Source organism: Cryptomeria japonica, chromosome 3 (assembly GCF_030272615.1).
Source record: "Cryptomeria japonica chromosome 3, Sugi_1.0, whole genome shotgun sequence".
Taxonomy (NCBI): domain Eukaryota; kingdom Viridiplantae; phylum Streptophyta; class Pinopsida; order Cupressales; family Cupressaceae; genus Cryptomeria; species Cryptomeria japonica.
This window is the reverse complement of record NC_081407.1, coordinates 595203712-595492069: the sequence shown is the minus strand read 5'-3', so window position 1 is coordinate 595492069 and position 288358 is coordinate 595203712. Positions and strand designations below refer to the sequence as shown.

At 37.1% G+C, this 288358-nt stretch overlaps 1 protein-coding gene across 8 annotated transcripts; it reads right to left on the bottom strand.

Annotated features, from left to right (window-relative positions):
* Positions 1 to 97244: 97244 nt before the first annotated feature.
* On the bottom strand, positions 97245 to 250403 carry LOC131078626 (uncharacterized). 8 transcript variants are annotated; one of them, XR_009113810.2, is made up of 9 exons: positions 250280 to 250403; positions 153359 to 153580; positions 133302 to 133389; positions 117936 to 117987; positions 117584 to 117720; positions 117329 to 117471; positions 108265 to 108351; positions 97968 to 98119; positions 97245 to 97541 (listed from the first exon to the last, which is right to left on the bottom strand). XR_009113810.2 is itself a non-coding variant. In XM_058016373.1 (9 exons), the coding sequence occupies exons 1-9, from the start codon at positions 250343 to 250345 to the stop codon at positions 97528 to 97530; spliced, it is 978 nt and encodes a 325-aa protein (XP_057872356.1). In that variant the 5' UTR covers positions 250346 to 250403; the 3' UTR covers positions 97245 to 97527. The 8 variants fall into 8 exon arrangements, 7 of the variants coding, with proteins under 7 accessions (XP_057872356.1, XP_057872360.1, XP_057872361.1 ...); XM_058016373.1 differs by having other exon boundaries at positions 97968 to 98136; XM_058016377.1 differs by having other exon boundaries at positions 97968 to 98044.
* Between the last annotated feature and the right edge of the window lie 37955 nt (positions 250404 to 288358).

Sequence of the window (288358 nt, the reverse complement as noted above, 5' to 3'; positions counted from 1 at the left end):
AGATAATGTGATGCCTCTCAAATTAGAAAATTCTCTTGGACTAACATTGACTAAAACTTTTGGTCATTGTTATTCCATGTAAAATAAGCAAGTGCCTCTTGTTGGGTAGATTAAGGATGCAATATTTGCATTCACGTCCTTTCCTGAAAAAGAAAATTAAATGACTATCCTGGTTGCCAATGTCCTTGATTCATATGGAATGTTATTAGGACAAATTTTTTGTAAGGATGTTGGTGGTGAGTTGCATACGGATATGACTCAGGCCAAAATTCCTGTTAAGGGAGTAATGCAAAAGCTCACTCCTGAGAGAGAAACTAAGTACACTGTGGTGAAATCTGATGATCCTCATGTTTAGACTTTATTCAAATCAACATGTATTGGAAATTATTACCTACACATAGATGAAGTTTATGAGTCTCAAGTATCTAAGTCATCTAGTGATATTGATAGTACAGAATCTAGTTCTTCAAATATATTAGATTCTGATATGTTTGCTAATGCTTGCGAAGATCAAGAATCTATTATAAGTTCTTTTGAATCCCTTGTCATAGTTGACAAAGGTGAAAGTTCTTCAAGTCAAGTTGAAATTTTATTAAATCAAGAAGTGCTTCTTTTGCCTTGTGAATGAAGACACAATTATGATTCCTATTGAAGACATTTCTAATGATGTTTGGATATTGGAATTTGATGGTAGCTGTGCCTCATTGGGCTCTAGTGTAGGTGTTGTACTTATTTCTCCGCTAGGAGAAATTTTTCCTTACTCTTTCAAATTGAAATTTTCTAATACCAATAACACAACTGAGTATGAGGCATTGTTATTGGGAATTGATGCTTCTCACAAGAAGGGAATAACAAATTTACATGCACAAGGCGATGCTGAGCTTGTGGTGTACCAGGTAAGAAATATTTATCAAACTAGGAATGATAGGCTTAATCACTATCACAACTTTGTTTGGGAAAGTATCAAAAAGTTTGATGCTTTCAATATTTCTGTGGTTTGAAGAGATTTTAATGATAGGGCTGATTCTTTGGCTACATTTGCTACTCTTTCAATTCCGCATAAGGATTTCAACCAAGAAAAACATTCCATAGAATTGGTTTCAAGGCCAAGTGTTCTAGACAATTGGGACCATTGGCAAATTTTTAATGATGAAAAGCACATCATTAACTTCCTTGAGATTAACGATGATTTCAATAATCTTTACTTTGAAGTTAGTGATTTATCTTCTTCAGATTCTTCTTCTGATAGGGAATCTGAGTCAGAAGAAGAAATTTTGCAGTTAAAAGGTAACAAAATTCCCAAAGGACTTGTCTCTCTTGAGAAGTTGTTTGATAAACATGATAGGTATGTCAAGCGACAACAACAAGAGTCATAAAGTGATGCTATGGGTTATGAAAAATACAATATTTGGTCAGAGAGTGATCTAAAGTTTGTTAATATTAGTAATAGTTGAATTCCAACTGAAAGAGAACAATTTGTTCAGTTGTTACGTCAGTATTTTGATGTGTTGGATTATTCATATGATGATTTGAAGTCTTTCAAACCTAAGGAAGTACAACATAATATTCTTCTTAAAGCTGGGACTACTCCTTTCAAGCAAAAAAAAGGCAGTACAATCCCAAAATTTTGGGTACAATTCTATCAAAATTTCAAAAGATGTTGAATGCTGGGATTATTTTTCCAATTAATAATTCAACTTGGATTGCTAATATTGTTCTTGTAAGGAAAAAGAATGGGGAAATTCACATTTGGTAATCTTAACCAGTCTTCCTTGAAAGATAACTATCCTTTGTCGGTGATGGATCAAGTTTTGCAAACAGTCATTGGTTCACATATGTTCTCCATGATCAATGGATTCTCAGGCTACAATAGAATTGAGGTTAGTGACGATGATCGACATAAGATTGAATTCACAATGCCTTGGGGTACCTTTTCATACCGAATGTTGCCTTTTGGTTTGATTAATGTAGGTGCGACTTTTTAGAGAGCTATGGACATGGCTTTCCGAGGAATCATTGGAAGGTACCTTGTTGTTTGTCTTGATGATCTAACAGTTTTCTCTAAGGATCACAATAATCACCTCTTTCACTTGGAGGATGTATTAAGAAGATGCCATGAACATGGGATATCTTTAAATCCCAAGAAGTCAATTTTTGGTGTTGCTGAAGTTAAGCTTCTTGGTCATATTGCATCCAAGGAAGGGATCAAGATTGATCCTGAAAGAGTTGAGTCAATCCAAAGTTTGGCCCTACCAACTAGTAAGATAGCAGTTCATTCTTTCTTTGGGAAGGTAAATTTTCTTCGAAGGTTTATTCCAGATTTTTCTAAGAGGACTCGTCATATTGTTGACATGATGAAAGGTAAAAAAAAATTCTAGTGGAATTATGAAGGGAAATCTGCCTTTAGTGAAATCAAAGAGGCTATTGCTGATGCTCCAATTTTGGTATGTCCCAACTATACTCAGGATTTCATTATGTATAGTTATGCTTTAGAGCATACTATGTCTACTATTCTCATTCAAAAGAATCAAGAGGGGATAGAATCCCCTATTGAATTTATGAATTTCCCTTTGAAATTTGATGAGTTGAAGTACTCTCAAATGGAAAAACATGCTTTCTCTATAGTGAAAGCAGTTAAATATTTTAGGTTTTATATTCTAAATTCTCATACACTTGTTCTAGTGCCTAATACTACAGTAAACCCAATCCTTAATCAACAGGAGTTCAGTACTAAGTGAGGTAATTGGATTGCCAAGATTTAGGAATATGACCTTGAAATTAAACCTACAAAGCTTGTTCATGGAAGAGATTTGCGTCAACTAATGGCTGAAAATGATTCTTCTAGTAAAGGTAAGGAATCTAATGAGATTTCAGAATGTTTACCTATTGTAATTTTTGTTAACACCACAAAGGAGTGGTATTCCAATATCACCCATTTTCTCACATATGGTGAGTGTCCTTCATATTTGAATTACAAGGAGAAGAGAAATATCAAGCTTAAAGCTACAAACTTTGTCATTTGGGATAATTGTTTATATAAAAAGAGTATTGATGGTGTCTTTTTGAGATGTGTTGATAAAGCACAACAAGAAAAGTTGTTGGAATCTTTTCATAACTTAACTTGTGGTGGTCATTTCCCTGCTCCTATGACTTCTCATAAAATCTTCAGGGAAAGGTATTATTGGCCTATGCTTTTCAAAGATACATACAAGTGGGTACGTAAATGTGATCTTTGCTAGCAATTTGTTGGAAGGCAAAAGATAACATCACTTCCTCTTAAGCTAGTTATAATCAATGAACATTTAAAGCAATGGGGAGTTGATTTCATTAATGTTATTAACCCATCTTCTAGTGCACGACATAACTATGTCCTTACAACTACTGATTACTTCACTAAATGGGTTGAAGCTATTCCAGTAAGACATGCAACTTCTGAAGTGGTGTGCCAATTTTTAAAAGAGAATATAATTTGCGAATTTGGTGTTTCAAATAAAATGGTGGTAGACAATACATCTGCGTTTTCATCCTATGAATTGACACAGTTCTGTTTTGAGTATGAAATTACTCTTTCACATTCATCCAACTATTATCCTCAAGGCAATGGTCAGGCAGAATCAAGTAACAAGAATCTAGTGAATATTATCAGAAAGCTTGTTGATGATAATCAGTGGCTGTGGCACAAAGCTTTGTTTGATGCTTTGTGGGTTGATCACATTACTCCCAAGAGAGCTATTCGCATGTCTCCTTTCCAATAGTTATATGGTGTAAATTCTGAAATTCCTATTACTTTAGAGTTACTTGCTCTAAAGTTAGTAAGAACAGTTGAAGATGAGACTTACATCGATGCTCTGGACAAATTAAAAGAATTATGTTTCTCACTCAATTGGAGGAAAAAAGGGTACAAGTTGTTGATTTCCTTGTAGAACATGATAAGCGAGTAAAGACTCTTTTTGATAAGAAGTCTAAGTCCAAAAGTTTCAAAGTTGGTGTTCTTGTTCTTCTCTAGGATAAGAGACGCGAGTCAAAAGGAATGCATGGAAAGTTTGATTCCTTGTGGACTGGTCCTTTCACAATTCAACTTTGCAGTGAATCCAATTATCTTTTGGCATATCAAGATGGTACCCCTTTTGATTTACCTCACAACGGGCATCATCTCAAGTTGTTTGCTTAGTAAAGTTGCAGAAGATCATTGTAAATATTTGTTGAGTAGTTCTTTTGGTCTTTTCATTTTCTTTTCTTTTCTTTTCTTTTCTTTTTTCTTTAGTCTCTTGACTCTATGACCCAATGGATTAGAGGAAGGCACTTGAGATATGAGGTTCTACACCTTCGCAATCACTCCTACATTTGATTTAGAAGATGTTCCCCAGTTAGAGCCAGCTATTGTCCTTGTTTTCGTTTTGTGAGAAAATGAGACAACCCCTACAAATTTTTTGTAATTTGTACTCTTTTCTTTCGAAATTAGGAAAATGAGACTTTTTGGTTGTCTCATCTTTTTTTTATTTTTTATTTTTATTCAATGTTGAATTTCCCTTTTTTTTTTAAAGTTAAAATTTTGAAATTTTAACTTAAAAGTTGAACTTCCTTGTTTAATTGCAAAATCGGGTTTTAACCCTAACTTTTCATTCTTTTGATTGATTAAGCGAAAAATTGGGTTTTAACTCCGATTTCACACTTAATAGATGATTTGTGTGCAAATTGAACCTATAGGTCCGATTTACACATTGTATTATGGACAACTTGTAATAAATGTTTTGGAGTTTGTTTTTAAGTGGGTTTCTTTATCCTTTTTATTCTTTGATTAATATCCTAATTTTTTATTATTGACTGCATTGAGGATCAAAGAGTTCAAATTTTCAAGCCCCCATAATTTTTCCAAGTATGTGGTAATTTACCCGAATTTTCAAGTTTTTCATTGAATTATTTACTTGTGTCGTAGTTTAAATTGAACTTGGAATTCAATTACAAATCCAATTTTGTTTTTGGCATTGTTTTCTAGCTTGTATGGTGTGGGTGAGACTGTATCTCTGTCACACACCATAGTCTTTATGGTGTAGGGCAGGCATACACCCCCACCATTTCTTTTATTTTTTTCCCTATAAGTAGAGTGTGAGGCGGGAATATAACCTCGACCCTTGCCATAGTCTACGACTATGGTGATGGAAGGGGTCATATCCCTATTCCCCACCAAACTGTGGCTTTGCATATAGTGGTGGACGGGTTTGAACCCCCTATACACACCACTGTAAGTGATGGTGGTCAGAATTCCAAACCTGACCATCACTTGTTTTTGCTTCTGCACACTTCCTTTGAAATGTTGGTCGAGGTTATATCCCCGCCCGACACTTTGTAATTTAGCTTTGTAACAAATGTTGATCGAGGTTGCATCCCTTCTCGACACCATTTACATTGTTATTGTGTTCCTCCTTAAAGGCTATCGGTCTGGGTTATATCCCCACCCGACACTTGTTATAATTTGTTGTTAAATGTGGATCAGACCCATAAGCCCGATATACATGTTTTATTTGCATTTTAGTTAAAATGTAAATCAAAGTTATAACTTTGATTTACATTATTTTCTGAGTTCTTCCCAAAATGCAAATCGGAGTTATAAATTAGATTTACATTGATTTCCCTTTCACTTTTTAAAATGCAAATCAGACTTATAAGTCTGAAATGCATTTTGTCTTGGATTTTCACACTTAGTGTTAATCGGACTTATAAGTCTGATTTGTACTTGAAACACACTTGTAAATTGATTAATTTTGATCAATTTATAATGGATCGATGAAGTATTTTGTACCAAATGAGGATTTATATGATGGCTAATTATATCAAATGGTGAAATTTTCATATTACAGTTTACTTACTGCAAATGACAGAGCCTTCTTCTAATAAGAAATCAATGAAGTTAAAAGAGTAAAAAAATATCCAATGTTTCCTTCATCATTTGTGTCCTCTAATATTGACAATATTAGGGATACAAAAATTGGCCATGTGGATCTTGAAGAATTTATTAAGAGAGCTACTAATATCATACCTAATGGAACCTACTATTAATAGTCAGATACATCTGGTGGCTACTTTTCCCATTCTACACAAAACTTGGAGTTTGTCTTGGCTTTAGACAACCAATTTGATCCTTCCACTAAGTCAGTGAAAGATATAGAAGGGAAGACACTTATCAAGCTGGATGAAGATTTCTTGGACACAATTTTCAAGTGTTCACCCATAAAACAATATGAAAATGTTGATATACAGTTTGTGGTGGCATACTTTGATAAGCATTCAGACAAGTGTCGAAGGAACATGAATGATAATTGGCTGAAGACCCCTGGGCCTACAATCTCAAGATGGCTTGATACTCTTCTCAGCAGAGTAAGGGGTCTCCCAACCTTAAATACTTATCATAAATAGATGTATCAATACATTCATATCATCAGACATAATAATAAGAATATTTATTGGGGTAAAAAGATTGCAGATGCCCTATGTGAGCAATTGACTAAGGTGCCAATCACCCTGAAATTCTACATGAATTCTTATTTGGTCTATGTAGATGCCTCTATGAGGTATTTTTCAAGATTGTCTACTAGGTGACATGAGCAAGGTTCCTGTTTAAGAATATTTTACTTAGTTGACTCTCAAGAAGAGTATTTTCCATTTCAGAAGGGTTTATGATACTTACTTTGCTCACTACATTATGTTGTTTGACAAGGACATTCAAAACAAAAGAGTGTCAGATGAAGCATGGAAAGTTGTGAGTATGGTTGCATTTTTCTATAATTTCCTACTTTTACTTATATAAAAACTGGTTGTTTTGATAGAGATCCTTTCATGCTACCAAGGTATCCATCTAATAAGAGTATTCTTATGGAGATAGATCGACAAATGATTTCTATTCATGGACGTCAGTCAAGACTTCATAAGAAAGGTTTTAAATTCTCTATTGTCATATGGAGATATTATATCAACTCTATTTACAAGGCCCGTGCCATGGAAGAAGAGATGAGAAGGATAACCATGAGATTCTTCAAAGCCAGAAAGTGTTTTGATTATCGTGGCATGAAGAATAAAATTAATAAAAATTACACCCATGTGCACTGGATTGAGGATATGTGAATAGATTGCCGAATAGAGGAAGATATCCAAAGAATGGATTTTTGGTCTTACTGTGGAGAATACTGATAATTTTAAGCTTGCTGATGTCCCAAAGGATCTTAAGAAATATGGAGACATTCTTGATCCTGTGTATGAGAAAGATAACCTTGCTAGATTACCTTTACCTCTCATTCAATGGTCCAAGAAGGAAAATACTTCTGTGAGATCCAGGTTTGAAATAATTCTTGATAACACTATGATTTGGTTGAATATACATGGTGTTCAGTTAAAACCCTTTCAGGCTGAATCTTTTGAAGAAGAAGATGTAGGGCCCAAAGGCAAGGTTTTCAAACTCAGGACCAAGAATAGGCAAGATCCCATAGCTCTAAAGGGTCCTAAGTTCAAGTTCATTGTTGGTAAAGGGAAGTCTCAAGGTGAGTGTTCTAATCAAGAAACTCAAGTTGGTGATGTTGAAGAGGAAGGAAATGAAAAATTTCTTAAAGAAGAAGATGAACTAGTAGATCAACAAGAACAAGTTGAAGGAGATTTTGATGAGGAAAATGTGCCTGAAATCCCAAATACTTCCCAGTCTCAAGAAATATTGTAAGGTACTCTTCCTACATCGGGTGATGTTCTAGTTACTCATTCAGTTTCTATTGTTGATACTGTTCCGCTGGTGTCAATTGTGTCATTACCATCTCATGATCCTGTGGTTCATAGTATCCTTCTACCTCTACGAGTTAGTCTGCTTTGGACTCACCTCATGACAATCTAGATACAATCTTTTTTTGTAATTTGTTTGAGGTTACTTCTTCTATGTTAGAATAATTTGATAATTTTATTATGGAGACCCAAGTTACTCCTCAAGCTCCTATTGTTTCAAATCCACCGGTTGTTGTTACCTCAACTCCATCTATATTTACTACTAGTTTTCAATCTGGAGAGTTGGCAACACAAGTTTTGACTACTGATGGAGATGAAGATTCCTCATTACCTCCTTGGTTAGTGTCAAATACTCCCAAGAGAAAAAAGCAAGCCGTTTCACTTGATGAATTTGATTTCAATCAATTGGTACCAATCAAGCCTAAGGGTAAGAAGAAGGCCAAAAATCTTTCTAGGATTAGAGTGGATGAATCAAAGAATAAGTATGTGGACATGGCTATTCATCCATCAAAGACGAATCTATATCAAGTACAACCTTCTGATTATGTGATTAAGAAAATTAACCTGGGCAAGCAAACACATGAATGTACAATCAAGGATGCCAAAGCTTCTTTCAAACATCTTGTAACAATGTACAATGAGGAGAAGGCTAAGAAGGATAGATTGAAGAAACAAGTTAATCAGTTCGCCAAAATATTGATCAAAATTACCAAGTCCTTTGAGGTAATTGAGTCAGTTACCTCTTTAGTGAACGAGAAGGTTGTGAAGTAAGATGAACAAATGATCTCTTGTAGAAGGATAGTGGGAGAATGGATGGATAGGATTTTGAGTTAAGGTACGCATCTTCTATGTTCAACTATTTCCTCGGTAAGTGGATTGGAAGAAGTTAAGATTGAAATTGAAAATACTTTGAATTTATTTTCAACTGAGTTGGAAACATGTGAAAAGGACTTTGATGTTTGGTTGAAATTAGAAGATTTTTAGTTGGATGTACTTTTTCATGATTATGGTGTCATTCCCTCAAGCAACATGTACATTGAACAAGGGGAAATTTTAGAACATTAGATGAATACACTTGAGACACTTATCAAGGATCTGAGGAAAGCCCAGAGAGAAAGTAATGATAAAGGTAAATAAATTGTTGAGAAAATATCATCTCTTTCTTGTAATTTCCTTGATGAAATCCAAAAGCCCCTACCTCAGGATGATATTGTGAAGGATTTCATCTTGCTAATTGGTGAGGAGATTGATAAGAAAGTCTTCTCGCTGTCTTCTATTGATAAGTTGATTGATATCTAGGTGAATCTAGATGATTTAGCCTCACTTCTTAAGAAGCATAGGAAATGTTAGTGAACCTTGGAGATTTTATGACTTGGGTGAAGGTTATCACAAGTCACACCAAAGGGCCTGATCAGGAGCAGATGAAAGCAGTGCTGCAAAAATTTGAGGATTTCATGAAACAAGATCAGAATGGAGTGTCTTGTGACACTTAGTGAATTTTCATGTAAGATGTAATTTTGAATAAGACATTGACACTTGAAGTGTCATTTTAGTATTTAGTTTTTTCACGTAGGAGATGCATGAATCTAAAGTCAATTAGGACTCTCCTTTAAAATAGTCATAATTTTCCCTAGATTTTCTTAGCACCTCTCTTCTATATATATGAGGTTGTTATTTGTAATGCATATCTATTATCTTATATCATATGCCAAAACTCTACAAAAGTGAAGAGCTAAAAGTTAAACTTTGTGTTCATTTGTTTTGTGATTTTACAATTTGAAGAAAGAAGAAGAGACTCTTGACATCCAAACTTTGTGTTGGATTCATTTGTTGTTTGTGGTGAGTGTGTTCTTGTGTCACTTTTGTTATAAATTCTTATTATATTCAAGTGAAGGTAGGTGGTGAACTTTGATAAAGTATAGAGTCAATTGTTGATATATGAACTTTGCGTCATATTTCGGTTATTGTTGTTAGCATAGGGATTGGTGAATTTTATATTAGTGTGGAGGCGTTGTGCTACATATTGATATTTTTTTAGTTAAAGTTAGTTAAGATATATTGAAGTGGTGTTATAAAGACTTGGCACTTTATTACATTATATTGGAAAATAAGATTGTGATTGGAAGACTTTGTGCTTTAATCATTCTTTTCATAAAATTTATTAAATTCAACATTATCCTAAACCCTTTTGAGGACTTTGTTCTTTATTCTGGTTTATTAGTTAACACATTGGGTTATAGGAAACATTATTGAAAAAAAGGTTGATAGGAGAGAAACAACTTCAAGACTTTGAGCTTGAGAACTTTTTCCCGTCCCAGAGGAACAACAGAGGACTTTCGAATCTTCATAGAAACTTTGCTTCTTTCCTTATCCATAATTTTATTCATTCTTACTTTTAAGAGTTGAATTATAACGTCAAGATTGTAAGAATTTGTACCATTTTATATTGTAAATTCTTTCTTGAAATAAGAGAAAAAGAATAACATCTATCTTGAAATAAGAAGATAGGATGATGTACCACACATGATTAGATTAGAAATTTAAAGTTGTATTGTAGATTAGAATAGAAAGGGGGAGCCTCCCTTCAAAATAATAGGAGGGATTTTATTCGGTGTTGGGAAAATGGTGTCTCAACCTTGCATTTACATTAGGTTACTATTTATAGTAAGTTTTTGTTTGGGCACAAAATGGTGTGAAATTCTCCCCAAAGCTTTTGGTTGGCTAGATAAGCATTCCGGTAAAGTTACGTCGCAAGATCACAGCTAATTTTGAAGATATTAAATTTTCTATTTTGGAGGGGTCCAATGAAAGGTTTAAATTTCATTTTGAGGACTTTAGAGGCCCCTATATGCCAATAAAAGTGGGTGTAAATGGCATAGCTATTTACAAGGTAATAGATCACTTTGCTAACTTTTTGATACTTCAAACGATTCATCAATCGGACACACGGTTTGCAAGTTATGGCCTCCAGAAGTTTGTGCTCCTGAAATAGGAAATATAATTTGTATCGGACACATAAATGAGTTGTAAAAGGGATGGACATATTTTGATATGTGTTTTAACATGTCATAGGGAATATAGAAGGGAGATAAGATCAGCTACACCTTATTGGATGGTTTTAGCCCATGGTTTTGTAATACTGTATGACGGTTTCTTGTATTGTATCTCGTTTATATGAGGTGCGTGAGATAGAGGTTGTGTGTAAGAGTCTTATAGCTATTGAGTTACCTCTGAATCTCTAATTAATGGTAAACTTGCGCATAACTTTCTCTGCAAATATATTGTAATCTATTTTGATTGCGGAATAATATATTGGGCGGCTTTTGGAGTGTGGGTTTTTTCTCTCGAAAGGGTTTTCCCCACATAAATCACTGTGTTGTGGTATGAATGTTATTTATGAGTATTTATGTTTTCTATAACTGTTGTGACAATTTGTAAAATATTTTGCATTACCCTCCTCTCAAGGTTAGTGTAGGAAGTTGTTCCACTACTTAAATTCCTATTAAGTGGTATCAAAGCTTGATCACCTTTGGTTTTAGTTGTGGGTTGTTGGGTTTTTAAACTAATCCAGATTTGAGTGGGTTTTTTGTTTAGAAGACACTTTTTGATCTTGTTGCAGGAATTCTTAGATGGCAAGTTCTTCAGGGAAAATGGAGGTGGAGAAATTTAATGAAATGAATTTTGAGATGCGGAAGCCGAAGATGGAAGATCTGCTAATAGATCGAGATCTGTGGGATGCTATTGATACGAATGTCAAAAGGCCCTCAGATCCTACTGCGATGACTCAATATGATGTTATGGATCGAAAAGCCAAGGGTCTAATCAGAGTGTGCCAATGGGCAAAATCTGTTCTGATCAATGTCCACAAAGAAAATACTACAAAGAAGCTATGGACTAAACTTGGTGAAATGTATCAAGAAAAATCTTTATTACATCAAATTTTATTGAAGAAGAAATTGTATTCCTTGAAGATGGAAGAGGGTGAACGAGTTGCAGACCACCTGGAAGCATTCAATATGTTGGTGGCTCAATTAGTATATGTCGGTGTTAAGATGAACAAAGAGGAGAAATGTCAGATCTTGCTTTGTTCTTTGGCTGATTTGTGGGATTCTCTTGTTATGGCCATCGATAGTAATTCTATTGTTTTGAAGTTTGAAGATGTGGTGGGTGCCCTACTTGGTGAAGAGATGTGAAGGAAGGTATCCCACAGTTTAGAGGAAGCCCTAACTATTCTTGGAAGACCTAAGGAGAAATGCAATAAGAATGAGAAGTGCGATAAGTCTAAATCGAGAGGGAGATTGAAATCTCCTGGAAATCCCAAAGTCATTTGCTAGAATTGCGGTAAACCACGTCACATCCGTAAGGACTGCAAAGAAGAAAAGAAGAAGAAAAAGAAGAATATTGATTCTGATTTTGAGTCCGAGAAGGAAGATGGTGATGCATTAATTGCAGCTTTGGGGACTCATGCAGGTAATGATACCCGATTAATTGACTCAAGTGTGTCTTTTCATATGACTACCAATAGAGATTGGTTTTCTGAATATGAAGAATTTAATAGAGGTAAGGTGTACTTGGGTGATGATTCACATTTAGACATTGTTGGTCGAGGTAAAGTTAGAATCAGGTTTTCTGATGGTAGAATAAAAGGATTAATGGTGTGCTGCATATCCCCTGTTTAAAACAAAATCTGTTATCTGTGAGCAAACTGATAGATGCGGGTGTGTAGGTAGTCTTTTCTGAAGAAGTATGTAAGATGATTAAGGGTGCTATGGTAATCGCTAGAGGTGTCAGGTTTGACACTTTGTATAAGCTAGACGCATACATTGTTGAGTGTAATAGCGCTTTTGTAAAAAGTAAATCTGTGGAAGATTTGAGGGTTTCACCTTCAGCAGATGGAAATGGCTTTTGGGTACCTAAGGGTCCTCTTTCTTCTGAAGAAAAGTTACCTACAAAGAAGACTATGTCATGGCACCAGAGGCTTGGCCACATTGGAGAAAAGGGTCTGAGGACCTTGAAAAATAAAAACCTTGTTGAAGGTTTGAATGATTGTAATCTTGACTTTGATTTCTGTGAGTATTGCATTTATGAAAAACAAATCCACGTTCAGTTTTACTTGAGTTCTCATAAAACTTGTGGTGTTTTGGATCTTATTCATTCTGATGTGTTTGGTCTTGTAGATGTTCCTTTGATTGGAAAATCCACATATTATGTTTCATTTATTGATAATTTTAGTAGAAGGACATGGGTATATTTTCTAAAGAGTAATCTGAAGTTTTCAGTCGATTTAAATAATTTAAAGCAATGGTTGAGTTGCAGACCGGAAAGAGATTTAAATGTTTGAGGATTGATAATGGCGGTAAATTTTTCTCTAATGATTTTGATATATTCTGTAAAGATTGTGGCATTAACAAACATAAGACAGCTTTGTATTCTCCACAACAAAATGGAGATGCAGAAAGAATGAACAAGACACTGATGGAGAAGGCTAGGAGTATGCTAAGTGGTGCTGGTCTAGAACAAAAATTTTGGGCTGAAGTTGTTGCCACTGCTTGCTACCTGATTAATAGGTCTCCTACATCAACCCTTGTTGATAAAACACCTATGGAAGCATGGTTGGGTCACAAGCCTTCATTGAGACATCTTAGAGTTTTTTGTTGAGGCATATGCACATGTGCCAAAGGAGAAGTGGACAAAGTTGGAGAACAAGGCTTTTAAATGTATCTTCATCCGGTACAGTTATGGTGTGAAAGGATACAAGCTTTGGGACCCTATTGCACAAAAGGTAATTCATAGTATAAGTGTTTTTTTTAGAGAAATTAAGTTTCCTTCTATTATATTGCAGCCATAATAGACTAAAAAGGAAGATGTGATTCAATTTCCTTCTAAACCTGAATGAGTTGAATTGAGACCCCTAGATAGGCAAGAAGTTGAGGAGAGCTCGTTTAGATCCGAATCTTCAGAAGAGGATGGAGAACCTCAAACTCATCTTGTTTGAAGGTCTACAAGACATAAACAACCACCTAAAAGGTATTAACCTGCTGATTGGAGATGTGTTTTTTCTTTGAATACTAATGTGGATGAACCGAAATCTGTAGAAGAGGCATTAGGTATGAATGATGCTAAATCCTGGAAGATAGCTATGGAAGAAGAAATGGCAGTTTTGAAAAATAATGATTCATGGGATTTTGTACCATTGCCTGAAGAATGAAAGCCTGTTGGTTGCAAATGGGTGTTCAATAGAAAGATTGGTTTAGATGGAAGCATTGAGAAGTATAAAGAAAGGTTGGTTGTAAAAGGTTACTCTTAGGTTGAGGGTGTTGATTATGGTGAGATATTTTCTCTTGTTGCCAAAATGACATCCATTAGATTTTTGCTTTCTGTATACACATAAAAATGACTATGAGCGATAAAATAAATATTATATATTTATTTAATATATATTTTTTGTATTATATTTATTTAATAATTATTCTTCTATTAAATAGTTAATTTGAAAAGATTAATTTATTTAATTCATTTCATGTCTTTCTATTAATTAATTTAATTGAAATATTTTATTAATTAATTCATTTATCCTTTTCCTCTAATCAATTAATTAAATATCTAATATTTCATTATTCCTCAATCAATTAAATATCTAATACTTCATGATTATTCTTCTATCCTATAGTCTCAATTATTAAATGATTTCTTAATTTATTTAATTTCATTTCCAAATCATCCTTCCATCTCCACTTCATGTTTCTTTTGCCAACTCATCCATCATGTGGCTAAATTAATTCAACAAAATTAATTAAATAAAACATTTATTAGCCACTTATCTCCAACTTCTAAAATAAATGAAATATTGTGTACGCACACATATTTCTTAACCTTCTTTTATATTCTCTCCAACATCCCTACATCTTAGGAAGGACTTGAGTCTGCTTGTCCTCTCATGCCTAAATCTTCTCCAACCATCCCTATATTTCCTCAGTCAACAATCCAGTCAAGGTGAGATGAGTGACACTTGTCTTCTCCTTCCCCCTTTCTCTCAACCTTCACCTTTGCTCACACCCATCCAAATCTGCAGATTTGATCATGACCATTGATCTAGGCCACATCATCTTATCCTCTCAAAGTCTATAAATGTGGGAGTTTGAGTTGAGAAAGAGTTAGTCTTCAAGTGATTTTTCAAGTTAACAATTTGTGAAAACTTATGCATCCATGAGTTTTAATCTTGAAGCAAATTTAGCATAATCATTTAGCTTTAAATCATTTGTATTGCATATCATAGTATCAGTTAACTATCAATTATTAGTCCATTCTTCATATGTCATCTTGGAAGCTATCAATGCTTATCTAAGAGCACATCATCTGCAACCAGGAACATCGGAGTTAGGACACAATAAGACTTAAATCATGAAGGTAAAAATAGTGTTTTTATTTTAATATTCATTTCATGTATAGCTTCATTGGTTGAGTTTGGATTTCCTATAGCATTTCCTTCGTATTATGTGAAATTAACATTTTGCAGGTAGTATTCTGATGATGAAATTGAAGTCGACACACTTTATATTGTTGTTGCTTATGATTTAGAGGTTGAGCAAATGGATGTGAAAACTACTTTCCTTCATGGTGATTTGGATGAGGATATTTATATGACACAACCAGAGCACTATGTGGTGAAAGGTAAAAGTAATTTGGTCAGTAAATTAAAGAAATCATTGTATGGCCTCAAATAGAGTCCTAGGATGTGGTACCAGAAAATTGATACATATGTGTTGAGTTTGGGATTTGAGTGTTCTAAATCAGATCATTGTGTTTACTATAAATATGATGGTGATCATTTCCTGTACATTGCATTGTATGTTGATGATATGTTATTCACTGGTAAAGGAAAATGTATGATTCAGAACTAAAGTCTCAACTCGATGCTAAATTTGAAATGAAATATCTTGGTGCAACGAAACACATTCTTGGGATGAAAATTAGAAGAGATAGAGTGAACAGAAAGATATGGCTAGGCCAAAGTACGTATGTGAATTCAATATTACAGAGGTTCAACATGCAGGATTGTAGACCATTGTGTGTTCCTTTTATAGTTGGAACCAAATTATCTACTACAGATTGTCTTACATCCCCATCGGAGATGGAAGACATGAGAAAAGTGCCTTACCAAAGTGAAGTTGGAAGTTTGATGAATGCTATGGTCTGTACTAGACTAGACATTACACAAGCAATGGGAGTACTGTCCAGATATATGTCTAATCCTAGTAGAGTTCATTGGGATGCAGTCAAAAGGGTCTTTAGATATTTGAAGAGTACCTCATAGTATTCTTTGTGTTATCATGGTGATTCAGTTGGAGATGTGATTCCCCTTGATATTCATGGTTATGTGGATTCAGACTGGGTCGATGATATTGATAGCATAAGATCCACTAGTGCTTATGTGTTTACTTTATTTGATGGTGCAATTAGTTGGATGAGTAAGTGATAGGTTGTGGTTGATTTGTTCACTACTGAAGCAGAGTATATGGCGGCTACTCATGCTTGTAAAGAGGCCATTTGGATTAAGAGACTATGTTCAAACATTGGAATAAAACAAGGAGTCGTGACAGTTTATTGTGACAGTCAGAGTGCGATCTGCCTAGATAAGAACCCGATATTTCATGCCCGGACCAAGCACATTGATGTTCAGTATCATTTTGTCAGAGATATGGTCAAAGATGGCAGGGTGAAGCTGGTTAAGGTAGAAACTTTGATAAATGTTGCAGATTATTTAACTAAGGCATTGAGCACAGAGAAGTTCAGATGGTGATTGGAGTCTATGGGCCGCATGTCCCCTAGCAATTGATTCATTGTGTTGATACTCCCTTTGCTCTTGCAAGGTGTTCGACAAGTGGGAGATTTGTTGGGAAAATGGTGTCTCAACCTTGCATTTACATAAGGTTACTATTTATAGTAAGTTTTTATTTGGGCACAAAATAGTGCAAAATTCTCCTTGAAGCTTCTGGTTGGCTAGATAAGCATTCCAGTAAAGTTATGTCGCAAGATCACTACTAGTTTTGAAGATATTAATTTTTTTCATTTTGGAGGGTCCAATGAAAGGTTTAAATTTTATTTTGAGGACTTTAGAGGCCCTCAGATGCCTTGAAAAGTGGGCATGAATGGCATAGTTGTTTTCAAGGTAATAGAGCACTTTGTGAGCTTTCCGACGCTTCAAACGGTTCATCAAGCGGACACACGGTTTGCAAGTTATGGCCTCCCAAAGTTTGTACTCCTGAAATAGGAAATATAATTTGTATCAGACACATAAATGAGCTGTAAAAGGGAGGGACACGTTTTGATGTGTTTTTTAACACTTCATAGGGCATCTAGAAGGGAGACAAGGTCAGCTACACCTTATTGGGTGGTTTTAGCCCATGGTTTTGTAATACTGTTTGACGGTTTCTTGTATTGTATCTCCTTTATATGAGGTGCGTTAGATAGAGGTTTTATGTAAGAGTCTGGTACTCTTGCGAGGAGCTTACTTTGCAAGTATATTGTAATCTATTTTGATTGCAGAATAATATATTGGGCGGCTTTCTGAATGTGGGGCTTTTCTCCCGAAAGGGTTTTTCCCACATAAATCATTGTGTTGTACTATGAATGTTATTTATGAGTATTTATGTTTTTGGTAACTTGTGATGATCTGTAAAAGTTTTTGCATTACCCTCCTCTCAAGGTTAGTGTAGGAATTTGTTCCACTACTTAACACCCTTACAGTTTGAAATTACAATTTTGATAAGTTCATTGGTTACAAAATTTTCAACTAACAACTGTTTACCAATTTAATTAGTGACAAGCTAACTAAAATTATATATATATAATAGAATTAAATTCAAAATCTACATTGGAGAGAAACAAGAAAACCACAACCATAAAACTAAAATGCCTTTGCTCAATAACCCAGAATCACAAATCCACACACACACACACACACACACACACACACAGACATATATATGTGTGTGTGTGTGTGTAGCGATATATATGATAGAGATTTCACACACCTTTCCCTCTTTAGCAATCCACTTTCTAATATAACGTACTGCTTTAATATCTCTCATATATGCATTGACCTTGCTGTGCAAGAATCTGATTTGAAGAAATCCAGAAGAAAAGAAAAGAATAAGATTTATTATGCTCAACATAGAGAAGAAATCTCAAGAAAATGACGGTTCCAACGACAAAGTAAAAAAATGGCCTCCAATATTTTACAAACATTCCAAGTTTTGGGCACGATACAGTCCCAACCTATTAAAAATGACAAAACATTGGGTTTGCAACAACAAATCCCTTAGAACTTTGGAGTGCTAATTCAACAACATTTACAACTCATTCAATAATCCAACACAATGAATCACGTATAGGTCATCAACCTATGATTCAACAAATAATGCCACATACCAAAATTACAGTTGACCCAATGCCAAGTTTGTTCTCGTATTTTGAGTATAGCCACAGATTGGCCACTTTCCGAAGAAGGATTGATAACTTTTCAACTCTATAGACATGTGCTATTTGTAAAGAAAAGTATATTGGTATGGTGGTTAAATTGAACGAACCTCATGTTATTTGTTCAAGATGCTATGGTGAAAAAGGCATACATCACTTCTCTTTGGCAAACAATATGGATCCTAGTAAACAACTTTTTGTTTTAAAAAAGCTTTCTCAAGTAGAAAAAATGCTTATAGAAAGGGTCGTGCCTGTCTTGCAATTCAACCATGCAAGAGGGGGTCAATATAAGTATACAGGACACACTATTAATTTCCCACAAGACATTTTGCAAATTGCAAGTGTTTTGCCACAAAAATTATAGGATTTGGAAATACTTATTGTTTGTAGAACAAGTTTACGAGATAAAAAATTTGATTGTTATATGAATAAATTCTATGTTATGGATGCATTGAATTACAAAATCCAGCATGACCAATAATACAATGATGTTGCCATAGATTTTGATGTGGAAAATTTATTACCAAAAACAACCATTGATATATCAAATTTGTTACATAGTTTAGAAGAAAATGTGGACCAACCAACTATGCTAACAACTGAAGAAAGTCTACTCATTGATAATGAAGTTGAATTGGAGATTGCATCATCATTTATTCCAAAGCTCCCATGTTCAATACATGAAATTGATGCCATTAAAAAAATGTTGCACCTAGATACTAATGGTAGCAATGTAATACCTTGGCCTGAAATAACTTCGTCACCAATTAATGAATACAACACTAAAGGCTTGTTTACTATGGCTTTTCCAACACTATTCCCAAATGGATGTGCATTTCCACTCCAACCACGAACAAAACATGTTAATTTGCATGAATATGATTTGCACTTAATTAGATACAATTACCAAAGATTTGGACAACATGTTAGATTTAGGTATTATGTTTATAATCTAATAATGAGGCACCGATCACAAAAATTAGTTGTTGTTTTCATAAGGACTAATTTGGAAGATTCTTTTCCAACCACTTTGCAATCTTTACGACAATGCTTGCAAGACACACCTTCTGATCAATTGCCAAACCAGTTAATGCGATTTGCAACATCCTTACGTGGCACATGAGCATATTGGAATAAATCTCATAGAGACCTTATTACGATGATATACCAATTGAGAACACCCACATTATTTTTCACATTGAGCTCTGCTGATACTAAATGGCTAGATCTACATAAGTTGTTCTCAAATAATGAGGGCTCACACTTAGAACTGACAAGAAAACAATTTATAGAAAATATTGTCCACAATCCACATATTACAACATTATACTTACATTACAGATTTACAATATTTCATGAAGAAGTTATACAAAAACTTTTAAATTCAAAGGACCATTGGTATAGGTATAGTTATGAATGGCAACATCGTAGTTCGACACACATACATGGGTTTTTATGGCTGCCTGATGCACCTAATATGGACATGATAGAATGGAATAACAATGATGAAGTGCAATCAACAAAATTGTTTTTTGATAAATATGTTACAGCTTGGAATCCACGGAGCCAAGTTGATCAAGCAAATAGAGTATATTGCCCTCCCAAGTCTGACCCATGCCTGGCTAATACAAGCCATATTTTATCTATAAGCCTACCTTAGATTATGAAGAGTTAGTAAATGTTGTTCAACGACATATGAAATGTACTGAATGATGAGCTGAAATAATAGCTCTTTCTGTGTTCATGTCTATTATGTTTTTCATGGTTTAAGTTGCGTAATTAAACAATATTGAGGGTATAAGATGTGTTAGAGGTTTTGATCCTGTGCATGATGAACATTAACCAAACCTATCAAACTTTGTATTGTTTTGGCTAAATATATTCTTGCAGCTATGTGAATTATGATGATAATTTTATATGTGGATGAATGAATGTTATGGTTGACAGAAAATGGATATGTATGTGTTTGTGTGCTTTAAATCATGATGTAGGAATACTTAGGTAGCTGTAGAAGCGATCAAACCATGCCAGAAAGGAGGATCGTGAGATTCAAGCCGTTAAGCCATAGTCAAGGTGGTTGGAAGCATTACAAGAAATGAGCAAGGCGGTAATCAAGCAGATGAAGAATAGTGAAGCAGTTCAAAACTTATTTATGACTGTTTCCAGTAAGCGGCAATGTAGCAGGAACTGTCAAGTGCTATATTCTTCGTTATGAATGATGAATGTCCCACAATCTTTGTGGTTGACTCTTTCTTTTTTGTAATAAAAATTCCACCTATTTTCCTGGGTGTGGGTTAGGTAGTTAGTAGTTTGTTGTAGTTTTCTTATAAATAAAGATCTGGACCTCCTTGTAGAGGTTAGACGAAGTTTTTAGAATTGTGGGTTAGGTAGTTAGTAGTTTGTTCTAGTTTTCTTATAAATAAAGATCTAGACCTCCTTGTAGAGGTGAGACGAAGTTTTTAGAGTTAGATAGTATTCTATCTGCTTTCATAGAATGTAACAGTTTTTTGAATGATAAATAAAGTGATGGTATTTTTAACATATAAGGCTATTTGAGTTCTAGACATGCTCATTCAAGGGGGGCCACTTAGTGAGCAATCCTCTATATTTGTTTAGTTAGTTTTCTTTTGCTATAGTTGTTGTTCTAGCATTTAACTATTCCTGCAACTAGTGGAACCAAAACCTGTGACTGTTCTTGCAACCAAGGCGAATAGAGTAGTCCTTGTTTGTTAGCTTCGAACATTAGTGGTAGTTAGTTGCTTGAATTATCTTTCAACATTAAGATTTTCTGTAGAATATTAATCATTACATTTTTGTATGTTTATTTCAGTAATTTCCTTTGATGCAGTAGAATAGAATGACTTTTATTGGAACTTAGTGCACAAACTGTGATGGCCCATTTCAAGTAATACGTCCCTGGGTTGACAAGTAAATGAAACCTCCACCATAGAAATGATAGCTATTCAGAATAGATGTCCAATCCCCGAGTTCAGGTTTGAAACTAAGTTATTGTTTTAATTGGGAAGGCCTACACTAAATATACTTGCTTGAAAAAAAAGGGGGCCACATTGCAATGTCACTACAAAGCACCATGACCTGAACAACAAACATCAACATTGATGACTGATAATGACCACAACCTATGCTATCAATCAACAAGAAATGACAGTTGTTTAAATATTCACAATCCTATCATGCTTGCCCTATGGAGGACAAATGTTGATTGCCAACCTATATGTTCAAAAAAAAGTTGTCCTCCAATACACCTCAAAATATGCTTCTAAGTCAGAAAGGAAATCGGAAAGCTATTATGACATGCTAAAAAAGATAGCTGCTGCAACTAAGAGTGAAGATACCATTTTATTGGCATATCAAAAATTTATGATGGGGATAATTGCTGATCGTGACATTAGCCCACAAGAAACTTGCCTTATGTTGCAAAAGATACCATTGATAAGTTGTAGCCACAACTTTTTATCGCTAAATATTGGTAGAAAGGTTTTGTAACGTGTTGCAAATTCAAATGATGACAGCGAACTTTCTATCTCATATATTTCAGCTTACATAGAAAGAAAATGGAACAAATATCCCTAATACAATTGCAAAAAATTTCTTACAATAGGCAGCATACGAAAGCAAAATGGCAAAAGATGCAAAAGCACGCAATTGTGAATGTCTACCTGCAATTTAAATTGCCACCAGATGAAGATGATGATGATTTTGAAACATATTGTTGGAGTGATTTGCTTCTAAACAAACACACTTTCGTCATATTCCTACAGAAATAGGAACATCAAGGGAACAAATAATTGAAAATTGGAAATTATTTAAGCTCAATGGTTACTTGCGATGACATTTTAATGGACTCAATGAAGATTGTGCAACTGAAAATAATGAAGACACTGACCATGATGATTCTGAAATAAATAGACATACACAGCTTCTCATCAGTCCAACCTCCACTCAGGTATCTTTGGCTTTTTAAATTGAAAATTGTTTGTATATATAGTGTTTGCAAACTTTTGCCCAACTCTTGCACATCTACTGCATATGTACATCATGCCTTATGTACTTCTTTGTCATTTTGTACTAAATAACATAAAATACTGTTACATTTTGTGCATGTAAAAAAAAACACAATTGAAAAAACTATTTGAATGTCTCTTCTAATTGCAATCATACACAGTTTACAAGCAAACCTGTTACTTGTATATCTCTCACCACATTATTGTGCTTCCACAGTTTGGATAATCAGACTTCAAGGTAATTTCTCTTTATTGGTTTTTAATATTCAATAAATTATTATTGTTCACACCACTTTCTTTTGTATTGCCTCTTGTCAACATTATAGTTGATTCACCTTCTCTGCATAATTATACTTTTGATTTTCCACATCATTCTTTAGTAGTTACGATCATTCTATAGTTTAGCCCCTCTTAATATCCTTTTTCTATATTATTTTTGTACTCCTCCCTGTTGTCTTCATCCTTCCTACCATATCTTCTTCTTTAAAAAACTTCAATGGCCACAACAATAAGTACCCATTTCTCTGTTTTTAACATCTGTTTTCGCTTTTAACATTTCTTCTTATTTTTAGAGTCAATACCATCATTATCCACGTTATACACCTGCAACAGTGATAGGAGTGTGCACTCCTACTATGCAAACAACCACTTCAAACTGAGAAATGTGGTGCTTGTTGTCATTGTAATCTTCGTTGGTGGCTAAGCTTTACATCATTGTTATTTGCCTCATAGATTTAGTAATTCAGCTACTTTCAAAAAGTAAATTAAACATAAGGAGGAGTACCCATTTTTTAGTTCTTAGCTTCTGTTTTTTACATTTACGACCAGCTCTTTTCTTCAAGTTCCATAACATCATTATACATATACCATCTCTTCAACAACAATGGACGTTTTTGTTATACAAATATAAGGTGCTTTGAGATGAAAAGTGTGGTACTTGTTCTCATTCTACTGTTTTTTTATTAATTGTTTTCTTTGCATGAACAACAACACAAATTATACTAAAAGCTATGCATGACCTCTTTGCAGGATCATGTCTGTTTAATACAAACAAAAATATGCTCAAGTACCGCTCCCAGCTGTGTGTGTGTCTATAACACCAACCTTACATGCAATATAATCATCAACATGAAATGTTCTACTTATTCTTCATCCATTGTTCTTCTGAATGCACATTTGGCTGATATGTGCATTTCATCGAATTGAATCTGAATATACGCATTGTTTTATTGTTCAATCGACGGAGGAGGGTGGAGAACCATTGGATGGGAATAGGGGTTCTACCAATTGAAGAACAATGCAAAGATCTTAAAAACAACATTCAATATTTTTCACAAATGAACACCAAATGAACAACAAACAAAAGTTTTCATATTATGTTTTTGTTGCTAAAGCTGATTGAAGCTAAAGCCGGTTGAGATAGTTGTTAATTGCTTTCTTCTTCAATTGATGGAGGAGGGTGGAGAACCATTGGATGGGAATAGGGGTTCTATCGATTGAAGAAGAATACAAAAAAAGAAAAAATCATTGCTATTCTTCATACTTCAAATAAACAGTCACTTAAATGGAATATGATGTCAACTTTAAGAAATGCTGCACAATAGATATTATTTTAATAGATTTATATGTTATTGAAAGAACTTATCCATTGACACTTGAGTGACCTTTTCCTTCAAATTTTATCGTTACATATCAGACTCCTAATTCGAACTGGTTTATAAATCTTAATTGGTCAAGTTTCTGCTTATTACACTATGTGCAATACTTATTGTTTTCATCTTATTTTAGTTTTTGCACCTATGGGCTTTAAGATTTAATAAACAATAGATGAATATTCTAATTGTGTGATTCTAAATATACATTACTATTCTAATTATGTGATTCTAATAATTTTCCTCAAATTCATTATTTTCTCTTCTAAAAAAAAATTAATTGAATTACGCTTTGTTCATTATTTCACATATTTTATTTACCCTTCCAATTCATTCTTGTCTTAAAATTGCATTTGACTTAGAACTTTTTGACTATAACATTAAGTTATTCTCACTCACTACCTTAATATAATATATGTTAAATATACTACTTATTTTCAATACAAAAAAAATCCATTCTTCAAACATTGGTCTCGTCTTATATTGCTTTCCTCTTATTAAAAAAGATAGCCAATGAAATCAACCACTACTATTACACCCTATCTTCCTCTTCCAAAAAACCCCAGCTATCGGCTTCCTGTTGCGGGTACATCGCGTGCAACTGCTAGTGATTACTTAGTTTAGGATAAACCTATCCTTAAGTTGCAGAAATACACAACCTCAAATCATTAATTGAAATAGGAGAGCAAACTGTGGATAAACCTATCCTTAAGTTGCAGCTTAGTAGACAATTTTTCTACCATAATTAAGAACTCAGGATCTTGTGGCATTGCATTTAGATGCTAAATGTCCTATAGCAAAAAATGTATTACATCAAAAGGGGATGCTTTCGTAATAGAGATTTTGGCTCCAAGATTAATCTTCTACCTATTGAAGAATCTTTTTAGGAAGTGGCTTGAAAAAATTCAAGTGCACTAAAACACAAGCATATATAGTATGAGAGAAACAAGAAGTGATTGAGTCTACCTTAATAAATTGGCCCAAAGAATAATTAATAGCATTGTAACTAGAATCACACTAGAAATAGAGAGGGGGAGGTTTGAGAGATGGATCCACACCAACATAGGGGTGAAGGCTTTGGTGAAAGGGTTAAAAGTGAAGTACTAGAACTTTAGCAAGAGGGAGTGATGGTCCTAGAATGAGAAACCCTTGCACCACAATATCCCAATCAAAAACTAAATTGAAAACCACCAAAGAGAAACCCCCTGTACAAGGTATTTTTTAATTTTCCAATCCATGAGGAGACATGGAAAATCTACAATCCATTGATTTAGAGATGGGAGGCAAGGCCACAACTTATTAGATCTACAAATCATAAGAAATGCTTCTCATTATCTAAAACATCCTATACCAATATCACCATTCTGAGAGGTGGAGCACATGGGACTATAATTTTTTCAGATAAATTTAGATGCACAACACCCACAACACCCTTTATAAGATACCTATTAACACCCAAGCAAATAGTCTTATCCATAAGAGGTCTGGACATCCGATCACCAAAATAGACAACATTTGCAAGAGTAGGAATCTACTTGAGATGCGATCTAATTTAGGAGAGAGGGAGGAGCTTCTCCAAAGCAAATTAAAACCATCACACCGATAGATGTAGACAAAGAATCACTACTAGTAGTCAACACAATAGAATGTTTGTCATGAACAAAGGAATCTTTATCCTTGCCAATTATCATAGTAGTGGAAAAACTAGTTCTTTTTTAAATAGAAGGCATATCCCTTTTACCTAAGAACTAGTATAATCTAACAAACTCAATTTGAAGATATCAATTGATCAAAGAGGCACATGGTTGTGGCCAAGAATAATCTTGACATGGATAGGAGAGGAGTGGCAGAGACCATTCTAACAAAGTTCAAGAAATGTTTTTAATCAGAATAAGCAACAAAAGAAGGTTGTTGGTTATATAAAAATAGCCTATAGGCGGAAAAAAGAAAGACATCAAAACAAGGGTGTTGACCCTTAACAAACCTAGGTCAGATAGGCCTTTAACAAAAAGCCAAAAGACCATTGTTAAAATCCTGCCAAACCAACAACAACCCAAAAATCCAACTCAAGAGTGGGGAGAAACACCTAAAAATTGATAGAGAGGACAAACAATCATCCATGCAATACTATTATTAGGAACATCATAAGAAGGATCAAGTGGGGAGATCCTTGCAGAGTTTCTATCTAAAAGAAGAGAAGACTAAATTGCCATAGAATAATATCAGGAGCAAATTCACCAGGAGCAGATTAATGCTGCAGAATAGAAGTAATAGGTGTAGGATCCTTGAGGCTATAGGAGGCCACATCAGTAGGAGGGCCAACATAGGCCTCAACAACAATAAGAGGCACAACCTCATCCCGGGGGAGACATCATCCTCTTGTGAGGAGTCATCAGAAACATCAAATCAGAAGCCTTGACAAGTCAAGTGATCAACAATAGTGTCTTTCCACCAAGTAGCAGCTCCTCTATAGGGTGAGAGAGAATAATTTTAAGCTAAGTGACTTGTTGAGAAGCATCCCTAACAACAAAAGGGGAGGCCCTCATAATCCAACAATTGAGTTCATGGCCTATCCCCAACCATAAGAACCACATCCCTAGGGAGAGGTATAGAGATGTCAATGTTGATTAAAATGCGAGCAAAGGTAGAATGATCCATGGTAGTCGTGGAATCATCAACCTTCAAGAATTGGCCTATAGAGTTACCAATGGTCTCATAACAAGAATGCTCCCAAAAATGAAGGGGAAGATTAGGAAGGTGAACCCATATCGAATGCACATTGAGTGGTTTGGTAAGAGGGTTAAAAGAAGTTGTCTAGGGTTTGACAGAGAGAGTTAACTCCCCCAAGCCCACAAATTGCCCAACACCAAGTCACAATCATGAGAAGAAGCAAACGAAGCAATGAAAAAGCCTTTAACACAAGGGTAAAGCTCAATGCTACTAGAAACCAAAGGCTTCCAGGGATCACTCACCCAACAATGCAGGTTAGAGAGAGAAGGCCATAATCCAACAAATTTGCACACCAATCCACAACAATTGTAGAAACCAACATTTTCTACCACATCTTGGCCACATACCACCACAAAGGAGGTTTTGGCACAAGGAAGAGGATGATATTTCCTCTTGGGAGGATGAGAAATAGATCTGGCCACGTGAGAAAAACTTCGCTCACCAGTAGTAGAAGAATGTCCAAGAGGGACCTTAGAACTCACATTAATAGGACCACCATCAATAACAATGGCAGCTACAACGTCATCGGGAGCAGCTGCAACACCAACACAACAGGATGAAAAGGTCGGGCATCCCCAACACCCGCAACAGACGCAAGGGGGAGAACATCGCTCATTTGTGGAGAAAAAGACACAATGGATCCATTCAAATTTTGCTAAGCATGCGAGACATTGGGAGGAGACACAAACATCAGGAGATTGCTCATTTTGCAAAGTTAAAGCAATGTTAAATAAAGTAAGAAGGTAATTAAATCTCGTCCTCAAAATCTAATGTTAGAACATCATTTTGAAAGCATATTAACAAGAAGTAAAATTACAAAAAACAATGAAGATGGTGAATGGGTAAGTTATATATTTTATTCAAATATTCAGATGGAATCCACTAAGTTCGAGAAGAGGTTGAAAAGAAAGAATGCATTAAACTAATGGAAGAAGATATTAACACTATTAAAATAAATATTTCTTGTGGCTTGTAAAGCTACCAAAAGACAAAGAATTGATACAAGATAAAGTACATGAGTGATGGTACCATTGAAAGATACAAAGCTAGATTGGTCGCAAAATGATACGTTAAAGGTATGGTATAGATTATGAAGAGATTTTTTCACCTATTGCAAGACATAACATAATATTTATATTATCACTATCATCATTGGGAGATGGAAAGTACACCAATCATATGTGAAGAGTGCATTTTTGAATGAATATATTGAAGAGGAATTATATATAGATCAACCATAAAAAAAAATTAAAAAGAAGACAAAGAATGACATGTTTACAGGTTGAAGAAAGTGTTCTATATTTTAAAACAAGCATCGAAGGCATGGTATTCAAGAGTTGATATATGGTTTTTAGAAAATTGATATATGATAAGCAGGATTGTGCCTACATTATATTTAAAGGAGGAAGGTAATGAAACAATATATATATATATATATATATATATATATATATATATATATATATATATATATATATATTTGTATGTTGATAACCTAATCTATATGGGAAGATCAATTAAGATAAATAGATAAATGAAAGGCAATGATGAGAGCATAGATGTATGCCAATATCATGGTAGGATTTTCATTTGTCAAGCTAAGTATGTGCAATATATGTTTAAGTTTAATATGCTATATTGTAAAGGAGTTGATGCACTAGTTGCACATAGATGAAAAGTGATGAAAGAACATTGATCAATAAAAGTAGATGAAAAAAAAAATGTATTGTTGGAAGCTTAATGTACTTGACAACTAAAAGAGTAGATATTAAGTTTGTAGTTTCATTGAATTTAAGGTGTATGAGTGATCCTACATAAAGCAATTTGAATTAGCAAAAAAAATACCAATGTATGTGAAATAAGCAAATGATAACTAAATCCATTATTACATTCAGTTGCAAATTCAAAGTTGGTTGGTTACTCAAATAAAAATTAGGCATGATCATTATATGTCAAAGAGCACATTTGGATATTTCTTTAAATTAGGAAGTATATTAATTACATGGAGTTTAAAGAAGAAAAATATAGTTTCCTTATCCAATACATAAGTAAAATTTATTTCTTTACACTATGTACACACATTTTTTTTAAGAAGAGTTTTGGAAGATTTAGAAGAACAACAACTAAATCTATAATAATATTTGACAACAATGGTAAAGCAACATGATTAAGTAAGATGATACCACATCTTCAATGGGCCACACTACCTTTACCCACATCCTAGTTGATATTGATATCTCTTTGCCTCTCCTAGGAGATGTGGTTCTCATGATTGGAGATCGGCCTTGGACACAATTGTTAGATTTTGAGGGTCTTCTCTTTTGCTATCGGAAATGTTTCTCTATGGGCATATTGCTTTGGACTGCTCTTTTTCACACCACAAAGGTGTTGATACTTGGTGGAAGGATGCTACTGATGATCACTTGACCATCTATGCTGCTGATTCTATTTCAAATGGCTCCTCTCAGGAGGATGAGGTGCCTTTTACTACTGTTGATGTTGTTGTTGATTCCACTGTTATGGCTCCTCCCATCCTGACAGATTTAACTCTTGTTGCCTCTGACTTGATGCTTCACTCTACACCTACTGGTTCTGCTCCTGATGTCGCTCCTTTGTAGCAACCTGTTGTTCTGCAACTGACCCCTCATGTTCTGTAATAGTCGGTTGTTGTCTTGCAACAACCTTCTGCTGGCTCTACTGATGGTTTCCATGCGGGATCCTTACCAATTGGTCATTCACTTGATGGCCCCAATGACAATATTGCTTGGACTATTGTTTGTTGTGGGTAGAAGGGGAAGTCCTCCCCTCCCTCCCAAGGCTCGGGTGTCCATACCCCTCATTGAGTTGGGTATGAGTTGTAGAAGGTTGAACAAGTCTTTTTATTATGTTCGACCTTGCTTGTTCCGGGCTTGCTTCAATGTGTTGTTTTTATTGCCTGCAAAATTTTCTTTTTGATAAGTCTCTGACTATGTAAAGGGTCAATACTCTAGTTAACGTTGTTCTTTTAATAAAAAACATGATTAAGTAAGATTCTAATATTTCATGTAAAGACACAACACATAGAATTTAAGCACTATTATATAAGAGTGTTGATACAAAAACAAAAAATGTTAAAATTCTATTTTGTAGGTTATAAAAATAGTTGCAAGATAGTGCTTATGGATTTAATTACATATTCATTGTTGCAAGATAATTAAAAGAATAGGTCCAAGATAGATGATGCTAGAACTAAATACGAGTTAAATCCACAAGCATTGTCTTGCAGTATCATTGAATATAGAAATAGCATATTTCTTATCAAAATAAGACTTGACAAATATCATAACTAAACAAATAGGGCACTCAAGATTGAAGATAAAGTTGCAAATATAAATATTTGACATCAAGGGGGAGAATGTAGGAAAAACTAATGTTAAACAAGGTTAACGCACCAAAGTTAGAAATATGAGAAAAAAATTAAATATTAAACCATGAAAGATAAAATAAGGAGCAAAACATATAACCATTAAAATAAATTTAGAAAAGAGAAAATTAAGATTATTTTTGTATTTTTTAAAGTAATCTACTATGTTTAGAGTGTTATATTTTATTATTATAGATAGTTTTTTATATTATTGTCAAGACAAGAAAACAAGGACATATTAGACAATAGATATGAAAGAGTTATGATTATAAGTTCAATATAGCTAAAGGGAAGTAGGAAAATATATATTTTTGGTTTAATTTAACATGGAGAGAAAATTGTTCCAAAAGCTTTGAAGGGTCAGAAGATCTTGTAGATCAATTTTTATTTTGTTTTATGATTATTGAAGTGGATGTCTATGAGAGCCAAAATTATTACGACTGTGAATCTTCACTTGTAATCAAGGTTTTATTTAGTAATAATTGCATTATTTTCATATTCTCAATGCTAGTTAAGCATCCTTTATGTCGAACTACCAAGTTGTCAAGTGTTAGTCTTTTTTGTTAAGATAAAGTGTTTGTAGGTTTCTCAACAAAGGGGAGATAATAATTAAAGATGATGAAGCTCTTGAATTGCAAGCATTGAAGAATGATGGAGGGAATTTTAAATATTTGAATCTAGATGGAAGATTAGTTATATAACTCCTTCAACACTTCATCTAAGTGCCATATAAACATAAGATACAACAAGAAAAGAGAAACTTAAAACAACCACAAAAATATAAGTCTAATCAATCATTTCAAAGTAGTGAAACCATTAGAAAGTTGTTCTGTAAGTGAATAAGATCCTAGAGAACCACATCAAGGGGAGTACATAAACTCCAATTGTAATATTTGCACATTTTCAATGGTTGTACCAAGGAAGAAGTGCAAATAAGGTGGGATGAGAAGACACAAACAATAAGAAGTTAAACACAAGATAAGTATATGTCATACTTATTGACATCACTATTATAAATGTGAGAAATCACACTTGTTGAATGACTTTGCCACTCTTAAGAGACAATTATGTTAGCAATCAACTTACAAAAGTCCTACCAACAATATAAAGATTTTTAAAATATAAGAATTTTGCAATTTCCTCATGACATATCCACTCAAAAAAGATGACCTAATTGGAAACCAATCATTGAAGTGCAATAAATGGAAAAGGGCTTAGCACACGTTATATTTTCATATTTCATATAGTAGTGCCAATGAAAAGTGACAACTATATTGGTGACGAGTGTACAAAACTATGCCAAGACAATGATAAGTCAAAAACATAAGGTTAGTCATGTTTATCATGTAGCATCACCATTATAAAGGTGTGAATAAGCTGGCAACGATGGTTAAAAAGTGCAACTAAGTGATTAAGTTGCTTAAATGAAATATCCTTGATAAAGTTGAATGAGTTAACAAAATCTATCAAACATGAATAGATTTTGACATAGGTGACTTGATCAAGGGTAAAGGTGGATTTTAGGTCAATAAAATAATACAACATAACCATTCATTGTTTTGGATAGATATATTGAAGAAATAAAGAAAAAGGAAAACTTTTAAAGGCTATTTTAAGTTTCAATTGCCTTTTTCTAGAAAGATAAATATAGGTTTGATTTTTAATTTTTCAAATTATTATTTTATTATCATTCCTCATAAGATTCTCTTAGAGAGATTACAAATAAGTGCCTTGTGCACATAGAATGTAATGAAATTTTGTGTGAGAATTATGTTTCAAGAGTTTCCATTCAACTTTGAAGTTAGTTTACCATTGCGATTTGAAAAGGTAATAATAAGAAAATTGTTTCAATTTGTTTTTAGCACTTATCCTCTATTCTTAATCAATAGGTTCGTATAATTTAAGGATTTTTATCTTTAATCTCAGATCATGTTTCATATTGTAGTGTCATAAATTGTAATCCCTTACAATTTCACACTCCTTTTTGGGCTTTTGTCTTAGTGTGTATCCTCCTAGCTAGATTTTCCAAGCCTATTTATGACTTTACATTGAAAAATTGATATCATATGGTGATATGGTGATCTAGATCTCTGCTCTAAATCTATGTACACTAAGTGTATCTTTGTTCCACCCCATTTTGGGTGGACTAGGGCTAGGTGCCCTGGTCCTAGTGGACTAGCGTGCTAGTTGCCATAGCCCCCTAGGTTGGCCCATTTTTTAATATGTCAATGTACCAATTCCTACCAATTGATTCATGAACTTTATATTTTAATATGAATTTTGGAGGTTGGCCTAATTTATGAAATACATTGGGAACTCTATAAAAGAGCATCTTTACTAATTCATTTTCATCCAACAACATTGAGAATTATTGAGATCACTTCCTAGGGAAAATATTATGAGAAAATTTCTTCAAGTCTAAGCATTATGGAGCAACAAGTTGTACCAATCTTCATGTATGTGTGTTCTCATGATTGAGTATTTTATTCCTTGTCATCTCATGTTATTGCATCAACATTTGTGGTTCTTATTCAAAGAGCATTGCCTCATCATCAACAACAACAACAACAACGACATCAAGCTTGAGGTATAAGATTGTGGATTCAACATTTTACTTTAGAGATTTCCTTTCTATCTATTTTCATTAAGTGGTTAATTCCAAACCTAGGGCTTGACCAAGGCAAACCCCTATCAACCCAACACCAGTTTTCCTCGTTTGTGTGTGAAAGTTACAGGTTTAGTAGAGAAGGATTACAGATTCAGTATGTGTAGAATAAGGCAAAGAGAACCCGATTTTGAAGGAAAAAAACTTGGACACTATGGCTTAGCCACATAGTCTGATATCATGATCTCAAATTTGTTTCAATATATGTTTCAGACATCAACATGACTAGGTCGCCTAGCCACATAGTCCAACACTTTTAGGCTCAACTTTCAGGCACAAGTTCCTTTTTAATTCCCATTTCCAGATTTGTATTTAGAGTCTACATATATGATCTAAAGCTTACTATTTATGTTGATTACTCTCAATTTTGCATCGTGAGCCCTACTTCTTGCATTCTCTCAAATCAAATCATTAAGAACAAAGAATAAAGCAACCCAATAGTGCCCAACTCACCCCAATAGGTCTTAAGTTGGGATTAGTGTATTATTTTTCAATGTATTGATGTGGTAAATGAGTTTGATTCCTAGTTCACATAATAAGTGGATTCCATTTACCCACCATTACACATTATTTTATAAAATGTTTCTTTTATCAAATCAATCATATTGTTGATAATAATTCCTTAACCATTGAATAATATTTTATTTATAGTTCATATCTTTATTTAGTTATAAAATAGAAATATTATGATCAAATAAATACTTTCACTCTAGACATCTATCTTCAAGATAAAAAATTAGTTCTAAATTATTTTCAATAATTTTATTACAATTAAAATCCCTTGAAAATAAGTCATACAATATACATATGCATCAATTTAGTTTATATGTGTTAGATTTTAGAAATCAATTAAATCAATAAATTTTTGTTCACACATTTTTTTATTTGCAACTACATAGAAGCGACAAATTAAAATGCTAAAAACTATTCTTCACTTGTTTCGTATGAATTTTTTTAATAAAAACTCCTAGTTAGGAAGTACCAATTCCTTTTATTGCAAATTGAACTTGGTCCTTGTGTTAAACAACTTACCAACCTCCTACAACAACATATGAAACAAGGGACACAATGTGTCATGTTCCTGCCAATAGTTAGAAAGGAAAGTAGAGATATGTAGATGGAAATAGAGATGGAGATTGAGATGGGGAGAGAGAGGACAAAGGGATAGAAAGAGATGTAAGAGATTAAGTTAAGGTCATGATAATATTATATTTCATCTATACAAATTACTTAAATGAAAATAAATATAATACGAAAAAATAGATTATTAAATTAATTTATCAAATATTAAAATATAATTAAAATTATGAATTCCAATGAAATTAGTTTTTAAGGATGTGAAAAGTTAACTTTAAAAAGAAGAAGACTATGTCTATGAAACAAGCATTGCCTTTTGTGGCAAACTATAGAAAGATAAATGTGTTGTTTGACTGTACACTTAAAATCAAAATATAATTTTAAAAGAAAAAAAGTTAAAATCAAGATGCTAAAGTGTTGGATCTTCTCCCCTAATGAATGAGGAAAAAAGCTATTAGAAATAGTATTTCAACTATATTTTTAGCTAAAGTATTTGTAAATATTGATTATAATAAATAATAATAATAATAATAAGATTGGTTTTACGGTTTTGATAAGTGAATTGGCTAACTTAAAATCACCATCTTGATCATAATGTGTATAATTTATCACATAATTATCATTCTTCTACTCAACATATTGTTGTTTACATTTAGCCTTTGGATAGATAAATGTAAGGGTGAAAAGTGTATTTATAGTATCTTATCATTTATTATAGGCATTTTGATTTTTTATTTTAAAATTAATATTTAGTGTTCAAATGATATATTGTTATGTAAGAGTTGGTATTTAACTTCTACTTAATTTAATTTTGTATCTTTATCCTCTAGTGATCCAAAACCAACCCTCATATTTGTTGTTCTTCGTACCATAGTTCAAAATCATAATTGTAATTATAAATTTAGTTTGAAACAATGCAAATGTATTTTTTAGGTATCGAATTTGATTATGGCCTTTGTACAACTTAGTTCTAAATAATTCTTAAATATTTTGATTCCTATATGAATTTTTTTACATTGTGATCATAGGAGATGTATAGAAAGACATCATTCCTAGATCATTATATAATCAACTAGATCAATACATCAATATCTTATTTGATTACCACATTATCATAGAGGAGATTGCATCAACATTTAAGATTAGAAGGAAAGACAATTATTTGCATTACTACATGTTGTGTTTGTAAAATTATTATAAATCATTAAATTAGTCCAAATACTTGACTAAGGAAAATGGGGAGAAGTTAAGTTACCTTCTTCTCATAACAAAATAAACTTTAGTGAGGTTCTTAATAATTGTCATTTTTAAACAAAAAAGGGAAATGAATTTCAAAAGATCAAGAGTGGAAATTGTACGATCACAAACTAGAGTCAATACAATATAAATGGATTATATTTATGTAGATTAAATTTGTAAATACAAGATGAAACGGTAACAAAGTAAAAACAATTTATCAATTTATTAGAATTTAATAGTTTTGAATTATAGAATAAAGATCAAAATTGAATCGTTAAATATCCATAACAACAAAACATCTTCCTATTATACACTAAACCAAATACATTAATCCTCTTAATCAATTTTTATGATATAATTGCATAATATTCATCAACTCAACTCTTTAATTTTAAAACAATCTAGTCATTAACATTATTAAGGGTAGAGGATCAAATTATCTTGTAGTTGGTGATTGAGAGCATGAACATGTATGGAGTTGCTCAAAAATTGTCACGGTGGAAAAAAATAGGGAAAAAAAGTAATGGCCAAAGCGGTTTGTACATTGTGTGCAACTTAGCATTAATTATAAAACGTATTGCTTCTTTAATAAGCTTGTCATATTTGAATTTAATGTTGTCGCTTCTCTCATTTGATTTAACTTTGTCTTGTTACAGTAGCCAATAAGAATATAAAAAATGATATTTTTTAATTATTGAAAATGAAAATTAAAAATAGACTATTAAATTTTTTAATTCTTTAAAATGATTGGTTAAACTAATTAAAACCAAAATTTGAATGAATGCACTAATATCATGCCTTGGGAGCGCGCCTGTTAACTAAGCTATGCACGAAACCTGAAATCATAGGGAGGCAGCTAATACCAGTTCAAGACTGCAACATATCAAAGCAAGTAACACCGCATACACCTCTGCACATCCGTAAAGACATATAAGGAACAACAGACCATCAGATTCCTCTGAGCGATATTTGGGAAATAATTACAGAAGTTTATATATGGTTTTTATTTCAGTCAAGGAGGAGCTGAAGGGAGCCAGGCCAAATGCCCATTATCGGATGCTATTTCTTTTTATTACTGGTATCATATTTGGTATCAAACACCGCGTGAAGGAAATCCAAGGGTTTTGAAAGATTTGGCCGCATTGAATTATATCATTGGATGAATTTGGTTTCCTTGCTGCCTCCGATCGAAAACCTCACCGCACATTTCCAGCAAAACCCTAACTAGTGGTGTGAGGATTGGGTGGGTGTTTTGAGGGCAGAAATCCTCAGATCTGAACGTATGATTGCTGCAGCCTTATTCTGCATCATACAGCAGCAAGATTGCATTGACAAAATTCAGGAAAAGGGTCAGTTCTGGGCGTAATCAATCATAGGGTCTATTGATAAACCCTAAGAGGCATAAAGGAGACAACTTATGTGTGTGACAAGGACAAATCAGATCTGTACCTCCATTCAGATATGTTTGCAATCAGAAATTTAGGTCACAGAGAATCAAATACAGGAAGGAGGATTATGTTTTACGGGTATCTTCAAGCGAAGAAAAGCATTTATTGTTGTTAATACAGTGATCAGATATGGCTGATAGAGGACATTTGGGTTCATGGGTGGATGTGGGCTGGGAAGACCCGCCTCATGTTCTGTAGTGGGTCTACATGAACGGCAGATGGAAGGACATTGCGATACAGGTAAATCGGAGTGGAAATAACAAGGTTTTTCGGCCAGCTTCAAAATACTTTCAAGGCTTCTTTGAGAACAGACGAAGTGTGGCATGGAGGCAGAATAACAATGGAAGGAGATTCACTCAAGGGCGTTTTAATAATGGTGCGAATCAAGGGAATTCTGAGAAGCAATTCAAGGGCTTTTCAAGGAAATGGTCTTTGGATATGGGCAATCAACGAACGTTTGCTAGGGTTGTTGGCTTGGCAAATAAGGAGACTGTGGCTAGGGTTTCTGTTTCTTCACAACAGGTGGGAAATAAGGTAAATGTGAACCTCAAGGAAGCTAGTCCGGAAAAGGTAAGTAAGATACCTTCTGATCCTATTTTGTCAGGGGTTTCTTCATCACAGGTTTGGGCTCCTATCCCTTGAATTGATCTTTTGGGTTCCTATGTCGATAAGAAAGCGAATTGTTTGCATACGAATGCTATTTCTGGGGAAATTTGGGGTGATCAAATTAGTTTGTTAAAGCTTTGTCATAAATTACAGAAAAGATGGGGGGATATGCATTATTTTCAATTATTGTCTGTGAATGCTTTTATTATTGTCTTTGGTTCGCCTTCTTTCAGAGATGAGGTATTAAGAACTTCACATCATTGGTTTGGAAAACATTTAATTTCAATTGCGGCTTGGAAACCTTTTTTTGTTCCTTCTTGGTCTAGTTCGAAACTTATTCCTTTTTGGTTTGGTTTACCTAAAATTCCTTTTGAATTTATGGATCCAGATGTTCTTGAGAAAATTGGAAATACTATTGGAACTTTTTTAACATCTAAAATGGACTTTGTGGATGGGGAGGTTCTAGTAAAAATTTGTGTTCTTACTAACCCTAACAATGTTTGCCCCCGTACTTGTAATATCAAGTCTCATGATGGTATTTGGCACCAGTCAATTGAGAAATTAGATACGCAGCTTCTTAAGTCTCCTTTACTTTTGGATGCTCTGTTACTTATGGATTTTAAGAAAAACCGGCAGGTTGTTGGCTCTGTCCCTAAATCCCTTAATAAAGATAGTTTGTCGGCGGGACCTTCAATTGAAGGATGTGGAAATGTCTCTTCGCATAAATTGGTAGAAATGGGTCACATTAATCTTGAAAATAATCCATTGTGTCGTAGTTCTGGGAAACCAAATGATCACCCTTAGGGTTCGGTCTCACTTTCATCTTTACTAAAGACATTTTCTAATAACGAGGGTATAGTGGATGGTAATCCCCTGATAAATGGATTAGATCATCCATTGATGATAGATTTCCCTAAGATGCCAAATAATCACACAAAGGGCAAGGACGACAATTTGTCTTCATGCACTGAAAAGGAGGTTTTGGATTCTTCAAAGAATGTGAATTTAGATAAAAATGCAGTGGTTGATATGGAAACTATTAAATAGGTACCTGCCATAGGTTTTCCTAGTGATGCTTCTTTAGTTCAGGAAATTAAGAATTTGGTGTCTAATAATTCCCCTCTGAATGTTGAAATTAATATGGCTAATGAATCTTCCTTAGGGAATAGTAATACGTTAGAGGTTGCCCCTATTATTATGCTAGATGAGAATCTGGTTCAATAAGTAAATGATATTTTTAACAATCATGCACATCAAATGGATGAGGGTATTACTGATAGAATTGTTTGTTCAATTGAGAATGATTTGGGGGGTATAAACTCGACCCTTCCAATTTTTGCATCTGCTAATCCTTTTGCAGTTTTGGCTACAACAGAGTTGGGTTTTGAAGATAATCCATTTATCATGGCTTCTCCAAAGTCATGCAAGAGTTTACAAATTGTCTAAACAACTCTGGTTTTTTCACCATCAGTGGTTTCTCCTAGGAGAGGTAGGCCTCCAAATAATCTTAAGACTCAAATGGAAATTGATGCTGGAATTCAAAAGACTTTGTCCCTTTCTCCTGCTGGTGGGCAAGGGAGGCATTCGGTCTCTCTTGGTAGGCCTAAGAAAACATGCCTAACTATTGTAAGTGTAAAAAGAAAGAGGAGTAAAAGATTTGTGACTAGTCCTCCTGTGACAATATCAGGGGCTGTGAAACGTAATTTGCAAGGTTGCTTTGGGGAAAGCAAAAATTCTCCAATTAATGGGAAGAGGGGAGCTTCAACCTCCCCTCGAGGACAATGAGAATTATTTCTTGGAATGTTAGGGTCTTAAATTCCCCTAACAAGAGACACTTAATTAAGTCCCAGATGGACTTGATTAAGTGTGATATTTTTATGTTGCAAGAAACAAACTTGTTAAAGGAGTCTGCTGAGTTGGTTTTTTCATCTTGGAGAAAGTGGAATTTGATAGTTCTGATACTTAAAGATAAGTATAGATCCAATAGCCAACAAGATGAGAGGGGGCGGGGGGTGAATCATACAAACTTAATCTTCCATAAAAACATCAGATTCAACCTCGATAACATATACTTCAGTAATATAACCAAAAATGGTAAACATGCAAACTCAAAAGCATATAAACATCATAACACTCATAACACCAGATTTAACGTGGAAACCCAAATAGAGAAAAATCACTATGGGATTTCGGACCCACTAAGAAATATACTCTTCTAGAGTATGCTCGGTTAAAAGGAAATCTTGTTAAAGATTACAAACACATTGCTAGATGTGACCCAGTTAAGGGATTTCCCTCAGATCTGTTAGGATCTTCACCTTGTTAGAAGTGACCTTGTTAAAGGATTTCAAACACTCAATCAGAATGTCACCTTGCTAGAGGGTTTTACAAATAAGACTGTTAAGTCCACTCGGTTAAGAGATTTTCGGTCACTTTCACAAAATAACAGTAATAAAAATCTATCTGCAACTTCACATCTAAAATGCTAAAGCAGATTCTTATTTTCTCAATACAATATAGACATAGAATTAATCTTGTCCATCTGCTGGGCTCTATACTCTGTTTATTCAAAACAGGTCTTCAAGCTTCTGTGCTCAGTAATCACTATGTAGCATCCCTATGCATACACTTGCCCACATGCATTGTTTATCAACAGTTCCCTATTTATAAACAATTCGCCAACCGCTTAATCTCCTTGATCACATTTCCCATGATCAATCATAGCCATCAGATCTTCAAACTTTGACCAGGTTCAATGTATCCTTCGATCTGAAAATGTTTTACCCCTCCTTGGAACTTGCATTCATTTCTTGGAACTTGTGCTAGGGTATTGCGATTCAATCTAAGTTGTAGATCTTCCTGCCAATTTTCCTTTGCTATAGATTCTTTAACAAACTTCATTCATGGCATACCAATCATTTAATCATAGCCAGCTCATTAGCTTCCTTCATTAAATAATGATTTTATTCATTCAATGCATTCTGTTATTACTCAGTTGCAACTCGGTAAATACTAAACTTCACTCGGTAGACATTCTGCCTTCATTAACCGATAGCGATAACCTTAGGGTTTACCGACTAGGTTCTTTGCTCAGTAACATAGTATAGTATTAACCTTTCAATCAATAACATATGTATGATATCAAAACAATCTAAACATCATGATCTCATCATTGTCTCATTCGGTAATAGTTGCCCATTGAATAACTTATTTCTCCCCTTATCCATCATATTCTTTCTGTGTCTTTTACCAACATCTTTATACTCATCAAATCATACTTCTCAAGATATGGCAACATCATACTGAATTATTAAATCAATTTCTTGACATCAATGATAAAATAATAATATTAAGACAGTAAACATCCTTAATCAGTTTTATCCATAATCATCAACAACCTTCTCAATATCCTTATTGAAATGCAAACAATCTCTTATTGTCTGTTATAATGCCAAATGCCAACAATCTCCCCCTTTGGCATTGATGGCAAAACCAATTGATTTGACCTAATTGATTCGGATTGCTGTGAGATTCTGAAATGCTGAAATGCTCTCCTTCTGTCATCAAAATTCTCCCCCATACATTAGTCTTCTCCTCTTCTTCAGTCTTTCTTTTCTCCAGTCTTCTCCCCCTTTGACAACAATGCCAAAAAGTAAAGAACTAAAACATAATTTCTTCCTGTATGAAGTGATTTCCTACTATTATGTGTCAACTAAGTCTCGGTCAGAGCATTATGTCTTCAATTCCTGTTCCTTGAATTGTTTCCTGTATTGTTTCCTGTACACCTTTAGAAAACATCCTAAAGTGTGTAAATCAGCATCAACTCCTAAAAGATATTCTGTAGAGTCATCGAATTGATGCTTTCACCGAACTCGGTCAGTGAGTAGAAGATAGGGGTAGGACCCCTAACTTACTTCTGAGATACTCAAAAGTGTCCCTTGGCAGTGGCTTGGTGAAGATATCTGCTATTCGTTCCTTTGTGATAACATACTCTAACACCACTTTCTTCTCTTGAGCTTCTTCTCTAAGATAATGATATTTGATAGAGATGTGCTTTGTCTTAGAGTGCATAACAGGATTTTTTGAAATGTTAATGGCACTAGTATTGTCACAAAATATAGTTACTGGCTCGGTAACTTTCTCATTTATACCTTCCAACAGTTGTTTGATCCATGTTATGTTAGTACAATTCAGTGCTGCTGCAATGTATTCAGCTTTTGTTGTTGACTGTGAAACACATCCTTGTTTCTTGCTAAGCCAACTCACTAGTCTTTCTCCTAAAAAGAAAGCTCCTCCACTTGTGCTTTTTCTGTCATCAATGTTGCCTGCCCAATCAGCATCAGTATAAACTTTTAAATCAAAATCATTTCTTTTCTGATATACTAAGCCATAATCTTCAGTGCCTTTCAAGTATCTGAAAATTCTCTTGATTTCTGTCATGTGTGTTTCCTTAGGATCTGCAAAGAATCTTGCAACTATACCTACTGCATGTGCTATGTCTAGCCTGCTGTGAACAACATATTGCAACTTTCCAATCATGGATCGGTAAAGTGTCTCATCAACAGATGCAGATTCATCATTCTTTGATAGTTTACAGTTGGTAGTCATAGGAGTACTTACTGGTTTTGAATCCTCCATTCCAAATTTCTTCAAGATTTCCTTTATGTACTTGGATTGAGTAATGAAAATCTCATTTTTCATTTGCAATATCTGTAAACCTATAAAATACTTTATCTCACCGATTAATGACATCTCAAATTCTTTTCTCATTTCATTTCCAAAGTTCTTACATAGAGAGTCATTCCCACAAAATATAATATCATCAACAAATATGGCTAAGATCAGTATTCCATTTTCATCATTCTTCATGTACATATTGCTATTCTCACTTGTCCTTATAAAACCAATCTTAATCAAATAAGAGTGCAATCTTTCATACCATGCTCTAGGTGCTTGTTTCAGACCATATAAAGCTTTGTTCAATTTACATACCTGATCTTTATTATTGTCTTCGGCAAATCCTTTAGGTTGTTCAATAAAAACTTCTTCTAATACTCCATTCAGAAATGCAGATTTGACATCCATTTGATATACCAAATTCTTGTAAGCAGCATATGCCAACAATGTTCTTACTCCTTTAAGTCTTGCTACAGGTGCAAAAGTCTCACAATAATCAATTCCTTCTTCTTGGGCATAACCTTTTCAAACTAGTCTTGCTTTATTTCGAATGACCTCTCCTTTTTCATTCAGCTTGTTTCTAAAAATCCATTTTGTACCAATTACATTTTTGTCCTTCGGTCTTGGGATTAGTGTCCATGTGTCATTCTTCTTGATTTGATCAATCTCTTCTGTCATAGCATTTATCCAATCTTCACTGTTAAATGCCTCTTTCACTATTCTTAGTTCAAATTCAGATATCAGACATGTATTCTATCTCAGTTTGTTCCTTGTCATCACTGGATCATCCTTATCTCCTATAATCTGACTTGGTGCATGATGTCTTCTGACATACTTCGCTAATACAGGCTCGGTAGGCTCTGTATGATCTTCTTCATCACTCGGTAACTAGATATTCTCTTCATTTCCTTCAACGGTTCTCTCGGTAAGACTTGTCGATTGAACATAGACAAATTCATCATAATCTTCTGTTTCCTTGGAATTTACTTCATCATTTCTTTCTGCAAATTCATCAATTTTCACATTTGCACTTTCTACTATTTTGTTAGATGATTTGATCAGACATTTAAATGCTTTACTTCTAGAAGAATAACCAAGAAATGTTCCTTCTTCACTTTTCTGATCAAACTTGCCATTTCTATCATCCTTGTGTACATAGCATCTACTTCCAAAGATTTTAAAATAACTTACATTAGGTTTCTTGTCATACCAGATTTCATATGGTGTCTTCAAAGTACCTTTCTTCAGTTGTACCCGGTTCAGGGTGTAAACTGTTGTGCTTATTGCCTCTCTCCAAAATGTTTGTAGCACTTTCTTTTCAATCATCAGGGTTCTGGCACAATCCACAATAGATCTATTTCTTCTCTCAACAATTCCATTTTGTTGTGGAGTTATCGGTGCAAAGACTTGTCTTTTTATACCGTGATCATTGCAGAATAAGTTGAACTCATTAGATGTGAACTCTCCTCCTCTATTTGATCTAAGACATTTCAGTTGTCTTCTTGTTTCATTTTCAACTCTTTCCTTGTACCATTTAAACATTTGAAAAGCTTCTGATTTTTCTTTTAAAAACATTACTAACATCATCCTTGAGTAATCATCCACAAATAATATGAAATATTTGTCACCATAATAACTTTGAACTTTCATAGGACCATAAAGATCACTGTGCACAAGATCTAAAATTCCCTTAGAGGTGTAAGACTTACTTGTAAAGCTTGATCTTGTCATTTTACCCATCTGGCATCCTCGGCACATAGTATTCTCGGGTTTTTCAAGACTCAGTAGACCTCTTACTCGGTGCTTCTTGCTTATTTTGATCAAATTATCAAAATTTAAATGACAAAACCTTTTATGCCATAACCAGGTATCATTTATCTTTGCATACAAACATTTATTCTAAGTTGAGTCAAGATGAAATGTATTACCTTTTGTTTGTGTCCCGGTAGCAGCTAACTTTCCATGCTTGTCATGAACTTTGACAATTCCTTTCTGAAATTCTATTCGGTATCCTGTATTGTTTAGTTGTGCTACACTCAACAAATTGTATTTCAAACCGTCAACCCAATAAATATCATTGCATCTTGCATTGTTAAGAAGTGTTATGGATCCTTTACCTTTTACCGGACATGGTGCATCATTACCAAATCTTACATAGCCTCCATCATAGTCTTCTAACATAAAAAACTTGTGTTTATCACCTGTCATGTGATGTGAGCATCCACTATCTATGATCCAAGAATCATTAGTATTTATGTGAGATATTAGGGCTTTTTCTTCATACCTTTCTTCATCTGATCCATCTTTGATAGCCACATAAACTACTTCCTCTGAATCAATTTCATCTGATTTATCATCATTGAATTCCTCATCGGCTATTAAGCATGTCTTTCTATCTCTTCTTCTAAAGTCTTGGTGTCCTCTGTAATGATTATCTTTCTGTCTATCATCTCAGTAATCTCTCTTTTCAATAGAATCTTTGTCAAGACAGTTAGAAGCCATATGTCCTATCTTATCACAATTGAAACATTTCAAAGGTAGTTTTCCTTTATACTTACCTTTACCTCTCGGTAACCTTCTGGCTAATAGTGCTTCAAAGTCTTCCTGCTTTCTGATTTCCTCATACAGTTTGTGTACTTCCTCCATATTCTTACGAAATCTTTCACTTGATCCACTGTGATCTCCTTCAAAGTACTTATACTTTCTTTCATTGTAATCATTAGATTCATCAAGATGAAAAGAACTAAATGCAGATTCAACTTTATTTACCGATGACCCACTGTTATCAAAGTTACTTAACTCAAATGCATGTAGCTTACCAATAGTAGCATCTAAAGAAACTGGCATATTAGGTACAGACCTTAATTCATTGATTGCAGAGATTCGGATTGCATAAGCTAGTAGAAGGGTTCTTAATAACTTACTTGTTATATCCTTTTCTTCAATAGTTCCACCAGCTCCTTTGATTTGATTGACAATCTCCTTTAGTCTTGTATTGTACTGGGTTATGTTTTCACCTTCATTCATCCTCATAGATTCAAGTTGTTCTCTTAGACTATCCACTTTTGCTCTTTGAACATGTTCATCTCCTCCATACACTGATATGAGCTTGTCCCACATTGCCTTTGCATCATTGCAGCCTTCTAGATCACTAAACTTTGAATCGGTCAATGCAGATGTTATTTCAATCATTGCTTGGATATGTTCTTTCTTTGCTTTTATCGCTTCCATTGTTAATGGATAGGTGCTTGGTGTGATGAAATCATTCTCCAGATAATATACAAAATATTCTCCAACTCCTGATAGGTGCAACTTCATCCTTTTCTGTCATGTAGAGAAACTTGATTTGTTCAACTTCGATGCATCCCTCTTATACATCTTTGGATCTTTGCCTCAAGTACCTTTAAACTTTTCCTTCCGGAGTCCAAAGCTCTGATACCAATTGATAGTTCTGATACTTAAAGATAAGTACAGATCCTATAACCAACAAGATGAGAGGGGGGGTGAATCATACAAACTTAATCTTCCATAAAAACATCAGATTCAACCTCGATAACATATACTTCAGTAATATAACCAAAAGTGGTAAACATGCAAACTCAAAAGCATATAAACATCATAACACTCATAACACCAGATTTAACGTGGAAACCCAAATAGGGAAAAACCACTGTGGGATTTCGGACCCACTAAGAAATATACTCTTCTAGAGTATGCTTGGTTAAAAGCAAATCCTATTAAAGATTACAAACACATTGCTAGATGTGACCTGGTTAAGGGATTTCCCTCAGATCTGTTAGCATCTTCACCTTGTTAGAAGTGACCTTGTTAAAGGATTTCAAACACTCAATCAAAATGTCACCTTGCTAGAGGGTTTTACAAATAAGACTGTTAAGTCCACTCGGTTAAGAGATTTTCTGTCACTTTCACAAAATAACAGTAATAAAAATCTATTTGCAACTTCACATCTAAAATGCTACAGCAAATTCTTATTTGCTCAATACAATATAGACATAGAATTAATCTTGTCCATCTGCTGGGCTCTATACTCTGTTTATTCAAAATAGGTCTTCAAGCTTCTGTGCTCGGTAATCACTATGTAGCATTCCTGTGCATACACTTGCCCGCATACATTGTTTATCAACAGTTCCCTATTTATAAACAATTCGCCAACTGCTTAATCTCCTTGATCACATTTCCCATGATCAATCATAGCCATCAGATCTTCAAACTTTGACCAGGTTCAATGTATCCTTCGATCTGAAAATGTTTTACCCCGCCTTGGAACTTGCATACATTTCTTGGAACTTGTGCTAGGGTATTGCGGTTCAATCTAAGCTGTAGATCTTCCTGCCAATTTTCCTTTGCTATAGATTCTTTAAAACTTCATTCACGACATACCAATCATTTAATCATAGCTAGCTCATCAGCTTCCTTCATTAAATAATGTTTTTATTCATTCAATGCATTATGTTATTACTCGGTTGCAACTTGGTAAATACTAAACTTCACTCGGTAGACATTCTGCCTTCATTAACCGATAGCGATAACCTTAGGGTTTACCGACTAGGATCTTTGCTCGGTAACATAGTATAGTATTAACCTTTCAATCAATAACATATGTATGATATCAAAACAATCTAAACATCATGATCTCATCATTGTCTCACTCGGTAATAGTTGCCCATTGAATAACTTATTTTTCCCCTTATCCATCATATTCTCTCTGTATCTTTTACCAACATCTTTATACTCATCAAATCATACTTCTCAAGATATGGCAACATCATACTAAATTAGAAAATCAATTTCTTGACATCAATGACAAAATAATAATATTAAGACAGTAAACATCCTTAATCAGTTTTATCCATAATCATCAACAACCTTCTCAATATCCTTATTGAAATGCCAACAATCTCTTATTGTCTGTTATAATGCCAAATGCCAACAGAATTTTCTTTCTTCTCCGGCTTGTGGTGCTTAGGGAGGTTTGGCACTGCTTTGGAATAATTATAATATTGAGATACAATTAGTGGCATCTACTACAAATTGGATGTTGGCTTTAGTTATAAGCAAGATTTTGAAGGTTAAATTCTGACTTTTAACATTTATGCTCCATCAAGAATTCAAGGAAAGAGTAAGTTATGGGGTGAATTAAAGAGGATTTCTTCTCCCTTAAAACAAGGTTCCTTTATTATCTTCAGGGGTGATTTTAATGCTATCACTGATTTAGATGAGAAAAGAGGAGGTGTTTTCCCTAATAAAAGAATTATAGATGACTTTGGAGATTTCATTTATGATATGGGTCTTTTTGATTGTAAGTCTCAGAATGGGGTTTTCACATGGACAAACATGAGAAGAGATTTTTCTCAGGTTGCTGAGAGATTAGATCGGTTTTTGTTATCTGAGAATTGGATTGATTCAGATTTTGAATTATTTTCCTCTATTCTACCGCTCTCGGGTTCTGAACATTTTCCAATTTCCCTTTCAATTATTGAGGATAGGACTTCTTTTAAGTCTCCATTTAAATTTGAGCCCATGTGGTTTAGGGATTCTTCCTTTTTGCCTCTGCTTATGAAATGGTGGAATTCTGCTCCTTTTTGTTTTGGGTCCCGTATGTTTCAGATTGCTAAGAAGTTAAGTTATTTGAAATTGAATATTAGGAAATGGAATATCTCGCATTTTAAGAACATTTTTCAGGAGAAGCAAAGGATTCAAGATATGATTGAGTGTCTTAATACTCACGTACTTCAACATGGTATGGTGCCACAAGTTTTTGATGAATTGAAGTCACTAAAATTACAGCTTGAGGAGGTGTTAGCTAGAGAGGAAATCTATTGGAGATAGAAATCTAGAGAGTTATAGCTTTCAGATGGTGACAGGAACACAAAATTTTTTCATTCTTCAACTAAGATTAAAAGATGTAAGAATAGAATATCTTGTATTCAGTGTCAGAATGGAAATTTATTGACAGAGCCAGAGGACATTGCTTCAGAGGCAGTTAGGTTTTTTAAGTCATTATTATCTTCGGAAAATGGAAATCTCAGCAATGATATTATATCTAATATTCCTCCTTTAGTATCTTTCGAAGACAATAAGATGTTGATGTCTCCCTTTTCCTTAGAAGAAGTTAAGAGTGTTGTCTTTGCCATGAATCCAGATAAATCTCCAAGACCAGATGGTTTTACTCCTTTATTTTTTCAGAAATGTTGGGATTTTGTGGGAAATGATGTTTTATTGGCTCTCAAGGAAGCTAGGAGAAATAGGTCTATTTTAAAAGAATTTAATACTACAATGATTGCAATTATTTTGAAAAAAAGAGGATACTAAGACTTTTGCTAACTTCCGCCCCATTGCTTTATGTAACACTTTGTATAAGATATTTACGAAGGCAATTTCCCTTAGGTTGGCAAAAATTCTACCTAGGATCATTTCATTGGAGCAAGCTGGTTTTGTTCCCGGAAGGGAGACGACAGAGGGTGCAATTGTAGCACATGAGGTGCTGCATTCTATTTCCACCCAAAGAACCCCAGCCATGATACTTAAACTAGACATGATGAAGGCTTATGATAGAGTAGAGTGGGGGGCTTTATGTGTTGTTCTTGAGAAGTTAGGTTTTTCCAAGGCCTGGGTCAAATGGATTCGTGCATGTATTTCTTCTGCAAGATTCTCGGTTTTAATTAATGGTTATCCTTGTGGTTTTTTCACTTCCTCTAGGGGTTTGAGACAGGGAGATCCCCTTTCCCCCTTTTTGTTTATTCTCCTAGCTGAAACCTTTAGTTGGGCTATTAGGGCTGCTAAAGTGGGGGGGGTTTGGAAAGGTATAAGGATTCAGAATATTCCCCAAAGTATTTCTCATTGTCTCTTTGCAGATGATACTCTGTTATTTGGACATGCTTCGTTAGTAGAGGCAAAAGTGATTAAAGGAATAATACAAAATTATGCATCGTTTTCTGGTCAGAAAGTGAATGGTGATAAATCAAAGATTTTTTTCCTTAATACATCATAATTGGTTCAACATAGGTTGCAATCCTTTTGGGGATTTGAGACTGGAAATCTTCCATGTACTTACCTTGGGATTCCTTTATTTGTTAAACATGATAAGATTGGTTTTTGGGATAAGATTATTTCGGTCATTTCTAAAAGAATTCTCTCATGGAATCATAGATGGTTAACTTTGGCGGGTAAAATTGTTCTTATCAAGTTTGTTTTGAATGTTGTTCCCATATATCTCATGTCTATTTTGAAGTCTCCAAAAGCAGCTATTGTTAGTTTAGAAGATACTCTTCGAGGTTTTCTTTAGAACAATAATAAAGATGGCAAGAAGAAACTCTCTTTAGTTGCATGGGATAAGGTATGTTTGCCTAAGGAACTTGGGGGAACAGGAATTCAGAGTCTGGAAAATCAGAATTTAGCCTTAGGTGCTAAGTTGGTTTGGAAATTATATGACAAGCCTAGCTCCTTATGGGCACACATTATGTTTGCCAAATATTTAAATAATGGACCGAGAGAGTACATTTTTAAAGTCTCAAATTTGCCTTCGGGTTCTGCTATTTGGAATTTCCTTTATAAATGTAGATCAGTTATTTTGCCTCATCTCTCATGGATTGTTCATAATGGTAGAAAGGTCAGATTTTGGGATGAAGTATGGAATGGACACACACCTTTGGTGAATATTAGGGATTGGTCTCCTCTGATCACCGTTCTTTCCTCCCTTTGGGGTGTTTTTGTAGCAGATTATTTTGAAATTGTGACTAGTTGACCCCTTAAGCTAGCTAGATGGAAGTTGATTGATTTCTTAGATGTTGATCAAAGCATGAAATTAGATTTTGAGAAGATTTTTGGGGATAGAATTGTATTTCTTTCTGATTCTGAGGATGAACTTATTTGGACAAAGAATATTTCTGGTAAGTACACTGTTAAAGATGGTTACAACTCTCTTATGGTTGCTAAAGATTTATCATCTTGGCCTTATAAGTTGTTTTGGCATTCAACTTGTCTTCCTAAAGCTGGAGCCTTTGCTTGGTTGGCAGTTCAGAACAGAGTCCTTACAGGTATGAGACTAGACAAGCTTGGTATTACTGTTGTTTTCCCTTGTGTCCTTTGTAACAAAAATTTGAAATCTTCTTCATATCTGTTCCTACGTTGTGATTATGCTTATGCATGTTGGTAGTGGTTGTTTGAGAAGTTAAATATATCCTTTGTTATTGGTAAGGATCTCATTTCCCATTTTAGATCTTGGCCCTTTATGTTTGCCTCATCTTTTTATGCATGCCTTTGGATCATAACTCCATCTATTGTGATTTGGAATGTTTGGCTAGAGAGAAACAACAGGATATTTAAAAAAACAAGGTCTCCTGTGTCTGAGGTTCTATTAAAAATTGAGTATTCAATCTCTGAGGTTGCTTTGTCATTTATTTATAAGAATTTGGAAAATCTTACTTCTTTTTCGCACTGGGATAGTAGAGTTACTAGAGTTTGGAAGATGTTGTCAGTTTTACCCTCTCATGGTTCAATTTTTTTTTAAAATGATGCAATAGGTAAGAGATGCTCTGCTAGATGGAAACCTCCTCCGCAGGGGCACTTTAAACTGAATTTTGATGGGGCATCTCGTGGTAACCTTGGGTCGGCTGGGGTAGGCATGGTAATTTATGATCACAATGCAAATTTTATTCGAGCTAAGTGTCATGCTATTGGTTTTAAATCTAACAATTATGCGGAATTTCATGCTTTGTCTTTTGGATTGGATATGGCAACCTCTTTGGGAATTAAGGACTTAATAATTGAAGATGATTCTATGGTGATTATTCAATGTGTTATGAAAAAGAAATCGAATTGTTGGAATTTGCAGTATATACTTGATCTCATTTTACAAAAATTAGAATTGTTTGAATCTTTCTTGGTATCCCATTGTTATAGAGAAGTTAATATGATTACAGAATATTTGGCAAATTTAGCCATTGATAGCAATGCTAATCAGCGAGAGGTGGGTTTTGAGGAAATGCCTTCTAGGGTATGGGAAGGTTTGCAGCAATAGTTATATGATTTTCTTGAGTAATGTTGATGTAAAATTTTATGATGATAATTATTCTCGCTTTCCCCTTTCATTTCAAGTATTCATTTTCGTTGTCTGGAGGAGAGTTCGAGCTCATTGTATTTGATACAATAGTGTTTTTCCAAAAGTTTTTTGATACTTTCTTTTTTGGCAGGAAGGTTTTTGGCTCATGGGATTTGGCACAGGGCTTTGGCAAATTTTGTCTTCTTCCATTGATAGCAGTTGTGGAATCTACAATTGAAAATTACCCGATGGGTTTTTTTTGGCAAATTGTCATATGGGCTCTATGCAAAACTGATATTATATGTGTTGTGACCGCATTTTGTATGTGGTTTTGGGCGGGGTGCATAAATTGATCCATTAGATACTATAGGTTTATTTTATGAGCTGTGACCGGAGGTTTTCTTCCCAGGATTCTTTCCTTCGGTATGCTCTTTGAATCCTGTGTAAAAAATAAAAAAAATATTAATAAAAAAGTTTAGTGGAATAATCCACTTTTATTGAAAAATAATAATAATAATAATATCATGCCTTGACATGAACTAAAAATATTTACAAATGTATACCCTATTTTAAAAAGTGAGGAATGTGAATTGTTATGCTTAGATGATAGCATTAATGCATTTGTATCAAGTGTTTTCATCACTATTTTTTTCTTTAGATTTTGTATGATTGTAATACTTTGTGTATGTAAACAAATTATGTAAACAAAAAAATTTAATATGGTTATGTAATCATTCTAAGATTTCATAAAGCAATATAATTCTTATCTATTCAAAACATATTAATATTAATAGCAACTCCATCAACTTGAGCATGAATAAAATATATTGAACATGTAATATGATCTAAAGTAATTTAAGTTTTATTGTCACAAGGGAGAGTAATACAAACTAAAAAAATGTTAATTGTTCAACATAACAAATTGTTTGTCATGCTTTTGTCATAATTCATGGAATAGAAACTGCCCAATTAGTATTATTGTGTGAATATCTTATTAAAATAGTTGGTTTGTAAACTTATTATTATTGAAAAAAATAGTTTTAATTTTATTCATGAAAAATTCATTCCAAAAGATTCCAAGAGTTAAAAGATCTTATAGATTCAATTTATTTGTATGGATTTATTGAGGTTGTTGTCTTGCCTTTGTTTCATAAGAAATTGATTGATAGTGGTATCAAACCCACATTTGTGAACAATTATATATTAATTTAGGTGAGAAAGATACCAAAAATGTCTAGATCTAAAGGTCCTTCATTAAAGTTCAAGACCTTGATACTCTAAGAGAAAGTATTAGCTTTATTTGGTTTGTTATAATGACAACTAGCAATGACATAATACACATTCCACAATTTAAAATAATAATTTTTATTATTGGAGGGATTAGTTAAAAAATATTAGCATGGAAAGGAGTATGAAATATAGTAGCAAATGGGTATGCTTTTGATTAAAAAAGCAACGTGAACTAGGGTGCTGACCCTTAACATAGCCAAAAGGCTATAAAAAAGCAAACAAGAGCCAAAAGGCGGCAAACGGACCAAGCAGAAGTACAAACCCCAAACAAACAAGGTCAAACGGGCCAAACAAGCCTGTCAAACTTGCAAAAACCCAAAACCCAACTCAAGAGGGGGGAGAAATGTCCAAAACTTGACAAAGGGGGGGTTGGGAAAGGGGGGTAGATTTCCGCTTCCGCCTGCGACAAACAACCGTCCAAGCCACATTATCATTAGGACAATTCAAAGAAAAATTAGGCGAGGAGGGCCCCACCGAGTTACAACTAGATTGTTGTTGCAGAACAATAGTAGCAAATTGTTGCTACAAAGCAACAACAAGAGCAAGCTCGCCAAGAGTAGAGTCGAGTTGTGGAGCAGGAGCAACATATATAGATCCAAAGGGGCATAAGAGTTCATGACAACAGTAACATTGACAAAAGCTTCATCAGTAATAAGGGGCACCTTATCATGGGAGGAGACATCATCCTCCAAAGAGTAGTTGACAAAATCAAACCCAGAAGCATTGACCGACAAGTTGTCTTCAGTAGCATCCTTCCACCAAGTATTAGCACCTTTGCGGCAGAAGAGAGAACAAACAGAAGCTAAGTGACCCGTTGAGAAGCATCTTCTACAACGAAATGGGAGACCCTCATAATCCAACGATTGATTCCAAGGCCTATCCCCAACCATTAGAACCACATCTCTAAGGAGGGGCAAAAATATGTCAATATCAATTAATAGGCAGGCAAAGGTAGAATGACCCATAGAAGTCATCGCATCATCAACCTTCAAGAAGCTGCCAATGGAGTTACCAATGGCCTCGAAGCAAGAAGGCTCTCAGAAATAGAGGGGAAGATTAGGAAGATGGACCCAAAGCGGACGAACAGTAAGGGGTTCAGTAAGGGGGTTGAAGAAAGTTGTCTAGGGCTTAATAGAGAGAGTGTGATCTCCCCAAGCCCACAACTTACCAAGAACCAAATCGTGATCAAGAGTAGAAGTAAAGGAAGCAACAAAGAAGCCTTTAGCACAAGGAAAAAACTCAATTCTATGAGCAACTAAAGGATTCCAGGAATCACTCACCCAACGGTGAAGGTCCAGAAGAGAATGTCAAAACCCAGTAAATATACAAACCAAAGCACAACGTTGATAAAACTCAACATTTTCCACCACCTCTTGACCACAGACCACCACAACAGGGTAGATCTTGACACAAAGAAGAGGATGAACTTTGTGAGGAGAAACAAACAGATATGGCCACGCGAGCAAAAAATCACCCAACAAAAAAGGGAGGAGGTTTGGGAGGAGCAACCACACCCTTGACAATGGGAATACCCCCGAAACCAGTATTCACAATAGCAGAAGAGCCAACACCAGCATCTAAACCCACACTAGATGCAGGTAGAGAAGTAGCGCCAGCAGGAAGAGAGGCGCAAGGGCGGTCGGAACAGGGCACGAACCCGCGTTAGTACCCACAACAAAGACATCCACACCCACAAGGGATGAGGTGTGCAAGACACCCACAACAAAGGCATCACTGCTGGGATCCACCGCAGGAGCGACAAAGATAGAAGGTCTCGCACGGGAAGAAGAATCGTTGCATGCGCAATCGAGCGAATTTGAAAATCGCTCCATGAGCGGGAAGAGACGTTGCAGACATCATGAAGAGTCATTTTAGAGATTGTAGCAAGTGGGTATGTTGAACCTCAAGATTGAAATGTATTAAATGTAAAAGACAAGTTAGAGAAGAAAGAAGAGGAGAAAAATAATGCTTAAACTTTTTTCTCCAAATTGCCATATATATAAGTACTTATCAAAAAATTATGAATTGTAAGACATGGAAGTATAAATGTAACATTTTAGAAACTTCATATTGAGGTAAAGATCAAGTAAGGTTTTTTTAAATTTTGAGAATTTAAGAATGAAACATAATAAAAAAGTTGGCTATTGTGTTAGAATGACATAAATACCAAATCGGATGAAACATATATTGAGGTAATGAAATATGATGTAGTTGTAAAAAATACCTTGAGACCTTTTCCACCCAAGTGGTGCATATTGTTAGTAATTTAGAAGAATGCCAACTTTTAGATACTTCTAAGGTTGAAGAGTTGGTTAGATACATACTTACCCATAAAGAGAAGGTAAAATATATGAGTGTTCTAGATCATAAACTTATATCAAATGTAAAGATCAATTTGTATGGGGTAAGTTTTGGTAAAAAGGCTATAAGAGGGAGAATTCACATCAAGGGTTTGGCTATAACTTTTGAGAAAGGAAAAAAATGTAGGTAATGGTTTCTCAAGGGAAAAAGATGGAGTGACACAGGAAGATAGTTAGAGAAATGTTAATATTGCAAGAAATATCATCATATAGAAAGATTACAAATCTATGAATTCAAATGAAGGAAAGTTAATAGACTTTGCACAAGAAAACACAAATGGAGGTCCCAATATATATGAAGATCCACCATACTTCTATTTTCATGTAACAAAGTTGAAAATAATAACAATGCATGATTTTTGTATAATATTAATTTAATCATATTACGAGCTATAAAGAATCCATTTCAAAGGTTGATGAAAAATTTAAAAGGGAAGTAAGAATGGGTGACAATAAAGTACTCAATGTTTGTGGAAAATAAAAGTTGGATATAACACTCAATATAACTAAGGTATAATTTAATGAGTGTTGGTTACCTAGTTGAGAAAGTACTTAAATGTTTATTTGATGATGAAGTTTGCACTATCTATGATGCAACATGGATGAAAAAGTAAAGTTTGCTCCTCTCAGGAGGATGACGTCCCCTCCCAGGATGATTTTGAAGCTGAAGATTCAGACCCTTCCGCCTCTTCGGCCATTGCATCCTTCATCACTGTGACTCTTCCTCCAATCTGCAACGATGTTCTCCTCTGGTCTTCTCTACTCACGAAGCCTCTCTTCTGCAACATCCTCATGCTACTTCATCCCTCGTTGTTGCTGCTGATCATCTTCGTGCGAGTCCCTCCCCAACGGACTCTCCTTTTGTTGAGCCTAATGATAGCATTTCCTAGATCGTGGTTTGTCACAAATGAAAAGGGAAGTCTTCTCCCACCCCCAAAACCCTCTTGGTCATGGTTCAAGTGTTTCCTCCCTTTCTTGAGTTGGGTTTTGGGTTGTTTTTGGTTTGATAGGGTCTTGATTTCCTGCCAAGATTTGTTGTTTTGGGGTTTGTACCCTTGTAAGTTATCTTTATTGCCTTTGGGTTGTTGTATTAAGGGTCAACGCCATTGTTTTTGTTGCTTCTTTAATAAAAAACATGGATGGAAAAGAAATAAATGTTCTTATTGAAAATAAAAGCTTGTGAATCAAATGTTTTCTATACAACTATTAAGAGATATCTTTTAATCGACTTCAACAAACAATTAAAAAAGCTCCAATATAAATTATAAACCTTATAAATTAAATGTTTTAAGCATATTTCTTATATAAAATATTATTAATTCTTTAATACATTAATTAATATTTATTATATATTTAATTTACAAATATTAATTAATCGATAAGCTATATATTATGGTGAACTCCCCATCGGAATCTAGGAGTCTCACACTAGTTTTCTCAGCTAATTTCCAGTACCGCCTCTTGTTTTCTCATGCCGATGTTGATTAAATTTGTACTGAGGCAAAAAACTAAGGATTTGACTAGGTGAGGATATGACAAAGAGTGCAAATTCAAATGCGTTTTAGTTAAAATTTGGAAGTAAATCGCTTGTATTGTGGTAAATATGATAAATCACGCGAAGACGAAGGGAAACAGAAATGACAAAATGGTTTCATTGGCAGAGCTTTTGCTAATATTTGACAAAAAATCACCTTCCTTATGTTTTGGTGTATATCCATACCCTATTGCAAAGCTCCCATTTTATCATGGGTAGGAAAGATGTTGGCAAATGTTGTTGAATCTAGCTTTACACCTACCAATTGCATTTGCTTGAAAGTTTCTAGAGGTTTTTCAACAAACCCTTTTTGTGCATATCCTACAATCATTGCAAGCCATGGGACCAATTTTTTTTAGGAATAGTACCATGTTTTGTCTATGATTTTATGGATGTCCATACCTTGTTTTCAAAGCTTCCACTTTGACACAGGTTGAGAGAATATTGGAAAAGGATGTAGAATTTGGATTTACACATGCCAACTGCATTTCTATATTTGGAACAAGTTCACGAGGGTTTTTATTATTGAGAGGATAAGATAGGTATTTTAGGTCATATTGTTTGTAGGTGATAATGGTGTAGGCAAGAAATAAATACTTGGTATGACCTGATTAAACCCATAGTTAAACTTTTAATGATAATCTAGATGCATAGTAGATTGGATTTAGTGTACTAAACACTTTAATGATTAATTGAAATATCTAAGTCAATGAATTCTACCCAAAATCACCATCACAATTAATTGGTGTATGAGTAAGAATAATGGAATGTATCGAAATTAATAAAACACCTAGTCTTATGCATATATAACAATATTAGGACCCATAAGGGTGTTGAATGTTTGAATGGACTGGAATACTAAGAGGCCGGGGGGGGGGGGGCATGAATCGGTATTCCCACACATATAATTTTTTTACATATATATTAACCTCTTCAATTAATCTCATCAACATGAATCAGCAAATGCATAAAAACAAACAACACAACCACAAAATGAACATAAGATTTTTATATGTGGAAACCCCAAATGGGAAAAATCACAAAGAGTGTTAACTCTCAAGATAATATAACTAGTTATATGGTGATTACAAAAGGGTGGCTCACTATCGGTTTTCTCACTACCCAATTACAAAAACGACTAACTATCAGAATGCTCACTGTAATAGAAATAAATGAACTAAGGAAAATTGTGTCTCCAAATGCATGAGGTGAGTTCCAAGATAAGCTCAGATAACAACTCATAGTAGATCTAGTAAGGGATCTCTCCAACCTATCCACAACTGCCTACAACAAATCTAGTAAGGGATTACTGCATCACTGTTTGGACTCTATCAACTATTTGCAGTAGATCCAGTGAAAGATTACTGCAACACTATCTGCTCTTGCACTTTTCCACATACACCTTTGCTTTCACATATATCATACTCCTTTGCTATTTCTCTCCTGTCCACAATTTTGTCACTCGCACATTTCTTACGCTGTTATACATCACACACACTTTCTCTATTGAATGCCACATACACACATATACACACACACATTCACATATCTTCTATATATATATATATCAGTAAGCACATACTCCAATATAATATTTATGCCAAGCATATGATTTACACAATAATACTTTGCTCGAATCAACACGTTATCCAAAACATGCCTTAACCAAAATAGGGTAACCAAGTCGGCCTTCACTGATCTTCTACATGCTTCCTTCACACACTTCATTACCAAAACATACGCCTCAATTGCAGGAGAAAAATAAGGGTTTACCAGACCCATAAGCACAAAATCCAAGCACAACAACTCCCAATATTCAAGATACAGATGCCACAAACTCCAGACCATAGAACCATAACTCATAATGCAATATAATCATTTAGATAGCAATACAACTGATACTGGAACTGGATACAAACCATGATAAGCAAAACACAAGATTCTGGAGAGGAGGGTCTTCTGAAAATAACTCCAGTAAATCATACATGCCTTACTGCTTCATATCACATACATACATATCTTCCACTGTTACTCAACATGCCACATCCGATCCTAACCAGATCATCAAGTTTGCCATCAATGACAGCATTCACACAAATCTAAAAATCGCCCCCTTTGTCATAGATGAGAAAACATCTCAAAAAGAATAATCTCAAAAACATGTATGCATGAATATCTGCACATAACTCCCCCTTACTCATATGATTCATATCTCTCCATTTATCCATTTACCTTTCTCCATAAACTTCTCTTCTCGCCCCCTTTGACATCAAGGACAAAGGGTACCTTTGATGAAAAGAGAAAGAGAAAAAAATGTGTTCAACAACAAAAAGAATGTCAAAATTGTATGTCAACCAAAAAAGATTCTTAACTTCTTTTCTTCTGAAAGATCTTGTATTTCTCCTTAAGCTCCGGAACGAGAACCTTCCAGGAATGTACAACCAATTTGATGCTAACAGATAAAATTTTGCATTCGACCAACACATCAATAGCATGGGATAAACTATTTAGAATAGATGGATTTTGCTCATACTCAACCGCATCACCAAGCAATACTGAGAAGTGTTCCAGTTTAGCTTCAACAATCTCCTTAACTTTCCATAAAATGCTCACGTAGTCTTCCTTCTACCTTTGCAAAGATAACAATTCAGACTGCAGGGAATTTACCTTCTTACTTTACTCACCATCTTTATCTCTTAGAAAATCAAATGATTTACCCATAGACTTCAATTCTTCTTCAACTGATTCAAATTTTTCTTTGAGTTTCACCATAACAGTCGACCATTGTAGACAATATCTGTAAAATTTGTTGTTACTATTAATATAGTATCTCATTTCATTTATGCATTCAGATAATGTTCTCTTAGCATCATCACATTTCTCTAGTTTATTCTACATATTATTTGCTTCTTCCTCTAAACCGTCTTTCTCTTTCTCTGCAATCTTCAATCCTTCCTTAAACACAAGGGATTATGGATCATCTAGCTTAATAAATTCTTCTTCTTTCAGTTATTTATGCTTCTCCTCAAGTTTTAGAGAACTAGAGGACATAACATCCTGTAGCTTCCCCTTTCCAGAGGCCGAACACTCCATAACAGAACCGATAGCAGGGGATACCAAACCAATATACCACATATCCATAAAACTTCACAAGCTTATTCTTTCTTTTCCAAACCATTTAGATACCGATAGATCTGTCTAGCAATTAGGACTTGAGATTGCCATAACACATTTTCCTTCACCGGTAAAGGTCCTAGAAAATGCATTGTCAAACACACAAGCAACGATCCAAGCTGGAAGGGATAACCTTGATCTTTTATCATTGTAATGTTTTCTAGCAACCAATTCTTTAACAATTTGCACAAATCGAATACTGCATCTTCCATAGCAATCATGTGCGCAACATACACAACAATAGTCGAAGTAGATTCTTCCCTATTCTTGAAATAAATCTTATAAGATACACCATACATAACATACCTCACCACGAGATTGATGATTTTGTCAATTAGAAGCACTCTCTAATCTCCTGTCACACCGGTTAGGGTTTCAACGTCCTTGTTATTTACAATCTTCTTAACCGGTACACTCCCTTTGTCGCACAGACTAGTAATAGCTGAAATAGTGTCCTTCGTGATAGGATAGGGTTTATCCAACACGATACTGCCATTCTGCACTTGACTTAAAATTAATCTAATCACATCCTCATTGTCAAACCAAGGGAATTAACTCCACAAATCCAATCCTTTATGCCCTAACTCCTTAATCTTCTGTAAATTTGTTTCATTTAGACTGGTTTCCATCTTTCTAATATTTTTAGTCTCAAATTCATCTAGATGTACCTTTTCCAAAGTCTGAAATCCTCTGTTGCTCAATTCTTTGGCGATCATCTTCAATTCCATGATTACTTTCTCTGCTTCTTGTTGTCAATTGACACTCATTCGGTGATCTTCAATGCTTGATTTATGGTCTAGGGTTGTCATTGGTGGAAACTCTTCTTGGAGACTCGATGCGGCAGTCGTGATTTATATTATCCGGAAGCTGGAGTTAACTGGTAAAACATGGTATCTTTGTGTTGTTTTGGTCGAGAATAATTTCTGGTAATTGCTGTATTTTTGGTGGTTTCCGTGTTCTTGATGAATTGTAAGATCCTTAGGAAGCATGTGAATACGCTTTTTTGGTTCGATGCTATGTTTTGTTCGAGATTGAAGCTGACTTGGAGCTACATGTTACACTTCTTGAAGCCAACTTGAAGGAAATTACTTTTGTGCTAAGACTGGATATATAAGATCGAATTGGCGATTGGTTTTGGAGGTAATACTATTATGGTGATTTGTTTTGGTGCAATTGAGAGTAATTTCACGTGCGCACTTTGCTTATAGACAATCCGGTAGCTAACTGAGACAAAAACATAGTATTTAGCAGAGCGAAGATAGTCAGAGATTCAGTGTTTAACTGGAACTCATTCTTGCATTATCAGATGCTACTTGAGAGTTCATTTTATTGTATTTCTTCATTGTAATCAAATTGTAAGTCAGTGAGACTTCCCTAAAGGTTGTAGACTTTCGGGCAATTGTAATTGAGTAGTGAACTCTAGGCAGTGAGCCTAAATGCAAGTGCATTCCCCATCTATGTAATATTTATGTACTCCTGGCCACAATATATGAATATTGTGGGTTTCAGCCCCACCGTGGTTTTTCTCTTTTCAGGTTTCCACATAAAAATTCTGGTGTTGTGGATTATTTGTTGCATGTTTATGTTCTTTTCTGTTATGCATTTCTAACCGGTGTATAAAGAATAAGTTTGTGGATTTTATTTCTCGTAGATCATTGATTCTCCCCCCCCCCTCTCAGTGATCCCTAATTCTAACAATTGGTATCAGAGCCGAGTTCCTTTGAGGAAGCTTAATCGCTCGAGGAAGATCTGGGAGATTGATTCAATGCATTCTAGTTTTCAAAGACAACTCAATGTGGCACTTGAGGATCTTGATGCAGCTAGAAATGAGGTATGTACCTTGAAGAAGAACCTGAATGTTGCTGATAAATTCATTAGTGAGCTAAAGGATCAAGCAAGTGTCTGTAGAGAGAAGAGGAAGTAATTAATGGACAAGTTGAAGAAGAAAGAAGATCAAATCATGGAATTCCAGGACAAAGTTGATGAAGTTAACAAGCTTGAGAGAGAGAACGTTGCTTTGAAGAGTGAGATGCAATCCTTTGTGATGAGGTTGACTAAGGAGATTGAGGACCAAAAGAAGAATGAAGAGAATCTGGCACAATCATTGAAGGAAAGAGTTGATGAATGCTTCAGGTTTACCTATGAGAATGATCAGTTGAAGCTTGAGCTGACACAATCAAGGAATAATGGTCAAGAACTTGAAAGACAGATGACTACCTTGAGGGATGAACTTGCTACTGCCAATGAATACAAAGAAAAATTCAAAGCCAGTTCAGAAAGACTTGATGAGATGCTAGAAAGTCAGAGACATGGAAAGGATATGCGAGGCCTAGGATTTGAGAAAGGTGAATCCTTTGGATCTGGACAAGGCAATGCCAAACCTGATCAAAAGAAGAGCAAGAATCCTCCAGTAAGACAACCTAATACTGATAAATTCAATGGTAGATGTTTTACTTGCAACATGTTTGGTCATATGACGAGTTAGTGTAGAAGTAGGATGAATAATGGAATGATGAACAATAAGAATACGATGAACAACATGAATAATATTCCTACCTTTACCAGTTAGTGTTTCATATGCAATAACTTTGGACACAAGTCAAATATGTGTAGAGCAGTAATAAATAACCTTCAGAAAAAGAGGTGCTATGCTTGTGGAATATTTGGACATATGTCTAATCAGTGTAGGACAAGACCAAATCAGATGAACATCAGACCTATGAAGAATAATGTTGTTTGCAGAGCATGCAACAAAACTGGTTATATTGCAAAATTCCGCAAAAGCAAAAACAGTGCTCTGGTTGATAAACACAAATCAGATGAAAAGGGAAAGGCAAAAGTAGACAAGATCAAAGATCAACATAAGAAGATGTGGGCAAAGAAGGATGAATCTAAGGCAGATAATGGATTTGTACCTGAATCCAATGCAAAACCTTCATCCGGTAACTAGGGCCTTTGGGCTTAGGGGGAGGAAAACTAATGCAAATCTTCTAGTACCCCTTCATGATATCTATAGTCGATGGATTATAGATGGTAGGAATTGAGTTTCAGTTGATATTCGGGATTCAGATGGCTGATTCTAGCATCTGGTAGTCGAACAGGGCATCCGGTTGGATATTTGAGGTGCATTTATTTCAAAGTGAAATTGGGGTTTTCAAAGTTAAAAGGAGCAAATACGAGAATCATTCTACACTTTATGAATAGTATTATCGAGCTGAAGAATAAGGCGATCAAGGTTTTCAGCCGATCAGAGAGAAAAAGCAATCCGGCGAGTGATCTAGGGCATCCATTAGTCGGTTGAGGTATTTTTCGAAGAGCATTTTCTGAGTCCGATTTTCTAAGAATTTGAAATGGCATCTGCATCTTCCATTGCTACCCCTCTGGTTGTTGAAGTCAAGGATGGGACCCGTCCTGTATTCAAGAAAAACCCCTACAAATCCATGGAAGTCGACCCAGTTGGAGCTTTCTCTTTCATTCCACACGGAGTTTTGCACGTTGATGATGTTCGAGCCTGTATTCACTATGAGATTGAGGAAACTAACTCTGAGGATATTTTGGATCTTTATATTGACAGCATCATGGATGAGATTGACAACCCTAAACCAAAATTTGCATTGTTGCAGAGAAAGGGTTTTACTCAATTTGTAAACTTTCTAACATTCAATGAGAAGGAATGGGTGAGGTATGTGCTAAGCAGGATCCATCCTAAATTTATATGGCTTGACCAACCATACAAGATCACTACTGATGCGATTAAGGCCGTAACCTGTTTGAATCAAACCAGTGACAAGCTAGGGTTACGCAAGGTCACAAACCCTACGATCAATAAATTAACCGGTGCATAATTTGATGTGCAGTCAATGAAAATCAACACAATCAAGGAGGAGGATGTCAAATTTGCTGTAATGGTCATTGGTTACAAAGTATACCAGTCTAACCGATTGAATTTTGTATTTGGCAATGCTATTCATGCAGCCTACAAAATGGTTAAAGAAGATGCTCATTATGACCTGTGTAGTGTGCTATTGGAGGAGCTGAGGATAAATCTGAAGAAAATTAAGCAGGATAAAAAGAATGTCTTTAAATTTGGTTCTTTGGTTATTTGTCTAGCATTGTACTTCATGAATCAGATCCCCAGAACTGATAGAGTACAATGGGCTTTTGATAGACCGATGGCTCAACAGATAAAGAAAGGGCTTGACAGACTTGGCAACAAGGATAATCAAAATGTTTCTTTGTGGACTTTCTCCAAAACCTTTTAGGACAAGATTAAACAAAGAGTCAAAATCCCCAAAGAAATTGTAAAGAAATATGAGGGGACAATCTGCTTTATGGTGAACAAAGATGAATGTCTTATGGAAGTGGTTCAACCCCAGACAATATGGATAATGCCTATGAGGTATGAAGTTGATGAAGCCACTTTGGTTTTCTACGCACAACATTGTTAAAAGCTCTGGTAGACACCAAAGAAGAAAGGTTCGGAACCTACAAGGAGAAATCAATGGAGTTACATACTAAGTTCACCGAACCAACAAGAAAGAGAAAAGTTGCAAAGATTCTGGAGGACATTCTTGTTGAACAAGGTCACCCCAAGAGAAAGTTAGAGCTACTAGAGTTGTGAGGGATGTAGTTGAGAAAGAAAAGAAACAAAAGAATTCCCCTGCTCTAGTTAAGGTAAAGGTGACAGGGCATTCTCCTACTCTGATGAAGACACCTCCTACTGGACCAGAACCCTCTAGTTCATCTGCAAAGGGTAAAGGTGTTCTGAGGAAGAAGCATAAATCTCAAAGGGAATATGTAGCAGTTTCTCCGGTGCAATCTGAGACTGAATCAGATACAGACATTCCCAAGGCACTGAAGAAAGGATAGCTTGCTAGAGTGATTCAGAAACCCCAATCCGGTAGTGAGAAGAAAGGGCAGAAGGAGAAGAAGGCAAGGTCTGGTCCTATATTGACAGGCAAGCCCAAGAGAGGAAAGAAGACAAAATCTGACTTGGATGAGGCTATAGAATCTGGTAAGATGAAGACTTCTAAAACAAAGTATCATATTGTTCCTCCTTTGTCTATTCAAGAATTAATTGATGAAATTATTAAAGATGGAAATTTGAAGAACATCTTTGTATATTATGAGAATATGGATGTTAAGGATCAAAGGCCGATTGAGGAAGATGTAATTTTGTACATGGATGTATTTAGTAAAGCATTGATTGAATTACAAAAATATCTTCCCAAATATTTGTACAGTTTAATTGATGCTAGGAGAAAATATGCTAGCAAAATGGATAGAGAAATAAAGGAGATTGAACTGGTCAATCAGTGCACTGGTATCACTATAGAGGAAACTGACAAATTGATTTTATTGGCTAATAATAAGGAATTCAGGAGCAAGTAGAGAGTCAACAGTCTGATGGTTGGCTGAGTTGGAGAAATAAGGAGAGAAACCAGTGCAATCTGGAAAAAGTTTCTTACTGAGAACTGGCTTGTAGAAACTATCTCACAAGATGAAGCCACTCAGTCAGAAAATCCTCCGGTTAATGATGTAAATAAGGAAGAGGATACTCAGAATGTTGCGAAACAAAAAATATTGGATTTTGTTGAGGTTGAGCTTGCTAAAGAGAATAATAAATCAGTGGAGGTAGAGGATGGTGCACCAAGTGGTGACATTGGTGCACATGAGGCACCTAAAGAAGGGAAATCCAGACATGTCGATGATGAGAAGAAGGAAGTGATAACTCAATGATGAACCACTAGTACCAAACCGGTACTGAGAGGGGGGGGGGGGGTGAATCAGTATAGACACAAATACAGTCCAAAACTGGTTTGACAACAAATACTCCAAATGACTGACAAACAGGGATGCTGGTAAAACAGAGTGCAACCGGTAACATCCAGTACAACTCAACCAGTCATGAATCGGTCACTCAATAAGCTTCCCTCTTAGCTCAATACTACAGTATCATTATATTCTCATGCACTAATAGGTAAACTCGATCATCAGATCTTCACAACAGTGAGTTCAATATGTTTTATAGATAGGCATAAAACATAGAACCTTCATATGCTTAACAGGTAAAACAAAGCATCACAAGACAAAAGCATTTCACATGCCACACATATTTTTCACATGGAAACCTAACTGGGAAAAACCACGGTGGGGATGAATACCCACAAACTGCTTTTTGAACTCTTTAGAAGTCCGCTCTGTTAGGAGCCTTGTCCGGTTAAAGACATTACAATAGGTTCTGCTAAGAACCGATCTTGTTAGGGACCACCCAGTTAAGGGATACCTCGTTAAGGGTTAAACCCGGTAGGGTCACCTTGTTAGAGGATTTCAAGAACACAATAGCTGAAAGGATCTCCTAAGCTCTATAGCTTCTCAGAACTCATTAACCTCGAGTTACCCGGTTAAGGGATTTGAATCAAGCCTGTTAAGACCACCTTGTTAGGGGATTTTGTAACAAGTCAGTTAAGGCTAACCTGTTAGGGGATTTTACAACTATTGAAGTGGTTAGAAATCAACAAGAATTACAATGATCTGTTAACAACATTCAATGCTAATGCAGATCTGTTTTGGCTCCTCTTCACCTTCTGCACATTCACTTTGTAGGTATCTCTTCTCTCCTTTGGTCTGGCAATAATTACATATCACTTCCCTAGCATACACACACACAACTTTAGCCAACAACCTTAGAAAGAAACACAACATCGACCTTATAGGAAACATACAAGTCAGTAGCAAAAACCCTAAACCCTAAACTTGTTAGGTTAAGCAATTCAAGTGGTTCGATCCTGACCGTTGAATCATACTGCATTAAATGCAACAATCTTGAATCGATCTCAAGACATTCTCCATCATCCATTATCCACCGATTTCATGGCGGCTAATAACCCATCACGCATTATCACCATTTGACAGACTTCGCACATTCCCGAGGTAGATAGGAACAATCTTCTTCATGCAAGATCCTTCACATGCACAGAGCTTACGTGGCAACACGATCTGATTTCCATTAAACTACTAACTCATCACACGAAGATCACCGATTGAGTCACTTGAGGTGCTCCAACCGGAAACCCTGAAGTGGAAGCTACCTACCAACCGGTAGTCATACAATGCTTCCATGTGTCGGTTCCCATAACTACATGCCGGTTCATCTTGAACAAATATGCCACTTCACTTTGGCATATAAACCAGTTCATACATATGTCAGTTCCTCTCTCTTTTCACCTATCACATATGCCGGTTCTCTTCATAACACATATTGACATCAATGACAACATATAATGTCATTATGTCTTCATGTCGGTTCACATAATGCCAACAATCTCCCTCTTTGGCATTGATGGCAATATACAAAGATATCTCTCTGCTTCACTCCTTCTCCCCTATTTGCTGCAGATATCTTTTCCGCTTCACTCCTTTCCCCCTTTGACAACAATGCCAAAGTGGAGGTACAAACATCTCTGTTCCATCATGCTGCTCCCCCTGAGGAGTAGCATCCTTCAACACATCAATCAACCAAAAATTTGTCTGTCCAATACTTGACTGATGTGTAACAATTACTTTTAGTTCACTTCCTGAAGGGGCAATACCCCTAATTCACCTCTCAAATGCACAAATGTTGTCTTTGGGAGAGGCTTGGTGAATATGTCTACTAATTGCTCCTTACTGGACACATGCTCCAGTGCAATCTCTTTATTCTGAACCTTTTCCCTCAAGAAATGATACTTAAGCTCAAAATGCTTGGTTCTAGAATTTAAAACCGGATTCTTTGATATATTGATAGCACTTGTGTTATCATAGAATATGCTTACCGGTTCGGATACATGGATCTTGAAGCCTTACAGTACATGCTTCATCTAGATTGTTTGAGTGCAGTTCATGAAAGCTGCAACATACTCCGCTTCTGCTGTAGACTGAGAGATACAACTCTGCTTTTTACTCATCCATGAGACCAGTCTACCACCGAGAAAGAATGCACCACCGGTTGTGCTTTTCTGGTCATCCACATTACCTGCCCAATCAGCATCTGTGAACACTTTCAGATTGAAATTATTGTTGTATGGGTACCAAAATCCATAGTCAACTGTTCCCTTCAGATACCTAAGAATCCGCTTGACTGCAATCAAGTGAGATTCTCTTGGACTCTTCTGAAACCTTGCAATAATGCCAACTGCATGTGCAATATCCGGTCTACTATGCACTACATAATGCAACTTACCAATCATTGATCGGTATTCCTTCTCATCAACCAGTGCGGAATCATCCTCTTTTGTCAATTTGCAATCGGTCACCATCGGTGTACCAACCGGTTTGCTATCTTCCATGCCAAAGGTCTTCAATACCTCTTTGACATATTTGGAATGAGTGATAAAGACTCCATCTTCCATCTACTGGATCTGTAGTCCAATGAAGAACTTAATCTCTCCTATGAGTGACATCTCAAACTCTTTCTTCATCTCATCAGCAAACTCATGACTCATCTTGTCATCTCCTCCAAAGATGATGTCATCAACAAAAACTTCACAGATCAGGATCTGATCTCCTTCAGACTTCAAGTAGATATTGCTATCTTCACTTGTTCTCTCAAATCCAATCTTCACAAGATGGGAATGTAGGCGCTCATACCATGCCCTAGGTGCTTGCTTTAGACCATATAATGCTTTATGTAGCCTACATACCATGTCACTGTCTTCAAATAGGGCAAACCCATCTGGTTGCTCAATATACACCTCCTCTTCAAGTACACCATTTAGGAATGCAGATTTTACATCCATTTGATATACTTTGAACCTCTTAAAAGTTGCATATGCAAGAAGCATACGAACTCCATCCAATCTGGCTACAGGAGCAAAGGTTTCCCCATAGTCTTCTCCTTCTTCTTGAGCATATCCTTTGCATACCAATCTGGCTTTATTCCTAATCATTGTGCCATCCTCATTCAACTTATTTCTGAACACCCATTTGGTGTCAATGACATTTTTATGCTCAGGTCTGGGTACCAAGGACCATGTACCATTTTTCTCTATCTGATCAAGTTCCTCTTCCATTGCCTTGATCCAGTCTTCATCTTTATGAGCCTCTTTGAATGATTTAGGCTCAAATTCAGAGACCATACATGAGTTTTCTCTGATCTTTCTTCTTGTAAGGATTCCTGCATCCTTATCACCTATGATCTGCTTAGGATCATGATTCAACTTGACATATCGAGGAATGGTCTTAACTGGTTCTTCTTGCTTTTATTCTTCATCCTCATCTTCATTAGTATCAGCATTCATCGGTTTAGGGACACTGTTACTGGTACTTGGTTGGCTAACAACCGGTTCCCAGAAGGTTGCAACCGGTTCATTTATAGCTTGCTCACTGCCGGTTTCCTCAGTCTTCTCAGAGGATTCATCAACTCTTACATTGATGCTTTCCATAATTCTCTGAGTCCTATTGTTGTAGCACTTGAAAGCTTTACTCTTGGTGGAATATCCTAGAAATATTCCCTCATCACATTTAGCTTCAAATTTGCCCTGATGTTCACTCCTCTTGATGTAACATTTGCTACCAAATACCTTAAAGTAGCTAACCACAGGTGTCTTACCAGTCCAATACTCATAAGGAGTTTTGTCCTTACCCTTTTTGATGAGTACCTCGTTCATAGTGTAGACTGCAGTGCTCACCGCTTCTCTCTAAAAGGTGTGAGCTACCTTTCCTTGAATCAATATGGTTCTAGCTGCTTCAACCATAGTCCGGTTATTCCTCTCTGCTAGGCCATTCTGCTGTGGAGTTTGGGGGACAGACAACTGTCTCCTGATGCCAAATTCTTCACAATAATTGTTGAATTCACTGGAAGTGAATTCCCCTCCTTGATCAGTTCTGAGACATTTGATCATTTTACCGCTTTCCTTCTCCACTAATGCTCTGAAAGCTTTGAATTTCCCAAAAGCTTCAAACTTGTCTTTCAAGAATGTGACCCACATCATCTTGAGTAGTCATCAGTGAGGATCATGAAGTACCTATCACCCTGCACACTTCTAGTTTTCATAGGACCACACAAATCAGTATGTACAAGATCAAGCAAGTTGTCAGCAGTGAAAGATTTACCTTTAAAAGTTGAGGAAGACATTTTCCTCAGTTGACATTCTCTACACAAGGTATTATCCGGTTTGCTCAGCACCGACAACCCTCTAACTGCCTTGATCTTACTAGCCTTCACAATGTTATCAAAGTTCACATGGCAGAGTCTCCTATGCCATATCCAGCTATCATCAAGTTTAGCCATAAGACATGTACTTATATTTGCATTCAGATGAAATAGGTTACCTTTAGTCTACATGCCGGTGGCCACTAATTTACCATCTTTTCATTTGATTCTGCAAACTCCATTCTTGAATTGCAAAGTGAGGCCACTGTCATTCAGCTGGGCAACACTTAGAAGGTTGTGTCTGAGACCATCAACCCAGTACACATTGTCAGCACTACTCTTTCCATTCAAAGAGATGGACCCTCTTCCTTTGACCATGCATGGTGCATCATTGCCAAAGCGAACGACACCACCATCATACTCCTCTAAGGATAGAAACTTGCTCCAGTCACCAGTCATATGGTGAGAACAACCACTGCCAATGATCCACTCATTGGAATCATCAAGCTGGGAGACAAGAGCCTTCTTGTCTGCCACATCTTCCTTTATAGCAACAAACACAATATCTTCATTCTCTTCATCTTCTGATTCCTCATCCGTGACACCTTCATCAACTGCCACAAAACAATTTCTCCGGTTTCCTCCTTTGAATTTCTTGAACCTTTCTGGTTTATCCTTGTTGTCATTATTAGGATAGTTCATAGCAATATGTCCTATCCGGTTACAGGAGAAACATTTCAAAGGGAGCTTACCTTTGTATTTACCAGTTCCTTTTGGAAATCTCCTGGTAAGAAGAGCTTCAAATTCCATCAGAAACTCTTCATCATTCATTTCTCTATTCTGATTAGGTTCCCCACTAGTGCTAGCCTCTTTTCCTTTTCTAGATGGTATAGCAGAGGCTCTAAGGGTTGATTTTGTCTTTTGAACACTGCCATCAAAACTATTCAGCTCATAGGCTGTCAACTTGACTATGATGGAGTCCAAGGACACCTTAGACTTGTCTATTGATCTCAGCTCCTGAATAGCAGCGACCCTTATTGCATAGACCGACAATAGGGATCTCAAGACTTTACTTACCACAGTGGAATCTTCTATTTTGCCACCTGCACTCTTTATTTCTCCAACAACTATTTTGATTCTTATTCCATACTGCTGAATGGTCTCTCCTTCAACCATCTGCATATCTTCAAACTTCCCTCTCAGGCTTTCTTCCTTAGCCTGTTTTACATGCTCATCACCACCATAGATATTTTCAAGAGCATCCCATACCTCCTTGGGATTTGCCTTGTCCTGAACATCGATAAATTCAATGTCAGACAAACTACTGATGAGGACTTCCATGACTTGCCCATTTTCTTGTATCTCTCTCTTTTGGTCATCGGTGAGAGTACCGGTAGGAACAACATATACATTTTCAACATAACTCCAGTGTTGAACACCCATGCTTTTGATGAATATCTTCATCCTGTCTTTCCATATACCGAAGTTTTCCCTGTTAAACTTTGGACCTTCCCTCTTCATCATTTGACTAGGATCTTTTCCTCAAGCGGTTAAGCTTACAACACAGAGGACCTGGAGGTGCTCTGATACCAATTGATAACTCAATGATGAACCACTAGTACCAAACCGGTACTGAGAGGGGGGGGGTGAATCAGTACAGACACAAATACAGTCCAAAACTGGTTTGACAACAAATACTCCAAATGACTGACAAACAGAGTTATTGATAAAACAGAGTGCAACCGGTAACATCCAGTACAACTCAATCAGTCATGAATCGGTCACTCAATAAGCTTCCCTCTTAGCTCAATACTACAGTGTCATTATATTCTCATGCACAAATAGGTAAACTCGATCATCAGATCTTCACAACAGTGAGTTCAATATGTTTTATAGATAGGCATAAAACATAGAACCTTCATATGCTTAATAGGTAAAACAAAGCATCACAAAACAAAAGCATTTCACATGACACACATATTTTTCATGTGGAAACCCAACTGGGAAAAACCACGGTGGGGATGAATACCCACAAGCTGCTTTTTGAACTCTTTAGAAGTCCGCTCTATTAGGAGCCTTGTCCGGTTAAAGACATTACAATAGGTTCTGCTAGGAATCGATCCTGTTAGGGATCACCTGGTTAAGGGATACCTGGTTAAGGGTTAAACCCGGTAGGGTCACCTTGTTAGAGGATTTCAAGAACTCAATAGCTGAAAGGATCTCCTAACCTCTATAGCTTCTCAGAACTCATTAACCTCGAGTTACCCGGTTAAGGGATTTGAATCAAGCCTATTAAGACCACCCTGTTAGGGGATTTTGCAACAAGCCAGTTAAGGCTACCCTGTTAGGGGATTTTACAACTGTTGAAGTGGTTAGAGATCAACAGGAATTACAATGATTTGTTAACAGCACTCAATGCTAATGCAGATCCGTTTTGGCTCCTCTTCACCTTCTGCACATTCACTTTGTAGGTATCTCTTCTCTCCTTTGGTTTGGCAAGAATTATGTATCACTTCCCTAGGATACACACACACAACTTTAGCCAACAACCTTAGAAAGAAACACAACATCGACCTTATAGGAAACATATAGGTCGGTAGCAAAAACTCTAAACCCTAAACCTATTAGGTTAAGCAATTCAAGCGGTTCGATCCTGACCGTTGAATCATACTGCATTAAATGCAACAATCTTGAATCGATCTCAAGACATTATCCATCGTCCATTATCCACCTATTTCATGGCGGCTGATAATCCATCACGCGTTATCACCGTTTGACAGAATTTGCACATTCCCGAGGTAGATAGGAATAGTCTTCTTCATGCAAGATCCTTCACGCGCACATAGCTTACGTGGCAACACGATCTGATTTCCATTAAAACTGCTAACTCATCACACGAAGATCACCGATTGAGTCACTTGAGGTGCTCCAACCGGAAACCCTGAAGTGGAAGCTACCTACCAACCGGTAGTCATACAATGCTTCCATGTGTCGGTTCCCATAACTACATGCCGGTTCATCTTGAACAAATATGCCGCTTCACTTTGGCATATAAACCGGTTCATACATATGCCGGTTCCTCTCTCTTTTCACCTATCACATATGTCGATTCTCTTCATAACACATATTGACATCAATGACAACATATAATGTCATTATGTCTTCATGCCAGTTCACATAATGCCAACAGGAAGAAGAGAAACAAGAAGAACCAGATAAAGGAAAGGGTAAGGCAACATAGACTTTGATCCTTGTGGCAATTGACACAGCTAAAATTCAAAGCCAAAGAAGTTTTCTACAATTCAATATCAATTTTGATAAACCATTCAATCAGATGTCTCCAGCAGAGAGGATTATTGTTGTTGCTTCTCTCCAAGCACAAGCCAATCAGGAGTTAGAACAGACAGGATCTGAAGAGAAGAAACTCATTGGAAAATTAGTCAAAGTTTTGGAACTGGTGGTACCGGAACTGCAACTTGATGCAAATGCCAATTCATCTGGTAAGCTTAAAAACTTAATAGATCATATATCCATCCAGTTTGATTCTTTGACCAAGGCATCATCCCGACAAGCTATGGAGAAATTTAAAGATGCTAAAGTTCAAACATTTTTGCAAATGATTAGTAATGACAAGGCCTAGCTAGATAAGGAGTTAAAACTAATTGATGAGGCCTTAGCGAAAGGCGGTAATATTTATAAGTCTTGTCTAATTTTGACCAATTTTACTACTGAGATAGACAAGTAGATAGATAATTGTAGAGGACAATTAGCTCAGATTTCTTAGGCTTATGATCCTACATCTAACTTAACTGACAATATAGAAGGAAATTTTTTGAATATCATGGAGCAGATTAGGAATTTTGAGAAGGAGAAAAAGAGGATGATCAAGCGGACAAGTGAACTCCAGAACCTAATTGGTACTTGGTTGGACACCTTAGTGTATCATAAGATGGACTGTATTTAAAACATGTCTCAGGAGACTCCTAGATTGCGGCTATAGAATTTCATGCTTATTTTTTGAATGGTTTTGTTTCAATTTTGGAGAAGTTGCGGAAATGATAGAACACATATCTTGGGTTCCTTAAGATGGCATATTTAGATGTCCTGAAACATGTATAGATTTGATCATCCGGTGAATGTGTATATATGTACAGGAAATTTTGATGCAAACCCTATCTTTGGGATTGTTGTCAAAGGGGGAGAGATGAGGTGAAAAATGTACAGGGTGATTGTGTGTATGGAGTGTATAGTCCAATGTAATGTATATTTTTGGATTGTTGATCTAAGGGGGAGCCTTAGAATTCTTTCATTCTTTCATCTGGTGTACAGGTTTCACAAGTTTCAACACTTGACATTTTTCAGAAGTGTTGCCATCAATGTCAAAGGGGGAGATTGTTGGCAATTGACACTCATCTGGTGATATTCGATGCTTGATTTATGGTCTAGGGTTGTCATTGATGGCAACTCTTCTTGGAGACTCGATCCGATGGTCGTGATTCATCTTATCCAGAAGCTGGAGTTAATCGGTAGGCAATTAACCAGTAAAACAAGGTATCTCGGTGTTGTTTTGGTCCGGAATAATTGTTAGTGATTGCGGTAATTTTGGTGGTTGATTTTGTGTTCTTGATGAATTGTAAGATCCTTAGGAAGCATGTGAATACAGTCTTTTGGTCCGGTGATATGTTTTGTTCAAGATTGAAGCCGTCTTGGAGCTACACGTTACACTTCTTGAAGTCGACTTGAAGGAAATTACTTTTGTGCTAAGACCAGATATATAAGATCGAATTGGCGATTGGTTTTGGAGGAAATACTATTGTGATGATCCATTTTGGTGCGATTAAGCGCACTTTCACGTGCGCACTTTTCTTACAGACAATCTGGTAGCTGATTGAGATAGAAACAGAGTATTCAACAAAGTGAAGACAGTCAAAGATTCAATGCTTAACCGAAACTCATTCTTTCATTGTCAGATGCTACTTGAGAGTTCATTTCATTTTATTTCCTCATTGTAATCAAATTGTAAGTCAGTGAGACTTCCCTGAAGGTTGTAGCCTTCCGGGCAATTGTAATTGAGCAGTGAGCTCTAGGCAGTGATCCTGAATGCAAGTGCATTCCCCATATATGTAATATTTATGTACTCTTGGCCATAGTATATGAATATTGTGGGTTTCAACCCCATCGTGGTTTTTCCCTTTTCGAGTTTCCACGTAAAAATTCTGGTGTTATGGATTTCTGGATTCTTTGTTGCATTTTTATGTTCTTTTCTCTTATGCATTGCTAACCGATGGATAAAGAATAAGTTCGTCGATTTGATTTCCGGTAGATCACTGATTCACCCCCACCCTTCTCTCAATGATCCCTAATTCTAACACTTCTATGTTCTTCACTTTTTAACTATTGCTCTGCTCCTTAAACTCTTTTCTTTGCATAATGTAGAAAATGATCTTAAATTCCCAATTTTATCTTGGCAATTCCTTCCAGGGTTTTTCTACCAAAAAATGTCTTGTCGATAACAACATATTCATTGAACTATCGGATTACATGTCAAACACAACCATGCTAGACCCTCTACATGAACTAACTCAGAAGAGGAGACCAAATGATTTTCCTTGATAACTCCCCCTAAGCCAAAGCAATAAGCTTAGTTACGGGAGGAAGAGCTGCCTGTACCGAATTCTAGTATACTAGGCTTGCTTTCATTATTTACCTCCTTCTTTCTCCATACCATGATTTCCTTTTTTTTTTATTCACTAGTATTTGCCACATTCTTTTGTGTAGGTTTCTCCAAACCAACTCCATTTATACACTGATTAGCATATTGTTCGGATTGTTTGCACTTGTAACAATTGATGTTTCTTTGCACTGAAATTGTTGAATGTGTTCTAGATCTGCACCGATTAACTCTATGACCATAGCCATTGCATAGATGACAATATCCATGAAAGTTACTATTCATTCCAACTGGATTATGATTCTGATTCACAACATGATTTCCATAGTAGTTTGCTTTGTGACCAAACTTCTTGCAATTGTAACATTGAATGCTTCTACAATCTACAACCTTATGACCAATTTTTTTGCATTGAAAACAATAACCATTAAATGATGGGTATCTTTGTGCACTTGGTTGATAAACCGATGGTCTTCTTGCAGTAGATCTTTGATTCCGGATTTTGCTTGCATCTTCAAGTTTCTTTTTTGCTTCTACCTTGACTTCCTTAACTTTGTCTTTGTCATTTTGATTTGAACATTCACTGGGCTGAAATCTTAGTCCAATTTTGTCTAAATGAGCTTTTTGCATATTAATCAAATCTTCTAGTAGCTTGCTACTTTCAAGAACTTTACTCTCTTCCTTCAACTTCTTCACTTCTTGTTCCAGCTTCTCACATTCTTCAGTCTTCAGCTTAATTGAATCTTTCAGGATTTCTTCTATCTTGTTCTTCTCCTCAATTTTCAGCATCAGATCTTTAACTGTTTCATTCATTTGCTTCAACAGATTATTAACTTCCTTATGTCTCAATTTGAACATACAAAAATTTTCTCTCAATTTTTGTACACATTTGTTTTCTACCTTCACATTTTCTTTCAATTCTTCATTCTTAGATTCCACACTTTCCAGATCTTCAAGAGCCATCTTCAATTCTTCATCCAAATTATAATCTTCAGTCATACTCATCGGTGGTATGATTCAACCAACAAGGATCTCCCTCAAGCGATTAAGCTATCTGACAAGGGACCAAGCTCTGATACCAATTGTTGAATGGTTGAATGGACTAGAATACTAAGTCAATATTCCCACACTTATAAATGTTTTATAGATATATTGACCCCATCAATTAATCTCATCAACATGAATCGGCAAATGCATAATAAAAAAACAACACAACCACAAAATGAACACCGAATTTTTATACATGGAAAAACCAAATGGGAAAAAACATAGAGAGGGTTAACTCTCAAGATAATATAACTAGTTATATGGTGATTACAAAAGGGTGGCTCACTGCCTGATTACAAAAACGACTCACTGTCGGAATGCTCACTGCAATAGAAATAAATGAACTGATGAAAATTGCATCTCCAAATGCATGAGGTCAGTTCCAAGATAAGCTCAGATAACAACTCATAGCAATTCACAGCAAATCCGGTAAGGGATCTGTCCAACCTGTCCACAACTCCCTGTAGTAGATCTGGTAAGGGATTACTGCATCATTGTTTGCACTCTATCAACTACTTGCAACAGATCCAATGAAGGATTACTGTAACACTATCTACTCTCACTTTCCCACATACACCTTTGCTTTCACATATATCATACTCCACTACTCTCACTGTATTTTGATTGCATACTACTACTGCTCTCCTGTCCACAATTCTATCACTCGCATACTTCTTACTCTTCTATACATCACACATACACACACATCCACATATCTTCTATATATATATATATATATATATACCGGTAAGCACATACTCCAATATAATATGTCGGCCAAGCATAAATGATTTACATAATAATACTTTGCTCGGATCAACACGTTATCCAAAACATGCCTTAACCAAAATAGGGTAACTAAGTCGGCCTTCATTGATCTTCTACATGCTTCCTTCACACACTTCATTTACCAAAACATACGCCTCAATTACCAGAGCAAAACAAGGGGTTACCAGACCCATAGGTTTAGACCCATAAGCACAAAATCCAAGCACAACAACTCTCAATCCGCAAGATATAGATGCCACAAACTCTTAAACATAGAACCATAAATCATAATGCAATATAATCATTCGGATAGCAATACAACTAATACTGGAACTGGATACAAACCATGATAAGCAAAACACAAGATTCCAGAGAAGAAGATCTTCTAGAAATAATTCCAGTCAATCATACATGCCTTACTACTTCATATCACATACATACCTATGTTTCACTGTTACTCGACATGCCACATCCAGTCCTAACCGAATCATCGGGTTTGACATCAATGACAACATTCACACAAATCTAACAAAGGGTACCTTAATTTTGAACATGATAATGTAAAACTCCCCTTCCCTAAACCTTCATATCTTCCCATTATTAAATGGCATATAAATCCTCTCATCTTATAAATAGTATGGAATTAGGATTATGCAAAATGATGTACTTATCCCATTACCTACCTTATTTAATGTTACTCATTTGGTGTTAAGTATACTTAGGGAGTAAAATTGAACATTGTGATAAATTAGGTATGCCTACTTGAAGACAAGATCTAATCGAATTACATATGTAAGATTACTTTTTAGGTCTTGTGATTGGTATCTAGTTAGCTTACTTTTTTATTTACAAGTATATATTATTGTGTCTATTATCAAGAAACTAGGAAGTTTTATAGTTAGCTACATTTAGTTTAAGAAACAACTCTATGCCATACCTTAACAACCAATATGTATTCTTTCCATTCAGTTGACCTTGCACATTTTCAAAATATTTCATTTGGTGAAAAGAAAGCTCTAGAAAACACTAATCACAAGATTAAGAAGAAAATATGAAGTTCAATTATTATCTAAATGATCTTTTGTAAGGAACGAGTCGAGTAATTTAAATATCATTCTTATGAGAGATATGACAAGCGATATGCTAGGAAAAATAAAATCAAGGATTTACCCATGATCTCAATAAAGAAGAAACAAACAACTACAAAATTATGGTTAACTAATAGCAAAATCTTGGCAATGGCTATCAAACATCTTAAACAAGGTAAAGTCAAAATCAATAAGAATTTAAGTAGAATCCCGATTAAAGACATATGCTTTCCAAATGACAAAGTCATTGAATAAGAAAGAACATTTTAAAAAAAATATTGAGAATAATGGAAGAGGAACAAACATGGATATATAAAATTCAGGTCTTAATCATTCTATGAGAAAATTTATCTTCACACATTTATTTTCCAATTAGAAGTGAAATACCACAAATTTTGATATTTATAGTTATCCTTGAGTAATATATGTGTACATTTGAAAAACTAGTAGTTCTATTTTATGGTGCTTTAATATGATTTTACATTAGTCATTAATGTAATATTAGTGTTATAATTTCAATGGCTCACATTTTGGTATTTTTCATTATTAATAATGTCACTAATGTTACTTGGTGATGTGTTGTAAGTAGGATTCCAATTTGAATATATAGTTTGGAATAATTAATCTAAATCTTTATTTATAGTAAATATTATAGACACATTAAAATGAACTCTCCTTTTTCTTTAAAATTTATCTTTTATTGAAAATAAATTTATTTTAGTACTCATTGAATAGTCTATAAAATTCCTTCCTTTTTCTTGTGATCCTTTTTAATGATTTGCAAACAAGACTGCACTTTATATACTATTTAATTTCTTTAGTTTAATTTGATTATACGGTAAATTTTTTGTCGGTCTTATCTTTGGATAGATAGACAACTTAATCCAAGACATAAAACTTAGAAAAACTAGTATCATTTAATATTAACGTTGTCTTTGGCTCATGTTTACAAGTTATATTGTCGTGCTTTGAGCTATTGTGGATCTATATCTTAACATTGTTACAACAATGACATATGTGACATCATCCCTTTCAATTGTTGGGGAGTAATAAGGGACATCTTGAGGATAAAATCTAAGGGGTGGGAAATCCATGATGGATCAATTATTAAAAAGATAAATTTAATGAACCACAATACACTAGTACTAATATAAGAAATCTTGAATATCATTATGGGGTATATGTGATTTGATTTTTATTTATTTATAAAAATGTATTATTAAAAATCTTGACATGGGTCAAGCATGACACATACATGCGGTTAGGAATTAGATGATTTAGGACATAGGTTGTGATCATGACAATCAATTACTTATTGTGCTTTCTTTGTGATTATCAACTACAAAGGAACTATCTAGTAAACAGACTTAGAACTTGGGTTGCTTACCCACTATAGAGTTCACAACCTTAGAAAATAAAACTACATATATATTATGCCTTGATCCCATTTAGAAGCGATGTATGTAGGCAATCTAAAAAATGAATTGTTCTTCAAGTACACAAACGTTCAAGGATGGAGTTTAGGGAGTGCTCATACAGATTAAAGACAACTATAATCAAGAATGATATATCCAAGAAAACTATTTGACTAAAGTGAAAGGAGAAGTAAACACTTAATGAAATATAAATTATATTCAAGTCATACTTGGAAAGATCCTAGATGGGTCACTTGACTCCCTAAGGGCATAGACCAAATTTTGAAGCAAATTTCAAGCTTTTGAGTTTTATATTTCATACCTTTGATGACAATGATATGTATGTACTTCAAATAAGGAATTTTAGTCTTCATGGATTCAACTCAGGACTCTAATGATTTGGATGTGTGATACTCTGGCCAGAGCACATACCTAGCACATACATAACTTGTGATAGATGCCTACCTTGGTAGGGTGGATGCCTATCACGAATGGCATATTCCTAACTTGTATGGTTGGGTGTTGTCATTAAATAGACTAATACCTATCCCATATAAATAGTACCTTGGTATACTTATGAATGAACACTTATTAACCAAAAGAGAAAAGAAGAAAGGAAAAAAAAATAGTGACATTTTTATGTAAGAATCTAGTCGAGTGTTACAAATTTATTAAAAGAGGGATACTATTTAAACAAGGGTTCATTCTCGTCCCTTATTTTATCAATATGCACTATATACAATATACACCAATTCATTAAAGCTTTATTTAGTTGTATGGTTGAGTTTTTTCTCAAGTTAATAAGTCTTTTAACTTCTTTAAATCTCATTGAGTTTCTAAGGTTATCGAGTTACATAGCCCAAATACAACTAAACATGTCATAGTTAATTGAAGAAAAGGATCACATCATTCAATCCAGGTTGTGCAATTTAGAAGTTACCTTACTTTTCAAACCTCAAAGTTTCAATTGTGCCTCGTCTACCCTATTTTCTACTTAGTTTCCATATTGAAGTAACTAAGAATCATTCATAGATCCACCTCTCCTTGAACTAATTCTAAAAGTCACAGAACTTTCACTTTCCTTTATACCAATTAAAATAATAAAATAAAATAACTTACTTGCAACCTTGTTTGGAGTTATTTTATGATTAGTTTCATAGTTATTAACCATTGATTTAATTTGGTGGTGGAATGTTGATTTTTCTAAGGCGACAACCTATTATTCTCTTATATCAAACATGAGGAAAATTATAGGCATTGTGATCCTTGCCACATGTCTAGTATCCACTCTTTGGCTCCTTTGTCATTAGGTTTACCTCCTCTAGTACCAATTTCCCTTTAAATTGATTCCATTTCTTCAAAGAGTTTTTAGATTTGAAATTCTCTAAACACATATGATTTGTATTACTACAATTATTATGATTCTTTTAAAATTTCTTCTTGAAAGATTATCAAGTTCTTATTACAATTCTCTATTTTTCTTGGGTTGCTAACAATTACCTTTTTTTTCTCTTGTTCGATAGCCTTCTAAAATATCTACTACATAGAAGTTCCTTGAACATCAACATCCACGATAATATAAAAGTTAAATCATGATTAAAATTATAATGCATCTACTTTTGTTCCTTTTTTGTATTGGAGGAAAGTGTACAATGAAACTACTCCTTTCAACACTCTAAAAGAAATGTAAAAACGGTAAAAATTTAATATCAAAATAGGAGTACAAAATATATTAGAAGACCAAATATAATAACCCAACAATGAACCAAAAATGGATTAGAAAAAAATGCACTAACATCATAATCCTTCTTTTTCTCTTTAACACCATCCTTCAAATCAATGTCTTTAATGAATTTTGATTTTTGTTCTCATGGATGTTAGTGATGAACTGAAACATATCTCAGCCACCATTCAAGGTATGCACTAATTGGGATATTCAAATACATGCTAGAAGCATCATATAATCATCATAGAGGGATTTTCATAGGCTCCAACATTAGGTATATTATAGATCACTTCATTACCAAGAGATTATTCTTTGCCAAGGGGACTAAGCACTTTGTCAAATCCTACAAGGGTGAAAATAGTGAGAAAGTTGAAATCTTGAGAGCCACCACCTTTTGAGAGACAATCATCATGACCATAACTCACTTTTTGAGCATCAATAGTTCAAGCGTGTTCCTCTCCTTTGTATTGTGTATCTAGAAATAAAGGTCCTCCAACATTTTTTTTATACATTAGCTCCTTTGAAGTTATGAACTCACCTACCAAGAAATAATAAAATGGTGACTTCACTTGAGAAGTTAGTGAAACATTTTTATCCCTCTTAGTACAAATAAACCATACGATTTTAATAAAATAGACTAATCAAATTTTGAATAAAAAATTTAGAAATTGGATCTATTAGCATTTTAATTTGTATGTTTCAATGGAAATCAAAACAAATCAGATGTCTTGTAGAAAATTAAAAGGGGGGGCTCCTTTTAAACTAAAAACTAAACTAAATTTAAAAAAAATGCTTTTGCTTGAATTTAAAATTTAAAAAATATTTTTTGGGGGTGAATGTCATACAAACTAAATAAATAAAAGCATGTCCTTTTTATTTCTCAACTTGGAGCACTAGATGATTCAACACATCAACTTTAGATATGAGATTTTTTGGTTTTAAACTACAAGACTACATGATTGCATCGTTTAGTTAAATGTAGAGACTGTACAATGCAAATATGTATACAAATAAAATAGATTAATGCATAAAACATGATGGTGAGAATAAAGTAAATAAAGGTCCAAGCACAAAACCATGATATCTAACTTCAAAATCAATTGCAATACAAAGCTTACAAATTTGGTAGAAGCTATTTAATAAATGTCAACATACAAAAAACATCTTAATAGACACTTAACAAAGATGAGCATAATCAATTCTAAATTGGGTGAATGACCATTGAATTTTAAATTAACAATCATCCTTCAACAACGATCTGCTCCTAGTGAGTCTACTCCAGAAGTTGTTTCGCAACAACAGTCTACTCCTATTGCAAACGAATCTGATGTGGGGATCCTAGCTTGATCCTTCTTTTGATGTTCCACATGAAAGTATTGCATGGACTATTTTTGTCGAAGTCTTCCCCCCTCCCCAAACTCCTATGAATCGAGTTTTGGGTTGAGTCCTTTTGGGCTGCTACTAGTCTAGTTTGCCCTTTATAGTGGTTCTATCTTGCTATTAAAGGCCTGTTTGACTTGAGTTTGTTTCTTTGCTAGCCTCTAGGTTATTTGTAAGTAGGGCCAACACCCTTGTTTTGCTCCTTTTTAAATAAAAATCAATATATACACTTAACAATTACCATTATAAATCTAAGTAGAAAATAACAATTATTTATGCTATTTTACAAAGTTATTGCATGAAAATTAGCATAAAATTAACTACTACTCTTAAGAAAAATTAATTGCATGCAATGTAACTTAAAAAAAATCTTACCAACTAATTCTAAAAATAAGATCATGCAACCTCTAGTTTAGTTTACATTAAATGTATTACAAAAAAATGACTTGTTGCTCACATATCTTGCATGGAAAGATATTTAAACATGGATGATTTAAAAATAGATGACTCCAAGCTATGAATAGCATATGCTCAAAAAGTGGAAGGTTGAAAATAGCACAAGCTTCTCATGCTAAAAATAGAGCCCACTAATAACCTAACATAAGCTATAAGCTATGGCTTAAAAATAAATCCAACATATGCTTTTTCTTTGAAAAAGCGACGACTAAAAATAGCATGAGAATTGTCCAAAAATAGACTTATGGATAAGCACAAAATGACACTAATATTTTTGTAACTTTTCCTCTTATCATGCTTAACCCTCTCAAACACTTTGAAAACCTACTTTGATGTTTTGAATTTATTTGAAAGCATGCACTTCTACTTTACAAGCTTCAATGCACTATAAACTGGACTTTAAAGTTATCCTTTTTTATTTTCTTTGCATCTGTGTGCACAACATCACCATTTGTGCACCTAACAACTATCATTTTTTAACATTTAATTTGTCATTTGCCCATAAGAGCAGACCTAACAATAGAGTTTTCAAACTTTGATGTGAGCTAATAAAAATGTTGAGGTGTATACTTTACAATTGGATTTAAAAGTTCTCTTATTGAGGTGCACACCATGACACATATACATTGAGCTTTGAATTTTCAAAATGAACTTGCCTCCTTTATGAGGTGCATCCCTCAAATCAAATGTGTTCCCAACAATTAATGAGTAACTTTTACTCAAAAAACTCTCTTTACATATGTGTGCATGTGTTTCCAAGTGTATATCTAACAACAGGTTTTTGTAAACCAATCATTTTCCCCCTTTATGAGGCATAACATCAATCTCAAGCACACACTGCAAATATAAATTATTAAACACTTGATTTTTCTTTTTTGGGGCATGCCTTCCTACTCAGGCATGCACCTATACATTGTAATGCAATTTTAACTCACACTAATTTCCTTAATATAGCTGTGTCCATATATTCCCATGGACACATATGTAATGGCCTCCTCCTAACCTGTGAGTTTGCTTCTTTAATTGAGGCACGCCTACATATCATCACACCTATGAATCATTTGCAACTTTCATAGGAGCATCTCCAATCTTTGATGCATGCCCTTAAATTAGCATCAGAATTTTAGAATTTAACAACCTTTAATGTGGCACATGTGCTCCTTAAGTTAGGTCATACTATTGTGTATCTTAGAATGTATGTGCTCATACTCCAATTGTTGGCATTATTGGATGAATTGATTATGTGTTGCATTGATGTTTTGTCATTGATGTCAACACTAGCTGTTATGGTTGGTTACCAACAGACGGGTTTTGGTTACCGGTAGAAGATCTAGTGTTACCGGCAGAAGATACTATTTGTTGGACACTTCCGACATGTTTGGATCTTGGTTACATGTGTATGTGCTCCTGGAGCATGTTTTGGTCAGTTTGTATTGACTTGGTAATTAGATGTTATCATACACTCTGGTAAACCCTTACCGACATTGGTTTAAGGCTCTATCGGCAGAGCTTTCATTGAGGAATCTTGACAGGATGCATAATTGGTGTTGGTGCAACTTCTAGATGGATTTCAAGATGCTGAAGATTATCTTTGATCGTGCTTTAACTACTTGAAGACATTGTTTTGGCGTAGTGGACCCAGAATAGGTCCAGTACCTATCTAGGTTATGGACCATTATCATGATAACGTGTACTCTACACGTTATCGGGATGTTTCGAGATGATCTATGGATTTATTATTGTTGTTTTGGTCTTAAGCCGACATGGCATATCATTGTAATATGGATTTATGTAATGATCTTATTGTAATATCTTTTAGGTGGCCGACCTAATTGGTTTAGGCCTTAGGGTTTGTATAAAATGATGTAAGATCTCATTGTAGATGGTGGCATGTGTGGTATGGGAATGGAATAAGTGTTCTTGGTCTTGAAATGCAATATCATATGCGAAGAAGATTTGGTCAATCATAGGTGATCGAATTGGGATTAAGGAAGAGGTCAAAGGCCTCTGATATTGAGCTTAACCGAGATTATAATCAAGCATGGTAGATGATATTTCTGGCAGTTCACTCTATTGGACTGTAGTCCATTTATCTTGAGATGGTTGTTGCCTCTCTGTAGTCAGTGAGACTCTTTTGTAATGAGTAGTACGCTCTAGGCAGTGTGCCTTCATGCATGTGCAGGCCCCTCATTGTAACACATACTTTCTGCAGAAGTATCATCTGACTGTGGGTAGGCTTCCCACCGTGGCTTTTCCCTTTCTCGATTTTCCACGTACAAATCATGGTGTTATGTGGTATAGTTGCTTTGCAATGATTATCTGTTTAATTGTTAAGTTGTATTGTTTACTGGAAACTGTTCCTACCGGCATCTGTATGTGTTTTATCGATACTTAATTTGTTTAAGGGTTAATAAGTGGATTAAAAATTATAATCTGTTAACAACTGATTCACACACCCCCCCCCCCCCCCCCCCCTTTAGTTGTTCACCGGTTATCCTAACAATTGGTATCAGAGTCTTGGTCGTCTTTTGCAGAAGCTTAACCGCTTGAGGTAGATCTTATGACAATCCACCGGCAACTATTTTCAGAAGAGAAATCCCTAAGCTTGATGGAACAAATTATGGGATATGGAAAATTCGAATGGAGACTCATCTTAGATGTCTTGGCAAGGATATTTGGGAGATGACTGAGAAAGGATATACACCTTATGATCCGACATCTAGCAATCCTGTTCCTACAGACTTGGATAAGAACACTGAGAATGATTGCAGAGCTAGAGAAGCCCTCTTGTGTGCACTTACTGATCAACAGATCATGGGATTGACTGATAAATCATCGACAAAGGTTATGCGAGATAAATTGCAAACTCTAAATGAAGGTGATCCTACTGTCAAAATTGCTATACTTGATGGTTATCAGGTAAGATATGAAAACTTGAAGATGGAAGAAAATGAAAAAATTGTTGTGTTTATGGAAAGAGTAAATGAGATTGTTATGGGAATTTATGGGAATTCAATGTTGTGGAAAATTTCTGAGTGAAGATGAAATAGTTTCCAAAGTCTTGAGAGCCCTTCCACCGGCTTACAAGATGAAGGCAACTACAATTAATGAGTTGAGAACAATGGCCAACTCTTCAGTTAACAAAGACATTATGATTGGAAAATTATATGCTTTTGAGCTTGAAGAATTTGGATCTTCTAGAGCTGTAACGTCTGAACCTGCTTTTCATGCATCATCATCATCATCTACCGACAAAAGTGATTGGAAATTTTTATATACAAAAGAATTGGAAGACATGAGGAAAGAAGATGAAGAATTTGAGCAACTTGAAGCCTTATTTGCTAAAAGAGTACCTAAAGGTACGACAGGAAGTAAGTATAAAGGAAAAACACCTTTTAAATGTTTTTCATGTAATAAGATTAGTCATTTTACATCTAAATGTCCTGAAAGGAATGCAAGGTTTGAGGAAAGAGTTAAGAAATCATTTAAGCCAAACCTGAACATATATAGATTCAAGAAAGTAAACAATGCTACATAGCGGATGAGGAAGGCGTAACTGATGACTCTGGAGATGAACCAACAAAAGACTCTGCTAGTGGATCCGGCAATGGAAAGGAATGGGTGTTTTATGCTTTAAAGGAAGATGAACCGAAACTGGCTATCAAAAATGAAGAAAAGGCCCTGGCAGCAAAAGTTGAAGATAAGGATGAATGGATAATTGATAGTGGATGCTCACATCATATGACTGGAGATAAAGGAAAATTTATGTCCCTACAAGAATACAATGGCGGTCAAGTCAATTTGGAGATGACAAAGCATGTATGATCAAAGGTAGAGATACTATTTCTTTGGATGGTAAGTATAATATTGATAATGTATATTATGTAGAAGGTTTAAATCATAATCTTTTGAGTGTTGGTCAATTGGTGGACAAGGGTTTCCAACTTCAGTTTAAAGATAGAAAATGCAAAATCATTAACAAGACTGGTTTGGAGATTGCAACCGGTATTCAAACTGGAGGTAATATCTTTCACTTGAACACTGGTAATAAGACAAGTTTGATTGCCCATATTGATGAGAGTTGGTTATGGCATAAGAGGTTGTGTCATGTTAATTTTGATTGTATTGTTAAGATCAATTCAACTAAGGCAGTTAAAAATATACCTAAGATTATGAAGCCTCATAATCCGGTATGTAGGGAATGTCAATTGGGAAAGCAAGTTAGAAGATCTTTTAAGAGGATACATGATAAATCTAATGATGTACTTGATTTGATCCACATTGACTTATGTGGTCCAGCAAGGACTAGAAGCTTTCAAGGTGATAGGTATTTTATGTTGATTATTGATGACTATTCTAGGATGATGTGGGTGACTTTTCTTAAGGAGAAGTCTGAAGCTTTTGAGAAATTCAAGATCTTTAAAGCAAAGGTTGAAACAAAAACTGGATTGAAAATCAAATGTATAAGATCAGATCATGGCGGTGAGTTCACTTCTCATGAATTTAACAGTTATTGTGAGACAAATGGAATCAGGAGACAGTTATCTGCACCTCGGACTCCTTAACGGAATGGAGTGGTGGAAAGAAATAACATAACCATTTTGGATGTAGCAAGATCTATGATGATGAAAGCCAAACTGCCTCATATCTACTGGAGAGAAGCAGTGAGTACAACAGTCTACACATTCAATAGAGTTCACATCAAGGTGAAACCAGTAAGACCCCTTATGAATTATGGTTTGAACATACACCTACTGTTAAGTATTTCAGAATTTTTGGAAGTAAATGCTATATCAAAAGAGATGATTCAATTGGAAAGTTTGATCCTAGATGTGATGAAGGGATATTTTTTGGTTATTCAATTCAAAGCAAAGCATATAGATGTTATAACAAAAGATTGCAGAAAATTGTGGAAAGTGCTAATGTGAAAGTGGATGAGCAGTACAAAAATCATTCTATATCATATGACAGGGAATTGACAGTGGAAATGATCATAACTAAACCGGCAATGCCTCACTCGGTACAGGAAACTGAGACAGTTACACTGGCACAATCAGAAAATTCAACTGTGACTGATGATCAGAGCAGTGAACCTGAAGTTCAGAAGACACCAAGGTATGTAAGATTAAATCATTCTGAAGATCAAATCATTGGAGATATGAACAAGGGAGTTATGACAAGAAGAAAACTGGCAAATGAAGAGGCATGTCTTATTTCTCAAGTTGAACCGGCAACTGTTATTGAAGCTTGTAAGGATAAACATTGGTTAAAGGCTATGGAAGATGAATTAGATCGGATAGAAAAGAATGAAACTTGGACTTTAGTTCCCCGGCCTAAAAATAAGAATGTTATTGGAACTAAATGGGTTTTTAGGAATAAACTGAATGAAGATGATCAAGTTGTAAGAAACAAGGCTAGATTGGATTGTAAGAATGTTCTCAAATCGAAGGAATTGATTATGGTGAGACATTTGCACCTGTAGCTAGAATTGAAGTTGTTAGACTATTTCTTGCCTATGCAGATTATAAGAACTATAAGGTTTATTAAATGGATGTTAAATATGCATTTTTTAATGGTGAACTTGAGGAAGAAGTTTACATTGAGCAACCTAGTGGATTTTCACTAACAGATGATAAAGATATGGTTAACAGATTGAAGAAAGCTTTATATGGATTGAAACAGGCTCCTAGAGCTTGGTATGCAAGATTGGATAAATATCTTTTGAAGCTTGGTTTTACTAAAGGCAGTGCTGATAGTAATTTATATTATAAGATTACTGATAATGATATTCTGATTATTGAAGTATTTGTTGATGATATCATTTTTGGAGGAGAAGATAAATTGTGCATGGAATTTGCTAACAATATGAAGAGTGAATTTGAAATGTCCATGATTGGTGAGATGAGATTTTTCTTAGGTTTGCAGATTACTCAAACTGACAAAGGCATTTTTATCTGTCAAACTAAATATCTGAGGGAATTGTTGAAGAAGTTTGGTAATGGATAATTCCAAACAGGTAAGTACTCCTATGGTGACAAGTGAGAAATTATCTATCAAGGATACTTCTACACCGGTGAATCCGACAAGGTATAAGTCTAAGATTGGTGGTTTGTTATATTTAACTCAGACTAGACCAGATATTATGAATGCAGTAAGTATTGTTTCAAGATATCAAAGTAATCCTAAAGAAAATCATGAGTGTGCAATAAAGAAGATATTCCGGTATTTGCAAGGAACAACAAAATATGGTTTATGGTATTCTAAAATTGATTATTTCACTTTATGTGCATATACTGACTCGGATTGGGCAGGAGATACTGGTGACAGGAATAACACTTCTGGTGGAGCTTTCTTTCTTGGAAAGAAACTGGTTTCATGGATCAACAAAAAACAATCATGCATTTCTTTATCTACTGCAGAAGTTGAGTATGTTGCAGCAGCAACTAATTGCACTCAAGTCTTGTGGATGAAGCAAATGTTGAAGGATATCAGGGTAAATTGTAGTAAACCGGTAGTTATCTATTGTGCTAACTCTGCAGGTATTGACATGTCTAAGAATCCAGTATTTCGCTCTAAGACTAAGCATATATCAATAAAGTATAACTTTTTGAAGGACAAGGTAGAAGCAAAGGAAGTCAAATTGGTTTATGTGAACACTAAAGAACATATTGCAGATATATTCACTAAACCGCTATCTAAGGAATCATTCAAGTATTTGAGAGACAGGTTAGGGGTTTCTGCCCCTTCGGCAGAGACTTGATTGATGTAGTTTGTCATCAGTCCGACATGCATTATCAGAGATATTATTCATTCCGACACTAGTGAGTGGTGCTACTACTCAGAGGAAGTAGTCATCTTTGAGATACAAAGGTTTTCTTGCTTTGATATTTTTGTCAGATTTCTAGCATTGATGTCAAAGGGGGAGAGATAGTGATGTGAAAAAATAAATGCAAAACTTTACAGAGATATCATTCACATGGGGAGAGTTATTGATATTCAAGAGATTATTGGTTATCTTCCACAGGGGAAGACTTGTTTGGCATTTCTTGGTACTTAGATGTTTTTCACATGTAGTGTTGCCATCAATGCCAAAGGGGGAGATTGTTGGCATTATTGGATGAATTGATTGTGTTGCATTGATGTTTTGTCATTGATGTCAACACTAGCTGTTATAGTTGGTTACCGACAGACAGGTTTTGGTTACTGGTAGAAGATCTAGTGTTACCAGCAGAAGAAACTATCTGTTGGACACTTCCGACATGTTTGGATCTTGGTTACATGTGGTATGTGCTCCTGGAGCATGTTTTGGTCAGTTCGTATTGACTTGGTAATCAGATGCTATCATACACTCTGGTAAACCCTTACTGACATTGGTTTAAGGCTCTACCGACAGAGCTTTCACTGAGGAATCTTGACAGGATGCATAATTGGTGTTGGTGCAGCTTCTAGATGGATTTCAGGATGCTGAAGATGTTCTTTAATCGTGCTTTAACTACTTGAAGACATTGCTTTGGCATGGTGGACCCAGAATAGGTCCGGTACCTATCTAGGTTATGGACTGGTATCATGATAAGGTGTACTCTACACGTTACCAGGATGTTTCGGGATGATCTATGGATTTATTATTGTTGTTTTGGTCTCAAGCCAACATGGCATATCATTGTAATATGGATTTATGTAATGATCTTATTGTAACATCTTTTAGGTGACCGACCTAATTGGTTTAGGCCTTAGGGTTTATATAAAATGATGTAAGATCTCATTGTAGATCGTGGCATGTGTGGTATGAGAATAGAATAAGTGTTTTTCGTCTTGAAATGCAATATCATATGCGAAGGAGATTTGGCTGATCATAAGTGATCGAATTGGGATTAAGGAAGAGGTCAAAGGCCTCAGGTATTGAGCTTAACTGGGACTGTAATCAGGCATGGTAGATGCTATTTCTGGCAATTCATTCTATTGGATTGTAGTCCATTTATCTTGAGATGGTTGTTGCCTCTCTGTAGTCAGTGAGACTCTTTTGTAATGAGCAGTACGCTTTAGGCAGTATGTCTTCCTGCATGTGTAGGCCCCTCATTGTAACACATACTTTCTATAGAAGTATCATTTGACTATGGGTAGGCTTCCCACCGTGGTTTTTCCCTTTCTCGGTTTTCCACATACAAATCATGGTGTCATGTGGTATGGTTGCTTTGCATTGATTATCTGTTTAATTGTTAAGTTGTATTATTTACTGGTATTTGTTCCTACCAGTATCTGTATGTGCTTTACCGGTACTTAATCTGTTTAAGGGTTATTAAGTGGATTAAAAGTTATAATTTGTTAACAACTTATTCACTCCCCCCCTCTCAGTTGTCCACTAGTTATCCTAACAGCAATTGCACTTGCATCCTAAAGCACCGCATGGTTGGCTCAAGACATGAACTACAAAGTGAACCCTTCCCACCATGCATTTAAAGTACCTCAAATCTCATCGTTCAACTTTGAGTTTCAACACTAATGTAAGAAAAGAAAAAGTTTTAAACTCAAATTATGTCATTAATAGAATTTTTAGCTTGCTCTAATGTCATCTGAGTTGCCATTGCATATATCTCATGCAAAGAGGTCCCCTTGCACAAGTCTACAAATGTCAGCCACAAAGACAATTTGTGCTCCAAGATAAAAATTAAGTACCATTTGCTTTATGATTGTGTAAAGCCCATACAAAAACTTATCCACCTTGAAATTTTAGGGGAATTGAAATGTCAAATTCAATAAACTAACAATTACTAAGGGCTTGTGAAGCTAATGGTATCATCATCGATCAATGATTTCTTATGAATGGACAATACTTATCATCAACCCCATTATCAATGGATCTAATGGCCTCCTTGGCCTTATCCATGTCCTCATATATCTATCTCATTATGAGCTTTTCCCCATCAACAACTCAAAGAAGAACAACAAAAGGCTCTTAGAATTGCAATTATTATTAATATTGACATAAATAAGCATTAACAAAATAGAATGAAAATATGAACTTACCTCAACAATCTGCTTCATTAGATGTTAAAAGTTGTGTTCATTATAAACTCTTAACCAACCACATCAAAGTAATCAGCATATGAAGATGTAGACCTCTCCTCACTAACAAACATGTCCCTCAAGGCATCCTTTGACTAAAGAAAAGATTGCAATGTGATGATTGTTGCGATGAAAAGTATTCCTAAACAAGCCACCTTTTTCTCCATGTATTTCTTCATTAAATTGAAGACCCGGGCATGGTGCACTTGCAAATTTGTTTTTACCGTGCTCAACACATGCTTAAATTCATAGGATTTTGCCAAAATCATCCAATATTAAGTCAAGCCAATGAACAACAATGAATCTAGAATAAAGATGGGTGCTTGTTCGTAAGAAGGCTATCTATAGCAAAATAATTGACAAATTATCTATAACTATCTACACAACATTCTCCTCAACCACATCAATCAAGACTTATTTGAAAACCTACCAAAGGTATTCATTATTTTTGGTCTTTTATAAAGCATCAATACATTTTAGAAAAGTTGTGCCACTTGATAAAGAATCAATAAAGTTTGAAATGCTATTGCTAAAGTAGAAGTTAGAAAACTTAATCACTAATTCAATAGATTTCAACAAGTATAACCATATGAGAAAACAAAAGGAAACTCAACGATGTCTTACTCCACCTATTTATTCAACCACTAGTCGTGATTGTGCAACCCTTCCTCCATGTCTCACATTGCTTCTCAATTTTGGATCACATTGACCACCTCTAGAGTCAAAATGGAACTCTTTATCTCCTCATTGGGGGCTCTTAACCCCACCCCACAAAAAGTATTGACATCTATCATATTTTGTCAATAAAGAAATCTAAAACAAATAAATCAACAAAATAAGTTTTATAAAATTTAGAGTTCAACTTTTACAAACCCTTAAATTTAAAAATTCAAGAGACAAATAAATCAAACAAAAATAATAATTAATTGCCTAGCTATGATATGAAGTGGAACGATAAAACCAAAAGTTTACTTCCTTTTATTTTTTTATTAAGAAAGAAGCAAAAAACAAGTGTGTTGGCCCTTAATACAACAACCCGTAGGCAGTAAGAGAGACAAAAAAATAGGGGAGTAGCCCTGCATAAACAAGGTCGAACAGGCCAAAATAAAAAACCTGTCAAACCAGCAACAACCCAGAACCCATCTCAAGGAAGGGGAGAGACACCCGAGCCTTGACAAGGAGGGGTTTGGGGAGGGCAGAGGACTTCCCCTTCTGCCTGTAGCAAACTACAGTCTAAGTGAGACTATCATTAGGACCATCAAAAGAGAGACCAAGCGGGGAAGACCCCACAAGGTTACAATCAACAACGCATATAGAGTGTTGTTGCAGAACAACAACAAACTGCTACAGAGGAACAACATCGGGAGCAGATTCGGTAGGAGAATGAAGTTGCAAAATAGGAGCAACAAGAGTTGAATCCTCAAGGATGGAAGAAGCCACAACAACAGCATTGACAACAACTATAGTAGTAGTAAGAGGCACAACTTCATCACGAGAGGAGGTCTCATCCTCCCGAGAGGAGTCAACAAAATCAACATCAAAAGCATAGATAGTCAAGTGATCAGCTGTAGCATCCTTTTACCAAGTGACAACACCTTTGTGATGTGGAAGAGAGCAATATGAAGCTAAATGAACAGTAGAGAAGCATTTTCAACAACAAAAGGGGAGGCCCTCAAAATCCAATGGTTGAGTCCAAGGCCTATCCCCAGGGAGAGGCGAAGAGATGTCAATATCAATTAAGATGCATGCAAAGGTGGAGTGGCCCATGGAAGACGTGACATGATCAACCTTCAAGAAACGACCAATGGAGTTACTGATGACCTCGTAGCAAGAATGCTCCTAGAAATGAAGGGGAAGATTCAGAAGGCGAACTCAAACCAGACACACATTAAGTGGTTTAGTAAGAGGGTTAAAAGAGGTTGTCCAGGGCTTAATAGAGAGAGAGAGAATGAACTCCCCAAGCCCACAACTTGCCCAATATTAAGTCACTATCAAACACAAAAGAAAATGAAGCAATGAAAAAACCTTTAGCACAAGGCAAAAACTCAATACTATGAGGAACCAAAGCTTCCAGGAGCCACTTAGCGATGAAGGTCTGGTAGTGAATGCCAAAGCCTAGAGAATCTGTATAGCAAAGCACAATGTTGGTAGAACCAAATGTTATCCAAATCCTATCCATGGACCACCACAGGGGAGGGATTGGCACAGGGAAGAGGACGAACCCCCTTGGAGGGTTGGGCAACAGATCTGGCCACACGAGCAAAGTTGTGCTTACCAATGAAAGAAGAAGGTCTGGGCGAGACCTTAGCACCCACAACAGGGTCACCATCAGTACCAACATCACCAGACAGAGGAGTAGGACCATTAGCCAGAGATTCCACAACAACAACATCCCTAGGAAGGGCATCCACAAGGGGGGGGGGAGGGCATAAACCACCCACAGTCAAAGCAAAAGCACCATTGGTGACCACAATGGCGCCCGCAAGAGGGGGATGGGGACCTGATCCACCCAACACAAAGGGAATTGCCACAAGAAAAATGGTGGACAAAGCATACGAAGCAAGATTAGCATTCAAATTTGGGCGGGTGGGAGCAACAGGAGCCATTTTGCAAACAACAATAGAATATTTTAACTTCCTTTTGTTGACAAAATGTTTCTAGTTGACTTTGTGCTTCACACAACTTCAAGAGGTGCAAGTGTGCATGGCCTTACATCTTGCCATGGTATTTGTGCAAGGTGATATTTCAATAGGTGAATGCCTCTCCCACACATTTTTACGTTACAATGTTTGCAAACCAAATTCCCTTCCTTTGACCCTAGAATGCCATGTTTCCAACAGGTCATTTCTAATTGGAGTCAACATTGATACAATCTATGAATGTGAAGCAAGAAGTAATAATAAAGAAATAAAAAATAAATTATTATTTATGGAACCTATTTAAACTATATATATATATATATATATATATATATATATATATATATATAAACAAGTAGGGTTTATAGCTAAAATATAAAAAGAAAGAAAGAAAAATAGCTAGAATTTATCTATGAAAAATAAAAAATTATTAGAAATTGTTCCATGAGTATAATGAAAAGATGAACAAATGTAGAAAAATGAAATTTTAAAAGAAAACAAAAAATAAAAATAAAATTCTTCAATTTTGCTTCAACTTAAAGAGCAATTGCTCCAAATAAATTGCGGGCTCTTCCAAATGCATCATAAGCTTCTTTACATGCACTAAGGGCTGCAACAAACACACCAATGATATTTGCTGCTCAATTTGTCCATTAGGTTTTTTTCATTGTCATTTGATTTGAACACCATTCCTTTTTTTCCCTTTTTCGCGTGCTTGAAAATGAAATGGATGTACTTTTAGACTCTTGGATGTCATATACAACAATAGGTATACCTTTTATATGTTTTTAGTTTTACTAGGTATGGTGTAATGAACTATGAAATACCTCTCACTTTCATTGTGTGTTACTCCTTTAACAGATAACTAAAGGATGATGTTGCCCTCTATCAACCATTCTAGGTATAGAGGAAAATCCTAGGCTAGGATAACTCTATGAGTTCCAATTCAATTATTTTCTTGAAGGTATTAAGATGAGAAACGAGGCACTCCATCGAGACACTAGAACAAATCTATGTCAAATTAGAAAGAGATCCACTATAGATAGCATTGAATACCTTGGATGCGTTAGTAGGTCATTTCATCAAATTACATAGGGTGAAAAAAACTCCACGTGGAATATCAAGATATCTTCTAATGAGGTTCCACACAATCATCTGATTATTCCTATTTCTAGAAATAGTGCTCCTTTTTTACCCACATCTACATGATCAAGAAAAGTTAATCGTTTTCTTGCATGTGAACCTTCTAGCCTTGAACATATACTTTTTCCATTAGCTAAATTTAATTTAGTTAGTTGTTCAACATAGGACATTAATTGATTTAAGGCTCAACCTAAAATTGTAGCTATGAGCCATGTTAATTGAAACAAACATGAAAGTACATGACTAACCTTATAACAACACATGAAAGGTGATGATAAGTTTGCTAATGTGTAGCTTGACAATGTAGAGAACACAAAGCATGATGATGTGCATGTGATGCAGGGCATGTGTTACAATTACGCATTATCCTTTTAAAAGCATATCATGAGCCTCGAAAAACCCAACACAAAGTTCCCTAGGAGAAATAAGAGTACACAATAATTTGATTGAAATGCACAAGCAATTGAATAGGTTGTATGATCAAATACTACAAGAGCTCACAAGTAGGTAAACACCAATGGAAAAATAAGAAAATATATAGATGATTAGAATTAAGGTAGCACAAGGAGGCTTGATTTAACAAGAAACGCTTTGCACAAAATTTAGACAATCATAATTTCTAGCTTGATATGCACAACTCTACATCACAAAGTGGACAATTCTTGAGCTATTTGATGGATGATGATAGTATCCAAGAGAATGAGTTGGCCTATCTTAACCTACATGGAAATTTCAAATCACTCCCAATTTTTTACAACAGCTTACTTGGCACGTCCTCTGCTTATGACTAAGGTTTCAAGGTCAAATCATCACACATAATGCCACATCAGCATGCTTTTTCGTTGAGGTGTCTAAAAAGGCCCAAAAGAAAGTTTGAGCAATAGCTGTGCACTAAGTCATGTTTTATTGGTGCATTGATGTGGCATCACATGATTTGTTGCACTTTAGTTCTAAGGAATACAATTCATTCATTTATGGGTACTCATCATCAACACTAACAACTTTAAAGTCACAACTATTGGTTCTATATTATTAATAATACTATGCATTAAATCAACAAATGCTATAACTATTGGAACATGCTCAACTACCAAGTCTTTTCCTTAGATGGAAGGTAGTTCTCCAAGTTCATGTCTTTTGCCTTCGGAACTTATATAGTTGAAGATTCTCCCTCAAATTAGAGGATGTCTTGATCAGATGTTGCTTATATGTTGCCATCAATAATTGTGTCATGTTATACTGAGCACATCGGATGATACGATGTGTTGTCCGATCATTGTGTTCTCATTGTCCTGGGAGAGATACTGTGGACAGAACCCATATAAAAAACGGGTACTTGTCTAATGTGATTTTTTCAGATTATATATCATGATGGGTTAATAGCAAAGACTCCTTTGCATTATGTTTTCCATGATGTTGGATCTGAAGTTATGTGACACGTACAACTAAAAGATTGTTTTTCATCACACAAGTAGAATGAAAATAACAATACTGTATTTTTTTAAATACAATTTAGAAAGGAAAAAACTAATTGCTAAATCCAAATAGTTTACAATACTCATTGAAACGTTTACATAGATGAATCACAAACAAGTCACACTAATTTATGGTCTATTCATCCATCCACAACTTAAGTGCTTAAATCCAAACTTTAAAAAAATGTTTTACCTTGATATAAATCTAATACTCTGCCTGTTGTTCAAGTATAAGGAAGGAAGTAGCTGTATATTTTGATTTGCTTCCTTCAAATAAAGGAAGGAAAATCCATTACATGCCAGGTCCAAATATACTTATTTCAGAATTCTTGAATCTTGATATCTATTTCTTTTTCCCTGTGTCAAGTTAACAATCCAAAACAGATTCAGTCTACATGAAATCCTTAATCTGGGTTATATAATTCGATATCAATCTCAAATCAATGGGTCATTTTCAAGTTTTCAACATACCCTAAATAACTAGACATGATTTTTTCCAAGTTCACAGAATGTCTTATGTCTTAAATCTGTACCTTTGTACACAGTTTTATAAAATCAAGATAATAGTCAAATTGTTTGACACAGACTACATGAAGTCCTTAATCTGGTTCATAGAATTCCATAAAATAATCAAATTAACAAATCAAAGAATAATTTTCCAGTTTCCAAGATAACACAAATGATTAAGGATGATTTTTTCCTAGTGCAGAGTCTATAAAAAATTCTTAGCCTTGTGGACAGTTTAACAAAACCAACGTAACTGTCAAACTTTATGTTACTAACCTTTTTGATTTGATCCTCTTCCATGTTTCTGCTGAGAGGTAGAGTTGCTTGAGCCTGCACTTTTGATGTAGCCACAACTGAGCAAAAGTGAACGAGCTGCATTATTAATATGTTTAAATCTGTCTGGACCAAGTAGAATCCCTCCAAACCACCTTGATACCACCACCACCTGTTAGAAACTCAAAATTCATGGCTCCCATTGTGAACAATGCTAAAACTTAATAATTGGAGAGATTGTTATTTCTCTCTTCCTGTTCTAAATGACTTAAATTCAATATTCCTGGCTCCCTTTGTGAACAATGCTAACACTAAGTAATTAGAGAGATTGTTATTCCTTTTTTGTTCCAATTACTTAAATTCAAAATTCATGGCTCTCTTCATGAACAATGCTAACAGTAAGTAATTGGTGAGTTTGTTAATTATATCATCTTGTTTAAGATGACTTAAAAAGAATAATTACAATTGTTCATTGTCTATGATGCAAAATATGTAAAATGAAGTAAATTGTTCATGCCATGCTTTTCAAAGAAAAGCACAAAATCAACCAAAATCTAACATCAAAAGGACAATCAAAACTTCATATGACATGTGCTAAAGGATGAAAGAAAATTATATGCTCGTAAATACAACCATGAGAAAAGCAAACACTGTGCTTGTCCTAATGTTCAATTAGCTGTGATAAAAGGAGCACTAAAACACCTTGAGAAGAAACATAAGGCACTCTATTGTACTCAAGTTTATTACAAATGCTCATTACAGTCTAGTGTTTTTTCAACTTTACGAAAAAGGGTAAATGCAAGGACATGAGGACATGGTCTCAAGGACAGCAAAAATTTCCCAAATTTTGAAGATGGCAAGGCACAGCTATTAAAATAACTTGAACAAACTATAATCAACTGAAATATTAAACATAATGTGCTGAATTTGCAATGAAAATCCTCCCCTTTTTGGCATTTTATGGTTTTTTTGCATTTTTTCCTTTAAAAGTTGGTATTTAATTTTTATGCACTAGAATGGAGCAGGATTCCCAGTTCTTAAAAAGGGGATGTCCCTTTCAAGTCGCCGAGAAGTATGTCAAGGAACATCACTTAGACCCTAGGGATGTGTTCCTATGGGATGCTGTTAAAATCCTATTCTTGTCCAATACTATGCTTGGATCAATAAACACTCAACTTTGTGTGGTGTGCATCCTCAAATATGTGTGAAAGATTACACATGTAAGATTAGCTATGAAGATGGCCACCAAAGATCTAGGAGCTATAAATGAAAGTACAATGAAGATCAATATGGATTACAATCAGATGCTTCCATGAGAGCAAAGAGGTGGGTATATATACAATCCAACACCAAGAGATGTGAGTGTACAAACAATGTGGGGTAAAGAAGATGTAATCACACGTGTGCACAATATCTCCACTAAACTAGGAAAGTGCTGGACACATGATTCACATGCAACTACTCGAGTAGATACCTACCTAAGGAAGCTTATCTATCCTAAGTGTATTTAAAGCAATAAAAATTTCAACTAAATACAAAAAAAAAAGCTCCAACATCCCCCATAAATGTATGTAACCATGTTAGTTACTCAGGTACAAAATGTGTCTCTCAAAGAATTGTGAAGGATAACACCTCATGTAAGGAAAACTTCTCCTTAGAAAGAATTTCACTCCTCCCCTCCAAAGAAAATAGAGAGAAACCCTCTATATATAAAGACAATGGTAGTGGTAGCACAAAGCACTATCGGATAGGCCAACCACCACATGGCACCCTCAAAGCTTGTGGTACCTTGCACACAATCTTATGCCTTGTACTTGTAGGGAACAAAATTGCCTACCAACATAGTTAGAGATTTTGCCTATGCCAATTGCACAATCTATTTTCTAACAAGTACAAATTGTTCGGACTTATCAAGCCATAAGACAACAAAGAATAGAGTTTTTTTAAGCCTAAGGCAAAGTACTCCAATGTCAATGATTTGACAATAAATCTATGAATGTTTGGGCCTTCTAGATAAAATTTTGTGTCTTTGTACCAAGGATCATTCGTTAAATTACATAAGGCGGCAGCATCATTTGTGTTTAGTTCATTTACCTCTGTTGCCTCTGAGTTGGAATTAGACATTAATTTGGCCAGGCCTTGCCCCCTAACAAGCTTGATAATCTGTAACTCCATGTCATATCCTAGGATCTTATTTATCCAGTGATATCTTTTACCTAACACTTCCTATTGCATAAAAATGTCCTTCACAATTAAGAATAAAAAAAAATGGTGATAATTCATTATTCTTATTCAATTACTATTTTGTGGAAAGAAATAAAATTTTCTTAGACAATAGATAATATCTCATTCAGGATACTATAGCACATGGGCACAAGGATGAAAAGTGCCCCACATGCCCCAAAAAAACAAAAATTAAGATACATCCCCTTGTAATGGGGTGAAAGTGAATGATGGATAGATCAAGAGGAAAGCTTTTCTTCCCTTCGAGAAAAGATGAAAGTTTCACTGCGGATTTCCCTTCAAACACTTTATCCACATTACATTTAAAAGAGGGGGGGAATTCACTAGATCCAACCTCTTAGGAAAGAGATTGAATACTAAATGAATTGATAATAGTGTGAAGATGACAAGTTAACCCCTCTTTTAGAATGAGTAATGGTTGAATTATGTGTTGTGAGACTAAGTGTAAAAGTAGCAAAGAACTGATTATAACTTGAAATAGAAGCGTGAGATGAAGATGTGCATCTGGATCTGGCTATAATATGTCGAGACGAAACTACCCTACGAATTTGAGGAAAAGTTGTCGGGACCGTGCTAAAAGTGCACATGGTCCTCCGAAAAATCCACAAAATGAAAAGGGTTTTTCCGCCTCTGTGAATGGAGTCCAAATCTGTAAATACAGCTACGCACCTACAACCTACACAGAAAACAGAGGAAAAGGGGTTGGGATTGGGGGTTTGCCTTCTAGTCAAACCCCAGTTTTGGAATTAACCAAATGATGAAAGAAAGTACTTGCAAGTAAATGTAAATGAAAGATTGAAATGTAAATCACCTCAAGGGAGGTTGTGATAGAATTGCTTGTGTGAAATTGAATGTTGAAAGAGATCTCCTCTTCAATGGTTGAATCCTTGACTTGAATGCAACACTTAGCCTTGAAGGGAGACTTGAGAATGCTCAATGCTTGAAAGGGATGCTTGAATGCTCTTGTATGCTTGAATACTTGAACTTATGCCCACTCTTCGCTTATTGAACTTATGCCAATTTTCACCTTATCCAACTTATGCAAATGAGATGGCAAATGCGACTTATATATTCGTCAATTAAGGTTAATAGACTGATTTTTTGTCATAGGCTGACATAGGGAAAGTTTTCCCGCTAAAATTTGAAGCAGTCACTGATGAGGAGGGACATCAAGGAGATCAGTCTGGACAGGTCAGCAAGAGTAAACACAATGGAAACACACAGATATGATGGAGGCAATGCAAAACAGATAGTTTTATTGCATGAAATTTGATTACATCCAAGCGGTAACAACCGGGTTACAACATACCGACACACAGGCTTGGTAGAATAGGTCACAACCGAGACCTTGAATCAAAAGATCTATCTTCTAGGCACAGTCTATCTATTTGATACTCTGATTGATTCTAATTGATTACAAATATATATATATATATATATATATATATATATATATATATATATATATATATATATATCGATCCAAAGGATCCAATCGGCCCAAAAGGGATCAAAACCCAAAGAACAAGACCTAACGTGCAAAATGAACAAGGTCGGCCTCCGCCAAGAGATTCCTCCAGAAAATCCAAAGGATGAAACGTAGAAGGTCAGCCACACGCCAAGAAACATCGAGATCAACGCTCAAGGCTCCGCAAGCTTCGGAATGGGTTCCGATAGATCACCAAAATAGGTCTCAGGCAACTGGTAACAAAGGAACAACCGGTAACAAGAAACTGTCATGAAAACCGATAGCGATATCTTGTCGGAAAGTGATCCAAATGAGATGCGGTTTGAAAGCAAGAAAGATGATCAAGTCTTCAAGTAGAATCCAACTCCACAACATCTAGTGAGCCAAAACTGGGACACACAGAAAGAAACTAAAACTACAAACAAAACAGAAAGGAAAATGTTTTTGGTTGATGCAAAATTGTTGTGAACTGGAGATGCTCCTGCATCAAAATTGCAAAGACCAATGCAAAGATAGGACAGAAGGGGCCCCAAAATAGGGCAGGGACACGCCCTTGTCCTGCCCTTATCTCAAGACAGGAAGCAGGTTCAAGTAGTGCGGGGGGCAGAAAAAGTGCAGTTTCCAAGGATTGAGCAAGTCTCGGGTCTCCAATCAGGCTTGGGAATTCGATTCGCCAATGTGAAGACCCTAATGTGGTCGAAAATTGCAAGGGTCGCAATTTTATGACACTACACCCCTATTTTAGGAGAGATCTAGGAATGCCACTACATCCCTTTACCAATTTGGGAGGGCAAGGCATCCCCAAATATCATAATCATTTACAGCCCCAAGAGGAAACATGAAAACATTAATGAAATTCCTAATACTAAAAGGGGGATCCACCAAGAGCCTCCAACTGAATAGAACCCTTGACCCTAAACCCATTCCATTTGCAAAGACAATTAAAAGAACAAGAGAAAAAAAGAAGAGGAAAGAGGAGGAAAAGAAAGGAAGAGGACGAGTGTTTACGATTTTAGGATCTTCAGATTTGTATTGGCAACCATCCTCAACACCAAGCATGTGCATTCAATAATTCTTCTTGTTACATTTTTAAATTTGTTACTTTTGCCCCTGCAAAGCAATTTGGTATGGTCTTTCTTTTGTAATTTCAAAGTTTCAATTCGTTTGTTGATCTAAGGTTGTTTAACATCAATCCAATCACATTATGATTGATGATTTAAAAATCTGACTTATTCAACTCATTTAAGCATTTAACAACAATTTTTTTCATTGTCCATTAGTTCAATTGTGTTGAATACTCTTAAATAATTTTTGTTTAGTTTTTAAATAGGAAAGAAATTGCTAGTTTTTTACGACTGCCCCAAATGTGCACTGTTTCTTCTTTTACTTGCAATGGGTTTAAAAAATATTGTCCTTTTCGCACTTTCAATGGGCCGAAAATACAATTTTTTATTGGTTTATATTGCTCTTTTCTTTTGTTTATACCGCTCATTTTTACTTGCAATGCCAAGATACTTACCTAACTGACAATGATGAGACGTATACGGTATAATAGACAAGGAAATCAGCAATTAAAATGTGGGAACTAGAGGGGAACGAGATGAAGCCACTCAAACTGAAAGTTTGGTTACGAGTACCTTAAATTTTGATTGTCCTTCCAATTTTTTGTTGACCAAATATGCCAAGGGTCCATTCAACAACAAGACTCCTTTGCCACAATTTGCAAAGACCATTGATCTAAACAAGGCATATAATTTAAGGGGAGTTGGCCTTAGAGGTGCAACATTTAGTTCCTTGAATGGTAGAGCACCATTACTAGAATTAATGCACACCCTATGTATATATCTGGCAGAAAGACTTCCAGTCAACTATACCCAACAAGAGGAAAGAATTGATTGCATTGTATAATGGAGATATGTCTACCATTTGTTACTGCCCCTTCATGTAAAGGTTTGAGGCATAGATGCACCACTCGCAAAGTACTCGGCAAGTTTTGAAAACTCGCCGAGTTTTTTTGCCTGCCGAGTAAATACCACTTTTACTCGCAGGCAAAACTCGATGAGTTTTTGAAAAAAATCGCCGAGTTTTTGTTAAAAACTCGGCGAGTCCGTGTTAAAAACTCGGCCGCTTGTGCATAAATGGAAAAAAAGGCAGAAATATTTATCCTTTTTTGTGTTCTATTTTGCTAGGGGGGAAAACAACTCTTCCAAACACTTGACTACTCATTTTCATCGATTTGAAGCGGATTTGAGGCGGATTTGAGGTGGTTTTTGAAGAAAAATCAGATTCCCAAGTAGGTTTTCTGATTTTTTTTCTATGCTTTTTTACAACATTTTATTTATTTTTCGTTGCATCTATATAAATAGAAAATTATTCCTAAGTAGTCAAAAATGTTTTTGAGTCATTGGAAAAAGATTTAACACTATTTTTGACAAGTTTTGTTAAATTTTTCACTATTTTTTTTGAAGAATCTCTAGTTTTTCAAAAAAAATCAAACCCTAATAGTTTTGTTTTTTTCAACTTTGAATGATGTCTAAAATTATTTAAACTAATTTAGATAGTTTGCTAAATTGTTTAACTAATATATTAACTTTGTCTTTTCACTTTGTATGTGTAGGTTAACGGTTAACCATTAATTCAGTATGGCAAATTCTGATTGGCCACTAGAACCATGCCCATTTGGATATGTAGGCACCATCCTAAAGGTGCTAGAGATAGGGCTTGGAGGTATGCCTATGAAGGACCGGAACTTGGGACGGTGATTTGCATAAAATTTGAAAAAATAACTCATGGAGGCATAAACCGCCTCAAATACCACCTTGCAGACATCGAGAAGCATGATGCTAAAGTATGTCGTGGGACCAACGATGAAATAAAAAGAGACATGAATGCCTTACTTTCAGCTGGGGAAGAGAAAAATTGCAAAGGGAGGTAAAACTAGCCATGAGATCAGCCATAGCTGAATCTCAAGATGCTTCAATTAACATTGAAGAAGAAGAAGAAGCACTTCAGGGCATAGTGGGCTCTCGTCGTGGCCCACGTATCTGCAAAACTAGCACCACCTCGACCACCACTATTGCTTCCTCTAGTAGAGTACCTGGCACTGCTGCATCAACATCAGGGACACAGTCCATAGGTAGTTATTTTGTTTTGTGCTCAGGAACACACCTGGAGCACAACCATCATTAGAGGCCACTAGATGGAATAGGGAGGCACATGAGAAAACAAACATTGCATGTGTTGATTTTTGGTACTTCAACAACATCCCATTCAATGTGGCAGGCAGTCCTTATTGGCTGAATTTGGTGACCCCAATGATAGTCTTAGGAAAGGGGTACAAGGCCCTTTCTCACAGGGATTTGAGTGGGAGGTTAGTAAATAGTCCACTTGATTTCATTTTTAATTGTTTTTCAGATTTCTTGTTTATTAAATCAAAATTGTGTACTAAGACCTAATTTCACTTTGTTCTTGTAGGTTGCTCACAAATGCAGTTGATAGGGCAAAAGAAGCGGTGGAGGACCAAAGAAATGAATGGATAAAATATGGCTGCACCATTCTTTTTGATGGGTGGACAGATGGCAAAAAACGCAACATTATTAATTTTTTGGTTGCTTGCAAGGACAATGTGGTGTTCTTGAAATCGGTTGATGCCTTCAGTAAGGTGAAAAATTCAAAAACATTGGCTGGAATGTTGGAGCACATTGTCATGGAGGTGAGAGTAGAGACTGTGGTGCAAATCATCATAGATAATGCAACAGCATATGTGGTAGCAGGTAGAATCCTTTTGAATTATCACCTTTACAATATTTCCATTTGTTGTGGTTTTGTTTTTCTTGGTTGTATCTTTCTTAAGAATAACTTCTTCTTTTGCAGGTAGAATCCTCCAAGAGAGGCACCCCACTCTTTTTTGGACACCTTGTGCAGCACATGTCCTTGACCTTCTTTTGGAGGACATAGGAAAACTTGATTGGGTGACTCCAGTTGTGGAAGATGCAAGGAGGATCGCGAAATATATTTACAATCACCCTTGGGTTCTACATTTGATGAGAGAGCACACCCAAGGGAGAGATTTGGTGAGAGCCGGTGTCACAAGGTTTGCAACAATTTTCTTGACATTGCAAAGCATTCTTGTTGCATTGACTTCTTTGAAACAAATGTTTGTGAGTCAAGCATGGCTAGACTCACCTTATTCAAATAAATAAGGCTGAAGGAGAGGGTGTCGCATGCATTGTCTTCGACAACCATTTTGCACAAAAGGCTGCAGAGATTGTGAAGCTAACTTCAAAACTTGAATTTTTAATTATTCTTGTCTCACAACTAATTTGTAACTCCATTAATTAATCTTTTTGTAATTTGTATTTTTTAATTGTAGGTGTCAGAGCCCTTGGTTAGAGTTCTCCGCTTCGTAGATGGGGATAAAACCCCAATGGGGTAATATTTATGAGGCCATGGATAGGGCCAAGGAGTCTATCAAAAATTACTACAAGGGGGATAGACTCAAATTTGATCCCATTTGGGAAATTATTGATAAGAGGTGGAACAATCAGCTCCACCAACCCATTCATGCAGCAGGGTACTTCCTCAACCCTCGTTTTAAGTTTGGGGGTTCTTACTCAGATCCTAATGGAGAGGTCATGGAGGGCCTCACTAAATGCATTCAGAGGATGATAATCGAGGTTGAGGTGAGAGACCTCATTGTGGGCAAACTCCAAAATTATGAGGAAGCAAGGGATAAGGTATTCTCTTCAAAGCTGGCCAAGAGAGGAAGAACCACTCAATCACCAAGTATAAGTTATAACATTTGCCATTTGGATTTTGGGGTCTAAAGTGATTGATAAATTGATAAATTATGTTTTGACTTTTCTCTTTGCTTTCTAACTTTTCAATATTTTTTTATTTTGCAGATGCTTGGTGGCAAAGTTGGGGTGGAAATACCCCAAATCTAAAAAAATTTGCCCTCAGAATCTTATGTCATCCTTGTAGTTCATCCAGTTGTGAGTGCAATTGGAGCTTGTTTGAAGCCATCCACACGAAGAAGAGGAGCAAGTTAGCGCAGAAACGCCTCAATGACCTTGTCTTTGTGCAATATAATCTTCGGTTGCGCATTAGGAAGGTAGAGGAAGCACCAACTAGTCCAATTGACTTGGATGATATAGATCCTTACAGTGATTGGACATCACAGGAGCAGCCTCCATTGTTTATCGAGGATGACATCACTTATTTGGAGAGGCAGGCTATGGAGGAGGAGGGGGGTGGATTTGGTTTCACGTTGGATGATGTTGAGGAGGAGGATGAGAAGTCATTGCCAGTGGCAGGAGCAGGTAGAGACATAGCTTCATCCAGGATGGAGACGAGCCACAGCCTGAGCCAGACATACCGAGCGAGGAGGCACAGTCACGTCCACAATAGACTTCTAGGACTAGACCCTCTAGTTCTACCTCTCCCCTAGTTTTTGCTAGAGATGGGAAGAGGAAGATGTAATTGTAATGATGTATTTACTTTTAGTTTTACAAAAATTATTTACTATTTTGCTTCCAGCCATCAACATTCCTCACGAGGATGCGATTTTGTACCCACTTTGCATTTAAATATATCTAGACTTAGCTTGTTTCTTTTGTGTTCTCATTTATTGACTCATTGGATCCATCTTCTCATTGAATTTTGCAAAAAAAATGCATTTGTAATTAAATTTAAGCGTGTTTTTAAGTTGTCGAATTTTTGCCAAGTACTAGCCGAGTTTTTCCCGAGTTTCTTTTTTCAGGCCTTGGCAAGTTTTTGCTAATGGTGAGTAGTTCAACTATGGTTTGAGGTATATTTCTACAACTCTTGTAGCGCCTAAGGAGAAATGAAAGGCCATAGGTTATCTTGCAACTCAATTGTCAATTTTTTTTATTGACAAGCTCACGAGGAGGAAAATGACACCATTGGCAAATTCTTCTTTGCCAATAGTATTCCATTTCATGCCAATGGCATTCTGTGTTAGTTCCTTTCTTACACCTAGTCTAATCCTATATAATGATTAATTGAATGGAAAAAAATGATTGACCTTGTTTGTATGTATAACAAAATGGACTATTACCTCATCTATTTGGAAATGGAAAAAATAAGAAGAATCCAGTAAGGATGACATATAGATAAGTTAAATAGTAATAAATTGCATATAAAGATATAAGAATTGAATAAACAAGATTCTCAACAAACAATTTTCCTTAGAAAAAATTATTGAATTATTGCAACACCTTTGAAGCTTAGCTACTTTAGCATGTGACAATTATTTCTTACAAAGAAAATTGCAGTTCAAGAGGAGCACAAATTAAATGTTAGAACTAGATATACACTATTTTACAACTTATGATAAAAAATAGCAAAAAAGTTTAAATGCCTAAAATTAAATTAGTAATGAAATACAATTTTGAAAGTGGGCATCTTATATCTACCAATAAAAATATAGCATCCACACAAAGATAGAAAAAAGAATTATAAAATAGCTTCAAGATATTTTATGTTCAACTATTCATTGTAAACTTGAAAACTTCGTAACACCTGTTAGTATCAACATGGTTTAAAAAGCTCTGCCTCAACACTCACCACATTAGTAGCATCAACAATTTGTAAGAGATGAAGAAGTCGACTTCCAGCAGCAGTTTCCCCATCATCATCATAATCTTGGAGTATCTGGGTTGGAGACCTTTAATTATACATATATTAAAATAATAACATAAATTGAATATAAAAAATAATTAGAAATTCAAAAATCAAAATCATTGTTTTCACTTTTCTTGTATGTTAGTGACATAAAGTTCCCATTTTTGTTTGATCTGTGAAAATTTGGGTGTGATGTAACTTGTGATTTGTACCTATAATCTTGTAATTGGTCTTGGTTCCTGGTCACTTACAAAGAATAATTGAAAAAAAAATCAATCCAAGAACAACCACCACAAAAGCATAAACATTACAAGTACAAACATGTCAAGATCCATGCTCTTGAAAGTTTTATAATCTTGAAAAAGAGTAAACTGCAAAGATGTCACCATCACAATGGAAAAAGTAAAACCAAATATGTATTATAAAAAAATGATTAAACTCAAGATTTCAAGGGCAGTAAGTTTTAGAAGGCAATTCAGTAGCAACTCCATTGCATTATCCGAGAGTCATTCACCCAAGAATGAATGCATCATTCAGTGATAATCTACATACGATAGTCTACAAATAACAGAATTTGAGAGGCATTTTTCCAAATGTTTAATGCTGAAGAAATCTTTATAATCCCATTTCCAGACTAAGTTCCATTTGTCATGAAGTGACAAATTATAATTTAGATTTTAGTAATGTCCACACCAAAGTGATCACTAGAGCTAAGTGACATAACGACATATAGTATTCATCTAGGCATAGACTGCCTAAAGAATCTTGAAAAATTAAAGCTAAAAAAAGTGTAATAATGAACAAAAAGTAATTGTTGTCCTCATTTTTGTTTTCAAAAATGAAGGACCATTTAATGAAATTTTTGTGAAAAAATGAAAAAAATTACTCTATGGCACGCTTCCCGAGGCAAAATTTTGACTAATCCTTGGACTGGCTTAATCCTCAATCCATCCTTGAGCTACGTTTGAAATTTCGTCGAATTTTGGGTTCGTTTGCTATGTCTTTCCTTCAATCGGGTTTTAAAATCCCAACTGCAGGTGGAGAATTTTCTTCAAACTGCAAGTTTTAATGATATTCATTGTTTTGGTCTTTGTAGGGGAATTTTTGGCTTATTACATGTGCACTTTTATTCAAGGATGAATACTTGTAATTTGTTTTAAATTTCCCTTTTATTGTTTTTATTATTTTTAATGTTTTTGGTCTTGTTTAGTTAAAAGGGATTTTTTGGCTAAATTACAAGTAAACTTGCAGCTTGGTCCAAAAACCCCTACTTTAATGGTTTTTACATGTAATAGGGATTTTAAATCCCCATTACATAAGTATAACTTCTTGTAGGGATTTTATTTCCTTTTTACAAGTATTTAAAACTTGCATCTCTCTCCAAAAAACTCGATTTTGCCTTGCAAGTGCATTTTTGACAATTTTAAACTTGCAGTTTGGTCTAAAAAATCCCGATTTTGCCCAACATGTTCAAAAAGTGAAATTTTAAATTTGTTATATCTTCTAAAAAACCCGATTTTCATTGTTTCAATGCATTTTAAACTTGCATTTCTCTCCAAAAAAACCCGAGTTGCAAGGAAAAACGTTTTTTTTGAGGATTTTAGGCAAATCTTTGTGGAGATTTTTTTGCGAGATAGAAGGCGTTTTGGATTCCTCCCTATTTTTATGCATTTTCAAACTCCTTTCACGCCACATGGAGGTTAAGATTGCTGGTTTTTAGCTTTATAACAGCAGCCACGTTTTTTTGCCATTTGGAATGCCACGAATCAGCAATGTTATGAATCGTTTTGGCTTGGTATGCTAAAGCGTTGAGGTTAGAAAGAGTCTTGGCCATTTTCCATGCCATTTCTCATGCATTTGCTGCCACGTTTTTCAGTTTTGGGCATTTTTAAAAAAAACGTGGCTAGGGTTTTGGAATGCGGTTAATTTCTTTTTTAAGAGTTCTCCTTCCTTCTTTCAAAGATTGATCATCTTTTTGAAGAAGGCATTTTCAGTTTGGAGCAAGGTAAGATTTCTTTTCTTCTTGTTTCATTTTTCTTGTTTTTTCTGTTTTCTAATTTTCTTCTTGTTTCATTTTTCTTGTTTTCAAATATGTTGGTTCTTCCCCAAAAATCAGATTTTGTGAGAGAGATTTTCCCCTTTGTAAAGCAATTTTAGAATTGCATTGTTTTTCCCCATTTTCCCTCTTTACTTGTATTCGGGATTTTAAATCCCGATTACAAGTTGGATGAAAATCATTGTTTTTCCCTTACGGATAAAAGATTTAACCATCTTTTGTTTAAATATGAAGTTGCAAAGATGAGAAATACCCATCCTTTCAAAATCGGGTTTTTGGAACCGGATTACATGTTGAAAATTTCTTCCCATTTTCTTGAAGATGATCTTCCCAAAATCTTTTCATATTCATTTCCATCATCCGTACATACCATTTCATCCATTCATTTCACACCTTCATTCATTTTCCCCATTTAAAGTCTACCTACGGTCAACCATCCAGAACCCGAAATTGGTCCAAAATGCACTCAAAAAACACTTGAAAATGAGTTCTAAAGGTCCAATTACAAGTGCAAACTTGTAGTTACCCATTACACATATGAAGTTGCATGTTTGTTCCCCGCAATTGCAAGTTAATGCTCTTGTTTTCCCCACACATGTAATGCAACTTCCAAAACCCAAAATTCACTTGTGAGCCCATTTTTGCATCAATTTCTCTCTTCCCTTGTCAGTCCGGTTTGCACACACGATCTACCAAATCAATGGATTAAGGCATGGGCCTTATTTTGCAAGCAAATTTCAAGAATGAAGGATGATACAAAGAAGAAATACAACAACAATTCATGGTTGAGAGCATAAAATGCTTTCAAGACAAAGATGGTCATGACATGAAAAGAGGAAGGCAACCCGTTCCCTCTTGAAAAGCTAGTACTACCCCAAGCAAGAAGACAAGGATGCAAGTTCCCGTTCCGGTTCAAGATGTCTTTAGCAATCCAGAATACTTCAAGTTCTAGCATCCTGACGCGACATGAAGATCATCACAGACAAATGATGATGCAGTTAGAGTCGTGTCTTTAGACACATGGAATAGTTTTAGTTATGCATTTGTAATTTTGTTTTGACAAGTTACATGTAAAAGTATTTTTTGTAAAATGCAAGTTACACATTACTTGCACTTTTGTAATTACATGTAAGGCAACTACAAGTTGTGTCCAATTAGGACTGTAGTTGGAATAAGTCTTAGTTAGTTATTGAAGTCTCAGTTAGTTATTGAATGAGTCTTGGTGGTTGAGAGAATCTCTCAAGTTAGTTAGGATCTTCCCACTTTTTTCTCAAGGCTCCTCTTCTATAAATCCTAGAGGAGTCTATTGTAAATTTTATCTTTTGAAAAGCAAGCAAAAACTCTGCCAAATTTACAGCAAGAAGTCTTTGAGCTTATGTATGTGAATTGAAAGTTTTGAAGAATAATAAAGAAGGGTTACTCAAATTTTGAGTCTTTGAGCTACATGTTTGAGTTTGAATCTTTTTATTTCTTCCATGCAAAGTGTTTCTAAAGGAGCTTAGTCTAATATGATTTGAAGTCTTTGAGCTGCAAGTAGAGAAATTAATTAAAATAGGAAAATCTCTAGAAGGAGCAGCAAGTCTTTGAGCTTGCATTAATTCTTGTCTTTGTGTTGAAAGAGTAGATTATTCCAGTCTTTGAGCTGTTGTCTTTTATTCGTTGTAAAATTTACTATAGCGAAGGGTAGATAGGACTTCCAATAGTCAAGTCTTTGAGCTTGATATTGCTGTCTCGTCCCAAAGGAAGTGACGGGAGTCTTTGAGCTTTCAGGAAACTTCATTTCCTTTCTCTCGTTTTCATTTGAAGTTGTTACCATTATCATACATTTTCTTGCTATCACTTTTCTAAGGAGAGAAAAGGATATAGACTTCCTTGAAGAAAGAAGGAAGACTGTTGTCCCATCCTGTTTTTATTTTAGTTTTAGATAGATAGGGGGAGCCTTCCCTTAATTAGAAGAGTTTCATACTCACACACTGTAGTTGAAGCCACAATTTTGTTTGCTTTCACGAGTGTACATAATTTTCAACCAACAGAAATAACATAAAGTGTGTCAGGGTCACAAAATTGTTGGATTGATGTCAACAGTTATTTAATCAAGCTGAATGCCTCCTACCAAAATTACTCAACTATAAAAATCACTTTGCCAACCCAGAAAGCTGGTCATTGTAAGGATTAATTATAGATCCTTGCTATTTCAATTCTTCTTTTTGTAGAAGATATTTCTTTCCTTATAGCCTAGACTGCAGGGGAACATATTCATTTTCCGTCTTTCCATTTTGTATTAACCCTTATGGAAAACTCATTCAGATCAAATGGGTTCTCAAGAAACAATTGTTCATGGAATACTTCAGCATTTTGTGTTTGCATTTTCTCCCATTTTGATTACAGGAGACATCTTTTTCCTTTCTTCACTATTAACCTCTGGTTTTACCTCCTCTTCCTCACCAAGAACCCAAATGTCAAGTGAAGAAACCCAATTATTAGTAAAAGAAACCAAAACCTTGAAACTGAGCAGCCAAAGAGAAGAAGCCTAAAGGTCATAGGTTCAAAGAACAACATACAAAAGATGAAAAAGTATCGCATCATATTCCAGAAAAAGCTATTTATTTGTAACTAATGTGAACCTTCAAAATATAGCATCGCTCAGGTTTTTTGTTTTCGTGGTGACTAAATGAGAGTATATTTTTAACTCATCAACACTATGACCATTTTCTGTGAGTTGACATTTTTATATGACCCTTAATTCATGTACATTTATGAAGAATCACAAGACAAGGGGAGCCAAAAAGAACACAAGAGGCTCTATGCATTTTTTAGTATGAATAGAGAACCAAAAAAGTTGTGGTGGTGGGAAAAAATCAACCACTTTAGAATTTTCTCCTCTAACCTCCCTTTTGAAAAATATTTTGAAGGGTCTATATGTCATGCCCCAATTTTGTATTACTAAAATAGATTAATAAAACAAAACCATACACATCCTAAGGCAATAATGTATATGCCAACCTGACAACAGTAGTATTTAATATTTATTTTAAATCAACTGTTTGAAAGGTAAATTAGATTAATTGTATCTTAAAGTAATAGTAATGGCATGTTAGATCTGTCTGCCTTTGCAACGATTAATCACTAATAAATGTATAAAAAGGGCAAGAAAAGCTGCATTTAGGATTAGAAGATATAATAACTAAAAAGTAATACTTGGTAGTCTGTCATATCCCCGTATCAGTAATACTTGATAAATAATAATATTTAATGTCTTGATTGATAATAATATTTAATTACTTTGCTCATTGATGATTGTTTATTCATTAAACTTTTATGTCCCTCCTTGATCGTTATTTATGTATATATATATTAAATGAAACAATTATTATTGATTAATGTAATAATTAACAACAAATGATTATTTGAATTAAATATTGTTTAATTAATATTTATTACTAATATTCTTGAAAGATTCAAATAAAAAAATAAATTAATGTTATATGATAAACATAATTTATATATATTAAAAATATAATTTACATATTTGTAAACATAATTTATATATGAGAATTAGGCCATCGTTAACGAAACATATCTAATTACTATCAAAGTATCGATACTCAGCAAAGAGAATTGACTTGAGGTACAAGTAGACTAATTAAATAATTAGTCATAACTATTAATAAGACAGCAACTTATTGGTAACAATGATGAAGATTGATGCTACCGTTTATACAAGTAGACTAATTATTATCATTTGTATAACAATACCCATTCGCTATGCTTTAAAGAGACCCGATCTGTAAGAGATATGTCTCTTCAATATTCAAGGGGTGCAATCCCTTCGATATTGCAAGGTACATAAGGAGTTGAAACTATTCCATGAAGGGATAGGGAAGTAGTAGTTTTATTTTCCTTCATTCTGATCTTTATTGGATAATCGTAGTAGAGCTTTGTCCAAAAGACAAGAATCAGATTGCTTATATATACTTTGTAGACCTAAGGAAACGGGGTCCACTTTTGATTAAATAACCATATAGCCTGAGTATAAAGATTCGATTAGAATAGCAAATATAATAATCACATAGGCACTAAGGAAAATATCGGAAGTTAAAATAGTATGTTCCAGCTTAGGCCATCGTGTTCATCATAAAGGATAGTGTTCCAGGCATTCGAACAAAGAACAGTTAGGACAGGCAGTAAAAATCCTTGCTCTTGGTGATGACTTAATGTCTATGCTTAATATACGAAGTCTGATAATAATTTTTATGCAGAATTTAATATTACTATAGACTGCAATATGTATGACAGTCATTCCTAATATCATATGTAGTGGCAGACCAGATTCTGACGCATGTCAGATCTGTCTGTCCTTACAACCATTAAAAATAATTAATACCTTTAGGCAATAAGGTTTTAATAATTTATATAATAGAACTGAATATGATATAAGAAAGAGAATTATATGAAGACAGTGGAAGTAATCAGATGATATATATATATATATATACACACCAAACTGAAGACTAATCTATAAGAAGATCATATGTAGCAACAATTTATTAAATTGAGGCATATATTTTAAGTATACAAATCAGAGAAACCTATCGAGGGTTAAATAAAGGAAATTCCCAGATAGGCAAATTACATAATATTAGCATAAGAGTGAAATATATGTAAAGCCAATATATAAGAACATAAGAATGGCAGACCAGATCTGTTATGTGTCAGATATGTCCGCCACATTACTATATTTACTTATTTATGTATCTATATGATTAGAATGATCAATGGGGGATAACATAAAGATGGATAATAATAAATATTAAAATAATAATTATAGTTAATATTAATATAATAAAAAGTAATTATTAATGAGTAAATTAATAAATATTTATTAAATCACCAAAACAAAGTATTTATTAATTGATTGATAATAATAAGTATTTATTAATTAAAAATTAATAAATACGTAAATGATTTATAAATCAAAAATAGGATTAATTATTTAGTATGGTGAGATAGCTAGTACTTGATGGACTTAAGGAAAGGTAGAACATCCTAGGTTGGATTCATGTTAAGATAGTTTTGTCTCTTAATCGATTTAGTTAAGTTATAAATATATTGGAAATCAATTAATTATGGTTAAAACTGTCTTGAACCAAGTAGGGGACATTACACTATCCCTTAAACGTTTTTGTTTTGTGATTATTATCAATGTAAGATAATCAAAACCCAGCACTTTGTACCATAGAATCCTTGAAGGTGATAGCTTGGAAACCGTCAAGGAAGGAAGCAATCCAGAATTTATCAGGAACTATTTCACCACCCAAAATACCAACTCCTTTATTAGTCGTGATGCTAGCCATAGTTTAAAAAACTTGCACTTGGCAAATTTCCAAACATTAAACAAATAAAATTGCAGAATAAACTTTGACAACATGCATAAAACTGAATTTACAGAAGTAAAGTAGCATTTCATTCATTTAGAGATCAAAAAGCATCTTCAATGCACACCATAGTGTCATATGATTATAAATTACTAATTACAAATACATATTAGTACTTTACAAGTTTCATCTAAGGAAAACATGGGTCCAAAGCAAATTTTAATGTTTTCTTTTCACAACTAGAGCAGGGTGTCTAGGGGCAAAGCCCCATCAAGGTTGTGGGGCAGCACATTTTGGAGTGGTCTGGAGGTAGAGCACCCAACAAGGTCAAGGGACAGTGCCCCTTGTGGCAGTATGAGGCTAGAGCGCCAAATTGGGTCCACGGGCAGTGCCCCTTGTGTAATTCTTGTTGCAATAAAAGGCAGGATCAAGGGGCAAAGCCCCTGCCACTAAACCCAAATTAAGGTCTTTGAAACTATATAGACCTTAGTAGAGCATGTCATCTTTCATAGTTTTATTGTTTTTAAATATGAACCAGCCATCCATTAATCAATGGAATGTTGTCAAAGGAACAATTCATAAATGAGAAAAACAAAGACTAGTCTTTGTTCCTGCTTGGTGAGTTTTCCTGTAAAAGATGTGATCTTTTGATCATTTTTTAGCAGTTTTTTTGGTGAGTTCTTGCCATAAACTGCCTAGCAAGTAACTCAAGGCCCTATTTGCTTTGCATGTACTCACAAGCTGGCGAGTTACTCACCAAGTTTTTATACTATGATGTTAGCAACCTTATTACCAAAGTGCTTGATATTCATAGAGGAAATTAGATTGAAACTTTCCAACTAACCACCTAAACTGCTCAAGTGAGATTTCCACTTTTAGTCTTTCAATGTTCCCTTTCATTGCATTGATGGTAAATTATGAATCACCTTCCACGTAGATATGTTTCAAACCCCTATTTGCAATCTCAAGACCTTTCATCATAGCACTTATTTTATCTTAATTATCGCTGCCTTCTATAGACTACACAAACCCAGCATCCTAGGATTGCCTTTTACTGTGCCATTACTATTCAACTTGATAAATCCTTGGGAAGGGGATTACCTCAAAACCGTAGGCTATTTAAGCCTATTGTCTTTTACCCATTTATGGGATTAATGGGTAGCTTTATCCACATATTTATCTTTAGGGTCACTGTTTATTTATGCTTTATGGGGTGCCTAATCCTTAAATTTATTAATTTTCAATAGGTAATATACTCCTTGAAATGCATCATTTTCTTGGGTTGCTATTTAGTGTTTATAAAATGAAAGCTGGAACTTAGAACTATCACACATAGAGAATATCCATATCATTGTAAAAGCATTTTAAATGAAGTGATTATGAACTTAGGTTAGGGTCAGGATACATAACTGATAATTACATTCATTAAGTATCTTTCATTTTATGTGGCTAATATTCCTTAAACGAAAAAAAATTGCCAAATAATATGGTTGGAAAATAGGATAGATCAACTAGGTTGAGAATCCCCTCTTCCAATCACATTAGAATATGAAGCATAAGAAGAAATAGTACATACTGTGCCCTTTTCTGGAATAGCAATTCGATAAGCCATTATATTGTGTGTAGCTGCAGCAATTTTGCGGTTTTGCAACAGAGTGCCAATCACCATTTCTACTTGATCAGTTCCAGTTACAGGTGAAAGATGAGCCTGAAATGTACCTGTGCTCTAGAATGCAGAGTCAGAAGGATTTACTGCACAAAAGGCAACAAGATTCATAAATTCTGTAACTGTATGTTCAAAGGTACAGACTAGCAAAAGCATATTGCTCACTTCTCTTTTCGGTGAATGAAACACCATGAACAATACCAAGAATCCTTTCTGAATCCTCCAAAGCTTTTTCATCAGATGGTATACAGCTATCCTTAGAGATTCCATGTTGTAGATTTTTTATCAGATGGAATTCTGCCCTGTAAAGTTCTTAAAGTCAATCATGGTAGTCTGAAAATAAATTACCCATCTTGCTGCCTTCACATGATGTGTATAGGTTGCTCAGATGTATGAGTGCACATGAATATTGAGAGGACAAACTTTTCTTCCCTGACTATATTTCATTAAGGAAGCAATCAACATATTGAAAGTATTATAATAGTACGCATTCAAGAACTTCAAAACCTTGACATACACTTCTGATGTAAAATCCTTCTGAGGCTTTGGACTAGCACAAGTTTCTCTTTCTGTCATACATTAAAAACAAAAAACTAACCATAAGAGAGGCTTTATCCAAGAATACAAGAAAAAATGATACATTTCTAAAACTGAGTAGCTCTAACTCTCATAAGTTCTAGTTGGAAATTAATAACAAGCTATTTATTTTTGCAAAATCAGCGATCGAGCTAATTCAAAGGTGACAATCAAGGGACAAACCAAATAGATCTGTTAAAAAAACCCAAGAGGGAAAATTATATGTTGCACAAATTAGGAGGGTCAAGTACACATTTCATTGCTAACTTCTTCCGATCCTAAAGAGTACAAGTTTTTTATGCAGAAGCACCCTTGGTTTGAAGTGACTATCTAGCATCAACAAGCTTGTTGCATTCAAGAATCACTGGGCCTTCTTGTGGTGTTGTCTTGGAACTCCAACTAAGTTCAACACACTAGGGAGTGGATTTTAGTTTAATTGCCTTTTCTCACCAAATAGCCTCAAGCTGGAAGTCAGCATTGCCATTGATAGGAATGTTCTAATTGGTTATCTTGCTAAGTTTCAAGGTCATAGTATCTTCATACAACTTCCTATAAAAGATTAAACATGGTGAAACAAGTTACAAGTCTTTTCTACCTTCTTTTCTTTATGGCTTATGCCTATGGAAAAACATAGCCAAATGTGAGAAGGCTTGGAGAGTGTTTAAACCAGAAAACTGTGTTTGGCCATGATTTGAAAGGTGTCACTAACCTATTCAAACTTACAAGCATTCAAATGGATCCCTCTTTCAAGAAAAATAAATAGGGAAGGCATTTTGGTGCATGGGTGAGGGAAGGAAGTTGATGAACCATATCCAGAGATACCGTAACTATGTTGCAAATATGATATTTGTCATTGATGTCAACCAAAGGCCCGGAAGTATGTGGTCAAGAGTCTGCTCATGTGTTCACATTGATTTATGGAGATAGATGGTGATGACTGTAAATGGTATATCCAGTTGACTCGTGGTTATTCCGGAGCATTGAAGATGTATTCAGTTGTCTGCAGCAGATTTCGGCTAAGTGTGACTGTTCCAGTGAACAGTCTGTCAAACAGAGTTCAATATTCTAGTCCACATTGTGCCGCATTGATTCATCTTTTCTTGTGGTTGCAGTATGATGTTGGTAGATGCAAAAGAATGTTATATCTAAGTTTTCATGTTCCTATTTGATCTGCAGTTGATTTGGTGATGGTCTGAGTATCGGTCAGGCAGTGACAGTGTACCTGGTTGCAGGAATGCTTCGCATTCCTCTACCTTCTAATGATTCGGTGTTGTTGGTGTCAAGTGACGCTATGTTGTGCATCTGCAGGTGTTGTGGAGGTCTGCATCATATTTTGAGTATGTTTGACTGGGTTGCATTATCGGTTCTATCTTCCAGAGCCAACTTGAGTGTTTTTGGTCCATGCCGTACCGTGCGGAGTTGATTTTTTCAACTATGGTTGAAACCACTATATAAAACCACTACTAAACTTGGAATTCGGTTGCCAAGCAATCAACAATCAATTTGGAACTGTTTCATGATACACCAACAGACCATGTTAAAACAAAGGAGCACTTAAGGAATCAAATTATTGATCATAAAAAATTGAAGAGTTAAAGTTTTGTTTCCATGTTGATTAGTCTACCAAACAAAAAAAAAAGTAATTTTACTAGATACCACTGTGATGTATCTAGATATTGGAATAGTGAGACACCCTAGGGACTTGTTGATGTGTATTTTGTACACGACCAAACACAAAATAAAATACCTAGAGGTATCTTATCCTCTCTTGAATAAAGTCTCTGAATGCTGAAGATGTCACGAAAAGGATCAATCGGGATGACTTCAAGGTTCTTTTTGTAGGATCTCTACGTGTGGATAAGCACCAATGGTCGTTGTGTTTGCTGTTTATTCAAGGGGCCTTACGCACTTTCAGAGAAAGCTTGTCCGTGTTACTCTCTTTCCAAATGAAGGAACAAGATTTTCCTAACACTAACAGATTTTCAAAAAATATGAAAAGATAAGGGTTTCGGGGAATAGAGACTTACACTGATCCTAAGAATGACTCAATGAAAGCTAGACTTGATAAGATTCTACCAATTTCAGTATCGCCAAGAAATTACAACTCTACTGGAATTGATGCGATCTTCTAAAGGGATTCAATAACTTTCAAATCATCAAGGATATAGATACTATCATAGAGATACATATCAATACTTCCGATAATGATTGAATTCTTAATCAATCTCAATGTTTCCAGTTGACCACACAAGGCGTTCTTACAATCAGTAAGAAGCTAGTGGTTTGGAATGTGAATCTTATCAAAGATCAAGCACAACACTTCGTCCTTCAAACTTAAAATTTAAATTCTATTTCAACTGAGAGTGATTCAATAAGATAAACAATCAAGAAGATAGCCACAAGTATTGCAATAAAACACCATAACTTCAATATTTTATTGATCTCATAGCCAAATAAACAACAATTGTTCAAAATTCTTTCTTCACTACTCAATCTTGCTACAACAATAACTTATTTCTCTCTAACTTTCTAGCTTTCTTTACTCTAAGCTCTCTCTCTTTTCTAACCCTTTAAAATGAAATGAGTGAGGGCATATGTAGCATCCTCAAATACAATGAACGGCTCGGATCAATTCGAGATCAAAGGCCAAGATTTTACAATGAAACCTTAATTAGGGTTTGTTACAACAAACTTAATTCTGACCAATGAAATAATTGCATTATTTGGACACGTCTTCTCTGGAATATTCGACCAATGGATAGCCGGGGTAGGTACATCGAAGTTTGTGCCATCTTTAATGAGCCAGGTACATTGAATCTGAACATGCTAAGGTGGACCAATCCGACTGAAGGAGTGATGACTGGGATGCCACCTTGTACAACACTTGGTTGATGCTCAATTTGGTGATGCCTTCCTTCAAATGCTGGATTGGAAGATAGATGGAGAAGGTCGTCCTTAATGATGCTGGACTAGAGGATATCGTCCTTAATGATGCTAGACTGGAGGAGATCGTCCTTGATCTGGCTTGATCCTCTTTGATGAGAGTCTGCCAAGTAATTGATCCTCCGGCTTTGGGGGTCGTCATTTGATGCCTACACAAAAGATTAAAGTTAGTCTTTGAGTATAATATCTTAAAGCATAGGATCTAAGACCTTTCAAGGGGATAATTTGGACATTAATTTGAAAATGACATGATAAATCCAAGAATTATAAACTTTCAAATTAATTATGAATGAAATCAGATTTTACAAGACTTGAATTTTAAAAGATTGCTATGAAATCAAAATAAGTCTTGAATAAGAACTTCAAAAAAATTGATTCTTCATACCTCCTTTTTTGAAAGCTTAACTATGAACCTTGGAAAATGGAAGAAAGAAGATCAGATTTTGCTGGATAAGGATTGAATTTTGGTCTCCCTTTGGATGAGTTATGCCTCATTCAGCCTTCAAAAGAACTTCGCTCTCCACTAGCCTCCAACCACTTAGCAAATTCTGGAAATTAGCCTCCAATTTAGCAAGAAATTCGCCTCCAATCTGGTATAATTCGCTCCTCCAATCTGCTCTTGAAATTCGCATGAGAAGAATAATGAATGAATGATTTGAAAGTGCTACAATGCTCCTCTCTTATATAGGGCGCTCACCCTAATTAACCATGAGGCCGACCTAGGTTTTTTAACAATAAAACAAATAAAATCCCCTTTAGAAGGAGGCCGACTTGCTTATAAAAGCAAAGAAATGGATTTTGAGCGCTCCCCTTCATTTTTTAAATTTTAAAATTAATTTCAAGGCTTCCAAGGTGGATTTTATATTTATATTAAGGCTTAAAAATTAATCAATCAAATGGTAAAGGCCTTAATTTATGCGTATTTGATTTGGCTTCCCCAAATGTCTTAATTTTGGCAAATTTAGTGAAAATTGAGGAATATTGAGGTTTGATCAAGGCTCGATGAAGCTTCTTTCCTCCTTAGGTATTGAAATATCCGAGATGATGAAGGTCTAAACCACTTCAAGGCTTGTTTGAACTTTACATCCAGGCTTGTTCACTTCATGAATTGAAATTTTCACAATCAATATTTGCAAATTTAATGTCCTTGTCTTTACAATCTTGCGATTTGCCCTTGACTTAATCAAACAAGGTTAAATGATAAGCCTTTTGATGATTTTGCCCTGGACCCTTTGGAAGGGTCAGGAGCAATTTTTCAAATTAGGACTTGAATATCTCATTTCTTGACTCCAAAATCTTCCGGAAGGCGAGCTCATGTTTGTTTTGACCTAATTAAAGTCTTGCATTTCAAATTTTAGCATTTCTCATGAGGAAATTAGGTGAAAATGTGAATTTCGTCCTGGACCCTTTGGAAGGGTTAGGAGCGATTTTTACCTTTTAGGTCAAAACTCACCTTAGTTTGATCATTAACCTCCTTCAAGGCAATCTCCAGGGTCTATTTATCTCAATCACTAAGATAGCTTATCAATTTTTGAAGGAAATATTGCTCTTTTTGGGAATTTCACTCTGGACCCTTTGGAAGGGTCAGGGGCGAAATTCTCTCCTGAGCTCAAAATTCTCATTTTTTGAAGGTCTCAATTTCTTCGAGGCATTCCAAATGGCTTCTTTTACTGTAGTCCAAGCCTAGTTTTACTTGAATTTTGGAAGAAAAGGTGTTTTTGATGTTTTTCGCCCTGGACCCTTTGGAAGGGTCAGGAGCGATTTTCCTTGCTTAGGCTTACTCCTCCATCATTCTGACTTCAATCCACCCCTCAAGGCTAGGCAATGGTCTTCTTCATTCACTCCACCCAAGCTTGGTTTGTTCTTGCAAGGCAAAATAGGGGGTTTTGAGATTTTCACCCTGGACCCTTTGGAAGGGTCAGGAGCGAAAATCTTTCTCTGACCTAGAATCATCATTTTTTGAAACAAACATCCACTCAAAGGTGGTCTCAAGGGCTTTTTCTACCTTGGTCTAGTCTTGTCTTAGCACAAACTTGAAAGGAACATGTTGGTTTTAGGATTTTCGCCCTGGACCCTTTGGAAGGGTCAGGAGCAAAAATTAGGCTTTAGGGCAATTTTCAAATCCTTTCATCTTCAAATCACTTCCAAGGCATAAAACGTCTTGCCTCTCTTCTCTCCAAGTCATGAAAAGAAAAATCTTGTCTTAAATTTGCAAGAAAAAGGGAGAATTTGGAAATTTCGCTCTGGACCCTTTGGAAGGGTCAGGAGCGAATTTCTCTCTTGGCTTCAAAACTTGCATTTTTGGCAACCCAATTTCACTCCAAGGCAATTCAAAAGTCCTCTCACACCCACGTCCAATCTTGGTTTTGTCCAAAATTTGGAAGAAAATATGACACTGAGGATTTTCACTCTGGACCCTTTGGAAGGGTCAAGAGCGAAAATCTCTCTTAGGCTCAATTTCTTCATCTTTTCAACCTCAATCATCTTCAAAAGGCAAAAACTCACCTCCTCACACCCATTCAAGCCATAAAAACCAAAAATTTGCCTTGACCTTGCAAGGAAAATAGGTGTTTTTAGGAATTTCGCTCTGGACCCTTTGGAAGGGTTAGTAGCGAAATTCACTATTTGGCTCAATTCCTTCACCTTTTCATGATTTCTTAGCACTTCAAGTGATTCCCAGGGGCAATTCCTTCTATATTTCACCTTATCCCACACTTGACTTAGCAAAACTTGATAGCAAAGAGTGATTTTGAGAAAATTCGCTCTGGACCCTTTGGAAGGGTCAGGAGCGAAATTCTCAATCTTGACCAAAATCCTCACTTTTTAAACTTGAAACTTCTTTGCTAAGTGGGATTTCATGTTTCATCATGCTAGGAATAGGATTTCATGTCCAAGCAAGGCTAAAATATAGGTTAATAAGGAATTTCGCTCTGGACCCTTTGGAAGGGTCACGAGCGAAATTGCCTTTCCTGGCCAAAATCCTTCATTTTCATGACTTCTAAACATGCCTAAGGGTTTCGACATGCTCATTCTTCCTTTTTTCATACCTTTGACACCTCAATTTGACCAAACAAGACAAGAAATGCCTCCTATAGAAATTTTCGCTCTGGACCCTTTGGAAGGGTCAGGAGCGAATTTTTCATTTTAGGCCTATTCCATCATCATTTCAAGTTGAATTCACCTCTCAAAGGAAGAAAACACTATTCCTCTCTCATCCAAGCCATAAAAACCAAAACTTGACTTGATTTTGCAAGAAAAATAGGTGATTGAGGAATTTTCGCCCTGGACCCTTTGGAAGGGTCAAGAGCGAAAATTCTCCTTTTGGTCAAAATCCTTCATTTTTCCAAGTTAAAACCTCTTCAAGAGACAAAAGCAAGTTGTTCTTGTTTCATTCATGCCAAAAACTTGACCTTCTTCACTGCATAATAAGAGCTTTTGGGAATTTCGCTCTGGACCCTTTGGAAGGGTCAGGAGCGTAATTTCCCTTCTTGTCCAAAATTCTTCATTTTGCACGTTTCCAAATCCTCAAAGGTAACAATAATGTCCAATCCTTCCTCCAGGATACCCTGCACATCAAAAGTTGGCCAAAGTTAGAAAGAAATAAGCTCTAATAAGATTTTCGCTCTGGACCCTCTGGAAGGGTCTGGAGTGAAATCTCCATTCCAGGCCAAATTGCTCAATCTTCAAGTTTCAAACCACCTCACAAGGCAAAGTTAGATCATTTTCCAAGCTGGGAACAAGGTTGCAAGTCTATCCAAGACAAGAAATAGGGTTTAGGATGAAATTCGCTCTGGACCCTTTGGAAGGGTCAGGGGCGAAAATCCTATTTTAGGCATCAATCTTGCTCTTCAAAATCCACCAACTCCAACTCAAGGCAAGAACACATCAATTCATCCCCAAACATGCCAAAACTTAGCCAAAATTGTGAAGGAAATCTGGTCTACAAGGATTTTCGCTCTGGGCCCTTTGGAAGGGTCAGGAGCGAAAATCAAGTTTTGAGCTTAATTCTTGACCTTTTGAACTCCAAATCTCCTTGAGAGGCAAACAAAGACCTTCCTTCCCGCATCCCTATCAAAATCCTGCCTTTTAACTAGGCAAAAATGAGAGCTTTCAAAAATTTCGCTCTGGACCCTTTGGAAGGGTCAAGAGCGAAATTGACCTCTCAGGCCAGATCTTACCTTTGTTCACTTCATTTTCCATCAAACTTGATCAAACTAACTCCCTTGATTCACAATCAGGACAAATCTATCACTCAACTGGGTCCAAGCAGGGTTTTACTAGGTTTTCAGGGCCAAGAGAAGGCAAGAAGGAGAGATTTCGCTCTGGACCCTTTGGAAGGGTCAGGAGCGAAAATCTTGTCCTTGACTGGCTTTCATCACATCAAAGCTTAAGACTCTCTTTTAATGCAAAAGATGACAACTTTCTCCATCATGTCTCAAAAGTCAACAATTTTGGTCATACCCTTCTAAAACGCCTCCAGTCATCATCAGGTGCATTCGTTTATCATTCACCATTTCGACCTTCCTTTGATTACTGACTCTGCTCAACTGACTCAGACCGGGAAACAAACATGACTCCGACAAGAAAACCCTCAAACTAGACCTAACCTGACATGAGACCTATTCACCATGTCCCTTGATCTAACCAACTTGACTCTCCTGAAAGGCATGCTTCATTCTGGTAAACTTGAGGTTTCAGGCAGACGGCTAACAACTCCCCAAAATTAGGCTAGACTCAGCTTGAAAGAAACCCTAAAACGAGCTTTCCAAGATTAGCCCTAATCTAGCCAGCCCAGGCAAACCACTCACTCACTCAAAAAACCTAAAGGCAGAGAGAAAAACAAGCAAAAAGGAAAGCAAAACCTAAAGCAAAAAGAGGGGGTCCCCATTCTAATGGGGCGATGTGTGAAATGGTCACAACAGGACTAGAGGATGGGGACAAAATGAACCCTTGATGTTCCCCACCGCAAATTATAGTAAAAAGAAAACATTCCCAAGCTTTTTCCTTTTGGACCTCCCCAAGGAACGTACCCCCTGTTGTGCATATATTCTAGGGATGTTATTTTGTATGCAGGTTTTGTTTGGCATGACATCTCTTGTGGGTCAACAGTCTACTTTTTTTTTAGACCACAAAAAACAAAATTATAATAAAAGCATAACCTAATCCCCAATGGGATCTCATCCTAGTTCAACCCTAGATAGCATGCTGCACATACATGACGAATCAAAAATGGATTTATACAGCCTGGATTTCAGCTTCTTTCAGTTTGCATATGGTATGCAATTGCATTTAGTTTAAGACTGTTGTTTTTTGGTTTATTTAAATTATTACTTATAGCATTTGCATATGTACATTTATAATTTAGTGTTTGTCTCCCCACTTTACCCAAAATCCAGGAATCTCTTTTCTGTCTGCAAAACCACACCCTCCATCACCATGTCTAGGAAACTCAAAGAAATATTGTAATTTAATAACTTGTGTTTCTAATAGAAATAAGCTGCCATCATTCCAGAATTTGTATGTTGTCAAAGAAGAAACAAATATGGAAGAATGATAAGGTTGAAGAGCCAGAAAAAATGTTTCGAACATCAAAGGTTGTTGCAAAATAAGAACAAAGGTAAAAATAGAAAGGATTGGGAACAACTACAGGATGTAATTATTGAACTAATACAACAAACTTTGTAATTGTTGTGCTAAAAAGGGTCATAGTGGAAATGAATACAAACAAGTGCAAGGAAATTGTAAAGACAAAGGAAGTTGTAGGGGTGAAAGAGGGAGAATGTCAGAAAATAATGTTTATTGGATATTGATACTATTGCTAGAGCCTAATTTTTATGTAAAAATTATATCGTAATATAAGAGTGATCATTAGAATCAAATAGCTTGCCAAAGGTCAAAAGGCCTAGTAGAAAGTAAGGTTCAAAGACACGCTTTTGAAAACTATAAGACCTCAACTAAAAGAATCTAACAAACAAAATTTTGCAGTGAAATTTTGGAGGAAAAGTGAACCAAAAATGAGATTATCAAGAGAACATGCCCTAGCTCCATTTGTGTATGATGTATTCACAAGAGCATACTCTAAATCTATTCCAAGATCTGTAAGACTACTTTTAGGAGCATTTGGAGCACTTCACATTCAGGACATCTATCTTAAAGAATCTTGAAAAAATCGTTGTGAAGTAAATTTTAGTTATTAGCCATCGTATCAAGCAATTTTTTCTATTTTTCTATGTTGTGACGTTTTCACACATCGCCCCATTGCGAATGGGGACCCCTACTTTTTAGGCCCTCTTGGTCTTTTGGCTTTCGTTTTTGGGTCTTTTCGCAGCAGTCTCTCCAGTCTCTTTGCTTTGCAGGTGTTTGGGGGGTTAAAATTGATCAAGTCTGCCTTTCGTTTGAGTGATTTTGGCCAAGTCTAGGGCTTGTTTTGTCAATTTTAGGGTTTCTGCCTTTAATCCTAGATTTTAGGGGTTTCTTTTAGGGTTTTGGAAAAACTGAACATGGAACTGGAATCTGGACCCTTCAAGGAACCTCCCAGTAAAGTTTGAGCGAAAACGGAGCATCTTTCTATTTTTAGAAAGTTCCTATTTTTTAGGGATTTTACTGAGTCCCAGAATGTCATCATTTTGCCGAAAAATCAAACTTACTATTTTTAGTAAGTTTCTATTTATAGTAATTCATTCCTGTGCCCTATTCTGGGGTCTAATGCTGATGTTCTGGAAGTTTCTATTTTTGGAAAGTTTATTTTTGACGGGACCCTTCAAGCAGGCAATGAAGATCAAGCATTCACAACTACTTCTAAATCCAGAAGGTTTGAAAAGCAGATGGAATCAGTAAAAAATGGCTAAGTGTTGGAAGCCCATTCCTGAAGTGGAAAGCTCGAGAAATTTATCTCTGTCTAGGAAATCACCTCAAATCCATATATGGTAGCCTAATCCGGAAGAAGCAAGTAAAGTGTGAATTCCTCCTTCATGATCAAAATCCACCAAAGCCAGGTGAGGGCGCCAAAATTAAGTCTCCATGGATAGCATGGAAATTGCCAAATTCCTCCTCACCACCAAAAATCTGCCCAAGAAGGTCAAAGGGCGCCAGAATGAAGTCAACAAGGAAAGTTTGAAAAAATTGTGAATTCCTTCACCTCAGTCAAATTCCGCCCTACTCCTCAGGAGGGTGCTAAATAGTTGAAAGCATGGAAGGAAGGACAAATAGAGAACTCCATGAAAAGGTCAAAAATCCGCCCAAGAAGGTCATAGGGTGCCAAATTCAAGGGATGATGGATAATTCAAACAAAGTATAAATTCCTCCTTCAGTGTGAAATTCCGCCCTAGCACTGTGGAGGGCGCCAAAATGGAGTCAGCAGGGAAAATTTGGAATTCATTGAATTCCTTGACCAAAGGGAAATAACACCCTAGGGAATAGTAGGGCGCCAAATGGAGAGGATGAAGGAAAATGTTAAAATTCATGAAATTCCTTCTTCAATGAAGAATGGCGCCCATGCTTTACCAAGGGCGCTCAAAGGGACATTCCATGGAGAGCATGGAAAGTGGAAGATTCCGTGATACATGCCAAAATGTGCCCAAGGATTCATTAGGGCGCCAAAGGAGGGTAGGCTTGGAGAAGGTGGAAAATCCTATATGCCTTCACACAAATGCACGAGTTGGAAAATCTTTTGATGAGTTGAGACAGTGCCAAGGAAGAGATAGAAGAAGCCAAGGTAACTAGGGCATGGAAATGTTCAAAAATGATCAAAATTCCTTACCAGTGCAAAATCATTGCTCAAATCCAAAGGAAGGTGCCTGAGTCAAGGTATCAAGGATGGACATGGGAAGGATGAATTTCCTCTATCAAAGTCAAAATTCCAAGCCCAGTTAGGAAGTTGAAAATTTTCGAAGGCATGGAAATAATGAAATTCCTTCACCAAGCTGAATTCCACGTTCCACGCCTAAGTTTGAAAGTCCGGGATGGAAATTTCCAAGGCAAAGGAGAATTTCGAGGGTCGAGGAATGGAAATGTAGGAAATCCCCTTGGGAATAATTTTGAAAAATCCTATTTTTAGACACCAAATCTCGTCAGAATTTGAAAATTTTCGCAGATTTGGACTCATGAGGGAATTCTCTCTCTCTTGGACCCGGGTCCTAAATTTTAGTAAAGTTCCTAAAAAATAGGAGGTGGTTGAAAAGTGTTGATAATCTCCTGCAAAGAAAGGAAAGTTCGAGAAACTTCAAGAAAATTCTTCCTGAATCAAATTCTCTCTCCAACAATACTAGATGTGCAGGAGCGGATATACGACGATGGGGTCCACTTGCATGGCGAGGATCTATTGAGCGCATGGCAGTATGGTCGCACATTCATTGCCGGAATATTTGACCAAATGGCGACCCGGTCATTGCATGTTGAATTTATGGCAAATTCTTTTTGCATGCAGCTGCTGCATGTGGAAATGATGGTATCATTTATGACATAATGGGGTGATTTTTGCATTGGATGAATATTCAACGCATGTTGGGCGAATTTGAAAGAGGTGGTGCATTTAATTCTTTATGGGTGCCAGTTTTGGTAGGATTGGAATTGATTGTATATGGGTTTCATGGGTATTAATTGTTGATTCCCACCTTGTTGCATCTTGAGTGAAGAATCTTTTGGGGAAACCCTAATTAAGGTTTTGCATGTAGCCAAGGCCAGAAGCCTATATAAAGGGGTGACCCCCCTCATCTGCAGAAGGAGGGAGATTTGTATGAAATTCTTGCGATAAGTTTTGAGATAATAACAGTGAAACATTGTTCTCTGATGGTGTCCACTTAAGTTATTTTTTCAAGACTTGCATGGTTTCACCTTCCTCACTTAGAGTAGAATTTTATTTTCTCAGTTGTTAGATAAAGTGTTTTGATTTCAATGGAGAATGTAATGGTGTTTGATGAATTTCCATGGTTCATACTTTTTGCATCTTGCTAATTGTAAGTTGCAGTGTAAAGTTAGCCTGAACCCCAAATTTGTGCTAAGTTTGATTGTGATAGTCGTTTGGATTGAGTCGTTTTGGGTATTCAAATGCACCTTCTCAATATGAAAATCCTTCATCATCCTCAAAAGATTGCACCAATTCTTGCAGAGTTGTAGTTAAACTTGGCAAAGCAGAGCTTGGTTTATTTGGAATTTGTCCACCGAAGCATTAACCGTTGATATCACCGCCCTTAGGAGTAGATTTAGATCCTTCTAAACCCTTTTCCCCTTTATTTTCAGTTCATTTTAGTCTGTTCGAAGCAGCAGCATCGCAGAATTGCCATATCCGATGATGTAGTTCCAACCACAACAAAGAAGTAAAAGAATGATGCAAACGTAAGGCCCCTTGGATTACTAGCAATCACATCAGCCAACTGAGTCACATCCGTAGCATAAAGGAACCTTGGAGTCGATTGTTTGAACTTCTTGCAATCTTAGCATCCAATCACACTTTGATCAAGAGAGAGTGAAGTGACCATTAGGCAACTTTATTCTATGTTCGACGTAATCATAAAAAACACGTCAACACTATGTTACTGAGTTCTTCTAGAACTCACCCCCTATACCCATATGGGTTTAGGTTGGCTCCAGGTTTCAAACTAGTTCTCCTCTAGGTTTGCCCAAGGTCCCTCTTAAGATCCCAAGGTGCTCGGGAGGGACCCTAGGTGAACTTGGGTTGAACCTGAGCAAACCTATGGGGACCTAGAGACTCTCCCCAAAAAAATATGATAAAAAAGTAATTTTTTTAAAACCTTTTTATAAACAAAAAAGTGCCTACATGCCTAATTTCACCCTTAAGTGATAAATTTGTGAAATGGTATGTGTCATGAAGCTTTGTGTGCTTTCAAAGGCCTTTATTTGGCCTTGGTGACTACCCTCAAACCCTACAAGGGGTATTGCCCCTCAACCTCACTGGGGGTGTAGGCCCCAAACCCCTCACAAGGGATGCTACCACTTGACCTCATTGGAGGCATTGCCTCTAGATCCCTACAATGCACTGTCCCTCAACCCCATTAGGGGCATTGCCCCAAAACCCCCATGACGGTTGCTACCTCTCAACCCCACTGGGGTCTCCACTCCCATAAACCCACTCGTTATTATGATATCTGGTCACATTAAAACTTGATTACAATGAAGGGGTAATGGAGAATTAAGCTCTAACTCTTGAGTGTGTTGACTTAGAAGTTATTTTTGCACAACTTTCTATAAATCTCTTTAGATGAGGCAACTTGTACAATACATGGCTAGCAGAAATGGCATTGCAACTCATTGTGGTTCAAGTGAAAATGAACCAAATGTTGACTTTGATGCTTTTGATGAAGAACAATATGAAGATTATTAAATCGATTGTAGTTTTCATTGTGTATTGACATTTGACAAATCAATGAATTATTAATTTATAACTATTTTTGTAATTACAAATAACTAGGTATTTATAAATTTTATTTATTAAATTATGAATTTATAAGTATTTTCATATTTACAAATAATGAGGTATTTAAATATTTTGTTTATTGGCAATTATGAGTATATATCCCACACCTGTACCAAGAATAATAACAAACTTTTTTTGCAAAGCTTTAAACAAAATGTTTGGGTTTTGCTTCGGTGGATGTATCTCTTTTCATTCCTTTTTATGTAGTTTCTGCAGAAATGTATGGTAAATGTTCTATTAGTTAATTTCCTTTTACATCAACTTGAATTTTCTAGTAGAGAAGAGGAGGTAATGGCAATAGAAATGGAAGGCATCAAAGTAATTGCAAACAAATCAAATCAAATGAATAATTTGCTTATAGTCACAAAAAAATTTGATAATACTTCTCAAGAGTGTTTGGTACACCAGTTTCATGACTACCAAGGCTATAGCCCCAAAAAAGACGTGTTACTGAGTTTTATGGTTGTAAAAATTAGGTAATACAATCAGAGTATATATAACACGGAATCTACAAGAAAATTGTGGATGTACCTCTTTTCACTCTTTTTTATGTAGTTTCTAGAGAAATGTATGGTTATGTTCTATTGGTTAATTTCCTTTTACATCAACTTGAATTTTCTAGCAGAGAAGAGGCAGCAATGGAAATAGAAATGGACAACATGAAAGTAAGTAGCAAAAAAATCAAATGAAATGGAGAATTCGTTTATAGCCACAAAAAATGTTGATAAATCTTCTCAAAAGTGTATGGTACACCAGTTTAATGACTACCAATTCTACAGCCAAGAAAAACATATTTTTTCCTAAGTTTTATGGTTGTAAAAATGAGGTAATTACAATCAGAGATTATACAACACTCAATCTACAAGAAAGTGTGGAGTTTTAATAGAAGCTATTCGGATAACAAATTAAATCAATTAAAATTGTACTTTAAATGCCTGGTTTGAAACAAGGATTTCTTTCAACCAGTCTAATAATAGATGAGAAATTTGTGCAACTATTGACAGGAAGCAAATATTGCTTTAACAGCTGCAGCATCTTATTCAAAAGAGTCTAATTCCTCTGAGGAAGCACATGGAAAAATGACTAGAATAATCCCATGCACGATGAATATGATTTGCTCATGAAAATTAGCATTTGGGCTTGGCTAGAATCACTTCAACATATATAAGCAACTGGATGTAAATATGTTCACAGGACTGAGCACAATGCTGATGGCAACATTCATAGACACAAGACTGGTCACAAAATATTTTTCTTAAAAGAGAGAAATAATTTATGAATAAAATTTTAATCCTGCAACCTAAATGATGATTAAAACAATTCATGATATTGATAGCACTACTGGCAGAGTTTGTGGGAGGGTACATTTGACTAATGTGGACCCCTTTTAACGTGGATCAAGAAGAATTCATCCAAATGTACACAGCCAAAGGCTGTTCTGGTCAGAGGGAAAGATTACCTTATGCAGATTGACAGAGTTGCTTTGCAGTTAAAGCGTTATACTCCCCTACCCCCATCCCCAAAAGCAGTGCATGCAGTAAAATTGAGGTCTTTTAGTGTTCAGAAGTGTAAAAAACAAAGAGAAGTTGAGTTGACATTTTGTGCAATTCAAGAACAAGTGGCAAATAAATTTGTCAAGCCTTTATGTGAAAAACAAAGAGAAATCTAGAACCATATTTGTTCTCAATATCATTCTAAGCATTTGCACTTTGAGATTACCTTAAAAGTACATCACCGGGTTGAAACAAACCAAAACTCTGAATACAATATTCAATGACATAAAAAGGTGAGGATATCTTCTAACTTCTAAACATTGAAGCTCTATCCACAGTCAAAGAACAGAAACTAATACTTAATCCTTGAATTATATAAGTCCATCTCTTTTATAAAATCAAGATTATTGATGACTAGTTATAAAAAGAGTGTGTCTACCTTCCACATTAGTACTTATCATTCCATCAATTGTTGTTTTTTTCTCTTTCTTCCAATGTTTTGCTTGCTCCCATAACCATGCAAGATCCTACAAGAATGAATACATTAGTTTAAAAAAGCTTACAATCCTTATGTCTTGACTCTTCTTCTAAATCATGTAACTCAAATTCTTTTAAATAGTTGAAAAGAAAACGAAAAAAAATTATGTATTCCTTTCTATTACTAACAATATGGACAATTTACATGATTTTTGAAAATGTAAAGAGCACATATAAGAAGTTAAAATTGTAGTTTAGCTTCGACGTTATGTTTTTGAATCATTTTGGCTCCCATACTGCATTTAGGTATTCATTCTAACAAATGGTTACAGTATTACATATTTGCCGACCATGATATTATATACAACTACGATGAAAAAAATTGTATGGGGTTCTCACCACTCTAGTTGCCCAATGGTTATATGTTCTTGTCAGTGGGCTGCCTACTAAGTTGGGTCCTTAACTTTGTGATTTAACCTGCTGACCTAGTGTAACGAACATTTTAAACTATGCAAAAGAAAATTACAACTTGAAACAGAAAGAAAGGAAACACCAGCAGATTTATTTTTTCAACATTAATTAACTGAAAGGAAACTTGAACTTAAAACTAAAGTCTTGAATTGAACAAAGATCTAAGCCATGAGCAAAATTAGTAGATACAACTGAATACTTTAACATTTCAAAATAAATGAAAAGAGAGATTTAGAAGAAACATTATTCCAGATGCCAATATTCTGAACTTTCATAGCTTTACCATCAGACCAATGAGGAGGGAAAGTATCATCAGGGCGCTTTTCTGCCCAACCACGGACTTATTAGTCCCCCGTGCCATATCCGACTGGATTGGCCCGACCCTTCGCAGGGAGGTAATGGAAAGTTGAACTCATGCCATCTGAGACTTGGTGTATAATCCTACATAGCCCCCTAGCCGGTCATACACTATAGGATACCCCTAACTAGTATGACCTCTGACTGGGGTGTATATCAGGACTATTGAACTAACTGACGCTCTTGGTACGAGCACCACCTTGGCCAAAGGTTTTCAAATAGATGCAATCACACTTAAGTGTGAAGTCAATGTTCCACCCTTCTCGACTGCAACTTAGGGTTCTAGGGCATAGGTCTTGTAAAAAAAATAAGTTTCAAACTTAAAGTTGACCATATCCGTACTCACATAGAAACTCATTGCCACAAAATAGTGTTACATGAATTAAGTTAACAACACTAATTCTCATAAGAGGTTTTATGTTTTATCCTTCTCATAAATCATTGTATAAAGTATTAGAAATATAACTAACCCCTCAGTTAGGAAAGGTAAAATGGCTTAAGAGCCGCCAGCTTCTCATGTAATCCAAAAGTTTTGGAAGAATATCATGCATGACAGGACTCAGCTGCCATTGCAATATCTGAGTGTATTTTTTTTTTAATAAACGATATGCTAAATATATTAAGGAGTATTGTTGTTCTACTCTTACCCATTTTTCTTCCCTAAGCTAGGGTTTAGTTTTCAAACTCATGCTAGGGAAGGTTAATCTCTAATGTGGGAGCAGCTTCACTGCTGATTGATAATTCTCACTTCTTGTATTACGTAATGGCTGCGTTAAAAGAGCAATCTCTTCAGCTCATCAATTACCATATTGAGTATACATGGAATAGATATGTACCCCATAATTATGTGGATTTTGTTTAACTCAGGTTTGGTGCAAGTCTCCATTGACTAAATTAGTATTTCCAGTCCATACTATTTATCCCAACCAAAGATTTATTCTCTGTTCTATTACACCAATAACAGAATTACCAAAATCTACTATTCTTATGAGACCTTCACAGCTGTACAGCTTATTGCTTGGCAGAGAATACTTTTTTTACTAGTTGAGAGTTATTTTCTGCCAATCCCTATACTGTACGGGGTGACTGCAGAATTTTTCAAATCAGAAACTTATAATCTCAACCTTTAGGCAATAGTTACTGAGAATAATTTAATATCTTGAACAATTAAATGAACCCAAGCCCTATTCAACAATACATGAGTGTACACATTATTCCTACTCCAAATTGTTCAAATCTCAATCAAATCGAATGAGAACTGAAAGTATTTCTGTATATACATTATTCCTACTCTAGAGTGTTCAAATCTCAGTCAAATCGAATAAGAACTGGAAGTATTTCAGTATATACATTATTCCTACTCTAGAGTGTCCAAATCTCAGTCAAATCGAATAAGAAATTAAAGTATTTCTGCATTTTTTCTTTCAACTAATTCTACCATGAATTCGAACTATAAGAGAAAGAATGAAAGAATATACAAGCTTGTTGAGCTTTGTCAATATAACATGACCTGGAAGTTTGGAGGAAATTCGACTTGATACTATTCTTTGTGCAGTTCTCCAACTTCTGAAAACCTCCTGAGCTTCTACCAAAAGAACTAACCCGCCAGTTTGGTTGCAACGCTTAATGAAGGAAAACATTAGCAAAATGCAGAGCTCAAAATATTTCCCAAACTTTTTCCGAATAATCCTACCGCCTTCCAAAAACATGTCATATACTCCACGATATGAGGTGGATTATCCATTTCGACCCAATCCTTTGCATTCACATGAATTTCCTTCCAACTTCCCACACCAATTCCATGCCCTTTATGTGACGGGGAAGATAAATGGTCACGCCAAATGCCTTCTGTTTTTATTCTTTTAGAAGAATCGGGTTTCTTTTTCATTTCGGATGATTTATTATTAATTAGAATGCAATTCAAATCGCATAAGAAGCATGCCGATTTTATCATGTCTTGCCACTACGGTGATTCACTTGAACATTTTTCTTTAATTTATGCCCAAAGAAGATATCTATTAAATAAAGATAAGCCTTCAAAAATTTATGTTCAAATAAATGAATTTATTTATATATTTGGTGCTAATGAAAATTGCATTAGACTTGCCCAAGAATCCTAGAACCCAATAAGAATTTAATAAAAAGACCATATCGAAGATTGGTCAAAATATTTAATACAATATAATACGATAAAAGGGGGGGTGAGAATTTATATTTATATACATATATATTATATGCATATCTATGTATACAAGCACTTATATGTATGTATTCATTAATGTCCTAGATACATACATATACGTACTTCTATATGAGAGTATACGTATATAATATGTATATATATTAATATATACATGTATAAATTATATTAACGCATGAGCGATAAAATGATTAAATTTCATAATTAAAAATAATTAATAAATTAACTTGGTATACCAATCCACGACTAGAGTCATGAAACCTTAAACTCCTATGAAGACCAAATTAGGGTTACCTGACACGACAGGTTGACGAAAGACATGGTCAACATGAGACTACCTGACTCAACTTACGGTTAGGGTTTCTAGATGGCATAAGTTCTCTTTTATTTACCTCCCGACTTGATGATACTTCCCCTCCCTTCTCGGAGGAGGACGAACTCCTGCACACACACTTGGCCAGTTCAACTAGTTAGCCTAAAATCTTGTCATAACTCTGACATTTCAAAATTATCAACAAAACTAAAACATCTTAAATGTCATCATGTTGAATATCAAAACATCAATTTAACAGTTATGAGTCATCATTTCATTATACTGAGCACAAATAACATCATTCAATTATAACATGAAACATCTAGGGCGTCATCATTTAATTAAAACATGAAACATCTAGGGCACAATTAACATCTCGTAATTATAGCATAGAACAACTAGGGCACATATAACCTAGTGTAATGTAGCATAAAAAACAACTAGGGCACAAGTGGGATGTAACACCTAGTAGCTCTTAGGTTGCTCTAATACCCATCCACTTGCATGTAATTACGTGAAATATTATAGACACAGTTGTATTATCCCATGGAAATGAAACATCATGTATTCTCAACATTATGACAAAACTCACACCACCTGTGCTAAACGAGCATGGGGTTGATTAAGCTTTCCCACATAACAATATAAAGGCAAGCCTCCTAGGGACAAATGTTGTTAGTGTTGTGTCATTTTCACACATCACCCCATTGCAAATGGGGACCCCCACTTTTGCTTAGCTTTGGTGTTTTTGTTAGGTCGTTTTAGCTTGGCATTAGTCTCTTAGCCATTAACCTTTGCTTTTGAGGGGAGATTGGTTGTTGGATGTCAAGGTTGAGGTCATGTTGCAAAGTTGCTAACATTGTCAAAATATTGTCAAGTGGTAAGTGGAGCTCAATGTCACTGGGAGTCGATGATTGAGCATGTAGTGGCAAATCTACTTGAAGTTCCATTATGAACTACAAGCATAACACTTTAGGGTCTCGAATTTTAAGTCCGGATTATGTAATGCCTACGAGTGAAAATCTTGAAAAAATTTCTAAAGTAAACATTTACCCCTTTGTTTCATGTATAAACTTGTGCAAGGTCTAGGGGGGTAGATTGTGCAAACCCCTACCTCATGTCCACTTAATTATACTACCTTAGTGCCAACACTTATCTCTAGTGCACTTTGTGTTATCTTGTGCAAGGGTATGTGTCATATGTGCTCCTAATTCATTATGCATACACTTGTCCTAATTTCTCCCTCGCCCCTTTGTGCTAGACACTCCCTCAAAATCGCTCTTGCATTTTTATGCACTTAGGCCCCTTAAATCCACTCCAGCTTCTAATGTAGAAACATCCTTTAGGTGTGCTCAAACTTGTACATTCACTTTGTCAAAATCCAGCCATACATCAAGTTTGTGCAGTTGAATGTCTAGCTTGTGCCCATATTTCTGCAAACCAGCATTCTAAATGTTTAGTTGGCAATGCGTGCAGTAAAGGTGTCAAGGTGAGTTCACTTCAGGTTTGCGTAAGAAAAGGCTAAAATCTCGCCCAAGGAGGGCATTTTTCCTACCTAGAGCACAAGTTAGTTTATGCAAAGCAGTGTAAGTATTGCAGTTAAACCCTCAATGCAAGACCACCACCATAATGCATTCAAGAGGTCGGAGGAGTGCAAAATTGGCTAAGTGTGGAGTTAAGGAGCAGATTCATGTGCAAGGTTATGCAAGTGCACACCTAAATTCCACCATACATCAAATTTCTGCAAGGATAGGCTTCAAATGTGCTTAACTTTCATACATGCCTCATATGTTAAATGCACTCCTTGATTTGTGTTTCCAACCTTGCTATATCTGCTTTCCATCTAGTGCAAAGCAATATGTTAAATGCGCACAAGGAGAAGAATCCATCAAAAAAATTGTCTAAGGGATTAACCCCCATTAAGCATGCACAGATTTGTGCACATGACCCCTCTAAACCCACCATTGCATGCTTCAGTATCAAATCCACTAAGGGTAAAACTGAAAGGTATTGTTTAAAGTTGCAAAATGTTGACGAGGTTCTTAATTCCACCAATACAAGGTATAGTCTTCTATGTGCTCATATTTATCATGCACTTGTCTCATTTGCAGTTCATCTTCAAGAATGTGTAATGTTGTGCAGGGCAAACCTCCATATGCGCTCAAGGGGGGAGGTTGATGAAATTGTCTAAGGCAAGTTCTACCCCCCTAAGCATGTGTGTGAACTTATGCAAAGACCCCCTTCAAATCCGCTATAGGACATTATGGATAAACAAGGTCTAATGGAGAACAAGGTAAGCTTGAAGAGGTGTGCAAACCAACCCCTAAACTCCGCCATGTGCTAACTATTCATTGCAAGGCCACTATCTAATCCCGCCCTTGCACCCAATATTTATGCAAGCCTTGCTATACAAGGCAACCCCTTAATCCCGCTCAACCAAAGGGGTAGTATTGTGCAAGTCAGCTCCTTCAATGCAATCATCAAGTGGAGTTATGTTAAACCACCCTTAAATCCTGCTCAGCTAGTACCTTATGCAGAGAACTACCTTCGTGCACTCTGCAAGGTCTACTTCAAAATGCACCCAGCAACTATGAAGCGATGAAACTCGGATCTGAAACATAGAAGATCAGACATCACAAATTAGAGATCAAGATCAGTCCTTAAAGCTTAAATGAAGACCTGAAATGAGAAGAGCAAGGCTGAGCAAAATCATGACTTAAGAAGATGAATGAGCCAATGAAGTGTTAGGTTAGCTAGGTGTGGATTGAAACCCTTGTGTATGCAAATTCCTAGGTGCCGCCTTAGCCTTTATGTAACCCAAGGTGCCAAATGCGCTCAAAGCCTCTAATACATACCCTTAAATATTGTACTCCAGGAACAAATTGGGAATTTTTTTGAAGATCAACTTATCAAGGAGACTATCATTTTCGAGGACATGCTTACCGAGCTACACAAGGATGCATGGTTAATGCAAAGTGGTGAACCTATTGTTACCATGGAAGCCGAGTATGAAGAACAATTCTAGGAGGCACTACGTTCGTTGCAAGAGATTCAAGAGGAACTAATAGGTGAAAAGTACCATATTTACAATTTCAAATTTCCATTCAAATTCAACTTTCACCACCATATGATCACTAAGGAAGATAATTTTGATTAACATGTTATGAATGCCAGTGGGATGATACATCACCAATGGCAATTACCTGAAGCTGATGAGGATCCCTTTTCAAACGTTGTGTTGGGGAGTAATAGCATGCAAGGATCTCCGTTCAAGCACAAAGCACGCCAGGTTGTTTCTTTGCCTTCTCCTAATTTTGAAGGTTATGAATTTGATTATGGGGGTTTAGGATGAACAACTTGCGTTTGGGCTGACCATGGTCCCAATGAGTTGCAACAATTGATAATCTTGCATTAGGTTTTGCTCGAGTTTGAGAGATGCATTGTGGGAGCCTACTTCTCTGAGTTCAAGGATGAGTTATGTACATATGTTGCTTCTTTGAGTCTTGTCCGGTCTAGGAGTCTTGTATATAGTTTAGCTTTAGAGTAGGTTTTCCTTTCATGTGTTTTGGTTTAGTTCTTTTGGGTGAGACAAGTTGTTAATTTGCATTGAGTCATTTGGCTCGAGATTCTTAGGTGGCTCAAGTAGTCTAGTTTGGTTTTTACTTTTTAGTCGTTTTCTTTCTTTATTTTTAGTTTTCTTCGTTTAGGTGTCCTTAGTGGGAGCCTTTGTGAAAAAGGTGTTTGTGTCATTTTCAACTTGTGCTGGCACAATTTGGATCTTATGTTTAGTCCATTTCCTAGATATCTATTCATGAAGTGCTTTAGAATCTGAGGTTTTTCTTCCTAACTTTATCATTTGCTTAGGATTTGCACTTGACTCGAAAGGGAATCGCCTATTAGGTCTTGATGCTGATATCTTTCAATAATTATATTTTTACACACTTAATTGATTGCTCTAAGTCATTTTGGTTTCTTAAGTGAAGTCATGGCTAGTAAAAAATCTTAAATCCTGCTTCAGCACCATTGCAATTCTCAAACCCATGTAAGCTTCATTGCTTACGAGCCCAATTGGAAAATATGTGAGAAAGCAGTATCAAGAAAAAGAGGAAAAAATGAGAAAGAAAAGAGAAAAATCCAAAAAATGAAATATCAAAGTATTTGGCTTTGAGAACATGCGAGTAAATCGATTGGAGCTATGGATGCCCGCCTGGCAATGTTGCAATATTCGTGAGATTACAGCAATAACCTCGTCGGGGCTATAGATGCTCGTTGGCAACGAGGCTCTATCCAAGATGTTTATGAAGTTAGGATCACTCACGTAGCTTGTCAAAGTGGATACGAAGAGTTGCAATGATTCTATGAGTTGGAATGAATACATTTGCACACATCTGGGCAATTAAAGACTAAGTACCTTGATCCAATTTGGGATTTTTTCTCCCTTTTCAGTATGTTTTCTAGTCACTTGATAGGTTAGGTTGAATTTTCCGAAGGTTCTAGGTGTGGATTGAGTCTTTACCTTTGAAATGTTCAGGAACATTTATTCGAATTGATGCTAGATGTTGTGACGTGTTCACACATCGCTCCATTGCAAATGGGGACCCCCACTTTTCGCTTAGCTTTGGTGTTTTTGTTAGGTCGCTTTAGCTTGGCATTAGTCTCTTAGACGTTAACCTTTTCTTTTGAGGGGAGATTGGTTGTGTGATGTCAAGGTTGAGGTCATGTTTCAAAGTTGCTAATATTGTCAAAATATTGTCAAGTGGCAAGTGGAGCTAAATGTCATTAGGAGTCGATGATTGAGCGTGTAGTGGTAAATCTGCTTTAAGTTTCATTAGGAACTGCAAGCATAACAAAATTTCTCTAAAGTAAAAATTTACCCCCTTGTTTCACGTATAAACTTGTGCAAGGTCTAGAGGAGTAGATTGTGCAAACCCATATCTCATGTGTGCTTACGTATATTACCTTTGTACCAACACTTATCTCTAGTGTGCTTTGTGTTATCTTGTGCAAGGGTATGTGTCATATGCACTCCTGATTCATTATGAAAACACTTGTCCTAATTTCGCCTTCACCCCTTTGTGCTAGACACTCCCTTGAAACCGCTCTTGTATTTTATGCATTTAGGCCCCTTAAATCCAATGCAGCTTGTAACGTAGACACATCCTTTGGGTGTGCTCAAACTTGTGCATTCACTTTGTCAAAATCCAACCATACATCAAGTTTGTGCAGTTGAATGTCTAGCTTGTGCCCATATTTCTGCAAACCAACATCCTAAATGCGCTCAACTAGCAATGTATGCAGGAAAGGTGTCAAGGTGCGATCACTTCAAGTTTGAGTAAGCAATGGCTAAAATCTCGCCCAAGGAGGGCATTTTACCTACCTAGAGCACAAGTCAGTTTATGCAAGCAGTGTATGAATTGGGCTTAATTCCTCAATGCAAGACCACCATCATAATGCGTTCAAGAGGAGAAGGTGGGAGTAGTGCAAAATTGGCTAAGTGTGGAGTTAAGGAGCAGATTCATGTGCAAGGTTATGCAAGTGCACACCTAGATTCCACCATACATCAAATTTGTGCAAGGCTAGGCTTCAAATGCGCTTAACTTTCATACATGCCTCATATGATAAATGTGCTCCTTGATTTGTGTTTCCAACCTTGCTATATCCGCTTTCCATCTAGTGCAAGGCAATATGTTAAAAGCACTCAAGGAGAAGAAATCATCAAAAAAATTGTCTAAGGGATTAACCCCCCATAAGCATGCACAAATTTGTGCACATGACCCCTCTAAACCCGCCATTGCATGCTTAAGTATCAAATCTGCCAAGGGTAAAACTGAAAGGTATTGTTTAAAGTTGCAAAATGTTGATGAGATTCTTAATTCCACCAATACAAGGTATGGTCTTCTTTGTGCTCATGTTTATGCATGCACTTGTCTCATTTGCACTTCATCTTCAAGCATGTGCAATGTTGTGTAGGGCAAACCTCCATATGCGCTCAAGAGGAGAGGTTGATGAAATTGTCAAGGCAAATTTTGTTAATGCATGATAGCTTCGGTAAGATGAATGATTGAATGAGAGATAAATGAAGTCTCTCATTCAATCATTTATCCTATTGATAGTTATGATGAAAACTTCAAGCTATTAATCCTTCATTTGATGACCATTCTTCATTCATATACGTTCAACTACTTAGTTCGATCAATGCTTGACTATCGATAATCATCCTATAGCATACCGATTAATATCGGTTTATATTCTAACGTATGAATCCCGATTAATATTGGTTTGTCTTATTAACTGTGATCACCGATTATTAATCGGGCTAACCAATGTATTCCGATTTATATCGGTTAATATATTTAACAGTAAACAAAGATGATTATCGAATTAACCAAACACCGATAGGTATCGGGTGGCAATTTAAATATATGCACCGATTGGTATCGGGTGGCAATTTAAATATATGCACCAATTGATATCGGGTTAACATACACCGATTGGTATTGGTGGCAAGGTAAATACAACCGATGGTTATCGAGATGTTAAAGATAAGTATTCACTGATGGGTATCGGTTTGTTAACATACACCGATTGTAATTACTGCGATAAGCCAAGGGGCACGATCAAGTAATGTCTTGATCAGTCATGTCTAAAAGACATGACCGGTCAAGGCATTGCTTGATCATACCCAGCTTGCATATACATATCAATTGGCATTTGTGAGAAGGACATTCAAATCAATAAATGCTTTTCTCACCTGCCATACAAAAGAAGATAATCAGATTTATCATATAAATAGATAATACATAGATCAAGTAAATATAAACAAGAATATATCTTGCATATTGAATTGAGAATTGAACATCATTTACAAATTTTACCCCCCTAAGCATGTGTGTGAACTTATGCAAAGGCCCCCTTCAAATCTACTCTAGGACAATATGGATAAACAAGGTCTAATGGAGAACAAGGTAAACTTGAAGAGGTGTGCAAACCAACCCCTAAACTCCACCATGTGCTACGTGTTCATTGCAAGGCCACTATCTAATCCCATCCTTGCACCCAATGTTTATGCAAGCCTTGCTATACATGGCGACCCCTTAATCCCACTCATCCAAAGGGGTAGTATTGTGCAAGTCAGCTCCTTCACTGCACTCATCAAGCGGAGTTATATTAAGCCACCCTTAAATCCCGCTCAGCTAGCACCTTATGCAGAGAGCTACCTCAAGTGCACTTTGAAAGGTCTACTTCAAAGTGCGCCCAACAACCATGAAGAGATGAAACTCAGGTCTGAAACATAGAAGATCAGACTTCACAAATTAGAGATCAAAGTAAATGTCAATTTATAGTACAAAATTTCAATATCATGTCATACATCATATATGTCACAATCAAATGAAATCATTACAATTACAAAATTTGAAATAAATACAATAAATTTCTATAATTGTGTTCTATCTTCATCAAAAGGATCTAGATCAAGGTCATCATCTGGTCCAACATCATTTGAACGGTGAACCACAAGCAAACTTTGAATTATAATTCAAATGCTTCTTTTGTGTCTACCCTGTGTTTATTTTTTTTAAATGCTGGATGATATACCAGTCAACTAGTGTGCTATTTAATGTAGTTTAAAATGTCTTTTGTCAACACAACTTAGAAAACTTTTGATTGAAATTCCATGTTCTCATACTCATTTGGCAATCTCTTATCAGATCGTGACATTCTTCCAAATAACGGTACCAAATGATTGTAGCTTTTGTTTCTGATGTACAGGGTGTAGAATTCCTTTACTCATTATCTTGCTAGTATTATTTTATCCATTGTTTCCTTAGTTTCTGAAGAATCCCACCCTGATCTGGATATTTTTTTTAAATTTGTTTTTTTTGAATTTTTTGTGTGTTTTACAATTTCTGATTTTTTTGATATTTTTGTATATAATGAATGCTGGAAAATGAAATTAAACAACTAATACTAAAAGATAAATTACTTCACCAAACCAACAAATATTATTCGCATTTAATTAAAATATTGAACATACATGTTGTTGACATTTTCACACATCGCCCCATTGCTAATAGGGACCCCCTTGTTTTTGCTTTTTAGTGTTGTGTTTTGGCGTCTTAGGTTTTGTCTCTGATTTCTCGCCTTCGCAAATGAGTTAAGTTCTTCAAATTTATAGGAGTCATCAAATCAATACGGAGAAAGAATGACCAAAAGAATGTTCTAATGCTACGGATGTGCTTAGACAGGTCGAAAGAGTAATATGCAATTTTCTAGGATCAATTCTAACAACTTCCTATTTTTAGGAAAGCTGCTTTTTTCTGCTTTTTGCTTTTTCATTTTTGGCATTTTGGGGCCAATCCAAGAATCTTATTTTTTATCTATTTTTTCAAAAATAGAAAATTGCTTTTTTTGCTTTTCCTGGGATCGCGATTAGTTACTGAATCAAAAGAAGCGTCAAGCCAAGGAAATCCATCTAGAACAAACCAGATATGGAACCACTTTAGAATCCAAAGGATAATGTCAGGAATGCTAATGAAAGATCACAAGAAAATGGCTAAGCATGAAGTTTCGGCCAAGAATCCTCAGTTCCAAGCAAAGTCCACTTCAACCTAGGTAAAATTCCTTGATCTCAAGCAAAGTCCATGGAAAATTCCTTGTTTCCAAGCAAAGTCCACTTCAACCTAGGGAAAATTCCTTGTTCAAGTATGAAGTCCACCCTAGCATGGAAAATCCACAAGTTCACATGAAGTCCACCCTCCTAGGTGAAGATTCCTTGATCAAGTATGAAGTCTGCCCTAGTGAGGATAGAATTTGGCTAAGTGTTGATAAATGTGAAAATTCGAATCAAGATAAAGTTTGCCATAAAGAGAAGGTTCTAGAAGAAAGCACAAGAGATTGCCATTGAGATCATGAAAGCAAGAAAGCAAGTGAAGGTTCGACTTGGTGTTCAAAACAAGACCAGATTCGTTTCCAAAAACAAAAAGGAGTTTGACCTATCTATAAAATGAGCATTGGCATTTCATTCACTCACAAATCACTTCTCAAGGTTGATAGTTGAAGCTCAGGAAATAATTTCTTTCAAACTTCAAGGCAAATTTCAAAGTAAATTGTAGGTGCACGACAACTTCAAGGAGGATTTCAGGTCAATTTCTACACTCGGAGATAAAGTTGAAAGTGATTTCTTAAAGCAATTTAAGGAATTTCATAAAAAATTCTCTGTTTTACAAAGGATTGAAGGCAGATTTTTATTCAGAATTTCAATTTCTTTTAGACTTCTAGATTTCTTTCAGTCTGATATTCTAATTTTCAGACTTGTAGGAGAACTTTCATTTCAGATTCTTCGAATCTTACCCAAGATTATCTTGTTTTTTACACTTTATGCAGATTTGGAGGCAAAAATTTCACAATCAGGCTTAATTTCAATTTCCAAAATTTCACTAAGTCTGATTTTTAGTTACAATTTCTAGAATTTCATAAGTAAAATCAGAATTATCCTTTGAAATTCCATCAGACTTTGCACTCTAGACTGGAAACAAACATCAAACCCCCTATTTTAACTTAAAAAAATTTTCATGTTTTTCAGATGGTAGATGTCAACTCAAGGAGGGATTTCCAAAAAGGCGCAGATGAAGTTCAATAACAAAGGACCACAACTGGAGTCCAAGATTGTGACAAAATGGAAGAAGGTTGGAGATACCAACCTTGGCCATGTGGACCTCGATGACTTCAAGAAAAGAATGTACAAGCTCAATGAATGCTTTCCTTCACCCTTAGCACGCAAAATGATGAGAAATGGAATTGTCCAAGCTGGATTTCCTCCAGTTATGCAATACAATGAGCTGATAGTAGAATGTGCCAGACATTACAACATCTAGGAGAGACAAGTTGTGGCACCTGATGGCAGAGTGTTGGCCTACCTTGGACAAATGGCCATCAAAGAAGCATTTAGTATTCCAGATTACCATTCCACCATATACAAGACCAAAGAGGAGACCTTAAGAATTTTTGAAGCAAAACCCGAATCCTATGCTGAAGTAATCAACAAGCAATGGTTGCAAAAGCCAAGGGCTCATTATACCAAAATGCCTAAGAAACTTTTTCGGACAAATTTCATAGAAGAGTATGGAGACCTCATCCTATTGCTAAACAAAGTCACAAGAAGTCCTCAAACCTCCGCATTCGAGCCTTGGATGTTCTACTTCATCGATGAGGTCACTTTCGATGTCAAGAGGATAAATTGGGCAAAAATAATCAGTAATAACATAGATGAGTAGCTGAGAAACATGGAGCAAACAAAGTCTTTTTACATGAGTTCCTATGTCAATTACATATTGGCAAGATGTTACAAATATAAGGGACTAATTTGCAAAGGCATTGTGGGAAACAAAGATGGTCAATTCAAAGCATATCACTGCTATACGCAATTGCATATACAGGAGAAAACCCATTTCAAAAGAGTTAATGATGCATTCCTAATGTACATCACCAAGATATTTCAAGGAAGCACTCATCAATGATTGACACAAGAGACCAAGGATTTGATAGGCGGGTTTGGATCTTGGTACATTCAATTCCCCATATTCACATACCTAAGGGTCTAAGGATTTACAGGATGCCCATACAGACTTCCAAGATATCCTACAAATAAGATGATACTGCTAGAAGTCATTAGATAGCTGGACACATACGAGAAAATCCAAAGAGGCAATAAAAAGGCTGGAATTTATTTTCCCCTTTTCGTTGGGAAGATGTTAGAATCATATCCATCAACACAAGCAGCTAATAAGGCAAACGTGGAAATGCAATGGCACCCATTCTCCTATCAATCAAGGTCCAACTTTGATCCCCATCACCATATTGGGATGGTAAACAGAAAAAAGTATAAACATAGAGTTGATCTTGAGGAATTTGGGGCCAATGCAGTTGATGAGTATGAAACAAGAAAGGGAATGTGGTTTAGGATATCAATGAGTATGGAAGATGCATTGTTTGTTCTCTGCTTCTTTGGTTGAAGATGTTGGCTCATCCACAAATAGGAACAAAGCTCCAGTTGCAGACAATCTACAAATTGAGATGGGAATTCCTCCTCCAGTTTGTGAAGAACCATTACAGCAACAAGTTGTTCCTGATAGCCTTGATTATCCAGTGACAATAATGGATAAGGAATTGGAGAATATTGAATTTGATATCTTGGAAGGAAATTTTCCGGAGGGAATGATTTCTGCACTCGGGGGAAATGGAGAAAATGAAGGAAATGAAGAAGCTAATGGAATTGAACAACCAACAGTAACAAATTGGTTAATAGAAAGAATAGAAAAGAAAGCTATTATAGAAGTCCAACCAGTGGATGATTCAACAGAGTTCTTAGCCAAATTGAACCAACTTGTGGAAAAGGAGAAGGCAAAGAAATATTCCTTAACCCATAAAGATGGCACAGGATCTTGTTCAGTATAGGTGGCCATTCCAAAAAGTTGACAAAACAAAAGAGGACATCGCTCCTGAAGATTATGAGCTAATGGTTGTGGACTTAGGTCTTGCTACAAGGGAACAGGGAATCCAGGAGTTAGATGATTCAATCAAGGCCATCAAGGAAAGGCTAAGGAAAGAGGAAGAAAAGAAGGACAAACTCAAAGTGGAGAATGAACAATTAAAGGATTAGATCCAACATTCGATAAATCCTATTAGAAGAGAAGAGGCAGTAGTCACTCCACCTTTGGCTCTTCCACAAGAATCAGTTGAGAGCTTTGAAGGAATGAAGATGGCAGCCAAAGAAGCCAAGGAATGGATTGCAGAAGTTGTAGACAAGGCCATCAAATTCATGGAAGAATTGGGACAGGTCTATGGTCGGATCTCTTCATTCATTTACAGAATCCAGAGCATAGTTGAGTTATGGGAAGATTTTCAAACTGTTCAAGAGAAGACAATCCTATGTTTAAATGTGCTGAAAGGAATCCCCGAACAAGACTTAGTCAACGGAAATGTAATTGATGCTAGGACATCATATGACTTTAGCACATGGTATCACGCCTTGATGGCTAGAGGAGAAGTCTTGGAGAAGATGAAGATTGATGGTGCCAGAATAGAAGAAACAATCAAAGGTATCCAAGACAAGGTCTTCATCACAGTCTCCGATGTGCTTGAGTAGGAAATAGTCCAAGACAAGGACTTGAATGTAGAGAACTTGAAAGCCAAAGTTCAAAGCAACTTCTTCACTTCTACAAATCCAACCCAGAAGCAACAATTTAGCAAGGCATCCTCATTTATGTCCATTTAGGATGTTTTTCGAAAATTGGAAATAGATTGGATAGCCACTTTTGCCACATGTGAAGATGAGATGGACCTGATGGAAAACAAGATTTACATTATGCCAAGTGTCCTAATGGAAGAGGTCGACCCCATAGTGACCATGTTCATTGAATTTTTTGCCAAAGAATAGCATAAAGGACACCCACTTCTAGAAGAAAACTGGATTTAGTAGTTGTTTATTTCTCATTGGTCTGTTTTGGATAACTATTGTAGCTTGCCCTAATTAGAGTTTAATGTTTTAATCTTGGTCGTTGATCTTGGATCAATCTAGGTCATTGCTTTGTATTGGGGTGTCTATATAAACCCTCCTCTTTTCATTTGTTAGACAGAGATTTCAAAGAAATTGTTGTAGTGATACTTCTTAAGTAATAGACACAATTCATTGTTCAATATGTTGGTGAATCTTTGTCCACTTTTGCAAGTTAGCATGGTTTCTTGGCTCTCATAAGAATAGATTTGATTTCTAGGTTGATAGATTAAATGAAGGATTGACAAAATTGCTTAATGTGGAATTGATGTGTTCATACTTTTTATAATTGAATAATTTTCAATTATTTTGCAAAGTTAGCTTGAACAAGTAAATGAAAACTCAACTTCTATTACTATATTCATTATTCAATATGTTGGTGAATATAAGTAATATGAAAATCTTTTGAATTCCTTAGAAGATAGCACTATTCTTGTGTAGTTGTTGAATTTGCCAAAACAAGAATTGGTTAAAATTCCACTTTTGCAATTTCTGTCTCCAGAGTTCATAAGATTAGAATTATTTTCCTAAACCCTCACCCTTTTTTACCCTTTTTTATCTTAGTAGAAGTAGGATTGGAAAGAGCTTATTGCAAAATCACTCCAAAAAAAAAAGAAAGTTACAAGTGTCGTGAATCAGAAAAATCCTTAGATTGATTAACTCGAATAATTACATAAGCCCTCCTTGAGATTACCAGCAAATCACAATGAACTAGTGTTCCACGAAAATATGTCCCTCCCCCCCTCTCAGGCCAACGTCTTTGAGATGGGGACGTGGCATCTCCCACCGTCTCGCCACCGCCACTGGTGCTCCATCAGAGACGTCCCGGCATCTCCAAGGAGTCTTGGAGACGTCTCGGCGTCTCCAAGACTCCTTGGGAGACTCCCAGGCGTCTCTTGAGGGGTTGGGAGACTTGCAGGAGTCTCTTGTTCGAACACATCAAAAAGCAACTGAAATTTTAATTTTTTTAAATTTTGAGCAATTTTGGGGGTTTGGGGAGTAACCCTAATTTAACGTGGGCCCCACAAGTTGATGAGGATGATCCTACCACTTCAAATGCAGAGCTGGTTGGTGTTATCTTGAGGGATCTTGACCGTGGGGAGTCCAACAGTTCCAGTGATGAGGAGTTTGTAGATGATTAGAGGCCTCCCTTCACTACATTTTGAGTTTTGACATTTTGGCATTTTTTCTTTTGTAATGCTATTGTTATTTGCTACTCATTGTAATGATGTATCATGTAATCGTCTTTATAGACTTTGTGATATCAGATATTTATATGATATTTTCGATATAATAGAAATCTCCAATTTGACAATTTCATTTGTCAAATTTTATTTAGCAATTAGCATTCAAGAAATTTTCGTATTTAGATTTAGTATTTCGCATTTTTCTATTTTATAATTTTACTAATTTCCTATAGTTTCATTTGAAATAAAATTCTTATACTGTTATACATCTCTTTACAACTAGTTTTTCAAGTACTATAAGTATATGTATAACTATGTCAGCACCACCACCCTACCACCCACCACCCACCACCCCCCCTGTCATCCCCAAACTTAGGCCCTTTGTCCCCCCATCCCCGAAACCTGTCCCTGCATCCCCCCGTCCCCAACGGCTGTGGAACAGTCCAACAAACCAACTGAGACTATCTGTACGCATTTGGGAACCTTGGAGTCGTCTTTGTGATCACATAGTTCTGTTGTTTAGCACATAGAAGATTTTAATCAAGAGAGAATAGGATATCTCTGGGTATTTTATTCTGTGTTGAACGTGCATAAAACCGCCACCAACAGAATTGACGCTAAAAGGAGGGTTGAACGTGAACAACTGAACTCCAGATCATATCAATTCATATTTGCAAGGAGTAATCTTAAGGCCTTTTTTCACCCTCTGCGACCAACAAAATTGGCGCTAGAAGGAGGGCCTGATAGTGAATACATGAATGAATCAGTTGATGCCGACAGAATTTGCACAAGAAAGAAAGTGATCACTATATTATCAACTGGATTCGCAAAGAAGATGGAATTAGAATGAGATTTCAAAGTCAAATTGAGGTATGCTAGATCTCTCATATATCAAAAAATACAAAAAGTGAAAATTTGAAAATACAAAAAAATAAAAAAATAAAAAAAAAACGAAAGTTGCAAATGTCGGGAATTAGCAAAATCCTTAGATTGATTAACTCCTCGAACAATTAAATAAGTCCCCCTTGAGATTACTAGCAAATCACAACAAACCAACTGAGACTATCCATACGCATTTGGGAACCTTGGAGTCATCTTTGTGATCACACAGTTCAGCTGTTTAGCACATAGAAGATTTTGATCAAGAGAGAATAGTATATCTCTGGGTATTTTATTTTGTGTTGAATGTGCATAAAACCACCACCAACAATACCCTAGTCCAAGCGTTTCAATGGGCAAGATGTATCAACCGATTATGACTGTAAGGGTCTTAATGTTCTCTAATAGCAGCAGATCTAATGCTTACAATTCTGAAAATATGAAGTATTCTCTTCCCAACGCCTAGGGTTGCCAAGCAACACAACACCCCAGATGTCCAGCTAGAAAGATTGCTGATTAAATTTGGATGGCTGCTGATCAAGACTGGTATGACCTAATTTAGGGTTTGAATCTGAGCTGAAATGGCATTCCCAAACCCCAGGTTGGCCCTAGGAAAGGTACGACCTGATTTCGAGATGGTACAGCCAGCAATGGTGAACCTCCAATGCCTCCAACCTGCAATTTAAACCTTTCAATCTGCTCTCTTTCAATCTCTTGAAAATATGATCAAATTGTGATGAATTGAATCCAATGAAGCACAATTATAACCTCTGAATGAGATTATCAAATTGAGTGTTCTTGGATGATCTTCCACACTTGCAAACAGTGTTCTCTTTAAGGGATTTCGTCCTCAAAAAGCTATGGCTTTCATAAACCAGCAAACCCTTGCTTCAGCTCTCCAAATGAAATTTGCAAAACAATTATATATGAAAAAACTATCAAATGAGCTTTTATATCTCCCCCAAAGCCCACATCCCACTTGGCTTTTTAATCATTTTAAATTATTTGCCTTTTGATGTTTTAAAACTCCATAGTTGGCGCCCCCTTTATGGCTTTTAATTAATCACTTTAGGAGATTAATATATTTAACTCTTTTAACCCCTTATAACTCCTTTCTCATTAAGTCATTTAATATAATTAATAATATTAAAGCCAATGCTTGATAAGACTTTAATATATTAAATTAAATCATTAAACTCTGATAAATGCAAATAACAATCCATGAGACTAATCCTGCCAACTTTCCCGATATACCCACTGATCATCCCGTGAGTTACTATAAATAGTAAGTATGACCCAAACATCCAAGTGACTTACTAAAACTAGTGTGTATCAAAGAACCCTGAACGATCTCAGGAAGGCATACCACAAATAAATTGGGGCACTGAACTGAAGAATACTGAAATAAGCACCCAAAGGTCAACTGAAGAACCATAGAACACCCTCAGAAGAGTCCTAATCACCATGTTAGCGTACAGAGAATCAAGTCATAGGCTGAGCTTTTAGAAATAGTTGATGCTTAGGAAGGGGACATTATAGGTTCCACCATTAATTTTGTTATCGAAATTTTGGTTACTAGAGTTGTCCAATTTGGACTGTGTATCCCTATTTATATTTAGAAAAGATAAGATATATACCTGACAACAACTATTCAACCATACAATGGGAGATTAAACTCAAAAACTCATGAAGAACTGCGAGTAATGCATATCCCAACAATTCAAGATGCAAACAAGATAGCCAGAAGACTTTGAACATAAAATTCATAAACAAAGGAAAGCTCTACAGTTTTGACCCGTGAAAGACTCAACAAGCCCATGTTATATATCTAATTAAGCATCATTAGTTATCAATGGTCACTATACACAAGCAACAAGTCATTAATTATGGCTTTCTCTGAATAACACTTGTTATATACCAAATATATAGTTTTGTCAACTATATAGCCTTGTTTCAGGTTAGTTCTAACTTCTATCTGATAGCATGAAAAAATAACAAAGCTACTTGACATTTTGATCACAAGCTCTGTAACAGTATGATGGATGAGTAAAATTCATACCTTTAGCCATTCTATCCATCGGAACACAACAACATCTCCTTTACTTTCATTAAACAATTTTCCAAGTTCAATGTTCAGCCATTCTCTTGTGCTCTCTTGCAGCCATGGAGCATCTAACTCTGTGATAGGTGGAGAAGAAGATGGATACAGCTCAGGAAAATGTGCAATCAAATGTAAACCCAGATTGATATCATCATTTTCCTCCGAAGGAAGAACATTCACCTGCCAAGCAAAAGCACATCAAGACAAAAGAGCAAAAATCATAAACTTTTACTGCTATGTCATCAGTTGGTTTGTCTAACTGAACCAAAGGCTATCTTATTATCAATGATATGAAATCCAGTACAGTGACCTTAAAAACTGTACCCATGTTCACTTAATCCCAGTACTTTGGATTATTCAATTCTAATGATTAATACTAGAAATAATGACACATATCAACAAATTAGATATTAGCTGAAAAAAACTTGATCAGAACTGAACACCATGCAGATTTTGGACTGTCTGCGCTAGTCAAAACCAAGGATTAGTGAACCATCCCTAAATAAGGTGTACCATATCTGAAGGGTACGATCAAAATTCTCATAAAGTCAGATGTAGATGTCTAAAGTCTAAACTAAATAATTAACACTTAATTCATTAAGACATTCTATAAGTATTGTGCTTTGTTATACATGAAAGAAACAAAAAAGGCAATCCTTAACATAAGCATCAAAACAAATAAAACTCCTCCACCGCACCCACCACTCCCAAGAATACAATAGCAAAGAAATGAGAAGTGTTCAGATGCAAAATAAATTACACAACTTGTTGTAAAATCTTCAATGTCTATAAACACTACTACATGGGATAAATTTCAAAAAATTATATTCAGTATTAAACTATGGAAGACAGTATTATAATATTGAACCAAATCACACATAAAAATTCCGATTCTAAAATTTCTTTAGCAGCAAGATAGCAAATTTAGCCTGCCAATGATTTACAAATTCAACCAAATTTGAAAATAATGTAAACATGCCTTGTGATATGTCAAGGATTACAAAATAGGTTAACTTTCTACCCCAGCCTTTACTTAAAAATAATCCCTGAAATGATGTGTCTTCTTTCTATAACTTTCTTTGTGGGTATTTACAATAACTCTTTTCAACTACACACCAATTGGTCTGCAATTTAATGGAAAATGTGTACTTCAATACTCTTGTTGGTTCGACCAGGTACTTAAATGATAGAACTAACCCAGAATTGTATATTGAAATGGTATACTTAACTTACCTTCAATAGTTCCAATTTTGAAAATGATCTAAATATGCATTGCAATATGCTTAGTTGGTGATGAACATTTGGATCTGCTCAACCCCTACATACATCTCCTTGATCCAATCAATTATATTAATTAAATTAATATTGTTAATATTTAGCATATAATGGTCATTTATGTACTTTAGATAGTTTTAATAACTTCCCTCTCCTGTTTTCATTCTCGATCATTTTTGTTTTAGAAACATTGTGTGTAATTGCTTATTTAAGAAGTATTCCTATCCTTTGTTTATAATAACAATCAATTATTATTTCAATATTCCCTATCTTTTGAAGCATAAAATTGACAGAGAGGACTGCACAAGGTGTCCAAAAGATGTGCAATGGCATTTCTCAATCAACAACATTGTAGCTCTACAATTCTTAGCATTGCTTGTTATGACTTGAACAACATTTCCTCAGTGGTTGTGATGAAGATGTTAGAAGTAAATTGGCCATCCTTCACCTCCCCCTCACACTCCATAGTTTTCAAAAGCATTGACCCTTCAAAGAAGACTACTATGATATTGATTAATGGTCAATTTTTAACATCTTTCCACCCATTGGAAATAAACTTGACTTCCTCGTTCACTAATGTGCCACACACCTTCTCATAACCCAAGCCCTTGTATCCTTTTGGAGGCTCATTTTTTTTTCTCAATATTTCTTGCCAATATGGTGAGCAAACAACATTGAAAGACAACCCATTTGCATAAATACATCTTGCTATGTGTTGATCATCAATGTCTTGAGTCTCATTTTCAATATCATTTCCAAAGGTCCCTTTCATCTCTTATTTGTCGTAGGTCATTCTTCAAAAGTGGATACAAATGGTTGGCTCTTTACCACAACATTGGGATTAGATCGGGGCATAGGGTCTTCATTTCTTTTGACCTCTATGCCTTGCTAGCTCATCTGCTTGCTCCTCCTTATTAATATATGCTATCACTTAGTTCGATAGGATAGGTACACCTTTCTTTCCAGGGCAATCTTTGATGCATAGTCCAAGAAATATACACAACTGTGCTTTCGCGCAACTATATGAACTCGAATACTTGACATCACACCCCCTACAAATTCAAATGGCATTTAGAATCAACTATATCATATCAACATACTTCCAAACAAGAGAACTCAAATCTATTTTGAATTTGGTTGGCCTATGAAGCTAGAAGTAGCTACCATTGTAATTCCTATGACAAGAAATTTTAGCAACAAGACATTCAAAACAAATAAAAACAAAATATATATATAGAGAAAAAAAATTACCCATTTTAAACTTTTAAGCATGGTGATAGATTCATAGAAAAATGAAAGAAAAGCAAAGCAAAAGAGTTTGTTTCATGTATGCAAAGCAAAAATGTAGGAAAAAAAACTTTCTATAATCTTCTAGCAACTAGTTGGGTTTTTTTAATATAATTCTCCATAAACATTGTTTACTCTAAGGATGTATGGAATGAAAGAGTATTACCTCACCCCAAATTTCTCTATCTTGATGAATGTGTCCTAAGGATGCTTCCTCAAGTCTTTTAAAGTCCTTAGAGTAATCCCCTATATCCCAATGGAAGGTTCCATCATAATTGCAAAAGCCTTTGGTAGGTTGAAGCAACCAAAGATAGTTAAAGTCAATTGGAAGGATTAAAAGTCTTTACAAGGCTCATTTGCAGTTCATGGATGTTACTTTTTTTTTGCTCCCTCCACCTAAGAGGACCATTGTATCAAGGAATTTTTTTTTAAATATGACTAAATCTTGGATTGTATGATTAACATAGAAGATTCCAAACCATTTTTTCCTAAACATCATCTCTAGTTAACAATTGTACTTGTCCATGATGTTGGATTTTGAACTAGCTTCTCTTTTGGATCCCTGCTCTAGCACCTCTCTCTTTGAACAATAGTTTAAGATTAGCAAGTAATAACAATTATCTTGTTGGCCAAAAGGATGTCAACTTTCCTCAGTTACCAAGATTACCCTTCTAAAAGTTTAAAACTAATCCTCCAATCAATTAGCATATATTAATTTTCCATTCTTCAAACCCAATGGACATGATAAGAGCAATTAGAATGGAAAGCATTATGCATTAACTTCTCTAGCTACAAGAGGGTCTCCAATCTGCTTGGGAGAACAAGTTTGAGAAATTGTCAATTGTTAATGTAAACACAATGCAGTTCTCATGAAGCCTATTTAAAGAGATGAATCATGCATGGAGTATCATAGTGTTGATGTGTTTTTTATGCACTTCATACATAGAATAAAATACCAAGGTATCTTATCCTCTCTTGAACAAAATCCTCTCAAATGCTTAACTAAGTGATCTATTGAGGTGATCCATGGTTCCAAATGTCAGGTCTTGACATGTGGATAAGCTCAATGGTTTGATGTGATATTGCTGGAATCACAAGGAGGACTTACGTTGTACTTAAACTCTTGCTTGAATGCGGCTGGAATGTGGAAATTCACTTGATTTGGAAAAAAGATAAAATGGATGAGGGTTTAGAGAAGTCTAATCTACTGCTAAGATCAATGATAGCAATGGATCATGCTTGGATGGACACGTTCCTTAAACCGAGCTTTGCTTTGCGATGTTGCCAACAACTACACAAAACCGATGCAATCTTCGAAGGGAATTGAAAGGTTTTCATATCATGAATCATTTATCCAAATACCCAATACACTAGCGGAACTTGAACAAACATATTCACAATTGAACTTAGCACATTTTCATGTTCAGGCTAACCATGCACTGCAATTAAAAATCATCAACCACAAATTGTATGAACCAAGGAATTATCAACATCCATACACTACTCCATCACAATCAATGAACTTCATCTAGCATGAGGATACAACAAGAAACCATGCAATATGTAGAAGAAACACTACTATCCACCATGAATTCAATGAAAAGGATGTTTATTTACAAGCTTGGTAACAATTTCTGCCTTCTCCTCTACTCTACTCTACTTCTAATTTTCTAGCTCTGCTATAAACTATTGTCTATTAACCCTTTACAAATGAGGAGAGCAAGCCTTATATAGTGCTCTCAATACAATTGAATGGCCAAGATCAAATCCACATCAATGGCAAAGATTGAAAGATAGAAACCCTAATTAGGGTTTTTTACACCCATTACATAGCATTTAATGCTTGATCAATGATAAAATAACAATAAATAGGACACATGTCCTTCCTTGAATGTTTGACCAATGAATGATGAGGTTAGGTACATCGAACTTTGTGCCTCCACATGTGGTAGTTATCCTCCTTGATGGATAAGTCAAGCGCATTGAATCTGGACGCCTTGACTTGGAATGATGTGATTGGCTTGAAAATGACTAGGCGCCACCTCAACTTACTCCTTGTAACTCATCACAAGTGTTTGTGATTCGAGCAATATCTCTTGATACTCAACATTTCCAAGTGCCCGAGGTGATGATGGCGAGAGATATTCCCAAATTGCATCATCTTCTAACTTTGATTAACTCTTCTGGAACTATCTTCTGCCTTGATCACATTTGCATTCTCTTCCTCTTGTGTGGAAACTTCTTTATGATATCTAGAACTTGTTCTTGCATTGCTCTCTGTCTTGAATCTCCTATCTTAGATTAACTCCTTATCTTGACAAATATTCTTGGATTTCCGAAGGAAATTCAAGTACTCATATGTTCCTTTCTTGATGTTGATCTCTACACTTTCCTTGTAGCACCTTTCCTTTGATGCCTCCTTCCTGTCATGATTCCTTCATGCTATCAATACAATGCTGAAGTTGTAAAGTGAATGTGTCGATCTCCTTTGCATTGTGAAGTCCTTGATGTTGTAAATCCTCCAATTGAGCTGATGAGTCTTCATGCTGAGGTGTTCTTCATCATGCCTTCTCCATGAGTACCTTGAATATGCATTGGTGAGTTCTCCATGATGTTAATTTGCTTCCTTGTGTATCCTTGATATCTTCCCTTGTGAAGTCCTTTCTCTTGCATTGTTGTCTTCCTTGATGTTGCAAGTGTGATCTCTCCATGGGATTGAATCTCCTCAACCCCTTCATTGTTGTAGCATCCTCACTTGCTTCCTTTCATATGCCTTGCTTCTAACTTCAACCTGAAAAGAGCACGAATATAAATCAAGAACTATGTAAATAAAGTGCTTCATACAGTCTTAAATCTTGCCTTCAAACCTCCACTTAAATCTAGAAATGACTGATTTTTACTTGGGAAATGATGTTCTCAGTTCTGATCTCATGTCTGATTTTACTGATTCTAGGTCTGATTGGGGATTTCAGCCGAAGATTTCACCTTTTAGAGGTCTGATTGGTGTTTCTGCCAAGTGGTAGACAAACATGCTGCACTTTACCAAGACTGTCGTGGATTTGGGCAGTGAAGTCTGCATGTGAGGGAAGTTCTCCATGATGGTTGAGCTTTTGAGGGTGAAGTGGAATAATGTCAGGATGGACGAGCTTTTGGAGGTTCAAAGGAACTGCTTGAGGATGGCCGGGGATTTGGGGGGTAAGTGGAAGTGTGCTCATGATGGCTGGGCTTTTGAGGGGTAGGTGGAAATGGTGTAATCAGCTGCCATTCTCCTCCAACATTAATATCTCCTTTCTCAATTAACTTTCAAAGCATCCTTATCTTCGTGCATTAAGGCAACTTCATCAGCATTACTCATCATTGCCTTTCAAAACTCTTCAATTACTTGACCTCCACAAGGCGTGGACCTTAGCAAATGAGGGGGGTAGTGTATCCTAAATTTGGGGTTTTCAGCATGTCAAGGAAGGATGTGAATCAGGCTGTGGACTTTGGGGTGCAAAGGAATTTTGCAAGGTAGGTTGTGGATTTGGGCATGAAGTGGAAGATTGCTAGGACTGGCCCAGGATTTGAGGTGGAAGTGGAAGTGGCTTAGGATTGGCCAGGGATTTGAGGTGGAAGTGGAAGTGGATTGCCTATGCTTGCAAACTTGAAGGATTCAAGGGGGTAACTCACTCATCGCTACCTCCATTTAACATCACCATCAAGACCTTGGTTGCTCCTCATCAAGCACTGATTTCACCAAGTGTAGAGTGACTGGCTCATAGGGCTGACTTGGTGTTTTCTTCCTTTCATCATCACCGAGGATTGATTTGGGCATGAAGTGGAAGATTGCTAGGACTGGCCCAGGATTTGAGGTGGAAGTGGAAGTGGCTTAGGATTGGCCAGGGATTTGAGGTGGAAGTGGAAGTGGATTGCCTATGCTTGCAAACTTGAAGGATTCAAGGGGGTAACTCACTCATCGCTACCTCCATTTAACATCACCATCAAGACCTTGGTTGCTCCTCATCAAGCACTGATTTCACCGAGTGTAGAGTGACTGGCTCATAGGGCTGACTTGGTGTTTTCTTCCTTTCATCATCACCGAGGATTGATCAATCCTCCCTTCCTCGTCCTATTCTGAAGATATCCACTTGCTCGCTTGACTTCTTATCACACTTGAGACTCATACCCTAGCTCGACCTGAAGGTTGCACTATGACGCATCACCTAAAGACTACCTTGACTCTCACCTATCACCTGAGCAACTAGAGCTCAGAAGACTTCAAACTAGTCTGGAGGAAGACCTGACTGCTGCTAGGCTGCCTAACTTGATCACTTCCTGACAATGAAAGGCACTACATCTCTCACTAGCAAAAGGTTAATAGCTAAAGAAACTACTACCAAGCTAGACAACCAGCTAAAACAACTATGCTAGAAAGCAAAAAGTGAGGGTCCCCATATGCAATGGGGCGATGTGTGAAAACTGTTGCCGGGAATAATCATTATGTTATGTTGTTATATTATGTTTATGTTGTCGTCGGTAATAATGAGTTACGGCGGTCAGTTAGTTAGCCGACGGGTAGGTAGTTGGAGTCGCGACGGTTGTGTCGCACCCCTTCGGGTATTATATATTGTGTACCTTTTCTTCCAGTTGTGGTTAACCCTTGCGTTGATCAACCACGCTCTCCCCAGGATGGTGTCATAGCCTTTCTTCTTCGAGGGAATAACCACGAAATCTAACAAGAATGGTTGCGTACCAATTGTCACTTGCTGGGCCATCAACAGGCCGAGTGGCTTAATGCCGTGTTGGTCCGCTCCCACCAGGTTGAATGTGGGTGGCCACAGGGTGGGCTTCCCCAGCCGCTTCCATGTTTCTTCTGGTAGTACATTCACCCCAGATCCCTCGTCCACAATGGTGTCCTTCAGAATGGTCCCACGGATACCCATTTCTACCACAACTGGGTGTCTACCACTGCTCAAGGCTAGTAACATCGAGTTAGTCGAAGGGCTGACGGAAACCTCCACCTGTGGTGTACTCTTTGAAGCGGTGGCGGGAACCCCTACCTGTGGTGCACTCGACGATGCGGTGGCGGGAACCCCTACCTGTGGTGCACTCGATAATGCGGTGGCGGGAACCCCTACCTGTGGTGCACTCGACAATGCGGTGCTTTGCACATTGGTGAGGATGGCAGTCCTCAATTGTGGCATAGAGTCTAGAAGGTCTTTTACCTTTATCGGCACCTCTATCTGCAAGATTTGCCCAATGATGTTATTTTCCGCTTCCGTACGGGATGATGTACTCGCCACCTCGTTGTCCCGTCATTCAGTCATCATCTCACGTTCAATATTGGCCTTTGCCTCCCGTAATCTCTCCTTCTCCGTACGGGGGTCGGGATAAGTGGGTTTTTTCGTCTGGCCGCGGGTGATTGCCAGTACTTCTTTCTCACCAGTCTTCTCAATGTTGAGAAGATTAACCCCTGCCTGTGGGCAATTTGCATCCTCATGGTCGCCTGGCCCACACCATCGGCAGAGGTGCTGAGGGGTGGCTTCTTGCATGCAATCACGGGCGAAGTGCCCCCACTGATTATAGGCCCTACATTGGATAATTGGCCGGCCCTTGGCGTCATACTGGATACAGCGTCCGTTATTGTTATTGTTGCTATTCCTTCCGCCACCGCGTCTATTGTCCCAGTAACCTCCAGATGATGCCGTTGTGTTGGTTTGCGAAGTTCCGACGGCCGGCTGCTCTTGCGAGAAGAGAACTTGTTGGCTCCTGGTTTTCATATTGTAGGGACATTCCTTTGTCAAATGTCCCATAATCTGACAAATGTCGCAGAAAGCCTTCTTGGGACAGGACCCCTTGGTGTGTCCGTCACTCCTACAGTCGGTACACCACATGTCATTTTCTTCCGTCTTACTTGTACTCCCTTTCATGGCTTTGAATTCTTTCAGCATTCGTTCCATGTCCTTTTGGAGAGCGTGCACCTTTTTACTCGATTCGCCACCGCTACTGCTTTCCCCGTCAGAATCTTCATCATCGTCAGATGAATATTTATTACTTTTCTTCTTCCTTGATGTTTTGTATTCGCTCTCTAGGTCCATCGCCCTATTATAGGCGTCGTCATATGATGTAGGTGGAACGATTTTCATCTTCCTTCGGAGGGAATGCTTTAGTCCCTCCACGAACCATCGCTTTTTCAACCCATCTGCTGGTTGACTCTCCATTTTTCCCAGCAATTCCTTCAACCTCCTGCTCTATGCCCGTACTGTCTCCTTGGTACCTTGTTTGGTACTATATATCTCCGTTACAATTTCATTGTCATCACGGAGCAACCAAAGCTCCTCCGTGAATTCCTTCTGTAGATTGGCCCACGTGGCCACTTTTTGCTTGTCCACATCGGAGTACCAATCTATGGCAACTCCACATAACGTGGCTGGGAACTGCTGTACCCAGTCATCCTGGTCTGTTACTCCGTTGGCGGACCAAATGGTTTCACATGTACGGCAGTGCCGTAAGGGGTCTTCCTTGCCCTCCCCTGTGAACTTTGGCAATTTTTGTTTACTCTCCATCCCACCGCTGGGTCTCGCTCCTCTAATTCCTTGTGTGCTTGTACCTGGCGATCCTCCGCCTCCTGCAACTGAACCTCCACTCGTGGGTCCTCCAGAAAAAGTTGCTGACACCGAACCGAACAAATTGCCTCTCGTATGGTACCCTTGTGCTCCCTCGGCACCTTCGGTCATACCGTCACCTTCCGTTGTCTCCCTCTGGTTGTCCTCCGAAATGAACAAATTCTTTAGCAAGTCTCTGGTAGCGTCGATCAGGTTTAGACTTCGCCTTGTTTGTTCCACCAACTCTTTCCGACTTCTTACCCTACGGTGGTATTCTGGTGAACTGTAGAGTTCTCCTTCGGCACCCTCCGTGACTCCTTCTCCGTTCCCTTCAGGCAACCCTACGACAGTGTAATTTTCTCCGTCTATCTCTGCCTCCACAACCTCCATGACACCTCCTGGGTTCCCTTCAGGCAACCCCTCGGCCAGTCGTCCCTCGGCAAGCTGCCTTAGCCTACGCCTTCGTTCTATCTACTGTCTGAGATTCAACGCGGTTTGTGCCACTTCCCATTCGTCACTCTGTATCTTTTTATTTTTGTCCTTATTTAGTCTATTGGGCATAAGTCACTTCCATACACAGCAAACACACACCATGTACACAAAAAAACTTTTATTATTTTTATTTTTTAGTTTGCCTTTCAGCCACAATTTATATCAGCAGTGTGTCGAGATTATTACAAGGTTCAATTTCCCCTTCGCCTCTTGCCATCACGCTCTGCGTCCCACGACGATTGTTCCCTTTGCGCGTCATCGGCCTCTGGGTAAATCTCACCAATGGGTAGGCCCGTTGTGTCCGTGCGCCATCCGTGTCTTCCGTTCCCGAGTTCGTCTAGGCAACGGCGCCAAATGTTTGCCCTCTCGGGTAAACGGTTAAATGCAGAAAGTAAATGCACAGAACATAATGGAAATATATTAAATAATCAGCCTCTGTATTAATTCCACAGTCCATGTACAATAAGTGCTTATAACATTACATCTGACACGACCAACATGATCATACTTCGAAGAAAAGGTACACATTATATAATACCCGAAGGGGTGCGACACAGCCGTCGCGACTCCAACTACCTACCAGTCGGCTAACTAACTGACCGCCATAACTCATTATTACCGACGACAACATAAATATAATATAACAACATAACATAATGATTATTCCCGGCAACAAAAACGTCACAACACATAGTCCATACAAAAAACCATGATAACATAGATCAATTAAATATTTCACTGACCAACCCTCCTAAAGGATCAACTATTTAGAAACATTCATTGTAGTTGTTCCCTCTTGTTGCATGCATTCCTGACAATTAAAAATGGCAAGATATTTTGCATCTAGGTAGAAGTTTGGATTGGAAATCTCCACTAGCTTTGGACAAAAGCTTCAAAGAATTGAGAATGAGCTTGGTTAGTGATTGGAATCAAAAGAAAAAGGATTAGTGTGTTTTGACAAAGAGTAGCACAATCAGATAAAGGGATTGCATGGACTTTGGTCATATTGAGGGATTTTTCAATAGTTATGCCCAAATTGTCTATCCTAGGAATATGTCCCATGGAGCAAGGGATTAGTTATTTTGGGAAAGAATTTCAAAAGAGAAATGAGAATAGCCAATCTCAACAAGATATCAAATGCTTCAAGGTTCTCCTTGTGCAAGTTACTCCTATGTGAGGAAGATTTTGAGTTTTAGAGATTGACAAAAAGCCAATGTTTTCCTATAGATCCCTCTCATGAAAGTATCTTGAGTGAAAAATTGAAGAGAAGTGGTTTTATGGAGCCTTCAAGTTTTGCTATATGTTTCAATTGTTTGGAAGAGATGAAGCATTCATTTCTTAATTGCCATTATTATTGGGACAATTCCCTATGAAATTTTAGGATGTCTTGTGTCAACTCATGGACAAGTCATGAGAAAACACTTGACTATTCTTTGGAGAACATGATCTAAATTAAGTTGGTAATTCAGGGTACAATACACCAGTTGAGAAATTTAAGGTATTGTATTCAACAAGTGTAAAAATTCAAACAAAACATGATTGGCAATTACTAACTAGCTGAACAAAATTATATTATGTTAACTAAGAGCATATACAAAATGGGCAAACTTAGTCTAAGACATGCATGTCTTCTAAAATGATTACATGTTTCAAATTCAGCTATTATATAGGTTTCAAAAAATTAAAAAAATCACTAAAACAGTTAATTAGGGTTCTTTGTAAGAAATGAAGAGTCACCACAGTTGATAGCAACCCATGTCCTTATTGGAAACTAAAATGGGCAATTGGATGAGGAAAACCTTATTAAAACATTGAAATTGTTTGTTGGAGTTTATGTTTGATACCTCCATTTTTCAAGGTCAGAACTTCCATTTGAAACTACCACTAAGATAACCCAAGATATGCTCTAGCTCATTTGTTCCTCCCTGAAAAAATGATGGATCCACTAAATCTAGATTTTGCACTAGAATAGAAAACTTATGCTGAACTCGGTTCCTCCTGAATCATTTTCCTTAATGCAAAAGGTATCCTAACTTTACCACCTCAATAGAGTAGACTCAATTGATTCTTCATCTATTTCATCAATGTGTCAATTATCTTATCAATGGGAACTAGAGTGTTGGTCTCAAGGTTCGATTATCGACATTGCATCGTTCAACAAAATTTGATGTATCCAATACTAGTGGATAGCATGGCCAAAGCAGTTTTTCCATTTAATGAATAAAATTTGAGGGTGAAAAGTTGATCTCTCCAAAACCCGATTTTGCTTAGAAATGGAATAAAGTGACAATTTTAAACTTGCTATTGTGCCCAAAAAGCCCGATTTTCTCCATAAAGTGTAAATTGAGGAATTTTAAACTTGCAATTGAATTTCTAAAACCCGATTTTGCCTTGTTGAGAGAAAAGTAACATTTTAAACTTGTAATATGGGAATTAAAACCCGATTTTCACTATTACATGTAAAATGAGACTTGTTGTTCTTTCCCAAAAACCCGACCAGCAATATTGGAGGATTTTGTTGACAATTTCCACCGATTTTTATGGAGAAATCTTGGGAGGAGAAAGGCGTTTAGGTTTCCTTACTATTTCCATGCATTTTGAAACTCTTTTCATGCCATTTGGTGGATTTGTTTGCTGGTTTGAAGGCGTTTTAACAGCAAAAAATGTTTTTGAAAATGCCACGATTTACTTCTTCAAATGCCACGAATCATACCTCTCCTAAGTCGTTTTGGCTTCTTTCATCTAGGCATGGAGGGTGAAGTTATTATTTGACCGATTCTTCATGCTTTTGGAAGGTGTTTTGCTGCCCATGGCGTTTTGGTAAAAACGTGGCTAGGGTTTTGGAATACGGTTAATCTCTATTTAAGAGTTTTCCTCCCTTCTTTCAAAGATTGATCATCTTTTTGAAGAGGCATTTCAGTTTGAAGCAAGGTATGATTTCTTTTCTTTTCTTGTTTCATTTTCTTGTTTTCTTGTCTTCTTGTTTTTCCTTTCTAGTTGTAAATTTGTGTATATGTTGGTTTTGCCCCCAAAAATCGGTTTTGTGAGAGAGATTTTCCCCTTTGATAGCAATTTGTGAATTGCATTGTTCTTCCCCATTTTCCCTCTTTACTTGTATTCAGGATTTTAAATCCCGATTACAAGTTGGATGGAAATACTTGTTCTTCCCTTATGGTTATAAGAATTTAACCATCTTTTGTTGAAATTTCAAGTTGCAAAGATGAAAAATATCCATCCTTTCAAAATCGGGTTTTTAGAACCGGATTACATGTGGAAAGTTCTTCCCATTTTCTTGAAGACGACATTCTCAAAATCCTTCCAATTTCATCCATATTCATTGCCATCATCCGTACATACTTTTCCCACCATTTCATCCACTCATTTCACACCTTCATTCATTTTCCCCATTTAAAGTCTACCTGCAGTCAGCCATCCAGAACCCGAAATTGGTCCAAAATGCACTCAAAAAACACTTGAAAATGAGTTTTACAGGTCCAATTACAAGTGCAAACTTGTAGTTACCCATTACACATATGAAGTTGCATGTTTGTTCCCCGCAATTGCAAGTTAATGCTCTTGTTTTCCCCACACATGTAATGCAGCTTCCAAAACCCGAAATTCACTTGTGAGCCCATTTTTGCATCAATTTATCTCTTCCCTTGTCAGTCCGGTTTGCACACACGATCTACCAAATCAATGGATTAAGGCATGGGCCTTATTTTGCAAAAAGATTTCAAGAATGAAGGATGATACAAAGAAGAGATACAACAATTCATGGTTGAGAGCATAAAATGCTTTCAAGACAAAGATGGTCATGACATGAAAAGAGGAAGGCAACCCTTTCCCTCCTGAAAAGATAGTACTACCCCAAGCAAGAAGACAAGGATGCAAGTTCCCGTTCCGGTTCAAGATGTCTTTATCAATCCAGAATACTTCAAGTTTTAGCATCCTGAAGCAATATGAAGATCATCATAGACAAAGGATGATGCAGTTAGAGTCGCGTCTTTAGACACATGGAATAGTAGTAGTTATGCATTTGTAATTTTGTTTTGACAAGTTACATGTAAAAAAAAATAACTTTGTAATTGCAAGTTAACTCATTACTTGCACTTTTGTAATTACATGTAAAGCAACTACAAGTTGTGTTCAATTAGGACTATAGTTGGAATAAGTCATAGTTAGTTATTGAATAAGTCTTGGTGGTTGAGAGAATCTCTCAAGTTAGTTAGGATCCTCCCACCTTTTTCTCAAGGCTCCTCTTCTATAAATACTAGAGGGGTCTATTGTAATTTTTATCTTTTGGAAAGCAAGCAAAAACTCTGTCAAATTTACAGCAAAGAAGTTTTTGAGCTTTCATGTGTGAATTCAAGAATTGAAAGGAATAGAACGAAATTGCTCAAGGTTTGAGCCTTTGTGCTACATACTTGAGTTTGTGTTCTATATTATCTTTCTTGCAAGTTTTTCTTCAAAGAACTTAATTGAATTTGATTCGCAGTCTTTGTGATGCAAGTATTTGAGGTTAATATAAATTAGAACAAATATTATTTTGAGACGAGCTGTAAGTCTTTGTGCTTGCACTTATTCTTAAGAGAGTTTAGAAGCAGATTTTGTGAGAAATAGCTGTGAGTCTTTGAGCTTATACTACTTCCCATTGTTTTAAGTAGAAAAGAATAAGATACTTCAGTCTTTGAGCTGTTATAATTTGTTCTTGATAGCATTAATATAGAAAAGGGTAGATAGGACTTCATATAATCAAGACTTTGAGCTTGATATTGCTGTCCCGTCCTGAAGGAAGTGACGGAAGTCTTTGAGCTTTCAGGAAACTTCATTTCCTTTCTCTCATTTCATTTCAAAAGTTGTTATTGTTGTTTTATATCAAATCACTATCACTTTTCTGTGAACAGAAAAGGATATTGTCTTTCTTGAAAGAAGAATAAAGATTGTTGTCCCATCCTATTTTATTTTTAAAGTTGTAGTTAAATAGGGGGAGCTTTCCCTTAATTAGGAGAGTTTTACTCACACACTGTGGTTGAAACCACAATTTTGTATATTTCCCCAAGTGTACAAAATTTTGAACCAACAAGGCTTTGTAATCTCTATTGTTTGAATGATTAGCATGGTTTCAATTTCCTCAACACTTTAGTTAAAATTAATATAGATTTGCTTTCATGTTATTAGAATTGAATGAAGGATTTGATAAGTCTTAATTGACGGTGTATATCCGCTCATACTTTTGGTGAATGGATGATTTTCATCTCACTCTGCAAAGTTAGTCTGAGCCCATCCTCTGTGCATGCCAATATTTCAATCATAAGCACAACCCATTGAAGATTGCACCCACTTTGTGTAGTTGTCCTCAGTGTGGCAAAGCAAAGTGTGGTTTCCCGAGAGCACCCAATTGATACCGTCTCCGGAGTTCGTAGGATTAGATCAGCCTTCTCAAACTCTATCCCTTTTTCCCTTATTGAAAGTCTAAATCCCCGAAAATAAAAAAAATAAAAAATAAAAACCTAAAATTGCTAAATCCGTCTAAAGTCCAACAGTTCAGAAGACATTTGTTAACGTAAGTCCCCCTTGAGATTTTCAGCATACACTACCCAAGAAGCTATTTCACTAAAGTCACCTGTTCGCACATATAGACCTTGGAATCAGTAGTGATTTTTTCAAGAGAGGATAGAATGCCTTCGGGTATCCTATTCTAATGTTTGGTAGATGATAAAACAAACACCAACAGGTTCAAGGACACCCCATATTCCCTGCATTTCATGAACACCTGCTCAAGATGACCAAGATGGTTAGTTGCATGTTTCGAATAAACAGTTATATCATCGAGGTATATAAGCACAAACATTGCTAATACACCCCTGAAAGCCATGTCCATTGTTATTTGAAACGTGGCACTTGCATTGGTTAGCCCAAAAGGCATCTTACAATAAACATATGTACCCCACTTAGTAATAAATGCAGTCTTGTATTGGTCTGATTCTTGGAGTAAAATTTGATTGTAGCCTAAATACCCATCCAAGAATGAAAATCTTTCTAAGCCACTAACCTTTTGGAGAATTTGCTCCATGGAGGTAAGGAGATAATGATCCTTAAGGGAGGCCCTATTGAGGTCCCTAAAGTCTACACATAGTCTGATTTCCCCATTCTTCTTCCTTACAGGGATAAGGTTGGCCACCCAGGAGGAGTGCTTGATAGGGAAGATGATGTTGGATTCTATGAGCTTGGTTAACTCCTTCCTCATTAGTGGCTCAATTTTAGGGTTTATTGGCCATTGATTTTGTCTAATTGGCTTTGCATCCGGGCTTAGCTCTATAGTATGTTGGACTAAGCTAGGGTCAAAACCCTTTAAATCTTCATAGGTCCAAGCAACAATGTCATCATATCTTTGACAAAGCTTAACAAATGCTACCTGTTTGGTTGAGGAGCATATTGTTGTGCGTATTGCACACCCCACCCCGTCGTTGGTAGGGGACCCCCCTCTCATTTTGCCCCCTTGTGATAGAGAATGGTTGATTCTATAGTTCAAAGCCATAGTGAGTTCCAACCCTTCACTCCCACAGCAAAATTCACAAATTTCATGCGAAGCCCGAGTTTCAAAGGCAAACTTGCCCGTGTCATTGGTTCTGAGTAAAAAGAACAAAATCGTGATCCTCAAATTGCCTTGCTAACCCGGAACAAAGCCTTCATGGTGCGATAAACTTTGAAATCGCGCAATTGCACTAGAATGACCGATGGAGTACCAAGATCTCACACTTCGACTCAAAATGCCAAAAATGAAAGGAGAGGGAAAACAATGAAAATCGCAAGTCAAACACCTTCAAAAGAATCGCGCATTCTCCATGCTAAACCCGAGTTCGCGCAGTAAGACTTCATTGTCCGAAAGTAACTAAATTCGCACATTTAGGGCTCGAGAAAACCCGACATCGCAGGGAAAAATGAAGCAAAAATCACGCGGTTTGATCAGTATACCCGAGTTTTTTGCATTAGGGCGAGGGCGAAGTCAGAACATAAAATCGCACAAATTCATCTGAAAGCCCGAAATTGAATGGGCAAAAGCTTAAGTTGTGATTTTCATATAAAATGGTCGTGGTTTCGTAAAACGAAGTTGCACAAATCGCCCAAATAGCCCGAAAATGGAGAGCTAGGCATTTAAAAAAAAAAACCCTAAGTCGCACGAAACATCAGATGGCCTGACTTTCCTCCATACGCTCGAAAATCTCATGAAGCTTCAAAATCGCTCAATTCAACTATTAAGGCCAAAACTAGGGCCAAGTTCAAAATCGCGGGAAGGCTCAGTTCGACCTCAAATGACCAAGCAAACCGAAAATGAGAGCAAGGTTAAAATTCGCACATTCCCTCATTTAGCCGAAAAGATGAGAGTCCAAGTTGCATAGAATCGCCTAAAAGGCCGAAAAACACAAAGGTCTCAAATTGCGCAATTAGGCCACGAGCTGAAAATTTTAAGACCTAAGCTCATGAGCTGAAATTTATCTTTTAGCCGAAGCTAGACATAAGTAAAAGGTCGCGCATTAAGGTCCATTTAGGCCGAGATAATGTGAGACAAAATCGCGCAAGGGCTGAGTTGGCAATAGGAAGTCACCCAAATTTCCCCAAAGCCCGAAATGAAGGAAAGGAGTTTTAAAACATAAAGTCGTTATGTTCGCTCAAATTCCCTTTACAACCTGAAGTTCATAGGACAAAGGAAATGGCCAAGTTTGCTAGGGGGTGTCTACAAAAATCGTGCATTTTCCTCCAATTGGCCGAATTTCTTCACTAGAAGTTAGACGTTTTAGAGCCAAACCAAAATCTCGCATTTTAAACTTGGAACCTTAATTTCGCGAAAGAGGACTTATGTTGTTTTAAATGCGAGCATCTTTCGCCTTTGCCAACCAAAGCCCGACCTTCCCTAAAATTTGATATTTGTTAAATTAATTTATTTAATTTTTCCAAATGATTAATCCAAGTTAAAATTGATTGTTTGCAGGACGACGTCGAGAAGAGCTAAAGAGTCAACCTGGAACGCAAATGAAGGACCAGATCACGATCAAAGCCAGGAAAGCAAAGATGCAGTGCACAGGACCAAAATAACAAATCACAGCGAAGCACACCACCGGATGACAAGTTGAAGTTCATCCTCGAGACCGAAGACAAAGATCACAGAGAGTGCTACCCAAATATGCATTCTTAGAAGGATACACAGCCGGAAGAAATTCCTGATTGTCCAGATTAAAGCCAAATAGTTGTAGGTAGATGGAAATGTGGTTGGGTGGATAGCTGAGAATTGAGTAGGCATGGGTTAAAGCTACCAGGCTTCTAGAAGGCAGATCGAGACTGTTGGATGCAGTCAATCCTGGCCATCGATTGAAATTGCAAAATCTATAAAAGGCAGGATGCCTTTCTCTTGTAGAGGGTTAGAATTTTTTTGCAGATAGTCAGAGCAGATTAGATTAGAAGGTTAGATTTTTAGGGTTAGATAGTTAGATTCTAGTTAGATTATTTTAGAGTTGGATAGTTTTCAGATTAGGAGTAGCATAGAAAGGCTGCAGAAATTGTTGTAATGGTAGCTGAAACAAATATATGAACATTGAAATATGGTGTTTGTTGTCTTTGTTTTCTTCTGTTTGCATGGTTTCCTTCAACTAATTAATTTTAGAGTTCAATGATTTTAATGACAAAATGTGGGGGGTATTTGATGCATTTCTGGTTCATACCATTGTTGACCTGTTGATTGTAGGCCATCGTGCATGGTTAGTCTAAACCTTACTATGCTTAGTTCAACTGCAGGTGTTCGTCTTAGGCTACGCTAGAATTGGGTGCCTAAATGAGTGTCTTCGGTCTGAATATCCTTCATCCCTTGGAAATTGCACTGTTCTTGTCTGTTGTGAGGGTGTCTCTGGTGAAACAAGAGTCTGTTTATGGAAATCTGTCTACCCACTACACTAGTCATTCTTATCGCTGTCCTTAGGATCTCCTACCCCTTCTTCTTTGCTTTTATTTCCGAGTTTGAGAATCAAATGCAGACCAATTTGTTGCAAAACGTAAGTCCCCTTGTGCTCCCAGCAAAACACATCAACTATTGAGCTATCCTGCAGTCATGACCTGACATTCGGAACCTTGAGGTTGTCCCCATTGATCAACTAAAACAACATTAGGCATTCCTTATACAAGAGAGGATAGGATACTCAGCGAGTAAATTCTATTCTGGGTTGGCCGGAAAAAGTTGTAGTGATACGATTTTAGCCACGTCAACATATACCTTGCCCAAGTTTAGAGACCTACCTTCGGCAACAACAACTGGCTTGTAATCACCCTTCTTAGCAGCTAGGTTCATCTTCTTCTTCAATTGATCATCCGAGTTGAAAATGCCTTCCAAGGTAACTAGACCTTTAGGCAACTTGTTGGAGTTGAGCTGCATGATTTGATCTCCATACTGGTCTCGCAACGTAGACTGATTTTTAGCAGAAAAATCTACTTCATTTTGCAAGAAATTAACAATCTGCTAATCACTTTCGAATACTTGCCAATTTACCTGATTGTTGGGACAGCAGGCCTCAGAACAAGCCTGATGTGTTGTTCCTTCTTGCTTGCAACATGCGCAGGTATGTCAAACTGAACACCGACCGTTGCAAGCCTATCAGCATGCTTGTTCTGACTTCTAGGAATGCTCTGGATATTGAAGGCATTGAATCCTTCAATCAAGTCCCAAACCCTTTGTTTGTATGATTTAAGTAAGTTGTTCTTTGTTATGCTTTGAGCTCTGATACGATTAACAACCAATTCACTATCTCCATAAACTTGCAAAGATCTGATCTTTTTGTTTTGTGCAAGTTGGAGGCCTTGGATCAAGGCTTCATACTCAGCCACATTGTTGGTGCGACCAAACTGAAGCCTAAAAGAGAAGAAATATTTCTCCTGCTCGGGAGAAACCAGCATCACACCAGCACCTGCACCATTTTTGTTTCTTGAACCATCAAAAAACATAGTGACATTGAGGTTGGTCTTCTTCATCTGATCTACTATATTGAAAGGAACACCAGCTGATTTTAGAGGCCCCTTTGAAGCTACAAGGTCTACCTTTTCTCTTTGGACGACTTGGGCCTCCTCTTGCCTCATGTTCCCCTGCGTGGTATTTTGACTTGTATCCTGGACAACTACTTTGGGTGTTGGAGCTTGGGTTGATGTTGAAGGTGGGGCAGCTTCCATTGCTCTCTTCTTTGACCTTGTATATTGTAGCATCAACATTTGTCTGGTTGATACCATAGAATTCTGCCTCTTGCCAATTGACAAAAGTAGAATCTCCTTGTAAGTGAGCCTGATTGCCAACACTAGGCTGATTTGGGTCATATTGCTGGCCAGAAGTGGTTGGCTCATTCTGCACTACTAAAGCTTGGAAGAACTCTCCATTTTGGCATACATGGTTGTGTGCCTGATTGCATGGTTGACACCAATCTTGCTCTTGGGCGAGATTGTTTTGCATTGGAACTATTGCTTTTGAGTTACCTGTAGCTGTGGGGTTCACGCTACTCAAGGGCCTAGCGTTGCTCCATTGGTTTTTCCCTTGAAAGGGTGGCCTATTCTATTGATAGTTCTAATTTTGTGATTGATAAGGCCTGTTATGCTGAGCTTGTTGCCTCTTTAGTGTCACCAACTCATTGCCAAAGTTTTGCAATAGAATCTTGACTTCATGGAGCTCATTTGAGGATGTAGAGGATGTGGATGGTTGACTTGTGGGTGCCATGGGGATAGGGGCCAAGGTGGGTTGTTGAATAGGTGCTTCTGGGAATAGAGGCATTGGCGGCCTTGGAGCTATCTTCCCAGCTTGTATCAAACAATTTTCAGCCCTTATGGCTATGTCATATGTGTCTGGTAGAGAGGTTTCGCCCATTGATTGTATCATGACAGCTACATCACTGTTGAGAGCTCTTAGAAAATAGAGGAAGGCATGATTGGGAGATGGCTTTACAAGGGCAGGGATTCTATTCCATGTCTTTTGGAATCTGAAATTGAAGTCTCCTATTAATTCATGAGGTGCCCTCTTAATTGTAGTCAACTGCTCCACAAGTGATAGGTGATCACTTTTGTCTTCGAAATGGTTGCACAACTTCTCCCCTAATTCATCCCAATTGTGAATGGAGCTAAGCGGCAACCCTCTATACCACTCCAAAGCTTTTCCTTTCAAGGATGTGGCTAAAAGTCTGACAGCAACATCATCCTGAGTGACATTATGGATGTAGCAGATGTTTGCAATGTCTTGAATGTGCTCTATAGGAGTAGTAGTCATTTCACCAATGAAATTTGGTATACTCTTTAACGTAGCCACTGGTATATCATTCCATTGGGTCAAAATAAGAGGACTCCCCCCATTGAAGGTAACAAAAACCTGATTTTTGGCCATGTGAAACAATGGTCTATTGATACGAGTGGTGGGAGCCCTAAACCGTAATGGTCTTGTAAATGGAGGGGTAGAACAAGACCTAGGTGATGGAGTGTTTACAACCTTAACACCCTTAATTGGTGACAATGAAGGTATAATTCTCCGCCTTCTAGAACTTGAAGATGAGAGTTCTACAAATTGGAAACTACCTCTAGAAGACGCCCTTGTATGAATTATGGGCATGAAATCAGCAACAGGTCATAAACAAGAGATTGGACTTGTGAGCAGAGTCGCCAAGTTCTTGAAAGATGACTGCCTCTAAAGGCTCAGACACTAAGAACAGCACTGAATCCTTAACATGTAAGTTGAAAGTCGATCCCACTGGGCGTGCCAAAAACTGTTTTCACAAAAGCTTCCATCCTTGCTGAGCTATCAACTCAGCAACCTTGTGAAACATGGAAACAACCCCGAAGTGTGGGACCTTGCGCAAGGGGGTTGAATCTCCGGAGAAGGTCGGCTTCCTTCTCAATCCAAGTGCAAGTGCTAAACCAACTCGACACTCCAAATTATAATTATGTGTAATGGACACCCTAGAATGCCCAAAAACTAACCCAACTGCTGATAGGAATTTAGTCAAACAGTTTGCATCCAACTCTTTATTTCTCCGTTTAATGTTTAAATCCCCTTATAGCTTCGGAAATGAAATGTTTGTTTGTTTTTAAGTCTTTGCATAGATTTGAAATCACATAATATGAACTAGAAGGAAATTACAATAATATGCAACATGAAGATTGAACTACTGCTGATATGATATTATTTCCAGAATTATTAAAATCAAATACATAGCAGATTTTTCAACTCACTAAATACTCCAGCATTTTTGACATAATATTTCAGCAATGACTTCCCATCTTGCTGCTACAGTAACATGAATAGTGTCGTGCTACAGTAATGTGAATAGTGTCGCGCTACAGTAGCGTGAATAGTGTCGTGCTACCGTAACGTGAATAGTGTTGCGCTATAGTGCTGCTAGAGCATTAATCAGTCTTCAATCAGTCCAATATCTTCATAAAATCATTCCTTCAGAATGGCATAAGCATTGGTCAAGAAGTGGAGAAGGTATGAGCAAAACACCAAATCTGCCTGTAGCTGGAGATGCACCCAATCTGCCTATTAATGAAGTTGATAGCAATGGATTCCAAAGGCCAAACCCCAAGGGAATGACGTCTAGAATGTCACAAGAGAGGATAGACGTCCTCTAATGCCAAGAACGGATCTGCAACTCACACATCAATTTCTTCTCATATTCCACATGCTGAATGAAGCCACAAAAGCTTCCTTTTATTCTTTCTCCAAGGGTCGACCCAACTCACTTGAGCAATGTGGGATAAAAGATGTGCAATATAAAATATATTAAAATATTCACTTATGTCTCCCTTGGGTGCCCCTTTGATTTGCACACATCCCCATAAAATAAATATTAAAGTAACACTTTAATATTTTACAATTAAATTAAATGTTACTTTAATAACACTTCAGGCATTAAAATATATTAGCAATCGGACTCCGAATAGCGCGAGTGATAGCTCGTCGGAAAGCTCTCACCGAGGAGTCTCGAATCCAATCACCAAAACTAGCCTCCGTTGTGTCTTGCTGACTTACTAAAAATAGTAAGTATGCTTGAAACTAAGTAAATCAACTCCGTTTTGGCCCAAACTGGAAATGACTAGGCCAAAACACTCCAGGATCCCCTTAAACCCTTCGTTAGCCCTCGGGACCATGTAGAGCTAGGCTAACGCACATACACTTGGTCAACTGCTAAAGTGGGGACATTACAATCCGCCCCCCTTGAAATTGCTTGTCCTCAAGCAATCTCAGTCCAGCCTGCTGTATCACCTGCTCATTCTCCCATGTAGCATCTTCTCCGGCAGGTTTCTCCATCTGACCAAATGCTCCTTCACTATCTTGTTTCTGAGTTTCCTCTCTCTGGTGTCCAGAATAGCCTCAGGTAATAACACGAGCTTCCCCTCCTCATCCAAAGGGGGTAAATCTGCAGAAGGTACTACACTCTGACCAATGGCTTTCTTAAGCCTAGACACATGAAATACATTGTGAACCCGACTACCCTCTGGAAGCTCAAGCTCATAGGCGACTTCGCCCACTCTGCGAATTACCCTATAGGGACCATAAAATCTAGGCTTTAGCTTCTCTGTTCCGCTCCTCTTGAGCGATGACTTCCTATATGGCTGTAGCCTCAAATACACCATGTCCCCCACCTCGAAACTGCGCTCTACCCTATGTTGGTCAGCATACAACTTCTGCTGATTTTGAGCTTGCTGTATATTCTCCTTGAGCACTCTCGGGATATCCTGACTATCCTGCAACAGATCCTTGGCTTTGGGCACTCTGTTGTCCCCCAAAGCCAAATCCATGAAGCTTGGTGCTTCATACCCATACAATGCCATAAATGGAGTCACCTGATTGTCATGTGATATGTGGTATTGTAACAATACTCCCCCATGTGTAACCACCTGACCCAAGCTCTCTACTGCGCAGTCACATAGTTCCGTAAATAACCTTCCACCCATTTATTTACTATCTTTGTCTGCCCATCTGTTTGAGGATGGTAGCTCGTACTAGGTGTAAGATCTGTACCGCACAGCCTGAACAACTCCTGCCAAAAGGCGCTCATGAACTTGCTATCCCTGTCACTAACAATAAATCTTGGTAGCCCATGCAGCCTAAAAATCTCTCTAAAGAACAAATCTGCCACCTGAGCTGTTGTGTAAGAAGAAGGAATAGCAAAGAAGTGAGCAAACTTCGTCACTCTGTCTACCACCACATAAATGCAATCTCTTCCCTACACTCGTGGTAAACAAGTGATGAAGTCCATAGAAATGCTTTCCCATTTCCTGTCCGGAATGGGCAAGGGCTGTAGTAAACCTGCAGGAAACGTGTGCTCTCCCTTATTCTGCTGACAAACTGCACACTCCCTGACATACCTCTGAACATCATCCTTGAGCCCTTTCCATGAAAACCGCTGTCGGATCTGCCTGTAGGTCTTGAAGACCCCTGGATGCCCAGCTGTAGGCGCATCATGAAATACACTCAGTATCGCCTCTCTCAACTGTGATGACAGAATCAAATAAACCCTGTCCTGAAATCTGATCAATCCATCTATCACCTCATAGCGATCATCCTGTATAGTACCTGAAATCAAACCAGAAGTCCAAGTATCTTCGACATACTCTGCTATAATCTTATCCCTCCAATCTCCTGTAATCTCTGCAAGAGCACAAATGTGAGGTTTTCTGGATAAGGCATCAGCTACTACATTCTTCTTCCCTTTGACAAACTCAATGTCAAAGTCATAAGCCTGCAATTTAGTGACCCACTTCTGCTACCTGTCATTCAAGTCTCGCTAGATCATGAAATACTTTATGCTGTTGTGATCCATCTTGATCACAAACTTCCCTCCAACCAAGTAGGATCGGAATTTGGCCAAGGCATGCATGATGGCCAACATCTCACGATCATAAATAGAATAGCTTCTCTCCACACCTCGAAGCTTCCTACTCTCAAAAGCGATGGGGTGCTTCTCCTGCATCAATATTGCTCCAATCCCATCACCTGATGCATCACAATGAAGCTCAAAAGGCTCCGTGAAGTCTGGTAGAGCTAGGACTGGACATGAAGACATCACCTGCTTGAAATGCTCAAAACACCTCTGTGTTGCCCCAGTCCACATGAAGGCCCCCTTCTTAGTAAGATCTATCAAGGGAGTAGCTGTCTGAGAAAACCCCTTAACAAACCTCCTATAAAAACCACACAAGCCAAAGAACCCCTTAAGCTGAGTAAGGTTCGTAGGCGTGGGCCAATCAACAATAGCTCTAATCTTTTCAGGATCCATCCGAACTCCCTTTGCACTGATAATATGACCAAGGTACAAAAGCTCTGTCATCCCGAACTCACACTTAGATGCCTTGGTATACAGTGACTCTCTCTTCAAGATAGATAGCACCTCCTCAAGATGCTGCAAATGCTCCTCCCATGTCCTGCTAAAGACCAAAATATCATCAAAGAAAATCAAAACGAATCTCCTCAAATGCCCCCTGAACACCTGGTTCATGCAACTCTGAAAAGTAGCAAGAGCATTGGTTAACCCAAATGGCATAACCAGAAACTCGAAATGACCATAGTGACACCGAAAAGTTGTCTTCTCAATGTCCTCTGCCCTCATACTGATCTAATGATACCCTGATCTCAAATCTATCTTTCTGAAGAAGCATGCCCCATGTAGCTTATCTATCAGCTCATCTATCCTCGGAATGGGGTACCTGTTCTTAATGGTTTTCTTGTTCAAGGCCCTGTAGTCAATGCACATGCACATTGTTCCATCCTTCTTCTTAACCAAAACAACTGTTGAAGCAAAAGGGCTTTTGCTTGGCCTAATGTGCCCCATCTCCAACAACTCCTTGATGGCTTTCTCTATCTCATCCTTGTGTTTTTTTGGATGACGATAGGGCGTGATCATAATGGGCTTAGCCCCCTCTTCTAACTCAATGACGTGCTCTATCCCCCTATCTAGAGGAACGCCATGTGGAATACCGCCAAATACCTTGGCATGTCTATCAAGGATGTCCTGCATATCAGGCAGATGACTCTTAACCTGTGGCTCTGGTGATGCTGGCATAATCAAGCACTCCACTGCCCACCCAACATCATCATGTCTAAACAACCTCTCCATCCTCGTCAAAGAAACTACCCTACAGCTGCCATCTGATAATCCTCTGAGTACCACAGTCCTGCCCTCATGCTGGAACCTCATCTCTACTCTCTCCATGTTGAGAGTAAACTCTCTCAATGATTCCATCCAAGTCATCCCTAAGATAACGTCATAATCACCCATGTCCACAACATAGAACTCATCCTGAAGCTCATAACCATCTCCCAATTTGATGCGAAGATTTGTAATCTTCTGTGTGCATAGTAACTTGTGACCACTAGCTACCATGACTCAGAATCTTGAATGTTCTTCAGTTTGCCACCCTCTCCTAGCCACTAACTGTGAATCTATGAAATTATGTGTGGCCCCAGTGTCCAGCAAAGCAACCACCTTCTGTCCCTGTATGGTGCCACGCACCTTAAAAGTAATTGCCTTTTGAGCATTTGTAAATCTAGCTAGGGACTTCTCATTCCCTAAACCCTCCTCAGTGGGACTTCTCATTCCCTGAACCCTCCTCAGTGGCACTGCTCTCACCATCAGACTCTGACTGCTGCTCCTCATCCTCTGACTATGACTCCTCAGCAGAGAAGTACTCCATTTGGTTGGCCTTAGCCTTCGGAAGACACTTGTGAGATAAATCCCACGGTTCCCTACACTGAAAACATAGTTTTTTCCGCCTCAACTCGTTCAGTGTCTCATTGTCTAACCTCTTTGATTCTTTTTTCTGAGGCTGAGAATCCTTATTATCCTTATCCTTCTTGAAGTGTGGATCCTTAGGAGTGAACTTACTCCTAGAAGCGGAAGGTGCAAGATCTCTCACCTTCCGAATGGCATCCTGCAATGTGAGGGGATCATGTCCCTTCACCCAACCACGAAGAGGCTCTGACAATCCATCCACAAAAAGTACAATCAACCTCCTCTCCGAAATGTCTGTAACCAACACTGATAGTCTCTGGAAATCTGAGATGTAACTGTCGATAGGACCCCACTGTCTCAACTGAGCTAACTCCTTGAAATGGAGTTCTCGATCCTTCGTATCAAACCTGTCAATCAACCTCTCAATGAACTCTGCGTATGTGTCTATCTGATTATGGCCCAATGTGACCATACCATGGTGCCACCACTCGTGTGCACTCCCATCCAAGTGCAATGCAGCATACTTAATCGCATCCTCCTCAGGCATGGGATTAAGCTAGAAATAAGTATCTAATTTCTGGACCCATGTCCGTGCTGAAGCCTTCCCTGTACCATCATAGTATGGAATAGACAACTTTCCCAACTTCTTCCTCATCTCATAATTCTATTGTCGGTTTCCTCTCATGGGCATATTCTTGAGTCTAACATCCATATATTCCTTGAATGTCATCTCAGCCTATAACTCAGGGCTAGAGTCCCTCCAATCATCCATAATCATATCTTGAATCTCTTGCTGTGTAGGACCGACATTATTCTAGTCATTTTGTCTCGGAGGAAACTGTGGCATGAGTGGTCTCGTAGTAGAAGAACCTGCTCTAGCATATGTCCTGGTTCCCTTGTTAACCAATGCGTCTCCATTACCTACATTACCCTGTCCACCTCCCTGATTAGCATTATTACCCTGATTGGTATCATTACCTTGGCTGCCATTATTACCTCGGTTGCCATTATTGCCTTGATCTGCTCTTGTCAAATGTTGTGTAAATGCTATAGCCATCTGCTGCAATGTAGCCTGGAGCTCCCTCTGACCCCTAGCAAGATCACAAAACCTGCTGCTGAAGGGAGTAACTCCATAGGTTCTTCCGGTTCCCAAGAATCGACTCGTGGAGTGGAAAGGGCTGCTCAGAAAGTACAAGCACTGGATTCCTGGATTGATCAGCTTCATGATCAATGCGTGCAAGTGATAAAAGACATTTTTCAAATAATGTCTAAGCTGGAAACCATTGAGGAGAAATTGGATCAGACTTCTAACACTTTCAAAAAGAATCTGGAAAGTGTTGAGAAAAGTCTGGCAATTTGGCGTACCATGCCCCAACAACAGCTCAATATCCTGCAGGATCACGCCATCATTTCTTCCAGGGTCATGTACTTGGAATTCGAAGAACTCATGGAAAACAAGACTCTTGTTCTTAAGTCCCTCATCAAAGAGATCAGTGATGCAAGGAGATTCCGGGATGAAGTCTATCAAGGTATTGTCTCACATTGTGAAAGGGCCTCTTGCAATATAGTAAGTCAGGATGGAGAGCTAATTCCAGAAGAAGAGGTTCTTGCGGATTTACAGATGAGGATTCATGGTGAATGGAGGAGTGAACAATTCTCGGCAGTTTCAATTCAAGCATTGATGAAACACCAAGCCTTTTTGCATGAGATCCAGTCCATCCTGGATAAAGACAATTCCGCGCTCCTCCGCTGTCACGACACTATTGTGAAGACTATGGTAGTTGCTAAGAACACTCATGAACCGAATCCTGAGGAACTACAAGCGAGCATCCGGAAATTTCAAGGATTCGTGTCTTCACAAAATTCAACTTAAGTGTTTTTCAGCACTTAGTTGAATCCTCTCTCTTTTTGTAATTTCTTAGTTGTAATTTCGTTTTGACAAGTTACATGTAAAAGTAATTTTTGTAAAATACAAGTTACACATTACTTGTACTTTTGTAATTACATGTAAGGCAACTACAAGTTATGTCCGATTAGGACTGTAGTTGGAATAAGTCTTAGTTAGTTAGAGTAACTCTTAGTTAATTAATAAAGTCTCAGTTATTTATTGAAGGAGTCTTGGTGGTTGAGAGAATCTCTCAAGTTAGTTAGGATCCTCCCACCTTTTTCTCAAGGCTCCTCTTCTATAAATACTTGAGAGGTCCATTGTAAATATATCTTTTGGAAAGCAAGCAAAAACTCTGCCAAATTTACAGCAAGAAGTCTTTGAGCTTATGTATGTGGATTGAAAGTTTTTGAAGAATAATAAAGAAGGATTACTCAAGTTTTGAGTCTTTGAGCTACATGTTTGAGTTTGAATCTTTTTATATCTTCTATGCAAAGTGTTTCTAAAGGAGCTTAGTCCAATCTGATTTGAAGTCTTTGAGCTGCAAGTAGAGAAGATTAATTAAAATAGGAAACCCTCTTGAAGGAGCAGCAAGTCTTTGAGCTTGCGTCTATTCTTGAGGAAAAATTACTGTTTGATAAGAAATAGCAACAAGTCTTTGAGCTTGCATTAGTTCTTGTCTTTGTGTTAAAAGAATAGATTATTTCAGTCTTTGAGCTGTTATCTTTTATTCGTTGTAAAATTTAGTATAGCAAAGGGTAGATAGGACTTCCAATAGTCAAGTCTTTGAACTTGATATTGCTGTCCCGTCCCGAAGGAAGTGACGGAAGTCTTTGCGCTTTCAGGAAACTTCATTTCCTTTCTCTTATTTCACTTGAAAGTAGTTACTGTTGTTCGTTTTCAATCGCTATCCTTTTCTGTGAAGAGAAAAGGATATTGTCTTTCTTGAAGAAAGAAGGAAGACTGCTGTCCCATCCTGTTTTTATTTCAGTTTTAGTTAGATAGGGGGAGCCTTCCCTTAATTAGGAGAGTTTTTACTCGTGTGCTGTGGTTGAAACCACAATTTTGTATATTTCCCCCAAGTGTACAAAATTTTCAACCAACAGTTTTTTGGCGACTCCGCTGGGGACACGGACGCATTCGGGAGCCTCACGCTTTCGTTTGAAGACTAGTGCCCTACCGTTTTGAAAGAAGATCTTGGAAATTCCTTCATTTCTTCAAGCTGGAAAGTTCGCATGTTTACGTTCGTCGGAAGAAAGGTGAACATTCAGAAGAAATATCTGTTGCTGAAAGAGCTAGATCCTTTTTGCTCACTAGTACATCTTCCCTTTCACGAACCACAAGTTATCCTCCTTCAAGGAAGAAGAAATCCATCCCAAGTGAAAATTCTTCCTTCTTTTTCAAACCACTAATACCTTCATTACCTAATATGGCTAATCCTCCACTTCCTCCTCTCGGTCCGTGGGGAGTAGCTTTTGGTCCTTTGGCATTAACCCCGCCTCTTCATCCGCTTCCACAAGGTTCACGCAAAAATCTTCCCAAATTTTATGGCGATGGAAAGCAACACCCAGATGAACATGTCAAGTCTTTTTATATGGCATGTGGTGTTCTTGGGGTTGAACATCAAGATGTTGCTGTTCGGTTGTTTATAGAGACTCTTCAAGGTATTGCAGCCGACTGGTTTTTCAATCTTACTGCTGGTTCAATCGTCTCATGGAACTCGTTGAGAGACAAGTTCGAGGAACGTTTCAAGCCTGCAGAAGATGAGCATGCCTTGTTGGCCCAGTTGACACAAATGAAGAAGGATACGCATGAAGGCATGCGTGAATTCATTGCTAAATTTAACAAATTAGCAAATAGAATTCCTGTTAATTCTAAGCCTACTCCTGAAAACCTCAAGTGTTTTTTCATCAACACTCAATTGCCCGAGGTCAGTTTCTTCTTAAGACGAGCATCTCCTGCTGATTTAGAAGTTGCTCAATCAATGGCTACTGAAATTGAGGACGATTTGATCTTAGCTGGTAAGATCAAGAAGGATTCTAATCGGTCCAAAGGAGGTTCGCATATGGATGGTTCATTTTCTGGTTCTACCTATCCTATGGTACAGAAATTGGCAAATGAACTTCTTGCTTTAAAGAAGCAAGTGTCTCAGAATTCCTACCCCGCACCGTACAAGGATATCCCAAGAAGCACATATCCTAATACTGCTGCCAGTTATGCTGCCAAAAATCAACCCAAGTTGCCTCCCCCTCCGGAGAGACTCGCACTTGAGCCACCTCCTTCAAAGGCATCAGTTGGTTATTATGAGGCTGATCAAAATGAGTCTTCTTATTTTGATTATCAGTCCGATGAAGTTGCTCCTCCTCAACAAGAAGAAGAAGAAGTGACTGGCGACTCTACTATACGTTACATGCACTATGATGACTCTGTTGCTACCGACAGGACTCATAGCCAAGCATTTGTTGTAACGACAAGATCCCAGACCCGGTTGGCCCAGCAAGAAGAAGCTGCAAAGATCGCAAGTGATTTACAACTACCTGTTGTTATTGCTCAAAGAGGAACACCGTTGCCTTATATTTCAAAGGATGCAGCGAAAAACCAAGTAAGTAACAAAAGTCCTCCTCTTGCTTCATCTGTTGATCCCAAGCCCAGTATGCCCAACCCCAAAACATTATCGGACAATGTTAATCCTTTACTAGCTGGTTCATTTCAAGCCTTTGATATTATCGACCATGCTAGGAAGACTAAGATTCAAATGTCCGAAGTTGAGTATTTACAAGCTAATCCTGATCAATTTGATAGATTAGCTAATTTTGTTAAAAGTAAGGAGACTTGTCCTATACTTGAAAACACTATCCCACAAGAACCCAAGAATTTGCCCAATCATTTGGTGACCATTCCATCTACCACCCAGGGAAAGATAGAACCTTTTTACATTTCCTTGTTGATCAATGGTTTTCAATTAAGCAATTGTGTCTTGGACTCTGGTGCTTCTGATAATGTCATGCCCGCGAAAGTTGCTCAAGCTTTGGGGCTGACTTTGACCAAAACTTTTGGTCATTGTTATTCCATGGAGAACAAGCAAGTGCCCCTTATTGGACAAATCAAGGACGCGCAATTTGCATTTGCTGCTTTCCCGGATAATAAAATAAAGATGACTGTCTTGGTGGCTGACGTTCCTGCATCATACGGAATGTTGCTTGACCGTAATTTTTGTAAAGATGTTGGAGGTGAACTCAACATGGATATGACAGAAGCAAGAATACCTGTTAAAGGTGTTGTGCAGAAGTTAATTCCCGAAAGAGAGACCAAGTACACGGTTGTCAAATCCAATGACCCTCATGCTCAGATTCTTTTTGAATCTTCAGGTTTTGGGAATTATTACCTCCATATAGATGAAATTTCAGAATTTGCTGAAGATTATCCTTCTAGCAGCTCTGATATTTCATTACTTTCAGCAAATGAAAGTTTTGTTCATACTGATCAGGACCAAACATCAGAAGATGGGTCATCCAGTTCATATGTTATGGTTGAAGAGGTCGCATCTTCAGTTGCTGATGAAAGTATTCCATCACCTCCTCAACAAGAAGAGCTTCATTCTTCGTCTATTCAAGAGGAAAGTTCATCCTCTCCTATGGAAGAAGATGACAACTTTTCTTTCCACAATGCACTCATCTCGGATGAAGGCAGCTCTAATCATTCAAATGAAAACAACAGTTCAAATGATGTATGGACTCTTGAATTTGATGGCAGCTGTGCTACGAATGGATCCGGAGCTGGTGTAGTTCTTATATCTCCCAAGGGAGAGATCTTCCCTTACTCTTTCAAATTGCAATTTGCTAATACCAACAATACGGCTGAATATGAGTCACTCTTGTTGGGAATGAGTGTTGCATTGAAAAGAGGAATCAGAAACCTTCATGCCCAAGGCGATGCAGAATTAATTGTTTGTCAAGTGAGAAACATATATCAAACTAAGAATGACAGACTCAAGCACTACCGTAATTTGGTGTGGGAGAATATTGAAGATTTCGATTCTTTCAATATCTCAGTTGTTCCTCGTGAATACAATGATAGAGCAGATTCTCTTGCTGTTTCAGCTACTTCCTTAATCCCTCATCTTGACTTTGGTCAAGATAAATATATTATTGAGATAATCTGCAGACCGAGTGTGCCAGATAATTGGGATCATTGGCAGATCTTCAATGATGATAAGCAGATTAATAATTTCTTGCAAGCTGAGGATGGTTTCAACAACTTGTATTTTGAAGGAAGTAATTCTCCTTCTTCTTCGTCTTCAGATCCGGTGTCTGATACATCATCTGAATCAGATGAAAATATCCTTCAGCTGAAAGGAAATAAAATCCCCAAGGGATTGGTTTCTCTTGAAAAACTTTTCGATCAACATGATCGTTATATCAAGAGACGACAACAAGAGAGTACTGATTCTCTTATGGGATATGAGAAATACAATATTGGATCTGACGAAGATCCAAAGTTTGTCAATATTGGCAATAACTGCACTTTAGAAGAGAGAAATCAGTTTATTCAGCTTTTGCGTCAATACCATGATGTCTTGGCGTACTCATATGATGATCTAAAGTCCTTCCAACCCAAGGAAGTGCAGCATGACATTCCTCTCAAGCTTGGTGCGGAACCTTTCAGACAAAAGCAACGCCAATATAATCCAAAGATTTCAGGTACCATTCTTTCTGAAGTTCAAAAGATGCTTGATGCTCGGATTATCTTTCCCATCCATCATTCAACATGGTTGGCAAACATAGTACCGGTGCGTAAGAAGAATGGAGAAATACGTATCTGTGTGGACTTTAGGAATCTTAATCAGCTATCACTTAAAGACAATTATCCATTGCCAATCATGGATCAAGTCCTGCAAACGGTGACAGGTTCCGAGATGCTATCTATGCTAGATGGATTTTCGGGATACAATCAGATTGAGGTTAGTGAACCTGATCAACATAAGACTGCATTCACCACTCCATGGGGTACATTTGCATACCGAAGAATGCCTTTTGGGTTGATCAATGCAGGAGCTACTTTCCAGCGAGCTATGGACTTGGCTTTCCGTGGTATTGTTGGAAGGTATATTGTAGTATATCTTGATGATCTTACTGTTTTTTCTAAAGATCGTGAGAATCATCTTTTTCATCTACAAGATGTAATTGAAAGATGTCGCAAGCATGGCATCTCTCTTAATCCCAAGAAGTCAGTTTTTGGGGTGACGGAAGGAAAACTACTTGGTCACATTGTTTCCAAGGAGGGCATAAAGGTTGATCCTGAAAGGGTTAGATCTATTCAGAATCTCCCTTTGCCATCCAACAAGACTGCTGTTCATTCTTTTTTTGGTAAGGTTAATTTTCTGCGAAGATTCATTCCTGACTTTGCGGAGAAGACTCGTCATATTGTGGACATGATGAAAGGAAAGTCTTCTTTCCATTGGAATTCTGAAGGAAGAGCGGCATTCAATGAAATCAAAGATGCAATTGCTCATGCACCTGTGTTGGTTTGTCCTAACTACACCAAGGAGTTCATTATGTATAGCTATGCTTCCGAGCATACTTTGTCAGCTATTTTGATGCAGAAAAATTCAGAAGGAATTGAATCTCCTATCGCTTTCATGAGTTGTCCTTTGAAGTCTCATGAACTCAAGTATTCCTCTATTGAGAAGAATGCTTATGCGGTGGTAAAAGCAGTTAAGAACTTCCGTTTTTACATCTTGAATTCTCATACCGTTGTGTTAGTTCCTGATACATCAGTCAAATCTATCTTAACACAACAGGAGTTTGGTACAAAAAGAGGAAATTGGATTGTTAAAATCCAAGAATATGACTTGGAGATCAAGCCTACAAAGCTCGTTCGAGGAAGAGGACTCTGTCAGCTGATGGCGGAAGGTATTCCGGAGGAGCGAGAATTGAATGATTCAGAAGATCTTCCCAAGGTGTTGTTTGTTAGTACTACTGATGAATGGTACTCTAATATAGCATTTTTCTTGACCTATGGCGAATGTCCACAACATTTGACATTCAAGGAAAAAAGAAGTATCAAGTTGAAAGCTGCAAACTTCGTATTATGGGATACTGGTTTGTACAAAAAAGCCATTGACGGTACTTTCCTCCGTTGTGTTGACAAAGCGCAACAAACTAAATTGCTGGAATCTTTCCATGACAAGGCTTGTGGTGGACATTTTTCTGCGCCAGTGACCGCTCATAAAATTTTGAGAGCAAAATATTATTGGCCTACACTCTTTCAAGATGCTTTCCGGTGGGTACGTAAGTGTGTACATTGTCAGCAGTTTGTAGGCAAACCAAAGCTTGCAGCATTACCATTGAAGCCGGTTATTGTTGAAGAACCTTTCCGACAATGGGGCATTGATTTCATTGGTGTGATCAATCCCTCCTCAAGTGCAGGTCATTCCTATGTCCTTACAGCTACTGATTATTTCACCAAGTGGGTGGAAGCCATACCAGTAAAGAACGCTACTTCTGAGGTAGTATGCAGGTTCCTCAAGGAGAATATTATTTCCAGGTTTGGCGTTCCATTCAAAATTGTGACTGATAATGCAGCTACCTTCTCATCCTCAGAAATTTCACAATTTTGCTTTGAGTATAATATCTTGTTAACTCATTCATCTGATTACTACCCCCAAGGTAATGGTCAGGCGGAATCTAGTAACAAGAATTTGATTACTATTATTCGTAAACTTGTGGAGGAAAATCAAAGGTCCTGGCATAAGGCTCTTTTTGATGCTTTATGGGCGGACAGGATTACACCTAAAAGGGCTATTGGTATGTCACCATTTCAGCTTCTTTATGGGATCAATGCAGAAATACCCATCACTTTGGAACTTCCTGCTCTCAAGTTATCTAAAGCAATTGAGGATCAAACTTATGAGAATGCTTTAGACAAAAGGATCATGTATCTTTCCCAGCTGGAAGAACAAAGAACACAAATGGTAGACCGAATTGCTCAGCATCAGCAACAGGTCAAAATTCTTTTTGATAAGAAAGCAAAGCAAAAAGGATTCCAAGTTGGTGATCGTGTTTTGCTTTGGGATAAGCGAAGGGAACCGAAAGGTTTACATGGCAAATTTGATTCTCTTTGGAGAGGACCCTTCACCATTCACCGTATTGCTGGAGAAGATAGTTTTATCTTGGCTTATCATGATGGAACACCATTTCCACTACCGTATAATGGTCAGCATTTGAAGCATTACTTTGAATAAAGATTCGAGGTAACTTTTTGTACATAATGTCTTTCTCTTGTTTGTTTTTCGTCTTTCGTTTGTTTGTTTTTGCTTTGTTTGACCCTGTGACCCAATGGATAAAAGGAAGGCACTTAGAGTTCTGGATTCTTTTCTCTCATAATCTTGAAGGATAAATGAGAGAATTCCCCAGTCAGAGCCAGTTGTTGTCCTCATTTTTGTTTCCAAAAATGAAGGACCACTACAGTGAAATTTTTATGAAAAAATTGAAATTTTTACTCTGTGGCACGCTTCCCGAGGCAGAATTTCGACTAATCCTTGGACTGGCTTGATCCTCAGTCCATTCTCGAACTACGTTTCGAATTTCGTCCAATTCTGGGTTCGTTTGCTATGCCTTTCCTTCAATTTCGGGTTTTAAAACCCAGACTGCAGGTGGAGAATTTTCTTCAAACTGCAAGTTTTAATGATATTCATTGTTATGGTCTTTGTAGGGGAATTTTTGATCAATTACATGTGCACTTTTGTTCTAAATATGTCACTTGTAATTTATTTTAAGTTTCCCCTTTAATGTTTTTATCTTTTTATTGTTTTTTGGTCACTTTTAGTTAAAATAGGGGTTCTTTAGCTCAACTGCAAGTAAACTTGCAGTTTGTTCAAAAAACCCCTACTTTAATGGTTTTCACATGTAATAGGGATTTTAAATCCCCATTACATGTGTGCAAGTGTTTAATACTTGTTGTAGGGATTTTATTTCCCCCTTACAAGTATTTTTAAACTTGCAGTTTGTCTTTTAAAACCCGATTTTAACATAAAAGTTCATTTTTGACAATTTTAAACTTGTCATTTGTCCAAAAAAACCCGATTTTGGCTTAATGAGTGAAAAAGTGAGAAATTAAACTTGTCATTTGTCTTTTAAAACCCGATTTTAAGCATGAAAGAGGGAAAAGTGCAAATCGAACTTGTTGTTTTATATCCAAAACCCGATTTGCTTCCTTTTGAAGAAAACGAACTTGTCATTTGTCTTTCAAAACCCGAAATGCAAGAAAGAAACGATTTTAGACCTTTTCAAAGCGAAATTTGTGGAGAAATCGTTGGATGAAGGAGGCGTTTTGGGTTTGCATCCTATCTTCATGCATTGTTGGACATCTATCATGCCATTTGAAGGATATATTCGCTGGTTTTTACCCTAAAAACAGCAATCACGTTATTCATTAATGCCACGGTTTTAGGAGTTAAATCCATAACAATTTGCACACTCCTAAATCGTTTTGCTCTTTCTTACTAAGGCGTGGAGGGTGAGAGAATCTTCGCATCATTTGATGGTTCATTGAATGTGTATTGAATACCACGTTTTTTGCAAAAACGTGATTCTCTTTGGCTGCATTTTAAACCTTTGGCATTGTTACCTCTTCAAACACCTTTGGTGTTATTGCTTCAGCAACTACCTTGATCGTTTTGCTTCAACAAACTTGAAATGAACACTTTCATTGGCATTTTGCTCCTCCAGGTTTAAGATTGCTGCCATTTTGGGGGGCATTTTCACAAAAACGTGATAAGGGTTTAATAGTCCAGTTTTGCTTCTTCATCTCAAGAAGTATTGCATTGTTGGAGAAGCATTTTGATTTTCCAATCAAGGTATGTTCTTCCTTTCTTCTCTTCTTTTTATTATTTTCATGTTTTCTTCTTTTTTCGTTATTTGTTACATTCTTCGCATGTGTTGTTCTTCCCTTAAAATTGGTTTTCATGAAAGAAATCTTCCCTTTGAAATGCAATTGTTAAATCGCATTGTTCTTCCTAAAAATCCATCTTAAACTTGTATTCGGGATTTTTAATCTCGATTACAAGTTCGCTGGAAATTCTTGTTCTTCCCCTACGGTTAAGGAATTTAATCATTTTTGGTTAAATTTCCATGCTTGAAAAGTGTGAAATACCCCTCTTGCAAATTCGGGTTTTGAAAACCGGATTACATGTTGAAAAGATCTTCCCATTTTCATGAAAATGACTATCCCGGATATTCCCATTTCTATCCATTCACGTTCCCCATATCCGCACTTTCCATTTCCATCATTTCCCGCAAGTCAAAATCCCGTTTTTCATCCGTTTCTCCATTTTCGAATTTACAAGTATACTTGTATTCGGGTTTTAAAATCCCGATTGCATGTATGTACTTTCCAACTTGTATACTTGCGAAAATTCCCCCAAGATCCGAAATTGGTCAAAGTCAAGATTTTCCCATTTCTACATGTCTTCCCTCTTCTTCTCACAAAACCGTGAAATTCAGAGATCAAAGTTTTACCCATTTGAAAAAGAAAGAATGATATTTGCAGCTGATTATGATGTGGCCTTAACCCTTTTAAGTCTTCATCACAGCATTCCAGGTTCGCAATCAATGTCAGATTTGCCGGCATCGCCAACTCCAAAGAAAATGAAATACAAATATGACAAATACCAGAATGAGGTTGCACCTTCCCAGGTATCTTCTCCATTGGATCGCATCAGGGACACAGAAATAGGGCACGTTGATATGGCAGAATTCATTCACAGGGTAGAAGATCCACAGGATAACAACTTGCAGCGGCTGTTGGACAGCCATATCCATCATGCATCTTCTTTCCCAGTGGCTGCCCTAGAACCTGAGTTTGTTCTCGCATGCGCCCATCATTTTGACAAAGAGTCAAGAGTCATCAAAAATGATGATGGTGAAGCTATAATTCGACTTGATGCAGATACAATCGAGAAGGTCTTCAAAATACCTCCTGCACCTGTTTATATGGAAATCACCAAAGAAAGTGCAGCAGAGTATTATGTGAAAAGAGAAAAAGATTGCAAGCGCCACATCAATAGGTGGATTCATGAGCCACGTCCTTCCTTCTCAAGATGGGCAAAGTTGTACCGTTGTGATTTCAAGTGGGAGATAGGAGACACCATCACTCTTCTCAGCAGAATGTTAGGCCTTGAGCACTCTAATGTCTTTGAGCCATGGATGTATCAATTCATCATGTTCATACGGCAGTCGCATCACATTTCATGGGGTGAAATCATCAGCGATGCTTTGTGCGAACAACTTGCAGCGGTTCCTACCACTATGACCTTCTTTATGAATTCTTATTTGGTATATTTAGCAGCATCACTTAGACACTTTCCAGGTCTTTCTACCAAGGGTGATCGCTCGCTCATACCAGTTTGGGAATATTATGACCAGCTGCCTTTGAAACCTAGCAGACTACATTTCAGAAGAGTCCGAGACGCATTCTTTGGATATTTCATGTGTCAGTTTGACATGGATCTCAGAAATAAACGAGTATCAGATGAGGCATGGGTCAAGGTATCTGAGTATGGGTGTTTATTCCTGCAATTTCCCACCTTCACCTACATGAGGATTGGGTGCTATGATGGACAACCATACATGCTTCCAAGATACCCGACCGATAGGATAATTCTTATGGAGTTGGGAAGACAGATTATGGCTGTTCATACTCTTCAGTCTGCTAGACACAAGGTTGGAATGGGGATCTCCAGCACAAATCCATTGAAAATTGGTCGATACTCCCTTGTCACATCTGTGAAGGCTAAGGCCATGGAGGTTGAATTGCAGGAAATCAAGCTTAAGAGGTTCAAACCTAGAGCTGATTTTGATTATAGAGGTATGAAGGAAAAGATCAAGAAATCCTTTGTGCATGTTCATCGCATTGAAGACATCTGGGCAGATCTCCGCACAGAAGCTGAAGTTCTGAAGATGGATTATTGTAGGCTCACTGTTGAGCAAATTGTTGACTTGAACTTGGCGGATATCCCACAAGGGATGATCGATGACGGGCATATACTTGATCCTGAATACACTTCACGAAGGGTTGAGGAAGCTCCACTTCCTTTGATCCAATGGTCACACAAGGAGTGCGTCTCCATCCTTGACAGATTTCAGCCTATCTTGGCCAACACTAACGCATGGCTGAAAAGTAATGCTGTTAGACTTATCAAAATCAAGGTTGGTAAAGAAAATGATTCTACAGGGCCTCTTGGACGGAAGTCTGAGATTCAGATTGACAATAAGGAGGGTGCTTCATCTTCAGGCACAAGGATCAAGTTACGAGTTAGTCGTGCAGTAGTGCTTCCTCCTGAGGAGACAACTACTCGTGGGAAGGAGAAATCACGGTTCCATGTTCGGGTGATCGATCTGGATAATCCAGAAGAGGGGCAGCAATCTGATGATGCGCCTAAGTCTCCAGTTTCAGACACGCCTCATGAGGTCATTCCTCCAGTTTCTATTGAGACGCCTCTGTCTCCTCCTGCTTTGCTCATTGATGAGTCTCCTCAGAATGCAGTTCCCATTTCAGCATACGGGCCTTCTCCTGAGCAACAACGAGAAAGTGCGTTGGAAGTTCCTGAAGATAATCCCACTTACATTCAGTTACCAGAAATTGATACTTCCACTTCTGGTTTTGAAGAATTCATGAGGCAATCTTCATGCCCATTGGTAACTGAGCAAACCGTGGTCGCTATTCAAACAGATATTCCTCTCAGGGTGACCACGGTAATTCAAACAGAAACTGCTTCTCCTTTGCCTACAGCTACTACTGGAAGTCAATTGATGACTTTGCCTCCATGGCTTAGTTCTTTCACCCCGAAAAGAAAGAAGCAAGAGATCTCACCTGATGCCTTTGACTACCAGCAACTCAAACAGTCCAGATCAAAAGTTGCTAAGAAGGCAAAGACTATCTCTAGGGTAACTGTTGATAGCAACAAGATGAAAGTAGCTGAAATTGTGGAACCTATTGCAGATAAACCACTTGATGAAATGTCAGCTGCTGATTATAAGGTTACAAGGGTAGAATTGGGCAAGCAAACACATGAAGTCATTAAACATGATGCTCAGTTTTCTGTTGCTTCACTAGTGCAAAGGTGTGACGATCTTCTTGCAAAGAAAGACAAGCTAGAAGAAGAAAACTGACAGCTCATGGCAGCCATCCATAAAATCACAAAACCTGCTGCTGAAGGGAGTAACTCCATAGGTTCTTCCGGTTCCCAAGAATCGATTCGTGGAGTGGAAAGGGCTGCTCAGAAAGTACAAGCACTGGATTCCTGGATTGATCAGCTTCATGATCAATGCGTGCAAGTGATAAAAGACATTTTTCAAATAATGTCTAAGCTGGAAACCATTGAGGAGAAATTGGATCAGACTTCTAACACTTTCAAAAAGAATCTGGAAAGTGTTGAGAAAAGTCTGGCAATTTGGCGTACCATGCCCCAACAACAGCTCAATATCCTGCAGGATCACGCCATCATTTCTTCCAGGGTCATGTACTTGGAATTCGAAGAACTCATGGAAAACAAGACTCTTGTTCTTAAGTCCCTCATCGAAGAGATCAGTGATGCAAGGAGATTCCGGGATGAAGTCTATCAAGGTATTGTCTCACATTGTGAAAGGGCCTCTTGCAATATAGTAAGTCAGGATGGAGAGCTAATTCCAGAAGAAGAGGTTCTTGCGGATTTACAGATGAGGATTCATGGTGAATGGAGGAGTGAACAATTCTCGGCAGTTTCAATTCAAGCATTGATGAAACACCAAGCCTTTTTGCATGAGATCCAGTCCATCCTGGATAAAGACAATTCCGCGCTCCTCCGCTGTCACGACACTATTGTGAAGACTATGGTAGTTGCTAAGAACACTCATGAACCGAATCCTGAGGAACTACAAGCGAGCATCCGGAAATTTCAAGGATTCGTGTCTTCACAAAATTCAACTTAAGTGTTTTTCAGCACTTAGTTGAATCCTCTCTCTTTTTGTAATTTCTTAGTTGTAATTTCGTTTTGACAAGTTACATGTAAAAGTAATTTTTGTAAAATACAAGTTACACATTACTTGTACTTTTGTAATTACATGTAAGGCAACTACAAGTTATGTCCGATTAGGACTGTAGTTGGAATAAGTCTTAGTTAGTTAGAGTAACTCTTAGTTAATTAATAAAGTCTCAGTTATTTATTGAAGGAGTCTTGGTGGTTGAGAGAATCTCTCAAGTTAGTTAGGATCCTCCCACCTTTTTCTCAAGGCTCCTCTTCTATAAATACTTGAGAGGTCCATTGTAAATATATCTTTTGGAAAGCAAGCAAAAACTCTGCCAAATTTACAGCAAGAAGTCTTTGAGCTTATGTATGTGGATTGAAAGTTTTTGAAGAATAATAAAGAAGGATTACTCAAGTTTTGAGTCTTTGAGCTACATGTTTGAGTTTGAATCTTTTTATATCTTCTATGCAAAGTGTTTCTAAAGGAGCTTAGTCCAATCTGATTTGAAGTCTTTGAGCTGCAAGTAGAGAAGATTAATTAAAATAGGAAACCCTCTTGAAGGAGCAGCAAGTCTTTGAGCTTGCGTCTATTCTTGAAGAAAAATTACTGTTTGATAAGAAATAGCAACAAGTCTTTGAGCTTGCATTAGTTCTTGTCTTTGTGTTAAAAGAATAGATTATTTCAGTCTTTGAGCTGTTATCTTTTATTCGTTGTAAAATTTAGTATAGCAAAGGGTAGATAGGACTTCCAATAGTCAAGTCTTTGAACTTGATATTGCTGTCCCGTCCCGAAGGAAGTGACGGAAGTCTTTGCGCTTTCAGGAAACTTCATTTCCTTTCTCTTATTTCACTTGAAAGTAGTTACTGTTGTTCGTTTTCAATCGCTATCCTTTTCTGTGAAGAGAAAAGGATATTGTCTTTCTTGAAGAAAGAAGGAAGACTGCTGTCCCATCCTGTTTTTATTTCAGTTTTAGTTAGATAGGGGGAGCCTTCCCTTAATTAGGAGAGTTTTTACTCGTGTGCTGTGGTTGAAACCACAATTTTGTATATTTCCCCCAAGTGTACAAAATTTTCAACCAACAGTATGCTATAAATGGATATGAGGAATTATGTCAATGTCTGATAATTCTGATTTTATCTGCAGGTCTGAAGGAGAGAGATCATTTAATATTTTCTATGTCTACTCCAAATGAATTCAATTGGCATATATATCATTTAGGCAACCGGTCAATTGGTGTATTGACCGGTCATGCCTTTTAGGCATGACTGATCAATGCACCCATTGATCGGTGCCTTTGTAATTATACCATTAACACAATGCTGATTATCGGTTCAAAACACCCGATAGCATATTGTAATATCATAATATAATGACTGATCAATGTAATGAATCGGTTCATATAAACACCGATGATTCAAAGTGCACGATGTATGTAATCCAACCGGTGCAGTTGTTAACTAATGTTAATTCCAAATGAAGCCGTGTATTCATTAAACCCAATAACAAATATGCCCGATATAATTACGCCTGATAACAGATGTGAACCGGTGCCAATGGTTATGCACCCGATAGCAAGTATGTATCGACTAATAACCCGACGACTTATAGCATTTAATATGCTATCGGGTTAATACCCCGATAGCATATTAATGCCAATTAATAATTGACATTAATATGCTATCGGGTTGTTAGCCCGATAGCATAATGATAAGTGATGTTTGTACAATCCGATAATCATATGCAATATAAATTTGACATGAAGCATGTAAATAACAGAACAAGGAAGGTTAGGAAGATCTTATCTTGCATAAGCTACCATGCATTAACATTTAAGACCTCTCGAGAGCCAAAATCGGCCTCTAAGGCCAAAATGCGAATTCAAAATCTCTAAGGCCCAAAATCGGCCTCCAGACCAAAATGCAAAGTCGTTGAACGCAAAATCGACCTAAACACCAAAACGTTACAACACAAAAGTTCAGAATCGGCTTTGTAAACCAAAATGCATTCAAAAGTTTGAAAATCAGCTTGATAGGCCGAAATGTGAGAAACAAAGCAAAGGTAAAAAAGCTCACAAAATTGCCTCCTAAACCGAGATTCATTAAGCCCACAAGATCAGCCTTATAGCTCGAAATGCAAGCTTGTGTTATCAAAATCGGCCTAAATGGCCAAAATGGGAGATCAATAACAAGTTCACATCTCAAAAAATCTCCCATTAAAACTAAAAATAGCACAAAGGTAAAAACTCGCAAAATAAGCCAAGACGCCGAAAAGGTAGAAGGGGTGTTTATCTAAGTTATCGCTAAACCGGCCTCTAAGCCGAAAATGAAAATAAGAAAATCGCAAAAGAGAGGATGGAGAGCCTAAAAAGTAAAGTTCACAAAATAGTTCTAAGTCCGAAAAAGCTTTCTAAAGCTCTCAAAAAGGCCCCGTAGGCCGAAAACATTAAAATTCACAAACTCACCTTGTAAGCCGAAATTCGTTGATGAAGTCTAAGTTGTGAAAATGTCCAAAGAGTTTTAAAAGTGTCTAAACTCACAAAGTCTTCTCATCAACCGAAAATAACCAAAGCATGAGAAGAAGCTAAAAAGGTAGAATAGGTGTTAATTTAAAAATCTCGCAAAAGAGGCTCATCGGCCAAAAACCAAGGCATGAAGTTTAAAATCGCGCATTTCAAGCTTTCTACCCAAAGACATAACAAGGTTCATAATCGCTCTCACCATTGGCCTCTAAGTCGAAAATAACGTAAAAGGATAATATCGCGTTAAAAGGCGGAGTGGCAAGAAAGTTTAAAAAACTCACGCGATATTGTTTTAAGCCAAAAGGCTCAATGAACTCGAAAATCGCGAGAAGTGGAGAATATTTAAAAACCTCAAAGTCTCCTCATCACCCAAAAATCGCGAAGGGAAGTTTTAACCAAAAAAGCACAAGTTACAAAGTCGTGTGAGGAAGATGAATAAGTTTCAAAGTCATCGTCAAACCTCATTCCGCCGAAATCATTTACAGAGGAAAATCGCACAGAAGTGAACCCTAGGCTGAAATCCGCTGGAGTGGGGAAAGTCGCCCAAGATTGTTCCTTAAGCCGAAAATTGTGAGGAGGACCTAGAATTGCATCGTATAAGTCTCATTTGAGTCGTAAATAAGTTTAGAGTTGCGCAGTAGTGGTTGAGTGCTCCGAAATTCTTCAAAGTTGCGAAGGAGAATAAGCCAATAACAATCAGTCAGCTTCCCAACCACACGATCGAGCCTTATAAACTGAAAATGGGTGAATAGAAGAAGTTCAAAGTCACGCAACATATGTTTATTAAGAGTTCGAGATCATCCAAAAGCTTAAACATACCAGGGGTCTTCTTTGTCATCGATTTCATTGAAAGCTAGGGTCGCGCAAAGAGAATATAAGTCGCCTAAAGCATCAAGTTTGCCCGAATTGCTTAAAGGGCGGGCTATATCATTTCCACAAACTTCAAACAAAGGAGGCTATCTCCTCTCAATGCGGGCTCTCCTCAACCGTTATATTCAGCAAAATTCTTTCTCACTGTTATTAGGTAAGTCAAAAAATTTATCTTCACCATGGTTAAATTTTGAATTTTGAAGGAATTATTTTTGTCTTGTTTGCCCGGGGTTAATATGTAACTGCATGTAAAAAAGAGAAAATTTTAAAAATTTGCCACCCAAGTAAACATCCAACAACAGTACTCAACTATCAGAATTGGCCCTATAGCCGAAATCTTTAGACTTAGGCAAACTCAAAATTCGGTCCACAATTGAAAACATGAGCTCATCTTTCAGAAACCGCAAGCATTGAGTCATCTTTTCAAAACACGTCTTCGGAACTTTCAAGTGTTGAGTTGCGCAGTAAGATAACGTTTACAATTCCCGCATCAGCAAAACCAGGAGCAACAATATTTTGAAAATTCGCTCAAACCAACCGACCAATTTTCAATATCCCGATCGTTTAAAGCATGCAGAATTTGAATTGATTAAATAGCCGGTTTTAAAAAGCTTTCAAGTACTAAATTATCTGGCTCCTTAATGATTTTGGTGCTAATGTCGTCTTCTGGCACTGCTAACCCCTATTTTTTGCATCAAGGTCTGCCTCGTAATTCGTGTCCAGTTGTGCAGGATAGATGCCTAAATCAGCAACAGAGTCCTCAAAAACACCTGACGCAACTGGAACATCACGGATTTCCAAAGCTGATATTCCCCGCAAGGTCAAAAAAATGAAGTACCAATACCAGGGAGGAGTCAAGGAGTCAAAGGTCTAGAGTATGTGGGACAACATAGGTGATACGGACCTGGGACATATTGATATTCAAGGTTTCAGGAACAAAGTGTACTCTCCTAACGCCTATGGCAAGCCCAAACGGATGATGGAGAGCGGCATTGCTCAGGCAGCTGGTTTCCCTTCGGCCGTGCAAAATTATGAATTAGTGGGTGAGACTGCTAAACATTATCAGTCGGAAACCAGATTAGTGGTATTGAAGGGGATGGTACTAGCTGACTTCACGCCTGAAGCCCTTGGGGAAGCATTTGATATCCCGTTTCCTGATGATCTCATTGCCACAACTATCGAAGAAGCTCAAATTGCTTATGACATGAATCCTGCTAAGTGCAAAACATTGATAAATGAAGAATGGTTCAGCGAGAGAAGACCACCAAGCACTAGAATCAGTAAAACGACCCTCAGAAGCGATTTCCACAATGAGTATGGTGATATGGTCACCTTACTCAGCCGGGTCATGGGACTTCCTCAATCCAGTCTCTTTGAGGAATGGATGTTCTACTTCACTGAGCAAGTCTTTGCTGGAAAGCCTAAGTTCGACTGGGCTTAGATCATCAACGACAATATTCATACACAGCTAGTTGTGCTTGAAGAGAAAAGGTACTTTGCCATGACTTCCTACTTGGTCTACATGTTTGCTCGACACTAGCCGTTGTCGAGATTAATTAAGAAAGGTGAGATTGGGAACGGGCCCAATCAGGTGAAAGCATACGACTGCTACCCTCAGTTGCATTACTATGACATTGCCCAAAGAGGAAAGAATAAAATCACATATGCAATTGGTCAGTACGAGAGTGTTAATGACGCTTTTACAATGCGCCTAGTTAGATTAATGCAAGGAGGATTGCATGTAAGGCTGTCAAAACAGGCTACCACCCTGATCCGGAAATACGGTGCATGGTTCATCCAATTCCCTAGATTCACCTACATCAGAATAGCAGGCTTTGAGGGAACACCATACCGGCTTCCACGTTATCCATCAGACAGATTAGTCCTCATGGAGGTAGCAAGGCAGGCACACCCAGCAGGTAGCTTACTCAGAGACAAAAAGCAATCGGGGTTCACCTTCCCCATGATTTTGGGTAATCTTGATGCACACTTCAAGAATTCGGTGCAAGCTGAAGAATCATTTGCTGAATTGGCATCCTGTTCCTTACAGGAGCATTTCCCTAGGAAATGCTTTGACCATGATGGATTGGGAAAGAAGGCTTACGACAAGCATTACAGCGCCAAGGTATCGATTGAGGACCATTGGAGCAATTGTTCATATGACTTTGAGGTCCGTCGGCGGGAATATTCAAGGTTGAGTGTTCAACAAATGCGGCTTTTTGAGTACCGCCAGGTCCCAAATCAAGTAACGGACTATGGAAATTGCTTGCAAGTCCGGGAATTTGAAGCAATCAAGGACCTCCTGCCAGCCATTGATTGGACTCAGGACCCAATCACAGATTTTGAAGCGGTCATGGAGGGTCCAAGAAGGTACACCGACAACTGGTTATCCCAACAAATAGAGAGGTTGACCCATGAAGGAACCCAATTCACATACAATTTGATGGGTAGTCTCAACTCCCAATCTTCAGAGGACGAAGGAACCTGAAGCGCACCAAAGGAAGAGGTTAGGAAACCTGAAAAGAAGAGAAAGAAAGCAAGGGCCAATAGAGGGACTCAAACTTTGAAAAGAAAAAGAAGAGAAAAGATCCCAATCAGGAGGCCAAAGGTTACTTCCTCATCCAAGGACCCCAGTTCGAAGGATGACGTGGTTGAACTTGATTACATGCGCACTCCACCTTCGCTGAATGATCCTGTTGCATTCGAGGCAAATGATCCTTAAATACAAAATGAGCAAGAAGCAGAGGTGAGGATCATTGGTTTGGATGGACCTGGAAATCAAGTCGAGGAGGGAGAGATTGCACCTGATAAAGGGATTGGTAAACAAGAGCTCATGCAAGAGAGCAGGCATGAGTTGCAGTAGGAAGGCGGCAACAAAGATGACACCACGGTTGAGGGAGAAGAGAAAGAAGATGGAACTCAAGAACCCACCAGGACTGAAGAGACGCCATTACTAGTGGATACCCAGCAGTTGCTCAGTGAAGTGGGAGAGAGCTCAGTCGTGAGTAAAGGATTGGATACTGCACCCATTCCTCCTATATCTGATCAATTACGGATAAGCAGTGAGTCAGCTGAGGCCTCCAAAGAATAGAGTGAGAATCTAGCAATTACCTCTGGACAGACCATCCCTCAAGACTGGTTAATAGCTCGTGCACAGCGGAAAGTGGTTGTCAAACCACCAATTAACCTAGAGGATATCTTCTCTTGAATAGGAGAAATAAAATCCAAAGGCAGGAAAAAGCCGAAGACTTACTCCAAGATCACTAAAGATGAGCAAAGGAATCGCACGATTCATATTGCTACCCCACCTGCAGACATACCAGCAAATCAGATTGCATTGGCTGATTAGAAAGTCACGACCATCCCAATAGGGCGAGCAACCAAAGAGCAGGAGAGGGAAGAATTCAAAGATTCCGTGCAGAATATACTCAAACAGCTCGACGAAATGACTGCTGAGAGAAATATGTTTTGGGCTCGTGCTGAGCAAGATGAGGGGTACATAGATCACCTATTGAGACCGCTGCAACATGCCGCTGAATCCCATGTTCCCCCATTGGCACTAGCACAAAAGACTACAGCTGAATTTGAAGGGGTGCGTGACACTGCCAAGGCCGTCAGGGAATGGATCCGGGGCATTAAAGTAAAAGGAAAGAAGATTATTAATGATGTGTTTGAAGTAACAATCAAAATACAAGCAGCACGGATAAAGATGCTGGAGGTACAAAGGGAGTACGCCAATATTCAGGAAATGGTTGCCTTAGCTCAACCACTCATGAGGGCTCTTTTCTGGACTCACACTCGAATTCTGGCACTACATTCTATCCTAGATCCCTATGATGTCAATACTTTGAAAGAGTGGTATTGGATTGTCAACATGAAGATGGACATGGCAGACATCATTAGGAAAATTCGAGAGGAATGCGAGGACTTATCCCATATCGAAAATGGCAGTGAAAATATCCATAAGGCATTGGTCATTGGCTGGACAGATACCATGGAGGATGCTGATGTAGTGTCACGATGGAATGTCAGGTTGAAGCCCAATAAAACTGCATACTTTGTGGAGGACATAGAGTGCATCAGCAAGCTGCACACAGACATACTGTGCTTCGAAGATCAACAATCGGATTAGCGCGAGTGGCTAGGGATAGTGGACTCTCATCTTGAGGGCACGTAGTTAAAAATGTGCAATCCTCCTTTTCCCTCTAATGAGGAATTGTTCCTTGTTTGTATAAAATTTCAGGAATATGTTCGAGAAGAATGCGCGGCACACCGAGACATCTGGAAAGGTTACTTGCGTGAGGAAGTTGAATTTTTGGAGAAAAAGTCTACTTCGGGGAAAGAAAAAGTGCTTTCTTGAAAATATCTGTTTCTTTCAAATTCTAAATGCAATTTTTCAACATAAAGTTTCTTTCCAACTACCAAAGTCATTGTAAATTTTTGAGCTCCGTGCAAGTGCACTTTTTGGAACAGCTTTATATTTGGTAGTTGGTAGTTATTAGTTACTTTATGGTTGGTGGTGATATTTTGTTTTCCATTTATGGGTATGGGCAGCCATGTTTCATAGGATAAATCTGGGTCACTTATGGAATCAAATCCTGGCCATTCGTCCATTTTGAAAATCTATATAAGGGATAGTCCCTTCCTTCTTTTTAGTAAGAAATTGTGGATTGTTGCAAAAGCTCTATAGAAATACATTCAGACTTAATGAAAATTAAAACTGTTACTGTTTCATGTGAGTGCATGGTCTATTTCTTCACTCTTTAAATTTATGTATGCATTTTGTTTTACAAAATAATATGTGCAAGTTGATATCTAATAGAAATCTTCGTTCATACCATTAAGGATTGGCTGATTGCCAGTTCCTCTACATGGTTAGTCTGAACTTATTAGTATGCTTAGTTCGGTTTTTTGAACATGGAATGTATGAATCTCTAAAATTCAGTGTTTATGTTGAAAAACTTGAAAATTCGTTTCCCCTTTGGAGATTGCATCAATTTTATGTAGTTGTGTGAATTGTTGGCGAAATAAAATTTGATTATTGCAAGATTTATGTCTATTAGCTTGAAGGTGTTATTTTTAGGTAGATTAATTGGGCATTTTCTCCCTCTTTTCCCTTCTTTTTTCTCCCTTTTTTTTAATCAAAGTTGAAGTCTGAACAGCATCGTATTAAGGCAAAATCTGATGAAATCAAAACTGTAGGATCTTAGGGAACCTGTGTGAACAAAACCAATTCTGTATAATCGTAAGGCCCTTTGTGTTTCCAGCAAAACACATCAAATTGTTGAGCTATCCTGCAGTCAAGACCTGACAACCAAAACCTTGAGGTCGTCCCCATTGATCAATTAAAATAGCATTAGGGATTTCCTTATCTCAAGAGAGGATAGGATACTTAGCATTATATTTTGCGTTGATTGGAGAGAGTTGTAGCAACATGACTTTAGCCACGTCAACAGACGCTTCAAGTGATACATCCAAAGAAAATGCACAATCATTCAAATTACAACCCTAACTATACACCAATCTACAAGTAAAATGTCATGAGCTTAGTTAGTTTTGTGTCCATTGTGGACCATGGTGTTGACCAAAAAATACTTCGGAACCTATTGTTTTTATCTAATAAAATTGTTTGGGGTAGGACAAAATTAACCTACATGTTTGTGAAGAAGAGGGTAGTAGTTTCTTCTTTAGGGACCTCTTTCTTGCAAGATATCAGGACTACCATCTTAGAAAAACCTAGCCACAACAAAATACACAATAGTGACCACACTTGGTCATGGAAAGCCCTAACATGAAATCTATGGAAATAGTGTACCAAGGCTTCCCAAGAACCAAAAGATGAGCATACAAGCCTACTTTCGATTGGCTGGCTTTGCAATGGTGTAATGATCCCAAAATAATCAGGCCATTTGTATGGCAGTTTCCTTATCACGTCAGCAAACTTGAGCAGGAAGAAGGTTTAATAATTAGAAAATTCCTTATCGGGTCAGCAGACTTGAGCGGGAATTTTATTTAGTACTTACAGTTTTTTGTGTTTTTTCCATTTTTGGAGTCGGACTTGCCTAAATCTGCCTCAACTCCTATAAATAAAGGATGTGTTGTCGAAGGTGAGGGGGTTTTGAAAGTGGAATGTGAAGCCTTAGTGCACAAGCAGAGACCTGGGACGCTACCCTCAGGGATCAAGCAAGGTTGGACGATCCCCCCTACCCTTGCTATTCTTTTGACAAGCATACACAGTCTGAATCTGATTTGCAGGAGAATTTGCAATCCTGTGAGAGAAGCCATGTCTAGATGTTATTATTTTCATTTATCTTAGTAAGATATGGATATAATTGAGATGGACAAACCCAGGGTTTTGTAATGATGTTTTCAGATTTGCTTAATTCAATGAAATGCTAGTTATTATTGGTGCGTTGCATATTTTGTGATTGGTTTTAGAACAGCTTGATGTGTGTGGAGTGTTAGTTAATTGCCTTGATTCAATTGAACGATAACATTAAACATACTGGGAATTTATTTTCTGATTTTTTTTGTTTTATATATATACTATTTTACCCCGAGTTTCCGGGACAGGGATGGTAGGGGATGGGGGTACGCGTTTCCGGGACAGTGATTTTTTTTGCCAACTTTGGGGCCGGCGAGGGGGCGACTAGGGGACGGCAAAGGGGACGGCTATATAAAAACAGGGAAAATTAAAATATATAGGGAAATTTAAAATATTCATATGAAAACATGGATAAAGCATGCACATATACATTATAGAACCTTAAGATAAAACAAATAGTAGACTTCTTATGCCAAATTTGTGTTAAATTGAGAGTCAAAGTCAAATTGCTTATAGAATTTATTGTCAAAATTCACTGTTAATATGCAGAATTTATGGGGACGTCCCCTAGGACTCCCCTGTCCCCAGGATGGGGACGCCTGAAAAAAAATCCGGGGACGCATCCCCGGGTAACGTAGTATATATGTATATATATACAAGAGATCCAAGGAATTCCATCTTAATATGCAAAGACTATAAGGGAAATGATCTAGCTATTAAAGGGGCTTAATCAGCATCAGAATAAGGACAAACCTGCAAATGAAAGGAGTGAAGGAAGCAACACAAATGCAGGGAAGTTTGTGACTAATGGAGAAAGAGATTCAGTCAATACCAAATCATTTAGAGCGAAGTTTTTGACACATGAGGAGGTTAATGAAAAACAATCCGATCAAGCCAATGAAATGGGACGGCTCCATGCTGAGTATAACTCTTTAAGTGAGGCAGTTAGAAATGGTATGACCTTCGTGGAGTATTGTAATCTGAAATTAAGGGGAGGACATAGGAAGAAAGGTCTTGACGAAAGGGACATCCAGCACCAATTAGGCAAGACCACAATCCCAAAATTTGATGGAACAAACAGTATATCAACGCGATCATGGTTGCAAAAACTAGACACTTACTTCTCACTAAACCCCATGCTCGAAGAGGAAGCCCTCAAATTTGACACCTTGCGCTTGGAGGGAGTAGCACATGAATGGTGGTACCACAGGATGGTAACTCAAGGTCGCAATGCAATAACATCCATTGAAGGATTCAGTCAAAGGCTAATTGAAAGGTTTGATAGGATTGACCGAACGGTTAATTTTTGAGATCTAGCCCAACTGAAACAAGAAGGCAAAGTGGAGGATTATGCTGCAGCATTCCAGAAACTTGTTGTCATGGTGCTTGACATGACAGATAGGAGACTCATAGTACTCTTTGCAGAAGAATTGGCTGAACCTATCAAGGGATTACTCAAAGCATTAAATCCTACAACTTTCCAAGAAGCCATCGTGACCGCTCTTAATCTAGAAGACTTAGTCACAAGAGATAGTTTCAATCACAAGAGAATCCCACCTATACAACCCAAGAAGCCTTTCCAAAGAAACACAGTACCCCCGCGTATGCCTGTACCAAAGACTGGGCATAACAATGTCACTAGGAATGAATTAAGGAGGAAGTTGTGTTTTACATGTAAGGAACCATGGCAGCCCGGGTATAGCTGTTTAGGGAAGGGACAAATCCATTACTTGAAGTAATCTAACGAGGAATTTGAAGGTGAAGGAAGTGAATATGAAAAGGAAACCAAAAGTGCAGGAGGACCTTCTAGAGGAACTTTGGCAGCTCTCACAAGAGAACCACATTACAATGCTTTCCACCTAAAAGGGGACTTAAAAGGACATAGGGTAATCATACTCATTGATAGTGGAGCTAATTATAATTATGTCAATGGCGAGGTAGTTAAGAGACTTGGATTGAACACTGTCCCAATTGAAGGATTTGATGTGAAGGTAGCCAGTGGAACAATCCTCTCGTGTACTAATAAGGTTCCCCAAATGGAGTTAGCAATGGGAGATTACAAATTGAAGGATGATTTCTATGTAATTGACATGGAAATGGAAGTAGTCTTGGGATGCCAATGGTTGTATGCAATTGACAAGTATGAGACCAGCCATCGTACTATGGAGACCTCTTTCCAACACAATGGGAAAAAGGTAGTTTAACATGGAATATCTAGCAAAGGGCCAATGGGAATATCCGCCAAGAGGATGGAGCAAATCTTCCGTAAGGGACAAGTAGCATGGGCAGTGAAATGTCTCCTCACCAATACAAGTGCTGCAAGGAAAGGAGATGCTACCAATATGCAGATTCAATCTATTTTGGATAAACATAACAAGGTGTTCAAAGACATTCCCCCATGACCACCCCCCAACAGAGGGTTCCAGCACATTATTGAGCTCAAAAGAGGAGCCAAACTTGTGATGATCACTCCTTACCGTCAGCCCAAGGTATACAAGGAAGAAATTGAGAAAGTCATCAAAGAACTGGTGTATATGGGACATATAAGACCTAGTTCTAGTCCTTTTGCATCTTCTGTAGTGCTGGTCAAGAAGAAAGATGGAACTATGAGAACGTGTATTGATTATCGAGCCCTCAACAAAAGAACCATTAAGAACAGCTACCCAATTCTACGGATCGATGAATTGATTGATGAGTTACATGGGGCTAAGTATTTCTCCAAGATTGACTTGCGTTCAAGTTGCCATTAGATCAAGGTCAAGGATGAAGATGTACACAAGATAGCATTTCGGTGTCACTATGGGCACTATGAATTTTTGGTGATACCCTTTGGACTAACAAACGCTCCAGTAACCTTCCAATCATGTATGAATCAGGTATTTAATCCGCAATTGCCAATGTTTGTTTTGGTCTTCTTCAATGGCATCTTATTCCAGGACTCGCCAAGATTCGCCGAGTCTTGGCGAGTCCCGAGCTGAGTGACCCTAGCCGAGTCTCAAGGACTCGTGACTCTCCAAGACTCGCTCTAGGCAAAAATCACTAGAAATTGGTTTTTTTGCCAAGTTTTGCCGAGTTTTTGCCGAGTCCTGTCGATTTTTTGCCGAGTCCGGAGTCAGGTCAGCCTTGCCGAGTTCCCGCTGAGTCCGAGTCTCGTTTCTATGGTTTATAGTAAAACTTAGGCAGACCATTTATGACATTTGGATGAAGTATTGGGTATCTTAGAGAATAAGTCCTTTTATGCCAAGGCATCTAAATGTGAGTTTGAGTTGCGAGACATTCTATATTTAGGATTTAAATTTGGTGAACATAGAGTGAACGTTGATGAGAAGAAAATCAAGGCTATCCATGATTGACCTAGGCCCAATAACTTGACACAGTTGAGGGGATTTGTTGGATTATGCAGCTACTATAGAAGGTTTGTAAAGGGATTTTCACAACTCGTTGCCCCCTTAACAAATTTAACAAAGAAGGGAGCATTTACATGGACTCCATCGGCTCAACAAGCTTTTGACAAACTCAAAGAGGTAATGAGTTCATGCCCCGTCTTGGCAATCCCAAATTTTTCACTACCTTTTGTTTTGGAATGTGATGCCTCCGGTGAAGGAATTGGGGCTGTTTTGATGCAAAATACACATCCTATAGCATATGAGAGTAGGAAGCTCAAGGAGGTTGAGCGTAAGCTCTCAATTTATGACCAAGAGATGTTGGCTATAATGCACGAGGCAATATTTGCTATGTAACAAGTTCTTGATCAAAAGTGAACACAATAGTTTAAAATACTTTTTTAATCAAAGAGATTTAAAAGACGGGCAACAAAAATGGGTAAGCAAAATTCAAGCTTATAACTTTGACATTGATTATGTAAAGGGGAATTATAATGTGGTGGTTGATGCTTCGTCTAGAAACCTCACTCGCATTCTATTTCTGATATATCCACTGATTGGAGGTCATTAATTACAGCTGAGCATGTCAAGAATTCATTTGCTAAGGATATTCTAGAAGGTAAAGTGCAAGATGATAAGTTCAAAGTAGCGGATGAGTTAATTCTTCACAAAGGACGAGTATACATCACCCTTAAATCTAAAATGAAGGAAAAGATTTTGAAAGCTTGCCATAACACCGCACTTGTTGATCATCTAGGCTTCTACAAAACATATAAGCAAGTAAGGGAACCTTTTTCTTGGAAGGGATTGAAAAAGGATGTTATGCAAAATATAAGAGAATGCAAGGAATGCCAGCAAAATAAGGAGGAGAATATGTTTCTAGCAAGATTATTGCTGCCTTTACCCATTCCAAATCAGAAATGGGAAAGCATATCAATGGATTTCATCACCAGATTGCCAAGAGTACAAGGTAAAGATTGCTTATATGTGGTGGTGGATAGACTTACAAAGTATGCTCATTTTTTATGTCATATCATCAGATTTCAAAGTACCTCACTTGGCAGATTTGTTATTCAAAGAGATTTTCAGACTTCATGGATTACCAAAAGCAATTGTAAGTGATCAGGACAGCAGGTTCTTAAGTATTTTTTGGCAAAAGCTATTCCGTTTGACAGAGACAGAGTTGACACCTAGCACTAGTTACCATCCTCAAACAGATGGGCAAACAGAAATAGTGAACAAATGGATTGAGGATTATTTGAGAAACTATGTTACAAGTCAACAAATAGCATGGATTAAGTGGCTACAATTGGGGGAGTATTGCTACAATACCACTCATCACATGTGGATTGATATGTCACCCTTCGAAGCACTTTATGGTTATGATGCTACTTCTTTTGTGGATCTGATTTTTACTGATAGTAGAGCTCCCAGTGCTAAAGACATGGTCTAGCAAAGTGAGGATATCATGACAGCCCTCAAGGAGAATTTGCAGAATACTCAAAATAGACAAAAGTTGTATGCTGATCAACACTGAACTGAAAGAACGTTTGAGGTAGGTGACATGGTATTTCTAAGGTTGCAGCCCTATAGACAGCCATCCATCAAGGGGAAGGGAGCAGAAAAGTTGAAAACACATTTCTATGGTCCTTACCAGTGATAAGGAGGTTGGGGCAGGTCGCTTACGAGCTGGAACTGCCACCTAATAACAAAATTCACAATACATTTCATGTCTCATGCCTCAAGAAGGCCCTTGGGCAGCAAATCACTCCTTCAATGGAATTACCACCACTTGATTATGAGGGGAAGCTAATTCTTAAACCAGAGATAGTTCTGAACGTGAGGGAGAGGAGGCTAAGGATCAAGATGATTCCAGAATACTTGGTGAAACGAAAGGGACTGCCACAAGAAGATGCAACTTGGGAAAGAATAGAGATTTTTAAGCATCCAAATTTGCAATTGCTTGAGGTCAAGCAATTAGAGGATGGGAGGACTATAATGATCCCAAAATAATCAGGCCAGTCGAATGGCAGTTTCCTTAACACCCCCCGCATTTGAGTTATTTTCAAATTAAGAATTTTTAATAAATAGAAGTTTCTTTATCGGGTCAGCAAACTTGAGCGAACAGATTTTTTTATAAATAGAAGATTCCTTATCGGGTCAGCAAAACCTGAGCGGGAATTTTATTTAGTATTTCATGTTTTTTGTGTTGTTTCCATTTTGGAGTCAGCCTTGCCTAAATCCACCTCAACTCCTATTAATAAAGGATGTGTTGTCGAAGGTGAGGGGGTTTTGAAAGTGGAATGTGAAGCCTTAGTGCACGAGCAGAGACCTAGGACGCTACCCACAAGGATCAAGCAAGGTGGGACAATCCCCCCTACCCTTGTTGTTCTTTTGACAAGCATACACAGTCTAAATCTGATTTGCAGGAGAATTTGCAATGTTGTGAGAGAAGTCGTGTCTGCATGTTATTATTTTCATCTATCTCAGTAAGATATGGATATAATTGAGACGAACAAACCCAAGGTTTTGTAATGATGTTTTCAGATCTGCTTAATTCAATGAAATGCTAGTTATTATTGGTGCGTTGCATATTTTGTGATTGGTTTTAGAACAGCTTGATGTGTCTAGAGTGTTAGTTAATTGCCTTGATTCAATTAAAGGATAACATTAAACATACTAGGAAATCATTTTCTGATTTTTTTGTTATATATATATATATATATATATATATATATATATATATATATATATATATATATATATAAGTGGCATATTTCAAATGGAGCATATTGTTAAAGACCTGATGTATTCCGCAACATCATGTTGTCATTTTAGACAATAGGAATAATTTTGTAAAATTAGCAGTAGCACTATCTTTTCACCCAACTATAGTGAAAGTCCCAAATCATCTTTGGTGGTTCCTTAGTGGGAATACAAATGTGTCTCATGTAGCATAGGAGCTCATTTTCTATGTGAAAATCAAGAACCTACCACCTAACTGTGAATTTTTGGTATATGTCAAAGAATTCAAGATCTCTAATGTTAAGTTAAGGTCATTCCAATGTTTCATGCTTGCAAGAACCAAGTGTTGTTATCAAAGCTGCAGATGAAAGATAAGTCAAGCAGTCAACAACCTTATCAATACTCCCGTTCTTGTGTCAAATGTTCAATTGAAAAAAAATGTTGTAGGTACGTGGAGCACCTTTGATGATGGTAATTTTAAAACTCGCCTCAAGTCTACATGAACTGCAGAGGCTTGTAATAAGTATGCATGACTATCTCCTTACCCAAAATGTAATCCTTCCATTGCATGCAAACCTAAATGATAGCATATATCTCTTTGTTATATTTTAGGTACTTACCCTCTATGTTACAAAACATCTTGTTATGGTAAATAGAAAAAGTCTCAGGTGACACTATGTTAGAAATGGCTCACCATTGTAGGTACATGGAGCACCTTTGATGGTCATTTTGCAACTCACCTTGAGTCTACATGAGCTGCAGAAGCTTGTGATAAGTATGGATGATTGTCTCCTTCCAATATGTAGTCCTTTCATTGTATGCAGACCTAAACAAAAGCATAAATCTCTGTCATATTTTAGGTGCCTACACACTATGTTAGAAAATGTCTCACTATGGTAGGCAACTAGATGCCCATGTTAGTCAAGATTGCTCCCCGTACATGCTCTAAGGCATCTATTTTGATATCAAAAGATTGCTACAAATCAGACAAAACAAAAAGTGGTACTGAACAAAACTTCTATTTCAATTGAGTGAATGCTTGTTGTTGTGGCCCTATTCATATGAACTTTTCTTAGGCCCCCCTTTTGTTGCATGTTTAGAGGCAATGCAACGTCAATAAATGTGAGCAAAAACCTAATCTGGAATTTGGTTAGCCCCAAGAAAATCAAGAGTTTTATGAGAATCCTAGGAACAATATATTCTGTATAGATCAAGATATTCTCTAGGTCCACATGTACACCATCTTCATCAACAATGTACTTGAAGTACTAGATCCTCTCCATGCTAAAAGAGCATTTCTCTATATTGGCATAAAGCTTATGCTGATGCAAGTTGGAAAGAACTTGTCACGTGTTATTCCCATATCTTTTTGAACATAAGAATGTCATCCAAGTAGACAACCACAAACAGCCTATGAAGAATCTAGGTACATCATTCATCATCCAAATGAATGTTGTTGGTGTAGTGATTATGCCAAAGGGCATCAATAACCACTCAAACAAACCCTTCTTGCACTCAAAGAAAGTCTTCCAAATGTTAATTAGCTCAACAAGGAATTGATGGTTCCCTGATTTCAAATCAATCTTGTTGAAAAATTCATCTCATCAATGCTGGTTCAAGAGGTCAGCAATTTGAGGGATCAAAAACTTGTTCTTGATAGTGGTCTTGATTAGGACCCAATAGTCAATTTGAATCACCATGTAATGTCCCATTCTCAATGATGTGCTTTCAGTGGTCCATTGGCCTATCCCGAAGACCCGTAGGCTATGTGGAAAGGAGAAATAGGGTTTCCAACGTTAGTGGAGTTTTGCACGAGCTTTTTAAGGTTATCAGGAGGGAATTCTTCAGTTCTATCTATGGTTTCCTTATGGGTTTTTTATGAACTCCGGGGTGGCATAACATGCATTGGATTCTTTGGTGAAGCGAGAACTTATTATTTTTAGTAAGTCAGGGTTTAGCTGTTTGGATGATGTTGTCTTGCTAAGCTTTCCAAGCTCTTTCTCTAGGTGCAAAGATCATTCTTTTCAGAGGAGTAATTCATGACTTACTATTTTTAGTAAGTGGCAATATGGAGCATTCCTATTTTTAGCAGTTTGGACAGGGTCCTGATCTTGCAGCAGTTCAGTGGTGTTCATTGCTCAGCTTCATCCTGGTTTTTGTTAATAATCAGTATTGGAGTCATAAGTGATTTAATTAAATATTATTTCCTAATCCTAAGGTTTAATATTTGATTAATTTATTATTTTTATTACTGATTAATGACTTTGGAAATTGTGCATAACATGATGTCTCCTAAGTTGCTAGGCGAAATGTTTGTGTCATGAAAGGGGACGCCAATATTGAAAAAAGGAGATTTTATTTTATTCATAAAAGTATTTGCTAAGTCATAAATCGTGGTCCTTGCTGGCTAGGCGTGGTTTTGACTTGAACTATGGCGCCATGATCCATTTTTGGGTCCACTTTGGTAAATGAAATGCAATTGGGAAAGGTGAATTTGGGTGCCATTTGCATTTGAATTTCAAAGGGAAAAAGCTATAAATATAGGTGCTTGGCCTCTCATTTGTTATCTTGAAAAATTGCAACGTTATGCTGTCGGTTTGGCGAATGAACTTGAAGCTTCGGAGTGTGGTTCCCTAGTATTGCCAGTTTCATACTTGAGACATAGTACCTAGCTGAGTGGTGTATTCTTATGACATTTTCAATGCGTATTTTCAGTATTTTCAGTGTGGTGTGTTTTCTGGAGTCACTGGTTTGCTGTGGCTGAAGCAAAATTTCAATCATACCTCCCTGCCTGAGCGACTTATCATTCTGGGTACTGGCTCGAACATTTTCTATGCTATTGGCAATATATGTTGTAAGTTTGCAGCCCCTTGTTTGGAGTTTTAGATTTTATAATGCAAATCGAACTTTTCTAGCTTAGGCATGGGTTTTGGGAGTGCATTGGGATGCATGCAAGGTGTTTTGGGGTGTTTGGTAGCTCTTTATTAGTGTGTTCTTAGTCGCTTGGTGTCTAGTGTCAGTTTGGGTGTGTTGTGGGGTGTGTGGAGTGAGTTTGAAGAGAGTTGGAAGCTTTTTAGTGAGTTTATGTGTTGCTGGTTATGCATTTCCAGCCTGTTGTCTTTTATATCAGATTTTAGGAAGTTGGTGTTGAGTTAGTTTGATGATAGTTATCTCATGTGATCAGCATTATACTTCTACTCTATCTTTCCTCTCTATTGTAAGGTTAAGTAGTAATACTACTAACCGTTTCTGGATTGTATTCTTCATATCCCGCTGAAAAGTGGAAGAGGCTGGCTTGCCGCCTATATCTGATATTTTGTAACTTAGTCCTCCCGCTGCATAAGCGGTTGAGTCATATTTGTTGTAATGATCCTCTTGCTGCATAAGCGGTCAAGTTGAGCTTGTTCGGTGTGTTCAGTCCTTCCACTGAAATATTGCTGTAGAGTGATTTGTGTTTGGAGTATTGTTCTCTTGGCTGGTTTACCGCCAAGTTCCTTGCTTTCCCGCTGGATAAGCAGAAGGGGCTGGCTTGCTGCCCGTTATTATATTCAGCAATTCAGCAGATTATCACTAATGATCCCCTGCTACCGTATGCTCTCACCCTCCCAGTCTGGGGCTCTCGGTGATCAAAAGGTGTAGGGTTCCTTCCAGTTGTTTGGATTTCAATATTCTAACCCTAACGGGTGATTGGTGTGTGATATTGCTTTAAAAATCAAAAAAAATTGTGGGAATATTACACACCATGTCCCACCTTCTTCTTGGAAAGTACAAAATGGGCTTCCACAAAGCAAAAGTAGTTGGTCAATATGACCCTTTTGAATCAACTTCTTAAGTTGTCGTTTGATATCATCATTGTCCAAAAATGAACATTTATATGGTGGCCAGTTTAGTAGTGGTGTGCCAAGGACATTATCAATTGAAAGCTTTACCTAACAATGCAAAGGTGCACCCATCAACAAAATCAACACGCCTTTGTACCTTGAGAGCATACGCTCCATTTGCTTCTATTGTGTAGTTATTGTTAGTGTTTGAGCACATGTATCTATTGCAACTTTCCATTCTTCTTCAGGTCTAATAATGAATAGGAAAAATCTCCCAATTTGAGCAATTACTCATCAATAATACTTCACATAATTAGGAACCCTAACTTTGTGGGAAACACTTTTGGTTTTCAATACTTTTTGCACAGTTTGACAATGATACTCAAAGTTCTAGCCTTAGAAACAGCATGGTGCTTGTACATGTAGAGTTGCCCCATCCCAAATATCCAAGTGTGCCACATCATAGATCAACTCACCTTTGAAGAATTTGATAAAATAGGATAGATAACATTATCAACTTCCATAAATGTCTCTTCCTTGACTCACCCATCTAATGACATATGGATGCAAATGAGGTATTGTTTGCAACTTCAACCTCTTGATTGTCTCAACAAAGATCATAATCTTCTGATTTCCACTATCAATGATGAAACATGGGGCCTTGCCATTCACCCACATTTGCAGGTGGAATAAGTGTTCCTTTTCCTCTAGTGGCAGGACCTTTGCAATGGCATTTGAACCTATATCAATGATTTGCTTTGCTTCTCTCTACTCAAATGGATCTACAAGTAATGATGTAAAATATGTGTCCAACTCTTGTGACTATGCTAAGCCAGCCTTCTTCCTAGAGCAAGTCAAAATTATGCATGGGCTCATTTTAGTCCTCCACTACTAGCATGTGTCCTTTTGGGTCTTCTTATCAATCTTCTTTTATGATTGTTTCTGTGAGAAGACATCCTTACTCTATGGCTTGACTACAAACCCATTGTTGTTGTCTCCCTTCGCCTTGGCACCCACAAAAGGGCCTATCTTACCTTTGGGGTTGAGTTTATCTTCAACCAATATTTTGATGTTTAAAGATGTCATTTTCATCTAGATGTACTGATGATGGATGCTAGACATTACAATTTGTAAAGAACCAATGCTTCTTAGAGTTCTTGATGCCAAGTTTTGAACACAATGTGTGTTAAGTATTGATGTAGTCAAATACAAATTTTCTCTCACAGTTGCCACAAAATTTACTTTTCTTCATTTGTATCTTTTGGAAAAATCTTCCTTGATGACCTCCATGAAACCACCCAAACTGAAATTCACCTCCATCACTAAATCAAGTGGAGTTCCTTCAACTCCTCCTTGGCTAGCAAGCTAGCAATCCAACATTGTTGAACTGGAATTATAATTTAAGTAGGGCGGACATAATTTTCTCTAATCTAAGAAATTACAAAGAAATACATCTCCAATTTAGAAATATAATCATCAACAACATCTACATCAATTTTCCCGTCAAACTTAGGGATGTCACAACTTACCTAGGCTCTAAAGGGAGTCCAATTGCCAAATGACCTTTCCAATGGGGCCCACTACTTATTTTGGTTACTTCGGAGCATCAACACAAATCAGTTCATCATCCTTGATCTTTGTTTTCCTCAAGCCACCTAGATCAACAACTTGAAGGAATTCAAGGAGTTAGTAGCTAGTTCTTCAATATCATTGAATCTTGTCTTTAATTCAAATATCCAATATCTGACTGCATTTGATGGTACATGCAAGAGCAACTAGGTTGTGATAGCACTTATCTACATTAGGCTAGTAATTTGGGGAACAATACACTAGTTGAGAAATTTATTGTACCAAAAGTAAAAATTAAACAAAATAAAACACAAAATTGATAATTACAATATAGCTTAACAAAATGATCTTTATTTTAATCGAGTGTGTTTACAAAATGGGTAGACTTTGTAGCAGAGATGAATGCCTTCTATTCTTGTTACATGATTCAAATTCAGCCACTATATAGCTTTCAAAAAAAGGAAAACTTACTAAAAGTAGTATATTAGGGATCTTGGTGGAACCAAAGAATCATCACACCTAGTACTAACTACTGTCCTTGGAAGTTGAAATGAGCATTCAAATAAGGACAAACCTAATGGAAAACTGAAAATGTTTGTTGGAAAATTATTTATTTGGCACCCCCATTTATCAAGGCCATAACTCTCGTCTATAACTGACATTAAGATGACTTGAGATGTTTTCTACATTGCAACACCACTTCCACTTTAAGCTATCTCTAGAATAGTTCTACTAATGATTGTGGATTGTTTTGGCTAGAAAGAATTAAAAGAAAATCCAAATTAGCATGAAACCAATAGATAATGTCTATAGAATGATCAATAGATCTTTGGCTGAGACAAATGCCTTGGTGAATCCTACGATAAGTAGGGACCCTCTCCATAGCAATATGGATATTCTCAGCAATTGATTGAATCTCTTGAGCTTGATGAATAAGACACTAGTGGTCCAAAAGCGAGAATAGGGTCATGTGAATTCCTTCTCCAATGGATAATTTAATTTTAACGTTTGATGGCACATCTTAGAGGGCTGTTAATTGCATTTTAAGCTCAATGTCTCAAGGGAAGGAGGTGCGCTCATGGATTCTAGAGGGCTGCTAATTGCATTTTAAGTTGTGAAGACAAGATGAGATTCCAATATTGTTCCAAAGGGAGAAAACACAACACGATTGGTGTTATTTTGGCTAGTTTGAGCTCTCAATGTCAATATTCATCTTCTGAAGGCATCAAGGAATCTTAGAGTTCAAGAAGGTTGCATGGAAGCTTGAGAGGTTTCCTTCTTGTGAACGTGTAATTCATTTGGAGCTATAATTGCTCTTCAACAAGTTTTACAATATATATGGAGTCTTTGACCTTTGCCTATGTCTTAGGTGTCATGAGGACTAAGTGGTAGTGGATTCATGGTAAGTTTTTAATTTAGCTTCTGTTATTTTGCTCTATTTGTTCTTCAATGAATGAGAGACTTGGATGGCCAGTGACCATGAGTACTTTTATTCCTTTTGTTATTTTTTATCTATCAAGGATAGAAGTGGGCAAGAACAACTGTACTTTGGAATTTTCTTCTTGCTTGGAGTTGTGTTGTGACCTTTTCACACATTGCCCCATTGCAAATGGGGACCCCCTCTTTCCTACTTTCCGGTCTTGTTAGTTTAGGGTTTTGGCAGTCAAGTGACATTTTGAGCTTCAAATGTTCGATCTCGTCTTTGGATATGGTCGTGTTTCCAAGTCTCCATGATGCAAATAAGAATAAATCTTTAAGTTTTGAAGTCAATAGGATCAAAATACTGAAAAGGATGTTAAAAATGTTAAAATGATCCTAAGCATCAAGTTGCCTCAGCATGTCATTTTATCTTTCTAAGTGTTGAGTTTCAATTTGCCTTAAAATTTGAGTGAAAAACGATGAAAATGTTGCTAACCGATGAGAATTTTGTGTGAAAATGTTAAAAATCCCTATAGGAGTAGTTTTTGCACTCCTAGGAGGTGAAGCGGACCCAAAAAAGCACAAAGTCCCAATGGACTTTGATTTTCCACCCTTGAAAACTTGTTAAAATTCACAAAGTCCCAATGAGAATAGAATTTCCACTGCATGAATTGACAAAATTGGGTGATTTTGGACTTTAAAAGCATGAAAATCAACAAAGTTTTGATGGAAAACATTTTTCCACTAAATAGTTAAGTGAAAATCAACAAGGTCCCCCCGATGGAGGACGTTTTTCCACTCCATTCTAAGCATCAAATTACCTATTTAATGTTAAGGACAAGTAGAGTCCTGATGGAGGTCGAACTTCCACTCCAGGACTTAGGTTACAAGCAAATGAAGGTGTTATTGTGGAAAGTCCTGATGACTAAAGAATTTCCACTCAAGACAAAACAAAGGAAATTAAGTGTCTCGATGGAGGTCATTTTTCCCCTAGGCTTACTATTGTGCCTTGCACACACTCCCCGTCTCTAACAAGGACCCCCCTCATTCCTTGGTTTGCCTCTTCAAGGTCCTGAATAAGTCTTTAGTTTGGTAGAGAGAGAGAGAGAGAGAGAGAGTTGATTCCTAAAAAGCAACAAGAATCATACCTAAGCATGCCCATAGTATTGATCCCGGAGTTTGAGCATCGCCAGAGATGGTTGAGCCTTCAGAAAATCAGAGAAGTGACCAAGTCCCTACCCTAGAATGCTTGAGAGACAATATCTAGAATATGACTTTAGGTTTTGCAGAGCGATGAATTTCATCATCATCATAGAATTTGGGAGGTGTACTGGAGCCAAAGTTCAAAACAAAAAGCCCACATTTGGCCTTATCTATCAAACCTAAAACATTTCCTTTTTTAAGCCTATCTTGCTAAATCCAAAGCTATCCCAAGAGAGCAAAGCACTTGCAGTAAAACAGAAGCAAGCAGAATATAAATTTGGTCTTTTTAAAAGAAATACGAAGAGAGGGGCGAAGTGAAGTTTTGTCCTTCCCCTTGAGAATACCGATAAAACACGGAAAGTCACATGCTTAAGGAACAAAGTGAGAAAAGAGGGGAGACGGTCTTTTCTTAAACTGAAAATACATGAGGGGGCAAAAATTATGTGTTTAAAACCTCATCCAATACCGATATAAATACTGTAAGGAATGGTATTTAAAAGATAAAATGAAAGACGTTCCAACATTGTTTTTAAAGCAAACTTGCTCCTTCCAAACCCGAAATAAGCACCAAACTGCTTTCAAATCATAAAGTTCAGGCTCTTTAAAGACCAGGGCGCTTGTAAAAGATTCTTGTATAGCCTCGATAAAGCCCAAGAAGACCCCGTGATAAACCCCACAAAACGCCTAATGTTAAGAGGTCAAAACTAAATCAAAAAAAAAAAAGTTTGGGCCTTTGTTTAGGAAACAAAAGAATGAAATCGCCTTGTTGCTACCAGGCCTTCTAGACCCGAAAGAAACACTGAAAAGGTGTGAAGCTTGGGCGTTAAAAGGAAAAGTTCACTACCACACCTTAATAATTCCGATTAAAACACCAAAAGAGTTTAAAACAAAACAAATAAAAAGTTCAGCATTTTTTTTTAAATGTTCTCCTTGTCATCTTGCCTTCCATGATTGAAGTAAATGCCGAAAAGAGTCTAAACGTGTTCATAAGTCGAAAGGAACATAAAATTGGGCATAGTTGTCAAAACGAATTGAAGTCGAATACATCCTTTTCAAGTGAATGGAAGCACTTGTTAAACCCAATGCAAATACCAAAGAAAAGGTGTGAAGGTAAAGCGTTTAAAGCATCGATAGCAAGGTGAAGTCGTATTTCAAAAGCTCAACAAATACCAAAGATAACCCCCAAATAGGTGAGGACTAAGGCGTTTAAAAGTTGAGAAAATAAGGAAAAGTTTGGGTGTCTTTAGTGAAGCGTTGTTTTTGTTTCTTTCTTGCCATCGCCTCCTATCCAACCCGATGAAAGCCCTGAAGGTGCTTCATAAAACCAAAACAAAACATATATACAAGTTCGAGTCTCCTAGTGTAGAGCACACAGGCAAGCGTATTTAACCTTGCCCTTAGCAAACCTGAAACCAGTACCAAAGGGTGAAGCACGAACAAACAAGAAGAAGTGATTCAAAACGCAAGGAAGAGAAGAACACATTTCAAAGAGGAATCACGTAGAAGGTGAGGCAATAAGAATCGCTGAGACAGAAAAGATCTTCAATAGGGCATTTCAAAACACATTCCAGTGAAAAAACGCTCCAGCAAAACTTCATTTTCAGCTTGCAAAAATGTTCCAACATTCCCAGGTATGCCTATACCACTGAATCATCAGGCTAATTTGAAGTTTTATGTATAAAGCCGGTGGTTAAAATCTTGTAGTCTTAAACCTAGAGTTAGCCAAGCAAATAACTATGGTTTGCATATTCTGAAAACTTCATTCATAATATTGTCCAAACTAAACCCTAGGTTAAAACATAAACATTGCCAAGTTGAAAACACAAATTTTTGAAAAACCCTGCTAGCATTATTTTCGGGATTGACAACACAATAGAGGCAAAATAAATTTAGTTTCCAGCAGGCTCAAATATACCAAAAATTTCCCCAGGTTTTGCCATAACAATTTTAACTTGCAAAACACACTGGATTTTGTTCTCCAAAAGTCTGCCTAAACTCTGTAACAAGCTCTGCAAACACAAATAGTAACTAAATGCCATTCAAATCTGCACTTATGCTGTTGCAAATTTCAACTTCGATAAATTTGTAGTTTTGCTTCTAACGTTGTTTTTGGGCACCGCCAACCCTCGTTTTCTCATTTGAAAGTCCCAACGTAATTCATGTCCTGGTGTGCAGGGTAGATGCCTCCTAAGGTGGTTAATTCTTTAGAGGCACCCGAAGCACCAGGCACCTCTCAGACGTCTAAATCTGAGAACCCCCGCAAACTCGACAAGATGAAGTACAAGTTTCAAGGAATGTTGGGGGATTCTGAGATTCAAAGCAAGTGGGAGAATGTAGGGGACACCGATTTCAGACACATTGACATCCAGTAGTTCAAAGACAGGATGTATAGTCCCGATCCCAAATGGAGAGCCAAGAAGATGGTAGAAAGTGGGATAGCGTAGGCCATTGGGTTTCCACAGGCCATCCAGAATTATGAGCTAATCGTGGAGTGCGCCAAGCACTATAGGCCAGCGGATAGGGTAGTGTTTGTAAATGCTATGGTGATCGCATATTTCACCTCTGAAGCCATCGCAAAAGTATTTGGCATCCTCGTTCACGAGGACGCAATTGTTGTACAGATGGAGGAGGTATGGGCCATATATGACCAGAACCCCATCAAATGCAAGAACAAAATGAATGATAACCGGTTCAGAGAGAAAAGACCCCAAAGCTCCAAAATCCTCAAGAAGACCTATAGGAGCGAATTTAATGAAGAATACCGGGATATGGTTACCCTTCTCAGCCATGTATTGGGTTTACCTCACTCCAATATGTTCGAAGAATGGATGTTCTATTATGTTGAAGAGGTCTTTGGGGAAAAAACCCGATTGGAATGGGCTTAGATAATCAGTGACAACATCCACGAGCAGCTAGTACAACTTGCAGAGAAGAAGTGGTTCACTGTGTCCTCCTACGTGGTGTATATGTTTGCTTGTCATTCCAGGTTATTGGGATAGATCTGCTTAGGCGAGATCGGAAATGGGCCCAAGAAGAAAGTATATGATTGCTACCCTCAACTCCATTTCTACAACATAAGCAAGAGGGAAAGAAATAATGTGGCATACGCAGTGGGCCAATATGAGTGAGTAAATGACACCTTCACCATGCGAATGGTTAGAACTATGCAAGAGGGACTGCAGCAAAGGCTGTCCAAGAAGGCAATTGCACTGGTAAGGCGGTATGGGACTTGGTTCATCCAGTTTCCTAGATTCTCTTACTTGAGAATTTCAGGATTTGAAGGCTCCCCATACCAACTCCCCAAGTACCCCACTGACAAGCTAGCACTACTAGAGGTCGCCAGGCAAGCAAATGCGACAGGGAAGATCCTCAGAGAAAGAAAGTCACAGGAGTCTCATTCCCAATGACAATCGGAGATAGTGACATATATTTGAAAACCCCTACACAAGCAGAGCAGTCAACTGAAGAATTGACCTCATACTACTTGCAAGAGCATCCCAGTAGGACGAGCTTCGATCCTACGGGGCTTGGACGAAAGGCTTATGGCAAGCACTACAGACACAAAATGAATATAGAAGATTATTGGGCCAGCTGTAGTAACGATTTTGAGATCTGCAAGAGAGAGTGTTCCAAGCTTAGCTTGTATCAGATCAGAAACCTTTGAGTATGCTCGGGTTCTAGACCAAATAGATGACTGTGAGGATTGCTTACAACATCAGGTCTATGACTTTGTCAAGGATCACCCTCCGGCTTTGATCAACTGGTCTCAGGATCCTATCATTAACCTAGAGGTGATAATGGAGGGACCTAAGAGATTCACCGATGCATGGATCCAGCAGCGTGTTGAGGAGTTAACTTGTGATGGGGTGCAGTTCACCTATAACCTGATGGGAGACCTTGAGTCTCAATCCTCGGACGAAGAAGAGGCATTTGTAGCCGCACAAGGAGAAGAACAAAGAAAAGAAGGTGAAAAGGAGCCTAAAAAGAAAAGAAAAAAGACAAAGGCTAGTAAGGAATCAAAGGCGACCAGGAAGTCCCAAAGGAAGAAAATCCTATCACCCGAGGCCCCTGCTCGTAAGAAATTAACAGCAAGGAGGCCATCTGTTGCCACTACTTCACAAGAATACTCTACTACAGTAGAAGATGCAGTTGATGTAGAGCGCCAGCCCACCCCTCCTATGCTGCAAACAAAGTCTGCTTTTATTGAGGCAACAGACCTAGAAGGGTCCAATCAGCAGCAACAAGAAGTGCAAATCATCGATCTAGAGGAGCCTGAAAATCAGATTGAGGAAGGGAAAATCCTGCCTATTAGATCGGAAGACAAGGAGGAGGACCCAGATAGAGATGAAGAGTAGCAAGAAACAGAGGTACCTCAGCAATTACTGAGTGAGGTCGAAGAAAGCTCAATCGGAGGGAAGGAACAAGATGCTGATGAAAACCGACTCTTGGCTCTAGTTGGACAGCAAAGAATGGAAATGGGATCAATGGCGGCTTTAGGAGAGCAAGAGAGAGAGGTGGTAGTCTCTTCCAATCCATCTGTACCATCTGTATGGTTGCAAGCCCGGGCAAAAAGAAAGTGGCAATAAGGCCACCCATGAGCCTTGAAGATTTATTCTCCCAAGTGGGACAACCTCAATTCAAGGAAAAGAAGAAACCGAGGACCTACTCAAAAATAACAAGGGATGCTTAGCAAAACCGAAAAGTGCATGTTGTTGTCCCGCCAAAGGACAAATCAGCTGAAGACATAACACTTTCTGATTACAATATTCTATTAGTCCCAATGGGGAAGCCAACTAAATAGCAGGAAGTCGAAGAATTTCAAGACTCTGTTGAGACAATGCTAAAGCGATTGGAGAAAGTAACAGAGGAAAGAGAGATGTACAAGGCTCGAGCAAAGCAAGCTGAGGGATTCATTGATCACCAACTTAAACCGCTACAGCATGCTGATGAAGCTTATGTCCCTCCCGCGGTGCTGGCACGGAAAACAATAGTTGAATACGAAAGGATATGTCATGTTCCCTCTTGATCATTATTTATATTCTAAATGAAACAATTACATATTTATCAACAAATGATTATTTAAAATTATTAACTATTTATTTATTAAATATTATTATTTAATTAGTATTTATTTAACTAATAAATATAATACTCTTGAAATATTCAAATCAAAATTAATATTGCATTACAATCATTTGGATATATTATAAAGGAATATTACATATTAATAAATTAATGATATTGTAGGCATCTAAAAATGGTCAACGCTTGCAGTGTCATACTTTAACATGTCTGTGTGACCTTATTTTAGGGTTTTCGCAATCCTATTAACATTTCTTCTATGTCGCACACTTGATCTTTATTATTTGTCGACATTTTGTCATTCTTCTGCATTTCTTGCATTTGTCGCATTTTCAATTAGGTCTTGTCAACATTATCATTATCAATTGCGATCTTTGATCATTATCAATATTATCATGTCAAATGGACATCATCAACCCTTCTCAATGTTGAATTAGGGTTTTGCCCTGATTAATCATCAATTTATCAATCTCTTATCAATTTGCGACCGATTTGTCATTGGTCTTTGGTCATTCAACCTTCATCAAGTCGACCTTTTATCAATCTTTGATCGATTTGTCATCGATCTCAATCAATCATCATTTCTCGTCAATTTGGAACGAGTAGTCATCGGTCCTCATCAGTTGGTGTCTATCAATTTCATCCTTGTCAATCTTGATCAATTTATCATTGATCTTTATTAATCAACATCAAAACTTTTATCAATTATCCAATTTTCATCATTAAATCATGATCAAATCGACCCTATATCAATTATCTTTTGTCATGACCTAATTATCGTTCTTGCATTTCTAATTCATCTCCTAGGGTTCTATGATTTAATAATTTAATCCTATTTGCCATTTTCCCTCTAGGTTAAATAATTTATTCATTTATCCTATGTCTTCTTGTCACAATTAAATATTTATTTAATTGGCTAATTAGTTCCCCCTCTTTTGTGAATTAATGAATGAATGAAAACTTATTAATTAATTCACCTAATTTACTAATTTCCTAATTTCTAATTTCATCACTTTCTAATTTCCTAATTTCTAATTCATCATTTCCACCTAATTTCCTAATTGCTAAATCCTAATTTCCAACTCATTATCTCTCTCAAGTGGCTCCTATTTTTGTGCTTTAATTTGGAAGCATGTTTATTTATTCGTCATGAGTTTGGATATGGCATCTTATCCTAACATTACATTTGATGGCTAGTCTTATCCTCTTGCATGGAAAGTGTGCAATGGCATTTCTTTCTAAATCTGATTTTTCCCATTTTTGAATCCAATTGCATCTAGTATCGATTTCTTGCTAATTGTTGTCCTCTCTCCAATTTTTCTATATATTGGATGCATTTCTCATTAGAATCAACCATGCTTCTAGTACCCTCGCGCTATCAAAATCGATCTTGCTTTCATACTTTGCTCTTGCACTTGTAGGTGAGATCTACAAATCCGCTATTTGGAGGAGAAAGGAGGACAATGGAGAACCATGAAGGAGGCACTTTGTGATTGGTTTTGCGTTTTATTTCAGTGCTTTGTCTTCATGTCTTTATTGATTGGATTAGGAATGTTTTTCATAGCTTGTTAGCTTTTGTGGTTGGCTAATGTTAGGCTTTGAATCATTTGTTTGAATTCCTACTCACAGATATTATTAATAAAACAATAATATCTGTAATAGCCTACATTTAAATACCCCATTGATGGAAGAACGAAATAAACAATATTAAGCTTTGCCTAGCGATGATCAACAATCAAATCCAGTGATTCACTTAAGAATATTTTAATATTAATTAAAGACTAAGGAATTGATGCATATAGCAATTAAAGATAGCGATCCTTCTTTGGGTTAATAGTGATTAAAGGTAAGGCAGAGATCATCATTAATTTGGCAGCAGTCTCCTTAATGAAGAAATTAAAATGTTAACTTGAAAGAAGGCGATTAAAGAAGCCATTCTTTAGTTAGAAATTAACTAAAAGATATCCAAAGGACACGTTCCCTCACAAAGGGACAGCAATCACAAAGGGGCACCTATCTTCAAGAATTATAAGACAGGGAGAACCGAACAGCTCAGGGAAAAAGAGGGGATTAAGTTGCAGACGGTAACATCCTTGTTCTTGGTGGTATGCATGCGGATGTGTTTAATAAGTATGCTTAATATATGAAGCCCGATAATGTTTTTATGCAGAATTTTATAATAATATTAACATAGACTGCAATATGTATTATAGTAATACATAATTTCATGACAGTGGCAGACCAGATCTGACATGCATCAGATCTGTCTGCCTTTACCAGCCACGAAATATATTAATAACTAATAATGTTTTAAGCAGTGGTAGTTTTAATAATTTGTATAACAGGTAATTAGCAAATACATAAATAGTTCGTAATATTATTTAATCAATTTATTTATTTATGAATATATATTCAAATCGGAGCAAGGATAATAGATTTATATATGATAATGATGTTAGCAAGGTTTATACTCGCTTAATATATATATCTATATACTTGAAATAATATCAATAAGATTATATTTATATATTTATAAATAAAAACAAATTATAAATAAATGTGTTACCTATAATTTTTAAACTTTTGCTAAGTCGTAAACCTTTGTTGACGACCCTCTTTTCTACCCTTGTCGCGGCTTTCCTGAGTTTCTTAACCTTTGTGTTGAATTTGTTAGAATACTAGGATCACACGAAGATGACCATGCATAGTAATCATAGGGTGTGCTCAATTAACCACGGGCAATGATTCACATCATTGTTGCCCTCCCAACCATAGATGATATACTGTTATCGTCTCCCCCGAGCACGGAAATTATATATATATATTAAATATGAACAGCAAGATGTTGTTACAATGATCAAGTACAAAGACCAATGTGAATTGCTTCACTCCTTGAAGCTTATAGATGGATCCAGTCACTTTAGACTGAAGGAGATGCAAATTGAACTGCTGTAGGATGTACCACCAATGCTTTCCTCTGCAAATCAAACCTGCTATGTGTTAAGGACAATCCACTGTAGACAAATCATGGACTGAGATGAATGTGCACAGCTGAAGATGAATACACACGAGTTGCTTGCATACAGCATGATAGGGCTGAAGAATTCACAACATTCTGAACAATGACAATGTATACAGCACGATAGTGTTGTAGATGATATTAGATCGTTGGAGTAATTCGCTGTAGATATAGTATGATCTACAAGTATGTTATATGTATTTAGATCTGCTACAATTTGATCCGCACTGCCCACACATTCCAGATTGCAGTGTATATAATTCGATCTGCCCACACATATCCAGATTGCAGTGTATTGTTGGCATTATGGATGAATTGATTGTGTGTTGCATTGATGTCAACACTAGCTGTTATGGTTGGTTGCCGACAGACAGGTTTTGGTTACCGGTAGAAGATCTAGTGTTACCGGCAAAAGGGACTATCTGTTGGACACTTCCGGCATGTTTGGATCAATGGAGTATGTTTGATTTTATGTGTTACATGCTTCTGGAGCATGTTTTGGTCAGTTGGTATTGACTTGGTGATCGGATGCTATCATACACTCTTGTAAACCCTTATCGGCATGGGTTTAAGGTTTAACCGGCAGAGCTTTCACTAAGAAATCCTAGCAAAATGAATAAGTGGTGTTGGTGCGGCTTCTAGATGGAATTCAGGATGCTGAAGATGTTCTCTGATCGTGCTTCAACTGTTTGAAGACATTGCTTTGGCGTGGTGGACCCAGATTAGGTCTGATACCTATCTAGGTTATGGACCGATATCATGTTAACGTGTTCTCTACACGTTACCGGGATGATTTATGGATTGGTTATTGTTGTTTCAGTCTTAAGCCGACATGGCATATCATTGTAATATGGATGTATGTAATGATCTTATTGTAATATCTTTTAGGTGGCCGACCTAATTGGTTTAGGCCTTAGGGTTGGTATAAATTGATGTAAGATCTCATTGTAGATTATGGTAAGGTATGGAATGCGAATGAAATATAATATCATATGCGAAGGAGATTTGCTCAATCATAGGTGATCAAATTGGGATTAAGGAAGAGGTCAAAGGCCTCTGGTATTGAGCTTAACCGGGACTGTAATCAGGCATGGTAAATGCTATCTCTCGCAGTTCACTATTCTGGATTGTTGTCCATTTATCTTGAGGTGGTTATAACCTCTTTGTAGTCAGTGAGACTCTTTTGTAATGAGCAGTACGCTCTAGGCAGTGTGTCTTCCTGCATGTGCAGGCCCCTCATTGTATCACATACTTTCTGCAGAAGTATCATCTGACTGTGGGTAGGCTTCCCACCGTGGTTTTTCCCTTTCCGGGTTTTCCACGTACAAATCATGGTGTTATATGGTATGGTTGCATTGTGTTGATTATTTGTTTCATTCTTAAGTTTTATTGCTTACCGGTATCTATTTCTACTATTCCGGTACTTAATGTTTATGTGATCCGGTTAAAGGTTATAAAGTGGTTTAATTGATATAATTTGTTAACAACCGATTCAACCCCCCCTCCTCAGTTGTTCACCGATTATAGATGGATCCAGTCACTTTAGAATGAAGGAGATGCAAACTGAACCGCTGTAGGATGTACCACCAATGCTTTCCTCTGCAAATCAAATCTACTATGTGTTAAGGACAATCCACTGTAGATAAATCATGGACTGAGATGAATGTGCATAGTTGAAGATGAATACACAAGTTGCTTGCATACAGCATGATAGTGCTGAAGGATTCACAACATTCTAAAGAATGACAATGCATACAGCATGATAGTGTTGTAGATGATATTAGATCGTTGGAGTAATTCGATGTAGATATAGTATGATCTACAAAGTATGTTATATGTATTTAGATCTATTACAATTTGATCCGCACTGCCCACACATTCCAGATTGCAGTGTATATAATTCGATCTGCCCACACATATCCAGATTGCAGTGTATATGATTCGATCTGCCCACACATGTTGCTTCCTGCTTAGAGAGAAAAAGACGTTCTTATGTATCCATCAGTGGGTCATCTAGACAACATGACTCCTTGACCAAGTCGGATGTGCCTCTCCAAACGTGCCTTTACCAAAGGTGGCGGGTCAAGGGATAACCGATTCTCATTAACCGATTATACAATGTCATTATTGTTAATCAATTACATTTAGTTAGGAACAAATTCGTATAACATAAATATGATTCCTTTTAATAGGCAAGATAACTGATAAATCGTTATATATAAATGTGTAAGGCCAAAGGCCATTCACACATTTGTAATTTGCTATGTCGGCTTGAAGGATTCAACCATAGCAATTGTTTCAACACTCCCTCTTAGCTAGGGAGGAATCCTTCTTGAAAACAGAGTCACATTTCCTCATCGTGATGACTATACGTGTGTGAGTAAAGGAAGCTAATCACCTCATCATGATAGCATATCACCTCATCATGATGTTTGATCACAATGGCTACACCCATATGTGGAAAGGAAAAATATCACCTCTCTATAATATCAACCATCATGGCTTCTCTATGGATGGTGTAAGAATAGATATCACCTCACTGTGATATCAACCATCATGGCTTATCCATAGATATCACCTCACATGATATCTACCATTATGGCTTAAATAAAGATATCTCCTCACGTAATATCCACCATTATGGCTTATCCATAGATATCACCTAAAGTGATATCCACCATTATGGCTTATCCATAGATATTACTACATAGCATGTCCACGGATTTCACGTCACATGAAATCCACCATGAATATCTCTTTATGTAATATCCACCATTATGGCTTATCCATAGATATTACTACTAGAGATATAAACCATTATGACATATCCATAGATATCACGTCCCATGATATCCATCATAATGGTATGATCAATCAATATTGTAAGATCGTCACCTTATGATAATGATCAAATGTACAAGTGTTTACTATTGAGAGATCGTCACCTCACAATAATGTTCACAGGGGCTCATCAAGCACTGAACCATTGTTGTCATGGCGTCACACAAATGATACTAATCATGAGCCATGTCAGATTAATAATATTGCATAATAAGAGTTTACACTTTAAACATCTTAGAGAATACATTAGTACTATTAAAACAGATCAATGTTGCTGAGACTCAATCTCAACTAGGGCTACATTTACTATCATACCAAGCTTACCTCGAAAGTACACAAACTTCATTCTGGAGAGAGGCTTGGTGAGAATGTTTGTCGTTTGCTCATCAGTACTAATGTATCTTAACTGAATAGCATTCCTTTCCACCACGTCTCTAACATAGTGATACTTGATCTTCACATGCTTCGTTTTGTCATGAAACACAGGATTGACAAAAAGCTTTCACACAACTTTGTTTATCACAATGAATAACTATATGCTCCAATGATTGTACAAACAATCCTACAAGGAGGTTCTGAAGCCACACTGCTTCACGAGTTGCCACACATGCTGCAACCCAATGAATCTATCTTGGTTCACACATGAACTGACTGAGAGTACTCACTGCAAAGCAGATATGTGGTCCGGTGTTGACCAAATACATCAATGATCTAATCAACTGACAATACATAGAGGAATCTACCAGATTTGAATTGGAAGCTAACTCGCTCAACTTCTCCAGAATTATATCCATCAGCGTAGACATGGACTTACAGTCCATCATGCCAAATCTCTTCAGGATGTCTATAGTGTACTTCACCTGACTCAAGAAGATCTCATGCGGTCTTATGCCAAACTTCCAGTCCAGGAAGTAGTGCATAAGACCAAGATCCTTCATCTCAAATTCAAAGGCTAACTCCCTCTGACACTAAATGATGAGCTTCTCTGCCCCAGTGAGAAATAATTCATCAACATAAAGGACCAAAATCAATGGCTCGCCATCAACAACCTTTATGTAAAGGTTGGACTCTGCATCACTCTTGGTGAATCCCAAGTTCACCAAGTATCCATCTATCTTGGAATATCACGACCTAGGTGATAGCATAAAACCTTCCAGCCTACACGCATGGAACTCCATCCATGAATCATAGAGTCCTCTGACTACTGATTACTAGAGAAACCATCTCAACATGGTCCACTCCCTTTGAACAAATATGACCAAGATCCTCGGAAGTCAATTGAAGCAGATCCTCTAGCTGCTCCCTCTGTCACAGAAGAATACCCTTTGAAGTTCGCTCCCTCTAAGTAGGAGAGCCCTCTTGTCTCAACTTTGCTTTGTAATCCTCGATGCTGCCATTACCTACACAAATGCCTCAGCGGCAATCCTAATATATCGTTCTTCTTTTTCTGCAAAACCCATCCCCGAGGACCAAGGAAAAGAACAAGAGCATAACTTTTATAGTACATATAGGAATACGGATAAGAGGCTGACTACGACAAGCAAATAAAAGTAATACTCGAGATAATAACCAAGAAAAAATAATTATCTCATTATCCAAGCTCCATCTGGCTTTGGATAAACTTGCAATCCTTGCAAGCAGTATAACAGCAATCAAGCCTTAACTACTAAGGTTTTCAAGTGTCCCCTGCAATCACATATGCACTTGCACATACACTTGTAATAATCTGCTGTTAAACATAGCTCATGATGATGATAAATTAGATGTCTTGAATTGTATGTAATCATAGCTAAGGGCTACATGACTCAATCTTACACATGAGCAGTTCTAGTCTCATGAACAGGAAGGCAACCATTAATCCAAAGCATACAATAGACAAATAACATTAGCATAAGCAATGCACCATATACTATCAAATAAATGTGGTAGTAGGGAGAAGACTTATCTGATCGGTTTGGTTCTTCCATACAATGAAGGTCTTGATCTCATATTTCAGTTGCCATCGACAGATGCAAATCTGCAGAGTTTCCAAGGCTGAAGATAGAAATGTCACTTCTATGAAGAGAATCATCAAAGTCTAGCTAGAAAGAAGTGGCCCCAACTTCCTTCTCATTATTCTTGGCATCGTCCTCAATTATAACCTAATTCAAGAATCTCTCTCTACTCAAACTAAAGATGATCTCTATCCCCTGTCATATCTTTCCACTCTTAAGCTCAAGCTCCTCCTCAAGGCAGAGGGGATGCACTGACTGTGGCAATGGCTCTTCAAGAACCTAGCTCTGATACCATGTTGAATTTGTTACAATACTAGGATCACAAGAAGATGACCATGCACAGTAATCATAGGGTGTGCTCAATTAACCACGGGCAATGATTCACATCATTGCTGCCCTCCCAACCATAGACGATATACTGTTATCGTCTCCCCCGAGCACGGAAATTATATATATATATATATATATATTAAATATGAACAGCAAGATGTTGTTACAATGATCAAGTACAAAGACCAATGTGAATTGCTTCACTCCTTGAAGCTTATAGATGGATCCAGTCACTTTAGACTGAAGGAGATGCAAACTGAACTACTGTAGGATGTACCACCAATGCTTTCCTCTGCAAATCAAATCTGCTATGTGTTAAGGACAATCCACTGTAGACAAATCAAGGACTGAGATGAATGTGCACAGCTGAAGATGAATACACACGAGTTGCTTGCATACAGCATGATAGTGCTGAAGAATTCACAACATTCTGAAGAATGACAGTGCATACAGCACGATAGTGTTGTAGATGATATTAGATCGCGAGAGTTATTCGCTGTAAATATAGTTTGATCTGCAAGTATGTTATATGTATTTCGATCTGCTACAATTTGATCTGCACTGCCCACACATTCCAGATTGCAGTGTATATCATTCGATCTGCCCACACATATCCAGATCACAGTGTATATGATTCGATCTGCCCACACATATGTTGCTTCCTGCTTAGAGAGAAAAAGATGTTCTTATGTATCCATCCGTGGGTCATCTAAACAACATGACTCCTTGACCAAGTCGGTTGTGCCTCTCCAAACGTGCCTTTCCCAAAGGTGGCGGGTCAAGGGATAACCGATTCTCATAAACCGATTATACAATGTTATTATTGTTAATCAATTACATTTAGTTAGGAACAAATTCGTATAACATAAATACGATTCCCTTTAATAGGCAAGATAACTTATAAATCGTTATATATAAATGTGCAAGGCCAAAGGCCATTCACACATTTGTAATTTGCTATGTCGGCCTGAAGGATCCGACCATAGCTATTATTTCAACACTTAGTTGCGGGGTTCTAAACTTTTAAAAAATGTCCGACCACCCAACATACCTAGGGGAGCTCGCGAAAGTTCGGATGCCATGAGAAAGATCGGACTTACGGCCATCTTTCAAAGAGTTTGAAGGTTTCAGAATTGCTCAACCTTCCAACTCCCCGACATCTGTTATGTTGTGTTAAAGTTGGGTTTCCTCAAAGTTCTAAAGGACAGCTCCGATGTCAAAGCAAGGACATTTTGATGACATAACTCCAAGTTCATTTTGTAACTCGCAGAGGTAGCCACACGAGTGGCGGTAAGGATAGGTCATGCTTGAGCGCCACGAGAATTAAATGAGCCTGCCAATTGGCAAGAATAACCGCCTCTTGTTGTTACTCTCTTCGTCCTCATCAGTTGTCAAGTCATGCACAACTTCCAAGAAACAAATCAATGGAAGATTTACAAAGTACCATCATTAATGACAATTAAAGACATGCAAAAGGTGGTGGCATGCGTTACAACATCTGATGTCTTTTTTGCATAAACATTAATATACCACCCTTGAAGATAGCTAAAAAAGAAATTGTCATGATTTGCCTGCATCAAAATGGTTTTGCCACACGACGGTGAATTGCCATTTCATAATCCAAATTTGAATTGGCCGGAGAAAGAGCAGGAGGATATAGTTCGACAGTTACTCCTTTTGCATGGAAAGCATGTACCAATTTCAGTGAATATAGAAAAGTTGTCGATACACTGGGGAAGATTGCAAAACAAGCCATGAATCACGAACAACATTTACAAGACGAGCTCGCAGTAGGAAGACACCCGGATAATCCACCTCAGCAAGATGGTGCTTAAAGCTAAGAAAGGCCTTGTGGTGCAATCGAATGTTGAAGAGTTGCAGGAAGACATTCTCATGGATTTGACTGACATTTTCCGAGATACCGTGCTTGACCAGGAAAAATTTAGTAATATTCTCTTGACGCTGATTTAAGAAGAAGAAAAAGCAGAAGAGATTGATAGAAGGATCGCAGGGCAACATCCGACGCCTGACGCTAGAACCTAAGTCCGGTGACTTTATAGACTTGTAGTCGTGTGATGAACCATAGGTCTTGTGGTTTTGTGATGGGTTATAGTTTTTGTTGTTTGATGGATCTTTTTCTGTTTTGGGAACGGTCACTTTCAAGACCGTCATCTTTAAAGGAACCATATCTTGAAACGGTAAAGACTTGGGGGGAATAGTTGTAAATAAGTTGATTAGTAGATTTAGGGGATCTTTTGGGCAAACTTTGTTTTACTCTTAAGAGCATAAACTTCTTTAAGCATATTTCTGTTTTACTGTTTTTAATATAGAAAAACTGTTGGTGGCTTTCAGATATACGTAATCTTTGAATTATGGTGTGTGGATGCCTTCTTTTCTTTTTGAATGGTTATAAGTGGATGAATTTATATTTGAGATGGTGAATGGTTTAAATTTTCTGTTGCTACAAGAATATTATCTGTGAATGATATTTTGTGGTAATCTGGTTGATTCAAAATCTGGAAAATCTAAAAATAGTGTCTTGTGTTTGTGCGTGCCTTTGCAAAACTTTCTCATTAAAAGCTCTTTCCTTACTTGCTTTCGGGTTAAAAGCATTTTGATTAATTCTTTATTCATTGAATATTATATGAAGGAAGGTAGTTGCCACCTTGTAGAATAAGCAGAGAATCAGTCAGTAGATAGTTTGTTTAGACTGGTTCAACTGTGGTTACATTTGTCACCTTTGTGGGCATGAGAATATAGAGTTAGGTGATAAATCTATTAACCAACAATATGTTATTATGAATATAATAAAATAAATTACTTTGATTATATTTTCTTAGATTATTTATATATGTGTGTCTTATCTCGTAATCAATCAAACGAATGAATGGAGGAAGTAAGTTAGCGAATTGCAATTTACCGGTTCTCCCAAGCTAAGTAGGTCACCCCAAGGGATGGAATTGTCATAGTGGGACGTTCCTACCTCTTGTGGGCCAAGAGGTGAGTTGTCATAGTGGGATGTTGCGCGCTCTTGGGCTTAGTTGGGTTGAGCAGTTTACAAGCACCCTCACTAGGCTTTCCTACCAAACTAAACTATGATTGATTATGGGTAGAAAGAGATGTTTATCATTCTATATTTGCTATTAATCCATGTATTCATTGGTCTATTCCTAAGTTTATCGAATGACTAGAAGTAGTTACTCTTATATATTAAAAAAATGATAAACTATATTGTGGAATCACTAATTTAAGGCAAAATTCATGTAATCAAAAAGTAGGGGACATTACAAGATAAGAGCCTCGACCAAGGTAGTGCAGGAATGGTTCAAAGAATTAATAGAAAGGGGAGTCAGGTGCTTAAGGAATTGATTCTCTTAGAAGAGAACATGGACGGAAAACTTGAAACAGTGAAGTCCATTCAAAATAATGTAAAAGGACTAAGGGCAGCGGTTAATAATCTACTTCCTCTCATGGCTGCCTTAGTATGGACCTTCTCTGAGATCTCCCCGGGTCAACAAATTATTGATCCACATGACTTCAGCGTCGTTTAAAATTGGCACAAGGCCCTGAGGTTGAAGAACGATGTCTTGGACGTCACTAATGCGAGATGGGAAACTTGCGAGCATGCCTTGTCATTCGTTGGAGATTGTTGCTCCCGACTCCTAGGAAATTTGATTGGTGACAAAAGGCCCAAGATGGACTTTAATGCATTAAAACTCCACTGGATAAGTCAATTGAAAAATGACGAAACCCCGTACACCAAGCAAGACATGTAGGGTGCTAGCAGATTATAGACAATAATATGCCAGTACGAGGACAACAAGGTTGATTGGCATCAGCAATTAAGTAGGGTGGAAAGTCATTGTGGGGACACTAGTTTTCGGTTGGATAACACGCCCATGCCTCCCTTGCAAGAAATGAAGGCAATCTTGGTAAGGTTCCAAAATTGCATTCAGGCAGAGTGGGTAGCCCGCAGAGATATATGGCAAAAGTACTTAGATGATGAAAAAAAATTATTTCCATAAAAGAAGAAATATCTATTTTTGGGCTATCAAAAAGATAAAATACAATCCCCAAAGTTAGTTATTTCCTCAGCTTCCAAAAGTATGTTTTGAGCTCCGTGCTATTTACTTTTTGGGACAACTTAATGGCTGGTAGTTGCATAGTTAGTTGGGATGTGAAATACATCTTTACTAGATATGGGGGGGGCCATATTTTGTAGATGAATCTGGACCATTTGCTGAATTAAATCCTGGCCATTCATCTAAATTTTGAAATTCTATAAAAGGGGGCCTGTTCTCTCTTATTTTTGTAAGAATATGAATTGTTGTTGAAACTCTGTCAAATTCAATACAGAAATGTTGAAAGACTAACCTGTGTATGAATATCCTGTGAGTGCATGGTTCTACTTCTTTCCATCTTTTATATCAATTTGTGCATTTTATTATGGAATGGCTATCTTGAGTTGATATTTTATAGAACTTTCAATTCATACCATTGGAAACTAGCTGATTGTTAATTTCTATTCATGGTTAGTCTGAACACTTACAGAATTTAGTTCGATACTAAATGTTAAGATGGATGAATGCTTTGAAGTTCAATGTAAGCAGTTAGTAGTTTGAAAATCTATGTAATCCTTTGAAGATTGCACCAGCCTCTACTTAGTTGTGTTTAAAACTGGCAAAGCAAGGTCTGGTTTTTTGAAAGTTCAGTCTATTAATTCAGAACGTTGTTCTAGTTAGGATAGTTGAGTATCTCTGCCCTTATCTTTTTTTGTTTATTTAAAATCTGTAGCTAAGTATTCAAAACAACATCATGCTTAATGAAGATCTGATGAATGTAAAACTTGTAGAGTCTTAGAGACACCTTTAGAACCCTTCCCAAAGTTATCCTAGCAGCAGGCGTAAGTCTCCTTGTGTTTACCAGCAAACACATCAACTGCTTAGTTATCCCATAAGTCAAAACCTAACAGTAGAAACCTTGAGGTTGTCCCCTTTTGATCATTTTGAGCAGCATTAGGGACTCCCTTACCCAAGAGAGAATGAGATCAGCTCAGTATTCTATTATGTGTTGACCAAAAGATTAGCACGCACCTTTCTTGCATCAACACTTGTGAGGTGAAAATATACAAGGAAAGTGAAAGTCTTGATGACCCACGATTTTCCACTTGAGGGAAAAGTGACCAAAGTAAGGTGAATCAAGCAAAATCATGTGTCCTGATGAGGATCGATTTTCCACTTGAGGAGTAAAGGATTAAATGATGCAAAAATAACATGAATATAGTGTCCTGATGGAGGTCGATTTTCCACTTGGGGCTGAATTACAAAGAGTTGACCAAAATTAAGTGTCCCAATGAGCATCAATTTTCCACCAAAGGGCATGAGATCAAATTAAATGAGGATTTTAAGGACAAATCTGTCCAGATGGAAATCGATTCTCCACCATTTCATTTGGTGGACAAAACAAAAGGTAAATGTGGCTGAATTTTATTGTCCCTATGCATATCATTTTTCCTCACCTTGCTGATTTAACATTTTATTTGTCCCACATTCGCTGTGTGGTGAAAACAAGAGATGAAATGCTGAATAAAACACATACCAGCAAGCAATATAATAATCATTAAGTCACTGATTCAAGGTCAAGTGAGCTAGAAGAAGAGGAGTTCAGAATCACCTAAGTCAACAAGACGAGGAAGGGCTGCAGTATTTTCCTGAGGCATCAATGGTGCCATCGTTAAAGACATTTTGCAACACATAGCTGAAGATGCCATTGCCAGCTGAAGACGCCATCACTTCAAGGGGAAAAACGTATCATTTCCAGCCAAAACAAATGCAGATTGCATCAGCTACATGAATCGCACAAGGAAAAGGATGACTTTCAGCTGATAAGACACGATTTTCAGACATTTTTCAGACTTTCACACTCAGAAATCAGACTTAGACAGCGAATTTGGTTGCAACATCATTCTTAATTCTGAGTTGAAGGATATTTTTGGACTTATAGATTATAATCAGACCTTTCATAAGTCTGAAAATCAGGTTTCTTCAAGGCAAAATTTCCAGATTTAGATCAAACCCTTTGTATTTTCCAGAATCAGCATTGCATAGTTTCAATTTTCTGATTTTAGAAAGCTAACAAGTCTGAAAATCAACTAAAATTAGAACCTAGGTTAATTCTGGAAAATTATTTGTTCAAGTTTGTTGACTTCTAGCTTCATACAAGTACCATGTCAAAGGCGAGGATGGCTGCAAGGAAGACCTAGTTGAAGAAAGTACTTGAAAAATACTATCCGGAATCTCAGATATCTTCCAAATGGAAGAAGGTTGGAGACACCAACATGGAGTACCTGGATAGGAAAAAGATGAAACGAAGGATGTACGGAACGAAGAACCAGCTACCCTCTCCCTTGGTAGTTAACATAATGAAGAGTGGAATCTGCCATACAGCTAGATTCCCATCAACAATACAATGCAATGAGCTCATGGTTGAGTGTACCAGGCACTACGACCCACAGTCAAGAACAATCCAAACACCTAAGGGGTTGGTGCTCGCATTTCTCACTGAAGATGCAGTAAGAGAAGCATTTGGGATTCCCAACTGCCAAGGGATGCAAACAAGGACTAAGGAGGACGCCCAAGCTATGTTCGAGAAAGGACCAGATGCATGTATGACTCTCATTAACAATGAGTGGGTTCTTGAGACAAGGCGTCACCATTCCAAGCTACCGAACAAACTCCTAAGTTCATATTTCAAAGAAGAGTTTAGTGATTTGATCTTCCTACTCAACAAGGATCATGGGAGCACCTCAGGGAGCTTTATTTGAGTCATGGATGTTTTATTTCATTGAGGAGATATCAACTAGAACAGTAATGATAAATTGGACGAAGATTATAAGTGATAACTTGGATATCCAATTGAGGAACTTGGAGACAACGAAGTCTTTCTACATGACTTCTTACTTAGTCTAAATGCTAGCAAGAAACATCAAATACAAAGGACTAATATGCAAAGGGTGAATTCGAGAACAAGCAAGGACAACATAAGGTATATGAATGCTATCTGCAACTCCACCTACATCAGAAAGAACAATATAGAAGGGTGAATGATACATTCACCATGTACCTTACACAGTTGCTACAAGGTGGATTACATAAGAGGTTGTCCAAGGAGGCAATGTCATTAGTAGAAAAATAAGGATCATTGTTTATCCAATTCCCTACCTTCACATACATAAGAATCCAGGGATTCACCTCTGAACCTTACAAGCTTCCCAGGTATCCGACTAACAAGATGGTGTTGCTTGAGGTATTGAGGCAGCTATTGGAATTTGATTGCATACAGAAAGCGAAGCATAGGCAAGGTACAACTTTTCCTATCACCCTTGGGAAAATGATGTAGATATGCCCCACTGCAATAGCAATAGATACAGTTAACGAAGAATTAAAATTTTTCCATCTTGGAATATACAAGGCGAGGAACCATTTTGATCCATTCCAGAGGATTTTAACAACCAAAGGAGAGAAGTTTACACACAAGGTTGACATCGAGGACTACTGGTCAAATCTTATAGATGAGTTCAGAGTTAGGAGAAAGATGTGGTCTCGAATGTCAGTGGACTTCGTGAGGAAGTGTAACTTCTTTTCAATTCCCGATCAAGTGAAGGACGATGGGAATCATATTCATCCTTAATATGGGAAGGAGAAAGGCAAGCCGGTTCCACCACCTGATTGGTTGCAGCCTAAAGTAGTGGATTTGAACATTTTGATGAGGGAAGTGAATGATTGCTCTAGAGAATGGGTAGACAGACAAATCAACAAGCTAAGGAGGCGGAGTACCACTTTGACCTATGAGAAAATGAAAAGAGAAGAGTCTTCTCTTATTGATGATGAGAAAACTATAAGTGATGTTAGAACAAATGATGATGAAGATGGTCAAGCCCCTAAGAGAAGAAAGGGTATAGCTGGAGGAACACTAGCAAAGGGCAAGGAGATTGCTAGTCAAGAATCCAAACACAAGAAGCACAAATTTGACACTCCTCAGTCTACAATGAGTTCCTCATCCGTTAAGGAGAATGACATGCCAAGTGAAGACGATGAACCCAAACAAGGTTCCGACACAGAGATCCTACCAGATAATGATCAAGATGAGCACGCATCAGCACAATCAGCACCACATGAAGATGAAGAACAGCAATCAGGATCTCCAACCATTCAACTTGAGGTCCATTTAGGAGATGATGTGGAGGACCTCGGTAAGAGGAGAGTCGATGAAGAGATAATTTCCGCCTTGAGAGGAATTGATGAAGATCATCAGCTCGAGGATGGAATGTGTTGTGACTTCTTCACACATCACCCCATTGCAAATGGCGACCCTCCTTTTTTTTGCTTTGCTGAGTCGTATAGGGTTGTGATCCAGCAACAATTCGTTCTCAAAGTGGTCTTGACAGGTAAAACTGATATGATTTTAGCAAGGTCCAAAAGTTCTAAGATAACAAACCTCACTTCAAATGATTGTCTTTTAAGGACACCCGGCAGATTGATTCAAGTTGAAGTTATCAAAATTGTCTAAGCATGAGAGCTGTGTATATAGGTTGGCGAACTTCTGCACATGAAGGTTGAAAGGAGTGAGAAATGAAGCTCGCTGGAGAAGAAAGAGAGGTTAAAACGCTAAAACAAAGGAACAAAATTTTTAAGTTGCAATGGTAAGGGCTGGAAATCATCAAGTTAAAGCCGAACCTCTTGACAAACAAGTTGAAGCTGAATTCCAACTTACACAGCTGGAAGTTGAAATCATTCATTGCAAAATTCGAACCCCTAAACAACTAAAGCAAATTCTCCAAAAAATGACAGGACGAACTAACTTGAGGTGAAAATCTTGAGTCACGTGGATCAAGATTAAAAGGATGAAAGATGAGACTTCCAACTCGCAAAGCTGAAGGATGAAAAACTCAGATTAAAATCGAACCTCCAGAAGGTGCAAGTATCAAGGTCAAATTCCCAAAGATGAAAGATACAGAATTATTAAGCGAGATCAAAGAGGAACGCACACACTTGAAGGTTAAATGAGACGAATTCCAACCTGGGCGGATAGAGGATGGTGAGATATAAATTGAGAGAGATAGAGTTCACTTGAAGAATATGAAAGATGAATTCGATGAATAAAGGAGAAGATAAGATCGACACCTCACACACATGATACTTCCAAGTCCCAAGGGTGAAAGTTTGAAATTGCTCAATTCAAAATTCAAACCTCTAAACATAAGAGTTAAAACCAATGACAAGGCAAATTCAACCTAGATGGATGGAAGTTGAGACGTATAAGGGGATGAAGTTCGCTTTTCCAAGTTACAAAGATGGAGGTTGGAAATAACTAAGTATGGAAATCGAACCTCTAAGGATGAGGGTTGAGACCATCGAACCTCCAAAGGTCAAGGTTAGAATGAAGATCAAACCTCCAGGGATGAAGGTTAAGATTTAAATTGAACTCCTCAAGGTGCAAGTTAAAAGTTCGTTGAAAGGAGGAAAGGGTTGATTCGTTAAATGAAGATGGAAGCATGACATTTTTTCAGTCGCAAGGGTGTAAGTTGAAATCATCAAACCTCTAAAGATGAAGGTTGAAAATTTGAAATCATTAAGTTAAAAACTCAAACCTCTAGATATGCAAGTTGGAAGGTCAATGGGTGGAGGTTGATGAGCGTTTCAAAGCAAGATGACACTTCATCTATATTAAGTCGGCTAAGAGGAGAAGTAAAATTGCAAGGGGTTTAATTCAATGCAAAGCAATTTAGAAATTAAATAACAAAACGTTTTTTTATTAATAAAGTCGGCTTGTTTAAAACATGGAGAGGTGCGACTTCTCATCCAAAACACATATATAAGGAGACTTTCAAACAATAATGAATTCACAATAAAATCATTTCTGCTCTCTCCTAGAAATCGCACTATATCAGACTAAAATTATTCAGTGAATGGTCATAAAGAGGAAAGGAGGAGTGCATCAACATCGATCTGATCCAGTCAATTTGAATTCACTGTGAAAGAAGGTCCAGCAAACTTGTCTTAAAAACAAAAGGCCAAGCTAAATGCTAGGAATCGGCAATTAAAGAAATGACAGTTGGAAGGAATTCGTTGGCATTAGATATATATAAACCTGTCTTAATCAGCATCACAATTCCATTCATTATAAGCTGAAAGTAAGAGTCCTAGAGCATCAAGGCATTAAGGGGAGGAATTAAGAGGCTGGTCGAAGACCAAAGCCTAAGAGGTTTAAACCTGATTTCTGAGTATTAATCAAAATTCAGTCATCTCTTTGCTCAGGAACCTAACTTCAGAACTTGAGAATCATTAAAAAGGAGAGGTAAAACTCAGAATTTTCTAAGTATTAATCAGACTTAAGATTATAACATTCAAGTTTTGAAGTGTAAGTTATATGCATCATCATAATATTTCCAGAATCTAATCAATCTAAGTTCTGATTTCATACAGTTAAAAGTATTTATATTATTTGATAAAATAACAGAACTTAGTAACGTAGGCATAACTTAATTTTAAGGCATTCTAATTCCGAAATTTTTGCAGGGACATGTCTGGAGAGGGATCAAGGAAGGATCAAATGAAGGCTTTGCTCAAGGGTTTTTATCCGGAATCTCAGATCACTTCAAGATGGAGGAAAATTGGAGACACCAACCTGGAGCAGTTCGATTTAACCAAGTTCAAGAGGAGGATGTTTGGCACACATGAGCAAATGCCGTCTCCTATGGCAACCAACATGATCAAGAATGGAATTTGTCAAGCTGCTGGCTTCCCACCCGCAGTCCAGTGTAGTGAACTGATGGTAGAATGCGCAAAGCACAACAATTCCAAAGAGAGGACCATAGTAGCATCCAATGGAATGGTCCTAGCACACCTCACAGAGGAAGCAATCAGAGAAACATTTGGTATTCCGTACCATGATGAGATGATTGAATTAACTAAGCAGGAATCAGAAGCTTTCTTTAAAAAAGCATCCGGAAGATGTACAGATCACATCATTTCAGACTGGATGAATGGACCCAAGAAACCACAATCTAAGATACCTAAGAAGTTTGTGTATCTCGATTTCAAAGAAGAATATGGTGATATGGTATTCTTGTTGAATAGAATCATGGAACGTCCAGAAGGGGCAACATTTGAGATATGGATGTTTTGTTATGTGGAAGAAATCTCTCTAGGTTTGAAGATGATAAATTGGGCTAAGTTGATCGGTGATAACTTGGACAACCAGCTGAGAGAACTGGATAGAACAAGAAAATTTTAAATGAGATCCTATGTTGTATATGCATTGGCTAGACATATAAGGTATAAAGGGTTGATATGCAAGGGAGAGGTAGGCATCAAAAAAGGACAGCTCAAGGTGTATGATTGTTAACCTCAGTTGTGGCTACATGAAAAACAATTTAGGAGAGTCCATGATATGTTCACGATGTATCTCACTTGGTTGTTACAAGGAGGACTCCACATGAGACTATCTAAAGGAGCAATGGCATTGGTAGAAAAGTATGGTTCGTGGTTCATCCAATTCCCCACCTTCTCATACATCAGGATTCAAGGATGTTCTTATCATCCATATCGTCTTCCACGATATCCCACTGATAGGATGGTACTACTTGAAGTAGTAAGGCAGCTAACAGAGTTTGATTTCATCCAAAAGGAGGAAGACAAGGGATTCCATACCCTATCTCTATTGGTAAGTTGATGGAGGCATGTTATTCAGCCCAAGCCGCCGAGACACCAAACATGGAGCTAGAGTTTTATCAACTTGGTGTGTACAAGCAAAGATCACACTTTGATCCTTATAATAGAATGCCTACCATTGGAGGGAAAAGGTTCAAGCATAGAATTGATATGGAAGACTATTGGGCAAACCTAGCAAATGAGTTCGAGGTTAGAAAGAAGATGTGGTCCAAGATGTCAATTGACTTCATCAAGAAATGTAACATCTTCCCAGTTCCAGATCAAGTTGAAGATGAAGGGGAACAAGTATTACCTCAATATGAGTAGGAGAAAAATAAATCTATCCTAACACTTAGTGGGTCTCAACCTAAACTCACCGACATCAACACTTTAATGAAGGATGTGTTGGACAACTCAAGATGGTGGGTTGATCAGCAAATCAATAACTTGAGAAGCCAAAGGACATCACTCACGTATGGGAAGATGGATGAAGATTCCTCCTCCAAAGAAGATGAAGCAACGAAGAGCAATGAAGAAGTGAATAGTGAAGGAGAAGTCCAAGTTTCCAAGAAAAGGAAGAATGCAAGCATTTAGGAAGTTGCTAGTGCTGAATCCAGAAGAAAGAAGTCAAAGACAAACACTACCTCTTCACTCACAAGTACTTCCTCAGTGAGAGAGTTGGGAATGAACCGAACTTCAAACGAAGAAGGCAACTTAGGAGATGAGCAAAGGATGGAACAACCTACTTGTGTCCAAGATAGAGCATCACCAATTCCGAATTATGTGGAAGAAAGAACAATCATGATAGAAGATCTAGAAGGTTATAATCAAAACATAATGAGAATCAAGATGAAGTTGCCATATCAACCCCAAAAGAAGTCAGTAGAGATAGCAGACTGGAAGAAAGGATGGAAATGTCTACGGTACCTGAATGGCTAAAAGAAAGGATGAAAAAGTAAAACCTATTGGAGGCGTAGATGATTTCTTTGCAAGGATTGATCAAGCTAAGGAACAAAAGAAGGCAAAGAAGTTCTCTCATATCTCTAGGGATGATTCAGGATCACTCATACTACAAATAGCGGTCCCTATCGTTGACAAGCCCAGACATGAGATCACCGCTATGGAGTATAAGTACAATCAATTGACCTTGGACACAATACTGAAGAACAAGAATTTCAAGAAGTGGGGGATGATCTAGTATCCATCCAACAATGACTCCACAAAGCAGAAGAAAAGAAAGATAAGGTAGAAGCAGAAAATGCAAGATTAAAGGAGTACATACAAACTCTAGTGAAACCAATCCAACAAGAAGAGGAAACATTTGTTCCACCCCCTTACATCTCCCAGGAGTCATTTGAAAATCTTGAAGCAATGAGAAGTTCAAACCTGGAATTAAAGAGATGGATAGAGAATGTTTCAAAACAAGCAGAAGAGTTCCTACAAGAGGTAGTGAGAGTATACAATGAAGTGGTAATGTTCAGAGGACGACTTCAAAGCATGGAAACTCAGTGGGAAAACTTTCCTATGGCTCAAGACAAGATGATTGCTCGCCTCAAGGTGTTGTGATATATGCTAGTTCGAGTATTGATACAAGAAGGTGTAATACAAGAAGGTAACATTTATGACTTCCATCACTGCCATAGCTCTTTGATGATGATAAAGACAACACTTGATAGGGTGAAAGGAGAATGTGAAAGAATGGAAGAATCAGTCAAAGGCATACAATCAAAGATCCTCATATCATTGGAAGAGTTGTCAGGACAAGAAATGAATGAAGAAGATGGTTTAGATCTTGAAGAATTAAAGAAGAAGGTGAAGAGTGTCTACTTCCAGAGGTTGAAGTCAGTTCAAGAAAGCCAGTTGAATGATATCCTTTCATTCATGATCTTCATAAGTCACTTCCAGAGAAGGCAAACAAAGTGGGAGAAGACTCTTGAGGCGTGTTCTGATCAGTTGGACGTGGTAGATCTACAGCTAGATGCTTTGCCAAGTGTTGCCATCGAGGAGCTTGAGTCAATCATGTCTAGATTCATTGCATATGGAATCAAAGAAAGGGATAAAGGAAACAAGGTTCTAGAAGATCTGCTGGAAAATTAGCTGGCATCCAAATTGTTTATTCGTTCTTACTCCTCGTTGTTGATGTTAAAGATAAAGCTCCACTTTTTGTTGCTTAGTGTTTAGTAAAATTGGTTGGAAACCCTAATTAGGGCCTATGTGGTTTAATCTTGGCCTTCGATTTTAGAATAATCTTGGCCCTTCATTCTTTTGGAGCTCTATATAAGCTTCCATTTTTCATTTGTAAAAGGGGGAGACTTGAAGAATTGTTGTTGTTTTGCTGCTAAGATTAATAAAGACATTGGAGTGTGGTGTTTCTATTCAATCTTTGAAGCAATTGCGTGGTTATTCATCTTGTCATTTCAAGCTTTAGGATTTTGTTTGAGTATTTAAGTGAATGTTAGGTTGTTGTGTATGATGCATAGTGAAACTCATGATCCATACCACTAGCAATTTGTTGATTGCAAATTTGCCTTGCGTGGTCAACTGGTATTCATAAATGTGCTTAAGTTCTAATTGTTATTCAATCATTGATATGCATTCAATTGATGGTGTCTATGTTTGGTAATAATTGGAATACTTATTTAATCTCCTTAGAAGATTGCACTAGTTTTGGTGGAGTTGTTCTTGCATGGCAATACTAAGACTAGTAGAGTTTCACTAGTAATCATCCTTCATCCTCGCATTCTAGGCGTAGTTTAGTATCTCTAAACCCTCATCTTTTGCAATTTTTTTGATAAACATCCATTAGTAGTAGTAAGTGAGCCTCATTGCATATCATTCGAAATAAGACCATTCGTTGAAAATCAAGCATTCATATCCTAAGAAGTACGTAAGGCCCCTTGAAGAAACAGCAATCACAACGACCAACTATGCTTATCCACACGTCGTGACCCGACATTTATGAACCTTGGAGTTGTCTCAAGTGACCCTTAAGCTAATCTTCAACATTTGAGTAACTTTGTTCAAGAGAGGATAGGATACTCGGGTATTTTATTCTGTGTTTGTATGTGCTTAAAAACACATCAACAGAATGGAGTTTTCTACAATTCTTGATTGGTTGATGAACAGTATGGAAAAGAAGAAAGTTGGAGAAATGCAGCCCATGGAAGATATAGATGACTTCTTAGCCCGGATTGGTAAGGCTAAAGAAAAGAAGGCAAAGAAGTTCTCTAAAATTACTAGAGATGATTCAGGATCCCGCATTTTGCAAGTGGTTGTCCCAGCAGTTGACAAGCCTAGAGATGAGATCACTCCCATGGACTATCAGGTTACAACGATTGATCTTGAACCATCCACAAAACAACAAGAGTATCAAGAGCTGAATGATTCCGCCAAGGCTATTGAGGCACGGTTATACAGAGTTGAAGAGAAGAAGGAAATGTTAGAAATAGAGAACAAGAAACTCAAGGAATACATTGAGGAGTTGTTGAATCCCCCAAGGCGTGAGGATCCTACATTTGTTCCACCCATCGCTATTGGTCAAGAGTCACTTAATGATCACGAGGCAATGAGGAGTACATATCAGGGGGTTGGAAAGTGGATCGAGGATATTTTGAAGAAAGCAAAGGACTTCCTAGTCCAATTTGTCCATGCCTATGATAGGACAACATTACTCATAAACAGGATACAATGCTTGGAGGTAGTATGGGAAGAATTTCAACTAGTCCAAGACAAGACTATTCCTCGCCTCAAGGTGTTGAACCGGATTCCTACATCAACATTAATCCAGGAGGGAGTAATTCAGGAAGGAAATGTATATGATTTCCATGGATGATATTGTTCTTTAGCAATGAGGAAATCAGTGTTCGATCATGCAAGAGATGAGTGCATGGAAATGGAAGGATCAATCTTAGAGATACAATCAAAGATCCTCAGTTCAATTGAGGAATTATTGGGACAAGATGTAAACACTCCTAGCAGCTTGAATTTGGAGGGATTGAAAGAGAAGATGAAGTTTGTTTACTTTCAAGGGCTAGAGTCTATCAGGAAGAATTAATTGGACGATTTGATCTCCCTTATGATCTTCATCAGCAACTTGCAAAAGCATACACCAGATTGGGAGAACCACTTTGATGCTTGCTCAGATGCCTTAGATGTGATTGAATTGCAGCGGGATGGTTTGCCAAGTGTCACAATGGAAGAAATCAATTCAGTCATGTCCAGATTCGTTGAATATGCAGCCAAAAAGAGGGATAGAGGAAGGAATCTTCTAGAAGACAGCTTGCTTGATGACTAAGCGGCATCTCATTGGACCTCATTCCTCGAGCTTTGTGATATGGATAAGATTTCATTTTTTGCTAGAAAACCCAATTAGGGTTGTGTTGGCATGATCTTGGCCCTTGATTCTAGTGAATCTTGGCCATTCATTTCATTTGAGACTCTATATAAACCCCTTCTCCTCTCATTTGTAAAAGAGAGGTTTTGAGAATTGTCACTTTGATGCTGCCAAAATTGAATTGAATCCTCAATTTAGTTTATAATTTTGCTAAGTATTTTAGTTGAATGAAGAAATTGTTGAATGGATCTATATGAAATTCGTTTATCCATACCACTAGCTATTTGCTGATTGTAAATTTGCCTTGGGTGGTCAATTGGAATTTCATCTAAGCTTAACTTCAATTTTTACTTGCTTATTGATATGCATCAAATGGATGGTGTTAGTGTTGTGGGTATAAATTTGAATATCTATTGATTACCTTAGAAGATTGCACTAAGCTTCGTATAGTTGTTGTATGTATGACAAAACTAAGCATAGTTGAATTTCATAGAGTCATTATGCCGAGAGGCATCTACAATGACATCAAAATGTCCGTAAACAAAAATCCATTTTTGAAACAATTTGACATGCAAATGACAGGTAAATGCATGAAATATGCCATGTTTCAGCTTTTGTGGAGGTGTTATTTTATTATTCCAAATAAAATGGAACCCTCGCCACTTGTCTCCACTAGATTCACAGCTTTTTGTATGCAAGACTTTAATGGATTTGTATTCTTGATGTTTAGTATTTTAGAAGAACATATATTTTACAAATGATTCTCTTCTTTTATAAGATATATCTTGGCATATTTTACATATGTTTTTTAAAATTAGGTATACTAGTTTACTATCTATTGCATTCTAGGATTAGAATAGAATTCCTAAACCTTTTCCTTTTGCATTTTATTTCAAAATCTTTGTTAGAGATATGATAAGTGCTCATCTTGTTAAATCATAAGTCATTTCAAAACTGTGGCAAATACACTTCTATTCATGAAAATTTGGTTTGATTAGAACAATTGTGTAAGTCCCTTTGTGCATACAGCAAATCACATCGACCATTGAGTTACCCACACGTCAAGACCTGACAATAGGAACCTTGGAGTCGTCTTGGTTGAGCATACATTTATCATCCGAGGTGATTTTGATCAAGAGAGGGTAAAGTACCTTTACTTTATTATGTGTTAGAGGTGTCTAAAAAACACATCAACAAGATGGAAGCTTTGATGATACCTTGTGTTAACAGGACCACTGCTTCGATTTTGGTCTCAAAAATTGTCATTGAAACCATTAAAAATTTAAAAGCATTAGTCGCATTTGCTCCATCTTGGGTAAGAAGAGGATCAACTTCAAAGTAAAAAATTGGCTGGACAATCCCATTCAAACAGAGCAAAGGCGAAGAATGGGTATCATATTTAAGGATGTTGATTCAATGTGACAATCTGGATAGGTATTGGATCAGCATTTACACGATGACTGCTTTCATGAGCATACTGACCCCGAAAAATGTTGAATAATTAAAGACATCATTGTCAAAAAACTGACAAGGGACAGGCTATGTGCAGTCCCTTTTATTTAGCCTCTACTTTCTGTTTAGCGTGAACAAAAATGAGAATAACTGAGTTGTCAATCAAAATGTCGAATAAAGCTAATAATGTGAAAGAAGATTGTGAAGATCCATCTGTATTGGCTATAGACTAAATCAAGAAATTCATCTGATTTATGGCAAAGATCTGATATTTACTTTAACAGCAGAATTGACATGCATCCAAATCACAGAATGTTGGCAGGGTTGGGGGAGGAGGGGGCGCAAATCGTTTTTTTTTAGTACGGAACAAATTGACGGGGATTGGCAATCGGATGTACACCGAAGACTAGTTATTCTTCACAAGGTGCGCTAAACAGCTCAGGAAACCATATAGCATAGAGACGCCTGTAACGGACCTTGCAGCAAACTAATTTGGTTTACATCTAAATACCCATTATTTTTTGTCTATATACACGTGGCTTAAAGATGGTTAATTCTCTACCATGGTTTCATGCTCTGCTCAAATATAATATCTGCATTCCTGCTTTTGTTCCGAGATGATATTTGATTAAAAAGCTGATGAATTGAGCTCAACCTCAATTAGCATTACAGTCCCAACAATTTGGCAGGTATGATTACTGTTATTATTGGGTTTCCTGTTGGATTCAGTTATATGGGATTTGCCAAGAAAAACGTATTGGGTATCTGAAACAATCTGTTAAACAAAACATGTCAAAACATTTTTTCTCTCAACTGAAGGAAGACTTGGCAAGCTATAACATAGGCCAAGACCTACACTTGACGTGTTCAAAAAAATTACTTCAGGTCATGATGATAGAAATTAGCTTATTCAAATGATTTGAAAATGTGGAGGCATAAGCCAGTTATTTCATAATTTCATTTTGAGATTTCTATTCATATATAAAATTGAATACCTGGCAATAATGCTCATCTTGGGAAACAGTACAGTCACTGCCATATATGGACTGCAGTGCTTCCATCTCTTCAGCTTGTGCTACTCTATTTTCTGCGGTGCAATAAAACCATCATGGAATCAAGACAGATATATGAATATATATGCATTAGGAAAAAGGAAAAAAATTGAGTGCGTCTGTTTGTGTAGGCCATCCTTGCCTGTAATTTGAGCTGTTGAATGCTCCATGCGTTCACTACGATTAACGCTCGCTCGTTCTTAGAAAGCGCAGTCGATCTTTTAAAATAAGAAATGACGATACTCTGCCACAGGCGAGGACATTCTAATAAAAAGTTAATGCAAGAACACCAAATAAAAAGTTATATATTTTCATAGGCCAAAGAAGAGGGCCTGAATAGCAATTCGACATGGTTAGAGGAAGAAAGAGAATCAGAATTGGAAAAAGATCTATTTGGCGAAAAAAGAGATATTTTACAATATGGAGAATTATTGGAGATAAAGAGTTTTCATGATCAAATCAAATGCAATGGTATATAAGAATCTCTTAAATTTAAAATAGCTAAAGCATAATGGATTATGTCACTTAATCATATGAAGGTGAAGGAGAAGAAGAAAATTTTAACATTCACAAGACTAAACATAGTCTATAGGACGATCTGTGTAACGTCTGAAATGAAAGCCGACTTCATTTTGGTGGTTGACTCGACCGTTGAGCTTTTAGGTCCGCCTTACTTTGCATTGAGATGGTTGCGCAATGGCATATTTCAACTCATGTGAATCGGATAGGTCGCATCCGTTATTGGTCCCATGTTGGTTACGTGCGCGGGGTGATCCGAGTTGTATAGGTCAAGACCTATAGAGCGGGTTTGTGAGCTCGAGGCGTGAAAAGCGGATCGCACTCTTGGGTGAATTTTATGAGCCGTGTGATGTGATCTAATGGTGCGGATGCTTTGCGAGATTCGAGGGCGAGCGTCGAGGTGCACCTTTATAAGCGAGTTGCGGGAGCTAGCTTAAGCAGAGTGTGGAAGAGTGAGTTGAAGAGGCGAGTTGTGAAAGGAAATGCGAAGGAGCGAGCGAGGAGCTAGCTGAAGGTTTCTTTGTTGCGACAAGTCTTATTGTGTGGATCAGGCTAAGTCTTGGGTTGGGACTAGCATTGGTCCTAGCGGCGAGGTTAAGAATACTTGTTAACTGTGAACAGCATAGGCATTTTCGGCGGAGCCCGACCTACTTGTTGGAGCACGACTTGGCTTTGTATCATGTAATGTTGGATTGTTGAATGACATAAGAAAGTTGTGTTGCCTCTTATACTTTGTGTTCTATATTGAGTTGCATTGTTTTGAGTTGAAATCGAAATACTACTAAACGGTTCTGCTAGATTTTGGGGAAGGCGTAGTCTAGGATTAACTGGTGCAGGGAGCGATCCAACTTGCATGAGCTGATTGCCAGTGCCACATGGGTTAAAACTCTGAGCCCGTGATAGTTGGTATTAGAGAAGATTAGTAGTGCTTCTTTATCCATGGCGGATCCTGATGATGTTACACAAGAGCAAAACATGAATGTGAATATTGGGCGTGGATCTTAGCGTTCTCGTGACTGGTTGCAAGATCATGAGCAGGGACTTGACATTTTTGAAGCTACTAACTTGGAAGACCGAGTTATTAATTGTGAGGCGGGTTACTCTATGAATCATGAGAGGCTAAGTAAGTTGGCCGAGCAAGTCGGCATCCTGAAGGAAGAGATGAAGTTCCTAAAGGAGGGTCAGTCACTTCACAGTGTGTTGTTGCAAGGTGGAACTCAGGCGCCGAAGACCTCTCTGCAAATCGGTGCGTATGACAGAGATCGCGATGATAAGACTCTGGATAACTTTTTCTGGGATGTGGAGGAATATCTGTCTAGCTCTCCCGAATTGACCGATGAGGCACAAGTGAAGAAGGTTGTATCGTGTTTCACAGAAAGTGTGAAGCTTTGGTGGTGGACTCATTTGGTCGATGAGCGAGCTAGGAAGCCCGTGAGATCGATGAAAACTTGGCTCTAGCTGAAGGCGGTTCTCCAAGACCAATTCCGTCCGGGGAATTCCAACTAGGTGATTCGAGCTCGGTTTGATGAGCTGAAACACTCAGGCAAGATCTGTGATTATGTCTGTGTTTTTCAAGTGTTGGATCTAGAGTGCACCAAACTGAACAATTTTTAGAAGCTATATCTGTTTATGAAGAATCTTTAGCTTGGGCTGCCGAGGAGCTGCAGCGACAAAAGGTCCAGACTCTCGCTGAGGCGATAACTATTGGGGATGGCTTGTTGGATTACAAGGGCGATGCTGCCAAAGGATTCGATGCGGCGAAGTCTGATGGCGTGGAGTGACGTCGACCCTTCAGATTCAAGAAGAGTGGGCAGAACAACTATCAAAACCTGAAAGGTAGCGATAAAAAGGGCAAAGGCAAGAGTGAAGGGAACACTCCTAAGAAATCCAAAGATTCTGCTCCTACAAAAGAGAAGGCGGCACGAGATCGCAACTACTTTATTTGTGGGCAACCTGACCACTAGGTGCATGAGTGTCTAGAGCAAGCTCGGGTGAATTCCTTGTTAGCGGATGACAAGAAAGTACCTGAGATGGGGGTACTATAGTTGTTGAATACTATGCAGAAATTGGAAGATCCCAGTGCGACTCGGCATGAGTTGTCCTATGTTGAGGCATTCTTTGGTGGAAAGAAATTTATGGCGATGGTCGATTCTAATGCGACTCATAACTACATATCGGTGAGCCGAGCTAAGGGGTTGGGGCTCAAGATGGATCCTACTCAGACAAGTTTTAAGGCAGTGAATGCACGCACACAGAAAGTGAGTGGTGATATCCAGAATGTTGTGATGCAGATCAGTTCTTGGCAGGCACCTGTGAATCTTGTGGCGATTGAGATGAAAGATTTCGACCTCATCTTGGGGCAGAAATTCTTAAGGCAGGTTGCAGTGGTTATGGCACCCCATCTCAGCTGCATAATGGTGTTGGATCCGACGAAGCCGTGTATAATTCCTACAATGCGTTGCAATGATTCAGATCGGGTCTTGAGTGCGTTGAGTTTGAAGCAGACTGGAAGGAAAGGCAATAGCGAATTGTTCTTAGTGGCTTTACTTGACGAATGGGATGAAGGAGAGTCTTCTGGGACTTCTAACATCTATGTTGTTTGCGAAGTTTTGGAAGAATTCGTCGATGTGATGTCGGATAAGTTACCTTCAACATTACCATCGAGGTGAATCATAGGATAGAGTTGGAGGTTGGAGCAAGGCCACCTGCACGAGCTCCATATCAACTGTCAAGTCCCGAGATAGCGGAATTGAGGAAGCAGTTTAAGGAACTCGTCGAGGCGGGCTTCTTGCAACCATCACACTCTCCCTATGCTGCCCCTGTGTTGTTTCAACGCAAGAAAGAGGGAACCTTGTGATTGTGTGTGGATTATTGGGCTTTGAACAAGCTGACGATAAAGAATAAGTATCCTCTTCCGCTTATTGTGGATAGCTTTGACAGACTTGTGGAGGGCAGGTACTTCACTAAGTTGGATTTGAGACAGTGATACTACCAGATTCGGATTGCACCAGGTGATCAAGAAAAGATAGCCATCACAACTCAATACGGGTCGTACGAGTTTCTTGTCATGCCTTTTGGCTTGACAAATGTCCTTGCTACATTCAGTACTTTGATGAACGACATTTTCAGACCTCTGTTGGATCAGTGTGTTGCTATGTACTTGGATGACATCTTGGTCTATAGAAAGACGCTGACAGAGCATAAGGAGCACCTTGTTGAGGTATTCAGTCTGTTGAAGATGCATAGCCTCTTTGTCAAGAAGGAGAAGTGTGTCTTTGTGCAGGATGAAGTGCCATTCCTTGGGCACATAGTCAAACATGGGCAAATCTGACCAAATCCGGAAAAGCTTGCAGCGATTCGGGATTGGGAGTCATTGTAGAATGTGCACGAAGTGCGTTAGTTTCTTGGGCTAGCTAATTACTACTAGAAGTTTGTGGCAGGTTACTCTAAGATTGCAAGACCCTTGATGGATTTGTTGAAGAAGAATAAGGGTTGGAAATGGGGCGACCAACAACAAGAGGCATTCGAGTTGTTGAAGAGAAAGCTCACTGTGGAGCCAGTGTTAGCTTTGTCAAGGTATGGTGAACCCTTTGAAGTTTAGACAGATGCATCTGACTATGTGATTGGTGGTGTCATTATGCAGAATGGGCACCCAGTTGCATTTGAATCTCGTAAATTGAATGATAGAGAGCGGAACTACTCAACCCACGAGAAGGAGATGACCACTATTGTCCATTGCTTGCGAATTTGGAGGCATTATTTGTTAAGTGTTCCATTTGTGGTCAAGACGGATAATATCAGCTCCACCTACTTCAAAACTCAAGTGAAGTTGATGCTGAATCAAGCTAGATGGCAAGAGTTCTTAGCTAAATTTTATTTTGAACTTGTGTATAACCCGGATAAGTATAATGTTGTTGCAAATGCATTGAGCAGGAAAGCTCAACTCGGCATGTTGCAGACTTTGGGGGAAGGTTCCAGCTAGGTTGCACTTACTGAGGAAGTGATGGATCGGATTCGTGAAGGTTTGGAGAATGACTCTCAAGCTCACCAGATCGTACTCCAAGTCCGAGTTGGGCGAACAACAAAGTTTTCCTTGAAGAAAGGGTGGTTGTATTACATCGAGAGCAGGTTGTACATCCCGAAGTGGAATGAGCTGAGGAAAGAAATGCTACATGAGTGCCATGATTTGACTTGGGTGGGACACTCAAGGCAAAAGAGTACAATGGTGTTGCTTGAAAGAGGGTTTTACTGTTCGAGCATGCGAGATGATGTTGAGCAGTATGTGAGAACTTGTCTCACTTGCCAGCAAGATAAGGTGGTAAACTTGTAGCTGGGAGGTTTGTTGCAACCTCTACCAGTTCCGGTGAGACCCTGGGTGAGTGTCAGTCTATATTTCATTACTCAGGTGCCTAACGTGGATGGATTCACTATTATCATGGTTGTGGTGGAACGCTTTAGCAAGTATGCGGTTTTCATACCTCGCCAACAACCTTGTTCAGTCGAGACAACAGCGGACTATTTCTTCAGGAATATTGTAAAGAACTGGGGAGTTCCTTTGAGTATTGTGAGTGATAGGGATTCGAGGTTCACTTCAAAATTTGGGTCCAAACTATTTAACTTGATTGGAACGCGTTGGTTGATGAGCACTAGCTTCCATCCTCAGACTGATGGATAGACTAAGCAGATCAATGTGGTGCTAGAAGATTACTTGAGGCATTTCGTTGCATCCGATCAGAGCAATTGGCCAGGATTGCTGGATACAACCCAGTTTAGTTATAATTTGCAAAAAAGTGGTTCTTCGAAACATAGTCCTTTTGACTTGGCTATGAGGCAACAACCACTCACTCCACATACAGTGATGCAGGAATACCAGGCTAGTGACACGGATGCGAAAGAACTCGTAAAGAGATGGACTAAGCAAGTTGACTTGGCGAGATATCATCTCACTAAGGCTGTTGACCGAATGAAAAAGTTTGTGGATGAAAAGAGGAGAAAATTGGAATTTAATATTGGTGATAAGGTTCTGCTACGGATGGATCCGAACCAGTTCAAAGTTCCTAAGGGTTTGAATGCTTCGTTGGTGAGGAGATGGGATGGTCCGTTTGAATTTGTGCTGAGAGTTGGTCTAGTCGCCTATAAATTGAATTTGCCTTTACATCTGAGTGTGCACCCTATGTTCCATGTATCTCAGTTGCGAGCTCATCATCCTGATGAAGAGGATTTGGTGAGGAACATTCCAAATCGGGGACCGGCCAATGTGGTAGATAATCCATACAGGCGATTTGGAGAGGTTTTGGCAATGCAGTTGAGAGCTTATGGAAAGAGGATGATTCATGAGTTCCTTGTGATTTGGGAAGGCTCGACTCATGAGGAAGCTTCTTGGGAAAGAGGTGAGACTTTGTGGAGAGATGAGGAGAAGGTTTTGGAGTTCCTTCAGGGGAACTCGGCTCAGCGCAACTGAGTTACATTCGGTACCTCTCGTGCATCTTGGGGACAGAAGGTGCACTGGCTCCGAGGGCATCGTTGCGAGTTGGGTGGGGGAGGGTATAACGTCTGAAATGAAAGTCGACTTTGCCTTGGTGGTTGAGTCAATCGTTGAGCTTTTAGGTCTGCCTTACTTTGCATTGAGATGGGTGTGCAATGGCCCAGGTGCAGGGAAGTTGGAGCAAATCATAATCCGATGGCGGAAATAATTCAACTCATGCAAATTGGATAGGTCGCATCCGTTATTGGTCCCATGTTGGTTACATGTGTGGGGTGATCTGAGTTGTATAGGTCAAGACCTAGAGTGTGTTTGTGAGCTCGAGGCGTGAAAAGTGGATCGCGCTCTTGGGTGAATTTTATGAGTCGTGCAATGTGATCTAATGGTGCGGATGCTTTGCGAGATTCGAGGGAGAGCGTGGAGGTGCACCTTTATAAGCGAGTTGCGGGAGCTAGCTTAAGCAGAGTGTGGAAGAGTGAGTTGAAGAGGCGAGTTGCGAAAGGAAATACAAAGGAGCGAGCGAGGAGCGAGCGAGGAGATAGCTGAAGGTTTCTTTGTTGTCACAAGTCTTATTGTGTGGATCAGGCTGAGTCTTGGGTTGGGACTAGCATTGGTCTTAGGGGCAAGGTTAAGAATACTTGTTAATTGTGAACAACGTAGGCATTTTTGGCAGAGCCCGACCTACTTGTTGGAGCACGACTTGGCTTTGTATCATGTAATGTTGGATTGTTAAATGACATAAGAAAGTTGTGTTGCCTCTTATACTTTGTGTTCTATATTGAGTTGCATTATTTTGAGTTGAAATTGGTATACTACTAAACGGTTATGCTAAATTTTGGGGAAGGCGTAGTCTGGGATTAACTGGTGCAGGGAGCAATCTGACTTGCATGAATTGATTGACGGTGTCGCGCCAGTTAAAACTCTAAGCCCATGACAATCTGCATGATCAAATCAACTTTTACAATTCCATGTTTTTCTTATTGTAAGGTGATGATGAGCACCCCCAACTTCTCAATGGTCCTCTCGTTGAATAAATTACACCAATAACAAGTTGTAAATATATGTACATACTTGTCCATGTTGTCCTTGAAGGCATCACACTCTAAAATACACACTCTTTCTTCCCAACCTTCTTTTGACCTTTTCCAAGTACGAATAGTTAGTTCTTAACTTAACAATAGGAATTTTGGCTCTCCACAAAATATTAGCCTTAAAATTGGTAAAGCATAATGGACCATAATGGACTATGTCATTTGCTCATAAAGTGTTATGTCAAAGTTAATGGAAGTCAAAGTATCTTGTAGATATGAAATTTGATCATATATATATATATATATATATATATATATATATATATATATATTGGTTAAAAAATTTGCAAACTAGGAGAGTTTACAAAATTGTGGTTTTAGCCACAATGAATGAGATTAAATCTCTCCTAATTTCTAAGGGAAGGCTCCCCCTCCAATTCACTACTCTACTTTTCTAAAACAAGATACAAGTTTCAACTTTTAAACTAAACTTGGGTGGTGCATCATCCTATCCTCTTTTTCAAGATAGATGTTAATCTTTTCCTCTCTTTTCAGGAAAGAATTTACAATATAGAGAAGCAATAATTCTTACAACTTCTTTGTTACAAATTAACTTGAAAAGCAAGAACAATATAATATGGAAAATAAAAGAAGCAAAGTGTTCATAAAGGCACAAAGTCCTATGTTGCTTCTTCGGGACTGGAAAGAGTGTTTAAGCTCAAAGTCTTAAATTCACTGTTGTCCTATCAACCTTTTACAAATTCTTTTGTAACCTAATGAATCAACTAAGAAAATCAAGACAAATTTCAAAGTCTTTAAACTGATTCTTAGCTTCACATTTGATATTTCTTTTGTGAAATGATAATATGAAGTGCAAAGTCTTCAAGTTACTATTCCCCTTTCCAAGATAACACAAAAAAGCACAAAGTCTTCAAAGTATAACCTTAATATATATCAGCTAATTTTATCTTTAAAATACCAATATGAAGCACAAAGTATTCAAAATGATATTATGATCACCAATTCCTAATTCTAACAACAATAGTCAAGATATGACACAAAGTTCACAAGTTAACAATTACTTCTACACTTTAATGACATTCTCTCAACACACCTTTATTTGAGTAATTAAGAATTTATAACGAAATGACATAAGCACACTCTCACCATAAACCACAAATGAATCCAACACAAAGTCTAGATGCCAAATCTTTCTTCTTATTTCATCAAGTTTGTAAAATCACAAGAGGAACACAAAGTTTCACTTTTGCACTTCACTTCGGTAGAGTTTCAACATATAGAATAAAGACAATAGATCCAAAAAGATGATGATCATTACAATGAAAATCCTCATATATAGAGAGGATAGGTGCAACATGAAACTAGGAAAGTTACAACTAATTTGTGACCAAATCAAAGGTAGAGTTTGATTTCACTTAGGACATGTGCAAGTTCTGAAACTTGAATACAAAATGACACTTGAAGTGTCGATTGAAATTACAAAATGCCAATGCATAAAAATGACTAAGTGTTTGGAGCCACATCTTGTTTCTAACATTCTTCACCAATGGAGTCTTCATGTTCTCACCCGATAGCCCGTATTTCAAGGTCATCTGGTGTGGATTTGCAGAAATGGATTTGAAGAATTCTCAGCGTTGGACAAAAAAGACTAAGAAAAAAAAATGCCAATTAGGGTTTAAGAAGTTCATTTCGGACTTATAAGTCTGATTTGCATTTGAGAGAGAAAAATATAAAATGGTGTAAATTGAGCTTATAAGTCCGATTTGCACGTCGGAATATAAAAAATATGAAATGATGGCAGTCGGGCTTATAAGTCCGTTTTACACATTGAAAAAGAGCAAAGGAAAGAAAAACTCCATTTGGTGTGAATTGGGGTTATACCTTCGATTTACACCTAAGATAGAATCGTGGTGCAAGTCGGAGTTACAACCCCGATTTGTACTAAGACTTGGCACTAGCAAAATGCAACGGAAATGGTGTAGGTCGGGGTTATATACCCCCAACATGCACTGTTGGGAAGAACTCAGTGTAGATTGAGGATACGGCCCCGATCTACACCAAAATGGGCAGACTTGGTGCAAGTCAAGGTTACAACCCCGCCTTGCACTAGAAATGAAGAACTCGGTGTAAATCAGGGTTGTAACTCCGACTTGCACCAAAATGGGAAGACTTGGTGTAGTTATAACTCCGACATGCACCAAAAACAGGACTTGGCTAATTTCTAAGACCTTAGGTGTAGTTCGGGTTTGTAAAACCAACCTACACCTAACATAAGGTTTCAAAATGCCACGAAGTGGTGTAAATCAGGGTTACAAACCCAATTTACACTATACTAATTTTTTTGAAGGGGAAGTGTAATTCAGGTTTGTAACCCCGATTTACACCAAAACACAAAAACTATCTTAAAAGACCCAAAAAAGGACTAAAACCTCTAAGACGAGAATCGAGGGTCCTAAATCATGCATGAGGGGAAAATGAAGACTACCTCGAAAAGTGTGCTTAGAGCACATAAGCTATAAATTGGACAAAATTTGTAGGGGTTAACATGTTTTTGTGATCGCCAAAAACAAGGACAACTATATGTGTGTGTGTGTGTACATACATACATACACATATGTGTGTGTACATGTATGTATGTATGTATACACACACACACACACACACACACACACACACACACACACACATATATGAGTTTGATATACAAAAATATAATTAACAAAAGTATAATCTCCAACTAAGTAAAAATGTATACTTTAGAGACAAAATCTTCTTGTGAGAATTAAGACATTTTTCAAGTGATACTTGAAAAATAGCTGGCAGCTTACATGAAAACAATATAATAATAAACAACAATAACTTTGTGGTAATAATATGTAGCTCCCATAGCATGTAAAAGAACTAGGGCCAAAAGAGGAATCAAAATGTGTGTGAATATGTGGTACGATGAAGAGTCCAAGGCATTACAAAGAATGATGAATTTCACAAGAACGGAAAAGGCAAGTAAATCTTTTTTTTTTAAATATTAAAATCTAAAAAAAAAGAATACACAAAAGTAAGGAGGAAGGAGCTAATTTCTCTAGAGAAGCATAATCCAAGAGGTTTTTAAAGAGAATTGCAACAACTAGAACAAATTTTAAAAATAATATCACAAATGTTCAATGGCTAGATTGTTGGGACTTTTATATATATATATATATATAATGTAGACACAAATATATATATTTAAATACGAATGAGGGGAGAACTCGGGCAAAAATACAACATGCGTGTAGACACAAATATATATATATATATATATATTTGTGTCTACACGCATGTTGTATTTTTGCCCGAGTTCTCCCCTCATTCGTATTTAAATACTGACATTTGTCATAAAACCTTAAAGAATTTAAGTGTGAGTCATTTAGAGCAATTCTATGTGTTTATCAACTCCCAAGACTCGGTTCAAGTGTTGATAGATAGGGAAAAGTCAAGGTGCTAGTGATAATACTAAGGGGCTCTAATATTAAAAGAAAGTATTTCAATAATACAGATAAAGGTTGTAAAGGCCCCAACTACCTAAAAAATAAAGTGGCAATTTTGTTCAAGCCATTCAAAGTGCCAAATGAATAAGGGAAAAGGTCATGATTATTCATGTCACCTACCCTATGCATTTTCCATGAATACGAGATTTTCTCTCAACTAATAAGTGTCCTTTTTTATTTGGTGCATCCATTTTGAGCAAGATTTTATTGAGGCCAAATATTTTGATGTGTACAGCTTAAGGTTTTCCCCTTGGATGTATTTAAAAATGGTTTTAGGGTAGTTTGAGAAGTTGGCTCTTGGTTGCTCTTTCTAGATATTGCAAGTGCAAAGATTTTCTACAATTTCAATTATGTAACATCTAATTGCAGAAAGGGGGTGAAGTTCTAAAAAATTTAAAGAATAAAATTGTAATGGAGTTTATGTATTGAGTGTCTCCAAAGTTGTTTGTGCATCATCAAAGTAAATTTAACTTTTTGCTAAGGTTCTCTCTTGTCACACTTGTTGATGTGAATATAATGACCATTTGATAAATGTGACAATATTTTTAAAATAGTACAAATATTGCAATAATCATTTGTTCTCTACATGTGGATTTATGTAGATTAATTCTAGATAATTATGCTTCCTCTATGTGTTATACTTGTAATGGGATGGATTTTATAACCAAACCAATTCTTCTATGCTTCTATCTACTATTTTTCTTTATGCTATTTTTTACTCATTAACCCTTTAGATAGGTAGAAACCTAGGAAGCATTTGGCCTTCCCCATTCTTTAAAAACAATCAAAATCCTTAATCTATAGTTTAAGAACGAAACTAAGTTATATGCATTCATGATTGTATATTATAACTAAAAAAATGTTTAAAACAAGCCTTGAAATAATTCATCTTAAGAAGATCATGCCTGCAAATGTTATAGTTGTTCCTAAATGAATTTCTATTGACCCTAAATTTTCTCACTAATTAGCTACATAATTCAACCGCAAAACATAGCATACACCTCCAAACTTTCAAAAAATTCATAAGACAACTAGATCTACTATTTAAAGCAACTATAATTAATCTCCACATATCTGTATGAACTCATAACCAATCCTCTAGTATTGCATTACTCCATAACACAACTGATCAACCTTTTGGATGAAAGTTATCATCAATGACAACACAAACTCATATTTGTAACAATCTCCCACTTTTCCATTGATGGAAGCACATATGCCAAATACAAACTATTATCACATCACTCCACAATGAATTATCCCCTCCTTTAACATCAAGGACAAAGGGTGTCTCCACAACACAAACTCAATGAATGTATACAACTCCCCCTTAGAGTATGAACAAAATTGAAAACCAAAGCTATATTTCACCAAGCTTTTGCCTATCTGCACATGTATGTACAGGAACTTGAAATTGTGTTATCAACATAAATTAAGGAGTTTGCATGGTTGGGGGCATAATTCCCTTGTGAACAAACTTGAGATGAGACCAATTAGTCTTCTAGATATTCCCTGCGAAGATCAAAGTATTGTGTTGACTTTCCATCTTCAAAAGAAGATCCTCTGCCTCACTGCAACTACCTGAAACCTTCACTTCCTAATCTAACTTTTGAGATTTTGTAAGAAGTCTCACCATAATGGTGAGCTGAAAGTCTACAATATCTTTCATATGAACAAATTGTGCCTTAATCTTCTCCTTTTTATTTGTTAGCAAATTTAGCTGCATATACATATTATCTATCTACAATCCACCATTACCATCTCCATCCTTCTTCAAGTCTATAAAAATAGACAACTATACAATCTATGCTTCCAAAATGTCTATTTAACCCTGGATGTCTTTGGTGGATATAGGCCACTAGTGAAAAAAATGATATGCCACCACTACATCCTTTACACTCTTGTCAAAAAATCTTATTCCTTCCTGCAACTGGCTATGTGCAATTACACATTTATTCACCGAGTCTTCTAATCTCTTATCTTTTGTTCTCTTTTCAACATCTTTCAAAATTGTTTCTTCCAAGTTAGAAGCATGATCCTCCAAGCCATTAAGAAACACCTATAGCTACTCATCATTAGTCAATGTGTCATTCAACACAACTTTCAGAAACTTCACTATATCATCAAAAACTTTTGAGCTTTGTATTTGAGATTAATGTATTTCTTACGTGTAGAATGGTGAAGTATATCTCCCAAATTTAGCATGTGTTAGGTACACAATAAATTAAGGTTCATCTGACCTTGAGACATGGGTACCAGAATTACCTTAGTGGTAACGAGCGGTTCAAATTGTAACTATAACTTCAACAATTTCGATGCAGTCTTTAAAGGAAACATAAGATTCTCCACCAAACATAGTACTCCTTTCTTCCTTTGTCTTCTTCTCCTATTTTTTCTCTTTATTCGTACCCTTCTACACCTCTTCTTGTCTATTCTCTAAAATATCTTCTACAATTGTCTCAACTTTCCTATCATTCTCCATATGATCACGTTGATTGATTTCATCACCACCTATCTATTCATCAATTCTCTTTTCTTAATCAATTGTACTTCTATCAACACCAATTATACTCCCTTTTAGACCAGTTTAAGTTTTTGTCTTCTCTATAGGAGAAGATAAAGTATTCTTTATCTCTTCTACAACCTCATCTGATGCATCCTCAGTCTTCTTGACTATCCTTTGATAGTCATCTAGAACTCCTCCCATTATGATATTCACTCTTTCTTTTGTTCTAAACCTTGTATTAAGAACCTGCATAATCTTGGCTCTATCTTCCTTAGATAAAGTACTACACACCATATATAAAGCTTGTATCTTCACACTAGATTCTTTCATTAGTGCATCCTTCCTTCTTTTTATTAAGTCTTCTAAAAACTCCACAAGTAACTTATCTGCAATATCATTAACATTCTTGTCAAAGGTGATCAAATACTAGATAATAACCTTTTATATCCTCTCTTTGTCTACTAAAGGGGTATCCTTATAAAAATTTGCAAACACCTCCAAGGACTCGTATTGACATATAACATTCACTAGACTGTCAAAATCAAGCAGTTGATCTAATAAGCGTCAACCAGAGCAAAACCTATCGTCTTCTTTCCATTTGTCTTCGCTGGTTCTTTCTTGTTCACTTCATTTTCTTTGTAGGGGTCTTAGTTGGAGAGACCAAAGTTCTTTTTCTTTGACTGGGAGGCATAGTTTCCTCTTCCTCCTCAACATCCTATTTCTTAACTATTGTCCTTACAAACCTCTTTCTAATGAAAAAATTTTATGTTTGCACTTCCTTATCTATATTGTTGTTGTCTACTTTTTCAATTTCAAGCTCTGGACCAACATTATCTCTCATTTCCTTCTACTAAGGGCTTTGGCCTTTCTTCTCACTTGATACAACCCTCATCAGGGTTGCATACGAACCAATGTTTACTAGGGGAGAGGAGGATACTATTCTAGTTCTCCTTTGTGCTTGCTCTCCAAAGGCTTGTTCTATTGTGGGTAGATTTATCTTTTTGTACAAGTTATCCATCCACTTTGCATGTCTATTCTCAGCCATCTTTCAAATCATCTTGTTCAATAATTCAACGGAAATCCCAAGTCTTTCTAGACTCTGATCTATGGGTAACTACAATAGGGTGTCTATATTTTTCTCCACATACTCCTTTGATATCTTATAGAGTAACACAGGTATCCAAGAAGTCCTTGTCTCTACTGCCTCGATGTAGAAATGATCCTTACTAACCAGAAAGGTAATCCCATTCCTATACTTATGAACCAAACTAAAAGGAACCATTTCTCATTCCTGCATCTTGTCTTGAAAATTATTAAACCAACTAGAATATGCAGTATTGTATGCTTCTATATCATTACTATTTTTTTTAATATTATGTTTTATTTCCACTTCTATAGGAGTGAACTTATTCTACACTTTACTCAAAACACCTGAGAACTCATTAATGAACATAAATTCTAGACATATGATCAAGGACCCATACCTGAACGAATACTCACTTTTCTTCAATTTGTGTAGATTATCCAACAGTTGTTGTCTCAGAAGCTCACAAAGATCAAACTTCTCTCCCTCAACCACCATCTAATAGGTAGAGTGTATTGTGGTGGCAGTGGTAGAACCCTCATGGTTCTGATAGTAAATCTTGTATGCCAAGCTCTTGGTAACATAACAGACACCTAGATTAGTAATGACTTCAATAGTCATAGCCCTTCCATCAAATTTTGCACTGGTAAGCTCATACACATTATTATTCTTTACCAACTTCAAAATAGGAACTATACCAGGGATGCACAACCCTATCAAAGCCCTAATAGCATCCTTCGTGATCTTGTGTGGGTGATCCATAAATATAGCATTTCCTTGATTTTGGCTCAAGATGATTTGAATCCATGCATGCCCATAGCTGAAATCAAGGAACTCCTTCCAAATATTCAAACCTAACTATAGAATATGCTCATATTGTTGCTTGAACATCATCAGGTCATCTTTCACTAGCTGCTTCCACAAGTCATTGAACTTTACATGACCAACCTTTGCTAAGGGCATATGGATATAATCCTTAATTTCTTCAATATATACTACATTCAGTGACACCTTCGATAAAGCTCCTTCCTTATCTCTCTCTATTTCCACATAAGGATAGGGTTTTGATTGTAGTTGTAGCTTCAAAGACATGACAACAATAATTGATGTAGCCATATTAATCAAATAGATTGAACTGAAAACACAAACTTTATAGAATACCTTGAAACACTCTATCACTAGAGTTTTCACTAGAAATATACTTCACATGTAATAGTTCTCAAATTAACAAGATCAAAAGTGACCAAAATGAATTCAAAATCATAATATATCTATTAACTCCACCAACTTAGGGTTTTTCCTTAATTTCATTTGACCATTACATTCAAAAAGTTGATACTTTGTTATACTTGTGATCACAAATACCCTATTGATCACTGTAAACATCTAAAATATTCTAAAACCTTCCTAACATCTTTCATGCTAAAACCAATCCAACATCCATACAATAAGGGGGTCCTTAAGGTCTTCAACGAGTTCTCTCCCACAAATAATTCATATTATCTAGATTTGGGAGGAAACATTTTTACCACCAATAAGCACAAATCCATCCATTGTCTTTCCATCTACATTCTCATCAAAAAATTTCACCCATGTCTTCTATATCTTGTCCTTTAGGTCATTAATGTCAATCTTATTTTCTAGACTAGAGGTCTTCTCATTCTTTCCTTTACAAAACCTAGCAATGTGTCCTAATTTTTTGCAATTATAACAAGTAGGACCTTGTTGCAGACCACTTCCATTCCATCTAAAATTAAATCTTCACTCAATAGCCTTGTGTCCATATTTATTGCAAGCATGACGATGCCCATTGAAGGATTGTACAATTCTACCATAGTTTGTATCTGTGTATCCATACATCATTCTACTTATGCATTCATTTTCCGTATGTACAACATTATTGCAAGCATAGTATTGTTCATTTAAATATTGAGATTTTATCTAACTTCTAAATTCACTAGCTCTATGTCCAGATTTATTGTTTGTAAAATAGTTACCATTGAAAGATGGAGAGTACCTTGTTCAAGCAAGAGTAGGCATCCTAAAACATTTCTTGTTTAAAACCTAAGTGAAATCATTCTGATCTTCATTTGTCTTCTTAGATTCATCTTTCACCTTTTCCTTTGTCATATTTGTAGGGTGTTTTAGAAAATTATCCTTTGTCAAATCCAAGTCTGCCTTTGTCTTTAGATTGCTTCTGAGCACTTAGCATCACATCAAGAAGTTCACTTCCACCCTTAAGATTCAAGTTCTTATCAAATTGTTATTTTGCTTCTTTTAAATATTTCCCCTCTCCTCAGCTTGGCTCTACTCATGAGGATACCCTAGTTAAAGAAGAGATTATTAATATTTCTTTCAATGATATCCCTCTCAAGAATGAAGCTTTGAAGAGTGATGTTGTTCCTTCTCATAGAGACTCCCTCTCCCATGTAGATCCCTTGGTGATAGAGGATTATATGATATTTCCTTTTAAAACTATACCTTCTTTCAATAACTTTACCTCTAAAGATGAAACATTAATGCCTACTTCTAGTCTATCTCCCAAAATTGATCCTATCCATGATAATATTTTGGTGCAAGAAGAGACTTTCAACACTTCTTTCAATAATCTTGATCATAGGAATGATGTTCATCCTTCTTCTAAAATTCATAAGGATACCTTGGAGCATGAGAATGATCTTAGGTCACAAGGGTTTGATTTTCCTAAACTATCTTCGATCAATATGATGCACGTGAATGGTTATGAAACACCTAATAAACCCCTCTTCACAGTTCAAGGTGCTTGTCCTTCTAAAAAATCAACCTCTAAAGAAGCCTCTCTCTGTGGTTCAAGGTGGTTATACTAATAATGCCTTTTGTACTCCTAACAAACTAGTTATTACTATGCAAGGAGGTTATCGTACTAAGAGCCCTTATGAGTATGCTAAACAAATCACCCGAGAGAGTTATAATTCTATTGCTCATACATACAATACACAAAATAATAGGCAACCTAATCCTCCTCTGGTTATTCATTCTTCACTTCCTCCCTCTCAACTTATTCTTCCACAAGCACCTCATATATCACAAACTCTTGGTAAAGAGTATGATCTTATTGAACAACTTAAAGCTACTCCAGCCAAGATTTGTTTTTTTGGATTTAATTCAAATTTCATCTACTCATCATGGAGTGTTACAAGATGCTTTAAAGAACTTAGATGTCCCACCTATAGTGACACCTAATAATATGGCATCTGTGATTGATCCAATAAACACACCTAAAGCTCAAATTGTATTCACACAAGATGAGTTGCCTTCTCATGATATCCAATATCAATATGGTCATCTTTTGATTGTGATCATTATCAATGATAATGCTATAATAATAACCCTTGTTGATAATGGATCTGGACTTAATATTTGTAGCATGGATTTATTGCATAAGATTAATGTGGATCATTCTTCTATTCAATCAGATTCTCTTACTATTCATGGCTTTAACAATATTGCTAAACAATCTTTAGGTACTATAACCTTACCTATTAGGGTGGGACCTGTTATTTTTCTTGCACTTATACATGTCAGGCGTTGGATATTGTTGTGTATTGTTGCTACTAGGATATATTATTGTCATTGATGTAAACATATTCTTGTGATTTGCTCTGGTGTTTTCTAATTGGGAAGATCTTATGATCCGGTTCGCAGTGTTGTTTTGCTAATCTTTGTTTTGCAGAGTTCAGTATTTCCTCCGGTATATTCTGGTGTGATAAGATCTTGTGTTGATATTTTGGGGTATTTCTTGGGATGGTCTTTTGTATATTCATTTCAAATGGTTCATGATTTGGTGCTTCACAAGTTATCTTTCTTCATGACAGTTGCTGATTAGTTGTATTCCTTAGTTTCAAATGTTGATCATGTTGGTGCCCCAGAATGGGGTTTACACTCTGAGTAGGCAAAAACCAAGTTGATTCTTCAAATTTATCAAAGGAGAAGCCAAATCCAACTATTCAAAATCTCCAAGGACTTGGACCAACATATGACAAGGATTACGGCTTATCCTTCTACACTTTGGGCTCTGCAAAACCTAGGAGGGTGATCCTTTGATGAACTTATAATCTATGTGCTATACTTATACCTTCACCAAAACTAAGCAAAAAATCTCAAATATGGGCTCAACATTAGGGAGAATTCTCAAGGATGGCTAGTCCTTCTGTGATCCTCAACCTAGATGGAGCTTGAGATGGATGAAACGCACAATAGTACATATAAAATGAAAATTCTACTCGATAATAATCAGTTATGCAACAAACACAGATGAATAGAGCTTAGAAATAACTGTAAGGACTCATGAAAAACTATGACCAGTTCCTCTCTCCATTGGGTGCTTGATCTCAACATATATAAATGAGTTACAACATAATTAATCTAATAGCATTCAGATCTTGAGAAAATGTTGCCTTATAGCATTTTTCATCTACAACCCTAATTTAGACTACTTATCAAATCCACGAACAAGTCCTATCACTCTACAATTCTACTCAAGCGTTTTAATTGACCCCTTAGATCAAAACAGGAATACAAAGTACATACACCACAATATTGCACTGAATGAAAGAAATCCTTAATCACATTTCATTTAAAAGATGATAGAATTGCACAAAGGAGAGAAATAAATCAGAATTATAATTCCTTTTAAATCAATTTTCTATCTTTGTCATAAAGACCATTTATACATAACTCCTTCAAGAACCTATAAGAAAAGCTAGACACATGATTCTTATCTATTTCTTTCCAAATCCTTACAATTTCTCTTTCAACTAAGATTTGCTATAGGAACCTTATGACTCTAATAATTTTAAAAATTACTAAGTATAGAGATCAAATTTAGAACTCTTTCTCTTGGCCTTGAATTCCCCTTTATAGAAATAAGCGGTTACCTACAATTCAGGTTACAAAATATTCCATTTAAGGAATGCCACAACCAATACCAAAATATCTGTAACTGATTCATCATTACACTTTATGCATTCCTTTTCCCTTTTGTTGTTGTCAATGAAGATTTGGGAACCTTGGCCCACCTCTTTTACTGGTCATGTCTAAAAAGTGACTGCTGCATAGAACCAAAACTATCTGCCAGACTTCCACATCACATAGTTAACTAACTAACTAATTGATGTCCTCATTCATCCTTCAAATAGATATTACTCCATTCAGCATATTCCTCATCTGACGACCATTTAAAAATCATAACCTCATTAGCTTTTTCCCTATAGGGAATATACTTAATTGCTACTTGATTCGCCTCCCTTTCAAAAGTTTCAAAAAATGACCTTGTGTGTATTATCTTATCCATGTTTTCTTCCAACATGGAAGTGTCTAAATCATCACAAATCAAGTCCACCTGTGCATTGATAACTCTTTCTACCTCTTCTTTCCACAACTATAAAGGTTTAATTTCCCCATTTTCATTCTCAATACTAGGCAGAAGTGTCTCATTTATTTCGCTGAAAGTTCTCATCAACTCTCTTATTTTCCTTTCTATATTATCTGGCAGCATTTGGGCTTCTTGCATTTATCTTACCAATAAATAAGTTGGCTAAAGTGTTGGTGAACTCTCAGCATGGTACTTTGAAGCCATGAACATTATTCTGAGCTCGTTTCCCCTCTATAACCATTTTGTAAACAAAGGGATTGATACCTCTTTATCTTTATCAAAACTCTGAATAGCATTAAACAATAAAGATTATAAAAAATGAATACTATTCAATCTATTGTCTACTTTCTCATTTAAATGAAGCAACACATAGATGACTATCTCTCTCTGCTTACTGGCAAATTGATCTTCTGACTCCTTTAACTTTTTCTCCAACTCATCAATATTTTCCAAAATTTGAGCTTTGGTTGGATCCGTAGATCTAGTGGGCTCAGGATCATCATCAACATAAGGTACTAGCGGTATTGTTGGAATATCTATCTCACTGTCAAACTGAATTGATGCATCTATGTGTGAGACTGGTGGAGACCTGGATGTTGATGGTATTGATGTAATGGCAAGGGCTGAAGAGGTTGCTCCTAGTTGTCTCTGTTCAAGGAGATGAACTTTAGTTTGCAGCTCCACATATTTCTGTTGGACTGCATTATAATCATTAATTTTTTTCTCAAACTTCTTTATTAATTCATGCTTCTCCTTAGCCTCTCTTTTCGTAGTTTCATGGGCCAATTTGGCTGTATCAACAACTAACTTTGTTGCTTCAACATTTGATGTATCAGAGGCTCTCTTTACAATGAGACCTCCTTACAAGTTTGGATTTATATCATTTATATAGGCCTCTTAGGCCCTTTCTCTAGTGACCACATTCCCAAGGTTGCATGATCCTCTATAAAATATAATCCTTTGAGTGACAACCTTGCTTCCTCTTCTGAGTTCTATTGTTGGCCTTTTGATTTTCTAATTGTATCAAATGCCACTACATCAGCTATGTCCCATTCAAGAAGAATCAAGATACCAGCCTGATTTACAATCTTTTTGCCTTCATCTGCAGTGATTGCCTTAAACTCTTCCATCATTTTAGTCTTTACCTCCTCTTGATTTTCTTGGTTAGGCCTGTCCAACCTTTGGGCCATTCTATTGACACTTATCTTCTTGTATTCATCCATTTTCACTTTCCACATCATTTGAAGGAAAGTTGGGCTTCTCACAAAAGCTTCATCCACAATAAATTTGTCACATGCCTCTTTTCTATCATCCCTAAATGCTCTTCCCTAAATATCCAAAGGAGTGATGTCAAATTCCAGAGTGGGTGGCTCAAGAGGAACACCAATTTGTATTTCTGCATTTGTAATTTCGATGGTGTCTTCATCCTATTGTTCTTCCATTTGTTGATTTCTTCCATGTTCTTCAAATTATCTGGGAGGCAAAGAAGGCACATGTGGTGGTGAGGGGCTTTTATCTGAGTCTTCTAGATCAATGATTTGGACTCCTCTCAAAGGTCTAACCTGTATCTCTAGGTTTGGCTCTACCCTCATTATTTTCTTTCCTTTCCTCACCTACTTTCCACTATCATTACCACTATCCTCATCACTACTCTCCTCACCCCTTACCCTTTTTATTACAATACCGCCCCTCAGAGGGGACTCATAACTAGATCTAGTTTCTTCTAGCCCATCCATTTTGTGAGGGAGAGGAAGAGGTGAGCTGGGTTGTTTGATCTTCATTTGATGAATTATGGCTACATCTGCAGGTGAAATGGGTGTAGACCACTTTATATTCCTTTTCTCAATTTGTCGGCCATGAATTTCCTCAAGCCTGGTCTTCTTCTCTTTTAAAGTAAGAATTAACTCATCAAAATTATTCATAACAAAATCAACTTTGGCATAGAAAGGATTTAAGTTTCTCAATGGATCATAACTTGGATCCATTTTTTGTACAATTTCCCATAGCTTTCTGAAAGCTATCCACTTCTCCTTTTTCCAATCTTGAGCAGATAAATCAAAATCATTTAGGATTACATCTTCAGGAAAATGGTGTTCATGAGGCAATGCAAATCCTTTTATTCTTTGCCTGAAAATATTATAGAACCCCTCTGGATCGATGTGCTTGACTACACCAACCCCCAAGTGATATGGTGCAAAATTTTATCAAAATGCACATACCCTCCTTTCATAATAGCAAAGGATGGAATAATAGTGTAATCAAGGAAGATAGTTCCCTTGCCCTTACCCCTCAAATCCTTATCCTAGATACAACCTATTTGCCAAATTACTTTAGCAACCATAATCTCAATGGGACATTAAAAGGTAACACATGAGGTTTCCCAGGGAAACCATAAACTCTTGACCATGCTGACTGGGTAAGGGATAATATCCCCCCAATTGTGCTCAATTCTCATGATTGGCAGCCTCTCCTTTGGTCTCAGGAAGTCATGTAGCTGTGTAGGAATCCTTGGCAAATTTATTGTTTATCGTTGCCTTAATTTGGAAGCAAAACCATTACTAAATCTTACAAAACTAGCTTCCTGCCTATCCCATGACATATCCATACTCCATAGTTGCACCAGTATCTCAACATTATTAATTGTCCTTTTGAGATTCATGGTATCTTTAAAATAATCTAAGTTCTTATACAACAACATATGCATCTACAATGAATACCAATAGAAGTTAGTGCTTAATATATTATTCTTAATGTCTAATAGTCCCTCATGAATCTTTTCTTCAAGGTATGGTGCGAAATCAAAAACCATTGTAAAATCAGGATGTTGAATCTGAATGGTCATAAACATGTAATCCGGTGGCATAACCATGAAAGGGTTAAAACCCAAAACCTGGCATAGAGAAAAGAAAGTGGCCTGCAAATACTTGGTGAAAACGTCAATTGGAAAATGCTCCACTAAACCTAGGCCAATATGGTATGATGTGTCTCTCGCTTTCGCCAAGTGGGATGAGAGAAGGTTTGATCTGACAAAACCCTTTGTTCTGTGATACTTAGCCTTTATTTCATCCAAATTTACTTGAATCAGGGCAGCCGAGGGTTCATATAAATTAAAAACTTCTTATAACTCCTCCTTTCGGATAGTCAACAAGACCTCTCCATCATTCCCCCTTATCACTCTTGAAATGGGGTCATACATGTCTGCAACTACTTTGAGAAGGTCGACATCCATTAACACATTAGGTAAACCCAGATTGCCTAAGTCATACTGCCATGCACTTAAGAACAAAGACTGCAAATTCCTTTGTCCATATCATAACTTAAACATGTCTATCCCAATCATGGGTACCCTAGCATCTGATATTGTGTATGCTTTATCAACTAACCCTTCTCCTAGGGTTTTCCCTTGAATAAGATTTATCCCTTGATACTTATCATTTGTTGATGGTTTTAATTGGTCCAGAAAGTCATCATACAAATCCCTCAAACATTTTATCTGTCCTAAGTGGTTTCGTGAGGGAGCCATTCTAATAAACTAGGGCCTTCTCAATAATTATCGACAAACGGGGGATAGAAACTAGGGTTCAACACAAGAATTGACAATTCCAACACGAAACAACTTAAACTCCTTTTGCTAAGACTGTAAAACCCTACAACAATCTTCAATCCTTTCACCAAAACTTCACACAATTTACACTATCCAACTTTGAAAACACAGTTTGGAAGGTAAGCAACTTACAATTGTAAAAGCACTGAGAAAACCTTAATTTTGCATTGTGATTGCTCGATCGAATCTTCTCTGACTTTGGAATTGCCTTTTGGTCACTTCTGAATTGCTTTATGAATTAAAAATCAATCTGAAAATTCTTTTAATGTTATCCTGGGATCAGGTGTCACTGTATTATTCACCATTATTGCTCGCGCAAGTGGAAAACAACTCGAATGTATATTTGAAGCAAGTTTGAAATTGGGTCATCGATTCTTTCCATGATGACACATCGCATGATCTATACTAGTCAAATTGACATTGACCATCTTTCGTGGCAAGCAGAGACATCAAAAGCATGACACAATATCTTCTGCTCATCATCCTCCTCATTGTTATCAGCGACCCCCACCATCTGGCTTCTCTCGGCCTGCCCTATACATGTGGCATCATATCGTGATGTCACGATCATTATCTTTCAAGCACTTTCTACCGCGGGGTAGTGAGAACCGTCAGATCTGTGTGCACTTTATACTGCTAGCCATAACGTGTGCTTTCTCTAGTCATTTAACGAATGAGCATGTTTTCTAATCATGATTAAAAGATCTCCATCCACTAAGACATGTGCAGACAATGGAAAACATTATTAGCCCGACTTTTATTATAAATATGTCGGCTAAAACTTGCAAAGAGACCTGCCGAGGAAAATCAAAGCGCATACTTAGAAAAATTAGGACCCATGCAACAAATAAACACCTAGGACATAGAAAAAGGCCCTGCAAATGTTAATAGAACCCTCAGACTTAAGTGAAAAGGTAATGCAAATTTATAACAATTTCAGGGGATCTCATCAAGATTTAAAGAAAATCCTTAAAACCCTAAGCCTGAAGCGCAAGAGAGAGAGAAATACAAGATCCAGATGACTCATTTTAATCTAAGGCGTGAAATTTTTTTGCTAGGTCATTTTCACTGACCATCAGATCGATGAAGATTTGATACGTGGTGTTGGTGCAACTGTTATTGATGATTCTAATGTGCTTGCCGATTTTTCCTAGTCATCTCCTATTTGTTCTAGTGATCCGCATTGATCATTGTGCAAGTTTTTGATGGTTTCTATGAACTGGTGATGATTTTTGTGTTATGTGGTATTCTTGGTGGTGTAACATGTTGCGGTTGATCTTGGTATGATTTTTGATGGAGTTGAGCATTTGGGAATTTGAATTAGGTCCATGTTATGTCATGTAAATCATTATATTGGTACGGTGGTTGATCTTTGTATTGTGTGATGCAATTTTGTAATTGAGGGTTGAGGGTTTAGTCGACTTTGTTGTCAATGTTGATGAATTGTATATATAGGTGATATATTCATGTAATTTAGGTGCCGATGTTGTGTTTGATTTATCAAAGAGTGGTGTATGTGTGAACAAGTGATTTATCCTTTGGTATTGTGATTGTGTGGAGATTGGTGTTGTTGAGCAGACATCTGTGCCTAACCGAAATTATAATCAGGCATTCAAAGATTCTATTTCTTCAGGATTGTAGTTTGAATCTTGTTGTAAGTCAGTGAGACTTCCCTGAGGTTTCTATCCTTCCAGGCCATTATCTTCTGAGCAGCGAGCTCTAGGTAGTGTGCATTCCCCATTGTAATATTTCACATACTACTGCAGAGTATCATCTTACTATAGGGTATGTTCCCACCCTGGTTTTTCCGTTAACTGGGTTTTCCACGTCAAAATCTTGGTTTCGTGTGTTATGTTTTTAATTTGATTATCTTTATCATTGTTGTATTTTATCAGGATTTTTTTTTGTAATTAAGTTAGTAGATCCGGTGAAGACTGATTCACCCCCCCTCTCAGTCTTCCTTCTCTTTGCTGCTAACATCATGCCCGATAAGCTTACCTACAATCTTCTATTAGGACAACCTTGGCTTCATAATATGCAAGTTATCCTTTCTACTCTTCATCGCAACATCAAGTTCATCTACAACAACAAGATGTATAATTTGTATGTTGATACTAATTTACAAGTCTCATTTCAAACAAAATCTTATTGTTCAAGTACTTCTAATCCTTCTTCCAATTCTCCTACATCTTCAAATATATTTATTTCCTTGAATACCCTTGTTCCCTCTAGTGATCCCAAGACTTCTGAAAAGGATTCTACTCAATTTGAATCTTCTCCTAAAGATATCTTTTCTCTCGAAGGAGTAATCTCAGATGGCAATTGGGGATCTCTACACTTTAACCCTCCTTTTGTGGGAGAATATAGGGTCTCTTAGAAATGATCTAAGATTGAGAAAGAGAAAGCCGAGGAGGAATCTAAAAAGCAACCCACTTCGTTTAAATAACTATGTAATATTTTTGTGGCTGCTTCTAATTCAAACAATTCTTCAAAATCTTCTTCTAATTCATATAGCACTGAGATCTATGAGGCCCCACCATCTCTTTCTGATTTGGCATCCCTTTATGGTCCATGTTTTCACATTTTAGCTAGGAGTGGATATAATGGCAATAGTTGTGGTGCAAATGAAAAAGTAATTAAGGTTCCTTTAGAAAGTAACATGCATGAAGCTTCATTTGGACTTGAATATAATCCTTCAAAGCCCACGAAATCATCTAAAATACCATCTCTTAATGTGAATGGTATATTTAGTAGTGATGATGATGTCATCTCCATTAGATCATCCTCTATGTCTCTCAACACTCATCCCTCTCGTAAGGAACTTTTGGTGATTGACAAGTCTCTTTATGAATCTCCTCAAGAGATTTCCAATCCTGCTTATGAGGTTTTATCTTCTATTCATTCTAATATCCTCTCTTCTAGAAATAAGGCCCTAATGAATTATGCATGTCCTTCTCCCAAGGTTTCTTGTGTGCAAGAAGAACATGACTTAGTGGTTTATTCTTCTCTTACAAACTAGTCTCTTGATCAAGACTTCTCAATATTTATCATCTTATACATGTTTTTAATCTCTCAGATGGTAGAGCATTTAACATGACATATTCAAATTCTCCATCCAATTTGTCATATCTTGAAATAACATTAGTGGCTATTATGTTGCTCATCATTATGTGACATTGGTAGCTCATTTACTGAGGGCTCATTATCATTCACGATGATACAATTTCACGTGCAATCATACTTTGGAAGCAACACAATAGTCTATTTTTGTACCATCTCTTGTCTATATGTGTGGGGGCAAGAATGGTTTCAAACATCTCTCCTTCCCAAGGTTAAAAATTTTCCCCTTTGTGAAGTAGTGTCTTCTATAAGGATCTCTCATTGATTGTAGAGGTGTATATTCCTATTAGGAATTCCCTCTCTCATATTGGAACAAGAATCCTTAATGAGGATCTTAAGTGCATATTCTTAATTGGGACCTCTTCCTTGGTGTTGTAAGTCTTTAATAATTCATCAAATTATTTGCTTCATTGAGTGGAATCTTTTATAAGGAACCCTTCTATGTTGTGAACATGTGTATCCCTGATGAGGATCTCTTTCCTTCTCTTAGAAGAGTTTTTAAATAAATGATCTATCTTTCATGTCCTTGCCTCTATTCTTAAGGGGGAAGGGTGATATTTCAATATTCTATTCTTTCTCCAATGATTCACCTTTCCTTTATGGAGTTTCAGTTTTCATTTTATGTCATCTATTGTATATAATATGGGTAGTCCTTATTTAGGACCTATTCTTTGTGAAATGATGCATCTTTCATGAACAATCTATCCTTACTGAAAGTGTGCAATCTTTTGCTAAGAATCCTCTTTTCCTACATATTGGTCGAGGTGTGTATTCTTATTTTCCTTCTCCTCTTTTTCAAGATGTTATCTTTATCAAAGATTCCCTTCTATTCTTAAAAGTGGATGTCTTTTGCATAATGATCTCTTCCTCCTTTTTCACAATTTAAAAGGCAATTCTTTTCTAAACCCCAACTCTGCATTTTTCGCTTAATTTTTTATCTTGTGTTAGAGAGCTCCAATGCTCACACTCTTCGTTGTGTTGGAATTGTGATTTAGTTCTCTTTCTTATCAAATGTTCCATGATGAACTTTAATCTTGTATCAAACCTTGTTGTGAGTGTAGACACCTAAAATTGTCATGTCTAACTAAATAAATATATATATATTTTTTATTATCTAAGCCTAATTCTTCTATTAATTAAATAAATATTTAATTATTTAATTAATTCATTTATCCTCTTCTAGCCTTATTTCTCATTTAAATAAATATATTTATTTATTTAAATTATCCTTTTCGTAAATTAAATTAATACTTTTATTTATTTAATTGATCCCACTTCTTCTATTAATTAAATAAATCTTAATTAATTCATTAGCCTTTTCTACCTATGACACATGTCATTCATCTCTTAATTCATACACTACCTACCCTCTCATTATTTTCTTATTTCCTTTACCTACCCTCTAATCTTAGCCAACCATTTATCTTTTACACCTCTCAATCTTATCCCTCCATTTCTTATAGTGTCTTCTATATAAGGAGATGCTTTCTTCATTATCAGACCCGATGATTATTCGACTACTCTACACTTTCAAACTTTCATATGCGATCAAGCCTACTTGCAACCACATTTCCGTTCTTTGTTGAGCTCTTGTGCATATAAAATCTGAGAGCAAATATATCAAGCAAGATCAATGGAGATAGGAAGAATGGAGATCCAAACCCTATTGGACATGTGATGGTATAATCTTTGTGATTTCATTTGATTTGCATTGTCTTAGGTAATCTTCATATGTTATGGTGGATCTTTGTTGTTGTTAGGCTAGGGTTTTGTGGTTGAATTCATTTAGTCTTTCAACATTGTTGTTATCCATTTTCACCATATACATTTTGGCACGCCCGGTGGGACTCTTTTCCCTTTTGCATTTAACAACTTTTGTTGCAGATTTTGTGTTTTTAAGTTGCAGATTTGACATTTACAACAACATTTTGATATTTTCGCATCTGCGTGCATTCGGATCGCATTTTTTATTTTTTGCCACGTCTGTGACATTTGGAATCTCGTTTGCGCCCTCGACAGTATTTTATTTTTTTGTTGTGGATTCTGAGAAACACGTTTGTGTTCCCTATTCTCATCTGTGAGATCTCCAGATGCGTCTGTGTTCAGAATCCGTGTCTGTGTCAGATCTAACCGCGTCTGCGCATTTATATAGCATTTGTGTTACTTATAACCGCGTCTGTGTTCAATTGTTTCATTTTGACTTCTTTGATTTAGTTTTTTGACATTCGGATTTTAGATCTGGTTTATAATGAGCTAACATTTTTAGATCTAGCTAACAAAAGTGGTGCAGCTTGTCTTGAAAGCAAAATTGTTTTATCGAAGACCCCTATTTCACAAAGTCTTTTGGATCTAAAAATTTACCTAACTTGTGTGCTTGCAGGAAGGGGTGATCATTTGAAACAAATCCAAACTACTAACGAATCTTTGTTGCAGGATCTTAGCAAGGGTTTTTGATCTTTCATTGTGTGCCTTGTTTTCATAGACTAGCAAACACTTCAATTGGTGCACTAAAATTAAACCAGTGTCTTTTGTGTCTTGGGCAATAGGCTCTTTTTGTTTCATCTTTAGAGGGCCTGTCTCCCCGTGTGGTCATTGGGACTACTAGTGAGGAGAGAACGACCCAAGTGGTAGTGAGGAAAACCCACCTCTTCCAAACCACTATAAACAACTGTATTCATGTTGAAAACTATGGATAATGTGTGCTGATTAGTTCATACCGACACTATGTCTCCCCATAAACCCGTTTAATCAAATTTATTTGATCATTTGTAGAGCGTAACCCCTACCAGCTGGGAGCCTTTTGTATTTACAGAGATGAAAGTGCCGCATGTATGGCCACACAAGCAGATGCCCTTACTAGCACCTTTTTGTTTTAGAAGCCAAAATCCTTCTAGTTGTTGGGGTAGGAGGTCAGACCTCTGGAGCGGCCCACACACATACGGTTCTTAGTAGAGATACAAAGTTTGCCACAAGGAGTTTTCATGGGGACTGATGCTTAGCTGCCCCGAGAAGTGAGTGCCGAGGGTGGAGCCAGTGGGGTCAAACATCTAAGTATTCGCTTTGAATTGCGTAGCCTCATGTGAGATCAACAACTATTGTCCTGGCCATCCATAAGAATTGTGCTTGTCTTATTTTGAACAATGAAACATTCAAGACCAAACATCAAAACATTGTGTCTTTTGTGTCTTCAAGTGTATGCAAAACAATTTTACATCAAATAACACACTTTTCTTTGAGTCATTTTGAGTCTACACACTTGCAAACATTGAGTCCTCATCAACATTGTGTCCTCTTATCACGAAAAACAGTCAAAAATTTAGATTTGGTCACAACAAGTCACTTCATAGATTAGAAAAATTGCACTCAATTTTCAGAAATGCGTCTGTGTCTGACAGAACCGCGTCTGTGTCATCTAAACACATTTGTGAAGGGCGAAAACGTGTCTGTGTCCTTTGAGCAACATTGCATTTACAAAATCTCAGAAACACGTCTGTCTCTGACAGAACCACATCTGTGTCATTTAAGTGCGTTTGTGAAGTATACAGGCACGTCTATGTTCAGAATTGAAAAACTTTTACAATCCAGCAAACAAGAACAGTCAGTTTCAGACTTATTGAGCTTCCTAGGTTATCTCTCTGGGTTTTCATCTAGCATTCAACCTATCTTTGGGTCTCACAAAGTCCATCATTTCTTTACACCTTACATTACATTCACATTTGTCTAAACTTGAGTCAAAAGGTCACTTGCTTGTCATCATCTTACTTTGTCAACACACTACATACAACAAAATTTTGCTAAGTGCTCCCTCATCAAGGTCTATCACCTTTGGGTCTCATTTGGTCTTACTTAGAGTCAATGTCAACTTACCTCATCAAGAGAAACCGTCATCTCTTTGGAAGCCACACCTACTCTACTACATACATACTTGGTCTTACACTTTGGACATTGCAAGTAAACCTCAGATTCATTTACAGTCCATCCAACTCTTGGTCTTTTATATCTTTCCATTTTCATCTAGTCTCACACATCTTGGTCAAGACCTAGTTCATGGTTGAAACCCATTCCCAAAAATCTAGGAGAGAAGCCAAAGAGGCTCAAGAGTCCGTAAACATGAGTTCCTATGAGTTTGACAATGATATCTTTTTCAATTCTGATCTTATTACATTACCTGACATGGATGCCTATAGAAACATTCCAAATGTTGAGAACATGGACACTACAAACAACAATGATACATGCAATGATAATATGGACAAATTTTCCATACATTCAGCAGAATTGGAAGACTCCATTATGGATCCCCGTTTCAATAGATTGGTTGAGGAAATAATGAGGAGAGATAGACAATACTTCTTACAAGTGACAGAACAAAGTGGAGCCAAGATTCCTCACGATTTTGACATGTCTCAAATAATGGAAAATCGACCTTTGCAACAACCTCACCTCAACATGGATCAAAGGAGGCCTAATAGTGGAGGCAATAGAGGACCACATCTTGTGCCTGAACCACCATCATCTTTGTTTCAAAAACCAGAGGTCCCATACACACATGGTCAAGCATATGATACTCACCTTCGTAGACCATTATGGAAGTCTTATGCAGAAAATATACTCAATCACATACCAATGCTAAGGACCAACCACCAAAGCAATTGGATATCCAAAGACATGTTCAAAATTTGGACACAAGGAAACCCCATGTCAAATTTGGGGGCAACACACTAGAACAAACTCATGACATGCCTGTAGAGTATGGTATACAAGGACAAAATAGATATTCCATTCCTCATCATGACTCTATACCAAGTGGTCCATATACACAACATCATTATAGACCTCCTCCATATGAACATGTGTATGATCAATATCATCCATATATGCAACATGCTCCTCCTCCACCTGGTGGTTCAGGCATGGGGTTTGGTCCAAGAAGTCGATCTCCACCTAAGAACAATTTGGAACAACAAATCAAGGACTTACAAAAGAAAATGGAGGACATAAATACATTGAAGCCAACTTACAAAATGAGAGACATATGTCCCTATCCATTTGACAAAAGCATTCCAATGCCTCCATTTCCTACACACTTTGGGACACCTAAGTTCGATAAGTACAGAGGCAAAGGAGATCCTAAGGCACACATAAGAAAGTTTTTCACAACTTGCATTGAGGTAGCAGCAGAAGAGACATATTTGATGAGATTATTCCCACAGAGCTTAGGTGATCAAGCTATGGAATGGTTCTCCCAACTCCCACCTGGAATTAAGTCTTGGGGTGACCTAGCAGAGGTATTTATCCAACATTTCTCATACAACATAGAGACAGACATATCAGTCACTACTTTGTGCAACACCAAGAAAAGGGATGGAGAGTCTTTTTCATCATTCTTACAAAGATGGAGGAATTTAGCCAGCAGATGCTCTTGTGAAATTCCACAAAAACAAATGGTAGAGATGTTCACCCAAAATGTTAACAAAGACATTGGTTATGACCTAAGAAAATCTTGTTTGTCCACCTTCAAGGACGTCATTGAAAAAGGATTAGCGACATAAAAGGTCCTAATTGAACAAGGAGTCATTAAGATATTGAAGGAAAACAAAGATGACTATAAAGGAAAAGACAAGCCAAGATTTTGGAATAAAAACAAGAACACAGTCAATGATGGTGTTGTGGATGCCAATACAGTATGACCCAAAATTGTTTTTTCTGGATCAAGCTCTACAAACAATCAAGTGAATACTCAAACAACTTCAAAGTCACGAGGGAAGTACACTCCATTGGGAGAACCACTAGAATCAGTTTTCAAGAAGCTAGTGGCAAACAAAATAATAACAATTCCAGATCTACCTCCATATGAGCCAAAGGTTAAACCAAATTGGTGGAATGATGACGAGTATTATGAATTTCATAAGAGAAAAGGCCATAAAACATGAAATTTTCATCGACTGAAGAACATCATACAAGATCTCATTGATAGAGGTGACACTGAGATTGAAGGGCATTCATCCAACCAAGAACATGAAATGTTTAAGGAACCATTCTCAAAGCATGAGAAGGGAAAATCTAAAGCCACAGATGACCAAACCAACTATACCAAAACATCTTATAACTATGATTCAACTATCAATCACATTTCAATGGACAATTATGTCTCTACCATTATCATCAAGGACAAAACGCCTGAGAATTCTACCCAAAGACCCAAGATTGTCCTAAAAGGCATTGGATCTTCTTCCGAACCTACCTTTGAATGTAATGTTACAACTCGTCAAGGTAAATTCACTTTGCAAGGTGCTCCAGCTAAAAACACTTCTTCCTCATCGACCAAGCCTAAATATGACCTTGTAGAACAATTAGGGAAGACACCTACGCTTATCTCAATCTTTGAGCTCTTACGCATATCCCCTGCACATAAAGCTATTCTTGACAAGATCTTGAGAGAGACTTCTGTCCCTACTGATCTGAATGTGGACCAGTTTCAAGCCATGGTGGGATACCTTTCCATTCCACACTCCCTTACATTCACAGAAGCCGATGACGCCTCTGTAAGTCAGCCACATAATTCACCTTTACACATTGAAGCCTTCCTACACAAACATCGAATAAAACGAGTCTTGATAGATGGAGGAGAAGGTTTAAACATTTGCACATTGATCACTATTAAACAATTGGGATATTCAGATAAAGCTATGAATTCTACAAACAAAATTACCATCAAGGCATATGATGATGAAGAGCGTTCATCCAAAGGCACAGTCACCTTACCTCTCAGAGTTGGGCCAGTTACAAAGGATGTGGTTTGTCAAGTCCTAGACTTGGATCTCACATACAATATATTACTAGGACCTCCTTGGATTCATGAAATGAGGGCAGTCCCATCTACATATCACCAATGCATTAAGTTTCCTCACAATAGAGTTGAAATAACAGTTAATGGTGATCCTAATCCATTCATATACTGCAATAAATTGAGACCAAAAATTGAGACGATCATTCCAAGTAATAGGGAAGCTGTCCCTTCTTCTGCATACATTGATCCTGAATCATTAAAACCTTCGACATCAAAACAACATGAGCTTAAAGGAAAATATCAGGACAAGGGCATGGGTGAATACACTTTGAATCAAACCATGTGTTTACAACAAGTTATGAGTTCACCAAAAGAATATGGAAGACCACATTCTAATAAACTAGTATCTATCATTATACTCAAATGGGACCCTACTATCTTTCAAAGATGGGGTGAATTGGAAGAAGAAGACTTATATAAAATGCTTTACAAAGACCCTAAAAATGATACACAAGATCACATCAGCCTATCATGTGAAAAATATGGCAAAGGGTTCAATATCCTACAAAAATTTGGGTATGATGGCAAAAGTCCTCTTGGCTTAAGAAAGGAAGGCATCATTGAACCTTTACAACCTGAATTGAAATTCAAAAAGGAACGCTCGAAAGGACTTGGTTTCATGACTTCCAAGGTAAACACTCAAAAGATAGGAGAAGCATTACAAATCAAAGCTGCCAAAATTCAACAAGAGAATCGCTATTCCACAGACTCCAATGAATGGGAATGGGATTTAGACAAATCCTCCAGTGACTATGAACTCACCAAGACATTCAGAGAACCAGGTGAACCCACAAAAGAAGAGGAATTTTATAGAAAATTCAAAGTTGGTCAAGAAATAATCCCTGAGGATCCCACATAGTCCTTGCCTCTAGGTTCTAGGTTGAAATCACATAGGATGAGGACACCTGTCCTAGAATGCGCTACTAGTAATGACAATTTGGATTCATTCACGATCAAGACATATGAGGAGAGTGTCAATGATGACCTTGATAACTACCTCGACATACCTGAATATAACTGCATCTTCACTCTTAGCCCCGCTAACTTCGAAGACATCAAAGGCCTTCCCCTTATTCACCACCAAATTATTGAGTAGGACCAAGAAGGACCTGCACAGTTTGACACATTCCAAAATGCTGAAGCCTTTATTGACTATCTAGGCATATGAGATGATCTTCCCCCTGGGGACCATAAGGCAGGATACACTATAGAACTCAATAATGTGGCATATTTTGGTGAGGGTGTCGGACCTTCCAGTCGCAAAAACATAAAAATAAAAACAAATCAAGGGTCTTATGGCGAAAACCATGTTGTGGTGCTGTCTGACCCTAAAAAAGTAAAAAGAAAGGACGTATCTGAGGGCGAAAACCTCTTTGAGGTACCCGAGGATGAAAGGCTCGACATTCTCCCAACATCATATGAAGAAAAATCATCTATGTTGGTAGAGGAGACCATCAAAACAAACATTGGTATAGAAGAAAGTCCACATAACATATTCCTGGCTCAATCCCTGATAGAGATAGAAAGATCAAAGTTCATAAGTTTCTTCACGGAGCGACAAATTAATTTTGCATGGTCATATGCTGATATGCCTGGATTGGATCTGGATTTGGTAATGCATCATTTGACAGTTAAACTGGGGGCAAAACCAGTGAAACAAAAATTAAGAAAGATGCATCCACAAGTGGCATTATTAGTCAAAGCAGAGCTTGAAAAATTATTGGATGTCGGATTCATACGCCCAATCGATTAACCTGAATGGATTTCCAACTTAGTGCCTGTCAGTAAACCAGATCGTAGCATTAGAATATGTACAGATTTCAGAGACATCAACAAAGCTTGTCCTAAGGATGACTTTCCATTACCAAATATTGACTTGATCGTAGATCTCACATTAGGTCATGTGATGTTATCTTTGATGGATGGATTCTCTGGTTATAATCAAATAAAAATCGCATCTGAGGATCAACACAAAACAACATTCACTTGTCCTTGGGGAACTTTCTGCTGGAATGTCATGCCCTTTGGGCTAAAAAATGTAGGCGCCACATATCAAAGAGCCATGACTACTATTTTTCATGATCTCATGCACGTTACTGTGGAAGATTATGTTGACGACCTCTTGGGAAAATCAATAGATAGAGATACACATTTGGACATACTTTTAGTCATTTTTGATCGATTGGAAAAATATAAAGTAATATTAAACCCCAAGAAATGTGTCTTTGGAGTAACCTCCGGGAAGCTCCTGTGATTCATTGTCTCAAAAAGAGGAATTGAAGCTGATCCAACAAAAGTCAAGGCCATCCTAGAGATGCAACCACCAAGAAATATCAGTCAAATTCGATCTTTGCAAGGGAGACTCCAGTCCATATGAAGATTCATAGCACAACTTGCAGATAAATGTAATCCTTTTCAGCACTTGCTACATAAAAACATCAAATTCAAATGGGATGATAACTATCAACAGGATTTTCAGATACTCAAACATTATCTTCTGAATCCACCAGTTTTGATGCCACCAGTTCCAGATCAACCTCTACTACTATACATATCAACTACTTCAACAGCACTAGGGGCAGTCTTAGCACAACAATTTGCTGAGGGCAAAGAAAAGGCAGTCTACTACATTAGTCGCACATTGGTGGGATATGAGCTAAACTACACACCAATTGAGCATGCATGTCTCGCTGTGGTCTTTGCTTCGCAAAAATTATGACATTACATTCTAACTCATAAAACTAAGTTGGTTGCAAGGATCTATCCATTGAAATACCTTCTCAATAAAGCAACGCTTGCTGGGCGACTAGCGAAATGGGTGATGCTCTTGAGTGAATTAGACATTGAGTATGTGGACAAAAAAGCAATAAAAGGACAAGTTATCACAGATCAGTTAGCAGATGTTCCCATGATAGATGTTGTTCCTCTAACTTCAGAATTCCCAGATGAATCCATCTTGACAATATCACACACAAAGCCTTGGCAGCTATACTTTGACGACTCATACACACAACATGGTGCAGGAGTTGGCATCCTCTTCGTAACTCCTCAAGGGGATTCTATACCAAAATCATATCGATTATCATTTCCCTGCACTAATAACATAGCAGAATATGAGGCATTAACAACTGGATTACAGATTGCAGTTCAGTGGAAGATCCAGGAACTTCATGTTTTTGGGGACTCTCAACTTGTAATTCTTCAAGCAACTGATGACTACCAAACAAAGGATGAGAAATTAATGCCTTACAAAAGAATGGTGGATGACCTAAAACAACATTTCACAAAGTTAAACTTTGAATAGATACCAAGAGAGCAGAATCGAGCTGCAGATGCTATGGCTACAATTGCTTCACTAATCGATCTACCACAGAATGCGACCCGCTATGAGTTCTTGGTGGATAACCTTTTGGTTCCCTCGTATGAGATCACTCCTACTGAGATGATATGTGTTGTCGGTCCTGAGTCCTAGTTATATGGCTCCATTTTCACATACCTTCGTGACAATACCCTTCCTCATAACCTATCCAATAGCCAACATCGCACTTTCATTCGCCAATCTTCTCGATACCTCATTTTAGCCGATATCCTATACTGTCAAGGTCTAGATGGCACTCTTCTTATATGTTTAGAAGGGGACGAAGCTCAGATTGCGTTACGTGAAGTTCATGAAGGGATATGTGGTCCACATTCTAGTGGTCCTACCTTAGCCAAGAAACTCATCAGGACTGGATATTACTGGCCCAATATAGAAAAAGACACATATTAGTTTGTCAAGAAATGTAAGCAATGTCAAATTCATGGAGACCTCATTCATGTGCCAGTGCAAGAACTTCAACCAATTGCAACTCCTTGGCCCTTTTGTCAATGGGGACTCGATCTCATAGGCAAGATTCACCGTCCTTCCTCCAATGGTCATAAATTCATCATCACTGCCACAAAGTATTTCACAAAATGGATCAAAGCGGCGCCTCTTACACAATTCACTGGAAAACAAATTGCTACATTCATTCTCAACTATATCATTTGTCGATATGGTATTCCTGTTTCCATCATCACCAACAACAGGCGTCCCTTCAAAAATCCGGATGTTCATGAACTCTGTGACCACTTCCATATTACCCATCATTTTTCCACACCTTATTACCCCCAAGGTAATGGTCAAGCTGAGGTGTCTAATAAAAAAATCCTTAAAATCCTGAAAAGACAGTCGACAATGCTGGTCGCAATTGGCATATCCAACTTGATCCTGCACTTTGGGCTTACCGCACAAGCATCCGCACACCTACAGGAGCTACACCCTATTCACTTGTCTATGACACTGAAGCTATCTTGCTGAGTCTCCTTGTAAAACATTATCAGTGACGAAGACTACAGGGTCTCTCGGTTACAAGAACTTGAACTATTGGATGAACGAAGACAAACTAATTTTAATCATCTCAAGGCTTATCAACAACGAATGAGTCGCAGCTACAATCATAAAGTCAAGCCTCGCACATTTGAGGTAGGTGACTTGGTTCTCAGAGAAAATCCTAAAAATCAACAAGACAGAGAGAAGAAGGGCAAGTTCGAACCAAACTGGCTTGGTCCTTACATCATCACAACAACATATGGATCTAGTGCATATCAGCTCTCAACCACAGAGGGTGAACCTTTGGAGGATCCTATCAACAACATGCATCTTCACAGGTTTTACACATAGATCTTTAGATTATCCTAATTCAAAAATACAAAAAAATCAAAAAACACAACAAGACAAAAAATCATAAAAATAAAAAATCGTTACTTGGTCAAAACCTGGCAAACAGGCGTCTTGTAACACAAAAAAAACTGAAAAAAATAGAAAAACATTTCGTCCAACGGTG

Coding starts and splice junctions, on each gene's coding strand:
- LOC131078626 (XM_058016373.1), bottom strand. CDS start 250,345: ATGGAAGCACTGCAGTCCATATATGGCAGTGACTGTACTGTTTCCCAA. Junction 117,721..117,935: donor AAGGATTTTACATCAGAAGT/GTATGTCAAGGT, acceptor AGAACTTTACAG/GGCAGAATTCCATCTGATAA. Junction 117,472..117,583: donor TTCATTCACCGAAAAGAGAA/GTGAGCAATATG, acceptor TCTAGAGCACAG/GTACATTTCAGGCTCATCTT.